We start from the raw sequence: 234397 nt of genomic DNA on the forward strand, positions 1-234397 counted from the left end.
ACGAGCCAGTGACTGCTGCTTCCCCTGCAGTCACGCCCCATCGTGACCCTCTTTTTTCTCCTCTTCCCCTTCCCCAGAGCAGAGTAGCAGGCCAGATATCTTTCAGGCCAACCTCTCTGCCTTTCAAGTCAATACACCCTCCCTCTCTCTCCTGTGCAGTCTCCGGGTTACCCGAGTGTATATAGGCAGTTTTTAGCAGTTGTTTATTATTGACGAACGCGAGGGTCGTCGTGTTCTTACCATACTCTGCGGCATCCACGTAGACCACGTCCTTGTCTTAGCAGGAGCGGAAGCGTCTCTCAAGCGCTCCTGCCCGTTTCGCCCGGCGCACTAAGTGATGAATAGGACGCATATTCCTGAGTAGTGGTGGTACGATCATATTTTTCTGAATTTCTCCGAGCATGTCGACTTTCTGTTGTCTCGACTCAGATGGAGTTTGTCAAGAATGGCCCTGCCGATTGTGGTCCCGACAAAGAGTTCGACTTGGGACGTTCTTACTATACTTCCGCAATTTATTCCAGGGTATTGTGCATACGCCTAGCTCTAGGAGGCGGTGCGTGGATGTACGGATGGGCAACCCTATACAGCCTGCTTCGTATAATTCCATCTGCCTGATAATTCCACCTTTTTTCCTTTTCTGCCAATTTAAGATCGAGGAAGGGGGCAGCATACGAGATACGGCTAACTACGGAGGCCTGTACCAGCCGCAGGAGATTATGCTCTTTCATGCCGTGTCTCCTGATGGCAATCCGCTGTACGAGGCGCATCGTTTGTTGTGCGCAATTCTCCATCTTAATTACTGCATCACCGCTATAGCCGTTGATTTGTATAATTAAGCCTAAAATTCTGATTGTTTCAACCTGAGGGATCTCCGCCCCTTGTGCTTGTAATTTGATGTTAGGGATGGTTATATTTTGTCTCTGATGCAGAGGGCGTAAAAAAAGAAGTTCAGACTCCTGCGGCGAGCCTTGCAATCCTCTGTGGCTGACATAGTTTTCGACCTCATTTATGGCCCTCTGTAGCGTACTTTCGACGTGCGCGTCGCTTCCATGGGTCACCCTCATGGTGATGTCGTCCGCATACATGCAGGAGTTCAATCATCTATCCCCTCCAACCTCACCGGTAGGCGTATCATGGCCACGCTGAAGAGAAGGGGGAAAGTACCGAACCCTGCGGGGTGCCTATGGTGCCCAAGTGTATGTCTGGAGACCGACTTTCACCAAACTGGATGCGCGCTATTCTGCCCGAGAGAAAATTGCCAATGTTGTATGTGCGCTTAAGAGAGCCAGGTTTTCTAGCACCGCCTCGTGTTTTACATTATCGAAAGCTTGCGTGAGGTGAAGCCCCACTAGTGCTTTCGCATCGAGCGACTTAGTGTCTAATATGTCCTGCTTGAGTTGTATCGCGACATCTTGCGTGGACAAATGCGATCTAAAACCTATCATCGAATGGGGGTATAAGTCGTTGTCTTCGATGAAATTGTTTAGTCGCGTTTGTATCACATGTTCCATCAGTTTTCCGAAGCAAGATGTGAGGGATAGAGGCCTCAGATTTTCTATGGTGAGCGGTTTCCCTGGCCTAGGTATGAAAACTACCTTAGCGGTTTTCCACTGTTTGGGAATCTCCCCCTTCTCCCAGCATTCTTGCACGAAATTCGTCAGTGGTGTTATAGATTTTTCGTCCAGGTTTCTAAGCATTTTGTTGCACCATCGTTTTTTGACGTCCGCCAATGCTAGTATAAACATGCCGCAAAAAGCTTCTCTTTATCCGAAAAAATACCCTTTGACCGCAGTGGCTTGAGCATCTGCTTCGCATGCGGGTGGTGCGCGGTTCGATCCCCACTGAAGCCGGGTGCCCACCGGTGATAAAATGGGTACAAGCTTTCCCCTGGTCCGGTGCTCGGCTAATTCAGAGTGAAATGCTTGGAAAATGGGTCTTTGACCCCACCTTGAGCAAACGAAAATGTCTTGTGCCATGGCGCTCTTTGGCCGCAGTTGCCCTTGCGCCATTAAATAAAAAAAAAATACCCACCGCGGTGGCTTAGTGGTAGGGGCGCTCGGCTACTGAGCCGGAGTACCCGGGTTCGAATCCGACCGCGGCGGCCGCGTTTTGATGCAGGGGAAGCGTAAAAGGCGCCTGCGTGCTGTGCGATGTCAGGGCACGTTAAAGATCCCCAGGTGGTCGAAATTATTCCGGAGACCTAAACTGCGGCACCTCTTTCTTCAATCCATTCCCTTACGGCGCGGTTCAGGTGTCCGCCAAGATATGCGAGACAGTAACTGCGTCATTTCTTTTCCTCAACACCATATCTGGAAAACCCTGTTTTAAAATAATTGGTGGCGGGCTCCCCTGAAACACTTGGCGTATGGACGTGTAAGCAGGACCTAGAAGGAAGCGAAAAAGCACTTGCGTGGAAGGGATCCCTCAAGGGTATACGTTTTTTGCACTTCCATCCTTGTGCAACTGCGTTGCGAAAAATAGTGATGTTCCGCAAGGCAGTACCAATAAGCAAAGCGTTGCCATTCTTTATCTTGCCTGGGTAATCTCACATTTCTGATTTTGCTTCTATGCGTGCATTCATAATGCATCTTTAAATAAATGACGGAGCGCATGATGACACTGGCTGTTTGACTTACACGCCCTTGTGCCCCTGCTTATTTTCAATGTGGTAATCGTCAATGTGCACATTTGGCGTATCACTCGTGTGCAAGGTCTGTGTTCTTTTCTTGTTCTTTGTACCTTGTTCTTTTTTTTTCTTCTTGCTTATGATCTTTAGCTAGTGTGATAATTCCTCGTTTTAAGGTATGTTGTGTGTTGGAGTTATGATATCGCATTTTCTTCTGTATTATTGCCTTGTCAAATTTTTCCATTTAGTTTGCTAGTTATGCAACCTCCACTCCTCGCAGCAGGCCTTTTTTTAAAGGCTGGCAGTACTCATGAAAATAATAAATGAATAATCAACTGTCAGTCCGTGCATGCAGCTCTGCAACAGAAAAAAAAATATCGACAGCAAATGCACTGCTTTACAGTTCCTATTTTTGCTATCGCCGGAAACAACCGCATGCAGGCACTCTTCAGCAAAGATAAGAAGAGGTTTCAGATATACAGACTGACCCGGCAGCAGGCGACGCGCAAAACAACCCTTGGCTGCACACTGGATTTTTCTGCCCAGGGGCCTCGCGACAGCCTGTTTACACCATTGTCCCGGAGAGAATAAATCGCTGCTGCGCACAATGAGGCGGCGCTTTCAGGCGCGATGGTTCTGACGTCAGTGAGGACTTTTTTTTTTTTTTTTCTATCGGTGTCACAGCGCCACGCGCTCCGGCCGGGAGATGGAAAGGCCGTTAGCGGTTTTACAGCTAGCATGGCGATCATGATCAGCGCACGTGCTATGGACGCTGTCCCCGCGCACTGACGCGGGCCTTGCTGATAAGGAAAACTGGGCCGTCTCTCCGGCGTCCTTGGTCCAACGCTGAACCAATGGCTGTCCCGCGCAGCTGCATCGAGGCCGCGCACGCGTCAAAACAGGCACCCTTTCGCGCGCCAGACGTGACGCGATAATATCATCAACAATCGGATCGTGTCTGCTACAGACAGGCATTTGTAACAGGAATAAAACAATTCGTGAAATAGCAGTATTTCCTGACAAAGCAGGAACCACAGCACTATGAGCTGTGGTTGCTTGGGACGTTAAACTGCGGATGGAGGTCGGTCGGGCGCCACCGCACATTTGGTGTGTAAAGTATCTTGTTATGCACGCGTGTCGAGCGGTCTTTTAGTTAGGCGTACGCATCGTTTACTGCGTTGCGTACGCTGTAGTACGGGGCTGGTTTATAGGGGTTTAATTAACGTCCCAGAGCGACTCCGGCTATGAGGGACGCCGTACTGAAGGGTTCCGGAAATTTCGACCACCTGGGGTTCTTTAACGTGCACTGACATCGCACAGGCCTCTAGAATTTCGCCTCCATCGAAATTCGACCGCTGCGGCCGGGATCGAACCCGCGTCTTTCGGGTCAGCAGCCGAGCGCCATAACCACCGAGCCACCGCGGCGGCTTAATGATACGAGGCGTGTCTGTAGCTGTCCCAAAGCGACAGGCGCCACTTTTACTACTACTTCGGACCAGACGCATCTCAGTGTTGGGGTGCGGTGCCGACTACTCAGTCGGCTTACAAAGAAAAATGGTATTATCTAGAAAGACGATTCTAATAATGCACCCGGACAATACTGAGCACGTTTCGTGTTGTTTCACGCAGTTGTCACCATGGTATTCGATTAAATCTGGATGCACCAAAGGCTCTTCATTTTAGGGTCTCATATTTTTGAAGATCGGGCAGCAAACACAGGGTGCTCCAATTTTTTGCTAAAATATAGTTATTTCGATTTTTCCAGAGATGGAGTTTTCTCAGGTTATTTATACAACTGGAAAAACCGACCATGAGCACTGAATTTGCTGTACGATATTTCATATCACAAAGACGCTATAAATGCCATAAGCTTCAGCATGAAAATTCTTAGGGCCCTACAGTTTCTTTCTTCCGAGAAAATTTCCCCAAGTTCATTATCATTATGCGTCTCTCGGTCATGAACCAACTCACCCATTTATAGTTGTTCTTTTCAATTCGTCTTCGTGCACACGCTCTAAGGTTCCAAGACCTATGCAGGCACCCTGACTGATAAAACAATTTTTGAGGGTCACAGCTGCTCAGGAGAAAAGGCGGCAAAGTACTCTTCTAGGGGCAGTCTAACCAGGAAGGCTAGCAGGCTAGCAGATGGCAGCACGAGGCCGAACTGATAAACTCGAAGCGGCAACGCTGTTAGTCCCAAGTGTTCATGGGAGTCACCCAAAGTGGAGCGCAAAATCATAATGTTTAGGAAGCTCAGTTGCTAGAGGGACTGCCCTGGATAAGCGATGGTACCGGGTGCAAACCTCGGACTAAATCCAATTTTTTTTCAACTGCGAAGCTTCTGTGGAAGCTGTAGAGCTTTCCTTTGTGGCTGTATTGCTGTGCTTGGGTGGACCCCTCATTACATAACTAATCTACCTGGGGGGATTCCCCTAAAAACCCATCGTGTACTGTTCCGTATTAGCTGGAGGCCTTGACTTTGTACGACAAAGACTGAAAGGTAATAAAGGTGCGGGTAACAAGGGTTAGACCACCACAAATTACCAATGGAGGTGTTCCTGAAATGGCTTTGTGATTGTTTCCGCATGGGTAGCTTAGTTGGAAACGGTGGTGAAAAAAACCGGCGGCGGCACAGACAGATCGCCTTCGCTAGTGTTCCATACATGCCGCAGGAGCATATATCGGTGTTTCACCTAAGACGTTCTGCAATTTTTAAAAGTAGGCTTTCTGCGTTACAAGAGTGCTTTCTTTGGCATAGCATTGCTAGCGGTGTAACGCAACAGAATACAGCTAAGACACTAACTAATACTGGCCTAGTAATACACGGAGGGGGCTAGTTGGTACATGGTTTCATAAAAAGACGAAGCGCAAAAAAAGACAGCAGAGACGAGACATGCGCAACTGTTTATTCACAGTGGATGCAAGTGAATAAATAGCAAAATGAGGGTGGAGAGACACCTTGCTGCGTGCGAGAGGAATGCAAAAATATATCAGAAGGGGCACACACATGTACCACCACATTTTATCTAAAAATCCATTTCATTTTTATAAAGCACAATAGTGACCGAGCTTTAACACTCGCTCCCTCCTTTCATCAGGAATGCCTCGACTAGTTCACGCGCTGTCATGTCCTTCCTCCTATTTAAGATCTTTGTTTCTTGCAGTATATCGCTTCATATTTCTCGCCCTTTTCTTCACCACAACATTTGCAATGATGCGGTATGAGGGAACCCGTGCAATTTTAGCGCGCGATTAGTCTGCTACACGATCGTTAATGCATCGGCATGTTTGGTCAATGTACAATTTCCCGCATGTCACTAAGTGTACTTACATGGTGTTCCTTCACTGTCTTGTCTTCTTCGCGGACATTCTTTCTTTGACTTGGTGTGATCAGTTTTGCGGCATTTGGAGGGAGGCATAAACAACACGCACTTCGTACTTCGTTGCCACATAACGCGCTACATTATGGATATAAGGAATTACGCCTAGCTAAATTTTCTCTTTGGCAACTTCACATTGTGTGCTGTTTCTGTAGCTTTCTTTTTTTTTTTTTGGTAAGGCTTCTGCGAGTGGCCTTATAATCAAAGTCGGATAGCCAGATTGTTCCAGCTTCCGAATTTGACCTTCAGAGCCCTTCTGTACTTAATGACCAGATTTTTTTCAAGCATGCTTCAAGGCACGTTTGACCAATCACGCGTTTAAGTGGCTTGGAATGGGCAGAATCATAAGGCAATATTCTTCCGAGCACATGGGCATCCAGCAAACACCTTCGTCTTTAAGGGTTATGCTGATATCTAAAAACCATAGCCTTCTGTCTTTGGCTAACTCATAAGTGAAGTTCAAACAACTCCCGTGCAGTTTAAAACTGAACAAAACGTTTTCCACAGTTTCTGGATAAGTCGAGCGTTCCTGTTAAAAATAAGTAAAAAATCACAACGTAGCTAAAAGACTTCAGAACTTTGTCCTCATCAAAACCTTCCAACAAACTCTGCCAAGACCCGCGAAAAAATATTGCACAACACGGGAGTCATGCAAGATCTAATACAAATTCTCCTATTTTATACAAATAACTGTTCTTGAAAGCAGACGACAGTGGAAAACAGGCAACATCCAAATGCACCATCAACTTGCCTACAGAAATCCCAGCGGTGTTCTGGAAAGAAATGCTCAGATTCTTTTCAATGCAAGACAAGACAGCAGTCAACAACTCGCTCTGTAAAATTGAACAAAAGAGGTCACCAACATCAATAGAAAAAATGAAGTTTACCCTCTTGCTGCCATGCAAGAATTAACAACATCCAGAGAATTGACATCCAAATTACTCAGCTGTTCTAGAAGAAGCGACTAACTTGGCTTTGCCAAGAGCCTCATTCGCTAAGAATACATCGTAAGAATCCTTTTCTTGTGGGTTTTACGGTAAAAAAAAAAACACATTTTAACTGTTACTTTTACAATCTCGAATACCATTAGCAAGCTTTTCCACACCAATTTTTTCACAAAGAAATAGCTGCAGTCTCAGCCTTTCCTAGTTTAACCGTAGTTGTCCGGAAATGCTGCGCATAGCCTCTAGCGTCTTTCCATGAAGCATCTAACCGTAGTTGTCCGGGAATGCTGCGCATAGCCTCTAGCATCTTTCCATGAAGCATCCCTGAAGATATGGCTGGTACGGCGACGAAGCCGCCTTCCTTGTCGGCCTCAGTCTATGCTTGTTGTCGGTGAAAGCCCCGACTCTTGGATGTCAGCATTCTCGTTGGTGTCCTACAGGAAGGCTCAAGATTCAGCATCGGGCCAAGGAACCCGGGATGAGCTAATTTATATAAATCGACCAAACTCAGATTAGGCTGGAACAGAGGAGCCTGCAGGACGGCATTCACTACCATCTCAGAACTGTGCCCGTCAAGGGGCCCAGGCCTTGGATCCCCTATCTAAAGAGTCGTCGCCAACCACGGGACCACGAAGACGCTTTTGTTGATGCATGCACTGCTCCGGCGGCAGCGCAGCACATAGCAGCAAGCCAACTGAAAGCGTTGCCAAAGTTCATTTAGGTTCGCTTCCATGTTCTCCTCCGTTCTGGCGCCAAGCTCACCAGTGGTGCGCCGACAACAGAAGCTAAAAGCATCTCATGCTTAACGACAACAATATGATACTTTGCCACGACTTTCCTTAATCAGTGCGAAATGCAATGAAGGTAATACCCGTGTCACATGGGCACTTTGAAGGCCCATGAACCGATAGTCTATCGACTCAAAGCAATTGAGTGCCGCTACATGGGCGGTTCCGATAGCCATCAAGTCAATAGTCTATCGAGTCAATGAAGCAACGCAGAACTTTATCGAGATTCCGAGGTTCCTCCCTGTCGCGAGCCTTCAAGTGTTGCCCAAGGCTGCTAGCTTTGCTTCAAGCAGTGCCAATGCGTTTCATGCACGATACGTTCACGACGAAAAAGCATGAACAAACAATATTTTCCTAAACTTTAACGCAAGCAGTAAAATATTAGCTTATACTATAACTACAACTGTATCGGTCTCGTTTAAAGCACATTAATTTTATTCTCTCCATCGCAGATATCATCATTAGCCTGACTATGCCTACTGCAGGGTAAAGGCCTCTCCCATGTCTCTCCAATTAACCCTGTCCCTTGCCAGCTACGTCCATCCTATGCCTGTAAACTTCCTAATCTCATCCGCCCACCTAACCTTTTGCTGCCCCCTTCTACGCTTGCCTTCTCTTGGAATCCACTCCGTTACCCTTAAGGGCCAGCTGTTATCTTGCCTTCGCAGAACATGCCCTGCCCAAGCCCATTTCCTCTTCTTGATTTAGAATAGGATGTCATTAACCCACGTTTGTTCCCTCACCCACTCTGCCCGCTTCCGGTCTCTTAATGTTACACTGATCATTTTTCTTTCCATGGCTCGCTGAGTTGTCTTTAACTTAAGCTGAACCTTTTTCGTTAGCCTCCATGTTTCTGCCTTGGACGTGAGTACCGGTAAGATACACCTGTTGTACACTATTCTCGTGAGGGATATAGATAAACTACCATTCATGATCTGAGAGAACCTTCCATATGCGCTCCACCGCAATCTTATTCTTCTAGTTGTTTCCCTCCCATGATCCGGATCAGCTGCCACTACCTGCCCTAAGGACGTATTCCTTTACCACTTCCAGCACCTAGCTGCCAATTGTGAACTGCTGTTCCCTTGTTAGACTGTTAAACATTACTTTGGTTTTCTGCATGTTAATTCTTAGACCCACCGTTCCGCCCTGCCTGTATAACTCATTGATCATGATTTGCAGTTCACCTCCTGAGTGACTCAGCAAGGCAATGTCATCAGTGAATCACAGATTATTTAGGTATTCTCCATTAACTCTACTCCACAACTGTTCCCATTTGAGGCCTTGAAATACCTCCTGCAAACAGGCGGTGAATAGCATTGGCAAGATCACGCATCCTTGACCGACGCCCTTCCTTACTGGAATTTTATTGCTGACTTTATGGAGGACTATGGTAGCTGTGTAGCTGCTATATATATCTTCCAGTATTTTGACAAAAGTCTCTACTATACCCTGATTCTGCAATGCCTGTATGACTGCTGAGATTTCCACTCAGTCAAATACTTTCTCATAATCATAATCATAGTTATATTCTGCACATTTCTCTATTACCTGATTGATAGTGTGAATATGAACTATTGTGGAATATCCTTTATGAAAGCCTGCCTGATCATTTGGTTGATTAAAGTGTAAGGTTGCCCTGACTCTGTTAGCGATTACCTTAGTAAATACCATGTAGGCAAAGGACAGTAAGCTGATTGGTGTGTGATTTTCCAGGTCCTTGGAGTCTCCTTTCTTAAAAATTAAGATAATGTTTGCGTTCTTCCAAGCTTCTGGTACGGTCGAGGCCATAAGGCATTCCGTATACAGGGTGGCTAGCTTTTCTAGCACAATCTCCCCTCCGTCCTTCAACATACCTGCTGCTACCCGACTCTCACCGGCCGCTTTTCCCCTTTGCAGTGCTCCTAAGGCTTTCTTTACTTCCTCTTTCATTACTGGCGGGATGACGCATTGCTCTGCGCTACTGTCTCTTTCATTCTCATTAAAGTTCTGATTACATTGGCTACCGGATAGATTTGTGTACAACTCTTCGGCCAATTTAACCATCTTATCCATATTGCTAATGACATTGCCTTCCTTGTCTATTAACGCATACATCTGGTTTTTACCTATGCCTAGTTCCCTCTTCACCACTCTTAGGCTACCTCCGTTCTTTAGAGCATGCTCGATTCTCTCCATATTAAACCTCCTGTAAAGAAGCAAATCAAGGAATAAATGTGGACGGCCTCAATCATAGTTAGTACTCTGCAGCTCAGTGGTCAAGCGTTCGTGAACGCCAAACTGAACTTCGTCAGCTTCGTCTTCGATCTGCTTTCACTCCTTAGGCGGCACTGGCCGCTGGGGCATCAAACCCCAATTGTCTGTCTTACAAAACCCCCGGGGTGAAAAGGCACCATCCTGCTGGCCCAAGGGTTCGAGATGATAGCGGGGTCGTACTAGTGTTACAGGCGGTCGAAGTGGACAATTTCACGGCTGCGGCGGCGATGATCACGCGAAGGCGTGAGGGGCTCGACGAGATAATTAACTAGATAAGTCTGTTGAACTAAGCGATAAGGGCCATAGTATTTGCTCAGCAGTTTTGTAGACTGGCCCGGGCTGGAGGAGGGCACCCAAAGCCAAACTAAGGATTCAGGAAGGTAAGCCAGTGGCAGACAGCTAGAAGTGGCGCGGGCACTTTTCTGACGGTGCTGTTTGTGGGAAGTAAAGGAACAGACGAGTTGACAACATTCTTTGGCCTGCGCAGCGGCTTGAGAGACGGTTGTAAATTCGGAGGAATCTGGGCGGTAAGGGAGTGTAGTGTCCATAATGGAAGATGGCTCCCAGCCATAGAGAAGAAAATATGAAGAAAAAACGAGTAGTTTCTAGCGTTGCAGAATTGTAAGCGTAGGTAACGCATGGTAGAATGCGGTCCCAGTTTAAGTGATCGGATGAAATGTACTTGGCCATCATGTCGCCGAGAGTCCGGTTAAAGCGCTCGGTCATGCCGCTCGTCTGGGGATGGTATGAAGATGTTGTAGGGTGAACGATGCGACACTCCCGAAGAAGGGCCTCAGGTCCGTGGGTCCTTAAGGTCCGTAGCTCCAGGGTGAGAACAGGCGGCACCTCCACCAAGTGTAAAGAAGCAAATCAAGGAATAAATGTGGACGGCCACAATCTTTGTTAGTACTCCGCAGCATAGTGGTCAAGCGTTCGTGAACACCAAACTGAACTTCGTCAGCTTCGTCTTCAGTCTGCTTTCTCTCCTTCGGCGGCACTGGCTGCTGGGGCATCAAACCTCAATTGTCCGTCTTACACTCCTTATGTTGGCTACCTTGCACTTATTAACTTCGATAGCTCAACTAGTCCTATTCTGTCTGTAGGGTTAGAAGCTCTCATGCTTTGGCATTTCCTAATCAGATATTCCGTCTCCTGAGATAGCTTGACGGTATCCTGTCAAACCGTCTTACCGCCTATTTCTACTGCGCACTCCGTAAAGACAGCTGTCAGATTATCGTTCACTGTATGAAGATTAGTCTTCCTCAGTTAAAGCTGAATATCTGTTTTGCAGCGATATCCTGAATTCCTGTATTTTCCCTCTTACCGCTAACTCGTTAATGGACTTCCTCTTCACTAGCTTCTTCCGTTTGTCTCTTCAAGTCTAAGCGAATTTGAGACCTTACCATTCTGCGGTCACTACAACACACCTTTCCGAGGATGTCCATATCCTGAACGATGCCAGGTTGAGCGCATAGTATGAAGTCGATTTTATTTTTAGTCTCACCATTGGGGCTCTTCCAGGTTCACTTCCTGTTCTCTCGTTTGCGGAAGAAGGTATTCCTAATCCGTAAATTATTTCTATCTGTGAACTCTACTAATAACTCTCCCCTGCTATTCCTAGAACCTATCCCATAGTCTCCTACCGCCTGGTCGCCAGCCTGCTTCTTGCCTACCTTTGCACTGAAGTCACCCATCGGTACAGAGTACTATGATTTTACTTTGTTCATTGCTGATTCCACGTCTTCATGGAAGCTTTCAATGGTTTGGTTATCATGGCTGGATGTAGGCGCGTAGGCCTGCACCACCTTCAGCTTGTACTTCCTATTGAGCCTAATTACGATAGCTGCCACCCTTTCGTTAATACTATGGAACTACTCTGCGTTGCCAGCTATATCCTGATTAATGAGGAATCCCACACCTAGTTCTCGTATATCCGATAATCTGCAATAGCACAGTATATGCCCGCCCTTTAATATTGTATACGCCTCACCTGTCCTCCTAACCTCACTAAGCCCTATGACATCCCATTTAATGCCCACTAGTTCCTCGAACAGCACTGCTAGGCTAAGCTCACTAGATAAGGTTCTAGCACTAAATGTTGCCAAGTTCAGATTATAATGGCGGCCTGTCTGGAGCCAGAAATTCTTAGCACCCTCCGCTGCGTCACAGATGAACCAACACTGATCTGCGGCATAAGCAAGATGCAATGGCATGGCTGTTGCCGGATTGAATGACTGGGCAAAAACTTTGGGGTGAAAAGTAAGCTTAACGCCCATAGGCAAGTTTTCAAAGGCGTTTTCACAGCACACCTGTGACGTCATCCCTTCGTGAAGAATAACCAAATTCATCCTAGAACAGGTTCTGAAAGTAAAAAGCGTAATTTAGAAGGCAATGTATTTTTAGCATTCCGTGTTACATGCGCGTGGGGGCAATTGTCGGCTGGGCTCCAGAACACGAGTACGAGCCATTGGAACACCTGTAAGCAAAACATTCACAAATATTTTTCTCGTTTCAAAGAGTACCCATGCAAGCCGCTGTTTGTTAACAGTTAACAGTGGCGAGTGCTTTGAAGAACAGCAGTGTGAGAAAGTACGGTCATTTCGAAGCCTTCTGTTTAAAACGCCACGATAGAAGTTTTTTATGAAGCTGGCCATAGCCCCAAAAGGCATTCTATCCGCCGAGTGTTTCCCCGAATCACACAAGCTTCCCATGTAGTCCCACATTACATCCGACATGATTCCGCGTGCATTAAATTTGTTCACTAATACAGTCGTTCAAATTAGCGACAGCCTAGACAGCATTATCTGAATAAGCAGTTCTTAACACCAAAGCGCACGAAATAGAACCACGCACTGTAGCAGATGGTACCGCAGATGACACCCCAGGCCCCCTCCGGTATAGCCCTCTGACTAGATGGATGGATGGATGATAATGGCATTACCCTTTGTATCGGGCGGCAGCTTGTGCCACCTAGCCTGTAATTTCCGCCTTGTTAATTTTTTTTGTTTTCCTCCTATTTCGCTTTTAAAATGTTTAAGCGTACCCAAGCGTCCCCCAGCACCACCTATGTGTGACCACGGTGCTAGCCGTCTCCTACAGTGTGCAGTTAGTTTATATCGTGCTCTTTGAGGACTCTTCAATGTAAAACTTGCTATCGTTTAAATGGCAATATTTGCGAGAAAATATAGCGTGCGTGGCAGAAATGTCAGATTACACGAGAAGCTTTCATGATTCAGGGAAACACTCAGCGAATAGAGCAACTCTTGGAGGTATGACGGCTTCATAACACACATTTATCGTAGTATTTTAAAAATATAGCTTCAAAATGACGAAGCGTACTTGACGCACTCTTCTTCAAAGCACCCGCCAACTGTTAACGGCCGCCTCCATGGGTGCTCAATAAAATGAAAATATAAAGTTTTGCTTACATGTGTTGCAATCGTTGAAAGAAAACCAGCGCAAAGGACGGAGGAGACACAAAACAGTAACACAGGATGACGCTGGACCCAGTAGCCGGGCGCTCTAATCATTCAGCCGCCATGGCAGACTGGGTATTTGCGAAGGTATTTTCGCTCTGTCAAAACATGGTTGTTGCAGCCCAGGAATTTATCCCGGAATTAACCATGGAATTTAGCCGCCACATTTTGAGTGCTACTGAAGAGCGAGCATTCCAGCGCTTCATACAGACACAGGAGCCTTATGCAGCAAGAGACGTTGAATAGGCTGCTTAGAACGAAAATTTAAGCGGCTGAATGCAGTGGCACCTAGAGCAAATGCGGTGACACACATGACCAGAGCTGACCATGTGCCTTCGCCCCGGCCCAACTACAATCTGCAGTGCGTGCTAACGTCATTTCCTCTCCTGCGGGGCCGACACTACTCACTGTGGTTGCCACACAACAACAAAAGCAGAGCGTGGCTACCGCTATCTATGAGCCATCTTATGGAATGCTATTCTGCAGTGCACTTCATGTTACGTTTTCACGGGTATATTCCTACACACGCAGTTTGTCCTTCTGCTGTGGCAGGCATCAGCACAGTGTAAGCGTGAGTGCAATTTTTCTCGAAATGCAAAACGTTTACAAAACAAAATGTGACCAACTGTGCTGGAGAAGACCAGCAAAACATCGCAAAGCAAAGCACAAATGACACAGCCATTCTGGAAAAACCGCACTTTACCAGACATTAATAAAGGCAATTAAACCTGCCATTGCAACACATGCGCATGTGACATAGCCAGCACATCAACATCCTATGCACCTTATTTCATGCAAAACTGTAGCCTTTTACAAAAAATGTATGCAATTACAGTGTCCTTGTAAATGGTAGCACTGACTTAAGAATAACCATTTTCTTGCAGGAAGGAGGTATGGAACGTTGTCTAGGGAGAGGCGCAGAAAAACACTGTTTATACATGGAGTTAAGCTGTCATCTGGTTATGGTTCTGTCATTTATTCCACAACGTGGAAGGCGTGCTAACTTTACTAACTTTGCTAACTTTTGTTTCTTGCAGCCATGGCATCCATTCCATACACAATGCACTCAACAATGGATCTCCACAAGAAGCTCACTGATGAGCAGTCAAAAAATGTTGGCGTCCTCTATGAACCACCAACTAGCAGTAAGTTTCAGCAATGAATCAACATTAGCTGGCATACTGTGTGTGTCACATATATCAGTAATTTTGGTGGCACATCCTAAAGGTTCAGTTCAAGTTTCTTTTCTTCTTTACTCATCACTGGTGAGGATACCCCTTCACCAGGTTGGTTCAGTGCAAAACAGCACATTCCATCAGTTCGGCTGACAAAAAGATCTAATTCAGTTCAACAATTTTCGGCACCCAGCTGTGAAACGTGCACTCTTGCCCCAAATCAACCAACTGAACATGTAGTTTCCTCAACTATAATGTGCACATGCACACATAAAGAAACAGGCCTTCTTCAAATCAATCAGTGCACATCACCATAAAGACGGTAACTTCCATTCTTAAAGGCACGGATATCAAGCAAAGGAAAAGATGCTCACCGGATTACCAAAACATATTTTTGTGCTCTGCAGCTGTCAAGACAACACTGCCAAAGTACAACCCCAAGCTGATGAACAGCATCTGGGGGCTCTACAACCGTTATGCTCCACACTCCTTTCAAAAGAACTGCGAAATTCCCTGCTGCTCCGTGCCCGGGATTGCCGGCACCAAGGACAAGTATGATGCACTGAATTTAATTTCTTCTGACATACATCATAAAAAATGAGCAACCCTGGTGCTCTTTTTGTAAAGAAAGCATATTTTAAAGTAAACAATACTGCAGCTTAATACAAGGTGGCATTGAAAACTTTCAAGAATAGCTCAGTTTGCAAGGAAGCACTTTATATATCTACATTTATGCATTATTTATGCATTATCACTTTCAAAGTACTCCTTTTGCACAGCCATACAGCGCTCCCAGCGTACCTGCCGCTGCTGGAATGTGTCCTTGAAGTCCTCTTTTCGAAGCACATCAAGCACCTTTTGCGATTCGCACTGGATCTTCGCAGTGGTGTCAGAAAGATGACCTTTAAGCTGGATCTTCACCTTTGGAAACAGGACGACGTCTACAAGAGCTAAATCTGGCGAGTAGGTTGGGTGTACAAGTAAAATGATGATGCTGTTTCGGGCAATGGACTCACATGTGAGGAGAGCTCGGTCACAGACATGAAAACGCAATTGGTCATAATAGCAAGTTACACAGTTTCCGATGCACACAGGAGAATATCTTTGGACACACTGACTCATGCAGCTCAGTACTTCCTTCAACTGTGCATGCAGCCTTGTGCTGCCCTCTGTTGGCATGTTACAAAACTTTTCGATGTCACCTTGTATTGAAGTTTAAGCTGATATATGCAATCTTTCCAATAAATTTTAGTACACTAGTTGTGTTTGCATCATATTAGTTTCCTTTCATAGACAAAGTTCTGCACGATGACGTAACACTGCCACCCGAGACAAAGAAGTGCTTCAAATTACTGGCTCTCCAGCTGACGCCCACTACACGGCCTTCTGCTAAATGTACAACTCAAACAACTTCTGATTAATGAATCAATGTAAGCACTAATCTCTGTTTCCATGCATTGCAGGTCATTCGGACTGTCCCTCTGGAACCGCCTGCACTGAGGTAACCGTGATCATGAAGTGAACAGTGAAATGCATTACAATGTATGCAGAGATGAAGCAGCAGAGCTTTTAGAGACGTGAACAGCAACACGCATCTCCTAGTTAGTTCTTCCTTTTGTTCTGTTCTGTCCACTTTGTATCGAAGATACATGCATCTTCAATACTATCTTTTGATACATTTTGTGTACTGATATAAGGCAGCGCTTGCTAAAAATGAAAATACCGGAGTAACAGTATCGAAAATATGTTTTTAGTGTATCACATACTTTAACGACATTCAGTAGTAAAAAAAATGAAGTGTGCTGCTGATTTTGAGGCTGCTGCGAGCCAGGCTTTGTGCTAGCGGTGCTTGCTTAGCCAGTAGAGCGCTGAAAAAAGGAAAGAATCAGGAAGAGACGATGTCAATGCTGTTGGCCTGTTCGGTCACATTTGTTCCTATGTTCACTGTTTGGCAGACAGATGACATACGCGTAGTGCTTCTGCACACTCATTGATAGAAGAGACAAGGAGACAGGTTCACTGTTATGGTAAAAACAACACTCCTTCACGGCTATTTCAAGTTGCGGTGATTGCAACAGAAATGGAAGATTTTTGCCTTCATGCTCACAAGCTTACAGAGCATTTGTTGTTTACTTCATAAGCACGATAAAGGTCATGCACTCATCTGCCCACGGGTCAATGGGGTCATCAGCACCGGCAGCAGCAAATGCATCGGCTGACATATTTCTTTCATTTGGAGGAGGAACGCTACAAGCCATAGTTCTCAAGATGTGCTAGTGATACCCGAGTTTAACTATATCGCGAGGGCCATCATGTCAATGTGGCTATGCTTCAATCTTATCCTTTGATAAAAATTCGGGGGACATTTAAGCTCTGCTCTAAGGGTATGACGTGACAGCTTCAATGGATCCCTTCAGCGACCTGGGATCCTCTTTGCATAACACTTCGCAGACACAAACCCTGTTCTTTACTTTATTTATTTTAGTACTTAAAAAAAATTTATTTTTATTTCTCACAAGGCCTTCCTTTAACCAAGCCGAAGAAACATTTAAAAACCCATGGCATGATTAAGGACAGAGACTGCGAGGATAAAGCTATTGCTGTCTTGAAATCTAACACAACTGAAAGAGTTCTCAGCCAGCCAAGAGTACTGCAGTTTTGTAACTAGCCACCTGACTTGTATTGCATTGTATTCCCACACCTTTGAAGTCAATAAAGAAAAAAAAGTCCCTCAGTGGTCGAGGGGTAGCGCGCCCAGCTCCAGACTCAGGGAGCAGCGGTTCGAGCCACAGCTCGACCGTTTTTCGACACAATTTTCTTTCTTCACAGGCACTAGGTAATGGCGGTAAAATGATGTGAGGACCCTGTAGACCAATGATTAATTCCGTAGTGATGTCATTGTTGTACTCTGTGATTGTAGTGGGGTGTTTTAATTACCGACATGACGTCATGTGGTTATGACATCACAACCTTGTTGACCAATTCCAATTTTCTCACCACGCCTACTACAGTGGTTTCTCCACTGAACGGCATCCTTAACAATATCGTGTTAAAAGTCACCTTCATTAAATGCAACATGGGAGCGCACTCGTGTGCTCTGGTATACAGAGGCTTTTTCATTTTCTTCGCTTGAAGCACAGCCGCACCGCGAGGCTCTTTCAGGCTGACGGTTTCAGGAAATGCTGTTACTTACTGCCGTTAAGAAAAAAAATCTAAACAGCAGAGATTAGCAAGTTATGCTTTGCTTAATAAAAACCTTTAGCACTTTTAACCACAGTTTCAAGTTTATTCACATGTAGTCAAGTGCTCAGAGACTGGTCTGCATGAAGAACATTAGCCTATCAAAAATTTTGCTAGGCTGCTTATGAAAGTGATCATTTTAACGTCACCATGACTTCATTCCAATGCTAAAGTTTTAAAGAAATTAGCTGTGCCAACAGTGGAGCTTAAAGAAATTGGAGAAATCTATACAGCCGCATTCATTCAAACCCTTTCAAATACAGTGCACTATATCAAGTACACTAAAAATTCCAAAAGCCACAAAGAAATTTCTCAAATTAGCACATAATGTTATCAGCTTTAATTGGGAACTCGAGAGGTGTATCGAAGTACCGATGAAACAGTATCGAGTATCTGTATCGGAAATCAATTTAGGTTCGGTATCTTGTACCGGTATTGAAGATACTTTTTTATAGTATCGTGCCCAGCCCTGATAATTACCAGCATGACTACAAAGCAAAAAAAAAAAGTCACCACAAGTCCCTCTCAATTTCTTTTCTCAATATCTTTCTTTTCAGCCAGTGGCTCTAAACAACCCGGTAGCATGAAGGAGCAACAACCAATCGCAGAGCTTGGGCCTCAGTCTGCCTTTAGGTAGTCATGTGATACAATGTAGCTGAGATGGAAATAAAATATGTCACTCATGCCACATTCAGAGCCCACTACGGATTTATAAGAATTCTTGCCAATGACACACATCCACTTGACACACTAAAGGGCAATTGAAGAGGTTTTAGAATTCGACGAGTTTAAAGGAGCCGAATGTGTGAAACTTGTAGGTAGAGCATGCAAAATCTTTTTGCACTAGCATTTGAAAACATTCGTTGGAGGCACTTAGATATCTCTTAACCGCGGGAAGGCGAAAGCCGTTAGCGACTCGTTGCACTGATCTGAATTTGCCGGGCTTGAATTCATTTCACGACAGAGGAGAAGACTTGCGCGAGCGTGGCGCCACGTGACCTAGGCCACGTGCCTAGGTAGGTCACGTGACCTAGGTGGCGATGTAACTGACGGACGGTCACCGCGAGCATGAGCCATTAAAGGCTTCCGCCTTAATAATGACATAATCGCCCAGTGAAGAGGCACTGGTGTTCAAGCTTCTCTGCAGTGCATGACAACGCACAGAGGCCGCAATGAAAACGTCGCATATGGCAGCACTACATTTCCAGTGAAGGAGCGGTTGTTTCAAAGAAGAAAACAAACGCCATTGAAGGTGAGGCTCATGAAGCATCGTTTGGCGGCATCGAATAATGCCCGGCAGCATGTAGTTGAAGGCAGCGAACATCTGAAACTTCGGCAAAAATGATGTCACCACGAATTTCCCTGCACTCTTCAAAAGCAGCGAGGAGAAGTCTGAAGAAAAATGTGGTTTTAATGTGATTATGTCACCATTTTAAATGCTAGTGCAAAACTACTCTGCATGTTTTACCTAGAACCATCACAGATTCAAATTCTTGAGTAACCTCGAATGTTTAAAAAAATCTTTTCAGCTTCCTTTTAAAGGGGCTGCGAAACACTGCTTGAACGGATGCCGGTCACACTTCAGATAAATTCTTTATGTCACACAGATGCTGACTCAAAAAGAATTACAAGGATCGACGCATAGGAACAGAAGTTATTCAATGAAGAAATTTCAAAATACAAGCAAACAAAATGCTGCCCTCAACTCGATTTTCACGCAGCTTCCCATTCCTATTTCACCCTCCCAATGATGACACTTAGTGGGACCAATCAAAACAGCCTATCTGAACACACCACGGAAATTTGCACTCCATGGTTGCCTGTTATCTGTAACTCGTTCTTAACAAGGCTGGCAGCATCGTTTTCATCGTGACGCCAACCACGTGAACGCCCAGCTGACCCAGCGATGCTTCATCATCATGTCGACGGCACAGAAGGGAACACTGATCAGTGACGTTCCCTGACTTATGGATCTGAACGCGATCCGAATTCGAGTGCGAGATACTGCGACGGTGTAACGGCCAGCGCAAGTTATCAGACACATTTTGCATAGCACCTACCGTTGCTGCTTACCGCCTACCATGACCCGTTGCTCCTAGCGTGCTGGCTGGTCACAACGAGCAAGAAGCGCGCACTGTTGACAGGAACGTGGCACTATCTGGCGCCGACGCCCGGTGATGATCCACGAGCTGACGATGCACTCGGCTAAATGTGAAACGAACGGCTTTTTTCTTCGCATCCTTCCTTGGGACCAAAACGAACGCTTAAAGAGTGCGATGGCTCGATCGGATCGATTCCGCAAAGCCATTCTCAGATACATAGAGAGTAGCCATAAGTGTTGTGTGCTAGGTCGTAGGATGTGTACAGAGAGGCGCAAAAAGCAGCCACAGCCTCTGGTGGTGTATTTTTGTTTTACTTGCTTTACAGCGATTTTATCTAAGGCGAACAAGTTGGTTTTGTTGATGTAATATAAAACACAAAAACTTGAGAAAACTTATTTCTAGTTACTAGCCCAATTTGCAGTATATTTACTGTTTGTCCAGTCATCAAGCTCCCACCAAGTGATGTCATATCCACTGCTAAAAACCGCCACTATATGGTGACACTGTTAGCGCCATGAATTTGTTCTTGCGAGCTAATTAAAATATTAAAAACCGGAGTATACGCGGTACAACGGATGCTAATAGCATCACTGTAACTAATTCTATGCAACCAAGAGGCAAAACAATGCACTTATGTGTTTTGGGGCCCCTTTAATGCTGTGAAGAGTTCCTTCCATGGGAATAACGCAGTAGTACTTCAGAGTAGGAGGTGCTTGTCACTGTATGTGCACCTACCAATTTGTCTATGGGTGGAACTGTTACAATGCGCATTCTGACCCTATAATGTGTGTTTTTGCACACATTATTGCCGCTGCAGCTTACGTAGGATGTGTTGTTGTCAAGTATGGGGGGGGAGTATTTGCTTTGTCGTATTCCCTGACAATGAACACACACTAGTTAAGAGGCTTATTATATAAGGGAACAACAGAAGGCAGCTGTCAAGGAAACCATGAATGAATTCTGCATGTGTAGGGAGAGTAGGCAACTTAAAAAGCATAGTATGTTGCTATGAACTATACCAGAGATCAGAAGCAGACCAACTACAACCAAATGTCACTTAAGGCTCTGTTATACTCCGATGGTCTCGGTGCGCGCAAGCATGGCGGTTGTGATCGGACACGTCACGCTGGCGATGCTGCGCCAGGCTGAAATTTGCCCCCCTATACTCCAGCCGCGTCGATGCGAGATGGCGCTGAGCGACAAGCGGCGCACATGCGCAGAAATCCATTCATCCGGCCTGCTGCCTCCGAGTAGCGGCTACGCGCTCCGCAGCTGACGCGTGCGGTGCATTCTGGGTTCACAGCTTCAACACGCCCGGCGCAGAATAGGCACATGTTCCATTTCGACGCCAGCACCGTCACAGCGCGCCGAAGCCGGCGAACACATCGGTAGTCAAGTGGCGTCGGAGTATAGAGGGTCTCGCTTTGGCCAACGTGGCGTGGCAGTGCCGCGCACGCGCGCGTTACATCGGAGTATAACAGTGCCCTTATAAATGCTCTAGCTTCCAAGTTGAGACCACTTCTCTCTTCGCTTCCTTGGCTAGTCAAGTATATGAAAGGTGGTTGCAAGAACAGAAATTAACACGTTGCCCACTGCAGCTGTGAATGAAAGCATTATGCTCAAACCTTTCTTTCAGGCTGTAAAGATGTTAAGAAGAGAAGTACTTACTACGATATCCATGCAAAAATAATGCGATATATTTTTCTTTCTGTATTTCTTTATATTCCTCTTATATATTTTCTTGAGTATAGTAGATGTTGCACTATGCGTTTAGGACACAAAACACAAACAATTAATTTTTAATTGGACAACACAGAGGTGTTCGTCTAGTCACAAAAAATGGAGTTTTCTAAGCTTATTTCTGGTTCAGCATGAAATCGCAAGATCGCTCTCCAAGCCACGATTCTGGAATGACTCCCAACGGGTACAGTTTGGCACAATAGTGGTGTACACCACGCGAGATTCAGTTAAACTTCACCAGCAGGCTGCATCCCGACTGTATCTGCTGTCGAGACATGCAAGCAGTTGATCATTTTTATGTATAGGCATCAGTTGGCTCATTTGAATCTGTTGCCTCTTTTACAGTGCAAGACTCGTGATATACACCACCTTGGCTTCCAACTCTAAGTATTGTGAACAACAAGCTTCTTTTGTGGAAACAGCTACACAAGTACTACTCATCTACTCATTTTATTCCCATTTTGGCAAAAACTATTCCTGAGCCAATTCATCCTGAACAGCTCCTTGGTTTCACTTTCGTGCAGCATGTACAAAGATATCACTGAGAGGTTTTAACAGAGTAGAAAACAAACACTTCTCACACCTTACTCAGGCACTTTTTGATCTTCAAATGTTTTGTTCCTAATCTCGGCACGCTTGTCCTTCTTGTGCCACACACCAGTTTCCCGAAACTTGCTCCTTTCATTTAGGTACTCTTCCTTGCATGTCCGTTGAAATTCGGGGTCTTCATACCTGGGCACATAAACAATACAAGAGCCTTATTTCGCCAAAATCTTTATTGCCATTCAGCATTTGCTGTTCTCATGGTGGTCACAAAAGTATTGGAGTGAGAAAAAGGAAACTACTCCAATAAATTTATCTCACCTGCACCCTTCTCCATCCAATTTCTTGCATTGTTCTTATATCTCGACGACAGAAAAGCACTTGCCAGATGTTAATAGGGTATGAAAGATTATGCTCCCTGTTCGTACTACAAGACACATTAGCGTTTCAATTGCACACTGAGCTGTTTGACCTAAGGTCATAGGTGCACAAGACGAATGTGCCAGAGGCAACTGAACATAAAAAACATGGTGACAACAACAGTGTGGAATCAAAGTAAGCACTGTGCATACTTGTGGCACCATGAAATTAATGAGCACTCTACAAAGCTATGCTGCCTAGTACACTGCATCAATCTCTGCATGGTGATAAGATACTGAAGACCAACACAATGACACATTTCAGTTCGTTAACATCGACTGCCTGCATATACCCTCAGAGTTCCAAAAGTTTCCCAAGCTTAATTTTATTTAATTTCTACAAAAAGCACAGACAATGTACAATGGCAATATGCCTTGCAGTCAAAGGACCTTTTCGTGTGATGCAAAGCGCTAACCTGCATGATCGACACAGTGGCATTTATTGAATTAAGTTACTGCTGAAAAAAAAAAAAAAATTCTGTAACAGTGGATTCAGTCATTAAAAAATACGGACATCAATTTTTTTTTTTTTGCATGTCTTCTTATTTGGAATGGCACAGAAGGCAACAGTATACATGGATCATCACATGGAATTTGCCTGCACCTGGCAAATTATGTATAAAAAATTTTTTCTCTCATCTTGTTTTAGTTTCAAAAGCAAAGGCTATGATATCAAGGTTCGGATTATGACAGGTGAGGCGTAAGAAGACTGCAATATAGTCACTGCAGTCTTTAATTCATTACTACTCATAGGCCAGCAGCCTACCACAGGAGCCAAGAAAACACATCAAGCCGCAGCTAAAATATTGCTGTTTTGTGTAAGCCTCATGTTACCTAAACTTGACCTTGATGTCATAGCCAGAGTTTGGCTGCTCAAGTCGAAACTACAGCCTCATAAAAAAAAATCAACTGTAAATTATTTACCCGACGTAGGCAAATTTCGCATGGTAATTTATGGTTTATGGGGATTTAACGTCCCAAAGCAACTCAGGCTATGAGAAACATCGTAGTGAAGGGTAATTTATGTTTACTAGCATCTTGCGCATCATCACAAGGAAAGTGCACGCAACCAAAGATTGCCATCTACACTCATTTGAAGCAAACAACCTCAAAAAAAAAGGATAAACTCCCGGGCTTTTTGTTTTTCCTGGTACAAAGAGGTGACAGCAGCAGCTCTACCATGCCTCCCTCTCCCACGACAGCGTCTACTCCAAGGCCCATCTGTTCATATGAACATACTGTACATGGCACGTATATGCGAAAGCACTTGCCCCAAGGGCCACGCGGACAACATTCTCATGGGCCAGAAGGTGAATGCTTCCAAAAAATCCCTACAAACAAGTGCAAGTGCGAACTCACCACTTTTTCAAGCATGCTTTCAGTGCGTCATTTTCTTTTCGGCAAAGGAATGGTAACATCAATCCTTCTTTTTTGCAGCAATCGCCAAACTCTGGAAAAACATAATTTTAAACATAACGGCCAAAAGAATGAGCCCTGTCATTTATCTTCTCCTCTGTCGTCTTAACATAAGCAGACTTATTTCACAGTCATTACCCAACCAACCCCCCTTCAAAAAAAAAAATTCCCTCTAAAGTGTGCACTATGCACCATTTTTACAGAGCTGAACTAGCTACCTGCAATGTATTCTATACTTGTAACTGACCTCTGAGTAGATGAGGAGGTTGCAGTATTAGTGAGTAAGGAATATTTATACAGTGACATCCAGCACAAGATGTGCTGCCAACGAGGCAATAACATGCGCATATATGTGGTCTAATCAATCAGTCATAAAGCTAATCTGCAAAGAATGATACCGAATCGTACTGAACTTCAAGTCCAGCAATATCACAAAAATTAAACCAGCCAAAGAGTACTGAAACAGAAATCATTTACACAATGCTTGAGTTCTGCAAGTTAACCCAGGTTACTTTGAGCAAACACAGTGAAACAACGCTATGTTTCGTCAACTCTTTGTCCCGTCTTTTGCGCCGCTTCTGTAAGCACGTGAATACAACCCCCGGCATACCCTGCCACTCTGAAGGCCGTTCTTTTTTTTTTTTTGGCTACAACAGCGACAAGTAGTCGCTCTTCGAAATCTCTCATTTTGCGATGCGATGCGCTTCGCTGCGTACTTGCCACTAGGTCCGCGCACTTCTCGTCCCGCGCCTTGTCTCTCATCTTCTGCGGAATGAGGACTTCCTTTTCAACTCTCCTCAGCCGTCTGTCATTTGGATCACCTGGAGAAGATACAACGACGTCATGCAAACAGTCGCGGTGGCCCAGTGGTTAAGGTGCTGCTAGCCCAAACGACGCAGGTTCGTTCCCGGCCGCGGCGGTCGTATTTCGATGCAGGCGAAATGTTAGAGGCCCGTGTACTGTGCAATGTCACTGCACGTCGAAGAACCTCAGATCGTCAAAATTTCCGGAGACCTTCACTACGGCGCCCTTCATAGCCTTAGCGGCCTTAGTCGCTTCGGGAAGTTAAAGCCCCATAAACCATAAACAACGACGTCACGTGGATGCAACCTGTGGCAACATTACTTTTATTTCTTCTTCTCTACCCACAATAATATATGTGAGATGGCATGACGTGACCTAACGGTACCTACCCAAGCCATGAGGACCTCCGGAGAAACCATCCGGCAGTACCGAAGGGTGCGCGTGGTGTTCCGGCGACATTTAAAATTGGTGCACTTGACTTGCCCTGCACTGCCCTTCACGGATGAAAGCACGACGTTTCTGCTTCAACGAAAAGTACGCAACAGCCTACAGTCACAACAGATGCAAAAACTTACGACCCCCGGCATCAACGCGACTTTCGAAATGTATAGACAAACTACCATAGAGTAATATTTAGAAACTGCAAACCACAATCAACGATTTGGATATGTGGCTTTCCCTTTTTTCTCGGGCGGGTAGTAGTAGCTCTATGATCGGGCGGTCCTTACGAAAAAAAAAAAAAACTACCTCCGTAAGTGTCCCAGCCTATTTTGTAGGAGGCCATACAATCTTATTAAGATTTCTCTCTACGTCACCGACGTTTCACTCTACTCCGACCAACCATGGTCGGATCGCTGATCTCCACTAGGGGTCTGGATGCCGCATCGGGCGCTCGAAAGTGAAGCCACCAAAGTAAAGGGCTCACCCTACAGTGGAAAGCAGCGAGGCTGACTTACCCAAGGCATTGGGGTTTAGGGATAGTGAAGGGAAAGTAGATTTTAAGAGGTTAGAAGTAACCAAGCGAAGGTTATACGATTGGTGGCAAGACAGGAGTAAAATTTCACAAGACATGGCTAGGTGGCTTGAGCCACCGCCCGATTTAAAGGGTTCAGTCGTATCCATCCATCCATCCATCCAACCAGAAGTTGGGCTGCATGTCCCGGAAGTCAGCCTTTGGCAGTGCACGAAATCGGACCTCAGCACGGCTTTGCCGTTTTAGTTTTCGTTTTCCACTTAGCATTTTGTCTTTTCGACGTTCTCGTCCTTTTTCATGACAATGCCTACCTGTTGTGCCGTCAACTGCATGAGGAGAGCAGCAAAGTCATCGGGAAAGACATTTAAAAAATAAGGGTCCATTGCATCGCTATGGGACGACACTAGCAGACGACAGAACGTCGCTGCACACACGGAGCCTCGTCTGCTCAGCTGTGTTGTCCTGCTCAAGCGTCGCCAACTCTGCTCTTTGTTGTGATGAATGTTGTCGCGCTCTAAGCCCAGGTTATGCCATCAATGAGGGATAAATTTAAGGAAGAATAGATGGAAACCTTCATTGGGCAGCCGGCTTTGCAGTGACGATTTTACCGAATTATGTTTAGACCGAACCGGAGCGAGCTAGGGCGAGGCCACAATCTGGTGAGGTGCCGTCGGTGTTCTGCTGGTTCACAATAGCGCGTCCAAAATGTATATGGTACTGCTTTTTCGACGGAGTGTATCAAATACTGTTTCGTACTGTCGCAAATTATGCCTGAATGTACTTTTATTTATTTGTGATGCTTGGTGCAGTTGACTTCTAACAGCGCTTGTCACATGCGCTGCTGCATTCGTCTTTCTCGTCAGTCTCTCTCGTGCTGTGTAGATGAAACGTGGCTGTGCTATAGAGTTAGATTAAAAGCACGTCTGGAAGGTAAATGGCACACTAAAGCGATAAAGATCACCTGTCTTCAATGAGAAGAGACATCGTCCGCCACCAACCCGAAATTGAAACAGCGGCAGCTGTATTACGAGTGGCTCTTCGAGTGTCAGGATTTCCGCGCCATTGCATTTTCTCTGGTACTCGAAAATTTGTTTTCAAGATGACCTAGGCTCATCGTCATTCCACTACTTCTCCTAGTTACGCTCGGAAGACAAGAACCAGGTCAGAAAATAGTGTTTAATGCAGGTACCCCTTTGCTGTGACATGGTGAGACATGCATGCTTGTTCACTTCGGTTTCTCTGAAATTACAGTGTTCCCCGAACAATGCTCACATTTATCACGTTCAGCTTGCTTATTCCTTTGATATTACAGCAGACGTTAGACGAAAACAATGCGAAAAACTGAACGGACGGGCGAAAGACGCGAGTTTTTGCATTGAAATACACAGCAAATACCGAACTTCCGGGACATGCAATCCAACTTCCGGTGGCTTCGCTTGCGCCCACTTCAGGGAATGCGGCATTTAGCCACCTAGCGGAGATCAGTGGGTCGGATGAATGGTGGATGGATGATAAATGCAATACCCTTTGTATCGGGCGGCAGCTTGGGCTTCTAGCCCACAATTTCCCTCTTGTTATTTTTCTCCCTTATTGCGCTTTTAAAATGTCTAGTTTGACTGCGTTTTTCTCTCCAAATTTACTTCCTCGCCAATCTTCTAACCTCCATGCATAAACTAAAAAAAGAAAACTTTCTGATTTCTGCCAGAACAGCCATCGGAGGTGGCGCCACCTGAAATTCAGAGGGCCACCGCGGAGTGCCGAGTCATTTCGCTGCGCCCGATCAGCTTTGTAAGCATTTCTGAACCAGTTTTCGCTCATAACACTACGCTGAACGTCGCTTATTTTTTATGAGATGTGAATTTTCAGTCAACGTTCCGTCACTGCGCCTACTTGCTCCTGCAACTGCGAATTGTCTGATGCCCGTTCGGGCCGGGCCTTGACGGCCTTCAGATCGTGCGCGCTTCTTCAACGATTCGTCTCTTTTCAGATTTTTGTACAAACATGGATCGGTTGTTGAGATTAGGAGGAAACCTATCTGGCCTTGGCCAGGTGAGTTGCCCTCTCTGGGCTTGGCTGTGTTTTGCTGTGTAGTAGTTGCCAGTGCACACTTGTCATGCCCGACGCGTACGCTGAACACAGTACAGCCGTAACATTTGCATTAACGCTTTTATCCTAGGCCCCTCCAGCCAGTGATGGACCGGTGGTTGACACGGCAGAGCAAGTTTACATCTCTTCCCTGGCGTTGCTCAAGGTGTGCGGTCTATGTCATACAAAATCGCGCACCAGCGTTGCTCCGGGCTGCGCTCATGCTGCGTCATGTTTTCTCGGTCTGTAAACTGGCATCCGTTTGGTTGGCTAAGCTCAGAGAGCCGGTAACTTATCGGTTTACTGGATTCCACAAATTACGTTTTGTGTTTTAATGTTCCTAATTTCCTGGCGCAGCGTTTAGTTCTAGTCACATTTTCTCTCTCCCTGCCAGATGCTGAAGCACGGCCGAGCAGGCGTCCCAATGGAGGTGATGGGTCTCATGCTGGGAGAATTTGTGGACGACTATACCGTCCGGGTCATAGACGTCTTTGCCATGCCCCAGTCTGGAACGGTAAGGCTCTGCTTCTGTGCTGTGCCCAAGCATCCGTGTTAAAGATGCGCGGGCTACAGGACTGTGTGTGTGCACCAAAACATGTTTGCGTACGTACTTCAGTGGTGTCACAGTATGCTCCATCACTGCTCAAGCTGTACACTTGCCTCTTTAAGGTGGTCCTTCTCATTGCAAGCTTATTGTCTGCATAGCGTAGATCATGCTTCAAAGCTCAGTTTGCGTGCAATCACTTAAGCCCTGCAATACGGCAAGGCTGGGTTTATCAGCAGTGGCGTGCCCTGCATTAACAAAGCAAGGCCATTGGTGGCTGTTAGGTGCAGGTCAGTGGCTTCAAGCATGGCGACAGTCAGTGAACCATGCAAGTCTCTCTTGTGCCTGATGTCATTAGAAACATTATCAGTGTGATCACATCTGTGTCTGCATCTCTGCTATGCCTCTGCACAGTATTAATGGTTTATAAATGCATATTTTATGCTTTTAACAGCGATTGGCTACTAATATTCTCTAAAATGACAACAATCTTGCAATTTTCAGTTGTCGTTGTGTAATATATGTGACAAAGAGTGTAAGAGGGCATTGAAATCTTTGGTGTGGGCCTCCACTGTGGCTCAGTGGTTATGGTGCTCGGCTGCTGACCCGAAAGATGCGGGTTCAACCTCGGGCACGGCAGTCGCATTTGGATTTAGAGGCAAAATGCTAGAGGCCTTCTGTGTTGTCAGTGCATGTTAAAGAACCTCAGGTGGTCGAAATTCTCTCCACTAGGCCATCCCTTGAGTCACTTTGGCATGTTAAACCCCATAAAATGAAACCTTAGATGTGCATGCAGTGCATAGAACACACAGGCATGAGCATACTGTAGCACGGGACTACCACAGAATTCATTCTCTTTGCTGTTCTTGGTTTTGTATTCGTAACTTACTCCTATGTTTGAGCAACGGTGCACCCTTGTAAGTCCATAACTGTAGAGGTGCAAAAGTGAGGCTGCGTTATTGGCAGATTTTTTTGCTCAGCTGAGACATCTCCATGCATTGTCTTGCAGGGTGTCAGTGTGGAAGCAGTGGACCCTGTGTTCCAAGCCAAAATGTTGGACATGTTGAGGCAGACTGGCAGGTGAATTCCCGCAAGTCATATCTGCTGCTCTGGTGTGCTACTGCAATTATCTGCTTGAGTTGTGACTGACCTTTTCCCCCAGGCCTGAAATGGTGGTGGGCTGGTACCACTCGCACCCTGGCTTTGGCTGCTGGCTTTCGGGTGTCGACATCAACACGCAGCAGAGCTTTGAGGCCCTCTCAGAGCGTGCTGTGGCAGTGGTTGTGGACCCCATCCAGAGTGTCAAAGGAAAGGTGTGTGTTTGCATTTCCTCTTTGGCTACATACTGTGCAGTTAATGTACATGTAGCATTTCCAGCAGGGCTGCCATCTTGTTCTCACAGCAGTCGCGCTCATACATTGCACGTTTCCTGTATTGTTCAGATATTTTTAAAATCTGCAATATAGGCTAGTTGATATTTATGCATTTTGAAACAGCGTGCATAAAACAATGGAACATAAAGGGAATGTCAGAGGTACAATACTATTCCTGCCATTCCTTTGCACCAGGGCATGACAAAAAAATCATTTTTCATGCTAAAGCTATGCAAGAAAGCATATTTCATAGCCTACTGTTCTGCCATAAATGGTTTCAGAGTGAGAATATGTGTGGGAAGTCCTTTGCATGCTTGTATGATGGGCACTTGAACCAAAAGTTTGTTTAGGTAAGGGCAAGCCATCACTGAAGCAGCATAGAACACTCCTGGAGGTGAAGGCTCGTGTGGGCTTTAGTGTCCTTAATTCCTAGCATATATTTTCTTTTTTTGTTGTGGTTGTTGCCATAATATTTTGGGCCCGCACTCAAGCTGACATGTAATGGGTGTGCAGAGTGAGTTCTGCTGCGAAATCGGAGTGTGACCTCAATTACATCCAAAGTATAAGCACTGGAATGCTTGAAACTCAAGTTTTCAAATCTTTTGCATTAAAGCGGCACACCTTCATCGAGAAGCATGCAGCACTTGTGTTATGACCGTGCATTGCTGTGTGAGAGCAGCCATGACTTTAGTAATGTGCACAAATAATGGACAGTCCACTGGATTCATAATAAGTAACTAACATTTGCAAAATGCAGTGCAAATTCTGCTGATATTACATCACTCACCATAACTTTGTAGCATTTTGCTGCATCTTGTAATATTCTAGTCATTTTACAACTTAGGGTTTGGGATGCACGTCGCCATGCTGATGTGCTGTGTGGTGATATGTTGATTTGCTTGTATATTGTAAAACAGTTGCGCTGACATAGCTACAGTCAAACCTTGTTATAATGAAACGGTTTATAAAAAAATGATGGATATAACGAAGGAATGACTATTCCTCTTGGAAACTCAGTCAACATAGGCTATAGCTAAACTACGACTATAACGAAGTAATCGCCAGGTTCAACTTCATTATAACAAGGTTAAAATATAGTTGTTGTATTCTGTCATTCACAGGTGGTGATAGACGCTTTCCGGCTCATCAACCCCAACATGATGGTGTTAGGGCAGGAGCCTCGGCAAACCACATCTAACCTCGGGCACCTCACAAAACCTTCTATTCAGGCAAGTCCATCCTGAAGACGGTTGTAGTATTGCATTTTGCAGAACAGCACATCTAACAATGTGGAAATTCCAAGAGGCGATACCGGACAGGTTAGGGAGTATTTAGGCAATACAGTCAGCGGCCAATTTTTCAGACACTTTAGGGACCGTGAAAATGTCTGAAAATCAAATTTCACTGAAAAAAAATCACTAACTATGGCCAGTATGCTGGAGGAAGGGGTCAGTAGTTCAGTGCACATTCTCGGTGATGTGATTGTGGCTTACCGCTGCTTACCGCTGACAAGGAAGGGGGTTTTGTAATACTGCCGAAGGACTCCTATTGTGCCAAAGCATCAACCGCACTTAATTCCTGCATTAACAAATGCAATAAGGTAGCCTTGACAAAAGTGAAAAGCAAAGCAAGAAAGTTGTGTGAATGGTTGAACCTTGATGAGCTTTCCCGCACGATAAAGGACAGCAGCAAAATGTCCCTCAGCTTATTGTTTACTGCAAAAACACATAAACCCAAGTGCCCGCTCCGTGTAATCATTTCAGAGAATGACACATGGCAAAAATTATAGTTGCTACCTTTCTTCAAGCCAAACTCAACGTCCTCGCAATAGAAGACCCGTTTTTAGTGAAAAATTGAAATGAAACCATTCAATTCTTACAAGAACATAGGAGCAGGGCCTACCTTGGTTTCTCCGTTGATGTGAAAGACCTATATTGTTCAATTCCGCATGACGATCTGCTCCGCTGTGTAAATGATTGTATCGATAAGCATGGAGTTGTGTCCTTTCAAAACCCCTGCAGCTTTTCTGCTAGTGGCTTTTTAGAATTGTTGTCCATCTATCTTAGGTCCACTTATGCAGAGCGTAATGGATCTCTCTTTATACAGAAGCAGGGCATATGTATTGGATCTTGCATCGCCCCTATCCTCAGCGACCTCTTTTTGGCCATGCGTGACCGAAAAGTCGGGAAAAAGATTGTAAATTCGCCAATACTAAAAATATTTAGATACGTTGACGATTATCTAATCCTTCTCGATTTTCCGGACTGCTTTCTTGGCCGAAGTTTCCAAGATTCAGTGCATCGTTTTGGTTTTAGCAGTGTTGTTTTGTTCGCGCCCACCTTTTACGATCTTACCCATTTTAATTTCTGCAACTCATTGCTGCTATTAGGTTTTATCGCCATCGTGTTTTCATGCTTCATCGCTTTTTTTCATGATCGGTTGTCTGTTCAATTTCACTTACGCAAGCACCTTCGCTTCTTGTCGTCATTTTCACCTGTTTTTCCGGGTTTTTCGTCGTAATCAGGTTCAGCACTTTTTATCCCGTCATATTTTAGCCGTACTAGTGTATTTTTTTCACAGGCTTTTCCTGTACCTTTCTTCTTCACCTTTTTCAGATTTTAGCACCTTTATCTTTGTAACCTTACTCGCACGGTTTCCCTATTTTGTTGTTTTCAATCCTCTGTCATTGTCATTCGTTTCGCCGTGTTGGTTTCATCGACATCTTTTTATAATTGTTTGATAATGCTCCCTGCTTTGCTTTTCCTCGCTTTTTTCACTTGTTTGGGCTGCCTTTTTGGTTGTGGGTGACGATATGAATAGGTGACGTATGTGACCGGTTCTTTCAGTGTTAACATTCTACTGATTTCTGTGCGTGTGTATCACTCCCTCCAGCTTCTTTCTGTATAAAAAATGCGGATCGGCTACTTTTCCAAAATAAAGTTGTTAGTCAGCACATTTCTGTGCCCTTCTTGTTCTGCGAGCGCTGTTTTTCTCAATGTCCCTCACAGCTGACATCAAGGCAAATATCGTAAGGCAGCATTCACATAAAAGATTGGTGCAGGTAGTAGTTGCTGCGAGACGCTGGAATGGGAATTTTTAAAAACTGTTTGTAAATTATCAACTCACTTTAGAGGACTTGTATATAGCATGCATATTTACTCTATATAATGCACGTATTTGATAGCCATTTCAAAATTATTTCATAGGCCCTTTAATCGTTAAAATGTTGACCACAGCTTTGTTGAACACAATGGTAGCAACTCTAAACTTCTGCAAACGGTTGAATGGCATTTTGCATTGCATTTTGTTTCTGATTATTAAAATAACTCACTCAATTTGAATATTTTATGAGGTCTGACAGTCTTTGAATTAATGAGGTTTTACTTTATTTATGCCTTCTTATAGTGAAATGCAAAAATGCTCCTGTACTATGGTGTGTGCCATGGTCTGTAGCATTGCTTTGGCATGTAAATATCTGTGAGTCACTTGACATCCTCACATAGCTCTATTCTTGGAGTTTCCACAGTTCTCGCTTTCAGTGTGTGGCACCTCAACTACAGTATTTTCCTTACCTTTTTCTTGACAGGCTCTAATCCATGGTCTCAACCGTCACTATTACTCCATCTCTATTAACTACCGCAAGAACGAGCTCGAACAGAAGGTAAGTTTCCTGTGGGAATAATAAGAAGAGCCGGGGTCTCTGCTGCTTTGTTATTAGCAGTGATGTGATTCCGGCTCCAAGTGCACCTAACTGCGCCAAAAGGCAAAGCGTGCTACATGTTGCTTCATTATGACAAAATTCTCAAGCGCCAGTCCTACATTGCTTTAGGCGGCACTAGCAGGGAACCTACTTTTTTTTTTTTCTACAATCCTCAATCGCTCAATATACCAGGTTTTCTGGGGAGACTCAAAAATTTTTTAAAATAGGCTTTTGGGGATAAAAATATGGCTCTTGCGGCATAGTATTACCAGTGTTGGCAGACACCGGAAAGCCGGGGATTTTCTTAAATAGTTTGCTGGTTGACTAATTTCTGATAACTAGCTTTTTAACTATCACAGATAGGGAACTGGTTGCAATTAGAGATTTATAGCCAGTCGTTAGTAATGGCCATACATGTATCAGTTTTTAGAATTTTGAAAACGTGATTACTCTCGCCACTGTGGCTGGACAAAATTTGGCTGCAGTGTGCGAAAATGCATGCACTTTTGAAAGCAACCCCTCCAGTGCACGTAACTAGTTGAAAAATCGCTCTTTGTCGAGCTAGAGTGCCAAGGGTAATGCAGGGTGTCTACCAACCGGGAAAGCCGTGAAAACGGAATTCTCAGGAAATTTGCATAATCTGGGAAAACTCGGGGAAAACTCAGGGGATTTGTGTTTATATCAGGGAAAATTAGCTGCAGTTCTACATAAAAAGAACTAAAATCGCGATAATGCTGCCTTGTGTAAGCAATGAGGACTATCATTGCATGGATTGTCCAGTGCGGCGTTATGCGTCCTCTCCTCAGCGACCGCTGGCCTCCGTTATGCTGTCAAGTGGAGCATCCCAGCAAGGCGGCAAAAAGCTTTGCGGCGCCAGCGGCACTTCCAATTTTGAAGCATACTACGTCGAAAGCGCACACTTTCCCGTGCTTCCCCGGCACTGTGGCCGACGGCAGATCGCGCGCTTTTTACAGTTCACACGTGCGCTGTTCGACGGCCAGCGGCCTCCCCTTGTTTTCCTGTGTTTCCGAGTGGACAGCTCCAACAAGGTGGCAGAAAACATTGCGAAAACTTGCGATGGTCCCAAATGAACTCTTCCTCCCTGTGCATCTCTTTGATAGAAGCGTCCATTTCTGCCGCAGGGGGTGCACGCACGCGATGTAGGCGGCGCATCTTTGTCAGAAAGGGAGATAGTTTCACGATCTGCCGATGGCATCAAATCAACTAATTCTGTCCGTGCTTAGCTGTGCCGTTTTTAACCGACATCGTTTTATTGACTGCTGTAGTGCCGCAGGCAAGCTGTGTGCGACGTGTCAAGCATGACGACCTTCAAGTGCACTTTCATCCAGGACTGGACGAATGCGAAACATTGCGAGTTTGCAGCCTGGATTAGGCCCATCAAAAGTACCCCGAATGCAGCGTACTGTGCGCTATGCAGACAGCAGTTTTCGCTCAGCAGCATGGGAAGCAGAGCGGTGACAAGTCACGCTGAAAGTAAGAAGCACCGACTGGCCATTACCAGAGCCGGGACACCCTATATAGCCTCATTTTTCACACCGCCGACCACCACTGTAACCAATGCCAGGCCAGTGCCGTCAGTTTCTATGCATCCTTCAAGTGCTTCAACTACTGCGACGGACGTCCAACCCGATCGTACAGCAAAGGATATCTTTCAGCGTGACTTAGAGGTCATAAATGCTGAAGTGATGTGGTGCCTCGACGCTGTTATAACGCACACTTCACTTTGTGCTGCCGCGGCATCGGCTTCTCTGTTCCCTTTGATGTTCCCATCATCAGCTACAGCCAAGAAAATGCAGCTTGGCAAAGACAAGGTGGGATATACTATTGTCTATGGCCTCGCACCTTTCTTCAAGGAGAACCTCATGAGTGAAGTAAGCCAAGCCTCCCACCTCGTCGTGGCGTTTGACGAATCGTTAAACAAAGTTGCACAAAAAGAGCGAATGGACGAGTTGGTTCGTTTTTGGTCGAATGCAGAGCAGAGCATGAAAAATCGCTACTTGTCGTCATGCTTTCTGGGGCGCACATGGGCGGAAGAATTGGTGTCCGCATTAAAACTTCCACAGATGGACTCTCCCGATCAATAATTCAGATCTCAATGGATGGGCCAAATGTAAACATAAAATTTCTCCGTGATATCAAACAAGAACTTTGTGAATCCAGCGACGATCGTCATATTCTCGAAGTTGGTAGCTGTGGCCTTCATGTTGTGAATGGTGCTTTCAAAACCGGACACGCGGCAACAGGTTGGCAACTCATGGAATTACTTCGTGCTTTGTACAACTTGTTTAAATGTGTACCTGCCCGATGTGCTGAATAAGCACGCATAACCGGAAGCAACATTTACCCTATGAAGTTTTTCATTTCATAGCTCTTTCACTCTACAAACCAAGGTTTCTATAATCTGCAGTTTGTCTGAATAGACTTGCTGAGAGTGAATTGCACTTGTGACGCTAAAGTTCAGGTCCCGCACCATTGCGGTTACTATCAGTAGATAGAAATGAAATCTAAGGTTCGACGAAATCTCGTCTGGTCGGGTGAATACATCTGGTCGGGTGAATATCTTGACAACACCTTTTGGTCGGCGCTTCGTTATTTTCGCCAGTAGATAGAAATACTTCGCATTTGAAAATATTTGTTTCTGCATGCATCTTCCTTTTAGTTCGTATTTCAAAATGGTCAATTCGATTTGCAGTTTGTTTTAGCATTTTTTCAAAGATATTCAATTTGTTGTGCATCTTGCGAATCTCTTCCCTTTTTATTAAATGAAATAAACACTACTCCTTACTACTCAAGTAGGACTAAATCGTTGTTTTTATTTTTTAACATGCTTACAGGAGAGTGATACCATCAGGCGGCTTTGTGTCAGCTTGTTTTCGCATAAAACAAAGTACTGTGTCACTCAGGGAATTTTACAAATGTACTCTGGGAAAACCTGGAAAACTCGGGGTGTTTGGAAACGTCAACTAGATAGACACCCTGGTAATGGCGTTTTCGAAATTCTAAAAGCCGATATGGCTACAGCAGAGCCCCGCTATAGTATACGAGGTTATAGTAAAAATTCGAATATAGTAAAGTGAAGCTGCGGTTCCATTTTGCCTTCCATAGACGATTGCACTTTTTTTTCGGTTATAGTAAAGATTTTTTTTTTTCGGAGAAACGGCTATAGTAAACACCGTCTAGCCATAGAGATGTCCTTTTCGCGGAATGATGGCATCGCTGCTCGCGCGAAGTCTAGGATCGCGAGGCAAATAAACACCGAATGCGCTTATTGAGGCGGCTTCACCACCAAGCACAAGAGCTGCGAGGAGGAGCCAACTCTTTGAAGACCTTGAGGCCGTGAGGCAAAGCACGCGGCGTGCACGGAAAAATTAAAGCTGGCCATGAACGTAGAAGACGGCGCGGGTCGCCGAGAAAGGAAAGCCAGTAAAAGTGCAGTGAGGAGTAGAAAGGGGAAGAAAAAGGCGTACGTTCATAGCACAGCAGCGCGAAGCGCGGAGAAGCAGAGGCAAGAAGCGGAGGCGCGACGGAACTGCGTAGGTGGTTTTGCCGCGCTTGGCTCTGTTGCGCGCGTTTCTGAACTACTGCCGCTTAAATGACGCTGAACCTACAGAGCGGTGCGCCGCTCGCGGAAAGAAAACGCGCCGGCAGTTTTCTGTGTTTTTGCATTCTGAGCTACGGCTGGCACCGGCAGCGTGTGCATTGTCCCATGTTCCCCTGTTCTTCGCTAACTTGGCCACAGTCCCCACTTCGTAGATTTCACGTGTCCCAAGGGCAGGCGTCACCGCGCCAGGCGAGCTGCTGCATTGGCCACGCGTGCCATGCATACTCCCAATCAGTCGGTGTGGTGCACGTGCGTTGCCAGCGTGGTTTTTCTCGTCAGCTGTCACTGCACCCTTGGTTCTGCACACTTCTTAGATTTCCCTTAAGAATTGCTTCCAGAAAGCGGGCTTGACACCAGTGACGCGGAGGCGCGTGAAGCTACCGCCGGTGCATTGATGACAGAGCTTTGGTCATCGGTGAAAAATGATGATTGCGGCGTGTCAAGTGGAAGAATCCTTGCACGCTGATGATGCAATAATTACAAATGAAGACCTCACCAACGAGGTGATCATGGCAGCTGTCACCGGCGCGGACAGCAACGGGCAGAAACCTTTTAAGTTGTAAAATATAATAGTAAAAGCTCTTAATTCCACCTACATTACTAATTCGAAATCCGTATAATTCGAACTGCCAGCACAGTCCTGGCCAATGCCCATGTAAGTCTATGGCGTCATACGCTTGCTAATTCGGACATTACGGGTCTCGCACCGGTTAATTCGAACGGGCTCCCGAACGGAGGCTGTGTCCAGGTGTGACTGGCGCGGCGAGTGATTGACCAAATAGCCGTGTTAAAACCTGAATTCTATGCTGCAGAGTCATCCGTGCACCTGAGATGTGCATACAACGCCAGGCATGGCGACAAATGCACGGCCTCGTCTCGAAATCAGTCAGACCGCGTATGCTCGGTTTCACTTCTCTGAGCTTCAGGCAAGCCCATAGCAGCCAGTTAACCAAGCCCTGCTGCGCGCTGTTTCGGGCGCTAATTGGCGCTATCGCATTCGTTCACGTGGTTCTTTCTCCGGTTCTTCCAGTGCGCCAAAACTGCGCACTTGTCACATGCCGTTCACTGTTTGTGCAGTGAAGCCTCCTCACACACCACGCTACTGCTTGTGAGGGGTGTGATGCAGTGGCAGTGGGGCTCCAGCGCTTCCGTGTCGCCCTTGCCATTTTTGAGCAGTTCTGCTTCGACGCTCCAGACAGTATGCATGCAATAAAGCATTTATGGAAATGAAAAAAATAATAATAATCGTCGCACTGTTCTCATCACAAAAGCAAGCAGCCATTGCAAAGTCTTTCACCAAACAAATTTTTCAGGATCATTCAATAATTTGAACGTTTTTCTGGTCCTCTGAAGTTCAATTTAACGAGATTTTACAGGCACTAAAACAATCAGACCCCTCCAGGTCTTTCCTGTCATTAAATGCTCTAAAGTTCGTGATATTTTCTTTTTTTTTGGCACAACCTGGTTATAACAATGGTATTTCCATGGCACTTCAGTATTGTTATGAGTGAGTTTGACTGTAATACATTTATTGACCAGCCGCACTTGTGCAAACATACAGGTGTGCTGAACGTGAGGGCAAGCGACATGAAGAGCTAGAATGCAGTGTCAGTCACCCACCGTAGTGGCTTCTCTCTAGTGACTAGGTGCAAAGAGGTGAAGCATCATTACTACAACAACAATATAAGATACGATCACCGTGCTAGCATTCGAGAGAGCTGTTTTTGCGAGGACTCAACACGGACGGAAGAGTCGAGGTTTCTTCATGCTGGATATGAGCATGGGGGCCAAGCATCCATGAACTACAGGGATGCGCTTAGGTATGAGCATGCTGAGTCAAGTGAACACAACGTGAAAAGAAACGCTGCGACCTTCCCCCCACAACTCAGGTGCAAAGGGGCGAAGCATCCAAAATTAAGATATTGTGGTTACTTTAACCATTGCCATCGACGGACCAGATACGTTGCGAAGTTCTTTCCGCGCTTAAGAAAAGCTTAAATGTGGACTGAATTCTGCGAGCGCTAAAAAAAGAATCTGTTCAGATCTTGTGCCAGAAATGCTGATCGACATTATCATGAAGTGAAATTGTCAATCAATGTCTTTGTGCCTCATTCAGCCGTTACATTTTCGAAAATTAAGCGATTTGGGTCATATGTTTCCTTAGACAATGTTTTTCCTGCGATTTTTTTTAAACGTATCAACGAGGTGTTACTGGGTGTGTATGATATATATATGTATTGTAATGGGGCCGACTGGCAGCAGTTAATCTAGCGCAGCGAAGAGGTAGATGAAGTGCAGTCGGGATCCTGAGTGACACCTGTGAGTGTGTCCATCATGGCGCTCTTCGACCAATGCCCACCAGCGTGCACGTCAAATAAACGCCTTTAAAATATGTATTCATCCCGTATAAGTCGCACCTCCCTGCAAAGGCAGTTTTTCAGAAAACAATCCTACGATTCGCGCTGGTGCATAAGGCTCACCAGTTCATTCGGTATGCGCTATAAAAATGCTCTTCTTCAGAGAGTACGATGAAAATGCATGCAAGCAGCAGCTGCCATGCTTTGACTAGCGTGCCTTTTTACTGCGGCCTTTTTATTTGTGTGTGTTGGCCTCACCACTCTTGTGGGTTTGCGCCAGTGCCGGATAATTTTTTCTCACTCATCAAACTGTCTCCCAGCTTCGCGGTTCCTGTTCTCCAGTGCATATTCAACGACACGCAACTTCAGTTTCGCATCATACCTTCTTCGCCTCGCAGGCAATGTCATGTTGAGCAAGAACAATGCACAACACACATGAAGCCGTATGGATCAGATGCTGAAATTAAACTTTCGAAAAGATGACGGGACTGGATACAGTGGTGGCACACGCTTCTTGCCACCGCCTGTTGTTGCAAGATTGTGTGGTTTCACCCATAGGCTAAAGTTTTAAAAACACAATTTTAGCATAGGACAGTCCACATTCTGCAGGTGTGGTGTGCTGCTGTGGAGGGCTATGTGCGCATGCAGATGGCCCCAATGAGCGTGGAGCTGGGTCTCTGCAGAAGCGGATCATGGTAACAGATCAAGCTGCACTGAAGCTCTCGAATGACTCGGACTGTTTGTCTCCTGTACACATTGATTTTATTTTCAAACATAGTTGCTGGGAATGTAAAAAAAGGCGCATCATTTTTGCCATATATATAAATTGCATCAAAGAAAACTCCAGAAAACCGCGACTTACACACCTGAAAATGCGGTATAGATCTGAGCTTAAAGCTGCTCCAAAGTGCATGCAGCCAATCACATCACTGTATTAGTCGTGCTGTTCAGCTGTGTTGTTCGTATGTCTATAATAAACAGTTGCCTTTGTCTCATGCAGATGCTGCTAAACTTGCACAAGAAGAGCTGGACAGATGGGCTGACCTTGCAGGACTACGACCAGCACTGCCAGGTCAACGAGAGCACTGTGGCAGAGATGTTGGAACTTGCAAAAGCCTACAACAAGGTTAGTTTTTCTGCTCTCATCTATGCATCCTTCCTCACTTTCCAATTCCAGTGCTTTTGCATATTATATTGTGCTCAGAACTCATTCCTGCCCGTTTTCTTCCGACTAGGCATAGAAAAATTGTGCAAGAACTTGCGTCAGGTTTTATATCATGACTTTCTGCTGGATCTTGCATTCCATGCCATTCTGGCCTCAGGTTAACATTGCTGCAACTTCTTTCTGTACCCCACCTGGAAAAATGGGCAATTTTTAGTGGCAGCTTTATGCATAGTTTGCATGGAAAATTTGCCTTTTAATTTTTAAAACATTGTTTAGTTCTCATCAGCTGTTTGTAGAGCGTGCACATTATTTAACAGCTTTTGGAAGAGAAGAGCCCACTTAGGTTAGTTAATGCCAAGTTACAGTTGCAGCAGTAAATGCAGGTTGCAAAGTCCTTGTTTAGGCTGGTAGCTAACAGTGGTAATGCATGGTTGTGCTATCTCCTTTGGCATTTTACTCAGTGCCATGGGTTTTTCATGGAATGTAGGCGCCCTTATGAAGCTTTTCATGCTTTTGGGCCTTTCTAGACTGGCAGTTTTTCTTATGTTGGAAGTTGTAGTTGTTCACTGACTGTTCGGGTGCTGTAGTAATGCAAGTGTTGCAACTAAAACCTCATTGGTGAATTGGCTGTGTCTCATCCTTGAACCGTCTTCACACATTTAGTTTTCATAGACAGCATTCTCTAACTTTAAAATGTAGGCTCTTTGAAGAAAATACTGCTTGTTCATAAGCAGTAAAAAAAATATGTGGTATCTTATGGCCATTCATAAGTGTTAAGAGCAGTGCATCTACAGTAGGATCTCTTTGCTTTGATATCAGTTCATTTCTAAGTGCGGGAATCTGCATATTATTTGTAGCTGCATAAGTTCTCCGAATAACAAGCTGTCTAGCTCTGTAGTGGTTTCTAGTCTTGCTGCAGTTTTCTTTTTTATTCTGAAACAGTAATGTTTTATTGGTTGCCACTGAATTAGTGTGAACTTTTGTCGTGCACCGAGATTTTTCAGTCATAATTTCAAAGCCATTGTTTCTGTTTTTGCCACAGTCTCTGGAAGATGAAGAGAAAATGACACCAGAGCAGCTGGCCATCAAGAATGTTGGAAAGCAGGTAAGATCAAAGAGTGTTCAAACATGACTGTTCTGTGTACCACATGAGAGAATGATAATGGTCTGCAGTGGTGGATAGCTTCAGTTTACCGCTTGACATGAGTGTTGGTCCATGACCAAGTGCACCATTGTTGTCTAACCGCACTGCGGAGTGTTGGCAGTTACTTTACTTTGTGCTGTGCAGTAAACACATTTGCACTGTGCATAACTGCAGTCTAGTTGTATTTACCTCCCAGTGCTTCGTGGGTCCTTGGTGTTTAATTTATAGTACATTAAAACCTCATTAATTTGGACTTCAAGGAAGTGAGAAAATGTCCGAAATTGCCAAAAACAGTTTGCTTGAAGGCGAAGTTTATTTTATTTGAACCTCAGCAATTGTTGTCTCCTTTATAGAGGAAAACTGCTCAACAGAAATTTCTTGCAGTTCCATCAAATGTTTTAATTCGCGCACGCTGTCGGAAGTGGCAGAAGCAGAACTGCTCCACAATGGGGAGGGTCTGCGCAGTTCTTTCAGTGTACAAAACTGTGAACAGCGAGCTTCAGTGCTGGAATATAGAACACTATTTATGCCTCAAAACAAGTTTTATTTACGGGGAATGGTTGTCAAAGTTGAAACTAATCAGTGATGTGCATTTGCTTGCGCTTCTTCTGCCAAGACTCCATCTGCAGCTTGCGCAAGAGCTCTAGCACAATATGGAGCGCCGACGCTACTTCACATGCACTTGGCTGTGGCATAGGCTCATCACTGTCTGCTATGCTCACCGCACGTGAGCCCTGCGGCGTCTGCTCAGTTATATCAGCGTCACTCAAGGACTCGTCTCCACACTGATGTCCATGTAGCTCGCGGCACCAACAAAAAGCATCACGGCGGCGTCCGAACCGCTGTAGTGCGTTGCGTACACCACGGGCGCGACCGAGTGACTGCGGCAAAAGCAAAACCTGGAATGGCTTGTGCCAAAGCATTGGCGGCGCGGGCAAGTGCTCCAGCAGCCCGCACTGGAGCACTATTGTTTGACATCTCTAGTAAATTTGCAGTGCGTTGTACTCACTATGGGTCAACTTCTATCTACGAGGAGCGGTGTCAGCCAGGTGCTCCTAGTTCAAATTATCGGGAGTTTTCCCCCCATTGAAATACAAAGGGCTGTGCCAGTACGCAGGCATCAACCCGAATTAACAGAGTTCGAATTAACGAGCTTTTACCGTATTGACTAATGTCTCATCTCGCCAACCCTGCTCCCTCAGTAGCTGACCAAGATGATCATAGACTCTGATGGCAGCAGCAGTATTGGCAGCGAACCCTGCAGCATATTGCTGACATTTGGAGCTGGATGCCATGGTCATCTGGCAAGCTGGGCAGTTGAAAAGGTGGCTGTATTACTAGAAGAGGCTCCGGAAATGTCCATAGACACACACTCCCAAGATTTTAAGGTCTGGCTACAGCGCGCCATTGCTGCTGTCCAGACAATCTTGCCCGTCCCCAACGGTAGTGGCGAGAGTAACCAGGGAAAACGGTGCAAAAACTTTTGGGACAAGGAGCTCTGGGTAGCCTTTAGAACCCCAAAACAGGCCTGCCAGGAGTACCGATTTGCTGTGTCACATGGTGCAAGTGAGACCGAGATCTACTTACTGCTTTTGAAAGACAGTACCTCAAAGTGAACTGAAATATGGCCAAACTGGTCCAACTCAAGATGCAGGCAGTGTACAGAAGAATGCTCTAGGAGATTGTGACCTTTAGGACAGATGGAGCCGCTGCAGCGGCTCGGTGCTTATGGCGCTTGGCTGTTGACCCAAAAGACGCAGGTTCAATACCGGCCTAATTTTGATGGAGGCGAAATTCTAGAGGCCCGTGTGCTGTGCGACGTCAGTGCACATTTAAAGGATCCCAGGTGGTCAAAATTTCCGGAGCCCTTCACTGCAGCGTCCCTCATAGCCTCAGTCGCTTTGGGACGTTAAACCCCATAAACCAACCAAACCAACCAGCTTTTGGAAGAAAAGCAGACTCTTGTAGAACTCCATAATGGCTGCCGACTTGGTTACAACAGCCCAGGACTGAGGCAAGGGTGCCCAATATCAACAGTCCTATTCAAGCATTCGTGTCTGGAATGTATGTAGCGGCATTTCTCAGCAAGTGGCCTAGGGGAACCTCTTCACACTTCCCGAGTGTGGATGGACTGAAGTCTATCTTGGATATCTGCTCCACTGAGGGCTGTACCCTTAGCTTGAAACTCATGGAGCCAGCTTCTGTTTGCTCCCCTTCGGAATTTTCACCTCAGCAAGAACCACAGCTCCCTTGTGCACACAATGTAGCTGCATTGCCTGGTTGTTCAATCACCTTGGCATAGAAATTCCAGCTGACCCCCACTACCGCCGAGAGTTTGAGAGGAAGCTTCGATCTAGAGAGATTGCCTGCCAGGCCCTCTTGGCCAAGGTCACCCAGATGCAATGGAAGTCTATGGCAGTAGAAGGCTTGACTTATGGCTGCTCTGTCGTCTGCCTGTCATCGACCTGCCAGGTGCTGCAGATTTACCAAAGAGAGGCTGGTTGTGCAGGCTTAAACTCACATGGCAATGTTCTGAATGAGACTGCAGAGAGGAATCTAGTAAAGGTCATAGTTCTTCACTACCTCGCTTCTATGAGGTACTCGTTACACACACACACATACGATTACACGAATGAACAGAGGATCTGGGCTTTTATAAAACCTCGAAAAAAATACAGGAACAAATACGCACAAAATAAACAAGCTTCGCAATCAGCTACCAAAACTGACACAATAAGTAGCTCTCAAGCTCTCTCTTCACATCGTCTCAAACCAAGGTCCTGTCTGCTCCCTCAATGAAGCCCAACCAAAAACCGCATAACAGCATGCAACGCGCTTTTATAACCATCTTCAAAGCTTCCAAAAGTGGGTGGTGGCGCCGAGGAATGGAGGAGGTGCCGCAGCACACGTTAAGCTGTGTCTCCCTCCCCGTCTTCCTGAGTGGGCTCAAACCGTCTTGAAAATCTGTGCAAGTGTGCCCCGCTTCGCGAAGGACACAAGGAGAAGAGGGCCTGGGCCCTGCGCTGGGATGTGCCTACAGGCACGTGCGCCTTCGGGAGTGTTCAATAAAGTTCTTTTCTTTCTTTCTCTATAGCATCCTTACAGAAGTGGAAGGTGTGCAGGGCAGTGGAAAAACTTGTATATGAGAGATGCTTTAGTGAAGTGCCACATGGTTGCTACTTTTTAAGTGTGTGCACCTGCAGTGTGTGGACACCAAGTAGGTGCAGCACACTAAGCAGCTATTGGAGAGCTTCCTCAGCCTGATTGCTGATGAAAAGTATGGGAACAGATGCACAAAAGTACAACCGAAGGGGTAAAAGCAGGCAGCCCGCAAAAAGCCTGCACTGGTGATTTACTGTGCCAGCAAGAATAGATGGAGGAGGAGCCCTTCTACGAGGCCCATAGCAGCACTCCAAACATGCCCAAGTACACAGCCAACGTGGACAAACTTGCCCGCTTTGACACCTGGCACATAGCATATAATTTTTGACCTCATAGACCACCTGCTGGATGGAGGCCAAGCAAGACCAGTAGAATTTGCAGATGGCTGTGGCAATAACACCACACTTCCGCCAGTTGAAGTGAGCTCCAACTTTGGGACGTCATGAAAGCTGCAAAGTACCGACTCAAAACATTGCTGGTGCGCTTGTGATGACCTCTGCATGCTCGGCCTGGCAACAATGAACAGAGCTGGCACCATGTTTCAAGGGTTAATTGACCACTTTTTGTTCGTGTTTTTTTTTTGTCTATGCCCCCATTTCTGTCCGATCTTTCAACTTTGTTGATCACTCGATACAAACGCCTGGCCAGTAATATCACCATTAGTAGCCACATTTTTGTTTCAAAAGGTTGATTCATTATTTCACATCAGTGTTGGTGGCAACGCGTTACTTTTTTCAGTAACTTAGTAACGTACTCGTTACCATTTGGGACCTGTAACGGGTAGCATACTTACATTAACATTTTTTGGTAACGTGAGTTGTCACGTTACTCGTTACTTTTTGTTCCAGTTGTCCCACTCCGTTCCCTTTTTCTAGAAAAAAAGCGCAGAGTACCTAAAGTGATGTTGCAAATAAACAGGCGCTTTCGACGACCTTTGTTGCGGCTCGCATGCATGCCAGAAAACACCTGCCCTTCACGACGCACCCAACTAAAAAAAAAAATAGCCATAAAGCACGAAACACGTGCACGCATTCCCACACTCGCCTTCGGCTAACTCCCCTTCCCGTACCACTCACACACACAACTTTCTACAGAGTGGAAGAAAGCCGAGCATTTTGGAACATCACATTTTTCACAATTGCCTTAAATTTGTTGAGAGTTCAGTGACGTTTTCTTTGTGAAGTTAGAACTGATGATGAAGTGTCATTTTGTGTTTAATGTCACATTCAGAAGATGGCTTCACCATGTGCCACAGAGTTAGGAGCCATCACATGCAACTCTACAGGCAACTTTAGGCCACTATAACATTGCTAAGCTCCTGCACATTTGTGCAAAGTATTCTCGTTAAATCAGGATATGTATCGCTTAAAATGATTGTTTGGGCTAGAAGTTTTATGTGAAATAGGAGCTTTATAAAATTGTTATCGTGAGTTCTTAGGGCAAAGACGCACTAATTAAAATTTATGTCCATGAAGTAACGGCAAAGTAACATGCGGTACTTTTTTTCGGTAACGGTAACGCGTTGCTTTTTTTTACAGGTAACGTAGCGCGGTAACGCGTGCCTTTTTCCTTAGCGTAACGTGTTAGTATGTAGTTACTTTTTTTCGGTAACACCTACAACACTGGTTCACATACAGTTCAGTGGGCAGAAAAGGAAGCTTTTGGAAGTTTGTCACTTTTCCAGCCAGACCATTCGAGTCATGAGGAAAAGAACTAAGAGTTAGGCAACAGCAGTGGCAAGATGGAATTCGAGGGGAAATAAGCACGCTACAATGTTCAGGTCTGGTTCTGCAAACCCTCAACTAGGCTGGTGTGAGTGCAACACCACCACAGTGATTAACCCTTTGATTTTTAAGTTGCATAACCCTCTCTGCTTAGTGCATGGGACAAGGCACGTGGTGTGCAACTTCAGGGCCAAGGTACAGAAAGGGCATGCGCCAGTGAACTTCTTTCTAATGTGCACTAAGTCAGCTCGCAGGACTTTGAGCTTTTCAGGAGTGTGGGTGACAGCTGTGCCACTGCTGTTCTTCGCAGGACCCCAAGCGACATCTGGAAGAGCGGGTGGACATCCTCATGGCTTCAAACATCGTTCAGTGCCTCGGAGCAATGTTGGACACTGTTGTGTTCAAGTGATGACATGCTCTTATTTAAGACCAAAGTGGTTGCAACTGCAGGAAAGTAGAGGAGTGCTTCTGGCACTTGTGACAGAGGGAACAGCAAGAAAATGAAGAGTGGGCACCTACTGGAGTGCCTAGTCCGGTGCATGGCAGTATGTGTGCTATTAAACTGTTTTGCAACCAACGACATGCTTTTAGCATTTCTGTGGCTGCTTGTTTGAGCAAAGGCATTTAATTGGTTTTGTGGTGTTTGACATCTTAAGTGAGTCAGGCTATGATGGATGCCGTAGTGGAGAGCTCTGGATAATTTCAACCACCTGGGGTTCTTTGACCTGCACTAACATTGCACAGTACACAAGCCTGTAGCATTTCGGCTCCATGGAAATGCGACCGCTGCAGCCGGGATCGAACCCGCGTATTTCAGGGAAGCAGCCAAGCGCCATAACCACTGAGCCACCGCGGCGGCTCTTGATAACTATTGCATTTTAAGATCAAATTTTTTTTTCATTGCTGCATTCAATATTGACGTTTAAATGTTCATACAGACGTGGAGAATCCCTGGCCAGAATGCAAGCTAGACTCAGATCTGTATGTTGCAAGTGTAGCCGAGACAACTGAGCTGTGCCCAGATGTCTTTCACACCTTTTGACATTCCTGGTAACAAGTGTGCATATCACATTGCGTGTGACAGCAGTGGGGCAGTGTTTGTAACAGCATAGTTTATTACACTGAAGAGTGGTTTATGTACAGGGCAATGAGAACAGTAGAATGGTTACAAAACTGAGTGAAGAAATTTAGATATGTTGGAGTCTCGTGTGGTCAATCTTCTCGAGTTCCACAAGGCTGACACATGTGTCAGGAAATATACACAGCAATTATTGCGCCCCGAAGCAATGCCACACACCTGTTTTTCTTGTGTTGAATGATCTAAGAGTGAAATGTTGGTAAAGTTCTCCTTCCCAACAGTAATCCCAATTCTTGGTGTAGTACTACAAAGATTTCTAAACAGACACCCCACAAAAACTTTGCCTGTGCTCTCTGCTATGTCAGATGCAGAACAATCTCAAGTACCGCACTTACAAAAAAAACTTGTATTCTCATACTGCGCTCCCCACTGCACAAACACACCAGCATGCATGCAGGTGCGCGCAGGGCAGGCTTGGGGAAGATCGGCGAGGCCAAGTGTGGCTACGAAAGGTGAGTGGTGTAAAAAAAAAAAGTAGGTAATTCGTTTGTGAATTGGTTCTGGTAAAAAAGTACTGCACGCTGCTTACCCAGCTCGCTCGAGCTGGCAGATGCTTTCTTGTATGAACGGCTGCGAGAGCAACTTCCAATAACTTTTGAAGCGTGCGCCGTGCCTGAACCCCAAACTACCGACCTGTTGGCTGCTCTCTTTGCCGCTACACAACAGGAAGCATGCGAGGGCACCGTTTTACACCTTGTATCTTTGCTCTCCGACTGCTGGTATGGTGATAGCATTGTTTTGTGTTTACTACTTTGAGCTGCGCATGCCCCGTCAAGCCATCACACGGGGAACTACATATGTAAATCTGGGATGGGTGTGGTAGAGGGAGTCGACTTTTGCTTTTTGTTTTGGCCAGCGAGAGGCACCAGTTGCAGGGTCGACTTATAAGTGGCAATATAGCATATACATAGCGCATTATGACCTTTGCGGAATATTTTAGGACGTGTCTGCAAAATCTCCCCATAATCTGCGTACCCCCTTTTGGAAGCCTTAATTTGGAAGTCCACAAGTTACGTGCGCAAATATGGTTCCTTACCATGCAGGTGATCTTGGACAGTTCTTGCAAACCAAAGACTCAAATTGCTGTCATATTGCACTGCAAGCATCACTAGTATTGAATAAATTGACTAGGATCATCATGGAAAAATATGGATGTGAGAATAGTACCGCATTTACTCTCGTAGTGAACCCTCTTTTTCCAGAAATGTTGGCACTAGTTTGGGAGAGGGTTCATTACGTGGGGAAAAAGTTTCGACATATTCGACGTCCAAGTTTCGTATATGCCCATCCGTCAGTCATCAACAAAAACGTGCAGTCGACAAGTTGCGCTTCCGTGTCGCCCGCATTCGTGTTTCAGCATTGTTTGCTTCAAAAGGCATTTTCTCTATCATGGCACGATCCAACGAATTTCTGACAGTCACCGGCCAATCACAACATGGTAAAGGACATGCTGACACCCGCCTTGAAGGCCACGTGAGAGCTTTAGAGCACAGGTCTTTGGCGCCCATTCCCAAGTTGGTAGCGTCCCTCCTCAGCGGACGAGAAACAATGCGGCGAGTGAAAGTATGGCGGGAGCATGGGGAGGGAAGCGGAAGAAAAGGGTACTGTAGCTGCAGCGAAAAGTGCCGCCCAAGCAGAGTCTCAGCGCAGGCAGCATCAGGTTCTGGATTATTGCTGTGCGCATAGCTAAAGTTGCCACCATTTGGCACTGCGTGTTAACTCTGCGTTCAATTAACTCTGTCCTTTGCCAGCTCCGCCCACCGTATGCTCGCAAACTTCTTAATCTCAACCACCCACCTAACTTTCTGCCTCCCCCTGCTACGCTTGCCTTCTCTTGGGATCCACTCCGTTACCCTTAAGGACCAGCGGTTATGTTGCTTTCGCATTACATGCCCCGCCCAAGCCCATTTCCTTTTCTTGAATTCGACTAGGATGTCATTAACCTGTGTTTGTTCCCTTACCCAATCAGCCCGTTTCCGGTCGCTTAATGTTACACCTATCATTTTTTCTTTCCATAGATCCCTGTGTTGTCCTTAACTTGAGCTGAACAGTTTTCGTAAGCCTCCACATTTCTGCCCCGTAAGTGAGTACCGGTAAGAGACAGCTGTTGTATGCTTTTCTCTTGAGGGGTATTGGTAAACTGCCATTCATGACCTGAGAGAACCTGCCATATGCACTCTACCCCATTCTTATTCTTCTAGTTATTTCTCTCTCATAATCCAAATCAGTGGTCGCTACCTGCCCCAAGTAGACATATTCCCTTACTACTACCAGCACCTTGCTACCAATTGTGAACTGCTGTTCCCTTGCTAGAATGTTGAACATTAGTTTGGTTTTCTGCATGTTAATTTCTAGACCCACCGTTTTGCTCTGCCTGTCTAACTCATTCACTATGCTTTGCAATTCATCTCCTGAGTGACTCAGCAAAGCAATGTCATCAGCAAATCGCAGATTATTTAGGTACTCTCCATTAACTCTTGTTCCTAACTGTTCCAATTCAGGCCTCGGAATACCTCCTGTAAACAGGCGGTGAATAGCATTGGCGAGATCGTGTCTCCCTGCCCGACGCCCTTCCCTATTGGAATTTTATATGCTGACTTTATGGATATTGAAACAAAAAGCTTTACTACGCTAAGTAAAGCAGTCGGGTGGGCCGGAGAATGACCTTCAATTGTGCAAGCAGACGCGGCTTGGCGTCTGTAATGTTGTCTATCCGCACGCTGGATAGACAACGCACCCACCTTGCCATGCTGCAAGAAGCGGTCAACCAGTGAACGCTGCGGCCTACTTTGCCGTGTGCGATGTGTGCAGGCGTTTGACCCTGAACCATGTGACGACTATGACGTCACTCTGCCGCCACCGAAGCCGAAACCGAGCGCTCGCCTGTTTCTATAGGCCGTCGGCATTCATTGCGGTTCATTGTGTTCGTTGGCATTGGCTATGTTGACTCGGATGATTTTGAGGAAAGGAAGGGCGCAAAACTGGCACCCTGGGTCAGTGGACGCCTCAATCGCACTTTGAGGTGTGTGGCGGTGGTGTGAGAGACATGTGGGTTGCATGCATTAGCGCTGACAGCGTTGTGGCAGACACACGACACTGCAGCAATAGGCCGCAGCGTTCATTGGGTGACCAACCTTTCGCGATGAACCATTAACTGCCAGCTGCCAGGATGGCAGGGTGGGTGCGCTGGCTATCCAGTGTGCAGAACGCACTAAATGTTACAGGCGCCAAGCTGCGCGTACTTGCTCGATACAGCACAACTTTCGCTATCTAACCAGGTTCAGCAGTAGCTAAACCGCAGCTAATTTTCTTCCAGTATTTTCACATAAGGTTCTTCTAAATCCTGATTCCACAATGCCTGCATGACTGCCAAGGTTTCCACTGAGTCAAATGCTTTCTCGTAATCAATAAAGGCTATATATAGGGGTTGGTTATATTCTGCGCATTACTCTATCACCTGATCGATAGTGTGAATATGATCTATTGTGGAATATCCTTTATGAAAGCCTGCCTGATCATTTGGTTGATTGAAGTCTAAGGTTGCCCTGACTGTATTAGCGATTATCTTAGTAAATACCTTGTAGGCAACGGAACAGTAAGCTGATCAGTCTAATTTTTCAAATACTTGGCGTCTCTTGTGAATTAAGATAATATTTGCGTTCTTCCAAGCTCCTGGTACGGTCGAGGGCATAAGGCATTGCGTATGCAGGGTGGCTAGTTTTTCTAGCACAATCTCTCCTCTGTCCTTCAACAGATCTGCTGTTAACTGATCCTCACCAGCTGCTTTTCCCCTTTGCATTGCTCCTAAGGCTTGCTTTGCTTCCTCTTTCGTTACTGACGGGATCATGCATTGCTGTTCGCTACTGTTTCTCTCTTAACATTCTGATGACATTGGCTACTGCATAGACTTGTGTAAAACTCTTCGGCTACTATCTTATCCATACTGCTAATGACATTGCCCTCCTTGTCCCTTAGCAATTTTTACGTGATGCTAAAAAAAATACATTCCTAATGTCAAGTGGGGGGGTAATTATGCGAGTAAGTATGGCACTTTTTTAAAACTCAATCAAGTATGAATCACTGTTGCTAAAAAATAATCATATAGGGATAGAACCAAATACGAAAAGAATATTTTAACTAACATTTGATACTTGTGCGAATATTCGTGCAGAATAAACCTTCAAAAGCAATACACTAGCAACTGCACTGCAATACAGTATATAGCAGCACACCATGCAGCAGTACACTATATAACTTATGCAGCCGTAGCTGTCAAAAGACTCGGCAATGATCTCTGGTATGGGTATGCAACATTACAAAGTCAGTACATTAATTATGACTGTCTTGTTATACACACGGGAAAGATACCTCTTGTTACGAATGACAACAGCAAGTAATCTGGAGCCACTCTAACAGGTCAGAGGGGTGAGAATTAAGTGAGCCATGGGCTCCGAGATTGGTCATCACTGCACGGTTTGCTCAGCCCTGCCGCATCGCCTAACCTTGGAGGCCATGTATGAGTATTACGAATAGTGATTTGAATGGCCTCATCATGGCACCGAACCCTCACCCTGGCCGCAGATCGTGGCAGCATGCTGTGCCGCATCGGAGTCGGCCCCATTTTTGAAACAGTCATCAGAAAAAACCTAAGATGTGGCTTATTCAAACTCCATGCCAGTTATTCAATTCGAAAGCTTGACAACACATTCAACTGATTTCAAACCGTTTTACACATATACTATTTGGTATGTTTGACAAATCGAATAGAAGGATATGTGATTCGCTACTAGAAAATTTATAACGCTCGCAAACCCCTAGCAAAAATCACACAAAGTTGAAATCATGAAAAGGATACGGCTTCAGCTGCTCTGCAAATGCCTTCATCTCGTCACCTAACGATTCCTGCATTAGAGACACTGTTAGTAAGCACACCAGAACAATGTGCACACTGAAAGTTTTTTTTTTTTTTACAGCATGCCATGGACGAACTACGGGAAAGTGTTTTCCTAAGTAAAGTGTTCAGTAATCGGAATGTAGCAAGTAATGATATATTACTGTTTTTCAAAACTGTAAATCATTTGTTCCTGTTCCCAAAATGGAGATATGAGTAATACAATGGAAGCCCCTTGTAGTACTGCTTCCTTTAAAAGCCGAGACATCCTGTCGACCTATTGCACCCATGACCTCGCCAAAATCAGGACATGTGAACTACGAGAACAAACTGTTCCTTACCTGTCCCGCTGGGGCAATAACACTCAGCTCTATTATGTGAGAGTTTGAAACAGGCTCAATGCTTTCTGGGTTTCCCTGCTGCACCAGCTGCGAACAGACAGAATGGCAGGATATGTATGCCCGCAAGAAAAGAACAATACACTGCCTTAGAGCGTATGGACGAGCTTTATTCCCCAGCAAGTGGACCCCCTGAAAACAGTTGTGAAGCAACGTGTGGTCATCTGAAACCAGTGATACCTGTGGCAGCCACAACTCTTCTAAAAGGTCGCCCACTGGCCTGTGAACCACTACTGCCCTACTATCAAACTACTTTAACACGTTCACTGCATCATGTATTCATGCTATCGTCATGAATACTGAGTCGCGCAATGGAGCAGTGGGATAGCTCGGATTTCTCAGAGCCTGCAAAAAGCACATGTGCTGCAGGTCGCTACTGCCACGTGTTGGCTTCACTGGCGTACTGGTGGATCCAGCCCCAATCACATACATACATAGGGATGTAGTCGAGGGTTTGACGGCATACCGTCTGGTCAGGAATCATGTTGATGCAGATTGCTGGTCACTGGCCAAAGTCAAAAGATGAAAAGACGTTTCGGGAGCACTACGGCTCCCTTGTTCACTATCTATAGTGAACATCTTTTGACTTTGGCCAGTGACGAGCAATCTGCACATACATAGGGATTAGGGCTCAGAAAATCGCTGCCGCAGTGAACATGTTAAAGAAGAACTGCAACAAACTGCACACATCACAGCCACCACAAATTATTATGCCTGTCTACCTGTATGTGCTTCTGGATAAAAATAAATGCCGGCTGGCTTCTCCTCAACATGTGCTTTGAAGGTTTTAGGGAAGCCTTGTCAGAAAACATTGATCAGCTGAGCGAAAAACCAACAGGTACTGGCCGTTTTATGAAATTATCTTTAAACCAGCTCAACGCTGACTGAAGGATCTTGCTTTCCATTAATTTCAATCTGACAAATACTGAAGCTGAAGGCTAAAAGCATTCCATTCTTAACCCTTTCAGGCACAATTTTTGTTTTCATCAAAAACCATTATTTTTCCACCTAAATAGTAAATTCAGACCTTGAGAACAACAATTTGTTAGTATTCCAGCGCAAAATACCAGCAGTTAATTTTACAAAGATGTGCAAAATTCTATACAAAGAGTCGCAGTGGTTCGAAAGAGCAACATAGAAAGAAATGCCAAGACTTGCCAGATAAGCACACGAGGGCTAATGGAATCAGTTTCTGTTTCGAAAGATGCACCTCACACTTGAAATTGATTTTAAAAAAAGTGACGCTATTACTTGTGCTGAAATCTGTCAGCATAAAAACGACAGACGATGTGTTGTTCAATGTTTGCTACATGTAGGGGTTGGACTTTTCGGTTTCTATTTTTGGGAAATTCGACGGACATTTTTCGGTTTTTATTTCCGAACGCAGGTTTCGTTTTTTTCCGGCGATTATTATGTTCGACGAATGAAATAATGGCTTTTTTCGGTGATTTAATGTAGCAATTTTGTGTGGTCAAAAGTGACAAATTCTTCGACGTTTTTTCATTAACATGCAAATGGCAGTACTTCAAGCTGTGCTTGTATTGCTATCGTCATTAAAAGAGAAACTAAAGTTAAATGAGATAGCCAGCAGGCAAAAACAGAAGTGCACATTTACGTCTAAGAACTAGGTTGACATTTTTTCCGTAGGCTGTCGCACTGGGCTGAGCGCAAGGGCGGGACATCATGTGGGCTGCGTGTCGGTGGCAGCAGAGCCAACATTACTAGTCAGTAATGTTGATCAGAGTCGTGCATTCCCTTATACAGCTCTGGATGGCAGCGTTGGAACTGCTGCTTAGTTTCGCGGTAGCCAGAACTACTTTCTCGTGACGTCCATGCGCGTTTCGTGTCAGTGTCCTACATGCTGTTAATTAACCTACTTGACCGACTAAATGCTTTAAGCAGGTGGTGATAGTGAAGAAACAATGCTTCGCTGCCTTAGTGCCCTGCCTTCCGCACTTAGTTCATTTTCAACTTTGACTCAGTGGAATTCACATTCAACAGCCAGCTAGCCATGCCTTGCACACCAAGAATACTGACCTTTTTCGGTTAAAACCGAATTTCTAAAATTAAATTTGGCGTACTTTTATTGTTTTATTTTCAGTTTAAACTGAAAAGTTCAACCTGTAGCTAAATGGCATAAAAAAAACAACCTATTTGTGACATGAACGATGCTAAAATCACTTTAAACTTGAAACTTGAAAGTCACTGCTAGGTACAGCAAGCTCTCGGAAAAAGCTGCAAGTGCGCTGTGTACACGATTGTGTACAAAGCGCTTTAAAGGGTTAATACTGGATAGATGCCCAACAAAGTAAACGAGAAACTAGCAGCTAAGCCAAAAGTAGGAGGCATCTAAGAATTGGAAGGAACGTAACTACTTCCTACAGATTAAAATTCTCGTGTCATTTCTTACCCGAAATACTTTGGCAACGATGACTTTCATGCGCCCTTTTTGAAACATATGTCCTTTCAGGACAAATTCAAAGTCTAACCTGGAAAAACGAAGCGAAGTTTGTCAGTTACATGCAGCAATAAAAGGCTGCAAAGCACAAATCATGAGCCCAAGCATGTCCACTACAGAGAGTGGCCACTTCCGTCCACCTTGACCCTCTAACTTCCTAATCCTGCCCATCTCACTGTAGTGCCCCTGCTAGGCATACTTTCTCCCAGAATCCACCACACTACCCTAAAGGTGCATCGGTTATCTGTTTCCCACATGACATGCCCCGATCCACAAGTAAAATGGAACAAAGTACCCTGGGGAGAACTGACACTCCTGTATGATGGCACAGCGAGGGCACAAGGCCATCTTTCGAGGCATCAGCCCAGGGAGAAAGTGGCCTAAACCTAATAATATTCATGCTCGACCATCTGCACCTTTCTCATTCATTTCCTTGGCAAACTGCAGCAACACCCACCAACATTTGTGAATGTACAGTGCAAGTCTACTAGAAGGTACTCATGTTGAATGTTATTAGCGCCTACTCCTGGGTATTACTGTTTATACTGGACTGCTAATTTCATTTGGGGCTCTCTTACTGCTCAATTAAAACAAAAGGTTTAGGTAAAAGGGACAGTTTTTACTGGATGCGCTTTGTCAGCGCATTGAAAGAGATGGGGAACAGAGTAAGGGACACACACAAGGTGAATGTTGAACCTCAACTGATCGGTGTTCGTCTGCGTCTCATTGAAACAAGCTGGAGAAATGCATTCAGTCTATAGCAACCAACTAGCCTGTCTATACTTTAACACAGTTTTTAAATCTAGGCTGAGGAAGGGAAAAAAACATGCTTTTGTACAAAAAATAAAGGCAGATAAGATTCCCCAGCCTTTAATTTAGACTTGGGCACTGTCGACTAAAGGTCATTTGCTATGGCTGAGTGACTATACAGTGAGATATGGCATTAAAGAAAAATTTTGTGTGCAGCCATTCACAATGGGGTCGCAATGTGTCCACAAGGTGCATGTGGGCTATGTGAGAGTGGAGAACTGCGGATAAATTCGGCCACCTGGAGTTGATGTGCGCTGACATTGCACAACTAGGCAGGTGCTTTGTATTTCGCCTCCATCAAAACTCGGCCACAGCAACCAGGATTTGATCCCGCAACCTTCAGCTGAACACCCAAACGGCATAGCCACTAAGCCCCTGCAGCAGGTCCGGTAACATAACTAACACTTCAAAACAGTAATAATAGCTATAACACGGCGAGTTTTTTTTTCCTCTTCATGTTTCAAATGGGCAGACTCGATGTCACTATAACAAATTTACAATTTGTGCCTTAAGCACTAGCTGGCACCTAGGTAGTTCTTAACCATGAAAAAAAGCAGCAGACAATCTAACTTTACATCTAACTAATTTACAGAAGAAGTGCTAGCAATTCTGGTTGGTGTGGTTATTTTTAGTTATTTATATTCAGTTCTATGGTGCAAAAGCAACTAAGGCTATGATGCACCAAACACAGGGTTAGCATGTCTTTTGTTCAAGGCAATACCTATCGTTTTGTGTAAAACACTGACTCCCTTAAAAAACTTTAAAATACATGAAAAATCAACAAGTGCTTGATCACCCAAAAACAATATGGGCTACAATGGGATGTATTCATTGTAAAATGACAAAATATTTTTTTTCTCAGTCCTTAAAGTTTTGTACATGGAACTAAAATGTGGTTTACAGCAAGTTCACCACCACACATTTCGCAGAGAGGTCTGTTTTGTTTTGTAACAAAAGAACTGTAGCGCAACCAAGATGAACACAAAAAAGAGGCACACAGGACTAGCGCTAAACTTTATCTCAGATGAAGTTTAGATGAAGTTTAGCACTAGTCCTGTGTGCCTCTTTCTTGTGTTCGTCTTGGTTGCGCTACAGTTCTTTTGTTACAATATGCACCATCTAGCCCAACAAAAAGTTCTTCTAAACCATCTGTTTTGTTTTGTCAGTAAGAAGTTCTACGCGCGTGTGTGTGTGTGTGTGTGTGTGTGTGTGTGTGTGTGTGTGTGTGTGTGTGTGTGTGTGTGTGTGTGTGTGTGTGTGTGTGTGTGTGTGTGTGCGTGTGTGCAATGTATAGGTTACATAAAATAACTTCTGTAAAACATTCTTGATGTCTACATGATTTCCATTCTCCTAAAATGGTTTAAAGAATGCAGTTTGTTTTTTACTTGCTTCTGCCACTTATTTTTCAGTTTACTGTATATTAACTCCAAACAATCCTTTTGCGGTATGTTCAGTTGTTTTATTTGACCGAATTGGGCTTAAGCAACTGTGCATGCGTCTGCTTTTTCATTACCCCTAATTCTGACATGGCTAGGAACCCATCAGAATCTGATGGCATGTTTTCTAGTTGTCACTTTTAACTATATTATGTATGTTGTTTCCTGTTAATGGTTGAGCAGAATTTCTGAAGTGCAGTGCTACGTATGGTTGTTCTTAATTTATTTTTTCTTCCAGTTTTTCACGCAGATGCACAATTGCCGTAATATTGCTGTATACACTATATACAACATTGCTGTATACACTGCTGCATAGAACTGCTGTAACACAGTGAGCCATATAGTCTGTTACAATGTGTAGCTGTATTCCCACTCCATGTCTTCTGTATATTGTACTTGCTCCACTCCTCTCAATAATTTCCACGGGGCCATGAGAGTATTTGAAATAAATAAACTATAACTAAAGTAATAGGATTTTCAAGACACAGCAGTTTCATAGTCCTCGTGCTCCCTGAATTCAAGCATGAGAGCACATGAAAACATGGCCCTTACAATTTGAATCAACATGCATGCTAGTAATGAAAGTGTCATACAGCTGATGACTCACCGAAAACCCAGCTCATTAAGAAAGCTTGCAACATTGTTTGACGTACTGACGTCAATGCAGCTTCTCACAACGGTGTGCCTGCTTTTGTCCCCAACTTCAGGTTGCCCCAAGTAACGGAGGTGCCTGAAAATGACAATGTGCACCTCTGAACTTCTTGCAAATGATTGCTGCCATCACTCTGTGCTTCAAAAACCAGCTGAGAATAGTATTAGACAAGCCAGTTAACACCACAGTCTGATATAAGAGCACACTGAGTAAGCCAAGAGTTTTCATCATTGAAGACAGCCGCTGTCCACCTTTTCCGGCACTTGCAACTTAAGCTAAAAATGTCAGCGAGGTGCCTTTGCTTACCATGGCATCTGTGGGCTGTCGAGCGACTGTCTTGCTCTCACAGTGAGTGGTGTGCCTGTGGGCCCTCCTGCACAAACCCACAAGGTTTCCCGTTGCTGCGTAACAGCAACAAACAAACTGGACGAGAAAATGTTTCTCAACATGCAGGTTTATTTTACAGAGCAATGCGCTGCTCTAAGCAGCACATTTCTTGCATGCACATGTTAGTATCTGCACGGTGAACAAAACCGACAACGGTGCAGATGTACGAAACGCCCCACCTCAACACAATTTGCGAATGTGTAAGCGCTCTACATCTTTCTCTTTTTTTTAATCGGCACAATCGTACGGTTTACAACAGTGCGTCAGTGCAAATTTCAGCACTGCCCTTTCGTCACTCTCATCGTCGCCTGCATCACAGGATGTTGCTATCAGCCCAAACAACAGCTTCATCAAAATCGCATAGATCCGGAACAGCACCCACTTATCTGAAAGACCATCTCGTAGTCGTGAAAAGACTCGATTGGAGAGTCAGAGTTGTCGCAGAGACCTCGCAGCCGGTGAAGAAGCACTTCGCAAGCACCATCCATGATGCTGCCCTGCAGCAGATACTCCATAACGGGCACGAGACCGCGGCGAACCGTGGGCGGTGTGGTCTCCATTCTTGCAACGGGCTGAGCCAAAAGTTGAATGAGTGAAATGCGACGCGAAACGCGATTTTTGCGAGTGGAGAATTCTTCACAAAAACGGAGCAACTTTATCAACTGCCAACTGTCAACAAACTCTGCGCCATGCTTGCCGGTCACTGGCCGGCTTTCAGCACGGATTGGATTAGATTGAATTAAAAAGACGAAATCCACAAAACTAAAGAAATACGTTACGCGTATATCTGAAAACTATCTAACCACCTTGTGGCTAAACAAATACAGCAAGTCGAGAAGCTGACCCATGGCGCCCAGAGTTCGCAAGCAGATAAGTAGCGCCTGAGTCATGGCGCGAATTTTAAAATTGTAAGCAGTGCTGTGGGCTGCCAGGTGGGCGCCAGAGTTACTTATCAAGACTTCTCAGTTATTAATAGTAGGGGACTTCAACGCACCAGACCCGGAATGGGGATGCACAAGAGCTAGCCCCAGAAGCAACAGAGTATAACAGGCAGCCCAAAACTTGGCCCAACTGTCCTGAACCCCCAAGACAACTCGAGTTTAGGCAAGCGTATGTACAGAGACTTCGCCAAACTTCACCCTGGTCAGGAACATACGAAATGGAAAGTGGGCTAACACAGGACACACGCTAGGTAGCGACCACTACATTATATCTACTACCTGGGTGAAGTCACTAAAAAGAGATATTAAAGCTACCAGCGCTGAAATAGCTATGCAAGAAGGGAGACAAGTCACTGACTCCAGGCTATTGCACATGGGAAGCACATATTTCAGCTTGCAAAACTGCTGGGAGAGGAATAAACACAACAGAACTCTTAAAAAGAGATAAGCGCAATTACAGAGACAAATTGAAACCTATACTGTAGCGCTTCAATACAAATTAACAATGGTGGCAGATTTGTGAAAGCATGAATGGTCAGCATTGGTAGTGGCATCTGCTGAAGCACCTTCTTGACCCCACACAGACCAAATCAACTCAACGAAATCAACTGATGATATTAGTGCATTTAAGGCACCACAGAGGAATTCTTAACGGAACTACGAGATCGATACTTAAACGCAACCCTAGAAGGACCGCTGCCAGACTCGCGGGACACCACACGAGGGAATCAGACGCCGAGATCACGGAGGAGGAGGTGTGGTTTGCCATGGGGAAACTATACACACCGCGCCGGCAGCCGGGCCCGACGGTGTTACTAACAAAGCTCCCAGAAACTTGGACACGGGGTCACTGAGCTCTCAAGTACTGACCTCGAACAAGTACCGGAAAAAAGGTACCATTCCACAAGAATGGAAACATGTAAAGATTACATTTTTTCCAAAGCCAGGCAAGAACTCGTGTATATATAAAAAATCTACGCCCACTTTCTTTGACATCCTGCTTAGGAAAATTAATGGAGCATGTAGTTCTCAACCGCCTACAAGAATATGCCGAGGACAATAATTTACTTCCAAACTCCATGCTATACTTTAGGGCTAATCTTTCCACCAAAGATGTTATGCTGCAACTCATCATCATCATTCAGCCTCACTACACCCACTGCAGGTCAAAGGCCTTTAGCTCCCATGTCTCTCCAATTAACCCTGTCCTTTGCCAGCTGTGTCCACCCTATGCCTGCAAACTTAATCTCACCCCCACCTAACCTTCTGCCGCCCCCTACTTTATACGCTTTCCTTCTCTTGGAATCCACACCGTTATCCTCAAGGACCAGCGGTTATCTTGTCTTCGCACAACATGCCCTGCCCAAGCCCCTTCCTTCCTCTTGATTTCGACTAGGATGTCATTAACCCGCATTTGTTCAATCACCCACTCTGCCCGATTCCGATCTCTTAACGTTACATCTATCATTTTTCTTTGCATGGCTCGCTGTGCTTTCCTTAACTTAAGCTGAACCCTTTCGTTAGCCTCCACATTTCTGCCCCGTAGGTGAGTACCGGTAAGATACAACTGTTGTACACTTTTCTCTTGAGGGATATTGGTAACTTGCCATTCATGATCTGAGAGAACCTGCCATATGCGCTCCACCCCAATCTTATCCTTCTAATTGTTTCCCTCTCACGATCCGGATCAGCGGTCACTATACCTGCCCTAAGTAGACATATTCCTTTACCACTCCCAGCACCTCGTTGGCAATTGTGAACTGCTGTTTCCTTGCTAGACTGTTGAACATTACTTTGGTTTTCTGCATGTTAATTCTTAGACCCACCGTACTGCTCTGCCTGTCTAACTCACTGATCATGATTTACAGTTCATGTCCTGAGTGACTCAGCAACACAATGTAATCAGTGAATCGCAGATTATTTAGGTATTCTCCATTAACTCTTATCCCCAACTGTTCCCAATTCAGGCCTCAGAATGCCTCCTGTAAATATGCGGTGAACAGCATTGGTGAGATAGTGCCTCCTTGCCCGACGCCCTTCAATAGAATTTTATAGCCGGCTTTATGGAGGACTATGCTAGCTGTGCAGTTCCTACATATATCTTCTAGTATTTTGACATAAGGCCCATCTACCCCTGATTCCGCAATGCCTGTATGACAGCTGGGGTTTCCACTGAGTCCAATGCTTTCTCATAATCAATGAAGGCTACATACAGGGGTTGGTTATATTCTGCGCATTTCTCTATCATCTGATTGATAGTGTGAATAGAATCTATTGTGTAATATCCTTCACGAAAGCCTGCCTGATCATTTGGTTGACTAAAGTCTAAGGGTTGCCCTGACTCTATAAGCGATTACCTTTGTAAATACCTTGTAGGCAACGGACAGTAAGCTGATCGATCTGTAATTTTTCAAATACTTGGCGTCTCTTTTCTAGACTAAATACGAAGACACAAATACCTAAACGCATCACTCAGGCAATACTATAGTCACGCCACTACCTAAGATTATGCATCTTCCTCACCACGAGAGGAGAAGGAAAGCTAGGGCAAAAGCACTACACAGAATGTACAGCTAACATGAACAAGCGGTATATGTAGATGCTGCAGAATACTCAGAGAAAGAAGCGTTTGCACTAGTGGCGGTGGACACGTAAGACCCCCCCCCCCCCCCCCCCCAAGACTGACAGCCTCCGGCGGCACTACTAAAACAAGATCCTCAGAAACAGCAGAAGAGGCGGCTATCACCCTTGCCATCATTAACACCAACACTGATACTATACTAAGCGACTCTAAATTTGCCATAAGCAATTAAGCAAGGGGCGGAATTTCTCGGGCAGCAATGAACAAATTGAGTCAAACAAAAAACTTAAATTATTGAGTTGATATGGGTCCTGGCTCACTCAGCGAACCTTAGTAACAAAGCAGCACACATCAAAGCTCAAGTATTCGTCAGCCGAACAGGGGACGTAGTTACTGAGAGTTTTTCGAAGGGTGGCCTAGCATCATATCACGACATTGCTAATCATTTTAAACTATGGATCTTCCCCCCTCCAGACAAAACCTTACACAAGGAGCAGGAGACAACCTGGAAGCGACTACAGACACGATCCTTCATGACTCCTTACTATCAAAATATCGAAATTCTATTCCGGTGATTGTGACTCGGAATGTACACTATGTGAAAAAATAGAACACTTACGGTCACACATTGTGGAACTGTAAACCGGAGCCGCCAGCAGAATCTCTAATACAAGTTCCTACTCTCGAGCAGTGGGAGGCTGTGTTGCTCAGCTCAGACCTGGGTGTTCAAGCCTGGGCCACTGAATGGGCTACTCAGGTCAGCCATGGACTGATAGCCACCTAGCACGGATGATCTGCATTTTGCCTTCTGGCGAAATAAATGTTTTGCAATCTAATACCAGGTGAGCAACTGGTAACCAAGTGTGGCAGACCAATGCTTTTAGTCGATGGTAACACAAAATACATTTGGCATCACACTTTTATTTCTCTTCATTTCCAGGTACCCGCACAGTGAAAAATATATTACAAATATATGAATATTATTTTTCTTTCTGCTCACAACATAACGAAGTTCGAACTACAGTACTTGCAGGATCTTATCTTCTTCTCCATTAATAACATGTGCGTTCTCTTTTAAGTAATACCATGGCAAAAATGAAAAATTATGTAAGTGGCAACACATGGCCTGTTCCACTATGTGTAACGATTGGCACCAAATCACAAATAGCAGTGATCAAATCTGGACACAAACTGCAATGCAAATAACCAAAAACAAAGTAAAACAAATTCTAAAAACAACAAACTTGTAAAGAAAAATGCAGAATAAACTCTCAAAGCTTTGCACATTGCCCGTAAAGATTTCTGTAATGTAAACAATGTGGTAAACAGCAAAACTGAAAACAACCTCTGACTAAATATGACCAGCGCCAACTGCTGCATAGCAACAGGTCTAGTGCTTGCTCAAGCTTACCTTTCACATATAAACTCATCTTACATCATTTACTTATTTAAACAACACAAGCAATTTTCAGAGAACAATTAATAAAAATTAAATGCTGAAAGCAAACTGCCAGCAAAGCATGGCTACACTGTCTAATGTGACCAGCTAGCTTGCACTATTGTAAACACAAACTGCACATAAGTATGAGTGCGCAATATAAGGATACTTTTAAGCAGTAAGGGCAAGTTAACTGAGGCTCAATCCGCCATGCTCGGAGAATAATGTGATAGAGTACCCATTTGAACTCTGCGCTCAGTTTCTTAGTTCCTGTTAACATCTTCAGACAGTTGGCTAAAGACCTGACAATCATGATCAATATTCATGAGCCTTAGTGGCAAGCAATGTGCAATGATAAACAGCTTTCTAAGCTATGCTCATCCCTTTTAACAGGAATTTCCCACTGCACTTTTTTGCTGCTGATGTTACCGATTAGCAATAAAGTTGTAGCAAATGTTCTCAAACAAAGTGCAAAACATTTACGAACTCTTGAAAACTTTGCCTAATAAATGTAATAAAAAGTACGCATTCAGCTAAAGCTCCAAGAAGATGGAAGAAAACATTAACTGGAAGTCAAAGCTACAGTATCATCTCCGACGACTTCTGGCGCGGTACACTCATATTTTTAAATTTCCAAATGAAAGGGCTGCTCTGCATTAGACAAGGGTGCCAGAAGGACTTCACCTGGATGGCAACGAATTTAACCAAATTACTGACTGACTGACCAGTTCTTATTTACAGGTAGCTACAGAAGCAAGCTGACCAACAGTATACATGTCAGCCCAACATAAAATCCTTAGCTAAGCAACAAGTTTAACAGTCTTGCTTTGCTCACATCAGCTTTGGTCACAAATTATTTGCTCTTTGCATTACCATCTATCTGTTTTATCTCACGGAAAAACAGCGATATTGCAAACTGAGCAGCATTTCACAGTACAGTGTATAGACAAAACGAAATAGCCGCCACACTGGGGTATATACTTCCAAAGACGAGCATTTTCCCACGTATACAACAACGTACCATCTGTTGCAAAAGTTTACAGTCGACCGCGGCATTCGGATGAACAGCGCAGTGGACTTTTGCAACAGTCGGTACATGAGAGAGTGCATGCTACTGCGGCTGGGAATATGACTAGGCTCATCTTACAAGTGAAAAAAACGAAAGGCAGAGAAAAGGAAAGAAGAGAGCAGCTGGTGCATGTGGTGGCAGCAAACTTATGTGCTAGTGGTTATGTTGGCTCTGGTGCATCTCCCTGTTTTGACGACGTTTAATACACTTCAAGGTCAGCCCACAAGGCTGTGTGGACGGAAGTTACCCGTCTTTACAATGTTAGAGCTGTATCACTGACACGTAAGAATCTATTCACGCCTGCCACACAAGCCTACATGAGCAACAGCAGCATACAACATGTACGGTCCTTGACAAAAGTTTGCGAGATGTGGACACGCACAAAAAATTTATTTCTGCATCGCCTTGCTAGCTAGTCAAATGGTATTCTTCTAGCAGATGGAGCGTGCATATATATCCTCATGCATCTATGCATTTTATTGAATTGCTATGCCTGATAGCACTGCAAAAAAAATTTTTCCGCAAATCTGCATCCCGCAAATTTTTGTCGACTGTACAGGCTAAGCCAGAGCACAGTGAATGCATTGACTGCAGACAATATTTGGAATGGAGTCTTAGAGCACTACATTCCCTCTCTCTATGCTGCCAAGATTTGGGTGCATTATGGCTGCTCAATGCAACCTTCAAAGCTCAACATGAATCCCACAATATTCGGACCCTCCATGTTCTTACCAGCGTTATGACTGGTAGTGACCTACAGACCAGCACTGTTGAAAAAGCAGCCTTCAGTGATATCAAGCAATAATATATCCAGAAAAAAACAAAAAAGAATGTTTGCAACTCATATGAACATAAACTGGAGGTAGCAGTATTCGTTCACAGGCCTGTGACATATGGCAAAAAAAATGCAGTATGAAAAATTTTTGCAGAGAGTAACTTGGGCGTGAAACTGCTGCCAGCTATCATAACTGCAGTGGAGCAGTACCTCTGTATTGCTGTGCCATGCAATGCTGAGGAACGTGCATGCATGGCAAAGCTCACGAGTAGATACTGTTCAGCACGTGCTCTGCAGTGCACAACTGCTATGGCCACTTACAACAGGTTTTAGTGCATCACGCTGTGTGGCACGGCAGCACAAAACTAGTCGACTTGCTGTCCTTGTGACAGATGGTGCCACTCAATGTACTTCACAAAAAATGTCCGAATATGTGAAGCGATGCACTGATGAACGTTGTACACAGGTTTCAGCCACTGAAGTTGGCAAGGGCAGCCATCTCAGGCGAGGCACGCACCAGGTGGCAGGTCTCATGGCGGCTCAGGTTAGACTTGGAGTTGAAGCTCTTGGCGCAGAAAGTGCAGTGGAAGGGCCGCTCGCCCGTGTGGCAGCGCACGTGTCGTTCGAGGTTGCACTTCTGGTTGAAACGCATCGGGCAAAGCTGGCACTGGTACGGCTTTTCGCCTGTGTGACGCTGCATGTGCCTTGCCAGATTCATCTTCTGGCTGAAGGCCTGGCCACACACGGTGCATTGGTACGGGCGCTCTAGGTTCGAATGATCGAGCGCCCCCCTCTGGCGCCAAGTGCGCTGCCTGTTCACTCTGTACAAGGGAGAGGAAGGAACCAAGTCACTCTTGATTATGTAAGAAACCTCATTTCATTCCTTGTTTCAACATTTCACGATTTCCAGGTAGCAGCACAAACCCAGAAGGGGCCTGATAGACACCACACAACACTCGTTAAATGCCTGCACTTTTAGTGCTTTAAGGGAACAGCGAAGACAGCACATAACACTGCAGTGATTATGACATAGGGGCATAACTATGATTACCTACAGCACACTTCACCACATGTACTAATGCAACTACTGCGCCATTTCAATTCATTTATTCACTGCTAATTCACCTGAAGGCAATATATGAGAGGAGACGTGAGAAAATGTTTTCTCTGTTTACAGACAAGATAATTAACGAACCTTTGAAGAGATGCACATGCCACACGAGAGTGCTCCCCATTAAGCTCAATCATCCATAATCCTTTAAAGAGACACCGAGAACAAACTGAAGTTGGCATATGCCAACTCTTTACTGCATTCTAATGCCAAAGATGTGTGTGGGACCACTCCCCATACTAGCCCCCTGAAGGTTTATCACATATTTATCCTTTACTATATGCTCTTCACTAGACGTGGGCCAGTGGACTCGCCCTGCCTCACATTCAGATCATTATCTGCATTTTCGCGACAATGGTGTTGTTATTAGTGGCTACTTATTAATAAAATAACAATGGAAGGAAAAGATGATGCTAGCCGCGGCATCTGCCATCGAAACCTGAAGCACCTGAGCTGCGGCTAGTGGGAATAAAAGGACAGGGAGAGGGAAAAGAAAGGGGGGAGCGGTAGTAAGAAAGGATAAGGGTAGGGGGTAATATACACTATGTACAAATACAGAATAAGAAATAAATGGGGGGTGCTGCACCGCATATCATAGGAGTACTACAATGGTGTGTGCTTTGAGTTTTTTTTTTTGCCTCATTTGCTGAAAGCGGAAGGGAGGAAAGATTTTCTGCCGCGACCAAGGATGCTTGAGGGCTAGGCGGCTTCTCGATGTCTGTGGGGAGCCAAAGAAGAGGATTCCATGGAAACGAAGACAACACTTTGTCCCTCTAGTTTATGCAGGTGCGGTAATGAGCTTCATGAGGATGTGTCAGAAGATTTGACCAAGTTTCACCACATCTCTGCACAGGAGGTTGGGGGGGAGGGTCCTTGTTGCATGTCTTTTACACACCTCAATCCCATATAACGCAGCGCATTCCTATGCTCATGTCAGCACAGATGAGTGAGTGAGCCAAAATGAGTTACGGATCGAAACGAGTGAGTGAGTTAGATGAGCCAAGAGTCATAATGAGTTGTGAGTCATTATGAGTGGTTGACCCCAGATGACTCGAGGGTCAGAATGAGTCCAAATGAGTTTGAGTTCATGAGTTCGGGTAAGCCTGGGTACCTCCGAGTGTGACTTCGGGTGAGCCCGTAGGTTGACCAAACTCTTGTGAGTGAGCCTGAGTGATTTTGTTATGGTATGTCATTAGATGCCCACCAGCTTTTTACACTTGTTGATGACCTTTTTGATGACCCATATGCTTCTCAATGGTCAAGGTCAATATATTAGCATTAAAAATGTCTATAAGTTACCAAACTAACTACAGAATAAAACAATGCTAGTTGTAGGAGGTTACTCAGCCAGACCCAATTGTGGCTAGTCTATAGATGAGCTTTTCTTATCTAAGCCAAACTTTCTCTACGGATGAGAGCAGAAAGTATAATGGCAAAAGTGAAACACACATATCAGATATACTTTTAAACAACGTTCAGCAGAGTGCACTTCCAAAAATTTTATCATGCCAGGTCTTGCAAAACTAGCTCAAATTGCCTGAAGCCAGAATTAAAAGAACCAAACATGAATTATAATGAAAAGCCATTGTACCGCTGGCGGAATGCTTAACACAAACGCTCGAGTGCGTGTCTTCCACTGACATTAGCATCGCTGAGTGTCGGCCGCTGGGTCTGAGACAATGTTAGGGTGAAAGCAGGGCACCAGCTGTCTCCAACTGCTGCAAACACACTGTGCAGAATAGTCTCAAACCCGATGCACAGCGCTCAGCAGCTCTAATGTCAGTGCAGGTTGTGCACTCGAGCATTGGTGTTAAGCGTGCTGTAGGCGATACCCACTAATAGTAGTACTGCAATTTAAAGAATTCATAACATTTAAATTCATTATAGCAAAGTTCTGTTCACATGTGTGAGGTCCTGGCTATTCATTGGGCCAATAGCTGCATGGATGTGCAAAGAACTGCAGGTTAACTATGCTTAGCATAAGGATTATGCTCTCTAGTCAAGAATTATATAGGGTCCCATGCTGTATCTATTTTTTGTAATTACCATAAATAAAATTAAATAAACGTTAATTGATTTATTCTGATTTAGTTTGTGATGTAACGCATGACAGGTGCACTGCAGAAAGCAGCAGATATTTATTCAGCAGTGAAACCTCTTGAAACTGCTTTCTTGCAACGCTATGAGTAGGCAGCATGAAAGGAACTGTTGTCAAAGTGCCTCTTGTTACCTGTCTCGGTGTTCATCAAAGTGGCATGCTTCGTGCAGGATCAGGTAATTCTTGGAAGGACACACAAAGTCACAGTAGTGGCATGGCCAGCTGGTGACCTTCATTCCTGCACGAAAAGACGGCAAAATGTTTGTCTGCACTGATGCATATAAGTACCAACATCGTGTTTGCACTTTGGAAGCAGCCCTTGTAGCGATGATATCAGGTCCCACATGGAAACAAACGGTTTTTCAAGGGCACATCCTTTTATCACCGGTTCTAACAAACATCACCATATCACCAGGATTCTGATTTTCTATGTGCAATTCCTAAGCACTGCATTCAAGCAAAGGGTAGAGAGTGAAGGCAGATAGCTGAATATAGAATACACAACCATTTAAATTACAATATTACATGCCACAATCATACCTACAGAAAAGTACCTGTCACACACTACTACTGCCACAGGGTGGCAGTATCAGTGTGTTACAGAGGAAGGAATGGTGTGTAGCAATTAAGACCAGACATTTTTAAACAGCTGAATGAACAAAAGTTGCTGCAGAGTACGCAAATACAATGCACACAATATACAACTTTTCTTTCGGTGGAACACAAAACAGAAAAAAAAGATACCACAGTGAGAACTGAATACATCGGCCGCACGATATATAAACTGCACAAGTGTTAATTGTGAATTGGGCTTGTTGGCTGATGTTCATGTTTGGAACAGCACAAAGGAGCACACCGTCTGTCGCCCTGTTTCCCAAGGAAATCACATTTCTAAATCATCAGATTCCTGACGTGCGCCCTGCCACTAGGTTTTAGCTGTCCTATACACTGTTATGAATTTTTTGTTGCTACTAGTTTAAACTTTTGTTGCTTTTTGTGGCTTCCCCTTTGAGATCCTCTTAGCAGCCGGGTTGGGCACGTGACATTCCCTCTGTCATGCCACGTTGTGCACCTTTTGGTATTCATTTGTTATTCTCATCTTGTCAAGCCCATATATGTTCCCGAGCTTCTTGGAATATCTTTCTGGCCGACCTCTCTGCAATCATTTCATTAAATTTATCTTGGAATAAAACCAGTTGATAGTCAGCGCTCGTGGTGTCTCCTTCCTTGTCTCCCGTCCTTTGCGCTGTTTCAAACATGAACGATATATAAGTAACGCTAAAAACTTACGATTTTGTGTCTGTACAATGCATGCATTTCAAACAATATCAATTTGGCTGCATTTGTTTACTGCATCACGCGAAACTAAGCTAGAAACAGTTCAAGCCTTAGTACTGACACGCGAGAAACATATGCAACTGACACCTGAACAGACATGCTACCGGTAAGTAATTTCTTTCCTGCTTCCTGTAAGCATATGATATTGCCAGTGGTTAAGTATCATGTTGGCAAACTAACTAGCACGGTCGATTTTGTTTTTGCGCCCCCTATCAAATTCACAGTGTTTACATAGCACGGCTGCTTTTCACAACTATCATGCAGTGCAGGCGAAAATCATCTGGCATTCAAGTATTCGTACGTACGTACATCGAACTTTTAGTTTCAAGCAGCGCCAAGAAGCAAAATTTACTGATTAGCTGGAATCTTATGCAGCGAAATTAGGCAGGTGCACGTTTGATGTGACGAAAATAATATAAAGATTGGTGCTAAAAGCTGCAAATCTATGGACACGTGGAAACATGCGAACACGGAGTGAAACCATCGCAGCAGTCATTCACGAAAGTGTTCGGCGCACACACAGACACAGTCAGAGTTAAAACCAACAAAACTGCACTGCGGACTGTTCTTAGGAATCCACAGTTGTTGTACGCCGACTGATAAAGGCCGAGGAGTTTCACTAACGACGCCCACCGCACTGAAAACACGATAAGCACAAGGTTACTCCGACACATAGCGAAACGAACAGCAGAGCTTCTGCTGCTCCAGGCCGCACGCAAGCGCAGACGCGCTCGGATTGGTGGATGGTATCTAGATTTTCTCCTCGTGTCGGGCGGCAGCTTGCGCCTCCTAGCCTATGATTCCCTCCTTGCTATTTTTTCCCCCTTACTTCGTTTTCAGAATGTCTAATTTGACTATCTTTTTCTCTTCAAATTTACCCCTCCCTTGACTTCCTCCACTAATCTTCTAACCTCCATTTCGTCAATGCAACGCTTTTCTCATCCAATCGCCCGTCCTCCCCAGAAAATCCGAGCTGTACCAGCGCCGTGTCGCTGTTTCCTCGGGGAGGGCGGGACGAAGTTCTGCTAAAATTCTAGCTCGCTTTAGTTCTGCGCACCTCAAAACCAAGTGCTCTGTGGTCTCCGTTTCAGTCAATTCCACAGGTAGCGCATAATATATCCACTTCAAATTTGGACCTGTACATTTTCGTTATCAAAACCCTTGTCCTAGCTTCGAAAAGCAATGAACTGCCCCGCGAGTTATCAAATAAACGCTTTTTTCTTTGTATAGCACTGATTTTCCCTGCATTCTTTCCTACCACAGGTTTCTGTCTCCTTTACCTCCGTTTTCACACTTGCTAAGCCTCATCTCTCACGTGTAAGTACTTCGTTCTTAGCCTTCGGGTTCTGTTCGTTCATTTTGTGTTATAGAGATACTTGTGCGCCTTTTTTGCCCACCTTGTTTGCTCCAATTCGGTTAGCCTCTCATCATATTTCAGTTTGCTGATTGCTTCTCGAATCTATAACTATAACCCTAACTAACCGGAGCTTACCAGAGTAAGCTCGGGTTCGGAGCCTAAGACAAGTCTTGCTCGGGACTGGTACACCAGGAATAATAATTTCGCACTAAAGCACGGAAAAGAACCATTAAGTGTCGTACCACTGTGTCGCAAGAAGCGGCCAAGGAATGGGAAAGCATTGCACTTCTGTTCCAATTTCATTCTAATTTAATTCCAATTCTATTTCAATTTTTCCTAGCTAGTATAGTATTCTAATTATTTTCCAATTCAATTTAAATTCTGTTCTTTTGTAGATGGTGCAGTATTAGGTACAGTCGCGATCAATTTGAAGGTGATCGCGCGAGCATCGACTGGCCGGCTTTTCAAGCTGCATAGCGGCCGATTTCGGATTTCACTATTTTGCTACCAAAAATTCAGGTGTGCAGTTGCTGTGATGTATAGGAGCCCACCTAAGCAGGAGAATAGTGAAAGCACCTTTTCATTCTTATGATCCACTACCTTTAACGGTTTTCGGTGCCGCTTTCTTCTGGACGCTGCCGCCGTCACCGCAATTTTCTGCCGATGACCCGTATATCCTATTGCGTAAATAATTTCGAACACCTGGGGAGCTTTAACATGCACTGACCGCGCACAGCTAATAGGTGCGACAGTCTGCTGTGCAAAGGAGAAATTAAACAAAAATGAGACTTCTGGTACTATCATTACTAAGAAGAGAGCCCGCTCTTTATGTAAGTGCCTGAGGGCAACGGAAGCTTGCGTAATTTCATTCCTGAAAGGTGAAAAAAATGCCGCGCAAGGCGGCTATTCCTAGCATAGGTTGATACTCGCACGATAATCTTTCAATTGATTCCGTCCACTCCCACAGTATACAGAAGAATACGACACGTGCCGTCTCACCGCTGCCCATTGATGCGTAAAAAAAAACAACGAAAAACTGTAACTTGCTAGAAGGGGGTGAGAGCTGCTCATGGAACAGCGAAAAAAGAGAGCGAAGCTACAAGATGTTTCTCTCGCCACGGAAGGTGATGACGTAATGTGGCGCTGCTATTGGTTTCGGTCATTACTCGAGTGATCCCCTTCAAATTGATCGCGACTGTATTGGTATTCACCATTTCTGGTTAACATTCCTATCTTCCCGCTCTTGATAACGTTCCACCGTTCCGGCCGTTTGGTATCTTAGTCGGGTTTTCGTACCAATGAGCCATTGAATGCCTTCACATTAAAAACGGGAAATGCACGCACACATTAGCCTCGTTTTATTTACATCTACGGAGGTGACAACGCAGAGTCGTAGTAGACTGGCGTTAAATGTCGTTTATGTTTATGGTTTGGTTTATGGGGGTTTAACGTCCCAAAGCGACTAAGGCTATGAGAGACGCCGTAGTGAAGGGATCCGGAGATTTCGACCACCTGAGGTTCTTTAACGTGCAGCTTCATCACACAGTACACGGGCCTCTAGAATTTCGCCTCCATCGAAATTCTACCGCCGTGGCCAGGATCGAACCCGCGTCTTTCGGGCCGGCAGCCGAGCGCCGTAACCGCTCAGCCACCGCGGCGGCTCGTCTATGTTTATGATCGAGGAGTGGAAGTTCACCTCGCGAGCCATTTTGAAGGAACGATTGCTTGAGAACGCCCGCAGCCATCTTTCATATATGGATTGTATGATAACTTTATAGTTGAGCGCCCCATAAATATCGCTCATTGATCATACGATAGCGCGCGGGAAATTATTTCACTTTCGTTTGTAAATGCAACGACACGACGCCCTGCGCGTACCATTTGCAACGCCGCTTTGAAGGGCACGTGACTGAAATCAGAATGCTAACCATGATGCTAAAGGTGTGCGGCGCGCACCCGTCCATGCATCTTCTTGTGCAGCCGTCACTTAGCACGTATGACACAAGGAGAGCAGAATCATCTAACCCGCATAATTTCTTTCGCATACATGGTCTGTACACAAATCTCGAGTTGGGCGGCTCCATGTTGGAGTCGCCCAGTCACTCACTTGTGCGCCTGCGGGAATAATGAAACAAAATAACGCCAGCTATGCGCACGGGCTTGACACAATCCCGCCCGCGCTCAATCCCGCTTATTTGCGTGAACCTATTTGAGATAACGCGAATGGCTGCGCAAGTTTAACGTGCGTGCGCACTTCAGGTTTCAATTGCAGCAGTGACCAACGCTGTTAGCCACTGGCAACGCCGCGTGTGTTTACACAAGCGCGTGTTCAAGACGCCCGACAGGACCGCCGCCTGGAAACTGCCACCAGCTGCCCACAGTGTGTGCTTGCAAAAGTAGCGACAAGCCAGCGTGTGTCCGATTGTTCGTCTCGATGCCACTTCAAAGCCAACTTCCGAGAAATTTGGGAGGCTCTTGCGTATGTACAGCCAAGAGCGCCGATGGTAGCAGGCGTATACGGAGCACTGCAGGATGGCTACTTGTCCTGCTGCAGTGCTCGGCGGCGGGGAAGCTTCACTGCGCTTCCGGTGCGGTACGTAAGCACGGAGGCCCTTCTCAACATCGGTACTTCCAAGCCCAGAGTAGGCAACGTAGAATAGAATATTCCCATCGCAATAACCATCCAGAGTAGCAATAGAGAATCGCCACGCAGAATAGCCTTAGTGTAAGAGACGCATTCTCAAGCTGTTAATTCGTCCTTACTTGTATACGGCTTGTGGAACCATGCCGCGTTCTCTCTCTCCGTGGGATCGAGGGGGGGGGGGGGGGGGGGGGTTGACAGAAGGGCTGCTTACAGGACGCGCATCATGCAGCGCTGCGTTGGGATGCTTACTTTCTCGCTGGTGGCCGCTTCTAAGCAGCGCTCTAAGAAGCCCGCCGGAGTGTGCTTCTTATGTCCGTGACGTTAACTCGGACATTGCTAAGAGTGTAGATCAAGGCAACGACACCGCTATGCCGCACGAGCCGAGAACTCTGTACGGGTCTCCGCAAGAAAAGTTCTTCCAAATCTTGGCCTACCACAAGCTGAAGGCGGCCTAGAAGACGTAGGCTCTGGAGTGTCACGAGAGGTCCTTCTGCAAAACCGCCCTCGATATGAGCCCGCTCCAAGACGTCCGTCATCACCGGATTCATGCGGTAATCACGGCTCCCTCTCGCTTGGCGATATGGCTGCATTTATTCGCCGTCCAGTCTCGCAAGGTTCGCAGCAAAACTGGGCGGTGATGGGGTTCAACGGGTAGACCGATTCGTTGTGATCTGCACCCTGGACTTCTAATGAGGAACAAAGCATTTTTACCTACTTTTCACAAGACAAGCTTAAATTGGCGCCTGGACCACTTTGTGGCAACATGGCCAACCGGCCCATACGCATGCTCGCCGCGGTGGCTCAGTAGTTATGGCGTTCTGCTACTGACCATGAGGTTGCAGGTTCGATTCCTGGCCTTGGCAGCGCCATTTCGATGCAGGCGAAATGCAGCACTGAGATTTTCTTTGAGATGCACATTAAAAAACCGAGGTGATTAATCAGGAGACCTAAACAAAAAGTCTGGGCATCTGCTTCAACCCTTGTTGCAAAGAGCAACAACCTTCTTACATACTCTTTACGTTGCCAACGTTTTCAGGGGAGAAGCCGAGATGCAGGATTCGTTCTTGGCATCTTTCGCGTAAGGATGGACCGGGCAGAGCTGCACCAAGGCGTACAAATCGTGCGACTTGGCCAAGGACTACGTCGGGAAGCTGGTGCATGCCATAATGAACACCAAACCAAACATGAAGTGAGATTCAATCGACGTTTCTAACCGGATATATATTTTATTTGCTGTTCAAGCATGCCATGCGGCAAATTCGTGAACTTATAACATGTACAGCGAAAGTTTTAATAGGAGCATGGACACTCCAAAACAAGGACCGGTGACGATTCAGCGCACTCGCAATGTTGTATTTGTAAACGTGGCGTCAGAATCTGTTTAATAAACGAACGCTATTGTTTCTTTTTGTATTTCATTGAATGTAGTATGCGCATGGGTGCCTGGATTCGGATCTTACGCAGCCGAGTTGGAGATGCTGATGTTTGTAAGTGGCTAAGCTTTCTGGCTAAATCTCTGCACTGATGGGGAAGCACCGAGAGGTTCATGCGCACTTATCCCGTGACGACAGCCTTGAGCACAGTCTTCCCTTCCCCTCTTGCTGTCGTCACTTTCGCAGCCCGAGAGATAAGCACTACTGGCGAAATGGTCGATGACAGCTTGTGACACGTTAATGTGCTCTTACTCAGCGGACGATGCAGCGAGATGGCAGAAAAAAAAGTTCACGGGACGGTTACGAGTGCGTAACGCGAATGTTAGTGCTTCGGCTGTGGTGTGGCAGCAGAGTATCTCCCAGACATGTTCTCTCCCCTTTTTTTTTCTTGTAAATTCAGACAGCCGGAGGTGAATCCAGACGTGCACAGGACTGCAATGACACTCTAAAGTGAGCTTCTTTCGAAAGATCGGTTACAGCAGTGACAGTTAGCTGACCCGTACATTCTGTTTAGACACGCTGGTTGGAGTGAACGAACTTCAACCCCCGTTTATACACGTCAACACGAACCAATTTTGCAGGCTTAGGTGTTCGAAACTGCGTTTTTCTCTGGAATGGCGCAGGGGTTTGCGGAGCCTCTTCCAAGTGCCCACCGCTAAGAAAGCCTGCATGGCGCCTCTCTCGCAGCCGAGGCGGACGACCAAGCCACTGGGCCAACTGTCGGCCCACTCGCTCTGCCTGCCCCACTTTTCCTCTCCTGTATCATAAAAAAAAAAATTGAACCTTCACTTTTTGAGACATGCGGCGTTGCGGATGCCGACGACGGCGCGAAACTGAGGGACGAGCTAATAAGAGCCAACACTCTAAAGAAGCAGTGAGCGCGTTCAGCAGCGATGCCTGCTCTAATTGGTGTGCTTACTTAATGCCTAGCAGTACGAACAGTTTAGTGCCATGAGGCGATAAGCGGGTGTGACCTTCTCTATATGATGATTGTGCATTGTGTACGGAGGCGAGGATGAACTGTGTGAATGGTGAGGTGAGCCGTGGTTTGTTCGAAGACGCAAGCACTACGCTCGGCCGCCTGGCAATGTCCTCCTGCTGGCGGCGGTGCTGGCGTCACGGAGCCGGCACCACGTACAGCTGATCCTCGGACTCCGGCAGAGCCGGACCGCTATCCTTGTAGTCGTCCTCCGGGTACCTGGAGGGCCGTATCCCGTTCCTCACGGCCTGCGTACGTCGCCGGGTGCCGGCCAGAAGGCGAGAGCGTTCAGAGTTGCGCGTATTTTTGTCGTCAGCTCAACGTTCACCTTAGCGACCAGATTTTATCCCCTCCAGAGCAAAGGCCTCTCCCACTGCAGAAGGTCCAGTTAGCCCTGACCTTGGCCAGCAGCAGCTCTACTATAGCAGCGAAATTTTCAATCTCGTCTCCCCACTATCCTTTTCTCTCTCCTCCTGTTCTGATCCTTAAAAATTTTAGATCTACACAACTTCTGCAAAATGATTCAATTAGTGAGAGAAAGAGAGACGTGGTGGAAGACAGGCAGGGAGGTTAACCAGAAGAATGTTCCGGTTGGCTACCCTGCACTGGGGGGAGAGGGATCATTGAAGGGGGGCTTAAAAGAATAAGAAGTAGAGCAATGCTGTCCGTAGCAAGCACGACAAGCAATGACACACGCACGTCGAAAGAACAATGGATTAACATCATGCAATTTCTTGTATGGTGACGTCGCGAGCATACACCATTACCTCCATGGCGATGATTTTTAAGAGCGTTAGCTCTTACTATACTTACGTTTGCAGTGGATGTCACTAGAACGAAACACTGCTCGAATCTGGAGCGCAAAAAAGCGGGAAGTGAAATACGACCCTAATAAGAATGGCACATCAACATCATACTGTGGCAGAAGCAGGATAACCTCACTCGAACAGCGGAAAACCTTCATACGTTATCGCAGTTGGACAAGCTCTGGGGCCTAGCTGGTTCGATTCTTCAGACATGACTGCAGAACAGAGAAACCGCGTTCTCACGAAAGAAGATGCACACAGACGCACGCTGCCTCACGAACGCTACACCTCTAACGCCGTCACCCGCACAGCTAGAAAACCAAATAATGGCAGCGAACTCGGCCTTCTCGCCCTAGAAGAAATAGTTGGAGAAGGAAGTACCTGTACCTGTATGTTCTTGCGGACGTTCTCGACGACGGCCGCAGTGCCCTGGCGGACGCCCGTGGCCACGCCCTGGATGCCCCCGCGGATGCCGGTACCCACGGTCTGCGTCGCGTTCTGCAGGTTCTCGCCCACACCCACCACGACACCCAGAAGGCTGGTGTTGCTCAGCACGCGGTTGCACACACGCTGGCAGCGCCGGAAGTTGGCCAACATCTCGCTCTCGGTGGCGCCGCCTGCGGTGGTAAACGACGACAGCCTATTGGCTGTTGCTTCCACTGAGACAGGGGCTTTAGCGGTGAAATTTGCCCTGCTCTCTCTTCAAAGAGGGACGATTGCTTTGGCGTTCGGCTCCCAAGGTCACGGAATCGAATTCAGGCCGCGGCAGCCGCATTTCGACAGGGGCAAGACGCCCCTTTGTTGTGCGAGTGAATTCAAGGTGGTGTAAATTAACCCGGAGCCGAACATTACGGCGTCCCTCATAGCCCATGTGTTGCTTCATAGCACAACATCATCAACGAGTGCACGCATATGCAAGGCGGAAAATATTCGTTAGGTGACAGCGGCTGAACAAGCGCCTCGTGGACGCCTATCCTCAGCGCTTCGGAATGAGGAACCGCACCTTCATGCTACGGTAATATTCGCTATAATATAAAAAAATTGGCGGCGTAGGCGAACTTTTTTCGCAAACAGCAATGCCAACTGCAAGCTCGTAGAGTTTCTCAGCTTTACAGCCAGAAATTATCATTAATCGTTGTTGAATAACAATGGAAGGAAAAGATGTTGCTAGCCGCGGCATCTGCCATCGAAAACTGAAGCACCTGAGTTGCGACTAGCTGGAATCATTACTCGCCGAAGTCGGTCATCTGAAAGATAAAGCTGCTGAACCTTGCCATCTCCCGTGTGATACGTGCAACGCGAGTGATACTCTTCATTCCGAGGCTAACTTTCCAATGCTTTTAAACCGATCTGCGAAGAAATCCGTGATTATTTTCCTTGAAGAAAGCTGGAACGTTAAGCTTGACTGAGCCAATAATATAATACCGAGTGTTCAAGTGATCGCAGTACAGGATCAGCATTGTTAACAGTGCGACCTCCTTCCGTTGATGCTCAAGGCTTCCTTTTTCCCACTGAACCCGAAATGGCAAGCTGCTTTGCTAGTAATCGGGAACCCAATGTCGGTATTACTACACGTTTAAAGGAGTGACGTGGGAGTTGTACGAACGGCACTGCTGAATGAAGACCAGGGACAAGACGATGACGGTGCTGCTCCAAGTTGCCATGGCGCTTCGCCGCTGCCAACGCCCACACTGGCAGGCAGCGCCGGAGAGACCTCCAGCTTTATGGCGTCTCGTAGTGCATTTGGGGTGGCATCGATGCTGGTCGTCAGCTTCCGGAGTCAACGACCTCAGCCGATCTGGGTTCGCGTACATTCGCACATGCAGGCGGGATATATGCAGGGCACCTTTCATCCGCGTCCTTGTGTACACAAAGACATGCGCCCTGCGGCAGCTGTTCCAACATATCTCGATGGAAGCGGGCCCGAGTGCAGCAACTTTCTCATTTTTGCCCGCGGCGTGTCGATTACCGGTGTTGCCCATGCACCTCATTAGGAGAACCATTTGCGCACTTCAGCCGTTTCCGTGGTAAAACCCCGGACTGAACGAGTGTAGCCTCAGTGCCGAAGTCTGGGGCGTTTGTCCGCCGTTCTAAAGAAAGCTCGCTTGGCAGTCGTGCATAATAGTGCGTATCTGCTTCGCTGTATACGAATAACAACACGTTAACCGCACGACAGATTTCAGTGCGCCGACGGTAAGATATGAAGATGAAGCAAGTTTCCAATTAAGAGGAGTAAAATCCCAATAGGTGGCCTGCCGCCGAAATGTTGCGGAGCCTTGCTTTTGGCAAAACACCAAATGGCGCCTGGCCCTCAGAAGTTGTCATAGTTTTCTGTTATGTACAGCTGTCAAGAAGCGATTGATTAATGACTGACACATAGTAATAGCCGCGACAGATGTGAGGAGATTAGGACGACGCTGGACGCCTGCTCGCGCTGTCTCAGGCAGACTGAGATCGGTAGTACTATCGATACCATCGATAGTTGTGTCACTATCGGACTATCGATGATAAAAAAAAAACTAGCGATTATGGTATAGATAGTAGTATCGATAGCACTACCGATAGTAATATCGATAGTCATATCGACAGCACTATCGATAATACTTTCGAACTGTCCGAGCTACCTTTTAAACTGAATTGTCCCTCTTTTGCGTCTCCATTTAAAGTGGTAGTCATTTTGTTTTAACTCTAGCAAGCTCTCACAACCCCCGACAGTTATCTTTAAAATTCGTTAACTTCTATACAGCTCGGCGTGTAGAAGAAAAATGCACTAGGCTTTCACAGTGCATGTGCCATGCTATCATGAGCCACAGCAATTAACGCTCGTTCTTATTCTTGCGTGGTCTTGTTGAACTCTTCGCCATGCCATCGAGTGCCTTCGTTAGGATGTGGTACAAAAATAAATATATTTGTGTAGAACTGCTTCCCGTGATCTGTGATTTTTTGCTTATATTTAACTATTACCTAGCTGGAGTATCAAGGTGCCCTTCTTAATTGCTGTTGCATTGGAAATACTTGCGAGGTTGAACCACTGCTACGCTTACAACATCATCACCGACGAAATGCTTGATAAGCATCGCCATACATTTGCACAAGGTCGGATATGGCCGCGCATCTTCTAGACAAGTGTGCATCAGCGACGGTGCGACAGTTCAATAAACAAATATTTTTTTCCGTTATGCATCAAGCCATGCGTGTATACTTGCCAAGAGCAGTCTCCGTGCCGTTCACACGCCGCAGTCTCCAGCTTCAGTAATCGGTAGCGCGACGTCAGGAAGGAGGCGTCGGATGGCTGCGCGCCGGGCGCGGTTCAAACCTTTCTTCAATGGGCGGCAATACACAAACACAATATAACACGCTGCGGGGGCCCGAGAGCCGCGAGCAAGCGCCGGAAATGCCCTGACTACGCGTGCGCGCCATTCCTCTCTCGCTGAACCGAGCGCCGCCATTTTATGGTTTCGAAATAAAAAATCAACAAATAAATCTCTTGGTATATGGTGCAGTGGTTTACTTTTGAGTATACTTGCAATGATGAACTTACTCCGGGACTTTTTCTGCAGAAGTAAATGTTTCATCCGTCTATGATATGTTTATTAAATGCATGAATTGAGTATTGCTGACCGTCAATTGCCGCAAATGTGCTGCGGTGGCAGAGGGTTCTGGTACATGGCTGCTGATTAGAAAGACGCTGGTTCGATTCTGGCCACGGCGGCTCTATTGCGATGGAGGCGGAAGGCCCTCTAGGGGCCTGTGTACTGTGCAACGCCAGTGCGCGTTAAGGAACTACAGCTGGTCGAAATCATTCGCAGAACTGCGCGACGCACCCCTCATAGCCTGAGTCTCTTTTGGGGCATTAAGCCTCATAAAACCGTGAAACCAACAAGGTATCGCAAATGTTTTGGCAACATCGCTGGGCAACAAATGCAGAATACCGATAGTGTTACTATTGATAGTCTTACTATTGACAGTCTTACTATCGATAGTCTCACTATCGATAGTACTAACAATAGTATATCGATAGTAGCACTGTCGATAGTTTTTTACACTATCGATAGCTTCCAAAAAACTATCGATAGTAAATTTCCCGATAGTTTTGCATCCCTACTCAGGCTCCCATCAGCCGCAAGGATTTTTCTCCAAGGAACATCGTACACTGAACTTTCACTTGCACACATCCGCTAGATGAAGCAGTGTGGGGCAGGTTTTATACCAAGGGTTAGGGGGCGGCGAATAACGTAAATTTGACGTTTCCAAGAATGTGTGCCTGAACCAGAATCTGCGCATTCCAACTTTACACAGTACGCAGGGCTTACCTGTACGCAGGGCTCTGTTCACAGTATACAGCGTTGACGTCGTAGCAGCCGCATCTGCCGCGTTCGCCTGTTGGCCAGTGAGAAAAGGCCCATGGTACGTGTCATGCGTTCCAGGATGCTCGCATGGGGTGGGTGTCGCTGTTATTTTCACGCCACGTTGGAAAGAGAAAAGGTATATACACACTGCTTATTTGCACAGCTTGCGTTGACTTAACTTGAATTGTCTCGCATTCTGGAGAAAGACCTCCCGGGATTTCATGTCAGTTGCATTAAATTGCTGTAGTTAGGCAAAAAAATTAATGCTCTAAAATTTTCCCTGGCTTGGGGATGGAAGCCGAAATCACCGCCAGACAATAATTAACCGTCGTTTAAAAAGAGCAAAACCTTATTGGCCAGCACCTTGGCAACCAGAAGCGGGAGCGTTGTTTGTTCAGTCCAAGTCGCAAAGATGCAGCAAATGTGTTAGCACTGTATACTTCGAGGTACCACGCTCACTGCAGTGTGGCTTTGGTATCGCGTTTGACCACCAGGCGGTCTATTGCAAATCCTGTCCAGCACAGCACGCATCTCAGGCAGTGACACTAGCGGCGCCGACGCGCGCTAGCAGGCAACACTGCGCAGTTTCTGGGCCACTCGGCGCCATGGCCGAACGTTTCACTGGTTCCAGGAGTGGAAATACGCCACAGGCGGCGGGGATCGAGAAAGCAGCATGACTTATTTTCCTCTCGGCTGCGCTCAGGTGATCGTTAACTTTTAGCGCGCAAGCACGAAGGCCCAATCAGCCGTGGTCCACATTGGTCACATGACATTGTGACGTCATCACAACCTGCCCAACAGATTGTGAGCAAAGTCTCCACCGTAGCAGGTGTCTATTCAATTAATGATTAGTAGTGAGACATTGCTCGGGAAGAGCAACCTGGGTCGCACAAGCCCCGCCGGTGGCAGAACCTGCCAGCGCAGGGCAGTGGCGCATCGCTTAACCGAGAAACTCCAGCAACTGGGCCTATAAAATACGATAGCTAGGGAGGTTATCGAGGCCCACCAGCAGACACAATACGTATACCACTCGCGAAAACCACCACCGGCAGACATATCCTACACACTGTCGCTATCCGCATACCAGCCACGGATCCCACACTGCTCCAGGTCCCCCGAACAGGTCCCCAGGTCAACCCATCCCTCCCTCGACATTATCGTCAGACGCTTTGGAGGCGCCTCCAAACGCACACCCTACTCTCCCCAACATATGCTCGCGTATAATCACCAAGTCCACCCAAACCTCTCCTGTACCCTCTGCCACCACCCCAAGGCCACCCTCGACCATATCCTTTTCATCTGCCCCGCGGACCCTCCCCCGCGAGGCCTGGAGCATTTTATCATTTGGAAGGCTCGAGAGACCTTGCTGCGCTCCGAGTACCCGGCCAAGCAAGCCATCGCCGGACTGCCAGCGTCATTTGAACATAGCTAGGCGTGCGCAGTTTCGCCATTAGAAGGAGCCAAGTTTCATCGCAGCAACCCCCCCCCCCCCCCCTTTCTCCCCAGCCTTTTCCCAGCGAGTCCCCTGTGGTCAAAACGCAGTGCAAAAATGAGGGATGGTTATAAATAACATTTATTTCAATGTGATGCAATTGCGAAACGTACAAAATGTAATTCAGCAAAAGTTTTTACTTTAATGTATAACATCGGAAGAGGAAGGTAGTCCCTTCGCCGCTGAGGCATCAGCGTATAACAACGCGTTTCCGAAGGAATTTCTATTCCCTCTAAACCACAGAAAATATACGACACATCTGTCTCTTGTCACCTGCAAGAAAGAACCGGAAGAGATTGCCTAAGAGTGGCCCGGCAAGGAAACAATTCTTAAAACGCAACATAACGGGTCCTAGACCGCCAGTGTCCTCAAAAACTTATCCGCCAACATTGCCTCAGTGCTCGACTTAAGGGCGTTAGCTACGGGAGCTTCAAAGTATTTACATCGGTGTGCTCAGCAAACGTGAAGACCAAATCCAAACGTCCGCGGATGTTTCCTTTCGGTTTGTGGGGTTTAACGTCCCAAGGCGACTCAGGCTATGAGAGACGTCGTAGTGAAGAGTTCCTCAAATTTCGTAATCCCCGGCTCCCAAGGATTCCCAGCTATCTATAGATATAAAGAAAGAATGACCGATTCCGCATATATGGGCGTTACCCCATTAATGCTATCGCGTGTTACCCTTGAGGCGGAGCTTAACCCATATATGCCTGGCATCCTACAGGTAGTAAATCGTTGTTTTTTTTTTCCGCAGTAACTCTAGACGTTCGTCGTGTAAAAGCTTGCGCGCGCTAGCGTGCAAGGGTTGTGTTGTGCGCGCTCAGAAAGATCGGCCGGTCTTCTCTAGGCGCCATTTTTGAAGTTCGATCCTGTGGACTACATTGCAATTCTGCAAGAAAAACAAATATTGTTTACGCATTGTCATAAGGAAACCACCGCGCGGGACGGGAAATGCGATTTTAAAGTCGATGTAAAATGTTCGAAGCTTTACACACGTAACAGCTAGCGAATTTTCCAATAATCTGACATTGTGGGATGGCTCAAAAGTCGGTTGAGAAAGATATTTCAACTAATAAAAGGATAACTCTGAATTGTGAAGTGAAATCAACATTTTATATCGAAACATTTTTCAATTTTTTCAAATTAAAGAAGTGTAGGCATATATAGGTTGAAGGATTATAGACACCTAATTTCATATCGTTTGTTTTCTTCAGATGATGCCTTAGACATTAGAATACGTGGATCACCGCGTGGTATTCGCCTGCGACCGCTACATAATTTATAATTGCATTTCTTCTCTCATGATGTTTCGTTTCAGCAACCGACCGGTAATTGTGATGTGTAGTTGAACTTAGGGTCGCCACTGAAGAACTGCAATATAAACGTTGATGCGTAGTTTTAACTCAGTGCAGCACTTAAATCGGCCTGCTTCGAGAGCTAGAATTACATCAAACGACGCATGAGCAGTTATACTCCCCTTTTTTCATGCCTCACATAACCTCAAATTCAACTATACGTCACAGCCATCGTTCGGTTGATGAAACCGAAACTGAAGCAGCGTCGAGACGAAGGAAAACACGCCAGCAAAATAGGGTGTCTATAGTGTCCCCTCCATTTTATTGCGCTGGCATGAAGGCCCCCACTCCACGATTTCATCGCCCTTTGACGACTCTTGACCTTGAAAACCGAGCCTCGACATGAAACCAAAGTGCCAGCGCGCCTAATTGGCATTTGGCCTAACCACGCCAAATACATTTTTATCACCTTACAGCTTGGCTAGTCCGCAAGCGGAGCTAACCTCAGTAAGGTATGTTGCCGCGGCAACATAGCATGCAGAACCAACTAGCCCGCGGGCTAGTTGGTTCTGCATGTTAACTTGTAAAACAGGGCGCTGCATTAACACGCAAAAAGACAGGATGACAAGCACAGGTACCAACTTCCAACTGTTTATTACCTCATGGGAACACATGCAGTTATAAACGCCAGCCACGCCCACACTCACGACTTCGTGGTTCGCAGTAGCCGAAACTTATCAAACCACCGTATCCTGTTTGCACAGAAAATCGAAATCGGCCTCATACAAGTTCGTTGATGCATCGCTTACGCTCTGACTTGCCTTTTTCTTTATACAGTATACGCCTCTAACACAACCCGCGCCTTTTGAATCTTGCTTCTGCCTAGGATCCTCGATCTTTCAAATCGTGCCTCGCACTTGCACCTGTCAACATCTAACTTTTTCTTATGATCCCCAAGACGGTCGTTATGCATCGCCCGGTTTGCACCATGTAGGACTTTCCACAGGTCACGGGGATTTCATGTACCACACCTATGATTCATTTGCCTTACAGCCGAGCATAGAATCGAACCCACGGCTGTGAATGTGCACGTATCTGCAAGCGTGAGATCGGACACCGGGTGAATGACCCTGCTTGCTGCGGTTGACGTACTCAAGGAAGTGAAAGTGCTTTTAGTAGAGAATGCAAGAAAAGAACAAGTCTCACACTTTTATTCCCGAATAAATGCATTTTCGGCCAGGCGACATTGGACGTCGCTGACGGATTTGCAATTTTCGCACAACATACCCACTATAATCTACTAAGTACATGCGTTCCCAACACTAATCCAGAAGATAACACTATAACTACTCTTATAGTTAGAAACACAGTGGCAGTGGCTAGTAAATTATTCCACGTCGTCATCACGCGGCTAAAAGCCTGACACATATGCAGGCCTCACGCCATCTCACGGCGATTCCATACGCGAACGTTTCTTTCATACTACGTGGCTATGTGGACAGTTCCATCCTTGTAAACTATGGAGAGACCGCACAGAATACACATAGTAAGTTCATCCTGCCCATTGAAAAAGTATGTTTTCGTAGCACATTAAGAAAATTCTTCCATGAAGTACGCATGAACGATATGCATTTCAGCACCGTTAGCCCAATTTATTGCAGCAGTTCTTGTAATTTTCGCACAGCATAAGTGTTTTTTTTCACACTGTAAAGTATTTCGTGGGGATAAAACTCGCGGCTCGCGTTTCGCGATAATGGCCTGCGAGCGTTCAGCTTATGTCCTTGAAGAACACGCCCGTGTGCTAAAGGAGCAGAAACACCAAATTTTTCGATGCATGTTTTCTTCCTTGGAATGATGCGCTGGACAATGGTATACACAAGTAACGACGTGGAATTCACCAGTAAATTACAATATAATTCACCAGTAAATTATAATGGAATTTTTTTTCTCGTGTCTTTCGGTTTCTGTTTGAAAAGCCGAACGACTGCTATAACGTCACAGAAGATATGAAGTAACGTGAGTTTTCGTATGCCTCACGGGACCTGAAATCGTCTTATACGTCACAACTAAAATTCGGTGCCTCTGCTCTTTTAATTAACAAGATGACACATTTTGTGTCCTTTTCGCGGCGCGCAGCGACGATATATGGCCGACTCGTCGATCAAGAGAAGGGTCGATATGTGCACATTCCATATTCTATGTCGCAAGTTGCTTCGATGAGAATAGGAAAAGCGTCCCACCCTATACTGCTCTCCGCGCCTTTCGTTGCTGATTCCTGGTGATTAGAGTATGACAACTCAATTACATTTCTTTACTGGGCAATTAAGATGCACAATAGCCACTTGGAAATGAGAATTCGGCCCTTTCACAGACTGGCATTTAAATATGAGTAACCGTTGAAAATTTCTAAATTAGCAAATGACTCACATGGAAGCCGAGATGGAGGTGATACAAAATACATACAATTTATACATCTTCACGCTAAATTCTTAAACATAACAAGCAAATAACTTTTTATAAAAGCAAAGTTAAAGTTTGGACACTGGTGGCATGACAGTCTATGCTTTGGTGCAAATAGGTCTGTGTATTATTTGTATTTGTGCATAGGAGATGATAGTGAAGCATGCTTTGGTGGAAATCACGTTGCACGATTATTCTTTAAACTTGACTTGCGCTTGTTTTAAGTTGTATTTATAACATTGAACACCATTTATGATGAAAAATCGCAGCCCTTTAGCTAGCATGCGACCTGGTCATAGACATAAAAGTAATGCATGTAGTGTCCCAAGCACACAGTACGAATACAAGTTAGGCTTCTGCAAAGCAAAACAGAGTAAATGAGACTTTCACACTCACAGAATAAATAATGTCACTCGTGAACCACACATAGAATAAATAAGTTAGACGACAGACTTGATAGACACAAATTAAACCGACTGGACGACCCTTTACCGTCGCTTCCAGTAAGAAAAAAAGGCAGCCCAAACAGTCGATATATGACGCCGAAGCTATAACGCTGGAAAAACAAGACCTGAAAGGAAAACAAGCTGTGGTCGCTTCCTTTCTTGCCTTACCACGTTTTCTGGGCTGCAAACCTCCCTAGCTTCGACAGAACTGGTTCGGTTTACAGTAGGATCTGTGCACCCTTTACCTTCTGCCTGACATTGCATCACCAATGGCATAGGTGTAAACAACCTAGCACACCAGACGCATATGCTCCGCAGCGCTGTCAAGTGCCCTTGAGGTAGTTAAGATGCGTCCGGCTCAAAGAACACAATAACCGAGTTGATGGGAGGGACGCTCCTGATCGGACCGGACACAGCTGTGTGGGACTGCGGTCCGCTGTGCGTGCTCAGTCCCTGTTGCGGGCTATCCAGTCCAGGAACGTGGTGACGCGAGTGTACGCGCCGGGGAAGCGACCGCCGCAGCCGATGCCGAAGGAGACCACGCCCACCACGTTCCACCGGAAGTCGAGACCCAGGGCCAGCAACGGTCCTCCAGAGTCGCCCTGCATGCATGCGGGAAAGCTGCTGAACGCAAGAGCTTCCATTTCTTTCACATCTCCCCACGAGGGGACGCATTTCCCATGCACTCGCTATTAATGAGAAGCGAGTGCCGAATTTGCACACGTCCTTAACTTCGCCTTGGGTCGTTCAGGTTTGGCAGAGTGGAAAGTTGGGCAAGTTGGAAGCTGTTCATGATGAAAATGGGGGCGCAAACAAAACGGAGTCAGGCGCTCGTCCTGTTGTCATCTTTCTCTGTTTCCGTTTTGTTTTTGCGCCCCAATTTTGATTATGTTCACGTTTGCATGCATAAGCTAGCTCCTCACCCAATGACCACGTCTTTCTGAATAAAGTATTTACTCTCGCTTTCGAGTTCACAACTGGAGTGAACAAGTTAATGGCTACTTTTATGGCAAGCCAGAGTGAATTCGAAAAATGTCTTCGACCCAGTGTCGGCGACAATAACTGGCATCCGATTCCCAAAGGCGGTGACAACGACGGCGAGCCAGCACTATAGGGGCAATAATGCAACGGAAAAGAACCCGATCGGATTAAAAGCGAGGAACTCCAAAATGCCAGCTAGCAGAAGGTTTCGAGATGTGCTAGCTAGGAAAAGGAGTACTGGAAAGGATTGCGTTTCGAGCACAGTAATGAGCATCGTGATGACGCGGCTGTCACTGATGACGTGGGTATCTGTGGCTCATCAACAAATTGTCGAATACTGCCTAAAGCTGTTCCACGGGCATCGAACAAAGCGCATTCTAATGCTTCCCACCGCTGCTTGCTTCCGCGTTTCGGTGGAGCGAAATAATGAAAATGCTCATGGCCTGAGTGACGGATCGAAGTTAATCTAGGTCCTTCGACTGCGGCGTCTCTCGTAACACGCCTTCGTCTCGGACGCTTTCTGGCTGCCTCAGTAAGCAAATTGCAAGCGTGCATGCACGAATCACTCAACTACCTGAGCCTTTCGTTGTCTGCGACATGCACCAGCAACCCACAATCGCACTGCCCTGTCCGTGGAACGATACGACGACGACATACCTGGCAGGCATCGACGCCCGTGTGGTTGATGGCGCAGACGAAGTCCTCGGTGATGCCATCAGGAGTGGCATGCCGGTAGCTGGATGTCCGGCGCAACTCATCGTCGCAGTCCTGGTTGCTGATGACCGACACACGACCTTCCTGCAGTCGCCGAGCGTAGCGGCCCCCTGCGCCCAAAAGCGATTTCGGTGAGAACAGCTGCATAAAATGGAACGGTTCAAGTGTACCTGCACTTATGAGGCAAGGCTTGCGAGCATTGCTTGCCAGGCTCTGTGCGGGCTATCTTGCAACGCGACTTTTGCGAACCGTGAAAGCGGACCGAGAATCGCAAACAGCGGGACTCCTCCACGAATGATAAAGGTGCACGACGAGACTCTCTGCGTTGATTGCTCAAGTTATCACTCTGTGTGACATCCGTCTCGGTAAAAAAAAAAAGTAAATTCTCAACTGCGTGGTTGAGCATCCCGAATTGAGGGGCGCCGCAGCGCAGGGCTCCGGATTAATTTAGACAGGCTGGCGTTCTTAAACCTGCGCTGACGTCATACAGTACACGGAAGTTTTTTGTATTTTGCCTCCATCGAAGTGTACGGCTGCCGCGACCAGGAATCAGCCTTTGAAAGAAGCCATAGTGACGCGATACATGTATTGGTCCAAAAATTGCTACTAAAGAGACAAGCTTGATAATTGTACAAACGGACTTCTACTAATATCTTGGGGTTCTATAACGTGGGGTTCTTTAACATGCATCGGTCTCTAGAATTTTGCCTCCATCGAAATTCGACCGCCGCGGCTGACATTGAACCCGCGTCTTTCGGGTCAGTATAGCCGAGCGCCATGGATATGTCGTCGGTTCGGAAGCCTCCAAGTTGGCTTGTGGAGTCCCACAGACAGACCCGGTATATCCGATTAGCACAGACTGGATGCAACATCCTCAGCACCCTCGGCATGCGCATCCCGGCTAACGACCGCACAATCCTCTCCACCCCTATCCACTCCAACCTCCTCGTCAAACCCCTTCCGAGAAACACCCGTCCGCAACACAACGAGCCACGCCGCCGAGCCAGGCCAAAGGCTCTTCGCAAACATTACGGCCCCGAGGAGAGGTGGAGCCGCATGCTCGGGCGATGAAGCGGTGGCAGCCGTGGTGGGCCATACCCTTCTCCCCTCCTCAGAAGTGGCTGAAGAGGTTAGCCATCGCCCTCGTTATTTATTGCCCACACGGAATCCCGTTATATTCTCACAGATTCGAAGACTGCACTGTCCCTGCTATTTGCATGCTGACCTCGCCCGGTGCCATCCCGCCACGTGGAGCTGCCCCAGGTGCCTGTGCACTCGGGGAACCCCGACAACGAGGCCGCCGATAACTTAGCCCGAGGTCTGGTACACCGGGCACAGGCGGCCTCCGCGTCGGAGTTCTCCCGCATGCACGCATTCAGTGAGCTGGCTCACCGAGCCGAGAGGCAGCTCTACCCGCCACCACACCACTCACTTGATAGTTACCATAAGGCGCCGCCTCCAGACGCGAACCCTCCCGTCTCCTTATACTATAGGTCCCGCTACCACCAAACGACCACCAACCCTTTTTGCAGCTACCCCACCGCCACACTCTCCCACATCCTATTCCAATGTCCCTCGGATCCTGCCCCGCGGTGCCTGGAGCACCTCACCAGCCGGAAAGACTAGCAGGATACCCTGCTACGCTCCAAGGACCCGGTCCGGCCACCGACCGAGCTGCCGACATTATGTACCGCAGGAACATGAACGTTTGAGTGTAGTGGGGCCGTGCGGGGGCCCAGGGGCCTGTGTACCCCAAATGCCTCTGTCAAAATAAAAGTTTTTGCCACCACCACCACTATAGAGAATTTAAAAGCTATATGCCGAAAAGAAAAATCGTAGGACAGCACCCGTAACGCTGTACGACGAACGGTTGCTCACATTTTTGGTACGAATGCTGGATACACTTTAAACGTGGAACGCTTTCAGCTCCCCCTGTCGGCGCTTCCGCGGGTGACATTGGCGCCAGAATGGAGGGGCATTGCGGAGACGACGAACTTTGGCGAAACTTTCAGTTGGTGCCTACGGCCTGCGCTGTCGCCAGAGCAGCGTATGCGTCAGCAATAATGTCTCTAGCCACAGTCACTGCGCATGCGCGAGTAGCGCAGTTCGCTGCAGCGTCGGATTGAAAACAGCGCGTCGCAGCAACACATCTCCCTCACAATAGGCGAGTCGGTGCAACCACGTCCAGCCAAGCTGTGCTATTACTGCAGCGACAGACAATGCCTCGCGGTCATCTGTGCTGGCATGTGCGTCATGGAAGCTTACGCAAAGGGGCGCTTGCTCATGTATTAGTGAGCTTGTAATAAGTGTGACAATAACGACAACAGCGTTGCTAAAAACTGGCTCTAATTTTGTAACAAGAAGGAAAACAAAGAATTATAAAAAGACACCTTTCGCGAAACAATTTCAAACGCTTAATTACGCTGCCATCCGTGCTGCTGGCCCGTAGAACGATAATCAACCACGAAGGAGGAGAGGGCGGGGCAAGAAGCCGAGCCGCCTGCGCGATCATCCGCTTGTCCGCCATATTGCGTGGCCCTTAACAGGCCGTGAAAGTCGCCTGCGAGGGATCGCAGAAGCCTGAGCGGAAGTAGCAAAATGAAGTGCCCAATAGCGAACGCGTGATTGATCATCACTTTGATTTCGCATGTAGTATATGTTCTACGCGGGCTGTCACGGAAAGGGAACAGGGAGGCGAGACCATGTGTTGCTGCGAGAATATTCAAACAAGGTCGCGAAGGCAGTTTTACTTGTTTATGCGCACTAGGCTTGCTGCTGCCCCTTGTGTGGGAAAACAGCCGTGAGAAAGTTCGGCACGCAGCTATCAGCGGCCCCCTCCTGAGCTCTTGTTGGAAAGAGCCCAAACAACTCATGAGTCCCCGCTGCACGAAGCTCTGCATGCTGGAAAGCAACACTGGAGGGTGGCACCCGACGGCGTCGGCTCGCACGTTCTCGTCGAGATGGCGCACGCAGAGTCCGGTTTTGTATTTTTTTTCGGGTGTATTTAGTTAAGTTAGCGGAAATGCGCGCTTTAGCGTCACCGAGGTTGGACATAAAGCAGAGCACACTGCATCTCATCGCAGACCATGAAAGGCAAAGCCAAAGTTATCGTTGCCTGCGCATGAAGCGAACTGTTTGCTCTTGTCAAACACAATGATCAACAAGTACTGATGAGCTGCCAGTGTGTTGAAGTGAAGCCCGCATTCAGACAAGATACGGACGACTAGAGGAAGGAAAACAAAGATAGGCTGCAGGCAAATACGAGGCTTGAGCCGTTCATCGTGCCGAGAGATGGTTTGGGCGCACTCTTTGTTCAAATATAAGGGCTTTATCAGCTCTTTGTTGGCCTGCTTCCCACAAAGTGCGTGGTACGGTCAGAATTAAATGAACGAAAGTATCGCTGCGTGGACACAGTTCTAAATTCGCGAATCCCGGAGGCTAGGCTACGCCACCATTCAATTCCCATCGGTAAGCACGGAGTCCTTTTCGGTGTCGACGCCACGAGCTTGAATCGGATGGCGGGAAAATTGTTTACTTCTATTGAACAAAACCACAAAATGAGCAAATATTGAAATAAACTACACATGAAAGACAAAAAGTAATTAACACAGAAACATGAACACTGAAACATGAACAAGACAACAACAAGCTCCAGAACATTTCAGAAAATAACTGAACGCTAAAAAGAAAGGTGCATTATTTGTCGCATAAGGTAAAACATAGACCAAAACACAGACCTATGAACACAGGCGAAAGAAATGGTAATAGGCACATACGCGGCTGTGGCAGATTTAGCGATAAGAAACTTTTAGTAACGGGACAGCTTTTACGTTGATCAATTCTCTCGGGAAGCCTATTACAGAGTGCGGAAGTGTACGAAAAAAAAAAATGAGTTGCGGAAAACAACAGCCCGTTTCGAGAACTTTAAAATAATGATCACGTCGCTTTGAGACGGTTATCTCACGAATAAATGCGTCCTTTGCTGCTGCACACACGCCAACATATCCAGAAATAGCCGTAGAATGAATCATTTGCGAGGAACGAAATTTGAATGGCGTTGTCCGGTGTAGTGGCAGGGTGCAGCTGAAGTGGGGACAGGTGAATTCATCACTTCTCTCGGGTCGAAACAAGCGCTAAGCAGCGGTTAAGCATGATTTACGACGTGGCATTTTTCCCGCCGCTGATGTCTGTGGCTTTCTTCCTGCACTGTGGTCAGCACTCGAACCCGAAGTACAAAATCAATGAAGAGAAACGCAGTTCGGGTAACGATGGTTCTCTTCTTTTTTCGCGGCAACAGAACATAAAGTTTCGCCGAAACAAAAAAAAAGCGCAAAGAGAATGGAAGGAGCTACAGGAACGGACTGTCCGATGTACAGACGGAACGTCTGGAAATGGAACCAAGCAGCAAAAAATATTGTCTGCATGCTGGCTCAAAACATCTTAGCTGGCCACCGGGCACAGAAGCGTGCGCTCACCGTACTTGGTGAGTCCGTAGCCGAGCACCACGACCTGTCCGCCGAGCTTGAAGTCCGGCGACGGCAGGCACACCGGGGCGATGTGCGTCCCGTACCTGGCCTTGGCGGCGGTCCTGATGAGCGCGATGTCGTGGTAGTGGCGGTCCAGCCGGTAGCGCTCGTGCGGCCGAATCCAGCGGACAGGCAGGTTGGCGCTGTGCGAGCTCACCGTCTCGTTCACCTCGAGCACGCCCAGACGCACCTTGTACTCGCCGGCGCTGCACGAATGGGATTGCGATAAATGCCCTGTCGCTTCCAGCATGCATATCCCGTGGCTTCGCGCTTGCAGACCTCGCAATACAGCGACTCTGTCCATTCAGAACTGTCTGACCAGAACGAGGACTTGTGGCTTTTCGGGCTCACAGCGATGGCTAATCCCACTGGCATTAAAGAACTGACACGAGCATGGAACGGTGGCTCTATGTTCGCGCAGAAACATAAAGCCGCGAGAATAAATTTAATCAACATAATACCCGTCCATAGTCAGCAAGGCCAAGTGCTTCGCAGTATATAAGCGTACAGTCAGGGAAGGCCTGATGGCTCAATTTGCGCATATTGGAGCCTACTGAACTCCCAAGCCTCGTTCGCACTGCGCTGTACTTGAGTGAACCAACTAGTAACGTGGATTGGTTAGCGATCTTGCTGAGAGTTGCCAATGAAAGCGGCCACATCATGACAGCAGACATACGTACTTGTTCCTGAGGTCGGGGAAGCAATGGGCAGCCGTCAGCACAGTGTCGCTGTCCAAGAGTGTGCCGCCGCATATGAACTTGTCGGCTTGGAATATGGCCGCCTGCGCCAAGCGGGAAGAGACGCGGAAGCCGTCATCGTCAGCCTGACTGCATCCAAGCCTCAGCCCTGCCGTCACTTTGCCAGTCTCACCCGCACACCTGACGTAGCTTCTGCCGCCTCATGCTTCAGCAGTGGCCAATGCACACAACTGTGCGCTCTCTTGAGGGATGGAGCAGCGATACCCCGAAATTTTTGCACTCGCTATGCGTGCTCTGAGCACGTTGAGTCTCCCCAATATTATCAAAGGTAACATTGAGCGCTCCACCTCTCACGCTCCTGTTTGATCACACGTGGTACTATCTCCGACTTTTGGCACCTATAAGGGCCCCTTTAAGGCCAGGTTTGGTCGTGATAAAACCACGAATTCTGCATGGCGGCGACAGAACAAAGCCAGAGACGCGTGCTCTTCTGCTGCAACTAATCAGGCAGTAAAATAAGTGGTAGGGATTTAAGGTAGTTAAACCGAGTAGACGCGCGAAAGCATGTGTTTAGCGAGGTATCGAGACGATTTGAGCACAGAGTCCTTGCAGCTGCGCCGCCACCAGAGCGGCGCATGCGCCAACAGCAGCGTCTCCGGAGTCTCGTTGTGGGCGGAGCCAGCGCACAACGCGAAGGAGGCCCAAAGGACGCACGCGCAGTCCTGGTGGCAAATGCTCAACGAGGCGACAACGCCGCGTGAGCAGCCGTGATTACGTAATGCGTGCTCTGGTGACCCAGGTGGCGTGGCGCCATCTACCAGCACGGCCAGTAACCAGCTCCGGTCGCGCGGGTCGCTCTCAAGGTCAAGCATCACACACAGCGTTAAAAACTCCGGTTGCCAGGATATCCGGAGTCAGCGATGTGAGCGAAAAAATCAAATCACGGGCATAGCTCTGGCAGGTGGCCCCAAAGAGCAACCTAGGAGGCAGGTGGGCCACCTAGGTTACGTGACCTTGCGGTGTCGTCACAACCTGCCCACCGGAAAGTGAGCAAACTGCCCAACTTCTCAGGTGGCAGTTAAGTTAATGACTGGTCACTCGGGAAGAGCAACCTGGGTCGCACAGGGCCCACCGCTGGTAGCACCTTCCATCGCAGGGCAATGACGCGTCGCTTAACCCCTGCACCACTGCGCCGGGAGAGGTATGAAGACTCCCAGGGAACTATGAATGTGAAGTAGAGAACGACCTTCTGCATGTATGGGAATTAACCCATTGCGCTATCGCGTCACACCCTTAAGGCAGAGCTTGAGTGTCCTCTCCATTTTTTCTTGGCTGGGGTTGGACTCCGTTAAAGAGTGCTTTTAGCACTACAATAGCTGATACTGCAGCAAAACAAGTGAAAGCAAAACTCAAAGGGCACGTTCCATGGGTACTATAAAAGCTTTGGGTGGCAGTTCTGAAAATCCACCAACTTCTAGATACAGTCACACTGCGTGCTGCCGCAGCTAAAGCGTGTTTGCAGTGCATCGGTGGCTTATGCGTGACATATTTGCTAAGGAGTCGGGTGGTCGCGAGGCACTGACCATCCATGGCCACGCAGACTTGGATAGCGTGACGGTTCCGCCCGGTCCACTCGCGACGGCCCCAGGATCGTCCACCACGGCGCCGCAACCTGGATGAAAACAAGAAGCGCGGACACCCGAAGTCAATAAAACGTGCCACGCTGAGGCCACGCTGTGCACTTGCGTGGCGCAGAGTGCGGGCAAAGCGCACGTGGTGCTTAACAATTATTTGCAAGCACAGTAAAGTACACTGCTCACAGTGCGTACCGGGGCCGCTAGTTATAATGTATCTCAATTACGGACGACAAAAATTCTCTCCGGTAGCAGGTAAGATGTGCCTTAAAGAAATCCAACTCACGATTAAATCACGACCTGGTTTGTCACTCACTGGCCGCAAACAAAAAAAAAAGGAAATGGATGATTTAACGTGGTTAGGCCAATTGTAAATTACGTGCGCCAGCACTTCGGTTTTCGTGGTGGTTCAGTGGTTATGGCGCTCGGCTGCTGACCCGAAAGACGCGGGTTCGATTCCGGCCGCGGCAGTGGAATTTCGATGGAGGCGAAATTCTAGAGGGCCGTGTACTGTGCGATGTCAGTGCACGTTAAAGAAGCCCAGGTGGTAGAAATTTCCGGAGACCTTCACTGCGGCGTCCCTCATAACCGGAGTCGCTTTGGAACATTAAACACCCACACACCCATCAACGAAAATTTCAGCTCTCACTCTGGTTACAGTTCGAGACTCGGTTTTCAAGATCAAGCGTATACTTCGGACAAACATAAGCGAAGTCGGTGTGTGGAGGGTCTTAATGCCAGCGCACTAAAAAAAAAAAAAACTGCAAACTAGGGCAGGTCTCTGCGCTAAGTCTGTGCTGTATTAAGCAAAGCGATGTAAACATGCATGAGTTCGCAGAAATGGAAGCCGGCTTTTCCTGACACGTATGCAATGCTTGTGTCATTCAAGACAAAATGCAAGGTCAGCTAGTCCGCAACATTTATTTTAGTGGTTTTTCTCTCGCGTTCACTTTGTAAGACAAATAGCGTTAAAGTCAGCAAGTCTCACATTCCACCTCTTGTTGAGAAGAAATGCGACGGTAGTATCGTGAACTACAGAAACTTCGGACTGTTTTCATTATCACAACAACAAAAAAAGAACACTTTGCAATAGACTGTATTATATCCAGAAATTATGTTCCACGCAACTTCTTCGAAGTTCGAAAGGCAGCGCTGGAACACGAGCTCCTTCTGTTGGAGATATTTTTCTGCGTGCCCTTTCAAAACTTGGGTGAAAGCAGGGACGACAAGCAGGCGATGTGACAGCAGAGTAGCAGCAGACGACAATACAAACGCGTCACCGTTATCCACCCCAACAGCATCGGTAGCATAACAGGACACGAAAGCAAGCAAGGGAAAGCATGCTGGTCACACGAGCGCGCCGTCATATCCGGTGCATTATGCACCTGGCTCGTTGCGGGGGCCCTCGACTGCGGGTTGCCTGGGGGAGAGCGTGCCTGTGTTGGAGGAGGAGTGGTCCACCACGTCGGCCGACGGGCAGCAGACGAGCACCGTGATGTCGTGGAAGCCGCACGGCCGTGGCCTCCTTCCGCGACCCGCAGCGGCCACCAGCGGCGGGCACCAGGTCAGGGGCACGCAGAGACCGCCGCCGGCCCGGGTGCACGCCTTGGGCCGGAAGTCTGTCCAGTCGGTGTCGCACCCCACTGCGCACAAGCAGCGCCATGTCTCATGCCCGCCACTGCATGGTGCCAGGCACGTTACGCAAACGCTGTTTAGTGCGCTTGCACTGAGCCGAAAAGCCGTCGTCTGTCCGTCTTTGTGCGGTGCCCGGTCTTGTTGCAGGCTGCCCACCGCGTTGTGGACAACCTGCCAGGTGTGTGTATGTGCCAGGGGACGTGCTCTATAAACTGTTCATTTCCCATTTCGCGTCCATTTGGTCCTCTCTCATTGGCCACTCAGATATGGCCGCGGCTTTCGAGTGCCGTTCGGTGGTTGGCCACCGGACCTCACCATTGGCTGCACATATCGCAGCCATTGATAGCCAGTGGTCAGGGACGATCGCCCGCTGTTGACAGAGCGCTGCGATGCACCTCACCATTGGCTGCATATTGCATCCAATTTCAGCCAATGGTAAGATACGGTCGGCGTTCACCCAATGGCCGGGTCACCCCGCAGACGTTTGAAAGCCGCGGCTATATCCGAGTGACCAATGACAGAGGGCCAAATGCGTCGCTTAACCGCTGCACCACTGCGCAAGGAGTGGTGCGAGGACTCTCAGGATCTATGAATGCAAAGTTGATAATGACCAATTCTGCATATGTGGGAATTATTAACCCATTATCGCAGCCCGAGCACCGGAAACGAAGTGAAAACCGACACACCTAATTTGCATTAGGCCTAACTACGCAAATCGACCACCAGTTTTCCTGCCATCAGTCATCCCTTGGGTATTTCGCAACAAATGATTCTGTAATGATTCCGTTCGTTGCCCATAAAACCTCATGTGTGGTGGAGTGAAATAAGTAATTTGTAATCTGCACGTGCAGGAGCCGCTCCGGGGTCCAAGGCACTGCTCAGTCGCGATAAACAAAGACACACTGCCTAATCACGAGCGGACGTATCTTAGTTAGCCGGACCTGTGAGTTCTTGGCGACGGCTCTGCCGTCCGCGGAGCTGCTGTGTCAGCAAGATACGAGGCGACTGCGTTGAGTACAACGCCGTAAATTATAGAAAGTTCGCACTACGGCACAAAAAGAAAAAAAAAGTTAATGCGGCCACCTGTGCTGTTCTAGCATAAGACTGAAAGCGTTGAAGCAGCGCAGGCATGCAGAAGGAAGACAGCACCGGGGTCTTTCGTGGCTTGTATTAGCACGATTTTGACAGATGCGACACAGCCACCCACCAGTTCAAGCTTGGACCTTGTATTTTTATTGACGCCCTGAAAATCGTGGGCAACTGGCTTCAGTCGAAACAGGACCCTCTTCCTGATGAAACTCGCTTTTTTTTCACCCTATACTTTTGAGACCATGGAGTGAACGTGCGGTAAAAGTTCCTCCTTCTCCAGCCTTTCTTTGTCCGCGCGAACCTCAAACTCTAATTTTTTTTTCTCAAGAAGTTCGCACTTATTTGGCTGTATACCTTGTCTTATCGAGTCGCGTAACTCAAAGGCGTCTCATTCGAATGAATGCTTTGGATGCCTGCTTCTCCGGGAGCTTAGCGCATTTCGACAAAGTTCCAGCCAGCGGCAACGCGCTTCCTTCGGCGGTGAACTAGTCCTGGCATGCAATCGCAGAATAATGAGGGCGTCTGATGGCAGCACCTAGGGAGCTCTGCACTCGTGACATCTCCGCCGAAGGCAAAGTGTTAATCTTGCTACTGTCTGTCTGTAGCTATCACAACAACAGGTCATTTAGTTCTAAAGCCGCTTTTGGGCATGCCCCAGATGCGAATTAGGTTGCTTGCAGCAGACAGGAACGGCAAATGTTTCCTTGTTCTCTGCATCGGAATGCCTTGACTCAGCAGGCACATATACGACGTATACGTACTCAAGGCGAGCGGCCAAGTCGCTCGCTGTACAAGCGAGCATAACGCGAATGGCGCAACTTTATCTCAGTTAATATGATCCTTTCTTTCTTTCTTTCTTTCTTTCTTTCTTTCTTTCTTTCTTTCTTTCTTTCTTTCTTTCTTTCTTTCTTTCTTTCTTTCTTTCTTTCTTTCTTTCTTTCTTTCTTGTTCGGCCTCACATTGTCTCACTTCCTCGCAAGCGCTTTTTTCCACGGCTTAGATTACCGCCTCTATTCCAGCGCACTTGGTCCTCGCGGTGCAGTCGCAAAAAAAAAAAAAAAAAGGTAGACATTCCAGGGCTTAATACTTGCGCTCGATGAAGCGCTCTCTACTAGTGCGTTCTTTTTGTGTCTGGTACACGCATTTTTGTTGTGTTGTATTCAATTCGCAGCAGATCGAATTAACGCCGGTTGCTGATGCCCGAAAGCAGTACAATGCAACCGCTGTGAATTATGACCAACATGAGGCTCGACCCTTATTTTTAAAGTGAAAAACTTACAACTTCCTGGTCACGACTGCACTTCCTCATTTCGCCACTAACCCTATGAGTCGCAAACAGATCGTTGTGTACAGTTTTGTACTCCGCAGAATTGACACAAACAATTAAACTGCATGAGTTGTAATTATTTTTTTCGCACTTCAGATGACAGATTCAGTGTGTGGGAAACCAATGGCAACGGTCAAATAAACTTTGAGCCGAAAATACTTATAATGCTTACTTCTTGCCACAACTTTTTATTTCCGAACCGACGAGTGTGTGTGTTCAACGAGTGAGCATTTCTTATCCAGCGCTTTGAATTTCGTAAAACGGTTTCTGCACAGCCTGACTGTTGGTTTTGTTTACAAGATACAACGAGCAGAACATAAGTGTTCTATACTGCACTGTTCCTGAAATGAGTTTGACGTAGGTGTGTGTACCTGCGCTTCGACATCTCCTCTCTAGAAGCTTTCCTGTGCCCCACCGACACACGTCACTCTACACACCGATCCCTGCTCCAAACTGACAGCAGTGGATCCACGTCGGCATACCTATGGAAAGTTGAATCAGGGCCGCAGCTGCGACAGCAACACCGAGGACCATGGCAGGCCCGTTGAAGGGACGCGGAGCGGAGCAGGAAAACCGCCCGAGCTCCGATGTGAAGTCCATGGCGCCGTTGTGTCCCCAAGACGACAGAACCAACTTTCTGGAACGATAACAGGAAGGTATATAATGTAACGAGGGAGCGGCTTATTGCTTTCGCCTGCCAGCTTCGGGTTACGCCGTGACACCACGCATGACCGCCTGCTGCCGTGGTAGGCCGCGCGGGCAGAACGAAGCGGGGAGGGGGTAGCGAAGACCCTCTCCCCCTACCCTCCTCCTCCCCCTCCTGGCCCTGCGGCTGTGACTCAGAATGGAGGAAGTTACCACGGGGAGGCGTAACTGCTGGCCTCTTGCACAATGTCATTCCGCGCGTGCGTTAATCGAGCGGCGTATAAGGAGTGCGGCGCGTCTGGCGGGAGGCATCCCGAGTGTTTACCTGCCCGATCGGTGAGCGCGCGTGGCGGGGCGCACAAGTCATTCACACGTGTTCTTGCGCGCAGAGGAGGCGGCTGCTTAACGTACAGCAGGTGCCGACGCTATTAACGCGACAGCTCGTGCCGCAGAAAAGCCGGTGTCGTCGGCGTCTTTGACCGTGAGCGAAAAATGGCGCATATCGGTGGACAGCCGAACAGCGCCGTAAGGGAAGGAATTTTAAAGCAACAGCGTTAAGGATTTATTAATTTATTTATTGACGGATTGATGGATTGATTGATGTATTTATTTATTTATTGGCCGATTGATTGACCGTCGATAGATCTATCAACCAATCAATTAGTCGATTAATTGATTGGTTGATCGCTCGATCAATTGATTGACGGACTGATTGATTGATCGCTTTTTCCTTCCCTTACGGCGCGATCTGGGTGTCCAGCGAGAAATGTGAGACAGGCGTTATTTCCTTTTCTTAAAAGCAATTGTTCATTTCATTTTCCTCCCCCTGCGGCCCGGTTCGAGTGTCCGCCGAGATATGTGAGACAGGCCGTGTCCTTTCCTTAAATTGTCCAACGGGCCACGCGTCGCGCCGAAGGGGCGATGGCGTTCTGTGTACTCCTCGGCAACGCTGCGACACGCTGTCGCGTCTCACTCTTAAAGACGCAGCTTAAGCGTCCTCCAATCTTTGATTCCTTTTTTCACATAAATTACTCCCTCCTCTATCCCTTCCTTTACGGCGTGGTTCAGGTGTCCAGCGATATGTGAGACAGATATTGCGCCATTTGCTTTCCCCAAAAAACAATTATTATTATTATTTTTCCCATAAACAGGGACGACGCCAATTGAGGAGGCGGTAACATTTTTTGATCCAAGTAGACTAGCATTAAACTGACATAAACGCGGAACCTCAAATGTTTGAGGAGGAGAATAAAGGACAGTCAATTTGTGGCGACGGGGCCCCTTATGAAGGCTGTAGTTACATTTCATTCGGTTCGAGAGGCCAATCCTGGCTTGCAAAAAAAAAAAATGTGTTCGCTAAATGAGTATTAAAGAAAACTGGAACTTGCTTGATGTGGGAAAGGACAAGCTTTGCGGAAGGAGGGCAAAACGGCGGATTTAAATTTTAAACGCACGAGTTCAAGGGAAAAATCGCGAACACTAGTGAACGGCTCTAAAAAAGAAAGCTGCTTTAAAGCGCTTGAAGCTAAATCAACTCGTTCGCATATAGTTAGCATCTATGCTGCCAACACATTAGTTTAACCGGTGTCACGGACAAATGAAGTGCTGACGGGAAGCTATGTATACCAGGTGTCCCAGCTAAAAGTAAGCAAGCTTTTAAAAAAGAACGGAATGCCCTCGCCACGTGAGACCAACTGAGGGTTGTTTAGAGTCGCGTGACCTAGTCTGCAGTATTTTTTCGTTGTTCAAAGTTATTTAATTAGTGAGCTCTAATTAGCTAACTTTCTAATTATTGAATTGAGGAACAGAGTGTCAATGTAAACGTTGTAGATCACTTTGCGAAACAGTTGACTGCAACGTTTGCACCAAGATACCGTTAACATCAAGTAGCTTGCACAATAAAAAAAGCGTCTACGTCACAATGGTGTCATTTAAACATCCCAAGACGCCCCTTAGATAACGAAATCCATTTTTACTGAGGTGCTCTCCCCCATGAGCCTTTGCGTGCACATTGGGGCACAGATGTGACCCAGCAGCTGGTCACGTGGTAGCTTTCTTGCAAGGCCAATAGGTAAAGCTACGTAAACAATGCCTTGATAGAAACAGCGCTGCTAGCGGTTTTCTGAGACGACCTACAACTTTCACACTGGCACTTTGTTCCTAAATTAAATATTTAAAAAGTTAGCTAATTAGACTTAACTAATTAACTTTGAAGAACGAAAAAAATACTGCAGACTAGGCCACGCGACTCTAAACAACCCTCAGTTGGACTCACGCGGCTTAGTTACTTTTAGCTGGGACACCTGGTATACAAAATCGTAATCGAAAGACAAGTTTTGTTAGCGTTGGTAAAAGCAGCAGGTAGCGCAACACATTAGGTACAACTAAAAAAGATTATTTAAAAAATACGTCGTCCGTCTAAGTCACTCGTCGTGCCGAAGGACTTATTGTTTTTTTTTTCTGCGTAACAGCTCAAAAACATGGCCCTAAATCGACCGTACCCACTAACCCAACAATTAACTCTTCCAAATGGAAGTCGCGAAACAAACAGAGCTTCGCAGATTTTTCATTTCCGCCACTGTCAAAAACAGACTCCCCGTGGTCCGTGCTTTGCGGCCGGGAGAACACCCACCCACCTGCAGGTATGCAGACGCCGGCCGTGGATTCTGGCTGCCTCTGGATGTGTTTGCGCTCAGACGCAACGTGCGCGCTCAGCTATAAGAGCTCAGCGGCAACGGCCAAAGCCTGCGTGCTTCACATGCAAGCGAAAACGCTAGCGATTCCTGCCGCCGCGGCGCAAAAACCTGTTTCGAGTCGTCGGGGCGGCGGCTCGAGCGGCCTGAGCGACCAGGTCCCAACAAGATTGTAATGTTTCGCCGCGACGTGCCGCCCAGTCGCTTGCACGCCGACCAACCTCAAGCCTGCAAGGGTTGGACGAAGGAACGGCGCCGTGAGTCCGGCATACTGCTTGCACCCAGACCAGAAACATCCTTGAAAGCCTCCAGTTTCATTTCCACGCGTAATGCACGCGGTTAATATTATTTTTTTTTTTTTGCGCACTATACTGCTTGGTGTCAGTTTTGTTCCTTCCTCTGTGCGCATGACTCCAGAACAGACAGAGAGAGAGAGAGGCGAGGAAGAGAGGAGAGCCCTGCTCCTTTCCGTGGTTTTCGAGCTCACATGTTTCACGGCGCTCTCTTGCCCAGCTTGTTAAGTGAGGAATATCTGTGTACTGCAGACACATGTAAGAAGATCCTTTTTTTATAGTAAAAAAAAAAACAACAACAGCAGTACTTTTTGTTTTGCTACCACACACTTCGAGTGCGCGATTGCTTCCATCGTGTTATTGACCGGCACATGCAGGCTAGCACGTGAACAGGAAGACTGAGCCACAACGGCGAAGAATGTGTCTCCAGGGCTGTTTCTTTCTACGTCGCATTTTAGTTTCATTCCTGCAGCTTTTCTTTGCTTCCTTCCTTCTTCATTTAATTCAAATATATGCTAACGGAGGTCTTGGTATTCATGGGCGATGCAGGCGAGTCGTCCTCTCGTGTATAGCTACAAACAAGCAGCGCTAACTGTGCGACAGACGTGACACAGATGAAAGCATTTATCAAGGAGGCATTTGGGGGCTCCGTGCACAAGCATACCCTGGCAAAAAGATAAAACGAATGGCAAACAAGGTAAAACATATTAGAGAATGCAAGGCACTCGAATGACATACAGGAAATAAAAAAAAAAATGAGCCGACGCTGATGCAGCGATCGAATATTGAGCGTTAACACACCTAACATAAGTCACCGGTTCGAATCACTGCCGCAAGCTTGTCTCTAAATTAACTAGTAAATTTATGCTGCACGAAACGCGAAATCGTATGCCACCACCCGCGGTGGCTCAGTGGTTATGGCGCTCGGCTACTCATCCGCGACGGCTGCGTTTTTACGGAGGCAAAATGCTAAGGCGCCCGTGTGCTGTGCGATGTCAGTGCACGTTAAAGATCCCCAGGTGGTCGAAATTATTCCGGAGCCCTCCACTACGGCACCTCTTTCTCCCTTTCTTCTTTCACTCTCCCCTTTATCGCTTCCCTTACGGCGCGGTTCAGGTGTCCAACGATATATGAGACAGATACTGCGTCATTTCCTTTCCCCAAAAACGAATTATTATTATTATTATTATGCCACCACCCCGAACACTCTGCGACAAATGGTTGAGCCACAATGCTCGTATGAAAATTCGTAAAGGCATGGAGATGGGGGTACATAGACCGCCTGTTCAAATCCCCCCCCCCCCCCCCCGCTCGTGCTAGGCTCTAACTTGACTCGTAAGTTTATGCTGCACGAAACGTTGAATCGTATGACACCATCCGGAACATTCTGCGGAAAACGCTTGGCCCATAAATTTTACACGAATGCCGGGACTAAGTGGACCGACTTCGACGCTTGCCAGATAGGGAGATATAGTATACCGGATCGACATACTTTTGTCCCGAGTTGTGGTGCTCGGTCACCACGCTGCCGCCTGTTGTTATTTTATGCCATTATGTAACCACCTCGGTTACCATGGCAACCATTGGGTTACGATTTGCCTTATAACTAGGGATTGAAATTTTCGGTGTTTAGTTTTGCAAAATACGGCGGGCTTCGGTGTTTATTTCAGAATGAAAGTTTCGTTTTTTTTTTTTCAACGAATATTATTTCTTCTATTGGTATCTTTCGCTGCAGCATGCATACGGAGTTTCCCCGTAATTTCGTCCTGTAAATTCACATCGTGCCTGATATTTGAGTTTTCTGTCCGCAGCTCGCGACCATGCCGCGAAGGCAGGCAAGTGCAGCCGCCGACCGACACGACTGATCTGATGATTACAGTCACTGGTCGGAAGTAGCGCGCTTCGATAATAAGCCCGAGCGGGTGCCTTGGGCCAGCATAGGGCAAGCGTGGGAGGATCCGGCGGGTAAGCAACGATAAAGCGTTCACCACAGAGCTCTGAGGATGCAGTGCACATTAACGGCCCGACGCGCAACCGGGGCCGCCGCGAGGAACTCCAGAATCCCACCCGCTGTGACATCGCTGCATTTGTTTTTGCATCACGTCGCCTGCTTATGTCGCGCTCGTGACTGGCTTGTCATCAAATGTCTCGAACCACTCACTGCACTCCTGACTGCGTATGTGTTTGTGAAGACACGCACAACTTGAATTCACTATAGAAATGTGACAGAGGAAGTTAAGCATCCCGCACCATACCAAAGCAACCTATGAGTCTTGATTAATGACCAGTTACCATCTCCTTCCCGAATTTAGAGAAGAGAACAATGCCTTTCGTCGACAGAAGAAGAGCAGCCTTGACTGGTGGTGTGCTCAACCGCTGTAATGGTCTCTTCGCAGACTTCACGAACACAGGGCAAGGATGGAGTAAAAAGTTGCCCGCCATAAAAAGCGACGCATAGTCGCAATCCACATCCGTCGCCAGCAGGCTCATTGTAGTCGTGGCCTCGCCATCGTTGCGCATGCATGACCGCGCTCATCACCGCTCTATTCCAACGCTTTAAGCAAACACGCATTCTTTAGCTTGCGTGCGCGGAAATGCGAATGTAGCGGCACAAGCCCAACGCGTAGATGCGCACTCCCTTAATCGAGTCCCGCCAACTCAGCCGTTGCTAAAAGTCCCATCTGCACAAGGGGAAACGTCCGGTGAAGCTTCCCACGGTCTCCTCTCAGCGCCTGCTGTGGCAGCGGCAGTCTGTTGCACCGGCGCTCCTTCTTCGGATCTGAGGCAGTTGAGTGAGCGCCACAGGAGCCAATTAAATTGAAGTTATCATTTCGACGCAAATAATCATTTTCTAAGCAAAACAGAGGCGGCAGCGACTAATGGCCCGAGCACTTATTGGCCGACTCAGCGTCGATACTCGTTAGGCGGCGACTCCGGTAGCAGCTTACACATACCGAGTCTTCACGCATGTACTCAAAAGACTATATGAATGCTCTTTCTTTGTTTTATTCGAGAGTGTGCCATGAGGCCGAAGTCACTGCACACACCAACAAAATCAACTAAAGCAAAGTCTACTAAAGCAAAGCCTATGTGCTGTTCCAAATTTTTTCGCGATTATGAATATTACCTACGCTCATTACTACCAGATTTTGCGTGTGTGCAAAAAAAAAAACCCAGCAAAAACACATTCGATGTCTCTCAAAGTTCTCTAATGTGATTTGTCGAGAAAAAGCTCTTCACCTTAGGCAGGTTCGAATTTGTAAATTTGCGTGTTATATGCTTTAACCTTGTGTAGCCGTGAAAATATTGGTTTGGTTTCGGCGGTTTGACTTCTCAAAGCGACTCAGGTTATGAGGGACGCCATGGTGACGGGTTGCGGACAATTTCCACCACCTGGGGTTCTTAAACGGCTGACAATTAATTAATGCACAGGTGCACGGGACTCGAGCGTTTCGCCTCCATCGGAATGCAACCGCCGTGGCCGAACTCGAACCACGGGAAAAAGAGCCTTTGCGAACTACGTACTGCGTCCGTCGCGGACTAGGAAGACACAGAAGCGAGCGGAGAGCGTCGTCGCCATCCGCCACGTCGTTCTGTAATCATTGACTTGCCGTCAAGCAACAATAGTATCAGTACAGAGCAAGTTCACTTTGTGCTTAGCGCTCGAAACTTCTCGCGTACGTCGCGAAGGTTTTTAACATTCGAGTTTGTTGAGTGCCAAAATCGGTCTAATGAGTAACGTCCATACGTGTTGCATAAGTGGCACACTGCGCAGTAAAAGCACACTCATGCTCTGCATAGCATATCTGCAATACACATATACACACCCCCCCCCCCCCCCCTCCCCAAACTCTTCGCTGTTGTTTTTTTGCAGTGGATAGGAACGATTTACAGCGCTTAGATCTGTGACGTTTATGTGTGCTGGGTTATCCTCCTCTTAGTGCGAAACCACTCACGCTGACTAAATCGGACCAGAAATCTTGTCACCTTTGGATCTCGTGCCGCCCCCTGGCAACAGCGACGCCACGTTAGGAGGTTAAAAAGAAATCACGTCAACACCCACGGCTAGGAGTCGCACCAGCGGCGGCGCGAACAGACCGGCCTCAAAGGCTGCTGCGCGAGAGCACTATGATATCGCAGCAGTTTTTTTTTTATTATTGCATGGAAATCAGCCCGGCTGAGTTACCAAATGCTTTACGTACACACATACTATTCCGCAATGCAGACACACATTCTCATGTCATTGTACGCTGCACTGCACTTACACATCAAGGTTGCGGGAGACGTAGACACAGGCATCAAGAACCGGCAACCATTCAGGCGGCCGGTCCTGAGCAGCTTAAATCCCCCGTACAGCTATACCAAGGCGCACTATTCACTGATGAACAGAGGACTGGATTAACGAGGCGGTTTTGAGTGTTGATCTATCATGCGGCTCTTCCACAGGCTAAAAAGTCCAATCAAGTTGTCACTGCGGGGGTGGATGCGGCATATTCAACCTTGCTACGGATTATAGTGATTTGTACAACAGTAGTCTCAGTGACACAGGGGCAGTGGAAAAGTTACGGGGCAAGTAACCTAGCATACGGTTAGCGCTGCTACATAATTTAATAATATGTAAAGATGAATTAAAAGTACAGCTGATGTAAACACCAAAGTAATGATATGAAGAAACGGATTGCAGGGTCATGTTACATGCAGAGAGAATACGCGATCGGAAAAGTAGAGGTGCGGGAGACACGCATAACTTTACACCTTGAAATGTTTAGTTCTATTAACCAGACGTTACACAAATAGGAAATCTCCTTAATGTCATTTTGGAGTGCGATGACGTCGTTCTGGCTGTTAATTTCACGAAAGACTACACAATCATCCGCGAATAAGTGGATGTTAGAGAACACGCATTGCGTCTAGTCTCAATGCAGATTGAACAACAGGGGACCTAAAACAGCCTTGAGGGACAGCATTTAGCGGGGAGTTGAAGCTGTTAACTGAGACGAACTGTGATCGGTTACAAAGCCACGCTAATCTTGTCGTCTAGGTTTAATGTTCTTACTTTAAAAAGCAGTAACCCATGACAGATTTTTTCGAACGCTTTAGAAAAATAAAGGAAAACACAATCGGCTATGGAACGATGGTCAAGGGTGGTATGAAGTTTATGAGTGAACGACGCTAGCTGCGTTTCGCAATAGAGATTCTTGCAGAAGCCATGCTGCGCATGCGTAAAAAAAAAGTTACTTTCAAGAAAAATCATGATGCTTGTGTAAAATGCGTGTTCAAGTATTTTGCAAGAAATGGTTGCTATTGACATAGGGCAGTAATTGCAGTGCGAGTCTTTAATTTCTGATTCGTGGACCGGAACAACCTTTCCGATCTTTTATTCCGAGGGAGGAGCACTATATCTAATCGAGAGAATGCTGGTATAGCTTAGCAAATATGAGAAAAGAATACAGTTTTGTGCTTTTCAGGAATTTGAATTCCTGAAAAGCACAAAACTGCATCCCTGTGTTCACTAAATCGTTGATTTGGTGAATTCTTGGGCTAGATGACACTTTCAGAGAATAAATTATTTGTTCGATATCTGTTGCTTCACAATTACTGAGTCCATAGGTAGAAATTCATGACACGGGAGGGCCGGAAATGTTATGTTAGGTGAAATAACAAAAAAATGATTTAATGCCTGAGAGCAGTCCTCATGAGATAAAGCTGGACCGTCGGAGTCTCGTAAAGTTATTGTATCTTGTCGGTAGGGTTGACAACACGCCAAACTTTTTGGGGTTTTTAGATAGCAACGAGGGTAAAGTTGTTTGGTGAAAGTTAGCTGTTGCACTCTTCAGTGCGCATACATATGCGAAATCAGCAACCTTTTAGGCTGTCCTTCTCTCATTACAAGAAGGGCTTTCGGTAGAACGGAATAGTCGCTTTCTTTATAGCTTATCCGTTTTATGTGCGTTTTATACTAAGGTGATTGTGAGTGAGAAGAAATAGTTCGTATACGCCGATTGGATAGCTTGTGCGGCTTTGTGAAAGGAGATTTTCTGCACTCTTTTATGAAATTCACAAGGGTGTAGAAACTTGGGCGAGTCGGTAACGGTGATCCATGGTATGTGAGTGCAGCGCAAAACGGGACAAGGGAGAAAGACGCGGTACCCTCTTGAAAACCTGGCGTAGTGAAGCCTTCGCTTCAAGATACGATTTCTTACGAGGCTGCGAGGAATTGAACACAGGACTCTTGGGACTGCGAGGCGAGCACATAATGGCCACCGATCCGCGTTGCGAACAAAGGTGAACCTAGTGTATGCGTCATCTTACGACTGTACGCTGATGTGTCATTAGAAAGGAAGGGAACAAAATTAAAAATAAATGAAAGGAAAGAAAAAATGCTTTCGCATTCAATGCACCCTCCATAATTTTTTCTAAGTTCTCACTCTCCAGGGTTCAGCGCTACGTGTCTGTGCAGTAATGATGTACAGTCTTTGTCAGTAATGTACAGCCCTGCGGGTTTGCTTCCAAGTCGTGTAGCTGGGCTCTTTGACAGTCCTAAGCTTGGGAGAGGGTTGAGGGCTTCAAGTTCCTCCTCCGCCTCCGTGAGATTATGGTCCCTGAGTGTGCAAGAGGAGCCGCTCTGCAGGGCTCAGAAGCAGATCCCCTGGGCTGAAAACTTATGCAAAGACTGTACACGGGATGGAGAGACTAACATGGACCCACGCTTACGCGTTCAATCTCTTCTATCGCGTTGCATAAAGGAAATCGAAATGTTTGCTACCTTTACGTGCCAGGGCAAAAGTAAGGATTGCGTACTTGCACGTATGCGTCAAGCATGCTCAACTTTTGGCTAGGGGAACACGCCAGAAGAGTGGCCGCCGAAGCCTGGTCTATATGCATTCACGACGTGGGTGTGAAGGCCGCATGTCTGTTTCGGGGCGCGGCACTCGCCCACAGTTGCACGTCCGTGATTGCGAGGACGGGCTCGAGCGAACGGCGGCGCTCAGTTGCTTCGTAGAAGAGAGAGAGAGAGAGAAAGAAGCAAAAAGCAGGGGAGAAAGCAGCTCGCGTCTCTTGGCGAATCGCGCCGCCGAGAGTAGTCGCCGTGGTCCTTCGCGGGAAATGACTCATGCCTTCTCTCTTGTTTTCGCTTTCCCATAATCGAAGTCACTTTCCTGGCCCCAGTGGTCAAGCAGGGTTGCGGCGGGCTGCGCGCAGGTCATTGCAACGAAAACCACCCGTGTCTCGTAATTGGGGGGCAAGCGAGGAAAAAGGAAAGGCGAAATCAACAAGACCCGAGCTGTATGGCTCCAGCTACATGCAAGTCACCCCACGACTGCAGAAATCAGTTTACCGCGGCGTACCACGCAGTTCAAGTCGCACATTTTACGTCGCTCTTTCAGTTCCATCGCAATACCACTCTTTTCGCCCTGCTGCGGCATTGATTAAAGCGTCGTCGCTTGGTCTGTCTAGCCAATGACGAATCAGCTTGTGAACGCGGCGTATGTAAGGAATGCAAGCATGTAGCCAGGAAGCAGGCGGGCAAGCTCGTCCCCCCTCCCCCCGACAACGGTCCGGGGTAACCCATCGGTACAGTAAACTCCCCAGGGTCCCTTCCCCGCCCCCAAATATAAAATTCAGATTGCATGCCAGAACTAACGAAGAGATTTGTTGTAGAATGCTGCTCCTAATGGGTCTTTCAACCAATGAACACACAATGTGGATGAGAAAAGCTCGAAATGCCGACGAAGTCAATCTATCGCACTGACACAGATGAGGCCAGTGGGCGAGACAAATATTGATATTACAATGAAACAAAAATTGTCGGAAACGCAAAGTACAAGAATGAAAATACGAATGCTTCGTTAGGCAAGTAAAAAGCCCGAGCCTCGTCTTGCATATAGCTTCCTATCCCAGTCCTTCCGAAATATATGAGTGGACTGCGAAATCCTTGTGAAATGATGGTGGTCCGCCGTCCGCACTATCGGAAAGTCCGTGCTCGCGCATGCGTGTTTCGATTCACGAGACGGGCAGCAAGAGAGGAAGAAGACCAGACCTACTGCGACAAGACACCTTTCCCACAGAGTGAATTTTCTTGCCCATTCCGCCAGCTGCTCGCAACGCACGCTGTAGAATGCACCACCGTCACGCGGGGATACCGCGTACGCCGGCTGCGCGATCCTTGCGCCATAATGGCGAAAGTTTTCCAACGTTGTGCGATCACAAACAAGGGTTGACTTCACTCTGCAGAACTTTTATCCTCAATCATCACAAAACGGATGCCGACCAATCAAGAACTAAACTGCGAGTGACCGTAGCACTTTAAGGACTACGGAGCCACATCGTTGCTGGTCGCCCTTTGAAAGCTGTCTTTTCTTGCCCGTATTTTGCACTGAATTATGAACAACTTATACGGGGGCAGGTGTCTGTTGGACATAAAACTTCTCGCGCATTGCAATCCTATGCACTCGGGATACGAACGTCTACATTCAACAGTGAGAGCAAGACAGTTGCATCGGCATGCGTATGCAGCCTGCTTCCGGCATTCGTCACTGGGCGGTGCGTTAGCCCCGTACGTTGCGCCGCGAACCGCCGGCGAGGTTTTTCACTCACGTGCTGCTGGCAGAAGCGGCGTCAGTCTTGCACAACGTGTGTGTGGCACCTAGCGCCGCTTGTCGGCACAGCCGCGAGTTCCTTCCGGCGAGTCACAGGTGGAGGGAGCGTCGAGGCCAAACCGGACGCCCCTCCTTTCCCTCGTGGACGACTGCCTGCAGAAACCTGGCGCACGGGCGCAGTCAACAGCCTTGCGCGGTGTCGGCACGTGCTGACCTCCGCAGCCGCCTGGGTGCGCACGCGTGATAGCCTGGCTTTGCGATGTTGTTATAGCGGGTCGCGTCGGGACGGTTGCGTCTGGAAGCCGCTCTGCTTGACTGCAAGGGCGAACCAAGCATAACAGCTGCACCACATTGCTCGACGCACTGGGACTGTACGAAGCATTCTCAGTCAGTGGCCGGTTGCAGGACGTTCTGGGCCGTTTCTTTGCCGCTGCAAATGCAACAAACTGCAGCGAATCAGCGATGAGCAAGAGTATGAGGGCGGAGGAGAGGTGCCGGATTTTGCACTATGAAACATGCCTGGCTGCATCTTGGCGCTTTTTTCATTACGCTGGATGTGCGGCACACATTCGGAAAGGAATTTGCTGCTGCTTTGTTCACTCTTTCGAGGCTCCTTAGCAGTGGCCAAGCTTATGCGTGCTTGAGCGATTCAGAGCACATTTCGTGCTTACCGTTCCTTCGTAATTACACAATGTGGGTCCGGTTTTCTAACATTAATGAAAACTAATTAAATAATATAACGATAAAGCGTAATAAAACTTAGGCTACGTAGACAAGAAAAATAATTCCCTCTCTCCGTTTCTTTTTTATAGCTAAATCTATTTATTTTAAAAGCGGGTACCCATAGTCAGCTCGCTGAACCTCTTATAAAGCTCCATGCTACGAAACACCTAACTCCCCAAACGTGGCATCAGTGCCACCTCGCACTTCGAAGCAGTATCTGTGCACCCTTTCTGTACAGTCGTCCACTGACCTGTCTTGAACGCTGCACCAAGAAGTACACTTGCGCCATTTCCGAGTGGCCTAGGGCTCGAAACAAAGCCTCATCGCGCATAAACGTTCCCGCTTAACTTCTTTAATATCAGACACGCCAGGCAGCGGCGACTGTCACAGATGCACAGCAGAGCGCATCGTTGGAGCGCTATGAACAGGCGTGGGGACGACTGCACGACCGTGTGTGCCGAATCATCAGCAAATCCGTTCGTTGCCGCGGAAGTGCTAAATGAATGAATGAATGAATGAGATTATTTTGCATCTCGTAATAAAGTTCAGAGCATCTATTTATGGCTGAAAAAGCTCGGCGAGAACAATCAAACTCTGCTAAGTGGGGCGGCACAGTTGTTTCCAAGCAGAGTATTGAAAAATGACAGGCGCAACGTTAAGAGACGGAAGCGGGCAGAGTGGGTGAGGGAACACACGCGGGTTAATGACATCCAAGTCGAAATCAAGAGGAAGAAATGGGCTTGGGCAGGGCATGTTATGCGAAGGCAAGATAACTGGGGGTCCGGAACGGATTCCGAGAGTAGGCAAGCGTAGCAGGCGGCGGCAGAACATTAGGTGGGCGGATTAGATTAAGTTCACGGGGATAGGGTGGCCGCAGCTGGCACAGGACAGGGTTAGTTGGGAGAGACATGGGAGAGGTCTTTGTCCTGCACCTGCAGTGGTCGTAGTCAGGCTGTTGATAATGATGACGAGAGTATCGAAGCTATTTATTTATTATTTCGTGTACTTTCCAGGTCCGAAGACAATTACAGAAAGGAGTGGTAAGGTACATAAAATAAACAGCGCATGTTATACAATATCATTTAAAAAGCGGCAGAAAATACAGTGGTCATCGAATTGTTACTGTCAGAAATGGCAGTGATGGAGGGAGGGTCGTTCCAGTCTGCGCTGGTTTTGGGAATAAATGAATTATATGGAAAATGGAATGGAACAGCAACCTTAAATATGTTCAGAACGGGATGATATGTATGATGCGCGAGCAAAAAGATGATCCTTTAATACAGGGTTGTGATGATACATTCTATGGAAAAGACAAAGTTGAAAACATTTACGGCGCAAAGAAAGGTCCAGCAGGGCAAGGGTGCTTTTCATGGAAGTAATGCTGGCATGACGGCAATAGCTAGATAAGATGAAATGTGCTGCGCGATTTTGAATGGATTCAAGTGTGGTTACTAGTGTGATTTGACTGGGATCCCATACTGCGCATGCACACAACCTTTGTCCGTAAAGTTCCAAGTCTGAGTCTGTTAAAAAAAAATGCCTTTAACATTGAGATTATTTGTGCAGCACACCTTCAAATAGTCACTCTTGCAGTCTATACACAGCTTCCAACGCTTCTTGAGGTCTTGGAATTAGTTGGAAAACGCTTCTTTTGGCATGGCTGTCAGCTCCTTTGTCGTGGCGTCTTGAATGGCCTCCACGCTTCCCATCCAGCGACCTTTTAGGGCTCTCTTCACACGACGAAACAGAAAAAAATCGCATGGGGAGAGGTCAGGAGAGTATGGCGGATGGGGAAGTACAGTAAAGATGTGCATGGCGAGAAATTTTGTCACTCTGAGAGCACTGTGCGGCCTTGCGTTATCGGTTATCGCGGAGAAGGCTCCATTGTCCAGATGACCATAAGTCAGGGCGACGGCATCGCAATGCATCACGCATGTGTTGGAGCACGCGGATATACAACTCCTGATTCACCGTCTGCACTTCTGGGACTAACTCGTGGTGTATGACACCTCTGGCATCGAAAAAAAAAACAATCAGCATCGTCTTTGTTTTGGTCTTCTGTCGCCGCACCTTTTTCGGCGCCAGTGAGTTTTTGGACCGCCATTCGGCGCTCTGCTTCTTTGTTAGAGGATCGTATTAAAAACTCCATGTTTCGTATTCAGCAATGATGCTGTCGACGAATGCAACATTTTTCTCTTCCTTGGAGAGCAAATCAGCGCTCACTGATGCCCACGTGTCCTTCCGATCCTGTGTGAGGGGGTGCGGCACAAGTCTGGTATTCGGTTTTCGTTTCCCCAAGTTGTCACGCAAAATTTGGTGGCATGCTGTCTTAATAATGTCGAGAGCATCTGATAGCATGCGTACTGTAATGGTGCGGTCTTGTGCGATTTCCCTGGTCTGAGTCACGTTGTTTTCATTCCGTGAGGTTTAACGGCGCCCCTGTCTTGTGTCGTCTTCCACCGACGCTCTCCCCGAAACGAACCTCTTGTGTCACTCGAAAACTCGCGCCCGCGATAATGTCTCGTTACCGTAAGCGTCACGAAGTAGCTCATACGTCTGTGTGTCTGTCTTGCCAAGCTTCACACAGAATTTTATGTTTACACGCTGCTCGATGTGGACGTCTATCTCTCCACACTCAGAGTAGAATGCCCAGACGACTAGCGACAACGTAATTTTCTACATGTAGTGCCACCTAGCGGCTGCCACACCGATTAACATAAATAGCTCAAGTTAGCTCGAAAAGGTGGCTCTACACATACACACCTACATTTGTTTTGAGGAATCACTTATAGACAAGAAAATAAATCAGTCTCGAAACTTTACGGACAAAGGTTGTATTATAGCTTTGGCCGCACTAATGTTTTGTGGTGTGTTAGTTTTATCGGCAGAGGCGCAGCAAGGAAATTTCGACGTAAGTATAAGAACCCGGTTAGCGTTATTAGTGACTTTTCGGCATGCATATGCCACCATAGGTTACGTGAAATATGAATACCTAGGTATCTGTATGAGCTGATGGATTGAAGGGAAATGTCGCGAATGAAGTACGCGTGTTGTGAGTGGTATTGGTGCGACGCCATACATGCATTGTTTTAGATTTGTTAGCATTTAGTCGCATGAACCATTTATCGCACCAGTTAGATATGCTTGTAAGATCATGAAGCTTAATAGAATCAGTGTGGTCAGTTATTTTGCGATGAACGACGCAGTCATCTGCGAAAAGACTGAGAGATGAATGGGAAATGCATTTAGGAAGGTCGTTAATGTAGATCAGGAAGAAAAGAGGTATCAGTACCGATCCCTAGGGTACGCCCGATGTTACAGAAATGTGAGAAGATGAAGAGTCGTTAGCAGAAACGTACTTTGTTCGATTTGACAGAAACCTTTTAATCCAGTTTAGTACATTTGGATCAATGTTGAGCATGCTAAGTTGAAAAATTGAGAGATCATGTGAAACAGTATCAAAAGCTTTCGCAAAGTCCAAAAACACGCAGTCTACATCGAAACTAATGTCAGCATGGGTAAATAGGTCATTAGTGAAGCATATAAGTTGTGTTTCCCATGAGAACGTCTTTCTAAAATCGTGTTGTTCAGCCGCAAAGAAGGAATTGGACTCAAGTAAATTGACGAGATGAGAATATATAACATGCTCCAAAAGTTTGCATGTAATACTTGTGAGTGATATAGGGCGATAGTTATTTGGGGGAATGAGTGTTACCTGATATAGAGACCGGAACAATCGTGCCAACGCTCCATTCGCTTGGGAGTACTGAGGAACCTAGAGACAGTGAAAAAACATCGAAAGCATAATTGAAGAATACGGTTGAGTAACTTTGAGCATTTTACAATTGATTGAATCTTCACCCGATGAATAAATTTTCAGGTTTTCAATCGACTTTGCCATGCCGGCCCGATCTATAGAAATGGAATTCATTGGCAAGTAAAAGCAATTAGGTACCGACGGAAGATTAGTAGGAGCACTTTTGAGGAAAATGGAACAAAATACATCATTTAAAACGTAGCAGCACTGGTTCGGCGGGATCAGGACATTGTCAGAACGGGCTAGTTGGATTACTTTGCTTTCTTTGCTACCAACAATGTTGCAGAATTTTCGTGGATTAGATTGTAGAAGTGATGGGAGGGTGCTATCGAAAAAGATATTTTTTTTGCATTTTTGACTGCGATAGCGCATTCTGCGTGAATGTGATGATATGCAGCCCAGCGTTCAGGGAGGTTAGTTGCTTTGGCGCGACGAAAAATACGTTTATTTTTGTTGCGTAGGCGGCGTATGGTTCCAGTAAACCACGGTGAGGCAGAATTTGAAACAACCTTTCTTTTAGGCACAAGGCGATCTATTAGTATAAGCAGTATGTGCTTGTACAATAACCAGTTCTCTTCAACGGTACGCTTGGAAAAGTTTAGTGTGTACTTAGTAATGAATTATTCTAGTTCACCTGTGATGGATGTAGTATCGGCGGCACTGTAATCACATATAGTTTTAACGACTTTCGTAGAACGAACTTTCTTCTTAATTGCCAAGTGGAGAAGCGAGTGGTCACTGATTCCTCTAATGTACGTTGGAGTAGAAACCAAATCAGGAGCTGTGGTAAAAAAGGTCTAAAATATTGGAGGAGCTGCTGCTAGTGCGTGTGGGTTCGTGAATCAGCTGTGTTAGATTGAAATCGGCGCAGATGTCTAAAAAATGAATGCATTCGGAGGATGGCTGCTTAAGAGAGGGAACACCAGTTTTCCACACTACATTTGGAGAATTGAAATCACCTGGTAAGAATAAATGCGATTTTAGGTATCGGGCAATTTGTTAAGAACATAATGAAGATCAGTGCAGAAAGTAGCTGGTAAGGATGGAGACCTATAACACGCAAAAAAGATAAGGTCGCCTGTTGGAAAAGCTGCATGACTGCAAATTATTTCTAGCGGTTAATCAATGGGGATAGCGAAGGAATTGATAACAGAGTCCACAGCAATGAGTACACCTCCGCCAGCACGGAAATCAATGGGGATAGCGAAGGAATTGATAGCAGAGTCCACAGCAATGAGTACACCTCCGCCAGCACGGAAACCGCGATCGAATCTAATATATCACTGTTTTTTTTTATTTTTGCTTAGAGCCACGTTTCAGTAAGCACAACTATATATCAGCTGAACATGCGTCGATACGGGATGACAGTGATGTGCGTTTGTTGGCGATACATCGAACATTCGTGAAATGAAGCGATATGCAGTTTGTTTGCCTTCGAACATGAGATAGTTATGCTGAACACGAATGTGAAGAGGATGAAACCGGTGATGTGTTGCCTGTTTTTGGTTCAGTCGCGCTCCGATCTCGCATACTCTGTGGTTGCGCCAAACGCGTAGCACTTATTACCTATGATAAGTTTGTTATGTCGCAAAGAATAGGACTGACCGCTAGCCTCTACAAAGTCATTTAGTGCTTTCCTCGATCGACGGGTAGCTTTGCAAAAATCTTCGCCGGTTGAAACACCCTCTCTTTTAAACTTTGTGCGTTCCAAAGACTGCTGCTGGGCCTGATGCCATTTCTTATGTAATGATTTGAATGCGGCGAACGGAGCGGCGAAAGACTGACCTTGCAATTGAACTGAGCAAGTTCCACTCGGCCAGCTGTAGCTACTGCGCCACTCCAGGTTTAACCAGAGCTAAACCACCGCCAATTTTTAACGCGACAGCGTTAAGGGCCCCGTGTCGCAGAAAAGCCGGTGTCGTCGGCGTCGGCGGCGTTGGCCGTGAACGAAAAATTCCCCCTCCTCCTCCTCCTTCTTGCAGTGTACGCCACTGCCCCAACAGATGGCGCGTGACGGCAGCGCCTCCCGCTCGTTTCGTTCGGGCGCAGTGGGGCCGTGCGGGCACGCAGGAATCACGCGGTGAGCGGCGAACGCAGCGCTCTGGTGATTGCTGAGACACGACAGCCTCCATTTGAAGTGTTATGAGCAACAGAGACCCGCAGGCACATTTTCCGTCCGATAACCCAGCATGCAAAGCACCGGCTAGGTTCCGCGCTTCATGAACGGGATGGAAGTCGTATATCGAGTGTTTCAACACCTGGTACACTTAGGTATACTTAGGAAGCGTGACATGGTGATATTCGCTGTTTAGCAGTTGGCTCTTTACCCGATACACGTGTGGTATCCCGGTTACATTCATACGTATGCTGACGGTTCAGGTCTTGAAAATTCATCATCGCCGTATAGTAGGTGGCTCCGGACTGATTTCTACTTGGGTTCTTTAATGGGCACCGAGCTTTCGGGGTATTGGCTTTTTGGGCGCATATCCAAGCCGTACTCGGTGGAATTTTACGCGAACCACGCCATGAGGGAAGGGAAGAAAGGTGGTGAAAGGAAGCAGCCAGAAGGAGTCGCTGCCGTGTACACAGTAAGTCTCCACATTAGTCCGACCACCCGGGGTTTCATAACGTGCGCTGACATCGCATGGCGTTTCTGCATTCCAACAAAATGGGACTGCATATTGAAGCCGCGAACGTGGGCTCAGCAGCCGGACGCCGCAGCCACAATTGGCCGTTCCGAGAGACCGCGGGCCGCATAGCATCCGCGATCGCCGATCCTTTCGAGGTCTACGGACCGAGGAGGAAAGGGCACGCAGCGGCGCGAGAAGGCGGCGAGAGCAGGAAGCGCCGCACTGTCCGGGGAGGACCGCGCAGGGCGAACGCAGCGGCGCCCGTGTACGTACGTGAGGCGAAGCGCGGACCCGAAAACCCAAATACGGGGGGCCACAGTCGTAAAGGGGCCGCCGGCACTTTCTCCCGCGCTCAGTGGGACGGCGACGTCGAGCGGCCTGCGCACGGACAGGCTTAGGTCCGGTCACCGGCGTCCAGGTGAGAACGGCGACGCCTGCCGTGCGTCTGTAAGGAGTGTTTGCCTAGCTGTGTTGCAGTGCCCGCGTTCTTTGTTCCTAAGGTCTGCTAGCTTCTGTAGCATGCTACTCGCGGACAACTTTCGGTGACTGCGAAGTAGAAGCTGTACGCTGTGGCTTTCCCAAAAGCGCTGTTCCCATGCAGCAGCTAGCGAACCCCGCACGTCGGGAAGCTGCCGGCTCGCGCTCGCGTAGTTTCCACCGTACCCAAAAATTCTGGACAAGAAGAATTTTTGAGCTGGAAACAGTTAATGAACGCATTTCTTTCATACAATGTAAGATTTCAGTGTAACAATCAATATATCCGCAGGCCACCTGACGGCAGTCTTGCATTTTTTTGTTGCTAATAGCGTTTTTGCTATCATCAAAACCGTTCCCCATTAGTTTTCTATGGCAGTCTTAACTGCTCGACGCGATCAATGGAAACACGTTAAAAGAAAGATATTGTTACACGTCAGAAAAATAGACCATTACCTTCAATATTTCTATAACAGCATGTATACTACACTTTTTAGATATCCAAATTTTTTGTCCCACAATGTCGGACGCTACAGGATGTGTACTGATGCGCTGCTCCTTTATGTGCGCAAACGACACTTTAAAACTCGGCGTTCGCGGTGTGTTCAAAGCCCTGTAGCTGAATGCGCATGGAGCTGAAGCTGTAGTCCCGAAACGGCGGGAGCAACGAGTTGTCGTATGCACGTGAATGAGCTGCAGCCTAGGGCTACTCTATGGTGCTAGCCTGCGCATTCGTTTGTGGTGCAAAAGGATGAATGACGGGATGTTCCAGAATCCCTCTCAGAAAAGCGGCTTGAACCATCTAGATGCGTAGTGGCCCCTGTGCACGCACATACCGGTGTTCGTCTCCAGAGCCATGCACCTGTGAAACACTGCGCCGCCCCGCTGTGAGCTCTGGAGTTTCAGCAGGCATGAGCATTCAGCTGCGGTGTACAATCAGGTAGCACCTCCTCAGTAACGAGAGCGTTCCGCACGCGCTTTACACTGTTCAAAGAGAAAACGCCGATGCGTGCACCGACACGTACACCGGCTTTCCACCCAAGGCGGAGGAACACGTGGCCGTGAGAATACGCAAATCCATTTGGTCTACACACGTGAAGTCTTCGTTTTAGGATCTTCGTCTTGCTCTCGCTATCGCCCTACAAGATTGGTAGATTAAATGTTCCTAGCTAAGCAGTGCTGCGCGATAAATACCGAGACATGAGGTGAAGCGGAATGTGTGAACGCCGGTCAGTTAGGTCAGGAACGCTTTGGGCCAAGAATATAGCGTGGTCAGGAGAAGCGCCGCTCAACTTACTGTTGCCTATATTGTAACCTGGGAGAGACTTTAAAGCATCGCGTCATTACTTTTTTTTTCATTTTTGCTTTCGTGTTGGTGTACGCTCTGGGCACTGTGGAAGAACTGTTCGCACTGCACGTTCCACAAAAATGGAAGTAGTACAGCTGCACAAGGATGCTCAGTAAGCCTGCCTTGCTGGTTGACTTCGCTCATCATCCTCACCATCATCATAATCATCAGCCTGACTACGCCCACTGCAGGGAAAAGGCCTCTGCCATGTCTCTCCAAATAACCCTGTCCTGTGCCAGATGCGTTCGCCCTATGCCAGCAAACTTCTTACTCTCATCTGCCCACCTAACCTTCTGCCGCCCCCTTCTATGCTTGTCTTCTCCAGGAATCCGCTCCGTTACCCTTAAGGACCGGCGGTTATCTTGCCTTCGCATTACATGCCCTGCCCAAGCCCATTTCTTTTTTCTTAATTTCAACTAGGATGTCATTAACACGCGTTTGTTCCCTCACCCACTCTGCCCGCTCTTTTTCGGTGTCTTAACGTTATACACGTATTTTTCTTTCCATAGCTCGCCGCGCTGCCCTTAACTTGAGCTGAACCCTTTTCGTTTGCCTCCACGTTTCTACCCAATAGGTGAGTACCGGCAAGATACAGCTGTTATATACCTTTATCTAGAGGGATACTGGTGACCTGCCAATCATTATCTGAGAGAACCTGCCATATGCGCTCCACCCCATTCTTATTCTTCTAGTTATCTCCCTCTCATGATCCAAATCAGTGGTCACTACCTGCACCAAGTAGACATATTCCCTTACTACTTCCAGTACCTCGTTGCCAATTGTGAACTGCTGTTTCCTTGCTAGACTGTTGAACATTACTTGCGTTTTCTGCATATTAAATTTTAGACCCACTCTTCTGCTCTGCTTGTCTAACTCATTGATCATGTCTTGTCATTAATCTCCTGAGTGACTCAGCAAGGCAATGTCATCAGCGAATCGCAGATTATTTAGGTACTCTCCATTAACTCTTGTCCCCAACTGTTTCTAATTCAGGTCTCGGAATACCTCCTGTAAACAGGCACTGGCGAGATCGTGTCTCCCTGCCCGACGCCCTTCCTTATTGAAATTTTATTGCTGACTTTATGGAGGACTATGGTAGCTGTGCAGTTGCTATATATATCTTCCAGTATTTTGGCGTAAGGCTTTTCTACCCCCTGATTACGCAATGCCTGTATGACTGCTGAGGTTTCCACTGAGTCGAATGCTTTCTCGTAATCAATGAAAGCTATATATAGAGGTTGGTTATATTCTGCGCATTTCTCTATCACCTGATTGATTGTGTGAATATGATCTATTGTGGAATATTCTTTACGAAAGCCTGCCTGATCATTTGGTTGATTAAAGTCTAACGTTGCCCTGACTGTATAACGACTACCTTATTAAATACGTTATACGAGTAATATGATCAGCCTGTAATTTTTCAAGTCCTTCACATCTCTTTTCTTACGAATTGGGATAATTTAATCGTTCTTCCAATATTCTGGTACGCTCGAGGTCATAAGGCATTGCATATACAGGGTGGCGAGTTTTTCTAGCACAATCTCCCCTCCGCCCTTCAATAGATCTGCTGTGATGCTCATCAGCTGCTTTCCCACTTTGCATTGCTGCTGAGGCTTTCTTTACTTTGCCTTTTGTTACTGGCGCGATGTCTTATAGCCGTGTGATACTGCCTATCCCATTTACGTCCTGAGGCTTCGGCAGGCCTGAACTTGTAAAGTGTTTTTTCTTAGTTGCAAAAGAAACCGATTGATTGATTTATTGATTGATTGATTGATTGATTGATTACACTGGTTACTGTATAGATTTGCGTAAAACTCTTCAGCTACTTTAACTATCTTATTCCTGTTGTTAATGAGTTTCCTCTTTGTCTCTTAACAAATACGTCTGATTTTTGCCTATACGTCTAGTTTCCTCTTCATAGCTTTTAGACTACCTACGTTCTTTAAAACATGCTCGATTATATCCACATTAAACTTCCATGCGTCACTTACCTTGCGTTCATTGATTAACTTATATAAGTCTGCCAGTTCTACTCTGTCAGTGGGATTTGATGCTTTCATGCTTTGGCGTTTCTTAATCAGATATTTCGTCTCCTGAGAGATCTTGCCTTTGTCATGTCGAACCATCCTACCGCCTGCCTCTTCTGCGTAGTGATACCTGTGAGATTATTGTTAACAGCGCATTAGCAAAACACACCATCGAGCAGGTTATCCCTTTGGTCAAGCGCTCAAAGTCGATTCGTCAATTCCTGTGGCAGCGCGCCAGCGTGGTCGTTTGACGCACTCAGGGCAGCCAGCCAGTGACTCGAAGGGAACGCGCCCAAAAAAAGAAAAGACGGCCACGCTGTTTCTTTTGTCAGAGCAAGGCGGATAAATTCAAACTTGACTCGCCTCTGTTGTTCACGCGCCTGTTGTCCTTACTGGCGACGTCACTGACGCCCACCAAAGAAATGACCAAGCGTCTTACGATTACCTCCAATCGGCCGCAGATGTACCCCGCTACCGCACTCGGGCGCCACTGGGTTCCCGCTGATTCCAAGCAGCTGCTGTATGGCTCCGGAGCCTTAGAATCCAGTTGCTAGGCCAAAACGGGTCAAGCCGAGTCAAGATCCATCGAACGTAAGCACCCACTGCCCCCATCTTCGCTCAACGCGGCTGGGAAGTACAGCCCGCGGCACTGCCTGTATTTCCGGGAATTTTTACAGAGCTAGAGAGCGAGTAGATCACGTTCGCACGGAAGTCATTGAAATTCATCTGAGAACGATGCTGCTTCTTTCATGAACTGCTGAAACGCATCGCTCTGCGACCTGTCTGCCGTTAACGTGAGGGTCGTGGCTTCCACTTAACCGGGTCGCCGGAGCTTGGGAAACTACTGCGCGCTGTTATCGCCTCAACCAAGGGGCAATAGGATGACCGAGGAGCTGTGGTCGTAGCGAGGTCAGCCACCTCAGTATCTTTCGGTGCCAGGGCTGTCTTGTTACATTCAGCGTTCCGGCTTCAACCTCCTTCGGACGTTTCAACCATAACTACACGACAACCTGCAGAATGACATCACATCAGTCTAAATCTAAAATCCTTGTGTACGTAAGGAAGGAGGTTATAACGAGATGTACGAAACAAACAAAGATCAGCTTCTGGGAATTCGCATATGTTCCGTGCAGCAACGCTGACGAACAGGATAGAGATCTCGGTGAAGGCCATTGTTTTGGAGTTAAGCCACTGTTTCGTCCAAACTGCTGCACTGCGATGACTCCAGTGTAAGACATACGAGTCTTTTCAAACTTCCTCATTAGAATTGTTTGCATCTTCGTAAATACTGCGCGGTAAGGAAAGAGAACTGATATGACATTGGAGATTTTTCGCGAAGTATGTGCGGCGCCGCAGTCGTGCCAAGATGGAGCTAAAAGTTTTAAACATGAAGATGGACGTGAGGCTGCGAAAATTGTAAAAAAAACCTTACTCGCCTTCAGATGAAACGAGAGTCGAGTTAAAACCAATAAATGCCAACGGTAACACGACTGAAAATGGCTAAAAGGCTAAAACAAGGTGTGGGAGATAGAAACATAAAAACGATGGCGAACAGGATCCTATAAGAACAAACGGGGCGAAAAAAATTGGCCGGTTCGTGGAACAGGGCAAGCACCATGGAGGTAGGCTTTTTCTTTCGTTGACAGTGAAATTGACGGGGTGTTTACGCAGTCCTTTCCTTTCTTATGCATGGCAACAGCTTCGATGATCTCCCTGGCCAGCCTATCTGTTTTTTTTTCTTCCGAGGATCGAAATGTTTTTCAAGTTGGCCGTGCATGGGTGCTTAGGCTGGCGACAATGAAGAGCCAGGAAACCTGATGTGGCAGTTGATCCTAATGAATTTGCGTGTTGTCTAGCTCTTTCATTGATGCACGTGCCTGTCTGTCCGATAAAACATTTACCGCATGCGACAGGGAAATGGTATATCACACCTTCGTCGCAATCTGCTTACCTGGTCTGGTGGTTTACTGCGCAGCTCTTCCTTCACTCTTCGTTGTTGGCTTGGCGGCACATTCTGTGTGCTTTGTTGGGCGCAGAGCAAACCACCTTGAATGCTCATTTTGCGGCGATGTCTGTGAGATTGTGAGTGAAGCCGTGGACGTAAGACAGTGTTCTTTCTGGTCCAAGTTTTTTTCCCCCGTGGTGGTAGATTCCTTGCGTGGCAGGCGGTGAAGCAACGCCTCGCTTACCGTGGTCAGCGTTTCTTGGGGGATAACCAGCTTCCCTTAATCTGGTGATCTGCTTCGAAAAGCTGGGGCCCATTTGGTGCAGTCATGATTTTCCCAGCGCTGATTTCAACGCCCCATTCGCAGTTGCCCTCTTGACGGATTTATAATGAGCTGACTCATAGGGAAGGAATACTTTGTTGCTGCGAGGCTCATAGCGCCAGCACGCGTGTCATTCTACGAGCAGAAGCCGGAGATCCAAAAACCTAATTTAGTTGCATTAAAGACAGTTGCCGGGTCAGTTGGTACATGATCTCACCAAAAAACAGCGCGCTTACACGGGACACGAGAAAGGAGACACGCTGTGTGTGTGCGTGTCTCCTTTCTCGTGTCCCGTGTAAGCGCGCTGTTTTTCGGTGAGATCTAATTTAGTTGCCCCCGGGAAGTTCATGGGCGAAGGTGAGTTCGGGCACGATGGAGCATTAACAAGTTTTCTTGGTTGCACGATTGAGACGCATATTTTTGTTGAAGGTGTGCGCCTAGTTCTAGCTGAGCACTTTGTATCAGTCGGTGAAACACAGAGCCAATCGTTTGTGCTTTATACCGACCAATTCATACAAGATTGTCGACATGTGTCTACAAACGCCCGCCGTGCAAGCGTAGCCTCGAACCTTCGTCGCACGCCTCCGGGATATTTTCAGAGATGTCAGCGCCACTAGCGCCGAATTCTTGTGCGGCGGGAAAGCCAGAAAAATGTAAGTTCGTTTCTAGTTTACGGCTGCATCGCTGCAGGCAAGCCAGATTTCGCGAAATCATTGCATAACGCTGATAGCTAAAAGGGTTCGCGATGGATTCGCTTCGAACGTCCTCTGCTTGGATTTCAACCCAGCAAGCTGAACCCCAGCAGCATTTGGGTGTGGCCATCACTTCACTAGAGCAACGTACATTCGTGAGCAGACTTGCTTAGAGCGCTGCAGCGGTCTGTTGGGGAGCAAACAGCGCGCAAGTGCTGTTTAAAGGGCAGGGCGCCCGTTCGTTGCTTTTATTTCCATGCAGTTTAGCTTCACTGCAAACACTTGCCGTGAAACCCAGTGCCTGATGTAAAATTTCTCTTCGTTTCCTCTTAGAAGAGCGCTCTAATGCAAGCCTGCTCACGTTTGTACGCTGAGGCCTGAAGTCGATGCCATCAGGTCGGGGCGCACTTCGGAGGCGCCGGTAGTGGACGCGTGGCTCCTGTTCCTGCTTTCACTTGCCTGTAATCCGATTCCAAGCCGTGAAACGGATGAAGTGCAATTAATTTATCGGGTTTAGCGTGTAAAAATACGCCTTTCCGGCGAGTTAACTCGACCTACCTCACCACTTTAATTATTTTTTTTTTACCCACCGGCTCAAAATTTCTCAAATGCGCTTCCTCGTCGCTTCGCTCTCGTCGCTTTGAGGTTTTTGTTTTGGGGGCTGTGGAACACGAGTGCTTAGAATTAAATGGACCCAATGCTAAAACAAAAAAAAACGCAAAGGAAAAATATAATGGCGGCGCTTTAATTGCGGCTTGGGTCACGACGAGGTACAATTCTGCTAGCTTTATGGTAGCATCGCGGCAGCAATTACAACGTCCAGCCGCGATTACCCCGCTAGTCGTTCAGTTAAAACCAAAGGAGGCTGTAACGACATCGAGTGATTCCCCGAAAGAAAGAAGACTCCCGGAAAATGCCGCGAACAAATAGCTATCGGCGCTGTGACTGGCTTGCCAATTCGCAGTTTGTGCACCCAAGCTGGCTCCTCTTCGGGCTGCTAGCAGTGGTTAAGCAATGGAAAGATACGTCTTGACTCTTGTTTGACGTACAAAAGGCACGTAGCAGTGCTGCCGAGCTTTTTTTTCGCCACGACGCTGCGAAGACGAAATCCGAAAGTGCTCGCTATACGCAACGCCAGCAGCACGCAGCGCGGGTATCTGTCAGGCGAGTTCTCTCCGGACAGGCCGCAGTGTGGTGCCTCGATTTCACGAAAATCGCCGAGAGGAGTGTGCGCAGACAACCCGTGGGCACCGAGGTTGGTTTTCGGTACCGCATCCAATGGGAATGGCCAACGAAACTTACACGTGCAAAATTCTGTCGACTAGCTAGCACTAAAGTTTATGTCATTAAAAATAAATAGTAGCAATGCTTGCAAGCATTGGCCAGATGTATAAAAAATTGGCCTGAGCAGCAGTAATTATCACGCGGCGACAACACCACGTTGTGACTAGATCAGAATCGCTTTGTCTTGTGCAGCTGCCATGCAGTAAGCTTCGCCTAACTACGCAGAACTCTAACATTAAAATAAATGACGGCATTATTCTCTGTTGTGGCGTCACAATATATTTTGAAGCATGCATTGTTGCGCAGCGTACTATACATAGACAATTTAGTACACTTTGAGAGAAGTCAAGGACAAGGAGGGCAATGTCGTAAGCAATATGGATAAGATAGTTAAAGTAGGCGAAGAGTTGTACACAAGTCTATACAGTAGCCAATGCAATCAGGACGTTAATGATGGGGACAGTAGCACACAGCAATGCGTCATCCCGCCAATTACGAAAGAGGAAATAAAGAAAGCCTTAGGAGCAATGCAAAAGGGAAAAGCAGCTGGTGAGGATCAGGTAACAGCAGATCTGTTGAAAGACGGAGGGGAGATTGTGCTAGAAAAACTGGCCACCCTGTATACGCAATGCCTTGTGACCTCGACCGTACCAGATGCTTGGAAGAACGCAAATATAATCTTAATTCATAAGAAAGGAGACGCCAAGGACTTGAAAAATTACAGACCGATCAGCTTACTGTCCGTTGCCTACAAGCTATTTACTAAGGTAATCGCTAATAGAGTCAGGGCAACCTTAGACTTTAATCAACCAAATGATCGGGCAGGCTTTCGTGAAGGATATTCCACAATGAATCATATTCACACTATCAATCAGGTGAAAAAGAAATGCGCAGAATAATACTGGAAAATATCTATAGCGACTGCACAACTGCCATAGTCCTCCATAAAGTCAGCAATAAAATTCCAATAAGGAAGGGCGTCGGGCAGGGAGACACGTACGATCTCGCCAGTGCTATTCACTGCCTGTTTACAGGAGGTATTCCGGGACCTGAATTACAAACAGTTGGGGACAAGAGTTAATGGAGAGTACCTAAATAATCTGCGATTCGCTGATGACATTGCCTTGCTGAGTCACTCAGGAGATGAGCTGCAAAGCATAGTGAATGAGTTAGACAGACAGAGCAGTACGGTGGGTCTAAAAATTAACATGCAGAAAACAAAGTAATGTTCAACAGTCTAGCAAGGAAAGAGTAGTACACAATTGGTAGCTAGGTGCTGGAAGTAGTAAGGGAATATGTCTACTTGGGGCAGGTAGCGACCACTGATTTGGATCATGAGAGGGAGATAACTAGAAGGATAAGAATGAAGTGGAGCGCATATGGCAGGTTCTCTCAGATCATGAATGGCAGTTTACCAGTATCCCTCTAGATACAGGTATATAACAGCTGTATCTTGCCGGTACTCACCTACGGGGCAGAAACGCGGAGTCTAACGAAAAGGGTTCAGCTCAAGTTAAGGGCAGCGCGGCGAGCTATGGAAAGAAAAATACGTGTATAACGTTAAGACACCGAAAAAGAGCGGGCAGAGTTGGTGAGGGAACAAACGCGTGTTAATGACATCCTAGTTGAAATCAAGAGGAAGAAATGGGGTTGGGCAGGGCATGTAATGAGAAGGCACGAGAAGCGCTGGCCCTGGGTAACGGAGCAGATTCCTGGAGAAGGCAAGCATAGAAGGGGGCGGCAGAAGGTTATGTGGGCAGCTGAGAGTAAGAAGTTTGCTGGCATAGGGCGAACGCATCTGGCACAGGACAGGGTTATTTGGAGAGACATGGTAGAGGCCTTTGCCCTGCTGTGGGCGTAGTCAGGGTAATGATGATGGTGAATGCGTATTGGCCGATGAAGCATAAGACACGAGAAAATGAGAGGCAAGCAAAACTGCACTAAACAAGCAGTGCGTAACTGAGCGCAAAACGCAAAGACAGAGCAACAGTCACATGTGCCCAAGGACAAAATGTACAGAACTGAAAGCGTCTGCGCCAAGCACCTGCAATGTCAGCGTTATAACGCCTAGTGAATTATTTAAATTACATTCACTTTGCACGTACGCAGTAAGTCATATTTATTGACGGTCAATAAGGGTGTCATTGATAAGAGTTCATTTAATTTAATTTTATGGATTGCTTTGGTTGAAATGATTTCGCAAATTCTCACCATAAACTTACCAAATTAGCAAGGTAGACGAATAAGTAAAGGACGTGACGATTTTTTCGTTGTGTGTAGTTTTGCGTGGCGCGCATGTTTCTGAAAATACGACAAGCACCCTTGGTCACATTAACTCTCCATTTTATGTGTGTAGCCAGCAGGCGTTTGTTCGCTGAAACTTTTAATGAGAGCAAGTGGGAGGCCACTCACGTTGAAACTAATATGAGGTGCTATAACAACAAGATGCAATGGTGGCTCAGATGGTGTACAGGATTCAAAGGAAGCATCACTACTTAACGGGATGCTCATGCAACGAAACAACATCGTGAAGAGAAGGAGGTTACATTGAATGCATACATAAATATCCATGATAAATTTTTTTCCTGTATATCGTTTAGTTGCCCTACTTGAAGTTGAAAGTTGTTGGTATTGTCGATTCGACGTTAGCTACTCCCTTTTTTATTTTTTGCAAGCGGTATAATTGAGCAAATGCGACAAAACGCGGAGATCGAATTCGAACAGGTGTTTGATTTATGTTCACTTCGCCAGCAGCGAGTTTATGTCCTTCAGGCACGACAGTTCTTGGAAAACAGTCCCGCACCATTCATCACAGCGTCCTCAGCGTAGTTATGCACGTGGGCCGTTCAGAACGCGCCCGCGGTGATAACTGGTTCGCTCACACAACCGGCGCATAGTTTAAAGCCTATTAAAGTGAAATATCACTGGAACGAACTTCACGGTACCTTAATCAAATGTTCGCTTTAATGAAATTTCACTCGCAGGAAGTGAGCAGACACGAAGCGGAGCACTTTGATAAGCCGAAACAAGCATCAAGCAATTAATTCACCCATATTTAGAGCACTGAAAGCGCCATGCATTTATCACATAGTGAGCCCTTTTGATAACAGCCAGTCATTTATTACTAAGCGTTTTGTATTTTATTCGGACATTCAAAACATGAGGCACTGTTTTACTTCAAAAACAACAACAAATACGCTGGTTCACAAAACGCGATTTCCATCTTCCCAAAGGTACACTGCGACTATTATGTAGCGATTCACGCTAGCAAAGTGACCTAACCAACATGCATGGTCACTCCTCGGTCTACACAGACCAGCTGCGTGGCCGTACCAACTTAGAGCAGAAGAGGCGCGGTTTGCAGGTTGCGCGCTTTAGAAACTATGCATCCTGACACGGAAGCAGTGCTTTCCAAAGTGTTCGCTGAACTGAATGTTACAGTGTGCCGCAATTTGGTCAACTGAAATTTATTTACGTAGGATGCAATGACATTTATGCGGGGTTTTTCGCAAGGAACCCTGACAGTTCATTGAATTCTTATTTTTTTCACTGTACTTTCAAATAGTCTCACAACGTGCAAGCAGTGAGCAACCATCCATCATCATTGTCTTTTTTTCTTTCAGTATCCATCGGTGGTACCGACGGTGTCATTCAGGCATCGTATTCGTAACGAGAGGATTAGCGCCACAGCCCACTTCGGTATAGAGAACAGTAGGGTTAACACGACATGGAACCTGACCCGATCGGCCGCATTAAAACAACTAACTGCACCAGCCGCGGTGGCTTAGTGACTTCGGCGTTCGGTTGCTGTTCCCAAGGCCACGGGGACGGTTTCGGCCGCATGCAGCGGCGATCGTATTTGGCTGCAGGCGAAGTACAAAAACGCCCGTGTGCTGTGCAATGCCAGAGCGCGTTAAAGAAACCGTGGATGACGCTCTAAATTATTTTGGGGCTCTCTACTACGGTGTCTCTCATCGGCCATGTGTCGCATCAAAGTTAAACTCCTGAATTTACAATTTCGAGTTTTTGAAAACAATTACGCTTCAATTCCATTTAAGTTTGCTCTTTCCGCCCCTGTGAATTAATGGATCAGATGACGTCACGACTCCCTATTTCCGGGATCTGTTACTTGGTTTAGAGGACCATAGAAATGAAAAAAAAAATAGGCAGGGAAAGAGCCGCTGTATTCGTATATCCGACCCACTAACCCCCTGAATAACTGTGGCTCCTTTTCGGTCCTTGTCAAACTGTTCCAAGATGTCTTTTTTTTTTCCATGGCCACTGAATTATGGTATGCTCATGACGGTCCCTTGCGTCGTTTGGCACGTCCAAAGTTTGTCACTCCACTCCGTTACCATGTTGTTTACTAATGCATCGTTCTCGTGGGCATGCACCGACTTCTGCAATGTCTCTTAAGGGATACCTGCTTGTCAGAAACATAAACTCGCCAAAGATGTAAAACAAAAGTGGATTGACGTTTCGACGCCCGTTCGGGCGCCTCGATCACAGTGAAGTGAAGGGCGGGAATGCAGTTCGCTTCACTGTGATCAAGGCACTCGCACGGGCGTCGAAGCGTCAAACCACTTTTGTTTTACATCTTTGGCGAGTTTGTTTTTGAAAAGTAGGTATGAATTTTCCACGCCAGACGGGATTCTGTCGAGCCCTCGACTTCTCTTAAGGGATGCAGCAGTATTTGTGAATGGATAAATGCATTATGTCGGTCCCTGTATGGCCTTGTGGAGGCGTTCATCGCAGTTGGATTCCCAGCGACTCAGCTTTCCGTCCATCTCCTAGGCTCTGCCGCAGCAGGGGGACCAGCGGCCGGCCGGAGGATGTCCTCCACGTCTCCGCTCCGCGTGGCCGTATTGGGCGCCGGGCCGTCGGGCCTCGCCGCGGCCAAGTCGTGCCTCGAGGCAGGCCTCGAGCCCGTCGTGTTCGACCAGGCGGACGGCCTGGGAGGCCTGTGGCGCTTCCGCCAGGACAGCGCCCCGGGCCAGCCTTCGGTCATGCGCACCACGGTGATCAACTCGAGCAAGGAGCTGACCGCCTTCAGCGACTTCCCGCCGCCCGCCCACTTCCCCAACTACATGCACCACTCGGTGCTGCTCGAGTACCTGCAGATGTACGCGCAACACTTCCGGCTCACCGACAAGATCCTCTTCGGCCGCCAGGTGGTGCGGCTCACCCCGGCCCACGACTATGAGCACAGCGGCAGGTGGGTGGCAGAATGCAGTGTGCGAGCGAGCGACGAGGTCTGTCCGGCTCGCTATGGCGCCCCTGAAGAGTTCTGCGAGGGAGGGCGAGGGATTCCTCCGCGCCTCTGAACAGCTGGTGCCCTGAGTGCCCCATGGCACCTCTCAGCAGCAAATGCGTACCACGCATGGAGACTTTTGACCAGGGCTGTGCTTGTTATACTTGACATCTAAGCTACACAAACGCAGGTTGACAAGAAAGAAAAAAGCATGCGACTTGTGCTTCCTCGTTCATCCATGCGCAAATGGTTCAAGCGACTCGAATGGTTTTTTTAACCTTCCTTTTATCCAACTTGCGCATGGATTCACTAAACAGTTCTCGGCTCTTGATACATGCACGCGGCGCTCTTTGTGCGTGTCCTGCGAACGCAGGTCCCGCGCGACTGCACTCGCAAACCTCGCAGGTGGGAGGTGGCTGTGAAGGAGCTGCGCTCGGGCAGCGTGAGCTGCTCCTCGTTCGACGCCGTCATGGTGTGCACAGGCCACCACGCTTTCCCGGCGAGGCCAGCGTCGCTGCGAGGCCTGTCGCGCTTCGGGGGCCCTGTCCTGCACAGCCACGCAGTGAAGGACTGCGTCCGGTTCCGTGACCGCCGGCTCCTCGTGCTGGGCGCCGGCAACTCGGCCATGGACATTGCCACCGAGGCCAGCCTCTTCGCCAAAAAGGTAGCACGCTCCTCGGTCGCTGTTGTACGGACAGCCAATCATTCCTTCTCGACTTTCTGTTCGAGGCAACTTGCTTTGAATTATTTGCAAGAGGCACATTACATATCTTTTCACGTGCGTAGCTGCGTTGCAAATACCTGCGGTGGACAGTTCCAATGTTATATGATCATTACTGTCTAGACGTTTATTGTTGAAAAGAAATTTGTGCTTTGAATTATTCCAACATGCTTGTTACATACAATGACGCAAAGCTTTTTGATGTTTGTTTGCTCATTCTTCAAAGCTGCCGGCACGCGGTTTTGTCGCTTTGTTTGTGATGCAAGACGCGACCAGATTTATCTCGATTGATCGCACCCAGTCCGAGCCGATTCCGCTCTGTTCCAGACTTTCGCGGTTACTTTGCTCGCCGTATCTCTAAAATTCGTGGTCGGCTTCAAATTGAGCAGAGCCGAGAGCGGCAGGCATTCTGTTCGACGACCGCCGAGCACGCTTGCTGCCACTCCACCGCCGAGATATTCAGTTCTTTTCGGGTGCAAGTCAGCTCAAATAAAGAGTTTCGTTTGAAAGCCCTTTTGGCTGTCTTCCGCCTGGCTGGACTGCCGCCACCGCTGTTGCAATATTCTCACGTGGGGAGCTTCGTTACGGAGACCTGCGGTGCACATTTCCAAAAATATTTCGCGATCATTATTGTTTTGACGTTTATTTGGATATAGTTTATTGCAGTCGAACTCGAATTAGTGCTTTAAATTATTGGAAACAGGAACATTACATATATTTCACTTGCGCACCTGTTACAGAGACCTGCAATGGACAATTCCAGATATGTTCTGTGATCACATGTCCAGTATTCTTCAGCAAAAATTTTGAATATTGAAATATTGAAAGGTGCTGTTATAGAAATATAGATGGTAATGGTGTACATACTTCCTATGCGCAACAAATTTTTTATTTTAAAGTTTCTTCATCGCTCGCATCGAGCAGTTAAGACTGCCGTAGAAAACTAATGGGGAACGCTTTTGGCGATGGCAAAAACGCTAACAGCAAACAAAAATGGCAGACTTCTGACGGGAGGCCTGTGGATATATTGATTGTTACAGCGAAATCTTACAATACCTGAAAAAATTTCGTTCATAAACTCTTTTCCTTTGAAAAATGCTTTTGTCCTGAATTGCAGAGTATGTAATATTTTGACGCTTATTGTTCGGTAGAATTTATTACAGTCGAACAGGAAATTATTTGAAAGAGACACGTTACGTATCGTCTCACGTGCGAACCTATGTTACAGGGCATGCGATGGACAATTCTAGACAAATGATCTGCGATCATTATTGCTTTGAGGTTTATTGTTAAATAGAATTTATTACTGTCGAACTAGAATTAGTTCCCAAGATGATCCTAAATCGAAACCGAAGTGCTATCGTGCCTAAATCGCATTTGCCTTAACCAGTCCTAATCGTCCGTCATTATTGTTCTAGCATTCATTATTCTGTAATGTATGATCGAGCGAAAAGTACTGCAGCCATGTGTTTGGAGCTACCACATTTGCTGTCCCCTCGTAGTGGTGAGAAACTGAAGATTTACCGGCACAACTAGCCGCCGCTGTGGCTCAGTGGTTGTGGGGCTCGGCTGCCGACCATAAAGATGCAGGTTCGATCCCGGCCGCGACGGTCGCATTTCGATGGGGGGGAGTTATGCTAGAGGCCCGTGTACAAGTGCGATGTCAGTGCATGATGAAGAACCACAGGTGGTCGAAATTATCCGGAGCCCTCCTCTACGGCGTCCCTCATAGCCTGAGTCACTTTGGGAGATTAAATCCCGTGAACTAAGCTAAACTAAACCACTCGAAACTACAGGCACTAAAGTAATATTTCTGGCCGAATTTAAAAGCGAAATTGAGGGCTACTTCATTCAATTTAAACCATTTCCATGACTTTGCCAATGTTGATGTTTGGAAGCAAAATTAGCATTTCTTTCTGGAAAATTGTATTGTAATTATATTGGCCTGTAATCTGTCGTTAGAGGCCAGTTTCAAATTGGACGCAGTTCCTTTTATGAGCCATTCTTGAATGGAACCAGATGTGGGTCGTCACAAAACTGTGGAGCTGCGCGTTTATTTGCACCGTCAACTCCCCACACGATGAAGCCGCAGTCTGGTTGCGAGTATCGTAATACGTGAGAATAAAGAATAATCAATAATGGCTTTAAGAAGTAGTCTTGAGAGGGAGCGTTGTTTGCTGCAAGTTGCAGACTATAAAATTTTACAACTTGGTTTTCTTTCAATTTTTAGCTTTGCAACAAGAAGACTACAAAACATTCTCTGAACTTATAGCAAACGTTCCGCCGGCGAGGTTTGTTTGTGAGCTAGTTGGTCGTTCATGCTTTTTAAAACAGCGCAAAGAACTCGGGCGAAGACACGCAAAGCTACTCTGTGGATGTCTGGGCGCTTAGTGCAGACTTGCTTCGCTAAACATGTCCATTATGCACAGCAGCGCAGGTCACGAAAGCACGATCACGTACCCGCAATTTGCGAAAACAAGGCAACGAGGCGTTTTTTTCTCAGGCGCATGTGGAACTCTTACGACGTCCCTAAATACCGAAAGTTCTCTCCTTACATAGCGCAGATTTACAGCTTAGGCAGCGCCGTCAGTGCTCCACTGCATGGCAAAAAAAAAAAAAACAAACCTCGTGGCTTGGTTACTTTCGGCAAAGACGGCGCGCAGCGGCACGATGCACGGCCAAGTTTTGCGCACATCTCGTGGTAAGGACGTTGGGCGGATGGGGCGGTTCTACTTGCACAATGAATTTCTTTAATTTCGTCGTGATAAAAATGTGGGCCGATCAATTTTGCCTCAGAAAATTTCTCACTTTGAGGGTGAGCTGGAATCGAAAGCCGCTCGTCCACGATAGTCCCAGCAATCAGCAGCGCAATAAGAGTTAACGTATACTGATATTTTCGGCGACGTGTCAAGCTATGTGGAATATTACTGGGGTGCTACATCGTGATATGATTCTTCTTGTAAACCAGAGCAACGGCTCGAAGCCAAACAAGGAAGGGACAAAACACAGCGCTGAGCTAACAATAGTATAGTTTTATTCAGGACGCAGTGCTTAAGTACACGCTGGTATCGCAGAAAAGCAGAAAAATGCAGAGAAAATATCAAGTTCCACAGGCTAACCATTCTGAGCGTGCGAAAGCTTTGCCGATGCACGTAATCTCGGATATCAAGTACTCGTGCTCTTTCTTCGAGATAGCAACAGAAGGGGTGCTTATAGATTCCGTACATATCCTCATAATATCTGATGCCTCAATTACCTTCCTGGTGAGCTGGTCTTTGCTAGAATTTTCCTCTTCTTGAGCACTGGTCGGCATGAACAATCATGACAATGAATCCCGATATGGCGGACGGCATTCTTCACATTACTGTTGTGCTCCTTAAGTTTTTCATTTAAACAGCCACCAGTTTGGCAGACGTCAGTCCACCACAGGACAAAGAGATTGAATGCACCAAGTTGTCTCGGCACCGAACATATTTCTTCTCATGCTTCTTCGTGCACGCAGGAACATTGCGACACGTTTTTTCAGGCCGATTTACACGCGCCCATAAAGTCTTCAATTTTACAGGCGCTGATAAAACGACATCTACACATGCTCGTTTTCCTATTCTTTTCAGATTGTGAGATAGAACATGAATGTACGGAATTACGGATGCATTTTTTCCTCGGCTGACTTGGTTGAAAGTAGTGCCAAGTTTCAACTTCTTCAGCATACCCTCCGCCACCGAAGCTAACATGTGAAGAGGGTATCCTGCAGCAACAATCCTTTCAACCTGGCATGAAAAACTGTGCGCGGTCTCATGCTTACAAGGTTTTTTTCATGGCACAGCCGAAACAAGACGCGGCAATGCCTCGTTTCACTAGCTTAGAGTGTGAAGAGCTGTATAGAAGCCCAGCTAGCATACATGAATATCATTAAAAAAACAGGGTCAGGTCTAGGAACTTAATGGAGTCATTAACAGGTACTTCATGAGCTATTTCCAGTGGCGAAAGAACGTCTGCAAAAGCAGAACAAAGTTAAATCACCTCTGCAGGAAGAGTTGCCGGTTCACATCCAAGTACAATAAGGTAATCATCTACAAAGCGGAACACTTTTGTAACATTTTATCCATTAAGGCGAACATCGAGTGCCCTGTCATTCATAGCTAAATACAAATGAGAGAGCGATGGCGTAATACACGCTCCTTTGCATATCCCTTTCTTTTGAATGAAAACACGCCCATCCCATTCTGCATAGGTAGGCTCCAGGTAGGTTTGTGTCAGTTCTAGAAAGTTGCCCACAGAAATGCCAGAGGCATTCTGAAACGCAATAGCACCGTTATCGTCTATGACTTCACTAATTCACTTTAACAGTTTGTCATGAGGAATGGAGTGATAAAGATCTTTGGTGACAATTGAAAAAGCAGGCATCTGCTTGCTGCCATGGTTAATTTTTAGAAAATCGATTACATCGTCCGATTTCTTCACCCGATAAGGATATAAGGATCGTCAACAATTAGGAGAGTTAGGCACTTTTGTAAAAACCAACCCAGGCGCTTTTGCCACGCGCCATTTTCTGAAATAATCGCCCGTAAAGGTACGCCTACTTTATGCGTTTTTGCTGTGAAAAATATCTCCAGGCTCAATTTATGGCATTTGTCTATTGAGGACACCAACGGCTATATATTGAGCCTCTTGCACAAATGTTTTGCCTTCCTTTTGGCTTTTACGAGGCAGCTGCTTGTTCTCTCTTTGAATACCGTGCTAACTGCTACGCCTGCTTTCTGCTTAAAGCTATCTTTTATAAGTACTGTAAAACCCCCTACTTTGTCAGCGGTTAGCAAAACCAGATTGTTGTCCCGCATAAATCGAACAGTCTTAGCAATCGGGAGGTTTTTCCCACGAGGGATCGAGCGCAGCACAACAGCCACTCCGTCGGAAACACATCTACTGGCCTGCGGTTCCTCAGCTCGTTGCGCAACCCGCCTGACCATAGCAAGTAGTTCAGGAGGTTGCATTCTTGGCTCAACGGCACTCATTGGGCCAAGACGTAGGACTCGTTGAATATCCTCGGGAATAGGCACACCTACGACGTTGTGAACTTGGTTGGGCGTTCCTGCTTGCTTGTTTGGAACACACCTTCGAAGTAGTGGAAGAAGCTGCTGCCACCAAAACTCCGTTGTGCTGCTGATGAGCCGGCTGATTTCGTGCCACTGTTGTTTCCAATGCCTCTTCTGGCTTGAAGACTGGAGAAGAAGCCTCAGGTGGTCCTTGCATAACCTCACTTGACGTTGCCATTCGGCCCTCAGGAACTTGTGTATCCTTATGTAATGGCTAACTGAATGCTGAAAGCCCAGAAACAAGCCCAGCACCTCAGGGGGCAGAATGCGCTTTCGAATGCACAAGCCAAGCATTCGTGATTTACGCGAAGCATTTGCGATGACGGGCATGAAACGAGACGGTTCGGCGAGACAGGACGAAGAAATAGAGCCCCTTGTACAAAGAAATAAAGCTGCAATGGCGGCGAGATATGATATTTCGGCTTTGTGGTATTTTGGCCTTGGGCTACGCGTCCCAGCTGAAACCTGGCTGAACGGTAATGGCGCTTTTTTGTTCTCCAAGCGTTTGTTTTAATAAACCATGGCGTCTGTGAATTACCGCGAAAACATAATTGGGGAATGAACCCATTCCCGGGTTCGAACCCGACCGCGGCGGCTGCATTTTGATGGAGGCAAAACGCTAAGGCGCCCGTGTGCTGTGCGATGTCAGTGCACGTTAAAGATCCCCAGGTGGTCGAAATTATTCCGGAGCCCTCCACTACGGCACCTCCTTCTTCCTTTCTTCTTTCACTTCCTCCTTTATCACTTCCCTTACGGCGCAGTTCAGGTGTCCAACGATATATGAGACAGATACTGCGCCATTTCCTTTCCCCCAAAAACCAATTATTATTATTAATGAACTTGTTGATTAGACTTTCTAGCTTATGAAAACTTGACGCAAAGACTTGAAAAAACGAGTTCGCTTTTACCATGTCATAGTTTCCTCGGGACAAGATTAGCGTAAATTACTTCGTGGTCGCTAATTTCAGGCAGGTTCCAACCCCACTAATTGCCGCTGGCTTGCCGATGAGGCGGACAAGTTCGGTCAGCACCGTGACATTCTGACGCAGCGAGCGGCAATTCCACTGCAGGACATCGGGGGTGCGTTTACGTGGGGCTAGCTTGGCCTCTGCCAAGTTACAGTTCCAATGCCAAGCTTGAATTTTAGAGGACTCGGCGGAGATCGCCTTAGCTCCTGCTTGCGTGATCCCTCGGCCAACGGCGGCCTCTTCGGCAGTGGCTGCGCTGTCCGTTACTATTGTGGCTACAGTTGCGCGGGAGGCGCTCACAGCGCAAATGGCGGAAGCATTTTTTCTATCTAGTTGATATCCCGCCCCGTCTACGTAAATGGCTTCTTCGTCTCCGTCGTATTGTTTGTTCAAGGATCTTAACCTGGCCCCTCTCCTGCCATGCACAGCGTTGCCCCCCGAGCATGTTTTTTGGAAGCGGTTTTACGCGAATGAGCTTTCGCGTTTCCATCGGTATTGTTACTAGCGCAGAAGCGGGGGAGCGTCCCGTCTGCATAACTACAGCGTTTAGGATTTTGAGTACCGCCTCGGTTTAGGTGAGGCGTTGTTCTTGCGTCGTGAGTTGCGCTTCTGTGAGCTCTTTCTAAAAGAGTGTTGTGTACGCCGAGATAGAGAAGTCTCCGGGTGGATGCGTTCCTGGTTAGTCCCAGAGCCGCCTTATACACTTGTCTAATGAGACGGTTTAGCTTCTCAGTTTCGCCTTTTTTTGAGGTGCTAGGCAGGTGTTGCATACGTTGGGCGGCTTGTTACAAAAGCTGGAACGAGTCGACATGCGCCTCGCTCTTTCATCCCTCGTCTTTTGGCTGCCAAGCACTTAATGTGTCCAGTGGTTTGCTGGACTGTACAGAGTGGTTAGATTGCTTCAGTTGTTTTGAGTGAGGAGAGCCTCAGCAGCCGAGCGCCCTATTCGTATTCGTTGCACCCTCTAAATTTCTTGCACTAAATGGCTTGCACAAGGCTACTGCAGCTTCCGCTGCAATAAATAGATTCAATGACTGCCTCAGTCGCCGAGAAGGACAAGGAAAACAAAACAAAAATTGTCCAGTTAGTTTGCTCACCCTCTGACAAAACGGAACTGTATGACGAATATAAAGCGTTCTCTCGCTTGCGCCAAAGGTTGCCAAGGGAGTCATCACCCCCCCCCCCCCCCCCCCACCCTTTCTTTTGAAAACTCAGCCGCCGCGTTTCGATGGAAGCGAAACGCAGAGGCAACAAACAGGAAACGCAGAGGAAACAAAAAGAAAGCTAAGGCAGTCATTTAGCACGCAACTAAAGCTGAGAAAAGGAAACAACGGAAAACAAAAGAGAAAAATGTCCGCGCACTGAACACAGAAATCATGCGAAAGAAATTGCGCAATGTTTCTTTTTATCACTAAATGAGTTGATTCACCGGGGCCTGCTCGTGCCACTGCTGCCTATATTGTCACCACGGTTGAGGCAGGGTTGACGCCGTAGCAGAGCGAAGTACAGGGGGGCCTTTCGCTGACCAGACATCGGGACTCGTAATTGATTCCACCGATTAACGCCGCTGTTGCGAAAGAGCGAGTGCACGGCGCGTGCAAGGAAGCCCTTAAGAGGCGGCCATGTCTAACAACTGCCGCTGCAGGGAGGAGCGTGTGCGGCGAGAAGGCAGAGGAGGAGGAGGAACCGCAAACAGCCGGGTCGATCGACTCTAGCGCGAAGGGTGTGCGCCACGCGAACCTTGAGACGCTCGCTTGGCGTTCGCTCTGATGGGCAAACACTTCCTCCTGGCCGGGCCTCGTCGTCGATACGGCGATGGTGTTCATTACGTGGCAGAGAGCGCTGCACCAGAGTTAGCCGCGTGATATGACACTTTCCTCGTTTCCTCGAGATGCAGGAAACTGCGTTGTTCAGAGCGGCCACTCACACCACAGCCACGGTTGCTCTCATCGTCCATGCATACCAGTGCCTGCATACCGTGGTTCGCAAAAGCTGTCTGAGGACCCTGTCTGGTTGTGCGGAGCCTTCCGTTTGGGTCGCTAAGCGGACCACGTGCCACTCGTCCACAGGATCAGCAGCAAACGACGGTTCCCTCGTCCTCACTAGAAGCCGCAGCTTTACATCTATAGCCGGATAACAATAAGTGGTCTTACATTTGCAACGCTTGCACTCCCAGAACTGCGAGGAACCTCAGTGTCCAGAATGCACCACGTTCAGCCGCTGACAGAAGGAAACCCTTAGGAGGGGACTGATCACAGATCACAGTGCATGCACGCAGCTTCACGAATACAACCGCCCCTTCTCTGCGTTCGTCAGCGAGCTCTCCACCACGCTATTAAATATGAGCTGCGTAATGCCACCAAAATGGCCGTGATACATATAATCACCATCAGCAGCCTGACTACGCCCACTGTAGGGCAAAGGCATCTTCCATGTCGTTGCAACTGACCCTGTCTTTGCCTGCTGTGGACACCCTATCCGCGCAAACTTAATCTCATCATAGACACCTAACTTTCTGCCTCCCCCTGTGGGCGGCAAAAAGTTAGGTTTGTGGATGGATGGTTGGATGAAAGACAGAAGTGCCCCCTTGGAAACGGTGTGGCGTCAGTTGGCACCATGCTTGGCTTTCTTTCCTTTGTGTTTATTTAAGCAATCCATCACACTTGACGGCATTTTCTATGAATTCGCGATTTTTTTTTCACTACACCGTTTAATCAGTGACGAATGAGGCAGTAAGGTTTTTCGTTATGAAAAAAACAAAAAACAAAGTGCGTTGCTGTAAAAACCGCATCGCGCTGTCCTTCCTTTTCGAGAATTTTTTTACTTTTTTCATGTATCTCATATGGATCACTAATTATACCAGTAATTGTTAACATGGCCGTCAACATTGAGGCTAAACCTTGTTTTTAAATTTCCTTGATCGGCAATGTGGTTCGAAATATCGGTCGTCAAAAATACGCATTCGAAAGCTCGTTGAGTTCGTTTTCCGCATTGCATATTCGTAAAATGACGTCTTTCACAGTTTTTATGCATAATATACAAGCGCAGTTGGTTTATTTGATGGAGCAGAGGAATTTAAATTGATTTCCGCGACGATTGCAGGCGCAGCGACGCTGCTTTATAATTAGGTAATGCGGGAAAGCCAATTCAACAAGCTTTCGATAGCGTATTTTTGACGTCCGATGTTTCGAACTACGTTGCCGATTAATAAATTATAAAAAGCCGGAATGGCCTTCGATGTTGGCGGATATCGATTTCGAAATATAACCTTGCCCCTTAAAATAAAAATAAAATAGTTTATTAGTTAATTTAAGTTAATTAATCGTTTACCTATTATCCAAGGCCACGTTGACGGATATCAATATCGCTATATAACCTTGCCCCTAAAATAAAAAAGAAAAGACTTAGAAAAGACTTTATTACTTAATTTAACTTAATTAATCGTCAAACTGTATATTCATATCCTTTACGTAGTTACCGCTTTGCTGTAGAATCCAGGTCACAGACCGCACCAACGTATTTCTCGCAGATTTCAAGGTAAAACCCTGTGAAGGTTAAAAAAATTGCGCCCGTAGACGTTGTCGAGACTCCGTTCACGTCGCCATTGTCGCTCTTTCTTCTCGCTGCATGTTCTATGCGTCCAGCACCAGGCAAGTGGTAGGGCGAGGTTTCTGCACTTATTCGCAGCACTCCTCCGAAGAGCGTTGACGATGATCCTTCTTGTAAGCAGTGGAAGCCTGTTTTGTAGCTTCCGACTGGGGCTGTTGCCAGCCCTATACATTGGTGCCCGGTTTCAATGAGGTGACTTGCGCAGGTGTACCTGAGCACGCGGCGCGGCTCGTGGGTGCTTCACCGCGTGGCTCCCAACGGGCTGCCCATGGACACGCTCATCCAGCGCCGCTACTACCAGCACCTGCCGCTCTGGCTGCTGAACACCATGGCCGAGCGCGAATGCCAGCGGCTGCTCAACCACGAGCTGCTGGGGCTGAAGCCCCGCCACCGGCTCTTCCAGCAGCACCCGACCATCAACGACGCGCTCGCCAACCGGCTGCTCAGCGGCACGCTGGTCCTCAAGGGCGACGTCCACGAGTTCACCGAGACCGGGGTGCGCTTCCGCGGGGACCCCGAGGACACCAAGGTCGACGACCTGGTGCTCGCCACGGGGTACCACATCAGGCGAGCATCTCTCTCTGCTCTGCGGGGTGACGCGCGAAGATGCGTCCGTACGTGTTTTATAGCGAAAGCCGACGTTGGTGGCTTTGTGCCAAGTGAAATAAATAAATAAAACGCATACTGCCGCGACTGGGATTCGAACCTGCGGCGGCGCGTAAAGATAAGCTTCGCTGGCAAGTGCTCGAGAGCACGAGGCTATTTTGTTTAAGTGTGCTATTTATCGCAGTGATGCAATGTTCAATGTACATGACTATGTACAAACCGCGAAGAAAACAACCGCAAATCAACACAATGCGGGGCACAGGGCACATCAACCCTCTTCTCTAATCTTCTCCTCTTCTTTCACCCTCACCTGGAGTAGCATGCCAAGCCAACAACCAGGCAGACCTCTCCAGTTTCATCAAATTATCTCTCCTCCTGCTCCTCACTACTACAACAAAATACGACACACTGTCTAAGCAACGGCGCACTAGAAAAAGGGCATTAAAGAGCACAGCACTAGTAGTGGTTGCCACTCTGTTTCAAACTCGGTCTGGGCATACAATTCCTTTAGATGAACAATCATTCTGCTCAACACATTCACAATGTCTGTCCCCCATGCGTGTTTTCCAGAAACTGTCTAGTCCAATGAAAAATAACCTGCTGAGGGGTTCATCAACAAATGGCAGTGAAGTGAGATATCGAACAGAGTGCGCTGTCAAATAATTAGGTCTTTTTTTATATATCTCCGTAGCAAGGTATTTTTGCAATCAATGAAGCAATGCTCAATAATTTCTGGAACATCGCAAATGCGGCAATTTACCGTAGACACAAAAATCCCCCCCCCCCCTTTTTTTAACCATGTTTAAACGGGAAATGTCTCGCTATGTAGCTTATAGAAAAATGTCTTGGTACACGGCGAAAGGGGCATTTTACGTACTCTGCGGGGTACTTCATGTCCCGGTAAACCAAAATACACAGTGGTACATGCACGGAAGGAAGAGCATACAAATTAAATCTTTGCACAACCGTTTCCTCGACACTCAAGACAGGAACTCAGGGGAGAAACGAACAATCCTGAAACAAACAGCCGAAGACGTCTCATGCATGAATCGCCACAAACACGGGCGATTAAAAACATTAAAGACACGGCGAGGTTCAGTAACACATGAACAAAACAAACTTGCAAGAATGCACGCACTATTGGGTGTGTAATGACACAGGAAAACGTGAAACGTAATTCTATATGTCGGACATACAGTCGGACTAAACCAAGGCCGCCAGCGCGTACAGGCCGGAAAAGGTTATCACGCCTCATAGATTCAAAAGACGAATCCCACACACAACACAGGCGAAAACTCTGCGAAAACGCTGGATATAAAGTCTTGTTCAATAAATAATTTTAGTGGCGACAAGCAGATTACATGCGGTCGCCCTGCCAAAAAATCGAGAAACCATGGGGGATAAAAGTCTGAGCATAGCGCTGAAGAGTTGGCACACGGTCTTCCCAGTAATGTGAACTGTGCTTATAGGCACTAAAGGGACACCAAGGCGCTTGGGTGGTCTCCATTGCATTCCAGCATATTCGGCAGCTGCCGATTCCCACATTGCAAACCAGGGGCGACAACTCTTAGAATGAAGGCATTTAAAGCGGAAAAGCTGGGCTAGTTGGTGATCTTTAAATTCAGGGCACATGGTAACTAGCGCTGCAGACAAGGACAGAAAAGAGATGGACACCACGAATGCTAGACATCAACTGATTTTATTTTTGACAGATGCGTTCAGTACAAGCATTGTCCGTAAAATTCCGAGACTGAGTCCATTAAAAAATGCGTTTAAGATTGAAATAATTTGTGCAGCACTCCTTCGAAATAGTCTCCCTTGCAGTCTATACACAGCTTCCAATGCTTCTTGATGTCTTGGAAACAGTTGGAAAACGCTTCTTTTGGCAGGGCTGTCAGCTCTTTTGTCGTGGCGTCTTGAATGGCCTCCACGCTCCCCATCCAGCAACCTTTGAAGGCTCTCTTCACACGAGGAAACAGGAAAAGAATCGCATGGGGAGAGGTCAGGCGAGTATGGCGGATAGGGAAGTGCAGTAATGCTGTGCTTGGTGATAAATTTTGTCACGCTGAGAGCAGTGTGCGGCCTTGCGTTATCGTGGAGAAGGCTCCATTGTCCAGATGCCCATAAGTCAGGGCGACGGCGTCGCAGTGCATCACGCATGTATTGGAGCACGTGGATAGAAAACTCCTGATTCACCGTCTACCCTTGTTGGGCGAACGCGTGGTGTATGACACCTCTGGCATCGAAAAAAACGATTAGCATCGTCTTTGTTTTGGTCTTCTGTCGCCGCACCTTTCTCGACGCCGGAGAGCTTGTGGACCGCCATTCGGCGCTCTACATCTTTGGTTGAGGATCGTATTAAAACACCATGTTTTGTCTTCAGCAATGATGCTGTCGACGAATGCAACATTTTTCTCTTCCTTGGAGAGCAAATCAGCGCTCACTGATGCCGACGTGTCCTTCCGGTCCTGTGTGAGGGAGTGCGGCACAAGTCAGGCATTCAGCTTCCGTTTCCCCAAGTCTCACGCAAAATTTGGTGGCATGTTGTCTTACTAATGCCGTGAGCATCTGATAGCATGCGGACTGTAATGGTGCGGTCGTGCTGTACGATTTCCCTGATCCGAGCCACGTTGTTTTCATTCCATGAGGTTGAAGGGCGCCTCTGCCTTGTGTCGTCTTCCACCGACGTTCTCCCCGAAACGAACCTCTTGTGCCACTCGAAAACTCGTGTCCGCAATAATGTCTCGTTGCCGTAAGCGTCACGAAGGAGCTGATACGTCTGTGTGGCTGTCTTGCCAAGCTTCACACAGAATTTTATGTTTACACGCTGTTCGAGGTGGACGTCCATCTCTCCACATTCACTCACAGTAGCATGCGCTGACGACAAGTGACAATGTAATTTTCTACATGTAGTGCCATCTAGCGCCTGCCACAGCAATTAACACATATAGCTCAGGTTAGCCCGAAAAGATAGCGCTACACATACGCACCAAATTTGTTGTGGGGAATCATTTCTAGAGAAGAAAATAAATCAGTCTCTGAACTTTACGCACAAATGTTGTATATAGGCAAAGCATGTACAGAAGATCACACCTTAAAGCGCATGTGCAACGCACCTTCCGGTTCAAGAATTGTAATTCTTTCGATGACAAGGATAAGGATGCAACCCTTGTCTTTGTCATCGGAAGAATTACCATTCTTGAACCGGAAGGTGCCGTTGCACATTCGCTTTAAGGTGCGATCTTTCGTACATGTTTTGCATACATTATTGAATGTGTCTGCCTGTAATTTTAAAACGAGTTGATGTCTAGCGCTTGTGGTGTCCGTCTCTCTTCTGTCGTAGTCTTTAGCGCTGGTTACCATGTGCCCTGAATCTTAGGACGATTAATCCGGACTCCTGATACTGAACCAAAATCCTCCATTAATTAATTTTTGTTTATCAAATACTGCCAACTGCCTCTTGGCAGTCAAAGCAGGAGTGGATACATTGCTGTTGAACAATTTCCAAGTTGCGTTTAACAGCCGCAAGGAAAGAAAACACGCGATTGACAATCAGCCATGAGGGAATGCGCACAATCAACAAATAGAAAAAAGAAAGAAGGAATACAGTTCGAAAGGCGGAGGGCAAAGCAAGAAGAGCTGTAAAGAAATACTTCCTGCATCATAGATAAGGTGACACGGCCGTTACAAAATAACCTCATCGGTGCTTGCCTTATCAGCGCAGAAAAACGCGAGGCCATCTGCATAAGCTAATACCTTCAGCTCGTGACCCATAATACGGAAGCCACTGACGGATCTACTATTTATAACACTTATGCAAAGTGACTCCAAGTATAGTGCGAACAGGAGCGGAGACAGTGGACAACCTTGCTTCACAGAGGACTGAATACAGACTGGTTGTGAGAGGCAGCCATTTACAATCAAGCGCGTGAAATAGTTTTTGTAACAAAGGTGTATCCCAGAAGAAAGAACTGAACCAACATTGACGTGATTTAAAAGTGAAAAAAAGAAATGAATGGCACTCTCAATCGAACGCCTTTGCCAGGTCAATTTGCCATAGTGCTAGTTGTTCGAGTGTCGCTGCAATACTGCAACGCCGTACGCGCAACATGTAGATTAGACAGCATTGACCGTCCCCTCAAGCCACATGTTTGATCAGGCCGGATCATGGTTGACATTGCAAGCTGTAGACGATTTGAGAGTTCTTTAGCGAAAATATTATAATCAGCATTATAAGGTGTTGTAGGTTTGTAGCCATCCACAAGTCTTGTCGCCAGCTTTTGGTATTGACTTTTGGTAAATGACGGTGGCAAAAATCCCACATCAATACTGGACTCAAAAACTTGAAGGACAGTGGATAAAACTGATTTAAATGTCTTGCAAAATTCCACTGAGAGGCCGTCAGGTCTCGAGGTTTTAGAAAGTGGCAATCGATCAATTCCATCTTCCAATTCACCCAATGCTAACGTACTGCCGCGCACTCATCTCCAGAAAGCGCGGAGTATATGATAGACAGCCAGCGCGTTACATGAACATCATCAGCCGTGCTTGAAGTGGTAGCAAAAGGAGAGGTGTGGGGCGATTTGCAAACTCAGTAACTATTGCATCTGTACTTGTGACCACAGTAGAGACTCGTTTGGCATTCACGTGGCGACGCTTATTCAAGCAAAGTTGGCACCTCAGAGCGCAAAGCACGAGTGCTGCGAGATCGCACAGTTGTGATCAGCCTTGTCAACAGCGCGCCGACGGTGCTCTGCAGAGTGAGTCAGCGCCGTCTAATGTTAGGCTCCGAGTTTGAAATATATGTCCCGTGCGCATGCGCGGCCAAAATAAAGCGGTGCCTGCTCGTGGGTTCTCGGCATCTTTTCCTCTCATTGCATGCGCTTCACGCCGCCAGGGCCGCGCTGAATGTGATGTAATAGCGGCCGGAAAACGAACACGTTTCGCGCGAATCGCAAGGCGCCTACGCAAGCAAGTGCAAGTGATAGCGGGTGATCGCGCGCTTCAAAAGCGAGTGAAAGCGGATGATAGCGCGTTGCAAGCACGCACGAGGCTAAGAGTGCGAGAATGGGGCGTAGTTGGTTGTCCGTTTTCGTTTTGTCCGTAGTATATGGTTAGCGCGTTACCGCCACGCACCATGCGTTGCAGGCGTATTGTTTGATTGCGTGTCTTTGCGCTGTATAATCAGCTACAAGGGACACTGCATTTGGCATCCGTACAGATGCAGAAACGTGCGATCGTCCGCTATCGCTCGCGCTTGCTTTCCTGGCCGTCTCGTTAACTCGGCGGCATGGCGTTGCCCCGGCCACCGTCACAGCGTCACCAGCGCCTCCTCTATTTTTACAATAGAGGAGGCTCTGGCGTCACAAATGCAGGCAGCGCGTCCCTGGCGGCACGAAACGAATTCGCAAGGTGGGGGCTTTACAAGGAAGCGATGAGCAGGCATACCTCTGTTTTTGACGCACGGGACGCATAACTCAAACCCAGAGCCTAACGCTAGATGGCGCTGACTTGCTCCGCAAAGTAAAGTCACTGGAACGGGAAAAGTACCGCATTCGTTTTCTCTCGCCGCCGCGCCGGCGGGCCAGCGCGCGCGCGCTCCCGATTCATTTTCCGCGGTGACGTGTCATTCCCCGCCATAAATGGTCCGCTCACTTCTTTCTCGCGGCCCCCCGATACACAGATCGTCCGGAGGATTACGTAGCACTTGCTCTTATGGGCCGAGATAAGCGTGCACAGCATTTCCAGTCACGTAGTGACGCTTGTGCAGTTCATGCCAGCGTAGACTGCGCGCGGCCGTCGCTTCAGCGGCGCTGGACCAAATATGGCGGCTCCGGTGATGGTTGCGGTACTTTTCCCGTTCCAGTGACTTTACCGCAGAGCACCGTCGGCGCGCTCTAGACAGGGCTGCTCACCACTGTACGCGGGCCGTCCGCAAGCGTTCCGCATCGAACTTTTGAAGGTGACAGTCGCGATTTCCTCTGTGTGCAAGCCCGGAGCCTCGCATTCAAGTGCGTGCAAATTATAAAGGCTCTGAAGCAGTCGTTTCTCCCCGCCGTGCTTAAAAATGGCCAGGCTTAGCTTGGTTAAGCCAAGAATGCGTTGCATATCTCGATGGAGTTCCGTGCTGCTCCGTTGACTCGATAGGCTATTGACTCGATCGCCATTGAAACTGCCCGTGTAGCAGCGCTCGATCGCCTTTGAGTCGATAGACTATCGGTTCGAGGGCCCTCGAAATGCCCGTGTGACAGGGGTGCAAGACTGTCCCGGCGAAGGAGCGCAGCTCTTTTATACATATGCCGTGACGTCAACCATAGCGCAGCGCCCCTAGCGGGTGGAGCGGGAGTCAGGTGGTGGCTGCGGCCGCGCGCGACCGCGCCAGTTGGGGCCCAGCTTTTCCTCCGTGACGTCACGCGCCGGCGCAGCGCCCCTAGCGGGAGGAGCGGGAGTCAGGTGGTGGCTGCGGCCGCGCGCTGCCGCGTGAGTTGGGGCCCAGCGTTTCCTCCGGCTGTCGTGACGTCACGTCACGTGGTTGCGCTAAAGGTCAATGGTGGCTGCCCGGCCGCGCCCAAGGGCTGAACTGAGTGATTGCAATATGCAACGCATAAAAAAAGACCCCTTCTTAAAATAGGCTATCGCCGCAACCTAGAACAGCTCGTGTTGTTGTTTATCTCTGTAGACATGGAACATACGCACACGGGGGGATTGGCCAAGGTATGGCCGTGAATTCCAAGGAAAACCACAGTATTTGGGCGGGAAAAAATGGCATGGAGCGGCGAAGTAGAATAGTGGAATGACTGAAGCTAGGAAAATAATAACTGTTGAAAAACTTAAATCAATTAAACAAATTTGAAGAGCCAGGAATATAAAAAATAGACATTTTGGACATGCGGAAGAATTTTGTACACAGTTAACAAGGTAACCTGCCAGTTGCATAATAATGTAATCATAAAGGTATCCGGAAACCCTACTTAACGCCAATCCCTTGGCGGCAGACGAGAGTCCTAACCAGGGACCTCCAGATACGCCCTTCTCTGAAATGCGAACTGAATTTAGGTGAGAAGGGATTCTGCATCGCAGAAGCATTGGATTACATGACAGGACACTCCAAGGGTATCCACGGTATTGAACACTGAATCTGGCTGAGATAGTTGGAACCACTGGAAACGAGAATGAGGTGACGGACGGGATATATTACAGGGGCACTAAGAGCTGACCTTCCCGATAAATCAGCCACCTCGTTAAAATAGATACCCGAATGACCAGGTACCCAGACAAAAAGGGCCTCTCTCACTTTGCGCGGAGCCTAAGGGAACGATTCAATTTAGGTTTTTCTCAAGTTTGGAGAGAAACTAAAACATCAAGGCAGTCTGCAAGGATGAGAACCTGTGCTACATGCAAAGCTCGGAATTTTGAGAAGAGACAAAGACTCTGCAAAGAATATAGGGGTGGAAAGGGGAAAGCCGGTCTGTGCTCAGCTGAGGGTGTTAACGTCAAGAACATGTTTTAGTGTGTACTACACTTTCTATCAACATTCACTAAATTTGAGGTTAAAGCAATTGGCCGTACGTTATATAACTGAAATTCATTCCCTGCATTCTTCAAAAGCAAAATTATTTTCGCAATCTTCCAACCGCGTGGAATCTATGTTTTCTTCCAGTGATGCATTTATAATACCCAGAAGGTTAGTTGTCAAGTCTTGCGCTAAAATATTCAACATGCCAACAGTAACCCCATCAGATCTCGGGGCAGCAGACTGCATTGAAGAACAAAGCGGTAGAAGCTCCGACACGTCGGAGTATTTATACTCCGAGCTTGGGGTGAAAATGTTTAAAGGTTCCTTTCTCTGCGTCTGGAAAACTAAAAACAGCACCTGGGCGATACTTTCTAGGTTTTGCTTAGTCTCCTTTGGGAACAACACTATTGATTTTGTGTGGTGGGAGGCTAGAGAATTCTTAAATCTATACAGAGCCTTCCTAGTGCGTGGACCTGACATAGACATATTTAAATTTTGTTTATATTCATGCTTTGCTTCTTGATCGTTATTTTGAAAGATACAGAGAACTTGTAATTTATGCAATTAGCTGGGCTCTGATTATAGGGAAGGCTTTTCCAGACTGCTTTTCTACGAAGATGAGCGTTCTCACACTCCTCCGTCCGCCATGGAGACGGCCCTCTGGCAGTAGCGCACACAGAGAATACAGAGCGCTCAGTGTAGCATCTTGCAGAGAGGAAATTGCCCGCTGAGCTCTTTCTGCTTGGCTTGAGCTAACTACGGAGGGAAGCGAGGCTGACATGATTTTTTTTTATGAAATATGATTTACAAATTTCAGGGCTACACCACTTTGTCTGAAGGGAAAGGACAGAATAGTAATTAAGGGTCACTGGAAAGTGGTCGCTACATGTACCTGAGTCCTCTGTTCACCATGCAGGTATCCAAACCGCACGAGCTGCTAAGTTTATATCAATGAGTGACCGAGAAGCTCCTCGCATAAATGTTACTGCTCCGGAATTGCAGCAGCGTACTGTCTTCATAGACATCCATAATCCGAACGGCTACCCGCGACAATGTGGCGCGAATTGAAGTCCCCTGCGAGGACTACACTGCTTGCGCCGCTCAGTAAGCTCTCCAAAGAGTCTGTCCTGTGCACGCCTATAATAAAGTGTATTCACTCTGGCGCACTGTGGAAGGGAGGTAACGACCGCCAACAGTTGGCAGTCAGCGAGCGTAACCTTCTGCGCGATAGAGGCCCGGTGACATATTTTTGCAGAGATCATAGTTACGAACCCACCGCCCCTTCCGTTGATGCGATCTGCTCTGAAAGCGCGAATTTTTTTCATTGAAATTGATTTAAGTGGAGAGAGTCACGCTTGTTGTAAAATCACCAGAACTGGATTACGTTTATGAAGACAAAGTTCAATATCCGGAAGAGAAGATAGTATGCAGCGGCAATTCCACTGAAGAGGTTTTAGACTCGGCATAATTACTGACTGTTGAAGGAGGCTGCAACTGCCTCTTTCAGCACATCTGTCTGGGGGATAAATTTGGGGCGTCCTTTATCTGTTGTTTCAACTTGCGGAACAACTGAATTTAAGGGAGAAGAAGAAGAAGGAGAAGCTGGACGCTTCTGGGAAGGGCACAGCATTTCAACGTCCCTGGTTCAGATATCTGCGCGAGAGACACTGCCAGGAGCGCTGTTGGCAGGCGGGACCTGGGATACGTCGGAAGGCGACATGGAGTGGCTGTAGTACCAGCAGCACGATATGGGACAGATGCAGACGTCGCTGCCGGAACAGATAATTGAGAAGGCACAGACTGGCCTGCAACAAGTTGAGATAAAGCCTCGGTAGAACGGCCACCACAGCAAGAGCCTGCTCTACTGAGGACACTATCGAAACAGTCAAACTGGACTCAATATCTCCAACAAGAGAGCGCACACAGCTGGCGTACGAATTATTCTTCCGGTCAAGAGGATCCTCTACTCTCGAGCATTGCTTCAAACAGCCTTTGTTCATCAGCTCGTTTTGAACAGTTGACATCATCAGCTGAGTGGTTGCAGTGGCAGAGGCTGATCAGATGCGCAGCTGTCAACCGACTGACCTTCTCCACAGTGGGTCTCCGATTTGCACGCTTTAACACTGCGATCGAACCGCCAACAGTTGGTGCATTGTAGAGGTAGGGGCTGCAGAGGCTCCACACGGTATACTGTCGGCCAGGCCTTGAGTTCGGAAAGAGGAGAAGCTAGCAAAAGTTAAGACTGATTCTCTCGCTACACACAAAGCATTCAATTCTCTACTTCACCGGTAGACAAAGAACCCCCTCAGCTGCATCCTGAAATTGTTCCGGTGTTTTCTGTGGGGAAGATGCGGGGATGAAAGCTTTCACCGGCAGTGATTCAAATATTTTGCACTGGAGTAACTCTGTGACACAATCAATGTCAGAGGAATTGCAGACAATGCCCCTGCGGCCGAACGGTCGCACCTCAGAGATATGTAGGTGGGAGTTGGTTAGAAAGCTTAGTTTCTGCTGAACAACTTTAGAGCTTTTCATCTCGATCATGCCCTCACCGATCGGTACGAAAGCCAGAGGGATGACGTTGATTCCATTTTTCCGAAAAGAGTAGCGGCAAGCTCTGGGGTTGCCAACCTGGCAAACCAGGCTGCCGACCCTCTGCCAAGGGAGGTCAGTGACATACCTGAGCCAAATACGCCCTCAAATACACATTAACCGCGCCTACGGACTTAACCTAAGACCTGACCAAATCCCTCACTTAAAATGACCCCCACCAATGATGAGCACGCAGGCACCACCAAGGAACCAAAGTTTATCTCTCAGCCAAGCAACAACGATCTCCCCAAGCTGTTGTTGCTGTTGCTTCTGAAGCGATGACACATACACATGGTGGGGGATTGGCCAGGGTTTGGTGCAGATCCAAACATGAGAAAAAATTCACCCAGACAGATCTGAAGCGGCTCATAAGTAAAAATTGAGGAATCTGGGAACAGGAATAAAGAAGTTCAATAATGGCTGCATTTGGGCGAGTTGGTTTTCCATTCTGAACGTAAAAGCGCAAAAAACACAAGGACACAGACTAAGGCAGACAACACGAGCGCTCGTGTTGTCTGCCTTAGTCTGTGTCCTTGTGTTTTTTGCGCTTTTACGTTCAGAATAAAGAAGCTTGTGTGATTTTGAGGAGACTGGAATGAAAGTCAAGGAAACAAAGAGGGGAGGATTAAAATAAATTAATTAAAAAGTAATAGTAATAAATAAATAACTTTTGAAAGAAAAGCAAAGGGAAAGAAGAGTTAACACAAAAATCTCCCGATGGACGATGTCGGCGCCTCACTGATCGGCTTCTTCTTTTCTGTGTTAAACTGCAACACACTCTCGCGCTGTTCATTGAATATCTTTGTCTTCATCCCCTTCCATCGGCTGCGCGAATACGCAGACAGATAATTCCCTGTCTTCAACGCCGTCCTTAGCGTGCGTGCAATTCTGCTTTCGCACATTTATAGAATCTAGGCAAAAACTTTTTTTTTTTCATCGGGCTCATATCTGCGCGTCAGTGTCCTTTGCTGTTCAACCCGGAGGCGCATTCGATGTGTATTCGATGAGGCAACGATGCAAGACCGTTCTGAAAAGCAAGCAGCCCAGTTTGAAACGATATCCAGCGAATAAAATTCCGTGAAAATTCTAAACCAATGGGAATTTCAGTTCACTGGGAATACGCATCCTGCGTAACTCTGGAAATTCTCATTATAATTATATTTCGATAAGAATTTTCACTGCATTAATAGCAGCCATTGAAATTTTTCATGATTTCAAGTCTATCGATCCCTTTATTAAGCGGCATGGTCTGAGAGAGAGACAGAAAAGCTCTCCAATCAAAAACAGAAAATTCATCCGGCGTTTAAATTCAGTGACTTGCTACTCTGCTGGGGAAGGGATTCCGGGAGAGAAAGATGGAACGAGAGAGGTGTAGGAAATGGGATGACAAAGTTCAGTACACAGAGAACGCGCAGTGAGACCGCTGAAAGGAGGAATTACGGTTAGTCTAGGAGACCAGCGTAATTTAAGTAATCAATTAAAAAGTTCATAGCGCGTTTCGGCTGCCTATGGCAGGCTAAAGGTCCTAATACACGGTCGAGTGTTAGAGGCATTAAAGTGAGTGTTTCCATCAGATGTTCGTTATGGGCACGCTCCTCAGCATACACCGGGCATTCTAACAAAATATGCTCCACTGTTTCTACGAAGTACAATATATAGTCCAAACCGTGCGTAGGTCACTATACCAAACTCATATCCCACGAATTTCTCTTATTGCGTTTATGCTCGCAGGGTTTGCATTGCACATCAAGGAGCTCACTCAGCTCTGCTTTACTGGCTGAAGGAGCAGTTGCTTTCATTTCAGGTTTCCATTTCTGGATGATTCCGTGCTCCGCATCGATGGAAACCGGCTCCCGCTCTTCAAGTACGTCTTCCCGGCGCACCTGGCACACCCTGCGACCCTGAGCTTCGTGGGCTACATCCAGCCTCTGGGCGCCATCAACCCAATAGCTGAGATGCAGGCTCGCTGGGTGGTCCAGGTTTTGCTGGGAAATGTCCCGCTGCCCTCAAAGGCAAGTCGGAGTGAATGTCTGCTTACAGTTAACGCAGATGCAGGCTTAACTCCGTAGATGCTTTATGCTATCCATGGGGCAGGCACGGTAGAAACAGCAGTGCCTTCGGCAGTGTTTGAACAATCCTCTCTACGCGTTCGGGCAACTGCAGTGCTCTCGTAGCGGGTTATACCTGAAGCATATTCTTGTTGCAGTCTGGCAGTAGTAAATGTATTTGTTCAGATAATGTACCAAATGTTTGAGGGAATTCCGCCGCCAATTTTATACACCTGGCTTTTTAGGCAAAGAGAACCTTTTTGCTGCATAGTAACAGTGGTATTGGCGAACGTAAAAAAAGACAGTCATGTTAACTACTAAAGCGATTGACAACCAAATAGTTAACTTTCAGCTACTACAGACAGGCGGCTGATTGCAATTATAGATTTGTAGCCGGCCGTTAGTAATGGCCGCGTCAGTCTTTACAATTTCGAAAACCCGATTACCCTCGCCGCTGTGTCTCATGTAATTTGGGCCACTACTCACGCCATTCGAGAATTGCCCGCCTGCGGGGAACGCAAAGCGACGTCCATCAAATCGTGGCACTACGTGGCAGCGTTTCTCCGTGGCGATGTACCACGTGACGATGGCCGCGTGGTACGTGACAATCGCGTACGTGGCTGAATAAGAGGTACAAGCTGAGAGTGGTGCAGGCTTACGCACCCACATCCAGCCATGATGACCAGACCGTTGAAAGCTTCTATGAGGACGTAGAATCAGCAATGAATAGAGTAAAATCGCAGTACACTGTACTGATGGGCGACATCAATGCGAAGGTGGGCAAGAAGCAGGCTGACGACCACGCGGTAGGTGACTATGGGATAGGCTCTAGAAATAACAGGGGAGAGTTATTAGTCGAATTCGCGGATAGAAATAATTTACGGATCATGAATACCTTCTTCCGCAAACGAGAAAACAGGAAGTGGACCTGAAAGAGCCCCAATGGTGAAACTAAAAATGAAATCGACTTCATACTATGCGCTAAACCAGGCATCATTCAGGATGTGGCCGTCCTCGGAAAGGTGCGCTGTAGCGATCACAGAATGGTAAGGTCTAGAATTAGCTTAGACTTGAAGAGGGAACGGAAGAAGCTAGCGAAGAAGAAGACCATTAACGAGTTAGCCGTAAGAGGGAAAGCACAGGAGTTTAGGATAGCGCTGCAAAACAGACATTCGGCTTTAACTGAGGAAGATGATCTTGATGTTCATTCAATGCACGATAATCTGACATCAATAATTACGGAGTGCGCAGTAGAAGTAGGCGGTAGGACAATTCGAAAGGATACCGGGAAGCTATCTCAGGTGACGAAAGATCTGATTAAGAAGCGCCAAAGCATGAGGGCGTCTAACCCTACCGATAGAATAGAAGTAACGGAGCTATCAAAGTTAATAAATAAGCGCAAGGTTGCCGACATAAGGAAGTTTAATATGGAGAGAATCGAGCATGCTCTAAAGAACGGATGTAGCCTAAAAGCACTGAAGAGGAAACTAGGCATAGGTAAAAACCAGATGTATGCATTAAGAGACAAGCAGGGCAATGTCATTAGCAATATGGATAAGATAGTTAACGTAGCCGAAGAGTTCTACACAGACCTGTACAGTAGCCAATGTAATCAGAGTGTTAATGTGAAAGACAGCAGTGCACAGCAATGCGTCATCCCGCCAGTAACGAAAGATGAAGTAAAGAAAGCCTTAGAATCAATGAAAAGGAGAAAAGCAGCTGGGGAAGATCAGGTAGCAGCAGATCTGTTGAAGGATGGAGGGGACGTCGTGCTAGAAAAACTAGCCACCCTGTATACGCAATGCCTTCTGACCTCGACTGCACCAGAAGCTTGGAAGAATGCAAGCATTATCTTAATTCATAAGAAGGGAGACGCCAAGGACTTGAAAAATTACAGGCCGATCAGCTTACTATCCGTTGCCTACAAAGTATTTACTAAGGTAATCGCTAATAGAGTCAGGGCAACGTTAGACTTTAATCAACCAAATGATCGGGCAGGCTTTCGTAAAGGATATTCCACAATAGATCATATTCACACTATCGATCAGGTGATAGAGAAATGCGCAGAATATAACCAACCTCTATATATAGCTTTCATTGATTACGAGAAAGCATTCGACTCAGTGGAAACCACAGCAGTCATACAGGCATTGCGTAATCAGGGGGTAGAAGAGCCTTATGTCAAAATACTGGAAGATATATATAGCAACTGCACAGCTACTATAGTCCTGCATAAAGTCAGCAATAAAATTCCAATAAGGAAGGGCGTCAGGCAAGGAGACACGATCTCGCCAATGCTGTTCACCGCATGTTTACAGGAGGTATTTCGAGGCCTGAATTGGGAGCAGTTGGGAATAAGAATAAATGGAGAATACCTAAATAATCTGCGATTTGCTGATGACATTGCCTTGCTGAGTCACTCAGGAGGTGAACTGCAAATCATGATCAATGAGCTAGACAGGCAGAGCAGATCGATGGGTCTAGAAATTAACATGCAGAAAACCAAGGTAATGTTCAACAGCCTAGCAAGGGAACAACAGTTCACAATTGGCAGCGAGAGCCTAGAAGTTGTGACGGAATACGTCTACTTAGGGCAGGTAGTGACAGCTGATCCGGATCATGAGAGGGAGATAACTAGAAGGATAAGAATGGGGTGGAGCGCATATGGCAAATTCTCGCAGATCATGAGTGGCAGTTTACCAATTTCCCTCAAGAGGAAAGTGTACAACAGCTTAATCTTCTTGATTCATATTGCAGCGAAGAAGCACACACAAACAGAGAAGGAACACGCAACAAACACGGACGAACGCTGCACTCACAACTGGTTTACTGCGAAAAGAATTCAAGCTCAAAATGGCTCACGCATCTGCGCACTACAGAAAGAAAACCAAAACAAACACGTGCCACGAAATAACATCTTATCGTATTGCCGCGAAAAGGTTGAATTCCGAAGCGTACAAAAAAACGGATGCATCACTAATGCAGCAATCTGCTTTTTCCTTTATGTGAAAGGCCTCCAGGAGTTCACGTGCCGTTTTATACTTGCTTCTGCCTAGGATTCGAACACTATCGAAACGTGGCGAACATGTCACGCATGACTGGCAGTGCCTAACCAAGTGCGCATTCTCTTTGTTCTTTAAATTCCTTTGGTGCTCCCCTAGCCGGTCGTTAATACATCGCCCCGTTTGACCGTTTGTTCGCCCCGTTTGACTCATTCGAAGGTCATAAAAAGAGGCATAGTTAGTTTGTGTCTGGATTCGGCGCTTGAGAAATCGTGCGTCCATGAGATGCACGTCTAGCTTTCAGAACCAATTGGCTAGAATTTTGTCAGCGGGCTACCCCTTGTCGGTCGTGACTTCTGTTGCAGAAGCTTGCCTGAAAAAAGTGAAGGCACGCACAGAGAACTCCAAGAAGAAAGAAAGGAACATGAACCTGCGACCGGAAGTTGCCCCCTACCTACACAAGGTGTCGCATAACATGAAGAAGGTAGCGAACAGGTATGGGGTGCCGCTCGTTTTTTCGGCGCCGGTGAAGCTGTCAAAGTTGTGCCCTCGTATTTCCGGAAGCGAAACAAGGAGAAGCGGGTGTGGAAAAAAGCACACTACGCCCTATGTGCCATGCGCTTCTGAGGTGGTATACGAGCTGCCACTTTCATGTGGAAAAGTGTACATCGGTCAAACGGGGCGATGTATTAACGACCGGCTAGGGGAGCACCAAAGGAATTTAAAGAACAAAGAGAATGCGCACTTGGTTAGGCACTGCCAGTCATGCGTGACATGTTCGCCACGTTTCGATAGTGTTCGAATCCTAGGCAGAAGCAAGTATAAAACGGCACGTGAACTCCTGGAGGCCTTTCACATAAAGGAAAAAGCAGATTGCTGCATTAGTGATGCATCCGTTTTTTTGTACGCTTCGGAATTCAACCTTTTCGCGGCAATACGATAAGATGTTATTTCGTGGCACGTGTTTGTTTTGGTTTTCTTTCTGTAGTGCGCAGATGCGTGAGCCATTTTGAGCTTGAATTCTTTTCGCAGTAAACCAGTTGTGAGTGCAGCGTTCGTCCGTGTTTGTTGCGTGTTCCTTCTCTGTGTGTGTGTGCTTCTTCGCTGCAATATGAATCAAGAATGTTACCAACTTGCCCAAAAACGTGTTTTACTCAGCTTAATCTTACCGGTACTCACCTACGGGGCAGAAACGTGGAGGCTAACGAAAAGACTTCAGCTTAAGTTAAGGACAACGCAGCGAGCTATGGAAAGAAAAATGATAGGTGTAACGTTAAGAGACCGGAAGCGGGCAGAGTGGGTGAGGGAACAAACACGGGTTAATGACATCCTACTCGAAATCAAGAGGAAGAAATGGGCTTCGGCAGGGCATGTAATGCGAAGGCAAGATAACGGCTGGTCCTTAAGGGTAACGGAGGGGATTCCAAGAGAAGGCACTAGCGTGGGGGGGGGGGGGGGGGGGGGGGCGGCAGAAAGTTAGGTGGGCGCAAGAGATTAGGCAGTTTGCGGGGATACGGTGGCCGCAGCTGGCAAAGGACAGGGTTAATTGGAGAGATATGGGAGAGGCCTTTGCCGTGCAGTGGGTGTAGTAAGGCTGATGATGATGATGATGATGATGACGTCGCCACGGAGTGCCGCGATCCGATGGACGTCGCTTTGGCTCGAGCACGGGGTTTTCGAACGTCGCGAGCAATGACCCAATTTTGTTGCGCCACAGCTGCGAGGGTAATCGCGGTTCCGAAATTCTAAACAATGAACGGCCCACTACAAGTCTCTACAGGCGCCTATCGGTAACAGTTAAAAAGTGAGCTAATAAAATTTTTTGATAAACTAATTAATAACATGACTATCATGTTTTTTGACGTCTGCCAACGTTGGTATTACCATGCCGCAAAAAGCTTATCACCACCTCCAAAGCTTGTTTTTCAAATTAGTGGCGGGCTTCCCTGAGGCACCTGGTATACCAGTTGCCTATGAAACAGACAAAAAGGAAAATAAATGCCCCCCCCCCCCTTTCACCTTTTAAAGCAGGGCACATCTAAGTGTATGCAGGAAATGTATAAATAAGCTGAAGCGTAGCGCCGAACTAATTGCCCCTTGAGCTCCAAATATCATCTTTCGGTTTCGACGTCTATTTTCTGCTGATGGGCAGAAGTTTCTTCTCTTTATGCTCGTGCGTCTGCGTGACAGCGCGAGCAAGCGCGCCTCATTTATATGGACACTCTAATTCGTGAGTGACAGTGGCCATATAGCGATTTGTCCGTGAAACATCCAATCGTGACGAAAAAATGCGCCGGCGGTGATACCAGGTGATGCGACCAATCCACGTTATCAGTATAGTTTGCGATTAAGGTGTGCTTCTATGCACAGTGCATGGGTAGTTGTACAGCATACAGATGAGGCATTTTAAATTATTACGAAAAATAGCCTCGCCCGCACCAATGTCGCAACGCGGTTGTTGGTTGTGCAGTAAAAATTGGGCAAAATCTTGGAAGCTCCTAGGGCGTTTTGCGGGTCGCCATGACCTATAAAGAATGCCGTGCAGTTTGAAGCGCCCTGTGCTCTACGAGATGCATTATGGAGTCTGGTTACGTGACGGACAGTCGCCTTTTATTACGACTGTTCACATCCCGCGAAGCCTTAGTACATCAACCACTGCCCATCCTGTGTAAAGCTGCTGAGCGCGTTTCTTCAGTGCAGCAGAGGATGCTACGAGAGCTCCCTTCGCAGCCATTCATGCAATGCGGCAAGTGGAGAAAGGCATCGAGTAGGAGCCTTTCCACTGCAGTGCCAGAAACCCGAAAACAACGGAAGCTCTTCCCCTTCACGATCCCCGTCTTCCCGTGTCCCTCACTCAGTGATCAGAATGCGGGAACCAGGTGGTTGGAGTAGCTGAGATTTTGTCCTCATTGCTGCCCATATGTGAACGTACTCGGGCCCTGCAGTGAGCTCTGTCCGTTGTCCGAAAAGCCACATTAACGAGGCGTTTTTAAATGCGCTTCAAAAGTCTGGTCCCCAGATGAACTGTCTCTTATTGGAGTCGCCCATATATTGACGGTGGGCACGAGCTGTATTAACGAGCATTCGTTTCAGGAGGAGATGGTGGCCGACATCGAGAGGACGGAGTCTGCGCAGCGCACCCGCTACGTGTCCAGCCCGCGGCACACCATCCAGGTGGACTACATGCCGTACACCCGCGACCTGGCGCGCCGCATAGGCGCGGATCCGAGCCTGACGAGGGCGCTGCTGCAGTGGCGGCCGCTGCTCTTCTGGGCGCTGCTGTCGGGACCGCAGGTGCCCTACATGTTCCGCCTGCAGGGGCCGCACTCGTGGCACGGCGCCGAGCAGGCGGTGCTGGGCACTCGGCGGCGCATCGTGACGCCGCTCAGGACCAGGCGCGAGATGGGCGACGCGCCGTCGGCGCTCGCCGCAGACAAGCTGCTGCTCGCGCCCGCCCTGGAGTTGGCGGTGGTCGTCGCCACCGTGTGCGTGCTCTTGGTGCCCCTGCTGGCCGACTACCTGTTCGCGTGAAGGCAGGACAACCCTCTTTTCCGCGTTGAAGAGATGTAGACGCCATGCTGGCTCAGCGAGGCCTTATCCCAGCGCATAACGATGGCTGCTAGCGCTGCCTGCAACGTCTGCGGCTGTTCGATGCTCAAGGAAAGTCACATACACTTTGCCATCTGTCACCGCTGTCCTAGCAATTCAACACTGAACTCGGCTCTCGTGGACTCGTGACACTTCCAGGACGTTGCTGAATTCCAAGTATTCGGAGCGGCTAAAGGACTTCCTGCATGATCAGCTCAGTTGGGTGGATGCTTCGTCGCTCTTCATTGCGTGTGCCACGTGAATGTCCAGTCCGCGTGTCCTCCGATCTCCTTGGGTTCAACACCCTGGGGCTCGTTTGCGCACTTGGAGCTGTCCACCGTGAACGCGCCGCCGCAATCTTCTCTGTGCATGCGTGTGTGTGCTGCGTTGTGGTAGGTAACCAGTATGTCGTCACAAGCTCACTCTGTCACGAAGGGGTAACGCATTTCACTGTGCAATCCGCGTTGTAAATTGCAAGTTTATGTAACCACCTGGACCAGTCGGAATAACAAATGCGGGAAGAACACATTTGCATTTCATCCTTGTCCAGTCGAATGAACACGTTGGTATTTTGAATACATGTCAAACATTGCGTCGTTTTTTTATGTTTTGCCCGCGTGTGTTTTGTAGTGGTGTGTCGCATCTGCGTCGTGCCACTACATTGCCACATAGCGGGGAACAAACGTGTGGCTAACTTCTTCAGTGACTGATGATGATGATCTGACGCAGCATACAACAAGGAACAGTATAGTGTGCTGTATATCACAGTTGACAGTTTATCTTCGTCGGCTGGCACACTTTTACAGACGCCCCGTCGATAAGGTTCGGCCGGTCTTATCCAATCCAACCCTGATCCCTTCACTTGTTCCTCCAATGGGTCGTCATACAACAACCCATTGGCCCAACACGACTCAAGGCACATCAAAAGGCGATTCGGTGGTGAAACAAAAGCACATCCCAGCCTTTCCTATATATGTAACATCTCCCAGTTCCGTCACGTAATGAAAAATAAAATTTGCCCAAGAGGCAAATCTCACTGAACATCTCTTGCAATAAAGTTTTTATTCTTCCACTGCACGTAAATTAATGTACACCGTGTAGATATTCCCGAGGTGTCTGCACAAAGCGCGGACGTAGAGGAACGAGAAATATGGCTCGGAATGTTCCGTCTGCACTCAGGAACTGAATTTACTTTCGCTTCAAAATCGAACTTGGGATCACTTGGCCAAAGGAAAAGTTGGAAGGAAGCAGAAAGCAGGCCTCTTATACTTGGGAAGTTTATTGCCTACTAGTCAAGTGTCCGCTTTCATACCGCTTTTAAGTGCCCATTTCGAACCCTGGACGTTATGTGAAAAATCTATTAACAATAAAGCTCATTGTCAATTTCCACCGAAAGCTAAATTTCCGTGCTGCTAAACAACGACGGCATCGCATGCATTGCTAGCCGAGTTAAGTTCGTTCCGTTCAAGTAAAGTGCTCACAATGAATATTTGGCTGCACTTCCCCCTTGAATTTTTGTTGTATGAGAGTTTCAGATGTCGGCTTGGTTTCACCATGAACTTCAGAGACGCTGTCATTAGTGGGATCGTAACTCTATCACCTGTTGCTCCTGCTCGGCTTATTGTTGCGTAGATTGAATGGAGATAATCCTTCCGGATCATGGATTTTCGAGCAGATCTCAAAGCTAGCTTTTTAACAACGTCAGTGTACTTGATCAGCAACGGCAGCAATATAGTTCTGGATGTGGGAACACCAACAAGGAAGTATTATGCGATTTTTTCTTTCGGATATAAGGAGGAGTTAGGACTAACCTGAAGGCAAACGAGCAGATAGTGAATTGTCATAGATTGATTTAACAAAGAAAAATTTGAAGGGAAACGCGATATCGTTGAGGTGGTAATGCCTATATATGCGGAACAGGTCATTCGTGACTTTACATTCGTAGATCCCCGCGAGTCCTCATACCACTATGACTGCACTGCAATGGTAGATGTGCCATCAGTGGGGCTTGTGCGACCCAGGTTGCTCATTACTAGCAACCTGTCGCGACCAGTCAGCAATTTAACGCCGCCTGTGCAAGGTGGTCAGTTTGCTCACAATCCGATGGGCAGGTTGTGATGACGCCACAAGGTCACGTGACCTAGGGGGGATTTTCAACGATGCCGGATTATTTTCTTCAGGATGGGAGCGTTAATGCTATTGCGTTAACACGAATAACGGAACGCATCACCCTCGGATCGAAGCCTACGAAGCCTTTGCCTGCGGTCCCTCCTATTCGAAGCTGCGTGCTTGTACTGCCACCTCTTCCGCCGTACGTATGCATTTGGTTGGTATCGTTGCGTGTACGGGCTTGCCGGGGATTGCCGCTGCAGTCGCCTCTCTGCCCTCGTTCCTCGATGCGTCCACGCACGTCACAAACTGTGTTCTCTTTTCTGCGCTTTCTTCCTATGTCCCATTACATTTTCGTCCTGAATAAAAATGACACTTTTGTTTGACGAAAAGCTTATATATGCTCACTTTAGGGTTTTCCGAAGTAAACAACAGCCGTAAAGACAATATTTCGGTTAAAGTGTCTTTTTCTTTCCTTTTTGCATGAGATTAATATTTCAGCTTCCATGCTGCAGATGCTAAGATTTTTCAATCAGCCCTCTCTTAAATTCTGTGGCAGGTGAAATTTTGAAATTAACACAGTTCTTTCCGTTACAAAATCTGGAGCATCGGCTACTGAATACGGCTTTCCTTCTATAAACCTCTAAACTGCTGCAGCAAATTGCGATTTCTTCAGCTACAAGAAGCCTGTTGTCACTTCCACCAATGGACATCCGGGAAAGCTTTCTAACATCCCAAGTCTCCTCCCATTATTTCCGAGACCATATGCGCAGTGCCAGCCATATTTAATCCTCCATCGTGAAAACAGCACGCACAAAAAAAAAAGACGAAGCACTAAGTATATAGAGCAGGACGAAACAGGAGTGCTTCGTCTGTTCTGTGCTTGTGCTCCGTCTGTTCTGTGCGCGCTGTTTTCACGATGACCATCGTTCGATGTTGTATTTCATCCTTTTCTCTCCTTCTGCAACTTTCTTTTTTATTTTCGTTTGCAGATTCCAGCAGACACACAATTCCAAGCATCGTGCGGACGCGAGAAATACGCGACTGTTCCTTTCGTAGCCGTTTTCGATATTGGCTTGGATGCCGCGTGATTCTTAGGAAGCTGCGCCCGAATCCGGCTGTCTTGACAGTGAATAACTGACTGAAGGGCACAGATGAAGCGCCCAGTTGATCGCGGTGAATTACCCCTCAGGTACGCCGACGACACTCATGGTCCAAGGAGGGAGTGCACACAAGAGGAAAGACAGATCTGCATAAGGCAGTTTGAAAAGAGAGGAGGAGTCAAGCAGGTGTCGCGAAGAGTTCTCGGCACTGTTTTCGAGCAGTGCGTTTGTAGGCCAGCTTGTTGCCTCACTTTCGAGGGCCTCATCGTGGGATCGCATGTGCCAGGCTGTTGAAGAACGTGGGCTACCTGATGAGCCTGGCAACTTCCTGCAATCCTCCCTGCGCGTACTGACATGCACGCAGCTAGCTGGCGTCCAGAAGCAAAAACATTGCAGCGCAGTTGGGCACTGACTGTGCTCACTCGCCGGGAGCCGCGGACAACAACAAGTCACGCGGTCTGAGAAAACGCGCGTCCTTGAGCGAAAAGTACGTGCGCCGCCTCGCTGGCTGCCCTCAAGCGTCGCCCTTTCCCGGCTCACGTTTCGCCCCCCTCATCGGCTGACGACATCTTTCTTGGATTTATTCCCGATCACCCTCTTGTCTTTCATCTTCTCCACAGCCAACTTAATTAGCTTAAATAAAGTTGATCGTCTCATACGCGCGTGCTCACTTGCTTTCACACGTCGGGTACTAAGGCGCTGTAACTAGCTGAACCACTCTCAATGCCCTTCGCATCCTCGGCACCACCATCGAAAGAAGTGGTTATCTCTATTCTTACAGCTCACTGTTGTCTCCATCACTTGTGTACAGTCGTCCACACACTTGTATAGCGAGCTCGAGGGACGTGCAGAATTCTCATGAATGAGAATTCGCAGAACTATCAAAAGGTGGTTCAGTTGCTCTTTAACGCTGTCGCTTTAAAATGCACCATTCTAAAAACTCGAAGAGCAAAAACGCATGCTAATTCTGAGAATTGTTTTTTTTTTTTTAGTTGGCAGATTGAGACAGCAGTTTAACCGAGGTGCGGCGTACCTCTGTGCATGGAACCAACCGCAAAAAAAAAAGTACAGTGCCTAAACATGACGCGAAAGCGGTGTGAATAAGTGGAGCAGCTGGTTTGGTCCCTCACCTTACGTGCCGCGGCTGCAGCACGAGCAAGTCATTCCGAGTTTGTGCCATAATCTGTGCACATGCAGAAGGGCGCTCTACGCACTGCAACTACGCTGACTTCCAAACTGCAAAATATGCACGGCCACCGCGCCAAGTAGCGGATGCAGAAAGCCGTTTATTTTCATGTTTATATAGAGCGAGTGTTGGTTCCTTCCCAAGGACGAGGACGTAGCTACAGGAAAGGCAACTCGTGAACACCACAGACCGTCGGCTTGCGCTCACAGGTGGCCTGTGAATGCCTCGATGCGGGCCTATCTGCGCAACACCCTCTAAATACTTTCTTCAGGCCTCTCCAGGCCCTCCTTTCCACACGCGCTACGTCACGCCAAGTGTCCGGTCAGGCTGCTCACCAAGCGCGGCTCCGCTCCGCTCGGTTGTCTCCCTCGATGTGCTCGCGCTTGCCCGGGCAAGCACAGACACGAACGCAGTCTTGCAGTGAGCGTCTAGCTGCTGCTTGAGTCTTTCAGCCTGGCGTTGGGTGCATTTCCGTTCGCTCCTCGCACGGCTGTGTCTGTTTCGTGTGGCCGTTTCTTGTGTGGCGTGCGTACCTGTGCTAGCGCACGAATGGGAAACTGATTGCCTGCCGTGTAGCGAGTGCAACTTCGTGAAACATGGGCCGGTGCTGTGTTCCCGGGTGCCGCGGGAACTACCAGAATGGTCCCAAAGTACGTGTTTATTGCTTCCCAAGAGACGAAGTACGAAGAAAAGCCTGGTTGCGAGCCATTCCACGGAAGGATTTCACACCTACAGAGCATTCGAGGGTAAGACTCTGAAATATTGCTTAATAGGCGCTGGTAATTATCTTAGTTGTGAGCTGTCGCTCCCGGAAAGGCATGCTGTCTTTGTAGGCAATGATATCACTTCTTACACTTATGTATGAATTGTCCAGGAAGCATTTAGTTCTGTGGATGTGCATAAGGCTTGTGTAAAAGCTGTGTAAATATGTAAAAGCTGTTCACTATTCAGACTCTTTTTACTTAGTGTTTTAGGCAATGGAGAGTCATGGCGAATGGCCTTGCTTCATTTTCTCGTGCAGGTGTGTGAACTGCACTTCCACGCAGGCGACTTCATTACGACGTTGTCACACCAAGATGAACTGACAGGGAAAATAATAGAGGTGAAGCGTGACAGGCTACAGTTGAAGATTGATGCTGCGCCTTCTGTTTTTCCAAACTGCCCAAAATACTTGTCCTCAACGCCTGGACGGAGTGAATCGCCAGAGACGAAAAAAGCAAGAAGGGAAAACGCTGCTTTGCAGGAGGCTATGAGGAAGTCACTTCAGTCTAATGAGCTTGAACAGAAAAGAAACAAAGTTTCATCTTACGAGGAGTTCAAATCTAAGTTGCCTGGAATCTGCAACACGAAATTCTGGACCGTTTCTGTCGATGAGCAGTGCGTTAGGTTCCTTCTCATCGAGAATGATCCTTCACCTAATGTGAAATGCGCCTTGGTAGTTCTCCCTGATCTGTCACTTTCTGTTTTCTTGAATGGAGTGAAGCTTCTGTCGCTTCCTTCAGGCAGGATTCTGCCAGCTCAAGTATGCGACACCTCCAGCCTGTCCTTGCTGCTAGAAGAACTCGAGATAGGCTTGCATAATATACCTGAGGTGACGAAAGAGTCGAAACATACTAAAGTATTGCAGTTTGTCGGTTCACTGCTTGCAGACCTCATTGAGGACAGTGATACGACGAAAGAACAGTCTTCTTTGCTGAAATTTCTGGTTGAGCAGATAGAGCTTCTCCTCGCGAAACAGCATGTGTATAGCGCAGAGCTGCTGGTATTCGCCAGTATTTTGAATTCAATTTCTCCTCACGCATATCACTTCACAAGAGCTGCATCAAGAATCATTCTGCCCCATCCTTCCACACTGCGCCGTGTTTGCTCAAATTACAAAGCTGACCCTCTTGTGGAGCAAAATCAACCGCACTGTCTCTCCTACATCCGAGAACGAGTCAAATCAATGAAAGACCACGAGAAGACAGTGACCCTGATGATCGATGAGATCCACATAAAACCATACTTCGACTACAAAGGGGGCACAATAGTAGGATCGTCGGTTCATTCAACGGAACCAGCAACAACAGCCCATGTGTTCATGGTACAATCACTCCTTTCTGCAAACAAGGACGTCATTCACATATTACCTGTGAGCAAACTGAGCGCAGAAATTTTGCACGAGCATGCTAAGAACATAATCATTAATGTTGAGAAAATGGGGCTCAAAATTATCGCTGTGATAACGGACAACAATGCTCTGAACCGCAAGATGATGTCGTTATTTGCTACAAGTCCTCAGGTGAGCATTGTCTATCCCCATCCAGCCGATAACGCTCGCCCTCTTTTCTACGTGGTCGATCCTGTGCATCTCTTGAAGTGCATTAGGAACAATTGGATTAACCAGAAAAACCCTGGAACATGCCTCTATTTCCCTGAAATGGACTTGAGTGGAGCAATGCCCGAAGGGCCTCCTCGTATGAAAGCTGCTTCTTTCGCAGCTGTGCGGCAGCTTTATTCTTCAGAGAAGACGTCGCTTGTGAAGGCTGCTTACAGACTGAACGCAAAAGCCGTGAATCCAACCTCAATGGAGCGGCAAAATGTAAAGCTCGCTCTCGACGTCATTAATCAGTTTGTTTCAAATGCCCTCAGGACACATGGTTCCGCGTTCAAGATTCCTCAAGCTGAGTCGACTGCTCTTTTCATTGACGTTATCCTCACATGGTGGCAAATAGTCAATGTTAAGACCCCTTGCAAAGGCCAGAGGCTAAGGGACAGCATGCAAGACCCTGTAAGGTCTGTTGATGACACACAGTTAGCTTTCCTGAGCGGCGTTGTGGACTGGTTGGACGCTTGGGCAAGAATAAACATCACCAGTGGCTCGCTGACGAAATAGACTCACAGTGCTTTGCGACTGACATGCTATTCTCTGGTAGAACTCTCGCGCTACTGCTTAGAAGAACTTCACTTCAAGTACGTACTGCTGGGCAAATTTCAGACGGATGCGCTAGAAGACCGGTTCGGCCGTTACCGCCAGCTGGCAGGATCACAGTACCACATTTCCGTGCGTCAGCTCTACGAATGTGAGAAGAAGCTTCGTCTTCAAAAACTTTTGACATTTCCACGCGAGGAAACAGAGTTTGAAGACGTAAGTGAGGATCTTGTCCCATGCAACTTTTCTGTGGCTGTCAGCGACGACGATATTACACACGCCCACTCTGACATGGATGCTATTGTCTACATTGCAGGATACGCTGCTCATGCTGCTTTAAAGAAGCTTTCATGTTCTGCTTGCTTCAGCACATTGGTGATTGAAAATCGAGAGATCGAAGCGGAAAATACTGCCATGATAGCTAACCTGTCGAGAGGAGGGCTGAAGTTTCCCCAGCCATGCACAGTTCACATGGTACTGATGACTAAACTAGTTGCAGAGAAGTTGTCTTTTGGAGCAACCGCGGAAGATTTTCTCTCCTGTAGAAATCAACGTGGTGTCGTGATTTCACAGACGATTTCCCTCCTGGACGAACACGACATTGAGACATGTGAAAATGGCCACACTGCACAAACTCTCCTGCGCTTGGTAGTACGCGTTGCAACCAACGTTGTTCTAAACAACTTTTGCAAACTAAGAAATGATGCCATACAAGACAATGCGCAGCAGAAGGCCGCAGCCCGGAAAGCAGCAACGCTTAAGAAGAAGTAAGTTTTATTCCCAAGCAATAAAAATGCTTTGCGCACACTTCATTGCTGGTGTCTCGTCGTTTTTTATTGTAAGGGTCAGATTAGCTGTACAAATACTCAACAGCGCAACATTATTGTGAGTGTCATTATTGCTGTGTGTGAAAGCTTTAAGCAAAACACAATACAGAATAAAACTAACACAATGCGCAGTAGACGGTGTTTTTTTTTTCAATGTTCACGAACTTCTACTTTAACAACTAGATATACGCATGTGCGGTCTGTGCGGATGGATTTTACCGCACGGCAGACATCATGTACGTGATAGAACCTAATAATTAGATGATTAATTGAAATTAACTAATCAATTTTTTATTATAATGACCAATAATGCGAAATTGGCGGCCGTATGCTAAATTGTTTATTATAAAAAACTGTATTAGCAGCTCGAACTTTCTTGACAATAAGGTGTTCTGCAATAAAAAAAATATATAAAGCAGATAAAATGATAGCCTAAGGCGCGCACAAACTAGCGAATTTCTTTTCTGCAGCAACGACAAAAATGAAAATGAAGGAATCACTTATAAGGCAGCTACGTACGGCAGTACCCGAATAGTGCAGACGGGCGCGGCGCGCTGAAATCGCGGAGCGCGGGGCCTGCACGGTCCCTTGGCGTGACGTCACGCGGCCGGTGGAGAGGCCTTAGCATTGAGAGGGTGTTGATCTGCGCCCTCTATCGTTCCACCAAAAAAAAAAAAAGCAAGAGAAAGGAGAAAGTACTGGCACGCACGACACCAGAAAAGGCTGAATGCATAGCGGGGATAACAGACGCATTTTTGACAAAGAGAGCGCTTTGATAGACGCAGCACCTCGTTCTCTGAACAGGTGGGGCCAAAAAAGTAGCGATTTTGCTTTATGTCAAATACTCGAAGCGGCTGTCCCCGTACACCTGCGTCTTGAAGAATGAAACGGTGTGGTCTATGGAGCTTGACTGGGTGCACAAATTGTTCGCACCGCAGAGCGACCCACAAACCGCCAAGGATGGTTTTTCAGCCATTTTTCGTCTGCATGTGATCGTCTTCTTGGCATGGAAGGTATGGAATCTGGGAGTCATTTTAACTACAGGTAATTACTGATCCATTTATTTAACTAGCTAGTGCATAACCTAAAGTCACGGAAGATGTAATTTGCTCCCCATGCCGCCCTTCCTTCTATCGTCTTTCAACTTCTTTGATCCGTACCAGCACGGCTTCCGTATATAACGGGCGTTCATGTGAAACCCAACCCTGCAACTCTGTTTTACCCGCCGCGGTGGCTCAGTGGTTAGGGCGCTCGACTAATGATCCGGAGTTCCCGGGTTAGAACCAGACCGCGGCGGCTGCGTTTTTATGGAGGAAAAACGCTAAGGCGCCCGTGTGCTGTGCGATGTCAGTGCACGTTAAAGATCCACAGGTGGTCGAAATTATTCCGGAGCCCTCCACTACGGCACCTCTTCTTCCTTTCTTCTATCGCTCCCTCCTTTACCCCTTCCCTTACGGCGCGGTTCAGGTGTCCAACGATATATGAGACAGATACTGCGCCATTTCCTTTCCCCAAAAACCAATTATTATTATTAACTCTGTTCCTTCGAGAGATTCATTCCATTCTTGATCGTAACATCCCGTTGATGTTATATTTATAGATTTTACAAAGTACCTCACTGCCACCTTTGGCTTAAGCTATTTCGACTAAACATCCGTCCATCCAAGAGTTATAATTAACTAGAGTCAAGGCTTTATAACCGACCGCATGCAGTTTGTTTCCGCGAAAAGTCATTCGTCGCCTTTTCAAGAGTTCTTTCAGGTGTACTCCAATGCATTGTACTTGTTTGCATTAAAGATCTGCCTACTTTAACAGTGTCTACCATCCGCCTTTTCGCGGACGACTGTGCCGCCCTATGACTAACTCGTCCAGCGCTTCTGCACTCCAATATGACGGGTAATTCGCATACAACGATGGTGTACGTATACGTGGCATATGTATGTGATTGTCACTAAGACTGTGCTAACTTCCTTGAACAGCTGCCGAAACTACACACATACCTAGTTACAAAATTAATTCCCGCCAACTCTTTTAAGTACCTGGGCATTTACTTCACCAATGATTTCGCATGGTTTTGCCACGTAAACGACATAACACGTAACTAATTCCTCCAACCGAACTGTTTGACACCTCTGACGTAACTAGCCCCTGGCAACTAGTTCTGTAAAACTATTAGCTTCCCTTTTGTGACCTGAACTTGAATATTCCAGCGTTCTTTGATCCACCCCATTCTAGCCTTAATACAGGTCTCGATTTTGCCACTGAAACGACTGGCACTACTCCCGCATCTTCGCCCTGGAATCAAGTTACAGCTTCACCCTTTCGCTGCCCACTTTCACGCCTCTACAACGCTATTTCATACCTCACCAGCTCATCCAATTAGTGCATCGAACACCTCGCACAGGCCATCCTAACAGCGAAACTGCTTTCCACAACTCAGGACTGGGTGGCCTTCCCAGAGATCTGCTGTTCATATGTGGTCCTGCTCGCTTCAAGACGGCCATTGGAGGAGCTTCCTCATCATCGCCATGTTTACCACAACCAATTATTGCCGCACACACGCTCACCCCCTCTTGCAATGCCCCACGTCGGGTATTTGGGGGTATTCATAAAAAATAATTAAATAATAACAAATGGGCAGCGCGTTTGCGGGACTTTCGTTTCCCTCATCCGTCCGTTACTAGAATATGCTGTAATCATCTCGGACCCTTTCACGTTAACAAACGTTCAGAAATTAGAGCGAATACAGCATAAAGTAGTTAGATTCGTTTTTAACTCATATGGCCGTGCATCTGTAAGTGAGCGCGTGAGGCGAAGTGGGTGACCCCCACTCGTTGAGCGCAATCGTGTTTGCCGATTAAAGTATGTCTTCCAGCTTATAAAAGTTCATTATAAAGTTAATACTTTTAATTATTTTGCTTACTCCTCACGGTATAACACGAGACAAAGGCATGCACTAACAATAACCCCTTTGAGTGCACGAAATAGCTGCTTTAAATATTCTTTTTTTCCCAAGACAATTACTGAATGGAACAAACTTAATAGCGAGACTGTTAATCATAATTATTTACTGATGTTTCAAAAGTGCGTGCAAATGTTATGAATTTGAGTGCGTTTATATGCTTGTATTTTGTTTGCCCCCCCCCCTGCTATGATCTGTACTGGATCGCAGTATCTATAAATAAATAAATAAATAAATAAATAAATAAATAAATAAATAAATAAATAAATAAATAAAATAATTAAATAAATCCTCGTTGCTTCGCGGTAGGCACTGCATGCCCTCACCCTTTTATGCGGTTAGCGGCAGCGCACAGCACACCATCACTGTACTGCGCAGTCCGCAGTTCCTGAAGCACGTGAAAATGCAAGGGCCAGATCTTCGGGTGCTCCTCATGACTGTCCTCCAGGAACTCTGGCTTATCCCGACGAACAGGCACGCAGCAGGACGAGCAGTCAGTCACTCGTAGGCAGAGAGACTTCCAGCAGGCTGCGGAAAGGCTACGCGCATACCGCCGTAGTACATTGCCAATGCAATACCGAACACCCAAGCGCGTGTATTGCACCGTACCGACCGGAAAAGTCGGCCGAGAGCAGGCGGTGGTCTCGACGCCTGATGAAGCAACAAAAGACGTTCCGCGGAGGAAGGCGACGAGAAATGCATAAACATAGCGTCGGGACGACCAGGACGCTTCTACGCCTGCCGCTGAACAATGAATGACAATCAGAGCGCCGTTGATGTATATAACCTACGCCAGTGCTCTCCGGCTGCTGCCCAGCGACGATGGAGATAGCGCAACCAAACGGCGCCCTAATGGCGAGAAGGGCTAGCGAGGGTGGGCTGCCCTTCGATTGGCAAGCGAGCCCAATGCCAGCCGCTACGTTGACGCCGTTGCGAGAACGAGCTTGACGCAGCCGGAAGCAGAGAGCGAAGGACTCGAGAGGAGAGTTGGCTCCGGCGGCAGTTCGGGTTTCATCCGCCGGCGCGCCGCTCGGCCGTGTTTCCTCCTCGTCCTGTGCGGCCGACCTTCGATAACAGAGCAGGCAGCGAGCGCGGATGGCGGCCTGAACAAACTTAAGGAGCCAATGCCAGCCAAGAGGCATTCGCCGCCGGAACAGTAGCAACCCACCTAGAGTGCGGAACAGAGACATCGTGCCACAGGACGCGGCAACTGTCCTGGACGTTGTCACGCTTCAACACGGACAGTAGGGGAAACGTGAGTGCCTGTCGTTCCTCCACCATTACGTCACGTCCATGTGTTTTTATTTGTCACTGACCGAAGGCGAATGCTTGTGGATTGTATGCACACTGAATGAATTTAATGTTACGGCAACACAGCTCGAGAGGCAGTGCAGGGCGTCTTGGGAGACACGCGAAATAGAATGGCGAAGTTCTAGGCCAGTTGTTCCAACCGCGACAGGAACTGGCCGTGGAAAGAGCAGTGGACAGGGCGAGCAATAACTTGTGACTGGAGTTTATGGGAAAGAATGTGGTCCTGGTAAAGTGTCCGCTGGCGCAAACCGTATCACAACAGAATAAGGTGAACGTCCGCGACAGAATTCAGGCAAAATGAGCTTCGAAGCTAACGAAAACCAAAAGCAAATAGCACAAAGAAAAAATCGTGTACCTATCTCGTCAAGAACCGAGTGTCCTTATCTAGGAGATAAGGCCACAAGTCTCACTAACACCTGCGCCTAGCCCAAATTTGCGCATGCATGCCGCTTCTAAAATTTCCCTTTCTGTCCCCTCCCGATGACAGTATAGCTTTGTTCAGCACAGGGTAGCACCCTTTGCATTCCTGCAATGTTTTGAGAGGTTGACGCCACTGTCCAGTTTCAAGGACCGAAATTGCTGACGTAGCTTGTCGTTTACGCATTGGACTGTCTGCCCGACGTAAACTCTGCCGGTTCACAACGGAAACTGGTTCACCACTTACGTGGCACAGCGCACGTACTGTGCTCACGCTTGGTGGTACAAGCAGCCCTGCGCTGCACCGTGCGCCCCGCCCCTACACAGTGGAGATAACTTGCAGGGGACTGAAAAAAAACGTCTGGATGCCTTGCTTGCCCGCCCCCCTCCTCAGGTTGTGGGTCAGTTTGTGCACATAAGGCACAACTTCTAGCGGACCTAGGTTCAAAGGAGCAATTTGTTCCTCAGCGTCAGCGATTGCCTGAAGAAGGGGTAAAAAGAACCGCGAGAGGAACAGGACATGGGAAGAGAAGTGGACAGGACCCAAAAGCAGTAACCGTGTGGCAGTGCACTGCCTCAAGTCCGTCAGACCCGTAAGGTGATCTCTTCCGTCAGGCTAAGATTACGTTGGCACGTTTTTTGAGCTTAGAATGTGCGCTTCCAAACGGCAGTGGTATTTGGTTCTCGGACTGTATGACCATCACATATGTTGAAAGGCAAATTAGAGTGTAGGATCAAGGTACTGCAGTCTGTTGTCGTTAGTTAACTCGTGGGTGTAAAGATTAAGCCCTGGGAGGAGGTGTCAAATATCCCTAGTATTGCAGTCACCACCTCATCAACGTTATCTTCTGGGGACGAGTTAAGCAAGGTAATCATAAACGTACCGGAAAACACGCAAAACATTGTCACTGGACGATCTTTTTTGAATGCGCTGGTCAACCGCTGACAGGTAAATATCACAAGAGACAGGGTCTACAGATGACCCTATGCAAATTCCAGCTTTAGGTAGAAAATGCTTTCGTTTAAATTCCATGACAGATCCTCGCTTAGATCCTCGACCCCTTACTGAAGCCAAGATTCTGGGTCCTTCGAGTAAGCCTTCATCGCGGAGGACAGCTTTGAAGGCACTTTTCAAGCTCTTGAAGGACTCAGGACTGAGTGCAAGGTTGTGAACTATCAGTGTGTGCCCTGCGTACCCTGCAGGTAACGGCCAACGGACATGTGGAAAAGTGATCATCTCCCTTTGCTCTCTCCCCTTTCTATCTCTCCCTTCATTCCTCTCCCCACGTGTAGGGTAGCATACCGGGCGTCGCCTAGTTAACCTCCGTGCCTTTCCGTTCATCATTCTCTCTCTCTCAATCACAGTGGAGTTAAGGTAAAATGTTAACAAACTCAAGAAAATGATCCGTGCTGACCCTTGCCTTATTTTGAAAACCTATTTCCCCACTTTCTTGTACTTTTTGGTGGATTGCATCAAACAGGCCATCATGCGGTACAGAATAAAAAAGGTCTTGAATGCCAATTGAGAAACCAGTAGTGGCTTTCAGCAGGCTTTGATCCAAGTACGCCACCACTTCACTTGAGCTCCGAACGAGAAACGGGTCTTTCCTTCCCAACTATCATTTGCCGATTACGCTGTAGATAGTCCCCAATCGTCCTTTGCCAAGTTCCTTTCTCGGAAACGATGGCTCGTGAATGACACTCCGGTTTATGGCTTTTCCCACTGAAGAATGCACGCATACTACCAGTTTCTTTCTTCTTAACTTTCTTGGCTATAGTTTCAAGGTTCATGCTCTGCAGTAGCTTGAGTGCAAACCCTTTTTGTTTCTTCGGAATGAATTTTCCTGGCTTGAAGTTTTTTCTTATTGCTTCCGTGGCCTCTCTGTCGAACGCACCAACAGGTAAGACGATAAAGCCGCCTTCTTTGTCCGACTGGATGATGGTTAGGCCACTTCCTTTCAAATAGTGGACTACTTTTTTGATAGGCGGCTTTTTAGCGGTTTATCGGCCTTTCTGCAACGCTAAAAAAATTGATCAATGTGCTCTCAGGTCTTGCGTGGATGACAGTGATGGTTATGCGCCTAGGTTCATTCTTATATAGCGTTTGCTTTTCGGTCTCAAATAAACGGTTGAAAGTCAGCGCCTGTGTTATTTTTTGTTCCTCGTTCTCCTGTCGTGTCTCATTCGCGCAGTATTAACTTTTTAACAATGAAGCTGTAATTGTTGCAGGACTCGTTGCAGGATTTTAATGACACCATATATATTAAATCCGCCTGAAAATGATAACAAATAATGGGAGAGACCTTTTCTCTGCAGTGGGCGTAGTCAGGCTGAAGATGATGGCATTCGTATTCAGCTCATTTGAAATTTTAATTTTGCACAGCCATATGGAAAACACAAGGTTTCCATGTATTTGTGTACATTGTGCACGAGTCGTTCCTCTGGTCCTTTTCTGTAATGAATCGAAAGGCACTAAATTCTTTCGGCTATTTTCAGAGGCAAGACGGTAAGAAGCATGTGATTCCAAGGTTTTTTTTTTCATTGCTACCCATAAATCTGACAGTCAAAGTGGTGCCCCCTAAAGGGCCACTGATAGAAAAGCTTCATTCATCGGATAGTGTTTATGCTCAAAGGTATACCTTTTAGGCTTCAGTCGGAGTCAATAGATGACTACCTGGCAGCGAGCGGCGCTGGCAAATCCTGGCGGATATGCAACTCCCCTTGGTATTTCCTGCCACCAGATTCGCCTTGTCAGCTGCATTAGAAGTAACTGGAGTGTTGGTCACTATTTTTTTTTTCTCTGGGAGCCATTCAAGGCTGAAACACGGATCTCCAGTGGCGATGCCCGCATATCATCCCTAGTGCGGACTACGGCTTTAGTCAACTACTCGACACCCATTGTATGCTCGCAGACTACTTGCATTGGCTGCTTCGTTGGCGCATATGTGCATATAGCAGGCGAGGGACGTTGTCAGAGGTAATCGCTCTACGTCGTTGGCCGGGAGCAATGTGCACACATGCTTTACTTTTATGAGACGGTGGCACTGGATAGGCCCTGATAGGTCATGTGCACGTTCACCTCTGCCGCACCAGCATTGTCACAGCCCGCATTCTTTCCTTGTTCCCGCTTTTCCAGTTCAGAATAGCGCAAGACATCATCACTCGACCCTACCTTCCGGTCTTTGTAAATGAAGCACCTCTCTTCGTCTACTACAGAAGCTCCAATTAGAAATGTTTTTTGAGAGGCGGCAAATAATGACCGCTTCTTTCAGCGTCCGGCCTTGCTCGATCATGGAAGGCTTTTATAAAAGCAGGCAGAAATTTACACCATTCATATCATACGGCCGTTTGGCAAAGCTTAAATTTCTTTTTCAACGTCCGCTCCATGGCTTTCCTCGCACATTTACTGGAAACTGCTCACTCCCAAGTCTGCCTGGTCAGCTTCAGAACAGCCATGAATTTATCGGCTAGCGCTGGAAACCGCTCGGTGCCACACATGCACGGCACGCGGTCGTCAGCCACTGTCGTCACATCATCATCAGCCTGACTACGCCCACTGCAGGGCAAAGGCCTCTCCCATGTCTCTCCAATTAACCCTGTCCTTTGCCAGCTGCGCCCGCCCTATGCCCGCAAACTTCTTAATCTCATCCGCCCACTTAACCTCCTGCCGCCCCCTGCTACACTTACCTTCTCTTGGAATCCATTCCGTTACCCTCAAGGACCAGCGGTTATCTTGCCTTCACATTACATGCCCTGCCCAAGCCCATTTCTTCCTCTTGATTTCGACTAGGATGCCATTAACCCGCGTTTGTTCCCTCACCCACTCTGCCCGCTTCTGGTCTCTCAAAGTTACACCCATTATTTTTCTTTCCATGGCTCGCTGCGTTGTCCCTAACTTGAGTTGAACCCTTTTCGTATGCCTCCACGTTTCTGCCCCGTAGGAGAGTGCCGGCAAGACTTTCCTCTTGCGGGATATTGGTAAACTGACACTCATGACCTGAGAGAACCTGCCATATGCGCTCCACCCCAATCTTATCCTTCTAGTTATTTCCCTCTCATGATCCGGATCAGCGGCCACTACCTGCCCTAAGTAGACATATTCCCTTATCACTTCCAGCACCTAGCTGCCAGTTATGAACTGCTGTTCCCTTGCGAGACTGTTGAGCATTACTTTGGTTTTCTGCGTGTTGGTTTTCTGCATTGATCATGTTTTGTAGTTCATCTCTTGAGTGGCTTAGCAAGGCAATGTCATCAGCGAATCGCAGATTATTTAGGCATTCTCCATTAACTCGTATCCCCAACTGTTCCCAACCCAGGCCTCTTATACATCCTGTAAACAGGAGGTGGCGAGATCGTGTATCCGTGGGCATCCTTTCTTATCGGAGCGTCTGTCGTTACAGTTCCCTTATTTCCGAGGACCGTTTTAGTAGGAGGTCCTTTACCATTTCAAATACCGCTACCTGGTTGGTGCAGGGCTTTGCAGTACACCAGCTTTCGTCATGAAATACACGGTTCACATCCTCGTCAACTTCCGTACGACAAAGTGAACCGCGTTTTTTCAGGTGCAATGTTTTATAGATATTGCAACGATATTACAGCACGTTTTATTTTTAAAATGTTTACACTTCCATCTCTACGTTACACACAACCTGTTAATACTTGTTTCGCATTTTGTTAAGACATTTCCACCACCGCTTTCTTTCAGTGAGCTTCAATACTAACCGAAAACACGAGACAAAGCAGAACAAATGCTCCGTGTGCTGTTTGCAATTGTCTGAGCGCCACTTCATATCCCCAGCAATGATCCTGACAGAATATATATTCTTTTCGCGTCGTAGTTTATCGTTTATCTTTAATCTATACAGTAAATAGCAGGGCAGAGCACGATAGGCACGATTATAAGAAGACAACGTAAAAGAAATGTGGGGCCTTTTTAGCCACTATCTTAAAGAATAAAGTGCGACAGGATTTAGGGGCCTGCTACACGTGTCTGGTACGTTCGTTTAATGGAGACACAGGGTGCGTTCCAATTCTCTAGACGTCCGACAAGACGTCTAGTGAGACGTCTAGGAGGCCGTCTACATGTCCATATATTGGAACTTGTCTACTGCTCACGCCGCCTCGCGGCATATAGATGTAACTAAAGCTTATGAACAGTTGTACTATAATTTTTCTCGAACTGAGCAATAACGATCATTACGTGTTTTCAACAAGTTTGCACATTTTTTCTGCAATGACTTTGCGCGTAAATACGACTGGTGGCTGCGCCTATCGGTCAGCCTACTTGAAGCAGACGGGGCCGCTCTCTGAAGACGACGCTAAAGACATATGCGATTGTTTTATTATTGATACTAAACTGTACATGTTCCTCGAACATGCTCGTCCAGACGGTCCTGTAAACATAAGAAAGAATAAGAAATGTAATCAATATGCGCGAAATGCGATACGGCTAATACACACTGCAACAGGAAAACACATGCGTGCCATTGAACCTGCTGTCTGCCGTACGTGGTACTCGGAGACGGCGAGAAACCTAAAGACAGGAGCGAGCTTTAATCCTGCAAGGACTAAAATCAATTCGCAACATGCCGATGTGTTCGTTCTGAGACTGTAGAGATAAAAAAGAATACGCGAAAGAGTTGATGCAAATAATAAAGCAACAGGAAAAAACAATTGTTAATCGTCAAGCCAGCGATCTTAACGCCCGTCGAGGAACCAACGACAGTGACGAGTATTAATCCCTAAAATCAAGGTACTAATTAAGATCCGGCATCGTCAGATGCCGGATCACGTAAACAGACCACGTAAGCATACCTACAGCGTCCGCTGTTGTAGCAAAGCTCTCAACCGCACGATTCTCTCCTGCGTGATTCACTGCTAGGAATCACACGTTCACGAAGATTAATTAGCCACTAGTTTGTGCACCAAATAACATAATGAAATAACGCACATTTTTCCTTCCTATACTCCGGGTACAGTCCGACGCCCGCAAGAGCACGACTCGCTCATCCGCGTACATCAGCTCCGCCATCTTTAGACAACAAGTTAGCCTGCATCGATGTAGACTTCGGTGAAGCAGTCATCTTAGACGGCTTCGTGAGAAATGGAACGCGTCCCAAGATGGCGGCTGTCCGGCTAGACGTCCAAGTAGCCGTCTACTTGGGAGTATTGGAACGCACCCACACTGAGGATTCATGGGCATGTTACAGATTATGATGATGATGATGATGATGGCGATGATGATAGTGAATTTTTATTGCGCAAGGGCATCTTCAGCCAAAGAACGCCATGGCACAAAGAATTTTTCGTGTGCTCAAGGTGGGGTCAAAGACCCATTTCCCAAGCATTTAACCCTAAATAAGCCGAGCACCAGGCCAGGACAAGCTTGTACCCATTGTATCACCGGTGGGCACCCGGCGGCACTGGGGATCGAACCTCGCACCTCCCGCATCCGAGGCGGATGCTCAACCACTATATAGGCCACCGCTGCGGTACGCATGTTACAGGAGAGCGAACCGTTATCTCGGCACATGCATGTACATGCGCTGCTGCCCGGACATCTGGCGGTGGGATCTTGCGTTATCGAAACCGAAACTAGGCACACCACACCTTGAACCGCAAGTAACGAACAGCACAGGGCCAACTTCCAAATTTTGGGGGTCTTCAGACTTTGGTGGGGCCTTACGACTGGCCCACTGCTGGTCACACGGTTTTGATGTCACGACCCTCTCAATCGCATTCGTAGATCGCGGAGAGTTCTCTCAACCTTACCGGCGCACTGGTGCATCGGTTAAGAGATGCCCCACATCCCCGGCAGGTGGCCATCGATGGGGATAAGCCTTCTAGACGATGTTGGTTTTCCAGTCCGCAAAGGTGAAGACACCGGAACAAAAATTTGTACGTATCTAGTTCTTGTTCAAGAGACAGGCGTCGTAGGCCAATTGGAGATCTTAAACCTATGTTAAGGCTCGTTTATATTAAGCGGATGAATTTCAGGATAAGTTCGAAAAGGGCGATCTAGAAGAGAGAGGGCAAAACGTGGCTGCCGACCAGACATCTTATCAGAGTCAATGTAATAAGCGCTACATACGCTAATGACACCCCGATCTAAGAACCTTGGGTGTTTAAAACTTTGCTGTGATGTTGAATGTTATCGCACTGCACAAATAAAGGCAGGCCGGTTTTGCTCAGGCGCTGGAGTGCTCCGTAGAAGATTGATAACGTAGGCGAAGAAGTATTTGAGGTAAATTAGCCGAGAAAAATCTTTAATTGGTAGAAAACTTTTTAATGGAACATATGATTTGCATGTTGCTTCTAATAGAAAAGGAAACAATTGGGCATGTCACGTCTAGAAGAAAAACGAACTGTTGTAGTAAACTGTCTTGTGCTGAAAAAATTAACCAAAAACCCGAACCGCGAATTTTTTTTTTTAGTAACCCGATTCGCAACTGAATTTGAGCGCGAAAAACACTGCCCTATTTTTAGCCCCCTGTAATTACGGAAAAAATAAAACTCGAAAACGAAGTATCCTAAACATGTATGTCAAGGGAAATCGGATAAATGTAGGAATGGCGATCTCCGCAACGACGTCCAACAAAAGCATTAACGTCTCACTTCGCGTGTACTACAGGGCTGTCGATGTCACCTTGAGGGTTCGGTTGTGCTATGCGGCTGGCCGCGGAGGCACACGACTAGATGAGACGCCCGATCCTCCGCACGTGTCCCGGAAAGCTAAAAAGGCGATCATGCACCCTGAACGACTTTCAGTGGGCCTTGTGCATGAGGGACGCGCTCACGATGTCGAGGTTTCTTCAAGGAAAGAAACCTCGACGCTGCGCATGCCCTGCAGCGAGCGCGTGAACCGGCTCGATCAATAAGGCCGCGCGCTCAGCCGGCAAAGGGGCGCGTTTGAGCGAACGGACCTTGGACACGGCCGGGTGCTTCTTCCTCTGAAACAGGCGGCCGCCAGAGACAAAAAAAAAAGGAAAAGTAAAGATGCCCCGGGCGATGTTGCGCATGAGAATTCGCTTGAAAGATAGCGTATAAGGTATTTACGTTGAGTCACAGACAGGAGCGTTCAAGGACAACTTAGTGCCGCCTTTTGTCTCGGTGGCTGTCGAGAGCAGAAAGGCTTCGTGCATTTGCTTGGGAGACCTTGATGAATGACGGGCACTGCACCGACGAAGCGCCATCAGTTCTGGATCACGAGACAGTGCCGTCCACAGCCGCATAGGTAACATATTGCGAGCAAGCTTTCTTTTTTACTCCTGAAAGAGAAAGTTACGCGAGGCTTAATTATCACTGTGCGATGACAATCCGATAGCGTTAGGTCTTCTACCTGGTTTTAATTGCTTCTCTTTCTAATATACTTTGCCATCTATTTTTTTTTCATCAAAGGTTACTTGCTTAACTTTGCTGAGCAAACTGCTGAGCAAATTTGTTCAGCCATGCGTAGTCACTTAATTCTTTTAGTAACGCGTAGTCATTTTCATTTCTGCTGGTCATTAGTGGCCATCATTATCCATCATCATTTTTACAAAGTCATTTTGGACCTCCTTCCGGCCTCTTGTTCCTTAAAAGTGCAGAGGAGTATTTCCCTCTTTCCACTTTGCCACCTGCGAATTGCGGCAGGTGGCACGGTTCCGTCTGCCAACTAAAGCACTGCATGGGCCGGCAGGAAAGCTCAGGCCCGGCCCGGCCCGCTGGCCTGGGACGGGCTTGAAGTTGCGGGCTCGGGCCCGTGCACAGATGGTCTGCGTCCGCCTTTTGATTCAATACTGCAAGGTATGTTCTAGCGGTGACGCGGAGGAAGCAAGGTCATGGTGTGGACTGAAGAGAAATTACCGAACGCTTATTTGCTTTTTTGTTGGCGTCTGCTATAGTCGTGCTTCCTTCAAGCGTGAAAAACTACGAAGATTGCTATTTTTATGCTTCCTGGCCTGCTGCCCGGAACATCTCGGAACTGAAGGAATCTTTCTTCGGAATGAGATAAAGGATAAACTGCATTCACTCGCATTGCAATGCCCAAGTAACTTCGTTACCTTCGAACGATGCAAGAGAAGTTGAACGGAGTCTTCCACTGATTGAAGAGCAGCACCGAAATATCCCGCCGGCGGGTTGCACTATGCAGCGGCGTCCTTAGCGGAACGCTGTAACGCCTGACACACGTCTCGTTTGTACAAATGTGTTCGCCTACTAAAGTGTAGAACACCGCTGGCCTGGGCTGTTGCGGATATTCGCGATATTACAGAGGCGCTCCACATCGGCTCAGTTTTGTGTTGATGTTCCCGACTATACGTTTTAAGCCTCATATCTATATAAGAACCTCTGTAGGAGGACATTCATTCAATTGCTACATGGGAAGCGTGTGTTCCAAGATCTTCTCTCCTTAGCCTGCCAAAAAGCACACCTGCAAGTTGTGAGAGACGCCATTTGGGAAGAGAATACTGGCTGGGGCCACAACCGGTCTTTCAACACATACAATACGCAATAAACAGGCGTTTTTGCTTTTCGGCTCCATCGAAACGCGGCCAGTGTAGCCATGAATTTAACCCGCGAAATCGTGCTGATTAAAAAGTAAAAATTGTCATTACTTGGAGGACGTTGTGATATTTTTAAATCGCGGGGCATAAAAATAAATTATTGGAAATCTAGAGTTGTTTATTTACGTTTGTATTCTTTGCATGGCTCTCGGAACTTCGAGGATATTTACTCACGGGCGAGATCGCTGTTGAGCGGGTTAACCCGCGTTCCCCTTTTTTGTAGCGAGAGCTACACTGGGCTACCAGTCGAGCATTTCGCGGTGGCTGGGAGAGGAAAGTTGTGCGCATGCGCCGTTACCATGGCAACCGAATAGGAGCAGTAGGTGCGCCGCGCACTTCGCCGTCGCCGCGGCCGCACGCCGCTCTGTCACTCGAACCGCGCGTCGCATGCGCAGCATTGCGTATAAAAGGCGGAGATGTAATGGGAGGCTGTATCGCAACGTTTGATATGGATGCACAGATGGACAGTCCAGCCGCTGCTAAATGGCGGTATAGACAAGAGAAGATCAACTCTTCCGATCCTGAGGTTGTCGCCTGCCACTTGACTACTCAACAAAGAGAGAATGAGCGTCAGAAGGCGAAGAGAGCAGCGGAGACGCCCAAACAGAGACAGGAACGGCTTGCCAAACGGAGATGCCAGACTGCCGAGCGTAATAGACGGCGTATAGCCGCCGAATAGACCAGTGAACCGCACAGGCATCAGGGCCGTAACGCTAGCAAAGCAGTTGAGAAAATATTTCACTTCATTTGCTCCGTGGCACACCGCCCGAGCGCTCTAGACAAGTGCGATCGACTCTGCACCTCTCGCTACGTACATCCTGGCATAGCCGAGCTAAGCCACTGCCAATTTTTGTTTGTTTACCGAACCAATTTTTTAAACAGCTATTGTGATTTAAACGCCTTTGCCGGCCGCTCTCTTACTTGTGCCGTAGGAGTCCACTTGCTCATAGCCGCCATTTCACCTCTTACAGGTGCGTTGAAGTTAAATTTGAGTTCATTTTATGGCACTCAATCTACACACTTCTAGCATTCTTAGGAACTTGAAACTATTATCCTGTGTTGCCGACTTCCCTATTGAATCACCTTAAACGTCCGGGCTCCCGCCTTTCTTTTTCAACTCACCGCGGAGAGCAGGAGGAATCAGCCAACATGGTTGCCATGGCGCAAAGCACGCGAGGAGTGCCTTTCAGCCAATGGTGTGGAAATGTGAGTTTTTTGCCGGTCGGACTGTGTATTCAGCCAGAGCAGATGGTCGGGTGTATGACCCTTGCGGCAGCAGACAAGGAGAAAGCATAGAGCGCTTGCTCCGGGATTTTTATTTCGGCGGTACGTTCTCTGAACCACAAATATGAAGCGGTTTTATCAAAATATCACTTCACTCGTGTCTGAAAAGAGTAATAAAAATTAGTTCAGGCGTATTCAGAGATTATAATATTTTCATTGGACATCCCGGAGTGGTCAGGTTGAGTATCGGGAAAGCAAATAGTCCACGCGTATTTTTATTTCCATGGGCTTCATTTTCGGCTATTTTGCCTGCGACTGAACCGATTTATTCACGCCCCCCCCCCCCCTCCAGAAAATAAATAAATAAGATAAAAGCGAACAAGAAGTTTTCCAGGACGCTCGTTATTGCAACTACAAGCTGGTGCGGTCCTGGGCCGTACCGGGCCTCGCGCAGAGCTTGTCGAGCCGAGCCTGGGCTCAGTAGAGTGATAATGCAGCGGAGCCGGGCATGGCCCCGGTCTGAACCCAGGGATCTGGGCCGGGCTCGGGCCTCATGCCGAAGACAGTGAAGCGCTTTAGCACCAGTCATAGCAGGTGGCATACAAGGTGGCAAGTGTACATACACACCATTACGCCGCCGACGACGGCGAACACTTTCTTCACGATGGGGCTTCTAATGCAAACACATGAAAAACACCATTAGCGGTTGTTGCTGAGCTCATTCATCGAACATTCAGTTGTGGCCAGCTTTTCGAGGCAGAACACAGTGAAGCAAGCGGAGCAGTGCATTTTGCTGGATGTATCGGTTTATTGAATATCGAATGCAACGGCATAGAGAAGAACGTAAGCACTCTCAGATCCTGTTTTTGCTTTTTCACCAGTGGGTAGTTCTTCGACACTTATTTCTTTAACCACTCAAGTACGCTGATTGCCCAAGTGTCAACACTAAATAGACAGGGATGAGCACTAAAGGACTCATTGCGGTAAAAACATGTCATATTCAATGGGAGTTTCCTTCAGTGGGACGATTCTAGCGAAGAATGAGTTCACCACAAATGAACATGGCCAGACAATGGGTATCATCCGCTGCCAATCATTCATAGCGCAAGAGAGATTATTGCTCTTCGGACAAACCATGATCACTGATTACGCTGCATGATCCGATGTGATTAGGTCGTAATCCACTGTCGCGCCAAATTCAGTCCACCAAATAACGGAAAACTGTCACGAGATGAGAGCGGACACGGCTTTCCCATTTGGCTTGGGTGCCATCGGACCAACGATTGTTCTCTCAGGGCGCAACCAGTTTCTTCACCGCGGCGGCTCAGAGGCGAAAGAACGCATGAGAGCTGTCCAACCTAAGGGCGTCCTTCGCCGTCCAGAGCAAAAAGCTTAAGTAAAGAAAAATTAAATGCACTGATAGAGCGGATGCTTGGGCGAGTTGGTAAGTCATTTTTAAAACACAACAGCGCGCACTTCGACAGGGACACGAGGAAGACACGACAGCGCTCGTCTGTGTCGTGTCTTCCTCGTGTCCCCGTCAAAGTGCGCGCTGTTCTGTTTGAACAATGAAAGAGCTCACGGAGAAAATGACGGACAATTCAGCGTGGCTAGGCCAAGCGCGAATTAGGACAGAACTTGGGCCTTCACTTTGGTTTCGGTTCCGCGTCGAAGCTCGGCTTTCGAGGATAAGCAGGTGTCAGACTAAGATCGGCGAAATCGTAACCTGCGTCCCGAGGGCCCGAAGACGAGAGGGAGCGCTTGCTGGACGCGCAATGGCTGGCTAGTTGTTGGTGCACACCCATGGAGCATTGCAGCGCAGTAGGTATATACAGTAGCAGCTTCCGACGAATGAAAAATGCGTACTCTCTGAGCCTACACACAACGGCAGTGCCATGCGAGATGCCACGGGGCACGAGGAAGAGGAGAACTAGAAATAGCCTGCTTAAAACGCAGCGCCTGTGTTTGTGCCCTTTTCTTGCCTTGTCCGCGTTGCTGCTGCGCGCCGTAGTCACACTACGGGAACGGTCTCCAGACTCCATTAATAAATAATAACAAATTGGTTCTGAAGAATGGAAATCGCGCAGTAACTGTCTCGCATATCTCGGTGGACCCCCCGAACCACGCCATAAGCGAAGGAGGGAGTGAAAGAAGAAAGGGAGAAAGAGGTGCCGTAGTGGAGGGCTCCGGCATAATTTCGATCACCTGGGGATCTTCAACGTGCACTGACATCGCACAGCACACGAAAGGCTTTTTGCGTTTCGCCTCCATCGAAACGCGGCTGCCGCGGTCTGGTTCGAACCCGGGTACTCCGGGTGAGTATAACCGAACACCTTCACCACTGAGCCACCGCGGCAACACGATGTTTCCACCTCTATTTTGTCCTCAGCCGGTGCTTGGTGGATGTATGTTTCCCCACTGCAAGATAGAGAGACAATCGAGCGGGAACGGATCAAAATACAAGTGAACGCATGTGAACAGGGCGTTCGCTGGAGCGTTGCCAGTGGTGTCCCTGCGTACCTTCTTCCACTTGTGTCTTCGTCTGTTCCCGCTGGAAGTCAGCGACTAGGGGGCGACACGCCGACAGAAACCCATGTGCGCATTCAAAACACGTTATCAGCGCTGTCCATGATAGTCGGCGACGGTTTGATAACTCCGGCAAAAGGATTCTCCGTGGCGGGCGTCGCTTGATGGGTGGAAGATTTTACCAGATAGGCTTCCTACGGAGTGGGCAGGCTGCTCTGCATACGCCTCGTCCAAACGGGGCCACTTGGTGATAAACAAGCGCGATAGCCTAGAACGCGGTCAGCTCTGGCCTTCGTGCTTCAACAATACGAACATGTATACCGCATAGACTGGTAGCCTAGCGAACGTAGCGAACACAAGAAAAAAAGGTTCGCTCCACGTCACGTGATCGTGTCTCCGTAAAACTAACAAAAACAGCCTAATGCCGGCATGCCACGAGAAAGAGCGCCGTGAAATGCCAGACGACACGTCCGCAAGGTCGCCTAGGAGACCTAGGGCAGGGGAGTTGATCGGTATCGCTTAGAGGTCACGTCCGCACCGCCTCTAGCCGCAATTACCCTTGGCGATACGAGTCGCACTTCAGCGCCAGACAGTGAGGCGCTTCAGAGAGTGTCCTCAGGTCGAGGACAGACGCGAGACACCGTCGCTGTCGCCTGCCGCAATGTTTCGCATCAATTTATCCAGCGAGAAGAGTTAAAAGTTCAAGCCAAGCGCTGCGCTTCAGGCCCCGTTGTATGCGCTGTGTGGGCAGTGGCGGATAAGCACCCGGAAGCGAAATAACCGCATCTAATAAGGCTTATTTTACTCCGGGAACATTCAGGAATTATCAGTATGCACAAGGTAAAAATGTAAATATGCGTGGCAGGTGCAGTTTAACACCTATTGACCTGGAATTTGTCGCTAGAATCATGAAGACAGCATCATGGTTAAGGATCACCATAGTTGTCAAGACTAGACGTGTGGACACATGCATACACATATCGCTCATGTCACCAGGAACGAAAAAAGACTGGAGCTAAGTTCCTCCTCAAGTTCCGCCTTAAGGCCATGACGCGATAGCGTTCATGGGTTAATTCCTACACATGCGGAACTGGTCATTCTCTACGTCCATAGGTCGCTGGGATTCCTCGTACCCCTCCTGGCGCAGTGGTGCACTGCCCAGCGATGGCAGGTGCTGCCACCTGGGCGGCTTGTGAGACCCACGTTGCTCTTCCCGAGCAGCCTCTCGCGATCAATCATCAATCGAACTGCCACTTGGTCAGTTTGTTCAAAATTCAGTGGCCAGCAGGTAGTGATGACGCCACAGGGTCACGTGACCAAGGTGGCCCGCCTAGGCTGTTGGAGCGGCCGCTTGCTCCGGCCGGCCCGGCTGCAAGGCTTCAAGCGGTCGCCAGCGAGGCTTCAAACGCCGACGCCGGACATTTTTTTTTCCCGACGTGGGAGTACTACCTCTCCCGCGTAAAAAATAATAAGTTTGCCAGATAATGAGAAACACTGCATTAGGCACAGGATAACCGCTTTCGTTGTTCTCCCTACTTGTGCACGCTTAATCGTTGCATGGTTTTTACAGATCATATCTACCTCAAAATCAACGCCAGTTTTCGTAGTGCTGAGAATGAACTTTGAGTAACTGCACTTGACTTATAGCTTGTAAGGGCCAGTGCGGGTGGCGCCATCAGGGGACACACCGGGACGGCTGACAACACTGGAGGAGGAGGGGACGTGTCGTCGGCGATGGCAGGCATGTGCGCGAGGAGTGCGCGGGTGCGCTCCGAGAGGCGTGGTCGAAGTGGGCCCGAGTGTGAGCAGCTCGGTGCGCGTTGGATACGGTGCGCGAACTGCGGACGACTATTGGGGACTCACCTCGCGACCGCTGCACACCAACTACCTGCCAGCGATCTGCCCCTTGCGCTGGAGGACGTGCGTGCGGCCATCCACGACCATCTCCGAAAGCAGCACCCCGACCCACGCATCGCGGGAGGTGAGCGCATCGACAGTGTCACCGGCTGTCGCGCACTTACACGGTCACAACGTGCAATGATCCTCCGCGCGCGCATTGGCTGCGTGTGGCCCGGGGAACGACGGGTGCGTCACGGAATCGCGACGAGTGATGTGTGTGACGGATGCGGTGCAGTGGAAACACTAGAACACCTGCTCCTTCGCTGTTCCGCGTTGCCGATGCTCGTCGCGATATGCTCGCGGCCTATAGGCCGCAGGGCATATTACCAGACTCCATCAAGACGCTATTGTGGCCGCAGGGCAGTGCGCGCACTCGTGAGCGAACTTTGGTGAGCCTCTGTGCATTCCTCGAACACACGGACTTCGACGTCCCGTCTGTTCTCCGTCAGGTAGTTACACGCAGTGACCGAACGCTCCGCGAGTTCTACCTTGAACGATTAATAACTGGACGCCCCACTCCAGTTGTAACCTACACAGTGCTGTGCGCGTGTGTGATTTAATTCCTCTAAAATGAACTAATCACGCGCACAACCTGGACACATTTCTTATTGTGTAAATAGTTTGTACATATTACTTCTCCCCCTATCCTCTCTTCCTGTCCCCTCACCTCTCTCATTTCATTTCTCCATTCTGCCTGCTATCCTTTATTTCCGCTGCCCCAGCTCAGGTGCTTCAGTATCGATGGCAGATGCCGGGGCTAGCAAAAATCTTTTCCTTCCTTTTTACTATTATTTTTAATAAAACCACTACCACCACCACCACCACTCTGTGTGTATAATAAACCATCCCTTGACAAGCTTGCGAACATTTAAGGCCGCAAGGGCCTCACGATATCTGAGTGCGGTTGCACCATCGCCACACGACCAGCAGACATTTCATCGCCGGTTGCAGAACGCGGCAAAAGGAAGTTTACTGGAAGCCCACAGTCATTGTTCCTATATTCGTGTCGTTCCCTAACGTCCGAAAGCAAAATCATTACGACAGCAGGAGTCAGACTTTTGTGCTCTGTGCTGCGCTGGTACGCATTCCCCAACGCCGTCTAAGTAGCAGGGGTGATAGTGCAACTGGCAGAATTACACATTATCATTAGACTAACTACGTCCACTCAGGAACAAAAGACTCCCCCGTGTCTCTCCAATTAACTGTCTCCTGTGCCAGCTGTGGCCACCCTATCCCCGCAAGCTTCTTAATCTCACTTTGTGCTACATTCTGCCACGCTTGCCTTTTCTTGGAATCCACTCCGCTACCCAGAGGGCCCATCGGTTCTGTTCTCTTCACATTGCATGTTCTGCCCATACTTCCAATATTTCGCTGCCTATCGTAAACTGTTGAGCCTTTCCGAGATTACTGAACATTACTTTAGGTTTCTTCGCATTAATTTTTAGATCCACCCATCTACTTTGCCTTTCAAGGTCCTCGTCATGCCTTGCAATGCAGTTCGTCCGATGAGTTACTGGGCTAGACAAAGACATCAGGAAATAGGAAATTAATTAAGATATTCTCCATCAACTTTTCTCCCTAACTCTTGCCAGGTAAGTTCTCTGAATACTTTGGTAAACACGCGACGAATACCTCTGGAAATATGGTGTCGCCCTGCCTAGCACCCTTCGGCATTTTATCACTTTCCCCATGGAGGACATTGGTCAAGGTGCAGCCACTATAGATAATTTCCAGTGCCCTGAAAAAAAAAACAGTCACAAAAGACAAGGGGCAAGAGAAAGAGTGTACACAGTGCTTTTAAAGCTTCTTCACACGCCCTTAATTTCACTCATGAACTCCCTAACAATCATTCCATCAGGTTCCTAGAACTGCAAATAACCTTCTTTGACGATGGTCATTTATGCTGGATGTTTTTACCTAGAAACAAAAACGCTCTGTTACCGTTCGGTTCTGCGCACTCTAAGATTGTAAAGAGAGGCATTGTGATGAATTGTTTCCGCAATGCACTGGAAAAAAGCTGTCACCTCGCTATCAAAAAGTTCCTTGATAATCAATTCCAACGTTTGGAAGCCACAGGGTTCCCTAAGCATCTTTGGAAAGCAGTGGCTGAATCGCTGCCTCAGAAGCCCAAGAAAGAACGGACGAAGCTGGCTGATGGTGGAGCAACTGGACGCAAGAAATTTGAGGTCATGCCGTACGTGCATAAAGTGAGCCACAGCATCAAAAAAGTTGCGGCCAAGCAGGGAGTGAGTGTGGTGTTTTCTGCCCCTTGCAAGCTTTCGGGTCTGTGCTCGCGCATTTCTCGAGGCAGGGAAAGGAACCACGTTTGTACAACGCAGGACGAGAACCGCTTCGCGGCGTGTGTCGCTCAGGTCGTGTACAAGTTCCCCCTCACATGCGAAAGAGTATACATAGGCCAAATAGGTCGATGTATTAATGACCGGCTGCGTGAGCACCACTCCTCCCTGGGGTCTGATGACGGTGCCAACTTGCCTCGCCATTGCAATGAATGTGGGTGTTATCCACTGTTCAGCAACGTAATGATTCTAAGCAAGAGCGAGAAATCTTGGAGGCATACCATATCAGTTTGTCAGGCCAACATTGCATTAGCACAACTTCGGTGCGCTTACTCGAGAAGGAATTTGCTTTTTTTAGGCCGTTCACGGTAGAGGTGTATCTTGTGTGCCCTATGCGCTGTGAGTTTTGATACGGCTGTTGCGCATGCTCTGCTGGCCTTGCTGGGACTATGTTTTGTCTAATAAATCTCAGTTGACAGACCAGTCGTTGTGGCGTGTACACTCCTTCTCTTGTCCCTTGTCTTTTGTGACTGGTTTTTTTTTTCAAGTTACTATGAACCAACTGGCCCGCATTTCAACCCTTCTGCATACTATTTTTCAGTGCGTTTACATATGCCTCTTTTACACCATGGTTCCGCAATGTCTCCATGACTGCTGAGGTTTTGACTGAGTCAAATGCCTTCTCGTGATCAATGAAGGCCATATAAAGGGGATGGTTATATTCTGCGCATTTCTGGATCACTTCTTTGATGGTGTGAATAAGGTCCGCACAACATACAACCTCACAAAGAGCGCAGATACAAATACGGCTTCCAAAAAAATGCGCTCACTAAAGGTTTCTCGTCGTAGTTATTACAGCAACTTTTATGGCGCTGACGGAGACCAGCGTTGCATGCGTGGTTGTCTCATTAGAAATGACCGGCTGCTAATCCCAGGTAAAGCGACTACTAACTTTTTTTTTACTTTTACACGCTGAGTTTAGATAGCGGTGATCTTTTTGCTGGTGTTGTGACTTTGATTCGAGTATTCGACCTCCAGTCCTTGCTGTGTAAACTACGAGCCTACGTGATTGTGCCTGATGCACACTCAACAGCCACTGCATTGCTGGAGTTCAGTGCTGTGCGTGAAATGAAATGTGGACAGGCGGCAGATTCCTGCGCACTACAGTGGATCGGAAACGCTGTAGCTACGAGGTCGCTTTCCTGATGCGCGCTTGGTGGCGCTGAAACGTCGTCGCATGGGCGTCCTGTGTCCAAGGGCCGAGCGAGTCAATATTCCCCACGTCTAGAACACGAAGGTAATCTTATTGGAGCTGAGTGAGGGAACATGTTTAGGATGTGGATGAGGACAAACAGGAATTTCGAATAAACTGAGTCTGGTGTGCATGCATCCCGTAAATTTATGGTGTCTCCTAAAAGCTAACGAAAACAGCTAGAGTGTGCCGACTACACAGCCCGGCACTACGTTGGGTTCTTGCCACTGGTCGTTTCGCACTAGTGACACCAGCAGTGCTTCCGCGCAACTTTCTGTCCTGTAGACGTTATTTAGGCAGAAAAGTCATTCTCGTTCACCATGGAGAGTTGGTTTAAGGTTTTTGCACAGCCGTCACAAGCCACCGTCAAACCGAGACCATGCAACGACACTTCATCATGCGGAATACCTGATTGGAGCCCCCCTCCTCAATTTCGGCCGCGGTCACTTTTTTTTCTGCTTTCAAACCGAAGCTTAGTCCTCACGAAGCCTCTACTGCTTTCGCTCCCTGACCGAAGGAGTGCACCGACATTTATCCCACAACCTATTGGGACAAAAAGGGCACTCGACGCCGGTTCCACTTTCTCAAGTGAGGATGCAACTGTGTTGCCCCCAGTTTCCTTGTCTATTCGGGTTTCTGCGCAACCCAGGTTTTAGAAATAAACTTCCATTCCATTCCACTATTCTAAACGCGACCACATGTGCGTTAATCACATTGACATAGACTGCTTTTCCCAACAAGCAAACCAAGAGAAACTATGCGCAATTTTTGAGCGCACAAGAATGTGCCGTATATCACCAAAAAAAAACTAATTCTTCCATGGCAAATACTCTCCAGCAGAAAAAAAAATGAAAGTTGAGTTGTGGCATAAACACCGGAAAAAGCCCGCCGAATTTTAAAAACCTAAAAAAAAAATTAAAAGCGTTAAGGCCAACCCTAACGTATAGAGAAATCTGCAGAAAAATTTGGAGGACGCTTAAGCTTCGTCTTTAAAAGGTCTGTGAAGGGGGCTCTAATAAAGTTGCGGCATGTCTGAGATATTGAAGCACGCCGCTTCACGAATAGTGTCCAGCAAGGATTTTTTAAATGCGCTTTGTAGAAGCTGAGTTATCTGTAGTTAAAATTTGAATTTCAGCGTCTTCGCGCCTTTCCATCTCCTCTGGTCACTTTTTGTACGCTGGAAGGTAGACGCTCCCTCGCCGAGCCACCTCCCCCCCCCCTCCCACACACACACACACTCTGGGGGCGGAGCTTCCCGACCCGCCGGAGCTAAGCAGCTTATTGGCCGCGGCCACGGTAGCTGCCTGACGTCTGAAAGAATCTAACCAATGGCCACCTCTCACCTTGTCTACGCAGATGCGGGCGACGGAGGAGGGAGCGTGCATGAAAAAGTCGCCGGGAAGGGCTCGCCAACTTTTACGCGCGATTGTGGATGTCTGCTGCGTGTATAACTGTATTATTTGGCTCCGGTTTTCATGGCAACGCAGTGCAGTGATTGAGTTAATGTGCTCTCCTCGGAAGGCGTATCAGAGACGCGACAGCGTGTTGCAGCGTTGCCAAGGGGTGCACGGAACGCCATCGCCCATTCGGCGCGACGCGTGGCCCGTTGGACAATTTCTAGGAAAGGACACCTGTCTCAAATATCTCGGTGGACACCCGAACCGGGCCGCAAAAGAAGGAAAATGAAATGAGCAATTTCTTTTAAGGAAAGGAAATGACGCCTGTTCCACATTTCTCGCTGGACACTCGTACCGCGCCGTAAGGGAAGGAAAATCCCTTCCCTTACGGCGCGGTTCAGGTGTCGACCGAGATGCGCCATTTTTCGCTCACAGCAACGCCGCCGACGCCGACTTTTCTGCGACACGAGCTCCTTAACGCTGTCGCGTTAATACGAAGCTACGAGCTTCGTGCGAAATCACTCGCACACATGTGTTGGGCGCTCGCTTGATACTTGACTGTGGTGCACGAGAGTTCAACCAGACCCATCGTGATCAAACTCCATAAACGATAGGTACAGACGTTGGAGCACTGTGAGCAGAGCCGCCTTGAGGGGAGGCCCTATAGGCTGCGTTTTTCTATTCGTATACACCGACTGTACAGTGATTCTTCCCTTCAGTTTTGTACAAATCTTGGAGAATATAAAACAAATTTGAGTTCCCGGGTTCGAAACCGACCGCGGCGGCTGCGTTTCTATGCAGGCAAAACGCTAAGGTGCCCGTGTGCTGTGCGATGTCAGTGCATGTTAAAGATCACCAGGTGGTCGAAATTATTCCGGAGCCCTCCACTACGGCACCTATTCTTCCTTTCTTCTTTCACTCAATCCTTTATCCTTCCCTTACGGCGCGGTTGAGGTTTCCAACGATATATGAAACAAATACTGCGCCATTTCCTTTGCCCAAAAACCAATAATTGTTATTAAAACAAATTTAAAGCGTGCAGACTAATAACGTTTAGTTTTGATTTAGGCCTTCCGTCATTAGGAAATTGGAGACAAATTCTAAAGTTGAAGGCATTTAATCAACATTGCTCCAATTTCTAGGTTCATAGTCAAAAGCATAACATAAAAGTAATTTTAACCACCTAGCGCTTTTAAAGCGATCGAAAACGAACTTAGCATATGGCATTGTCTCGTGCCATTATTACATACGTGTGATCTTTGTACCGTAACAACCACCATAACAAACGAAAGATATTCACCGTGTAATTTAGCGTGTCAGTTTTTTTCCGCCTTGAAAGTTGCGACAGAAACTGTTTTGTTTTCAATGCCTGTTCGATGTATGGAGCTGCAGTTTTACGAATGAAGCTACAGAATTGTTTTAAGTGCGTAATTTTTTTACTTTTCTCATGAAATATTCAGAATGTACAAATGAGATATTTCCTGTTCCGGTAATATTTTTTTTCCATAAAATATTCCTAGGCTGGCGATCCACCAGGCAGGGCACTCCAGATGAGGGTGTTAATGATTAAACGAAACACACTGACACAAAACACTCGCGCATATACGTACACATAAACAAAAAAATGAAGCTCTGCTTAGGGAATGAGACGGGACTTCGTATGAAGCTTGCAGGTAAATCATGCCAAGGTATTCGGGCTGCCATTTAGCGCGTAATCGCCGATTAGAACGACGTGCAGGATTCTCTTCACAACTTCGGTCTCGGGCGCAGAGGCTCCGTTATGACGTCATGTTGGGGACAATTCAAGACTTCCCACCCATTTCCGTGCTCGGTGAGTGCAGTTAAGCGACGCTTCTTGGGCTTTACCTTAGACGACATTTGATTTCTTCATCCGAGCAAGCGTTCCTGCCATGGAAACTTATTGTCCCTTCAGTACGATGCCATCATGTGCCTATTACCTGGCGCTGCGCAGTGCAGAGAAGCCAGTCGCGGTTTTAATCAGTGATGACTTCGTCATTTCAAGTGCTTGCACAAAAAAAAAAAAGAAAACTCGACGCCCTTTTATTGCATGTTTAACATATTGGATCCCTTTCAAGGCTGTTGAATTCTGAAGCGTCTCCTCACCACAAGCACCTTTAAGGAAACAATAACAAGGCTTTCGTAGAAAGGGCGCCGATGCTGCGTCACAACACGGTCCAAGCAGAATCGGCAGACTGATGGTGCGGTCCTGTCAGAGACCCAATTGAGCTTTCAATGTTCTGTAGGTCGTTGTGAAATTACTGCAGACTGAGGGGTCAGAGGGTGTTTTTTCAGTCCTCACGCTCCTGCACACTAAAATAAGAGCCGTTAAGATTAAACATTCAGTGAGAATCGGATAGACTTTGTTTGATTCCGCATTTTGAGGGCTCCTATGCTCATCCTAGGAGAGTAAATACTGTTCAAAAACATCTGCTGAATGAACATCGCGAGTTGTCCTTGTTTCTTTTTTTTAACGGCGGTATTGCATTTTGTAGCGAAAGCTACACTGGCCACGATCTCGTAGTTTCGCGGTGCTCGCATTCCCACCGTGGTCGCACTGCACCACGTGACCAACCACGTGACAACAACTAGCCAGACAACCAGACTAACCTGGGCTTGCAATCAAGATTAACCAAGGCTAACCTAGCTATGCATTAGCTTTTGACCACCTGCCTTATATCCTGGCATAGACGAGCTAAGCCACTGCCATTTTTTTTTTATCTTTAAACAAGTCCATGTAGAACATTTAGCCTTTCTGGTCACACATGTTGCTTCTAGAAGCGTTTTCTTCCTCCAAAGAGTAAAGCTGTGCCCGCACAGGCGCATAGAGCCCTTCAAGAAATTGACATTTGCTAGAGGCTGTCTATTAAAAATAAATTTAATATTAAAAATAAAATTTCTAGAAAGTCGGGAAAATGCACGGAAGGGTTTTCTGAAACTGCGCATATGAAAAAGTCACTTTAGTTCTGTAATATTATCTATGGCGAGTGCTAGCATCGAAACTTCCTGGCTGGGTACAAGAAGGCTGAATGTTATAACACAGAGCTGATGATGTTTCATGGGAATAACGGCTTGCTCTGTGCAGAAGGCCTCACTCCTGGTCAATTGCTAACACTCACTAGTTATCTCCACGTCACGTATTCAGCCTTATTCATTTTTTTCCCTCCCAACAAATTACCATTCCCTCAAGTTTTCCTTTTTTCAGGACGCAGAAAAAGTCGCCCAAACATTTTCGTTATATATGAGTTGAATGATTTACTTCTGCCAAATGAACAAGTTTATGGGAAGCAAATATGAATGCTGGCTCTTCACAACACTGCATTGATGAGAAAAAATAAAGTTGAGCCGAATCGATACCCTTGCGGCCGCCAAGGTGAGTTTCAGTGGACAGCCTACACAGCAAGGGCTTATAATTTGCTTTATTTTCTTTCCAGCATTACTATTCAGAAAAATGTAAGCAGGTGTTTTTTTTCTGGCTTTCGATGAAAAACGTCTAATTAATATTCGACTTTACAATGAAACACAAGCAACCCTTTCTCTCTAGCCCTATGCGGACATCTGTACATTCTTTGTGACCAGAAACTCGAGCCGTCGTCCACAGCTACTTTTTAGCTTAGTGAAATCTCCTCGGCGCTCTTACAAGCAGCGCACCTTAGCACTGAAGGTAGCATAAAGTTCAGCGCTGTGCTGGGAGCAATGAGCGTTCACCGACGCCCCTCCAAAGCATCATGGCGTCATCCGAAGCCATTGACTCCTGCAACTTGGTGCCGTATCGTTCGTAGACTGCGTTGTCGCGCTCGGAAGCCTGAATTTCACCGGCGTCTGCGATGCTTATCGCATGTGATAACGCCAACGCGACACGTGAGCAGCAGACGGTCAACGACCAGGTCAAGAAGGGGGTGACAAGATGGGAGGCTAGCGTGCTGGAGACTGCGCAAAGCAGGGTTCCCTGACCACGTATGGGCAGCGGTGACCGAGACACTCTTGCAGAAAGTTAAAGGGAGACCAAAGAAAGCAAGGAGACAGCAACGTAGCAGCGCCAAGCCGGTGGTGATCCCCTACATTCATAGGGTGTTCCACAACCTGAAAAGGGCTGGCAAAAAGTACGGCGTGCCGCTGGTCTTCTCTGCGCCAAATAAATTGGCCAAGATGTGTCCCAGGGTCAGCAGTTGCGGCCCTGACAGTTCCGGCTGCGGGACGAAGCACGCAAAGCCGTGCGTGCGGTGTGCCACAGGTGTGGTATCCCCCTTAAATGTGCCAGAGTATATATGTCGGGCAGACTGGGCGCTGTGTGAGCGAACGTGCCAGGGAACATGAACGTTCACTTGGCAACGTTTCCGACTCGTTTGAAAATCTACCCGCCCACTGCCGCTCCTGCAAAGATGAGAACGGTCAACACTATGATCGACGATTTGAACGTTTCAAAAATGTGAACAGAAGTAAGGACACATTAGCACGCGAATTCTCCGAAGCGTTTGTTATCAAACAAAGGGGCGACACGTGCGTCAGCACCACATCAGTCTCCCTGCGAGACAGCGAATACAGATTATTAAATAGGCGATAGCCTGCTCTTCCTAATCTACCGGAAATTTCCCACCCGCACGCGCTCTGGTCCTTCATTTTGTACAAAATGTTGAATGTGTCTGCTTCATTAAAGATAGTTGGAGCCACCGCCCGTCCCGTGAACTTCTTTCTTTCTGTGTCCTCGTTTTTGTGCCGCTGAAAAAAAAACTTGAAGAAACCACGCTTCACCAACTAGCCCCACAGCGTGTTTTGTTAAGGACCGTGATGCATTCTAGGACGACTGCACCGTCATTTTCTTGCCACCCACGCAAAAGCGCGATGAAAGAAATTCGAACAGCGGAGCGCGTAAACGTCGCGTTTCTTCCCATCGCGATAGTACGCCGGCGGCCTACATACTCCAGTGCCGTGTTCCTGCAGCAACGTTGTCAACGCCAACGCGTATCGCTCTAGTCCCGTGCTTCTGGCATGCGGCGCACATCTCTCGATCAGTGACTACCACAACATTGCTTAATTAGTTCGATCGTAGCGTTAGTTGATGAAGACGATGATTTGAAATGCACAGCGCGAGAGTGTGTTGCGGTTCAATGCGAGGCGTGATCGCCTGCGGAGAGAGCATAGTGCTCCCGTGCAGTGGCCAGCGATCTGTTCGCGCCGCCGCGGGTTCGAATCCCAGTCGCGGATACGCTTACAAACACCGACCAAGGCTCTAGTCACCTACGTGCATAGATAAAAAGAAATCAAATAAATATCCACGACTAAGAGTCGAACCCGCGGCGGCGCGAACAGATCAGCTTCGCAGGCGGGTGCGCCCCATGTTAAACTGCAGCACACTCTCGCGCTGTGCATTGCTCATCATCGTCTTCCGTCTGCGGCGCGAACAGATCTAACCTCGATAAGACCTCAACCTGAGCCTGATATCATGACGATACGTCTACTCGGCGTAACTACGTTAAAACCCTGCCAATTTGTATTTCATTATTTCATTTGACTCAAACCAACAAACACCGCAAGATCGTGATCGGGGTTTACCCACCAGAACATTGCTCTCGCAATAAAAATGCCGTTCACAATAAGAGGCTTGTTTCACATGGCTGTGCACATAACAAGAATGTTCCTCTCGAGCTTCGCTCACTTCGCAGGTTACAGCAGAGTTCAAGCAATTTTAGAGGGTGTACTTTTTCTGAAACGGTGAGAATGTCTTCGAGCCTTAGTTGAAATGTGCGCGCAGATGACGATATCATAGTCCGGCATTGGTTTATTTGTAAAAATAAAATGAGACAAAAATTGGGCACCGATTAAACACGTCGACCTCTTGCTTTCTCAGACAAGCTACCAGTGAAAAACGCTCTGTCGGCTGTCTCCGTCAAAATGCTTTTACAGGTGCTATAGAATTTAGGCATTTATCGGAAACTATAACATCAATAAATATTTTTCATTACTGGCAGCAACGACTTCTGGCTAGCCGCAATGCGGTGCTTCATTTTGTATATTTAGTTTCCTGGAAAATGAATCGAACTGAGGCTAACATTGCGGGCGATTCTGCACGACATTTGCGCCTATCATAGAACGGTCAGAACTCTGCCGCAGCTTGGTTTGTACTGAATTTGAAGTGCCTCTAGAGATGGCGACGCACATTTGTTCTTGCAGCTCGCCATCATTATCTTTCCCTGTGCGGAGTCCGCGGGCGCTGCCTTCCTCCCCCGGAAGCAGGCGTTGTGCGTGCATACCATCGTGGCCCTTCATTAGACATACTGGGCCGAGAAAGAGAGAAAGAAGGTGCGAGAGGAAAGAGAAGCTTGTGGAAGAAAGCTCGCGACTCAAGCGGAAAACTGCTGGTGTTGGAATCGACAGGTCCTGACCCGATCATCGGGTCACAGAAAAATCTCGTGTTCACACTAGTAATAATAATAATAATAATAATAATAATAATAATAATAATAATAATAATAATAATAATAATAATAATAATAATAATAATAATAGTAGTAGTAGTAGTAGTAGTAGTCGGCGTCCCGCTCAATACTTGTAGAGCAGCTAGCCCTCAGACAGAAATTGTCTTCCATCTCTCGCGACAGATACGCAGAAAGATGAGAAAAGCAGTGCAACGTCCGCTTGAAAACCGGGGCTCAGATAGCATCCTCGAGAGGGGACAGCGCTATCGCAAACTGCGCAGTGGTTCTCGCGATTACACGGAGCGACCCCGCCCTTTGCTCTTAGGAGCTGCGTCCGCAAGTCGTGCGCAGGCATACACGGAAGGAGACACTCCAGCAGCAGCTGCGAAAGCAGGTACGTTCTCTCTGCACAAGCGCGCATTCCGAAAAGCTTTGCGACGCGAATGCGAAAGTCCGGGCGCTGACAGGGCGGCCTGGGAATACATGTTTAACGTTGGCGTGTGAGTCGCGATCGTTACGGGCTTTCAGCGTACAGGTCGAAAGAATATAAAACGGGACGTTTTATTAATGCGCATTCAATGATTGCTGGCTCAGTATTTATTGGGTCAAAGTGCATATTCACGGTTAAGGAGCGCAAAACCACGACGACGAAGAAGAGAACGGCAACGCAACACAACCACCCGCCGCGGTGGCTCAGTGGTTAGAGAACTCGGCTACGTACTATCCGGAGTTCCCAGGTTCGAACCCGACCGCGGCGGCTGCGTTTTTATGGAGAAAAAACGGCAAGGCGCCCGTGTGCTGTGCGATGTCAGTGCACGTTAAAGATCCCCAGGTGGTCGAAATTACTCCGGAGCCCTCCACTACGGCACCTCTCACTTCCTTTCTTCCTTCACTCCCTCCTTTATCCCTTCCCTTACGGCGCGTCATCCTTTAATCCTCTCAGGTCCAGCCCATCCCTCAAGCCTTCTGTGTTATTGGTATTTTGTAACGCACTCTAATTACGCATCGGTTCGCTCCTTTCATCAAGGAGAGCTACGATTTTGTTGCCGTTAGTTTGAATAGTGGTGCTTCATGGCGATAAGAAAAAAAGCAGCCATTTTTCCTTGTTTGCTTGTGGACAGTGTATCTGCACTGCGCTTCGCGTTCTGTCATGGGCTGGGCGTTATGTATTTTCTGAAGGTAGGGGCTTAAACCTGCGTGCCTTTTTACAGTTCACATTCGGAATTAATCGTCGTGTTTAGTTTTTTACTGTTTAAATTTGTCTGTAATAAAATGTTTTATGTTTAGGTAATTATAGATAGCGATTTGTGAAATACCCATATATAGGCACCATGAAATAAATGTTAAACACCTTATTAACCGCTAATTTGTGCTCATAATTCAAAGGGACATTGCAGAGGTAGGCGAAGCAGAACTAATTTACCTATCATCCAATGCCTAATTATAACTCATCAAAGTGATCCAGCCCCCAACGATTATCTCCTGCCACCAGTGTATAAAATCGCTTGGACAGAAAAGGGAGCGCATATATGAGCACGCAGCAGTGGAAGAGTGTGAGTGGAAAGAGCATTTCTAAAAATGGTTTAAAACACACAGAGCAAGGAATGCAAAGGCGGGTGTTTTGGGCAAATGTAACCGTCAAAAGGTTTCGAGGACTTCCCTTTCCGTGTCTGTCAGATCTGGCGCATACGTACCCAGCACACAGAGAAAACCAAGCGTAAATCTCTGTGTGAGACAAGCGGCGCAGCAGCGGTAGTACGCATCCCTCACGTAGCCTCCTGCCTGCCTTCGCAAATGAGCGATAGCTGCATCTGCCCCCCAGAGAACTAACAAAGGAGACTGTCTTTGCAGCCGGGAAGCATGTCGGAGGCACGGCGGCGTGTGTGCGTGGTCGGCGCAGGCTCGAGCGGCCTGACGTGCGCGCGCCAGATGCTCGACTACGGCCTCGACGTGGTGCTGTTCGAGAGGTCGGCCGACATCGGGGGGCTCTGGTCGTACCACGACGACGACGTCGAGGGACAGGCCTCCGTGATGCGCACCACCATCATCAACACCAGCAAGGAGATGAGCGCGTTCAGGTGGGTGGCAGACGAAGGACTGGCTATATAGTCACCGTTATGAGAACCGCGCGCACGAGATTTAGGATACCGCTCTTGTGCAGTGACTTCCCGCCGCCCAAGGACCTCCCCAACTACATGCACAACACGAAGATGCTGGCCTACTTCCGCAGCTACGCCGACCACTTCGGAGTGACGGAGCACGTGAAGGCGAGGCACGACGTGGTGCAGGTGACGCCTGCCGCCGACTACGAGGAGACGGGCCGCTGGGACGTGCTCGTCAGAGACCTCGGGACGAACGCCGACCGCACCGAGACGTTCGACGCCGTGGCGGTGTGCGTGGGACACCACGTGTACCCGAACGTGCCGCACTTCCGGGGGCAGGAGAAGTTCCGCGGCCGCATCGTCCACACTCACAGCCTCAAGAACGCCGACAAATTCCGGGACCGCCGGGTGGCCGTGGTCGGCATCGGTAACTCCGCGGTGGACGCCGTGGTCGACGTCAGCCACGTGGCCCTCGAGGTAAACGCCCTGACTGCGGCGGGAGACGCAGTGCTTTCGGCACACTTCGATGCCACGTGTTCTCCCCCGACTCTCTCGCAAAGCGCGCTTTCCTCATCGCAATCGCGGTTGAGAGCACGCAGACGGAGAATCCAGAACACACATGGCGAAATGCTTTGTTAAGTGCGGCAAGGCATAAAAGGATTGGAACTGCTGTCTTTGGGCTTCTTTGTGTTGTACTTGCCGGTAATGCATGAATGGGCGGAACAGCAGCGACGACGCGGCGCTGTGATCCTTCCGAGCTCGTTATCGAAATGCATTCATTGCAAGGCTTTTTCTTTCGTCCGCACGAGAACATGATAAACTATCACTCCTCTCAAAGACAAACGGTCGGTCTCAACGCGCACGCTCCCACACTTGGGCCAAAGAGCCCATACGCTCACATTCAGATATCGCTTGAGCAGTGTATATAACCATCCATGCAAAGAAGATGGTTAACTTCGGCGATCTTGGTTCTTTGAAGTGCACAGAAGTGTGGAGGGCGTTTGCGCATTTCGCCTGCATCACAAATACTCTACCTCCGAAGCCGGGAATCGACCTCCGCTCTCGTGCTCGCCAGCAGCAGGGAAAATATGGCTCAGGGCTGCAGAGCTCCGCCGCTGCACGTGCCGGCACCGAGAGCGAGAGGAAACCTTTAGAGTGACGATTTAGTGGCTACTGCAGTGCACTCGTAGCTGAGCGACTCGAAGATGACTTGCAGAAATGCCCCTGGAGCACCTCCCGCCCTTGCAGCTCATCTTTCATGCCTACACCGACGATGCTGAGCGGTTCACAATCTCAAGTGGAAAGTTAGGCGGGCATGCACGCGAAAAGAGAAAATACTTGAGGCTTTGAACTGGAAATTGGTGGATGTCAGTTCCGAACAATTGCAGTGCGCCTGTTAAAGTGGCTATGCTGCCCTTTGTAATGCTCCACCGACCATTCGAAAGTTGTGCGAGTTATGAACCTGCATATTTGTTATAAATGTTGCCGGCATATTTTCTGCCTTTCTTACGACCGTGCATTGTGGCACACAAATACACAGGAAACTGCTGGAGGTCATGAGATCGCCGACCGAAATTATTTGCTGCGCTACTCTCGCTTCTAGTGCGCCTACACGCAGACTACGGAGGGTCCAAACCACCGTTAGTAGCACAAATTGTTTTGTTTGCTGACGTCGTGAGCTGCAGGCTTCTGAACACGGGATAGCCACGTGGTCAGAGCGCTCGGTTGTCATGCCGCAGGACACGCGTGTTCAATCCAGGCTGCGGTTTAGATGGGGTCGACACGCAAAAGGCGCCCGTGTGCACGTGCGATGTCAGCGCACATTAAAGAATTCCAGGTGGTCAGAGTTATTCCGGAGCCCTCCACCGTGGCCTCCCTCATACAGCCCATGTGTCGCTCCGTGGCGGTAAACTGCACAATTTCACTTATTAATCCACTGCGCCCTGAAAAGCGATTATCTGTAGCGAATAAATTTAGTGCAACAAACAGCCTTACTGGGAGCTGTGATTACGTGTATTCACAGGATTAGGCACAAAACATTCGCTGCTTGATGGGCAATTTTCGGATACCCAGGAGGCCAGACCGAGGCAGCAATTCTGACAATCACTGCATCCGTCTCCTTGGACGATGGCTACGCGTAGACATGTCAGAAACATGCATCCACTCATTGCCGAACTGACAACTACGTAACAGACACGGTCTCTCGGCTGCAATACCTTCCTTCCCTGCGTCACAGACTCAGGCGAAGTCACGGCGGTGGCTCAGTGGTTGTGGTGCTCGGCTGCTGGCCCGAAAGACGCGGGTGCGATCCCGGTCGCAGCGGTCGCATTTCGATGGAGGCGAAATTCTAGAGGCCCCTGTTCTGTGCGATGTCAGTGCGCGTTAAAGGACCCCAGGTGGTCGAAATTGTACGCAGCCTTCCACTACAGCGTGCCTCGTAGCCGGTGTCGCTTTGGGACGGTAAATCCCTTTAACCAAGTCAAACAGGTCCAGGCGAGTCACATGCACGGAAGGAGCTTTAAAAAGCAGCACTTGATCAACGCACGTGTTTTAGCCCGAACTGCAGTGGCGCTGCAAAGGAAGACGCATTAGCCTTAATCGCGGCGAGTCTGCCTCGCATGTATGCACAAGCCGCAATAACAACATCACATCCGCCAGGCCGCCACGACCGTCCACAGGATCCCACCACGGGAGCTTGCGCAAAGATCACCGCGGGAGGTAAAGCAACGCAGAACCCTAGGTATAGCAGAACTTGTTCGTGCATTGTGCCCACCTCAACGTAGAAGCAGAGAACCGAACCTTCACGCATTGAGATGCACAGCTGAAAACAGACAAAACAGCTTGAAACGCCTCCCGAAAGGTGGGCGCGCCCCTTAGCCATTGTCCAATAGAAGATGGATGGGTGGATAAGGCTGAACCCTTTAAATCGGGCGGTGGGTCAAGCCACCTAGCCATGACTTGTGAAATTTTACTCTTCTCTTGATTTTAGCCACCAATCAGATAACCTTCGCTTGGCTACTTCTACCCGCTTAAAATCTACTTTTAATTCACTGTCCTTAAACCCCAGTGCCTTGGATAAATCACCCCGCTGCTTTCCACTGCAGGGTGAAGCCTTTTAGAGAAAATTTAGTATCAAGTGCTCAGCCGTTTCCTCCTCCTCTCCGCACGCAACGCACAACGTGTCTATCTCGTGGTACCTGACTCTATATGTCTTAGTCCGCAAAACTCCCGTCCTGGCCTCAAACAACAAAGAGCTTCCCCTGCAATTATCGTAGATATTTTCTTTGGCAAATTCTTGCCTAAAAATCCTGTATGTTTCCGGTGCCGATTTCGTCAGCATGCCTGTTTTCCACAGAGCTCTCTCTTTCTTTAACCTTTTTCTTAACCGATAATTGCTGATTTGCCCCTCTACCGCTGTCCAGATATTTGCTTCTCAATTTTCTAGTTCGCTTTCTCTATTTCGTGTAAACATTCTTTATATACAGGTATCTGAAAACTTTCCTAGCCCACTGCTTTTCCCCCATTTTTCTTAATCGCTCCTCAAATGCTATCTTACTGCTTGCTTCTCTGCTCTCGAACGACGCCCATCCCATATCACCCTGTACCCACTGATTTGGTGTATTGCCATGCGCTCTCAAAAGCTAGCCTCCCTACGGCGCATTGTTTGATTTCTAACCTTGCTTGGACATCTGGCCTCATGCACAGGACCGCATTGCCGAAAGTAAGGCTAGGAACCATCACCCCTTTCCAGATCACTCTTACCACTTCATACCTATTGTAATTCCACAGGGCCCTATTTTTCATGACAGCTGCATTCCTACTAGCTTTATTCATTACATATTTTTCATGCTCTGTCAGATACTCAGCACAGTTATTTATCCACACCCCAAGATACTTGTACTCATCCACTACTTGTAGCGTGAACTCATGTATTCTATGCTCGCCGCCCTCTTCATTAAATATTATGACTGCAGATTTTTCCTTATTATACTTGAAACCTAGTCTATCTCCCTCTATACCGCAAATGTCTATCAACTTCTACAATTTTCCTTGTTGTCAGCCATTTGCACTATATCATCCGCGTACATTAGTCCCGGCAATGACTGTTTAATCCATTCCCCTTGCTTGAAAAAAGAAAGTTTGAAGCCTAGTCCACTCCTCTCTAGTTTGGTATCTAACCCTTGCAGGTACAACATGAACAACAAAGGAGACAGAGGACATCCTTGCCCAAACCCCCGCTGTATCTCTACAGGCCCTGATACATTTTTTCCCATCTTATAAGCACTCTGTTACCTTTATATGTATCTTTTGAAAGATTAATTACTCCATCTTCCACATCCAATGTGCGCAGTATGTCCCACAAATACTTTTGAATAACGTTGTCGTAGCCACCCTTAATATCCAGAAATGTTAGCCATAGGGGCCAGTGTTCCATTTCAGCAATCTCTATTCACTGCGTCAATGAAAACAGATTGTCCTCCAACCTCCTTTGTTTCCGGAACCCATTTCGTAGCTCCCCTAGCACCCCCTCGTTCTCCGCCCAGGCCACTCTTCTGCAGCGCCCCCGCACCTCTGCGGACGGCGCGTGTACTAGAGCGCGAACAACACCTGTGCGCGTTCTCCGCCGCGGCGGGCGGTCAGTGTCAACACCTAAATACATTCTTACACCGTGCCATGAATGCATGGATGACGCATGAGTGAACGAATCCGATTTCGCAGACGTACCTGTCCACGAGGAGGGGCGCGTGGGTGGCCAAGCGCGTGGGCCCAAACGGCATGCCCATCGACATCTTCCTAGCAACGCGGCTCAAGAACTACCTGATGCACGTGCTGCCGGAGTCGGTGAGCAACGACTACGTGGAGAACATCCTGAACGGATACTTCAACCACGAGGTGTACGGCATCAAGCCCAAGCACCGCTACAACGCCCAGCACCCGACCGTCAACGACGCACTGCCCAACCTCATCCTCAGCGGGAAGGTGCAGGTCAAAAAGAACATCGTCCAGTTCACAGAAGAAGGCGTCCTCTTTGAAGGTGACAGCAAGGTGAGTAGGACCTATCGGTTCTTGCTTGGTTTCTATGTGGCTGTAGGTGGGCAGACTTTAACCTGCATGCACTTGTCCAAACGGGGAATGTGTCAGGTGATAACACCGCAGAAGCCGCTGAAGTCAAGATGTGGCTCCGTGTCTGAACCCGCGCATCGAGCCGAGACGCAGAGGATCCATGCCATGAATCAGGCAAACAGATTTTGTCTGTACTTACACAACGAGATGTATTTCAACCCCCTGACTATTCTCCCCGAATCTCAGAACTCTTCAAGTCTCAAGGGCTCCCAGGCATATCGCCCTTTCTCGAGGGCAAAACCAGACCTCCCCTCTATACCGTATCTCCCTTGCCCAAATGACCTGGGTAGACCTATCGCACGATAACAGATGGAGCTTTGTGATTTTAAATGGAAGGTACAACAAATGGGGGTACAACAGGCGTGAAGTACTGAGAGGTATTTGGAAAGGAATAATGGTGCCGGGGCTTACTTTCGGGAATGCGGTTCTATGCTTAAGGGCTGAAGTCAAGTCGAGATTAGAAGTAAATCAGAGAACTGTTGGAAGATTAGCACTAGGTGCTCACAGGAAAACCACAAACGAGGCAGTACAGGGGGATATGGGCTGGGCATCGTTCGAAGCACGGGAAGCTCAGAGTAAAATACTATACGAAGAACGCCTGAAGAAATTGGACGACAGCGGGTGGGCAGCTAAGGTATTTAAATACCTATACAGAAAGAGCGTTGACTCACCCTGGCGGAAAAGGACTAGGAAGCTAACCAGGAAGTTTGCCAGTTTGCCACGAGGCCGGAGAAAGAAAGAGCATTAAACGATAGGTTAAAAATGCGGAAGGTAAAAATTGGATAGATTCAACGGAAAAGAAGCAGAGTGTGTAGTGCTATATTGATAATGGAAAAGGCAGATCAGGAAGGAAGCATTTTATGATAACTCAAGAGGCAGTGCCCTACTCTTTGTAGCTAGGTCAGGATGTCTTAGAACACGCAGCTACAAAATGAAATTGAACGAACAAGATGACATATCTGCTGTGTGAGGTAAATCTCTAGAAATAGAGCAGCTCATACTAAAATGTGATGGTATTCATCCCGATGTCGGTGCACACACAGTCACTCTTCCTGGGACCCTAGGGTTTTAGAGATAACAATAGTCATGTAAATAAATCTGTGGTGGGAATTAGCAAAAAGCGATTGGAAGATTGGTGGCTCAAAAGCAGAGAGGTGACATAGGTTAAAAGTATAGGAAGACGTATTTAAAGAAAATGGCGAATTTTAATCACTTCCAACACAGTTAAACAAAAATAAAGGGGGAAAAAGCTGCGCATGGTGGCAACTGCCATCACCGCGTTTCAAAGGGGACGCTCCTACCTTCCATCCAGCCACCCATCCATCGAAGGTGAACATTCCATTCTTTAGAAGAGACCTGGACCAGGTGGTAGATGGGTAGGCTTGAACGCCAGCCCGCCGGAAAAAGCGGATAACAGGCGACGAAGGCTCAGTCTAAAGGCCTAGAGAACTGCAGCCCTATATCGCGCTCTCAGTGAGTAAAGCTGAGCTGTAGTCATCAGCATCTGCAAGCCATGCAGTGGTAACCTGCACAGGTTGCTAACCTGTGCATGTTTTTTAATGTTCCAGGTAACTCCGCTGGATGATGTCATTCTGGCCACGGGTTACCAGATCAAGTTCCCTTTCCTCCCGAAGGACGTGGTGTCGGTAACGGACAACCATGTGCAGCTGTACAAGTACGCCTTCCCGCCCCACCTTAAGCACCCGACTCTGGCCATCATCGGGCTCATACAGCCAATCGGCGCCATATTCCCCATAGCTGAGATGCAGGTGAGTTCAGCTGGTCTGGCAGGACACGGCGTACGCTTCTTAAACGGTAGCTTGATGTGGAGGGTAAAAAAACTAATTAAAAAACGTGGTGCCCCCTCGTTTTTAAAAGCGAACTTCTTTTACTACTTTCGTCGGAGCGTTTCGCGATCGCCTCATGTTTGACCTTGAACGTCCTTGCTGCGCCGCTGCCATAGCAACGCATCCCGTGAATTCGCCTCGCTGCCGAGCCGGGTCTTCACCGTCGCTGCGCCGGGGCTCCACCGTCGCGGAGCGGCTGCTGCCTGAACCACGTGATCTAGCCGAGCCTCAGCTGGATAAAAAAATTAGCTGCGTTTTAGCTACTGCTGAACCTGGTTAGCGAGCGAGAGCTGTGGTGTATCGGGCAAGTAGACGCGGCTCGGCGTCTGTAACGTCGAGTGCGTCCCGCACACTGGATATGCAGCGCGCCCACCCTGCCACGCTACAGCGCCACGTGTCTGCCACAACGTTGTCAGCGCTAATGCATGTAGCCCACATCTCTCTCTCACCCCCGCCACGTACCTCAAATTGCGATTGAGGCGTCCACTGACCCAGGGAGCCAGTTATGCGCCCTTCCTTTCCTCAGAATCATCGGCGTTTAGAACGCTGTCAACGCCAATGAACACAATGAACGACGACAGCTTTCGCTCAGTATATCATGTATTAACTGAGCTAATCCACAGCCTAACTTTCTTCCTGTCTGATCGAGAGCTACTTTTTGTCATGATACACAAATTCGCCCAAACAGCTCTTCTTATCAGAGCCCGCCTGCACCTGGCCACTGCAGACAGAATCAAAGACGTACAAGACTGAAGACTGTGTTGTCGTATGTTGCACGTAGCATTTTGTATACGTTACGCTCAGTGTAACGTCCCAGAGACGTCGTAGTGGAGGGCTCGGGATTAGTTTTGACCGCATGGGCTTCTTTAACGCGCACTGACATCGCACAGCACACGAAGTGTGTTTTTGTATTTCGCCTCCATCAAAATTCGGAGACAAGACTGGAGCTCTTCCGTTGGCGGAATGGTATAGGTCGGCAAGGTATACAGTCAAAGACTACGAGCCATGTGAGCAATTAAAAGACATTCCACAAAAACGTTGCAAATAGAGTCAATGGCTTCGCAGGGTCGGGTTTCTAAACTTAGGTATCCGCGCAGCCTTTTAAGAGTGACGCACACCTCGCGGTGCCCAGAAAGAAGTGAAAAGGAATAGATTTGATCTGAGGGATAAAAACTGCGACAACGTAGCAGCCGTTGATTCCTTCCTCAACTTATGTCACAGGGCACACTAGCTTCTCGAGCCGCCGCGGTGGCTGAGTGGTTATGGCGCTCGGCTTCTGGCCCGAAAGACGTGGGCTCGATCCCGGCCGCGGCGGTCGAATTTCCATGGAGGCGAAATTCTAGAGGCCCGTGCGATGTCAGTGCACGTTAAAGAACCCCAGATGGTCGAAATTTCCGGAGCCCTTCACTACGGCGTCCCTCATAGCCTGAGTCGCTTTGGGACGTTAAACCCCATAAACCAAACCAAAGCAATAAAAAGAAAGAAAACAGACGCATCCATGAAATTTAAGTCACTGGCACTTATTGCCGAATCGAAACATTTAGCCATGGAGCCACAGCAGGTGTCTGTGTATACATATAGGACTCATCGAGGGAAAACCTGCTCCCCGCACCCTAATTCAACTAATTTTAATCAATGTCGAGCAAGATCTGCTAGCAACTCAGCTGTCTCGGCAGCGTCGGTTAGGGGGAAGGAAGATGAGTGAAAGTGGGCATGTGGAAATAGATGAAGGTAGAAGTAGATAAACAAAGGCTGGTTTTACCCACGTGGGTTAGACACGGCTATAGCGCTCAGAGCTGGGCAGGCCCTGCCCACATGTGTTTGGGGTCGTCGGTGTGTTGCACAGTGTTGGCAAACTCTCCCGAATAAACAACGCGGATCTCCAGTGCACATTATAACGAAACCCAAATGCTCGACATGCTCATAACTTCAGGGTGGCTCAGGGGTTACGGCGCTCGTCTACTGATCCGGAGCACCCGGGTTAGAACCCGACCGCGGCGACTGCGTCTCGATGGAGGCGAAACGCAAAAGGCGGCCGTGTGCTGTGCGATGTCGGTGCACGTTAAAGATCCCCATTTCGTCGAAATTATTCCGGAGCCCTCCACTACGGCACCTCTGTCTTCTTTTCTTCAGCAGTCCCTCCTTTATCCCTTCCTATATGGCGCGGTTCAGGTGTCCGCCGATGTGTGAGACAGATACTGCGCCATTTCCTTTCCCCAAAAACCAATTTAATTTTGTTCAACCTTGTCGCGTCCCGTGCGGAACTCTGAACAATGTCAGACTAGGTGGTACAGGTCAGCACGACACACACAGCCACAGTACGTGCACTTCACAACGCCAATATTGCCCCCTTAATGCCAGCGAGGGCCGGTAAGCCATTTACGGATGATGTTTGGCGTGTAGGCGGCATCGGCGATGACCTTATTAATGAAGATCTGCTCATGCCGTGTGAGAGCAGCTGAGGTATCAAGCTAACGCGGTGGTGTAACGGCCGTAAGTCGTGCACGGCTCCTCTGTTTGGCACGCTCGTCGCCAAGCATGGTGTTCCAACCGATGGCGAGGAATTTCGTGCATTGACCGGAGCCGGAGCGAACGGCATCTGGGAAGATGTTGGCAAATATGCTAAGATAAGTGGCCTCTACAAAGCAGTGTAGAGCGTGGCTAGACCACCCATGCCGTCCCTTCATGTATCAGTAGGCCCCTACTTTTCCCTTCCTTCACAACCCAATTTACCAACAAACGGCCTTGAGCCTCCCTTTCTAAATAAAGAGCTCATTCATTCATTTAATCTTGTGGCACTCTGCAGGTAGGCAGGCTGCTGAGAAGCCAGCATATTTCTGGCGCCATGTGACGCCGTCAAGTGTGATTTAATTGTGCTGGTCCCCTCCCACGCGCAGCAGCGAAACTCTGGCCCTGCATTTCAATTAAAGAGCGTCCGACACAGCTTCCATCTGGCGATGCAGTGAGGGCCTCGGGCACGGTAAGTGAACGAGCCTGCAGCGAGGTGCAACGCGACGTGTCCGAATCCTTGGCTGACGTAAAACTGCGCCTGGCTGCTGCATTGCGAAATCGAGCCCTCCCCCTTGTGCAGAGTCGCTGGATGGCCGAGCTGATCACCAGGAGGCGTTCGTTGCCCCCGGCGGAGGCCATGCGCGAGAACATCCGGCGGAAGCTGAGCGCCATGCGGCGGCGCTACGTCGACTCGCCGCGCCACACCATCCAGGTGGACTGGATCGACTACATGGACGAGCTGTCCAGCGAGATCGGCGCCCGGCCCAACATGCTCAAGTACCTCTTCACCGACCACGAGCTGTTCCGGGCGCTGCTCGGGCCATGCGTGCCCTACCAGTTCCGGCTGGAGGGTCCGCACCGGTGGTCCGGAGCGCGCCAGGCCATCCTCGACTCCCGCCACCGGGTCATGTACCCGCTCAACGACCGCTGCTCCTCATTCACGCGCAAGGGCAAAGGGCATTTCACCTTCGTCTACGTGTGCGCCTTTCTCTTCGTCCTGGCCGCCGCGTTCGTCTTTTCCGAGCTGCGGCAACATTCCTAAAGAGCCGCGATCGTTCTCATATGCTCAAAGTTCTTTTATCGTAGCCTTGCTGCGAAAGTGCAGGCGGTTCACAATGCAAGCACCTCCACGGAGGCTGCTGGCGGACAGGCGGCGCGCATATGCGGGTTCTCAGCTGCCGGAGCTGTTTTGAGCAGAAAAACACAGTCACAAATGACGCAGCATTCATTCATTCCTGCCGTGTTTTTAAGCATGTGGCCCATGGGCAGTTAAGCCGCGACAGTCCCTGGACTCACAGCCGATCGGCCCAGCGGCGGTAGGATCTACCGCGTGTGTGCTCTGCAGACACGCAGATGTGAGTGTGTGTTGCTGGTCTCCTGAAACTTAACCGTGTTTTCTGTTCTCGGACGAAGACAGAGTCGATCCTGGTACGTGCATGTTGCCTGTACAGGTGCCCAAGATCTGTACATCAGGTCCTATGTTCCGCAAATGACTTCCTGAACGGACAAACGCTTAGCGCCTAATGTTACGCGTATACGACTTAGTGGTGCCCAGCGCATATGCACGCAGTGTTCACGGTGGCATTCATGTTACTGCTGATATACATCTGTTTCCTTTATTCAATAAAGATTTTATTCTCGTTACGCTGATGTCTCGCATATCACTCTAGTCAAGGTCTACTGGCTGCGCACTGAGAGCCAACGCAAATACCTACTCGGTTCACGGGACCGTGCATGGTGCGGCGCAACAAGCGCAAAAAAAGTAAAAATAAACACTGGGTGCACAATATCAAATTAAGTATTTAATATGAAGGATCAGTTTATTGCTACACAGGTATTTCCTAATGGGCATTTGTTAGCAGATCTAGTGCATCAACTAGAATAACTCTGCCATCTTTCTTTTCATTAGCTGAAATTCGTAAACAAAGCGAAAGCCAGCACTTGATTCGAACACGCAAGATATGCTTTCTAACGTCCCGAGACCTCAGCGGCCGAGCGGCAGTCTATTTACCTCACCTTACCCAGTTCACATATTATCCGACTCCTCAGACTTCAACACGAACACTATTGCAGCTCAATATCCAGCACCTCATCCTTCCTTCGCGCCAATGCTGTCCACTGGTGGGAACTCCGCGCAGTCTTTTCCCACCCCATTTCAATTGATGTGGGGAAACTAACCCCGACTACATACGTGTAGATGTGGGCCTCCACATCTTCCATGTGCGCCCTCGCAATGCATACCCTTGTAAAATCATCCCAGAAGACAGCTCTTCCAGCCGCTAGTTCGTGCGACCAGCCGCGGCTGACCGTCAGGGGGCGGCAAGAAGGCCCGGCCAGAGGCTCTGCTCATGCACTCCTCTCAGGAAGGCAGTCTTTCTCACACGGGTTGACACCTTTTATTAATAAGAATGCTAAAGTGCACATAACGGATGCGAAACGTTTTTGTCCGAAGCCTCATCTTTCTTCTTAAGGATAGGAGAAGAGAGAATGTTGAAGCTAAATGTGTGGTCGACTGTACTGGCCACACGCTGAACCAAACGAGTTTCTATCACCAAGCTGTGCATCCAAAGGAGCGGAGTGGATGAAACAGAAGACAAAACTGTTAAATGAATCGCTGTGTTAAGACCATTTTGCGAAGGCAGGGACCGGTTTTCATGTTTACAAGATAATTGCAGACTTGCAGAAGGATTGAGCCCTATATTAATGGAATGAACTCCCCGATGCCGTGGGTTTTTGGTCGGCTGCTGACCACACCTTTCTAACCCGCAATGCTGCGATTTATAATTATGCCCAATAGAAAAAAAAAGATCGATATAACAATGGAAGTCCAATACCGCTTTATATCTTCATAAAAGCCAATATATCCAATGAGTTGTGCGACCAGAGTAATTTCTCTAAGAGAACATACAAAGGCTCTAAACAACCCGTGAAGAAGGCGAAAGACAGACTATAGCCGCACTGCCATCGCTCAGAGCGAGAGCCTGCTGAACCTGACAGACCAGGGCCGCCGTGGTTTCACCGCCTCCCAAGGGCTGACCCGTTACATTCGGTGGAGGTTCGATCCCCCCTTGAAACGCTGCGCGAAGTTGTAGTGAAGTGAAATGAAGGAACGCTGTGCAGCCACTACGGCAAACACTACAAAGAATACAGCACTAAATAAACGGAAGATTATCCATACCTTTTACCCCCTTGCCGCGTGAGAGAGAGAGATAGAATAAACCCTAATGAAAAACTGGTCTCGAGAGAAACTTGGCGATCAGGCGGTTATCATTCCAGTGGGCCGAACAGCTGCAGGAACCTGGTCGATGAGCTTTAGCTGATCTTCCAAGTATCAACTGAGCCTCCCACTCCTCGCAAGACGTGTACATGTATCTGGGTGTTTCAGCGAACACTCAAAATTTTTCAAAACTATACACTTTTTGAGGTAAAAATATGGCTTTTGAGGCATAGTATACCAGTGTTGGCGGATGCCAGAAAACCGGTGAATCGTCTTAAGTAGTAAGCTGGTTAACTAATTTTGAATAAATAACATTCTAACTAGTATAGTTAAGTGCCTAGTTGCAATTAGAGACTTGTAGCCAGTCGTTAGTCATATCAGTTTTTTTTTTTAATTTCTAAAACGCGATTGCCCTTGGCGCTGTGGCTCGACAAAATTTGGCTTTTTCGGCTAGTTACGTGTACTGAAGGGGTTGCTTTGCCTGCATGCTTTCGAAAGGGCATGTATTTTCACACGATGCGGCCAAATTTTGTCGAGCCACAGCGGCGAGAGTAATCGCGTTTTCGAAATCTAAAAAGTGTTATGGCTGTTACTAACGACAAGCTACCAAGCTCTGTTTGCAGCTAGGCGCCTAACTCTATACTAGTTAAAAAGTTTATTACAGATTAGTAAAACAGCTTACTATTTAAGACGATTCGCAGGTCCTCTGCTGTCCTCCACACTGGTAATACTCTGCCGCAAAAGCCATATTTTCACCCCAAAGAGTCTATTTTTGAAAATTTCTGAAAGTGTTCGCTAAAACACCCGGCATATGTATCAGCAGCGCGAACACTATCAGGAAAAGACGTAGATATATGAGAGAGCGCGGAACTTCCAACTTTATTATTTGAAGAAACTGAAACCCACACTTACATACACACCAGGTAAAATGTCCACCGGGGGGAACTAATCAAGCTAACGTGACAGCCAGGGCGCGCGAACGGACTGGGAATCACACGTTGTCCAGGACATCAAAAGATAACAAGAGGAGCATCATTGCTAAAACGGCACTAGACAGTGAATTCCACGATATACAGGCTGCGGCAGAGGGAGCCGAGCGGAGCGGACGCGCTTCACACGGGCTCTGTGAATTTCCTGCTTTATTCTACCAATTACCCTTCATAGGGCCCGAAATTCCTACCTCGGGCTTTCGTGAACACCCAAGGGACCTTTACGAGGACTTCTTCGCCCGTGAGTACGCTGTATTTTGCACAAGGAGCTTACGAAGACCTCCGAGGCGGAGTCGCCGCACTAAGCCTAATTCCCCTTGGCGGCGCACGGCGGAGCGGCGTTCCACGTCAACGCATCATATGGCCGACGCCGCTGCCCTGCCATCCAGCCACAGCGGGTCGTGCTCGCTGCCGACGGCACCGGAGGGAGTCCACGAACTTGCCGACATGGAAACTCAGGACTCCACACCCGGAATTTCTAACACCCACGCACCGGAGGAGTGCCTACCGCACGGGACGCCGCAGGGGGACCCGCACTCCAACTCGTTCTCCAACTGGACGACACGAGACAAGACTCAAGCCTACCCGAAGGCCACGCCATGGTTCAGGATGATCGACGCACGAAAAAAACGATTCGAACCTATCACGGAGGCAGAAGCACACAAACCTGCGGAAAGATCACGACCCGCTCGCCCCGTCAAATTACCGTGGCTGCCGCATGATGATTACGAGATCGTGATACGTCTACTCGGAGGGGTGACGCTGCATAACAACTCCGGTAGGTCCCTACTTGCTGCTTTGCAATTCAAGCTCAGCCGCCAATTAACACACGATGCCAGGGTCAGAGTCAAGGCGGAGCAAAATATCGCTTTTCTGAGCACCCCGGATCCGGACCTCACTGAACAGATATGCAACATCCAGACAATCAATCTAGGAGGAAAGGAATATTCAATGAATGCTTATGCAGCATCACCAGACAACTCATGCAAAGGCATCATTACCGGCGCCTTACCAATACCAACGGAAGAGGAATTGATAAACTGCACGGGAACATATCCCCAACAAATAAACATCATTCAAGCAAGGCCTTTCGGCACAAAGGGGGCATGTCTATATACCTTTGAAGGCAAAGCAGTACCACGGTTTGTCTACCTCAGCGGCATAGAATACAGGTGCAAACCATTACGACGAGTGATGCAGGTCTGCGGATGCTGCCTAAAAACAGGACACCGAGCTGACATTTGCCCCACTCCGCAGAAGAAAAGATGCGACGATTGCGGAATACGCAATCCTCCACCAGGACATGTCGATTTCAAAAAGCACTGCACCGTCTGTGACACATCCACCACTCCACCACTGACACGAACTGTCCGGCAAGACAGAATTGCAGCAAAAGAGGGAAAAAGACAGGCAAAACTGATGAGGCCACAATCCGACGCCATCCTGATGGAGAAATTACTGCACAGAGCACTCTTTTAGATGTGCAGAAGAACCAAAAGACTGAGCAGACGCAAAAGACTGCGCTGAAGCACAAGACTGAGCAGGAGCACAAGACCGAGCATCGACCCAGGAATGAGCATCGGCCCAAATTTAACCAAACCAAAGTTCACCGGCCGGGAGAACAGCTAAGATATAGCAACAGTACAACACTGCCCATGAAAGTGAATCTGACCAACGGTCCTAGCAAGGCACCCATCGTCCACCCAAACAAACATTGGAACCAAAGCACAGAAGAATGGCCACCCCTCCCACCGCGGAGGAAGAAGAACCCAGTGGTCACCACGGCCGCCCAGGCACCGCTGGAGCAGGCCATGGAGACCGAGAACCCGGAACCGTCGCACGAACACGACAACAAAAACCAGACGGAAAATCACAGTGTGGACACCGTGAACGCCGGACATAAAGCTTTGGAGCCTAGTGGTATCAAGACGGACGCCATCGAGCCGCGGGCCTCAACCTCGAAAGGCAGTGAATCCGCAGCCCGCATCCAGAAGACTAGGGAGGCGCAGTCACTCCGGAACGCTACACCTGAGAAAGGAGCCGGCCCTGCTAAAAAGGGTGAGTGGTCCATCCAAGCAGACTCCCCTAGTACCCCTTATCCAACCCCTGACCCCCCTATTACACCTAAAGAGGCGGTAAAGCAGTACATACGTTCCGCTGAATTTCGTTCAGAAATCACTAGCATAATCAACACTATAGCTGCTGAACAACCCGGAGCGATGCAGCAACAGCTCATACAAGCCCATGCACAACTGATACAGTCCATGACGGACAGGATAGAAGTTACGATCAACACACGCTTGGAAAAACATGAAGCCGGCATCAATAAGCTTTTCGAATTTATACCTCATGAGGAATTGCCTCGCAAGCAGCGCGCAGTTCAACCCGCTGCCTGTCCTGATCCAGTATCTCGAGACCAGCAACATGGCGCAGAACAATAGCACGCGAATAGGTCGGCGGCGACGCCGGTCCACTACACCAAAAGAAACAAATATATGGCAATGCAACTGTCGCAGCATACGGCGAAAACAAGCGCAACTAGAAGCATATATCGCAAACTCCCCTAATTCCCCCTCCCCCCCATGTCATCGCTCTCCAAGAGACGGAAACAAATCGCATTCATATCCGCGGTTATCACATGGCAGCCCTTACGCCACGTACATCAATCTTGACACTCGCATCCATGCCGGTGCTAGACCGCACACCAACAAACACGCCTGCAAGCACGGACACTCAGTATACCGCGATAGAGCTCAGCTCACCCGGGCACACATATGGCCTCACTATTCTTAACGTATACAGCAATCCCAAAGATAAAGGCAGAGTTATTCCGGGCATCCTGGGCTCCTTTCTTTCCTCAAAGCTCCTTTTGGTGGGTGATTTTAATGCACGTCACACGCACTGGGGATACACCTCGGATACCCCCAAAGGTAACGTCATTTCTACTGCAATGGCTGATTACAACCTTGGCCTGATCACAAACCCCACCGTACCCACTCGCACTGGCACAAGTGTCACCCGCGACACCACACCCGATCTCACATGGGCCACGCCGAACATAATCGTTAAATCTCACACGGTGCTCCAAGACAGCCATGGGAGTGACCGAACCCCGTACTGTCACCGACTGGACAGACCGTCTAGTGGAGGCTATCCAGGCGAACAGCAAACGCATTAAAAACACCCCTGCGGCACCGCAGGTTGATCCGCATCTGGCTCATCTATGGGAGGCCCGACGGGGACTTCGCAAGCGCTGGCGTCACCAGCGACACAATCGTAAATTGAGACTCCGCATAGCCGCTCTCACTCGTGAGGCAGAGGAATACGCGACCACCTTAGCCCGCGCAAACTGGGCAACCTTTTGTAACGACCTCAAGGGTACGCGCTCTCTTAGATCCAAAAACCACTAAATCTGAGACACAAGTAAGCACACAACGTCTAATACAACTAGAGCTTCAAAAGGGCACAGACGTAATTGGCCAACTATACGGGACACTTATATACCCCCATCCTTTCAGTCAGCAGATCCACCCAATCTACCTCCACCTAACCCGGGACTTGATGCCGACATCACCTTAACCGAAGTCCGCCGAGCACTCTTTAGTATTCACCGCTCTACGGCGCCGGGGCCGGATGGCATAACGTACAAGGCACTACTCAACCATGGGCGAAGTCTCGCTACAGGAACTCACGGAGTTCTTTAATAACCACTGGCACGCTGGGACGCTCCCGTCAGCCTGGACCCATGCCAGCATGCGATTTATACCCAAACCGGGCAAACCCCGCACCCTTCAAAATTTGCGCCCCATCTCCTTAACGAGCTGTGTCGGCAAGCTCTTCGAGCATGTTATTCTCAACAGCCGGCAACCGTTCCTAGAAACAACAGGCTTCCTCTCCAACGTTCAATTTGGCTTCCGTCCAAACATCTCGGCGCAAGACGTACTTTTCGCCCTTAAAGAGTCTCTCTTTTACACCAAGCGCCGTACAGCCGCTACGCGGGCCCTACTGGCCCTGGATATTCATGTCTTTCGACATTATAAGCCATGACCATATCCTGGCAACATTAGCCACCACCGGCTGTGGCACCCGCATATGGCAATATGTTCGGGTCTTCCTTTAGGGACGCACGGCAAAACTCTATCTTGAAGATGTCGCCTCCCAGCCTTTCCCCCCTGCCTAACCGGGGAACCCCACAAGGGGCGGTCCTATCACCTTTACTTTTTAGCATTGCCCTAGCGCCACTGGCAAAGGCCCTTGCTGCTATTCCAGGGCTCCACACAGCCGTATACGCAGATGATATAACCCTCTGGACAACGGGAGGATCCATTGGAACAGCCCAGGATATCCTGCAATCTGCCATAGACATCACCACCACCCAATTAGCAAACACAGGCCTCCGTTGCTTTCCAAATAAATCGAAACTCTTGCAGCTGAAACCCCTGCCCAGTGACCCCCTCCGTTGAACTGCACATGTACGGGAATCCAGTGCCCATTGCGTCTCAGGTGAAGATTCTCGGCCTTGTCATTAACAACACACTCGATGCTACCCCCCCCCCCTTTCAGCTCTTGCAAAGACAGATCAAATAGGTGGTTGCACTAATCAAGCGGGTGGCAGCACGCAATCATGGGCTGTCTGAACGCGAGACCCTCAATATGACAAATGCATTAATCATCAGCCGCATTACATACCACCTCCCATACCACATGCTCACTCAGCGCCAAACACAACTGGCAGACATCCTAATACGCACGGCTGTCACCTCCGCCCTACGTCTTCCAGGGACGGTTAGCACGAAACGCCTCCCGGCCACTGGTACCCACAATGCCGTGATCGAATTAATAGAGGCTCAACGCACCGACCAATTAGTCCGCCTGAGTCGCACGGAAACAGGACAATGCCTACTGCGACAGCTCCGTCCCAATCCACCCATTCCCACCCCAACAAGTCCTACACCTTACATGATTTCTCTGCGCACGCCGGATCACATATATCAGAAGCCCCTACCGCGCAATATGAGCGCTAGCCTCCATCAAGGTAGACGGCAGGCTCGAGCGAGCTATTACACCAAAACATACAGCAACCGCTCCGATATCCTTTATGTCGACGTGGCAGAAAATTCTAAAGTAGGATTCTTCACGGCAGTCGTAGCCTATGAAGACGGCACTGTGGGGGCCGCCGCCACTATCCGAACTAATTCGCCCGCAGAGGCGGAAGGAGCCGCCATGCGCTGGCCCACTTGCACTGGCCCACTCCACCATTGACAAAAACATAACCGAAATTTGCACACATTCCCAGGCCGCATACCGCCACTACCTAAAGGGCGTGGCGACGCCGGCCACACACCGTATTCTTGCCACAGCCACCTCTCTCGACCGAACGGTTACTCTGTCGTGGATTCCTTTGCATGCCTCGATCCCCGGTAATGAGCACGTTCATGCGCTGGCCCGAGGACTCTCCTCCCGGACCCCGGACGATCAGGCACCCAACCCTGCGCAAGAGGCGCCATCAGTCCTTTATACATATCATCAAATCACCGCATTCTACAAACTCAGCCGCATGACATTACCACCATCCCCCAGTACTTTATCGCCCTTAGCCAGCGCCACATGGCGACAATTACAGACGGGCTGCTTTATTTCACCCTACCGTCTCTCATGCTTTCACCCCACCTTTCCTCCTCATTGTAACACCTGTGGCGTGCCCAGATCCACACTTTTCCACTACCTTTGGGAATATCCATCCCCACAGGCAGTACCCCCCATCCCCAATCCCACTCATTCTTCCTGGGAGGCTGCTTTACGGACCGCTCAGCCCGCCGGCCAGAAATGGCTGGTGGACCGGGCCTTATGTGAGGCACAAGGCCGTGGATTCCTGGACCAGTAGGAGACCACCCTGGAAGGTTTTTTTCTTTCCTTTTTTTCTAATAAAAGTTGTTTCCATCCATCCATCCACGATATAAAGCGCAAATAACATACGGAAAAAAAAAGAATGTAAAAGCAGGGTTTAGGGCGCGCGAATAACAAACGAAAAAAAAAACAAATGAAAGATATGGAAAAACAGAGTGGAGGGCGCAATTCTGCTAAAAACCTGAGAAGGCGAGAAACGGTAAAACGATTAGCGAAACGAAGTATGAGTGCCAACAATTAACACGGCTAGAACGAAAAAAAGAGCAACATGTGAAGCGCGCCTCTAAAATCCAGGTTAAATCAGATAAAACCAGAGACAAAAGTTATTTCTTTTTCAGACAGTGAGATAGATGGGGCGCTTACGCAACCTTCCCTAAGCCCCGAGCGGCTTCAGTTGATTTTTACGTTTCTTCAGGACGGCTGCTTTCTTGAAACGAGGAATGCATTTCTTTTTGCTGTCCCATCCCCGGCAGTGGGCGTACACATTTCTCAATGGCGCCCCAGATAAATCGTTCTTACGTGTGTTCCATTAACCGTTCGTTTAAACATCTTTCTGTTTGGCCAATGCAAGTTAAAGAAATGGAATATACAACGCCCGCCTCACACGGCACAAAAGGGTAAGCGCTGTCAGCATGCATTTGGCCGCGATGTAGCCAAAATTTGTTGGGCCGAGGGTAAACGCGTTTTGGAAATTGTAAGAAGTGATATAGATGTTACTTACGGTGGGCTACGTGCCTATCAATAATTAACGAGCCTAGCAGTAATAGTTAAAAAGTTCACTATTCAATATTAGCTCACCAGCCTGCTTGTTAGCACATGTCAGCAGTATTCTGATGTACTGCGCCGCTGACAACGCTATGTCGAAAATTGCAAGTCAGAAAGCCTATTCTTAAAATTTACAAGGGTAGACGTGAGGGCTAGTTGGTGGTTCATACTTGGTTTAAACAGCGCAAAAGACGCGGACGTAGAAAGGTGTGTGTCTTGTGTGTCCTTTTTACGTCCGCGTCTTTTGCTCTGTTTAAACCAAGTCTTAAAATTTGTGTGACGTATTCGGGAAAACGCCTTGTATATGGACGGAAGGAGCGTGAGGTGAGGCCCCGCTCGCCTTCCCACATGCAGTTCATGGACGTTTAGGTATTGGTGCAAATATTCAATTATTCCTAACTGGGTGCATTAGCGTTTGTTCTGCTTCCAAACTTTGCTAGCCTTGTGAAGGATGGCTCTGCCTGATGCCCTGGATTGAAGCCTTGTGTTCCGATGGACGAGGATTGCATCTCCGAGTTCTGGACAGGTGATGCGAACACCGACGCCTTCTAACCACTCGCTTGAATGGCTGGTAGATAGGCCTAGCGCTGTTTTGTAGGCACATCTGATGATGGTGTCGATTTGGTTTGGTTTTATGGTGTTTAACGTCCCAAAGCGACGCCGGCTATAAGGGACGCCATAGTGGAAGGCTGCGGATAATTTCGACCACCTGGGGTTCTTTAACGTGCACCGACATCGCAAAGTACACGGGCCTCTAGAAGTTCGCCTCCACCGAAATGCGACGGCCTCGGGCGTAATCGAACCCGCGTCTTTCGGGTTCGATTCAACTACTTCAATTTCACCTACGCAGTTGAAGGTTAAATATGCCGCAGAAAACAACATTTTTCAAATTTAGAATTTTTTTTTCACGTTTTCTGATCGCTGCAAAATATTTGTCGGCTACTGTAAGGACATAAAAAGTTTGATAAGCAAAATTTCATAACCGCATAGTATTGTACCCTTTTTCCGATCTTTTATAAAAGAAAAATAAAACAGATTGATTCCAAACTACTATGTGTGAAAGCGTAATGTCTTATTCCCACACAAAAGAAATTATAGTCGTGCGTAAGACATTTCATCAATTTTGTTCCTTAGACTCTCATTTTGCTACCGTTAGGAAACTAAAGGGGTATAGACACCTAACTTTGGATAGAGAAAGAGAGAAGAAAGAACCTGTTTAATAAAAAAGACAGAATTTAGCCGACGTTTAAAATTGCTGGCGTGCTACTCTGCGCAGGGAAGGGAATTTGGGAGATAAAGGCGGAAGGAAAGCGGTGCGGGAAAAGTGAAATAAAGCAGCAAATAAATAGGGGAAAAGATAACACGCAGCGGTTAAATGTGTACCAAGGTGATTCGGCGAGTAATGATGTTACATATGAAATGATGAAGTGCATAATCCGACAAATGTTTAATAAAGTTCATCGGGTGAAGAATGTATATGAGGATACAGCATGCAAGGTGAAATTAAAGCTTGTCGAGATGTCCAATGCCATTTAAATATGCAAATAAAAAATTCATTCCATGTCTCTGTTGAATAGCGCAGGCTAAGGGACCTAAAACACTGTCCATTGTTAGAGGCACTGTGGAGCGCTTCCCCGTGCATTGTTCATAGTACGCACGCTTGTCAGCATACGCAGTGCACTCAAGCAGGATACGTTCCAGAGTTTCGATCGAGCCGCAGTTGTCACAAAGCGGACTTTTCGTTTGACCGAAACGGTATCAGAATCGGTTCATAAATGCAGCGTTCGGCGAAGTCTGTGATAAAAGGTCTCCAGATGGCGAGGAATTCTGGGTGGTAGTTTTGATCTGAGGTGTGGGTCGCCTGAGCACAGAGATTGGTAGTGATGTGTCAGCAAACTCCAGAGCCGATACGTTTCCTCAGAAGCAAATATTTTAGCCATTTGGTACGCATCAGATTTCGTGAAGAAGGTTCGAATGTATCTCCGATGTTGGTGGCATTTACGGGCCGCTTCATCTGCTTTTGAAGCCAAAAACTTCACTACGCTAGGTAAAGCAGTCGTCGCGTATATAGCTGGGGAATGACCTTGAAAGACCTTCAGCCAAACCACATTAGTCGTGTATGAACATATGTGGTACAATTATGGTGTCGAACCCTTGACCCTATGGTCTTGACCCATGATCTTTAGTTGACCATTGACGCCTCCGCGTATGCAGTAACCTTCACCTGCGAGACAGGGCCAGTCCCAGGACGAACCTAAGCCGAGCCCTCCACGCGTCGCAGCAAAGGATCTGCCACGAGCACGAAGAGCACCGGCGAATGCGGGCAACCTTGCCTGACGCCTCGTGTCCCCACAAAGGGCGACGTACAGCAGCCCCATTTAAGAGGACGTCAGAAGTCATGTTGCAGAGCAGCAGTGGAAGGAGTTCAGTGAAGGCTCTCAGGAAGTTGTAGCAACTAAGGATCCCTTCGAAGTGCGAGTGCTCTAAGCGATAAAAAGGAATAATTTGAACCACCTGAGGATCTTTAACGTGCACCGATATCGCACAGCACACGGGCACATTTGCGTTTCGCCTCCGTTGAAACGAAGCCGCCGTGGTCGCGTTCGAACCCAGGAACTTCGGATCAGTAGCAGAGCGCCCTAACCACCGAGCCATCGCGTCGGGTGTGTTCTAAGCGATCGAACGCTATTTTGTTTATCCAGGCTGACCACGACTTCTTTAGTCCTACGCGCATTCGCGCACTCAGTGAGGTCCCGAATTAAGGTTAGCGAGCTGAAAACAATACGCCCATGAACACAGAAAAACTGCTGGGGACTAATTAGCTGAGGAAGGAGGCGGTTAATGCGTTGAACAAGAAGAGCCGCAAGAATTTTGCAGCCTGTGTTTAGTAGCGTTATAGAGCGCCAGCTATATATACTGGGGACAGCACGATCCGACCTCTCCCAAACGAGCGCGGAACGAATTCCCGAGCGAGTGTGCTGTTGAGAGTCTTGACTAGCATGGGGTGTATTGGCTGCCAGCATGTGCGGTAAAACTCCACAGGTATATATGCCGTCAGTGCTCGGAGAAGCGCCTGCATTCATGCCCCGAAGGAATGATAGCACCCCGGCGGCAGTGGCTGGATGGCGCTACTATGGAAACAAACACGGAGTATTTTACGCGGACGCCACCGGCCCACACCATGGGGTTTGGTACACAGCCGTAGTCGTCCACCAAAACACCGCAGTGAAGCCTTACGTTCAAAGCACTAGACATTATTCATGCGGAAGAGGTGGCAATCGCGCTCGCCGCCGCCGATCAGGACTCGCGGGCTATATAGGTTCATTGTTCGACACCACATTATCTCGTCGACCTATCTCGCTCTTGTAATACCCGTCAAGAAGTAATTGCCATTCTCACTAAGCCGCAGCACACTCCAGTATTATTGGTCTCTTTATGGTATAGGCCCCAAACCTCTGTACTCAACTTTGGATGGCTTGCACATCTGCGCACCTCTTACCCAGGTGTATCCATACTAGTTGGATGAGATTTTTACAGCCTGGGGATACACATAATTCTGAACTTTCAGATCAGATTTAGGACACGTGTTTCGACCAGTCGTTTACACTTCTGAACAATTCCTCTAATTATACCCGCCCGCGTGCTCCTCCATCAACTCCGGACCTTACGTGGTGGCTGCGTCCCGGAAATCCTCACTGGTCTTGCGAAGCAGACACCTGGGGCAGTGATCACTGTCCCATTCTAATTGACTTTGCCTCAAGCACATTACGTAAAATTCGCCGCAAGATCCATGTCACTTCTTGGGACAGTCTTCGCACGGATGGCCGCCTCGTCTCAATAACTCCTGCCTCAGCCCTTTCTACATTCATGCTTGTCCTAACTCAGAACACAATTTCTTCCGCTGTCAACGAATACCAACTTAATCCTGACTTCCACCTCCTTAATCTCTGGGCAAGGCGCAAGCAGCTGATATACGTCACTCAGCGCCCGTCAGATCAGAATGCACGAACGGAACTTCATAGAGTCACCGCTAAAGCCCGTCGGTATTCTAAACGCCTTCTGCACAAGCACTGGACAGGGTGGTGTTCTCAACTTAGTACTCCTGTCGGCAATCGCCACTTGTTCGTGTATTTCATTCCATGGAAGGCAAGCCATCCGTCGAAGACTACGCCGAGAGTATTCGCCTTGCCCTTCGTCTTTCTCCAGATGAATTCGCAAGCGGCCCTTCAGTTCTTTCCGAATTATGACTGCTCCCCTGCACCTGTACCAGTGAGGCCCAAACATGAGGCACCTAGAGGATAAGATCATGCATGCCCGTTCACCATGGCTGAGCTTATAGCTGCCATTGAAGACATCCGCCCTAACACTGCACCTGGTCATGACGGTGTACCTTATGTCCCATTCCGGAATCTGGACGGTGAAGCACTGACTTCACTTCTCAGAGTTATCGAAATCTGCAGATGTCCATGGACATCCAGTGAAATGCCATCCGATTGGAAACATTCAGTGGTAGTTCCGATACCAAAGCCCGGGAAATCACCTACAGCTCTTGGGGCCCTACGACCGATTCCTCTAACCCCAACTATTTGTAAGCTGTATGAAAAACTGCTTGACAGTCGGCTCTCCTGGTGGCGTGACCATAATCAGAAATACTCGTCTTCCCAAATTGGTTTCCGACCAGGATACGGAGCTGAGGATGGTCTTGACCACTTTGCCAACGACGCGATACGTCGCTCACCTTACAGCCGTCTCGTTCGCACAGTCCTAGCAACAGATATCACGAAGGCCTACGACAACATTCTCCACGCAGCCATTCTCAACATGTCATCACTTGGCATGCCCTTTCAGCTATGTCGAGCAATTCATGCATTTCTTTCACAGCGGACATTTGCTATCCGCGTTAAAGGTAAACCCACAGGACGCTTTATTTCTAATCGCCGAGTACCGCAGGGCTCAGTTTTAGCCCCAACTTTATTTAACATCGCATTCATTCCTCTGATACACAGTCCTTCCACCCTTTCTAATGTTCAAGTTCTAGCACATGCAGACGACATCACTCTCTGGTCCACAAACCGCTCAGCTCAGGTTCAGCAAGACTCCCTGCAGAATGCCCTCAGTCTTCTTCACAACTTTCTTGCCAACACTGGCCCCTCCCTCAACCTCTCCAAATCCTGCTATGTCCATGTGGGCAATAAAGCTGGCCGCCGTATTTTGAAAGCCACTCCGTTAGTGCTCACAATTGACAATGCACCACTTCCTGAAATGGAACACAACAATGTTTTGGGCCTGCACGTTCATGCTTCAGGCAAAGGTACGGCTTGGTCGTCAGCTATGCGCAAAAGTGCACTTCGACGAGAGAGCGCACATCCTGTTGAAATCCAGAACGCAATTAAAATCTCCAATGAGCAAGAATGGGTGACTTTCCAAAAGGAACGGCGAAAGTGAGGCGAAGAAGTCGTTAGTCTGTGAGTGGTCGACAGGCGCGTATACATTGATGGCACGTATTTTCCGCTGGCCGTAAAAGAAATCCAGCGCAAAGACCTTACCTTCTGTGTCGTAGACACAGTGGCTACCAAGCAAAAAGTTTCGCTTAAGCACGACCACTCCCACACCACGCCTTCGAGAACTAAACAAAACAAAAAAAAAGCTTTTAACAGAAAACTGGTCATTAAATTCGCGTACATCACGACAGTTGCGAAAATTACACTCCTGAAGAAAAAGTAGACCAGTTTTCTGGCACCGGGCAAAGTGAACAACCTCACGCTGCTTGTCCGGGTTGCGAAACCCTTGAACATTCAGTGTGAGAATCTTAAGGAACATAAATGAGAATAGAAGAAAGGTAGCGTGGCGGTCGACTTTCGATGAAGGCGAAATTCTAAAGGCCCGTGTGCTGTGCGATGTCAGTGCACGTTAAAGAACACCAGGTGGTCGAAATCTCCGGAGCCCTCCACTACGGCGTCTCTCATAGCCCGAGTCACTTTGGGACGTTAAGCCCCCAAGGTAGCTATCTTGTTGTAAACTTAGAAGCGCAAAAAACCGGACGACGGACAGAGTATCAGAGCTATCTTGCCCGCCAGGGGTTAAAAATACATGCCTTGATCGGAGAACTCACCGCTAGCGGTCAGGCCAGTCTTTTTTTAGGTGCAAGTTGCGTGTGGGTGTCGCTGAATGGTCCAACGGCTGTCGTTGGACGCAAGTAGGCCGATTCTCGATGGGCTGGCAAGGAACCCTTCTCGTTGTCCACCTGATCTGCCCAAGTTGTTCGGGAAGACGACGACGTGCTCGCAATGTTTTGTCATGCGTGGCCGGAGCCTCGGCGGTGGATGATGAAGCGCTGTCAGCATTCGTGTTCACTACCGAGGCTGGTGGTGATCTTATCGCTCATGTGCTCATCCGCTGCCTGCTTTGCTTCGTGTTTGCTATTTGGTTCCTGCCGATAGTGGTGCTCCTTCTAGGCTGTGGTCTTGACTGAACCGACTCGGTCAGTGGGAACTCTCAGTGGCGTTGGCGGCGCGATGGAAAGTGCAACCGGGCGCCTCGGCACTATCTCCAGCTGATGACTTGCCAACGTGACACTCGCCGTTAAGCTCGCTGGCAGTCGTCATTTCGTCACGAACCGTGCGCAACGCCAGTGCTGCTGCTGCTGCCGCGTACGACTTGCGCTTGGTGCAATAAACAGTAGCGTGCCGTCCTCCGCAACGCTGGCTCTCAGTAGCATGCCCGAAGACAGCGCAGCGCTCGCACCTCGGTGTCTTGCACGCCGCCGCGAGGTGTCCTGCCATGTTTCACCTCGCACATACTCGCTTCATACCCCGGTACCCTAGCAGGATTTTGTGACCTTGAACTGCCAAGAAGTAGGGTACCGGGGTGAGCATTTCCAGCCGGACAACACGCGTGCCCGTGAACTTGCTTGGGTTGTGCTCGAATTGGACATGCCGGACGCCACGTGGTTTCCCATATACGGCGCCAATGTAGCAAGCAGTACGTCGTCGCACACGTAGGGGTGCAGTCGGTAGACTGTGACGGCGGACCCACAGGGTCTACCGGCACACGTTGGTTCCCGAGGTTGACAGCCCCGGATGCAGACAACTTCGTCGCATGTGCAGAGGAGCGCACGCACGCGAGGTACTGCCTGAAGCCACCGACGACGTCGTGACTGGATCGAGGCTCCTTCCGGAGCCGCTGTGCAGAAGCAATGCGCCCCGGAAGAGCTGGTTGAGGGGCTCGAGTGCCCATCGCTGGCCGGCCCGACGGCGGACGACGCGGGCGAGCTAGCTGACGGCCAAAGGGTGGCAGCAGGAAAGACAGGAGCAACGAGCGCACTCGGCGGCCGTCGAACAGAATGCTCTCGGCCGTGCTGAGTTTAAAGCTGATAGCGAACTTCCGAGATACGGCGTGCAAGGTTACCACAACAGTCTGGAACAATGTAGAAACGGCTCCGCCTGGTCGCGATCGGTCGAGATAAGTCTGGTTGCGTCACAAAGTGATAAAGCTGCGTGCCGGTAGCTTTGAAGAATGAACAAACAGCAAGCACAAAGATTCGCGGCAATATTCCCGTGGTGGGTGAGAGTCTTCGGCGGGTTGACCGCTCTACGGCGTAGGCGATTTGCTGCCTACCTTGCTTCCAGGGCTTGTTTCACTCCCACGTCGCGCTTTCACTGCGCGGCGCCCCGCGAGCTGGTGTTAATTTGCGCATGATGCCGCTCAGTTCATCGACATATGCGCCATACGCAGTTGCCTGCTCTCGCATCCGGCTCTGCTCGAATGGACCTCTCCCTGTTTGTAAACAGAGGCTCTTTTATTTTTATTCTTTTTAGGCCTCACCATGATTTGTGTTTGCAAACAATGTGACGTCAGGGGAGCAAGTGGGCGTCGAACGAAAAGCGGCCTTTCCGGTCCGGTCTGCCTGCTGGGCGGAGCTTCGCGAGCTGCACGGAGACGTGTATTTTCTGCCTATGTTTAACTAAAGCCAAAGTGCGCGGCACTCCAGTACCCGGAAGCCACCGACAAAAAGGATTTCAAGTGTCCGGCAAACGTGCACTTCAGGGAAATTTTCGCGCATCTGGTCAGAACACTGAGATCCTATCAGCCGCTTGGAAACTACAGAACCTCGCAATGCATGCTGACAAGTAGGTTATTTCAGACTTCGGCACCGGTGACCGACCGCATGCTAAACGCCGGCTTCAGAGAAGCGACTGCAGAGTTTTACGAAGCGCTCATGAGCGAGGACAGCAGTGTACGCACGAGCACCGTGCTGGGCTGGACGACTTTTCTCTCAAGTGCGGAAATGTCTCGTTTAGATTACGTTATGACAGACAAACACATGATATCATTGCTAGAACGTATACCTTTCAGGGTAAGAGCAGTGCGGGACAACCAATGAATGCGCATCGCTAGAAACAGCTGTACACAAAATAGCCAGGCAATTAAGCGCGTTTTGTACAATATTGCATTATATTCATGCAGAGTGCACTAATATTGCAAAAGCGCACTTAAATGACGCGAGCAAAACTGCTTTTCGACTCGGAAACGGCAGCGCTTGACCGAGCACGGTATGTTACGATTCCAGGTTAGAATGCGGCTGCACTTGAGCGGCCAATTAAGACACTGGCATACCCCTGCGAGCCGTGTCGTAACAGAAGCTGTAGCTTCTTGGACGCTATCTGCCGCAGAGGGTTAACTACAAATGCCAGTTCTTCCAGCGGTGACATGCCAGCCGGCTATTAGAGTGCGCGATCGGTCATGATTTCAGTACGAATCGTCCGGGAGCACGGCAGAGCAAACTAAGAGCTTGCTTGTTCGCACAAAAGTACATACACGGGCGCCCGAGCCAGCGAGTGAATCTGCTTACAACCAAGTGCACGCTGCAGATCCTGACAGCTCTTGACATCGGTCACACCTGCTTTTTGCGCGGCTCTGAAACTCATTTTTCACCGGTTTTCGCTATTCGGAACGCGGAGGTCTTCTTCAATCCACTAGCTCACTCCGCCGCGCGAAAACCCTATGGCATTGAGACAAACATAGTAAATTGTCACTACGGTCACTACACGAGGCCAAACCTAGGGTGCCTCGATGGACCAGCGCCGCATTCAGGGTGAAGACACCGCTCTCGGCGGGGCATGTTGGGTCCCACTCTCCCGTTCGGCTGCATTGAGCGCAATGCGGCGACGCGCCGTTTGGAAGAGAAAACTGCAGTTGCCGCGTGGACTTCAGGACATGTGGTATTCTACCGAGACAGACTGGTACCAGAGAGTGTTCGACCAGTGAATCAGAGGTAGGTACTCTAAAGTATACCATCTTTCGCAGCTAATCTGCCGAGAAAGCCGGCGCCTAATGAACGGTCGGTGCACTCTTGAGTATTGGTTCCCTTCTGTAGCGTTCATTTTGTGCTGCGTTTCCCTCCTAATAGCATTCTTACAACTAGCGTAGCATATTCCACTGCAATCTCATAACACGGATACTATACATTTCAATTACTTTTCCAACAATAAGCATTACTTATTTCGAGCCATGAAATCAATGCGAAAAGTTGTGTTTTATGGCTGATAATTTAAATAATTATGAGGATGCAAAGATAGATTACGCATTATACCTCATTATATCTCATAATTCGAGGTTAACTGTCGGTCAGGCAGTCTGGTTTATCCTGCGATTGGCAATTTTTTCGGCACGCGCTGTCACGAGCAAAGACAAAGAACCGGTGCGCTTTAATAGTGTAGGCAGAACACCCGGGAACCCAACAGTCCCTCATAACTTGGTCTCTGACTGCTGCATCACACACACACTACGAGTTCACTTCAAGCAACGGGGCGTGGTCCGTTTTTGTAAGTTCTGTGCGCTCTCCGCTGCCTTTCTTCTTCCGATTAGAGGCCCCTCGTTGTCGTTACGAGTCGCGGCCTTTCTTCTC

General features: G+C 47.7%; 9 protein-coding genes and 1 long non-coding RNA gene across 22 annotated transcripts in view; 5 read left to right on the forward strand and 5 right to left on the reverse strand.

The window, feature by feature from the left end:
* The window catches only part of LOC144129394 (uncharacterized), a 29246-nt gene extending 7156 nt beyond the window's left edge, over positions 1-22090 (forward strand). The window contains exons 3-6 of one of the 2 annotated variants that reach the window (XM_077663513.1): positions 14508-14615; positions 15053-15197; positions 16109-16146; positions 22073-22090. In XM_077663513.1, coding sequence (XP_077519639.1) covers positions 14510-14615; positions 15053-15197; positions 16109-16145 — 288 coding nt within the window. In that variant the 5' untranslated portion in view covers positions 14508-14509 and the 3' untranslated portion in view covers position 16146; positions 22073-22090. Of the gene's footprint in view, positions 1-14507; positions 14616-15052; positions 15198-16108; positions 16147-18442; positions 18583-22072 lie in introns of those variants that run through there. The other variant, XM_077663512.1, reaches the window with a different exon arrangement.
* Positions 1-47338, forward strand: part of Rpn11 (regulatory particle non-ATPase 11) — a 157342-nt gene extending 110004 nt beyond the window's left edge. Inside the window, exons 1-11 of one of the 2 annotated variants that reach the window (XM_077663514.1) lie at positions 27578-27670; positions 27870-27931; positions 28059-28133; positions 28362-28481; positions 29521-29591; positions 29674-29824; positions 31006-31113; positions 33471-33545; positions 40564-40689; positions 41771-41833; positions 47069-47338. In XM_077663514.1, coding sequence (XP_077519640.1) covers positions 27884-27931; positions 28059-28133; positions 28362-28481; positions 29521-29591; positions 29674-29824; positions 31006-31113; positions 33471-33545; positions 40564-40689; positions 41771-41833; positions 47069-47167 — 936 coding nt within the window. In that variant the 5' untranslated portion in view covers positions 27578-27670; positions 27870-27883 and the 3' untranslated portion in view covers positions 47168-47338. Of the gene's footprint in view, positions 1-27577; positions 27671-27869; positions 27932-28058; positions 28134-28361; positions 28482-29520; positions 29592-29673; positions 29825-31005; positions 31114-33470; positions 33546-40563; positions 40690-41770; positions 41834-47068 lie in introns of those variants that run through there. The other variant, XM_077663515.1, reaches the window with a different exon arrangement.
* Positions 22162-25765, reverse strand: LOC144129393 (COX assembly mitochondrial protein homolog). Its single transcript, XM_077663511.1, has 4 exons — positions 25299-25765; positions 24822-24926; positions 24049-24139; positions 22162-22459 (listed from the first exon to the last, which is right to left on the reverse strand). Exons 1-4 carry the CDS (start codon positions 25366-25368, stop codon positions 22312-22314), a joined length of 414 nt encoding a protein of 137 aa, XP_077519637.1. The 5' UTR covers positions 25369-25765; the 3' UTR covers positions 22162-22311.
* A 511-nt stretch (positions 47339-47849) lies between the features above and the next one.
* On the reverse strand, positions 47850-59641 carry MED18 (mediator complex subunit 18). The gene is made up of 7 exons (XM_077663516.1): positions 59311-59641; positions 58848-58914; positions 58497-58619; positions 55596-55674; positions 53129-53215; positions 52752-52798; positions 47850-47994 (listed from the first exon to the last, which is right to left on the reverse strand). The coding sequence occupies exons 1-7, from the start codon at positions 59486-59488 to the stop codon at positions 47946-47948; spliced, it is 630 nt and encodes a 209-aa protein (XP_077519642.1). The 5' UTR covers positions 59489-59641; the 3' UTR covers positions 47850-47945.
* Positions 59642-63351: 3710 nt separating this feature from the next.
* LOC144129397 (uncharacterized) lies at positions 63352-71005 on the reverse strand. Of its 3 annotated transcripts, none has more exons than XM_077663519.1 (3): positions 70826-71005; positions 69074-69179; positions 63352-66553 (listed from the first exon to the last, which is right to left on the reverse strand). In XM_077663519.1, exons 2-3 carry the CDS (start codon positions 69175-69177, stop codon positions 66202-66204), a joined length of 456 nt encoding a protein of 151 aa, XP_077519645.1. In that variant the 5' UTR covers positions 69178-69179; positions 70826-71005; the 3' UTR covers positions 63352-66201. The 3 variants fall into 3 exon arrangements, with proteins under 3 accessions (XP_077519645.1, XP_077519644.1, XP_077519643.1); XM_077663518.1 differs by having other exon boundaries at positions 70749-71005; XM_077663517.1 differs by having other exon boundaries at positions 69074-71004.
* Positions 70303-75426, forward strand: LOC144129400 (uncharacterized). The gene is made up of 3 exons (XR_013313916.1): positions 70303-70385; positions 71543-71596; positions 75317-75426. It is a non-coding gene; the product is annotated as an uncharacterized LOC144129400 (long non-coding RNA).
* Positions 75342-79937, reverse strand: LOC144129399 (uncharacterized). Its single transcript, XM_077663520.1, has 2 exons — positions 77886-79937; positions 75342-76940 (listed from the first exon to the last, which is right to left on the reverse strand). The coding sequence occupies exons 1-2, from the start codon at positions 78093-78095 to the stop codon at positions 76830-76832; spliced, it is 321 nt and encodes a 106-aa protein (XP_077519646.1). The 5' UTR covers positions 78096-79937; the 3' UTR covers positions 75342-76829.
* Positions 79938-85825: 5888 nt separating this feature from the next.
* Positions 85826-231834, reverse strand: LOC144129403 (putative serine protease 45). 6 transcript variants are annotated; one of them, XM_077663532.1, is made up of 8 exons: positions 230603-231834; positions 100624-100778; positions 97527-97733; positions 96040-96128; positions 94439-94539; positions 93708-93964; positions 89176-89342; positions 85826-88139 (listed from the first exon to the last, which is right to left on the reverse strand). In XM_077663532.1, the coding sequence occupies exons 2-8, from the start codon at positions 100739-100741 to the stop codon at positions 87984-87986; spliced, it is 1095 nt and encodes a 364-aa protein (XP_077519658.1). In that variant the 5' UTR covers positions 100742-100778; positions 230603-231834; the 3' UTR covers positions 85826-87983. The 6 variants fall into 6 exon arrangements, with proteins under 6 accessions (XP_077519658.1, XP_077519655.1, XP_077519657.1 ...); XM_077663529.1 differs by having other exon boundaries at positions 97476-97733; positions 230603-231791; XM_077663531.1 differs by lacking the exon at positions 230603-231834 and adding an exon at positions 112371-112544.
* Positions 119763-167269, forward strand: LOC144129401 (flavin-containing monooxygenase 5-like). 3 transcript variants are annotated; one of them, XM_077663524.1, is made up of 7 exons: positions 119763-119960; positions 121874-121938; positions 132429-132849; positions 133291-133549; positions 143485-143846; positions 155798-156005; positions 162137-167269. In XM_077663524.1, exons 3-7 carry the CDS (start codon positions 132467-132469, stop codon positions 162572-162574), a joined length of 1650 nt encoding a protein of 549 aa, XP_077519650.1. In that variant the 5' UTR covers positions 119763-119960; positions 121874-121938; positions 132429-132466; the 3' UTR covers positions 162575-167269. The 3 variants fall into 3 exon arrangements, with proteins under 3 accessions (XP_077519650.1, XP_077519649.1, XP_077519647.1); XM_077663523.1 differs by lacking the exon at positions 121874-121938 and adding an exon at positions 123853-123982; XM_077663521.1 differs by lacking the exon at positions 121874-121938.
* Positions 174728-215256, forward strand: LOC144129402 (flavin-containing monooxygenase 5-like). Of its 2 annotated transcripts, XM_077663526.1 has the most exons (7): positions 174848-174984; positions 202354-202422; positions 203880-204106; positions 204190-204607; positions 208850-209176; positions 210823-211023; positions 214193-215256. In XM_077663526.1, exons 3-7 carry the CDS (start codon positions 203889-203891, stop codon positions 214652-214654), a joined length of 1626 nt encoding a protein of 541 aa, XP_077519652.1. In that variant the 5' UTR covers positions 174848-174984; positions 202354-202422; positions 203880-203888; the 3' UTR covers positions 214655-215256. The 2 variants fall into 2 exon arrangements, with proteins under 2 accessions (XP_077519651.1, XP_077519652.1); XM_077663525.1 differs by lacking the exon at positions 202354-202422 and having other exon boundaries at positions 174728-174984.
* Positions 231835-234397: the final 2563 nt, after the last annotated feature.

This window comes from Amblyomma americanum, chromosome 4 (genome assembly GCF_052857255.1).
Source record: "Amblyomma americanum isolate KBUSLIRL-KWMA chromosome 4, ASM5285725v1, whole genome shotgun sequence".
In the NCBI taxonomy this organism is placed as follows: Eukaryota; Metazoa; Arthropoda; class Arachnida; order Ixodida; family Ixodidae; genus Amblyomma; species Amblyomma americanum.

Bases quoted from the DNA above. Each gene is read 5' to 3' on its own strand.
- LOC144129403 (XM_077663529.1), bottom strand. From the start codon at position 100,741: ATGGACTTCACATCGGAGCTCGGGCGGTTTTCCTGCTCCGCTCCGCGT. The intron at 96,129-97,475 runs GTGCATAATGCA...GTTTTCATCCAG, and splicing joins GGGCCCCCGCAACGAGCCAG to GTTGCGGCGCCGTGGTGGAC. The intron at 88,140-89,175 runs GTATGTCGTCGT...GCATGCATGCAG, and splicing joins CGGGCGTCGATGCCTGCCAG to GGCGACTCTGGAGGACCGTT.
- LOC144129397 (XM_077663519.1), bottom strand. From the start codon at position 69,177: ATGAAGGTCACCAGCTGGCCATGCCACTACTGTGACTTTGTGTGTCCT. The intron at 66,554-69,073 runs GTAACAAGAGGC...TCCCTTGTACAG, and splicing joins TTTGATGAACACCGAGACAG to AGTGAACAGGCAGCGCACTT.
- LOC144129399 (XM_077663520.1), bottom strand. From the start codon at position 78,095: ATGTTGGCCAACTTCCGGCGCTGCCAGCGTGTGTGCAACCGCGTGCTG. The intron at 76,941-77,885 runs GTACAGGTACTT...CGACGTACGCAG, and splicing joins ACGTCCGCAAGAACATACAG to GCCGTGAGGAACGGGATACG.
- MED18 (XM_077663516.1), bottom strand. From the start codon at position 59,488: ATGGAGACCACACCGCCCACGGTTCGCCGCGGTCTCGTGCCCGTTATG. The intron at 58,620-58,847 runs GTAAGCAAAGGC...TGTCATTTTCAG, and splicing joins GACAGCCCACAGATGCCATG to GCACCTCCGTTACTTGGGGC. The intron at 55,675-58,496 runs GTGAGTCATCAG...TCGTTTTTCCAG, and splicing joins CTTAATGAGCTGGGTTTTCG to GTTAGACTTTGAATTTGTCC.
- LOC144129401 (XM_077663524.1), top strand. From the start codon at position 132,467: ATGTCCTCCACGTCTCCGCTCCGCGTGGCCGTATTGGGCGCCGGGCCG. The intron at 132,850-133,290 runs GTGGGTGGCAGA...CAAACCTCGCAG, and splicing joins GACTATGAGCACAGCGGCAG to GTGGGAGGTGGCTGTGAAGG. The intron at 156,006-162,136 runs GCAAGTCGGAGT...CATTCGTTTCAG, and splicing joins ATGTCCCGCTGCCCTCAAAG to GAGGAGATGGTGGCCGACAT.
- LOC144129393 (XM_077663511.1), bottom strand. From the start codon at position 25,368: ATGTCGCCGGAACACCACGCGCACCCTTCGGTACTGCCGGATGGTTTC. The intron at 24,140-24,821 runs GTACGCAGCGAA...ATGTTTTTCCAG, and splicing joins GTGCGCGGACCTAGTGGCAA to AGTTTGGCGATTGCTGCAAA. The intron at 22,460-24,048 runs GTGAGTTCGCAC...TTATGTGCCCAG, and splicing joins AAAGCATGCTTGAAAAAGTG to GTATGAAGACCCCGAATTTC.
- LOC144129402 (XM_077663525.1), top strand. From the start codon at position 203,889: ATGTCGGAGGCACGGCGGCGTGTGTGCGTGGTCGGCGCAGGCTCGAGC. The intron at 204,107-204,189 runs GTGGGTGGCAGA...GCTCTTGTGCAG, and splicing joins AAGGAGATGAGCGCGTTCAG to TGACTTCCCGCCGCCCAAGG. The intron at 211,024-214,192 runs GTGAGTTCAGCT...CCCCTTGTGCAG, and splicing joins TCCCCATAGCTGAGATGCAG to AGTCGCTGGATGGCCGAGCT.